At 37.6% G+C, this 288,358-nt stretch overlaps 8 protein-coding genes across 13 annotated transcripts; 6 read left to right on the forward strand and 2 right to left on the reverse strand.

Moving 5' to 3' along the window:
- Positions 1-7,665: 7,665 nt before the first annotated feature.
- Positions 7,666-8,674, forward strand: LOC128855145 (uncharacterized). The gene has a single exon (XM_054089831.1). The coding sequence runs from the start codon at positions 7,733-7,735 to the stop codon at positions 8,543-8,545; it is 813 nt and encodes a 270-aa protein (XP_053945806.1). The 5' UTR covers positions 7,666-7,732; the 3' UTR covers positions 8,546-8,674.
- Positions 8,675-12,057: 3,383 nt separating this feature from the next.
- Positions 12,058-63,053, forward strand: LOC128855146 (dynein beta chain, ciliary). The gene is made up of 25 exons (XM_054089832.1): positions 12,058-12,402; positions 13,776-13,949; positions 14,012-14,271; positions 17,664-18,003; positions 18,077-18,339; positions 18,419-18,989; positions 20,054-20,166; positions 20,228-20,519; positions 24,112-24,265; positions 24,344-24,774; positions 26,356-26,728; positions 30,519-30,793; positions 31,112-31,288; positions 31,352-31,561; positions 32,269-32,433; positions 32,502-34,601; positions 34,673-35,005; positions 39,240-40,912; positions 40,980-41,199; positions 41,265-43,303; positions 43,366-43,504; positions 43,561-43,727; positions 45,346-48,108; positions 48,169-48,363; positions 62,652-63,053. The coding sequence occupies exons 1-25, from the start codon at positions 12,268-12,270 to the stop codon at positions 62,749-62,751; spliced, it is 13,662 nt and encodes a 4,553-aa protein (XP_053945807.1). The 5' UTR covers positions 12,058-12,267; the 3' UTR covers positions 62,752-63,053.
- A 4,538-nt stretch (positions 63,054-67,591) lies between these two features.
- Positions 67,592-209,475, forward strand: LOC128871924 (dynein beta chain, ciliary). The gene is made up of 35 exons (XM_054114105.1): positions 67,592-67,789; positions 82,832-83,003; positions 83,142-83,491; positions 85,126-85,214; positions 102,566-103,207; positions 103,272-103,575; positions 105,890-106,105; positions 106,204-106,484; positions 108,366-109,393; positions 109,935-110,251; positions 110,319-110,422; positions 117,824-118,797; positions 121,448-121,668; positions 142,154-142,330; positions 142,410-142,784; positions 146,080-146,253; positions 149,657-149,929; positions 167,022-168,470; positions 172,066-172,332; positions 172,403-172,765; positions 172,827-173,509; positions 173,586-173,873; positions 175,087-175,378; positions 175,461-175,921; positions 175,986-176,753; positions 176,838-177,429; positions 177,541-177,789; positions 181,505-181,981; positions 182,041-182,405; positions 189,353-189,491; positions 189,611-189,777; positions 196,057-197,247; positions 202,825-204,414; positions 205,751-205,945; positions 209,241-209,475. The coding sequence occupies exons 1-35, from the start codon at positions 67,619-67,621 to the stop codon at positions 209,338-209,340; spliced, it is 15,504 nt and encodes a 5,167-aa protein (XP_053970080.1). The 5' UTR covers positions 67,592-67,618; the 3' UTR covers positions 209,341-209,475.
- Positions 209,476-218,688: 9,213 nt separating this feature from the next.
- On the forward strand, positions 218,689-221,352 carry LOC128855148 (uncharacterized). The gene is made up of 2 exons (XM_054089834.1): positions 218,689-219,275; positions 220,485-221,352. The coding sequence occupies exon 2, from the start codon at positions 220,628-220,630 to the stop codon at positions 220,904-220,906; it is 279 nt and encodes a 92-aa protein (XP_053945809.1). The 5' UTR covers positions 218,689-219,275; positions 220,485-220,627; the 3' UTR covers positions 220,907-221,352.
- Positions 221,230-226,232, reverse strand: LOC128855147 (adipocyte plasma membrane-associated protein Hemomucin). Its single transcript, XM_054089833.1, has 4 exons — positions 225,961-226,232; positions 225,696-225,901; positions 225,332-225,632; positions 221,230-223,320 (listed from the first exon to the last, which is right to left on the reverse strand). Exons 1-4 carry the CDS (start codon positions 226,074-226,076, stop codon positions 222,189-222,191), a joined length of 1,755 nt encoding a protein of 584 aa, XP_053945808.1. The 5' UTR covers positions 226,077-226,232; the 3' UTR covers positions 221,230-222,188.
- A 2,725-nt stretch (positions 226,233-228,957) lies between these two features.
- On the forward strand, positions 228,958-234,737 carry LOC128855150 (max-like protein X). Of its 2 annotated transcripts, none has more exons than XM_054089836.1 (4): positions 228,958-229,116; positions 229,168-229,287; positions 230,787-231,193; positions 233,589-234,737. In XM_054089836.1, the coding sequence occupies exons 1-4, from the start codon at positions 229,080-229,082 to the stop codon at positions 233,799-233,801; spliced, it is 777 nt and encodes a 258-aa protein (XP_053945811.1). In that variant the 5' UTR covers positions 228,958-229,079; the 3' UTR covers positions 233,802-234,737. The 2 variants fall into 2 exon arrangements, with proteins under 2 accessions (XP_053945811.1, XP_053945812.1); XM_054089837.1 differs by having other exon boundaries at positions 228,959-229,111.
- On the reverse strand, positions 234,183-239,492 carry LOC128855149 (uncharacterized). Its single transcript, XM_054089835.1, has 4 exons — positions 239,261-239,492; positions 237,094-239,190; positions 236,855-237,017; positions 234,183-236,797 (listed from the first exon to the last, which is right to left on the reverse strand). Exons 1-4 carry the CDS (start codon positions 239,345-239,347, stop codon positions 235,656-235,658), a joined length of 3,489 nt encoding a protein of 1,162 aa, XP_053945810.1. The 5' UTR covers positions 239,348-239,492; the 3' UTR covers positions 234,183-235,655.
- Positions 239,493-240,952: 1,460 nt separating this feature from the next.
- On the forward strand, positions 240,953-246,866 carry LOC128855151 (RING finger protein unkempt). 5 transcript variants are annotated; one of them, XM_054089838.1, is made up of 9 exons: positions 240,953-241,057; positions 241,165-241,374; positions 242,288-242,707; positions 242,788-242,990; positions 244,187-244,315; positions 244,387-244,624; positions 244,682-244,898; positions 245,166-245,306; positions 245,374-246,866. In XM_054089838.1, exons 1-9 carry the CDS (start codon positions 240,996-240,998, stop codon positions 245,569-245,571), a joined length of 1,818 nt encoding a protein of 605 aa, XP_053945813.1. In that variant the 5' UTR covers positions 240,953-240,995; the 3' UTR covers positions 245,572-246,866. The 5 variants fall into 5 exon arrangements, with proteins under 5 accessions (XP_053945813.1, XP_053945814.1, XP_053945815.1 ...); XM_054089839.1 differs by having other exon boundaries at positions 244,187-244,309; XM_054089840.1 differs by lacking the exon at positions 241,165-241,374 and having other exon boundaries at positions 240,979-241,057.
- The last annotated feature ends 41,492 nt before the right edge of the window (positions 246,867-288,358 follow it).

Genomic DNA, 288,358 nt, shown 5'->3' on the forward strand with positions numbered 1-288,358 from the left:
TACTTATACTCAGTTTTTGGTAGAACAAGAAAAGTTACTCCACCGTAAATTTCGTACACAGATCGTATGGATAACACTAATTTTTTTCTTTTCGAAACTCATTTAGATGTAACCAAAATTATTTATTTAACTACTAACTTCTGAAACTCAGAAGAGCATTTATTAGTAATTTATATCTGCTACGAGACACGGTTGAAGGAGTCTCCGTTGATTGTCACATTTGAAAGTCCCATTAACGCCTCTTCATTGCTCAATTATAAATAATTCACCAATGACTTTTATTTACAGGCGTGAATAAACAAGTAAAAGTAATAACTAGATTATGACATATGTGCTTATGTATAGGTAAACATGCATACATGCAATTTAGTATATGGATGTGTACTCACTAATTCCACCGATACGGACTAAGCCCATAAAGAAACAGTGCCACTGAGTCATATTTGTATGAGCGTAAAATACTCATGGGGCATTTTTATTACTTAAAAAGCACTTACGCCTTATTTCTTTATTTATTTTTTCAATATTTAAAATCATGCAATATTGTCACGCTACCGAAGGCGCGTCAAGTGCATACATGCGTATACATATGTATATATGTATATGTGTGTGCACATCTGTGAACCTATACCTCCACTTTTAGATGTACATATATATATATATGAACTTGAACTTGAACTTTGATGCCGAAAAATGGGGCGAAGAATAATTTATTTGCGAAATAAAAAATTGTATTGTAATTCAAACATTGATATGAAATTAAAAAATAAAAATTGTTTTTAACCAAAAATAAATTTTTAATTAAGGGAGGGGTCTAGGGTTTGACTTTCAAAAAATCGATTTTTTGGAAATAGCTTTTTCTTATAGTAAATCATCTCAAAAATATTGTCCAAAAATTTCAGCTCAATCGGAGCAAAACTTTTGGAGTTATAGACGTTTTTGTCCCCACTCCTCTGCGACAGCTGCTAGCGTTTGGAGCGGAGCGTTACAAAAATGCCTTTTTTTCAAACGCGTTTTTCTCGAAACCACTTTTTCAAAGTCCGTGACTATTAGAACTTCAACAATATTTAACCGATCCTTTTCAAATTTGGTATACAACTTCTATATATAAAATAGCTCCCCCCCCACTGAGAGATGTTTCACTTTTTTGTTTTACATTAAGGGCGGTTTCCACTTATACAGCGAAAAAATCAGTGAAAATCGCACTTTTTGCTTCAAAAACGCGCTGGCAACGTAAAAATGAAGAAAAAAAAATCGGAGCCAGTGGGGGGGAGGTTTTGGTGATAATTTAACTAAATAATTCTGTTTTTTTATTTCAGGTGATTCTACAACTAGATACGATAGTCACCGCAAATCACCTTTTGGAAAAGGCGTTTTCGGAAAAGTTACCTCACCGGCTTATTTCCCGATATTTTCTTACAAAAATTTAGTACAATATTGTTGAAATGATGCTTTATAATGTACAAAAAGTTTAAATACATTTTCACTATTCATATCTCTAAAGCAAAGTCTCAAAAATTCATTAAAAAAATGCTCAAACCCTAGACCCCTCCCTTAAGAAAAACTGAAACATGATTTATAAAAGTAGTATACTGTGATGATTTACTCGTATTTTCAGGATTATAAATACCTTTTTAATTTGATATGAAATTCTAACATAGTATTGATCCATCCTTTTGTGTGGTCTTTCTCTTCATATACACGCATTCATAGATATTTTATGAGCTTTTTTCACAGGTACAAAAAAGTCTGTGTTGACTAGTATAGTTTAAAGAAAAGAAGGTGAATTTTTTAAAAACGGATGTGACATTTCTCTCCTAAGTTAATCAATAAGTAAGTTTAGTTCATATTATAGAAATACTTTTTTTGTTGACTAGTGTAATTTACCGAAAAAAGGTGAATTTTTTTCAAACTGGTTTGATATTTTCATCCTAAATTAATTCATAAGTAGGCTAAGTTCATTTGTAAAAAAAAAAAATTGTTAACTAGTGTAATTTACCAAAAAAAATTTAATTTTTTAAAACGATGAGATATCTCTCTCCTATTTCACTTCATAGGTAGCTTAATTTATTTTATGAAAAAAAAAATATTTGTTGACTAGTTTAATTTATCAAAAACAATGTGCATATTTATGTACAAACCAAAACTTTCTCCATATGCACATTCATAGACATTTTTCTATCTTATTTCATAAATATAAAAAACTTGGTAGACTTATGTAAAGGGTTTTCCAATAACAGGTGTTATGACTGAATGGATTGCCGTCGAGAGATGATAAACGATTTTTTATGGCCGGAATTGGATGGTATTGATCTAGACAACGTTTATTTTCAACAAGACGCCGCTACGTGCCACACAAGCAAAGAAACCTTTGATCGTTTACGGGAAATGTTTCCGGACTGTGTTATCTCTCGAAGAGATGATCGCAATTGGCCATCTAGATCTTGTGATTTAACACCTTGTGACTTTTTTCTTTGGGGCCACGTGAAAGAGAAGGTCTATGCCAACAGCCCAGGGTCGATTCAAGACTCCAAAGGTGGAATTCGTGAGGCTATCGAGGACATAGGGCAGCCATGGAAAAATTCATGAAAAGAATATTGTCCTGGAAGTGTGGTCATGGTGGTCAATTGCCTGATGTTATTTTCCACTATTAATGGCATACCTTCCTCTTTATAATGAAATAAACATCCGATCATGTATATTAAAAAATAGCATTTTCCTTTGAATATCAAAATAACACCTCTTTTTGGAAAACCCTTTATTTTGCTAAATATAAACAATAAATTTTTAAAACGAAAGTGAGCTTTCTCTTCGTACACCTTCATGCATTTTTTCTAAGCTTCGCAAAAAATTTATTTGCTTTTTAATTATATATATATATATATATACTTGACGCGTACACCCTTTTTGGGTATTTGGCCGAGCTCCTCCCCCTATTTGTGGTGTGCGTCTTGATGTTGTTCCACAAATGGAGCGACCTACAGTTTCACGCCGACTCCGAACGGCAGATATTTTTATGAAGAGCTTTTTCATGGCAGAAATACTTTCGGAGATTTGCCATTGCTTGACGAGGAGCGACCGCTATTAGAAAAATATTTTCCTTAATTTTGGTGTTTCACCGAGATTCGAACCAACGTTCTCTCTGTGAATTCCGAATGGTAGTCACGCACGAACCCATTCGGATACGGCGGCCTTGTAGTTTAACAAGTGGAAGACGGATTTTTTAACGTATTTGATATTTCTCCCCTAACTTAGCTTAGCGCATTTTACAAAAAATATTTTTATGTTATCTACGTACAATTCACGAAAAAACAGTAGATTTTTTTAAAGATATTTTTTTAGATATTTTTTCTTTTTATCATATATGGTAGGTAGAAAAAAATGTTTATTGATTAGTGTAATTTATCAAAAGGGAAGATAATTTTTTTAAAAAGCATGTCATACCGCCCTTCTACATTTGTTTAAATCATTTCACAATGAAAAATACAGTTTACAGACTTCGCTGCGGCATCGAGTTATGTGGTATCCTCAGGCTGACTGCCTCAGGAATGCTATAAATGATGAAAATTTAAGCCCTAAAATGTAAATTGATTTTATTTTACTTTCAAAGTGATTTCAAGACATAAAAATTAAATAGGTAGGTACGAGAATGTATACATACATATACAAATATGTTGGTTATGGCACCAATCGAGCGAATTCCTGAATAATTTGTATATGAAACCTTTTTTTCTCTTTGTACGACAAAGTTTGCCTCACATTTGATTTAGTTGCTCATGACTTTATTTTGCATATACGAATAATCAGTTCCAAACATTGACCTAAATTATTATCCAGTAAAGGTCAACCACGGCTAAAACTCTCATTTCTCGTCGAGTATACGATGAAAGAATAAAGGGGAATATTTAAATATACAAGTCTGCATTAATAAATACTTAATCACTTACGGCCGAACAAACTAATTGCGAGAATTAAGTTGCCGCGAAGGTAATCACTGCCTAATCGGTAATAAATATTACGAAATAAATGAGGTCAGCGTTTTTCTGACGCATAGTGGAATACATTTTCATAGCAATTCAATCGTTTTTGTGAGGGTTAGTTGGTAAATTTCCTTAAGGGGGGAAGCTGGTCTAGAGCGCAAAAAATGGGCATATTTTATGAATTTATTTTGACTCAACAAAGGAATCAATCGAAAATCTGTGAAATAGGTTTAATAATATAGCTTTCATGGTACAAATACAAAATTTTTCGTCTGAATTAATTTCATAATGGCCGCTGTCCAGCAGTTCTCCTAAGGCGCCTTTTTTTCTAGTGGGTCCATTGCCGAAGACGTAAACTCCTTAATTTTTGTCCTGGATCAAAAAATAAAATTTTTTTAGTTTCTATATAACAACAGAAAGAGACGTACGTAGGATTTTTTCGATATTTTGTTTTTTCGCGAAATGGTGCACGTTTGAACAAAAAGTTACAATTTTCACTATAAAGAACGACATAAAATTGTTGATTAAAAAAAAAACTATGTAATATAAATAAAAAATCCTACGTACGTCTCCGGAGAAAGGTATTTCGAATGTATTGTCAAAGTTTCGTAGGAATCGGTAAAGATTTGTTCGAGTTATGTCTTCGGCCAGTTTAAAAAAAGTGATTTCGAGAAAAACGCGTTTAAAGTTGTAAGTAGCGTTCGGGGCATACCTGCGAGGCAATGCCGTCGAATGAAAAATTTGGGCATTTAGACATTTTTGCTGGCATCCCTCATTTGGTATATTATTTCTAAGACCCTAAAGCACCTTTTAAGACAAAAAAAAATTTTTCGATTTTTTCAAAATTCTAGACCAGCTTCCCCCCTTAAGGTATGTACCTGTATGTATGTACAGTATATTTATATGTGGACTTTTATGTACTTTTTCTAAATAATACTTTTTTCTTGTAATTATTTAACTCTATTTGTAATAATAAAGATACAGTGGCTTTGTTGGCTGGGTCATGTCGTTCTAATGGATCAAACGCTCCGGCTCTGAAAGTATTCGATGCGGTACCAGATGGTGCAGAGGGAGAGGAAGGAAACAAATTGTTGTATTTACTTCTATAAACAACATTAATTCAACCCTTGCTTGGATTTCTCTCATCCATTTAAATAACTGAATGATTCGCCCATTTGGTTAATATATTTCGGCAGTCAACTAAATGTAACTATACTTATATACAGGTACATTTTTTTAAGAATATCTGACCACATTTTTTCAGGCGCATTGCTTTTAAAGTAGTTCATAAGTATATATTCCAATTATGAACAAAATCGGATCATAAATACATTATTTGCAATATATCTACCCCAGTGCCATCTAGCGGATCCAAACTGATTGCTGAACTTTTCCAGTTGTGCTCACAAGATCTTACTAATTGGATGGGCGGCAACGAGTGTTAAAATTACAAACAAATTTTCACATTTATACATATTTATGTTAAGATACATAAGCCAGATTATTAACGCCTTAAAAAAGATTCAGTGTGCATCGCTCTCAGGTAATCGACTTTCACTTAATCTTAATTTTTGAACCACTTTGAAGGGGCTTTGAGTTTTATATTGTTTTTGGAAAGTCATTTTAAGATGCCTTTCATGAAGGTGGGGTTCCTATCTTTTGGGACATTTATTTATTGCTCAAATAGGAATACATTTTTAGTCGCAGACGGTATAGGCTATCTGGGTACCACATACCATCCCTTTACCATGTTAAATCTTATTTTTATTAAGTCTGAACAGATTAAATGGGTGTCCTTACAATAAATTTACTCTCTGGCACGATACATTTTTTGTATTTCCACAGCTCCTATTGGAATTGTTACGTGAGCATCCAATAAGTTCAAAGGAGCTAAATGGCTTAGGGCTGATTTACCAATTCCTGCCTCATATCCTTTAATTTCCCCTTTCCTTGTTTCCCAGCACACCACTTGGTCTGGGATTTAGTATGGATTAGCGCTGTAAGACTGTAAGTGTCTTCGATATACTTAGACACACTTCGAGTTAGCCTTTACCGACCTGTTGAAATTTACATTCAACAAAAGAAGTCAATTGTGAAAACTCAACGTGCGTATAAAAAATTAAATAATGTGAAAAGTGCGCCTTCTAAGAACACCATTGAACGTTTGTATGAAAGGTTTTTGACTGGTGATGCTCTTTCTAATCCAAAGAGGCCAAATCAAAATCGACCAAGGCGTCGCCAAGGACATCCCAAAATCGCCGTTCTCAGCAGTTGGGCATTGCTCGGACCACTTTACAACGAATTATCCGCATTGATTTGCATTTATTCCCGTATAAGATTCAATTGACGCAAAGATGGTTGCCTGTTGAATATGGGCAACCTTGTACAACGGAGGCTAATTTCGAAGAAGCGAGATATATTTAACACGTTTACCATCTTTACCGTCATGTCAATTGATTGCAATAGTACGAATTTTTGTAAAATCTTAATAAAAACGAGAATTCTTGACAAAAAATGACAGATCCTACTCTAACAAGCATTTTGTAATAGTGTGTAGACACTAATCCCGTTGCTTAGAATTATATTCGATTCTCAGTCACTTCTGCCCGGCAAGTTGTAGGCAAAGTCAATTTCCTTAATCCTTAATAGTCAGGGTGTTTATGTTCACCGCGGTTTAGACCGCGACATGACGGACAAATCGTTTGCAACTTATTAGTTTCCCTACGATACAGGGAACTATTGACAGCAAAAGATTGTTGGTAATTCCGACAATTTTAGTTATGTATGATGATTCGGATACTGCCGGCCGCCGAGCCGAATGGGTTGGTTCGGGACTACCATTTGGTAGTACTCGGGCTTGACACTTTCAATAATGAAATTGTTTTCTCCAAAGCTGTCGCCTCTCGGAGAGCAATGGGTATTTCTGCCATGAAAAAACTCCTCATAACAAACCACCTGCCGTTCGGTGGTGGCATAAAGCTGCAGGTCCCTCTGTTTGTGGAAAACAGTAAGACGCACACCCAATAAAAGAAGGAGCTCGGACAAGTGACCCAACAAAGGATGTAGGTGCCAATTATTGTATGTATTATTTTTTTTCCGATACTGTCAAATAAATATCATCAACATAATAAACGTAATAAATTTTATCCGGTTCACTTCTCTGTTCGGTTTCATTAACCCCCGTTGTCTCTTGTTCACTAAATTAGGTCCCTAAGTGCAGATTGCAGTATCTCACTTACTGTCAAGATGAATTTTCTATGAAAAGAATGCGTTTCAAGGTAGTTTTAAGCAAAAATCGTTTAGTCCGTGGTTCTGTAACACTTCCGACCCTTAAGATTGTCTCGGGCGATCATTTTCTATACCTCAGTAAATTATTATAGAAGCGCTGCAGTGGTAAACTATCAACATCCTGATGCAACTCTATATTTGATAATTTCCTTCAAAGCTCTTTTTACATCGAAACGATTAGAAGACCAAAACACTGCTTAAGTTGAGTAAGCTGAGAAACTCATGAAACTAAGTCAATCATGGACTTATGGGCTTATGTGACTCTGACTGAGGGGCGTGAGTTTAATTTAAATAACTTTCAGCTAGCATGTAATATCCTTTTTGTAACTACTTCATTTAAACGAATATATTTTAAAAGAATACCTCCAGCAAAATCGAATACGCTTCAGCTTTAAAACTCAAAATTGTCAATAAACAATTAAAATTTTCATAAAATTTTCAAATTTTCATAATTGACATTTAAAATGATTGAAAAAAATGCAAAAATTTCAGTACTACGAACTATGATCGGCTTAGGCGAAGAAATCGAGCCACATTTCATCGTACCGCAGAACTCCGTCTCAAATATACGCAAAAAAATGGGCCTCAGCGAGCAACAAAGTAGTAAACAAATGCCAGCACTTATACCGCTAGAAAACTCATTGCGAAGCACGCAACCAGCTACCGTAAAGTGTCCACATTGCGAAAATATGGCCAAGAATTTCCTCTACCTCGAAAGCCTCATACGCAACAACTACAATTCGAAGTCGAAGTGTGGCCTCTGCTACTCATCGCTCAAGTACCTGCAATATGTGAACAAGAGTATTATGCAAGTCTTTGGCAATTTTGAAACCATCGTTCAAGCCGGAAGGGCTTTCAACAGCGGCAAAGCGCGCTTATCCACATTTAATACTACTAATACACGCGCGCTTCTTGCCAAGTCACCAAACAAATCTAACAGCAAGAAAAACGTAGCAAGGAAGCGATTGAAAGGTGGCAAAGTCACGCGTCCGGTGATGCAAAAAACCGGAAAGAGTGTAAGTAATGTTCGCTTGGTCGGCGGTGGAAAATTAATCAAATCACGCAGCCGCCATGAGAAGATCAAGAACAAGAATAAAAAAACACCCATTGTACGCTTGACAGCCGGACTCGCGGGCAAGCGAAAGAAACCGGTGAATATAAAGCTAAATGATGTCAAGCAAAAGAATGTGAAACCGAAACGTAAGAGGATGAGCGCAGTTCGGACTATCCATTATTGCGGAATCAGGCATGGAGAGGACAATGAAGGGAAGGACTAGAATATGAAACGGTTATGATTACTTAAGTTGGGACTAGATAGATGAGCAAAATTTTTTGTGATTTACGAATTTAAGTATATTTGGAGATCAAAACAAAATATGAAGTATAATAAAGGAATTTTATGAAATTTAAAATGATGCTAGTTTTTTACATACCTCATACCAAGGCAAATCTATTAAAAGTGGTATCGGTGGCCCAGCTGATTTGTGTTTTCTTGCCCCGCGTGCGTCCGGATGCCACAATGAAATGAAGCCTTGTCATTCGCGCTATTGGCGAATGCTTCTACTTCATGACGGTTGCGCAACATAGCTCCTCTTTTCATTTTTTTCTATTGACGTGATAACGTCTTATAATTCGATTTAACAGGCTGCACGCACGAAAAAATGTGTCGTTACCTTGCTCATTAGTGTTACCTTGCTCATTTGTCGTTACCTATTTTCTATTGTCGTTACATTTTTATGTAAGAAACATTGTTGTTGGTCTAGTGTCACCATCTTTAATGAATGTTCCTTGCCTCATGCATTATATTTCAGACGGGTCTCAGGGTCAGACGGGTGACCTTTTATCTATATTTTTCTTTCATTTATGACACCTGCTTTGCTTCTATGAAAAGAAAAATTGGACTTATTCAAATCGACTCTTCAAATCGAGCTTTCAGCAAAATCGGTCTTACTACATCATAGTCGAACCATGCCGAGAAAAATCAAAAGCAACAGGATTATGGATAATAAAACTTTTTTGGCTTAGTTCATAGAAAACTCATTGTACCAAAATTTAACATGATTGGAAGACAAACCAAAGGAAGCAGTGAAATTTTTAGCTTATTCGCAGTACCTTTAAGAGCTCATTCAAGAAGCGCCAAAACTTATTCGAAAAGTTGTTGATATGTACAAAGCCAGAAAAAAAGTAAATAATATTATAGCAAGTTAGAAATTTTGTAAAGATAGAAAAAAAATTATCTCAAACAACTTCAAACGGACAATTTACAGTGAAGGTAAAAAAAAAATTTAAGGGGGGAATAAAATATTTATTCTAGGGCGCACAATAAATATTTTATTCACCACTTTTATTGTTTTGATATCTTTTTTTTAACTATTTTATATTTTATTGCATTGTTTTAATAAATTACAATCGAAGGAAAACGTACAAGTCACTGTAACATAAATCTTTGAACTGGGAAAATGTCACACCAGGCATACTAATATCATAAAAAATTTAGTAAAGTATCAACAGCTGAAGGCTAGCTTTGACAATTTCAGCGGATTCATCCAAGCCGACAAACATCTACAAAAATAGTTGGTTGTGATGGGTGTAAAGCGTCGATATCACATTACCTAAAATGAGAGCACTCATCGAGTTTCGAGTAAAGAAGGAACCTCTCAAAAGGCAGAGGCCTCCTCTGAGAGTTCCAAGGAGTTTCAGAGTCAACCGCGTAAAAAGCTAAGTTTACAGAGATAGTGAAGAGCGTATAAGTATATCGCGGTACCAATAATTCTTGCAAGTCTGGTATTAGAAGTAATGAAGGAGAATCCCGGTATACCTTCTTTCTCTTTTGATGTAGAATAACAACAGGGCAACATCAACTCACTACACGTCGTAAGAGGATTGGTGAAGGCACAAAACTAGAGGTATATGAAGCTCGTGAACTCATTTCGCTACCTCGCGCCTGGCTACCTCCCGAGTTTTGCACTTATCTTATGATCTTATGTGACTCCAACTAATGTTTGAACTGAAAATATACAAACGTTGTAGCAATTTCCATAATAGGTTGTTTTTTGGTATTTCAATATGTTTGCAAAACAAAGTAGTTGCGAAAAAAATTTTTATTGATTTTTTTTATTTCGCACTGCACTTTTGAAGCAGCTAATTCCGAAAAATTAATAATATGTTTTGGAGCCGAAGGACCCCCAAACTTACAGTTATATCATTGCGTCCATCTGACGCCGAGCCTAAGCGAAGAAAGCGCACGATTTAGTTGAATTGTATCTAAGGTTGTTCTGGCGCTTAAAGCAATGAATATCGTAAGCAAAACTGCAATCGCAAGAGCCGCAGTCAGACTGAGAGGACCTACAAGCTTGACTTCTGTATTCTTGGAAACGTTGAGTTCATCCCCCTGGTTGTTGATCATTTGCAGGCAAGGCTTGGCAAAAAACAGACGGTTCGAAGTCGGACAGAAGGCTTAGTGGAGGTGTATTCTGCGAGGAGTTCATATCAAGCTCATATTCAGCCCACCGGGCCACCATAGTACCAGTTGCGTACCTTTGCAATTATTGTACTATAAGGGAAGTAAATATCTACTCCACGCTCATTTGGGTTCCCGGTCACAGTGGCATAGCGGCCCAGTGGCTGATGAGCTGGCCAGACAGGAGACCCTCGAGGCACCGCTAAATGAGAGGATTGGGGTCCCCTTGCGAATCTGTGGTTTCTACCTGGAAAGATGGGCCTCGGGTAAACTCAGTAAGCTCTGGGTTAGGGGGCAGACGTGCAAAATTGCGATATCGTTCTGAGCGCGGATGGATCGCAGGCGCCCCAGGGAACTTCTAAAGTTAAAAAAGCCTAAGTTCTTAAATTTAGTGGGTATCCTTGCCGGGCATTGTCCATTACGTACCCCTGCGATAAGACTTGGGATTGATTCAGAAGCTGTCTGAATGATGAGCCGGAATCATCTCAACAATTTCTCCTCAGCTTCCTTGCTCTCATCGCGCTAAGATTTAGATATCTGGGCTCTGATATCTGGGCACCTGCGGATATAGCAGGTTTAACATTACACACCTGGTGAATTTCATCAGCAACTTGAGGCGGTTAGCGCAATGTAATAAGTCGTTTAGTCGTAAACCTTCAATCCAAAGCTTCCTCTTCCCCCCTGTTCGGTTTTTATTTTGTGTTCCCCCTTTTTTCCTCTGTATGCCATCACAATGGACAATTTTGACTTTTTGTCCAAATGGGCCCCCGCTTAGGCAGCCATTTATCCTAACCATAGAGCCTCAACTCTCACTCTTTTCCTACTATTTCAGATATAGATTAGATATTACTCGGCTGATGATTTCTATCATTGGTTACTAACACACCCGTAAGAAGTCATTTGGTTTGGTCTTTGGCTTGGACAATATGTTTTCAGCCTAGAGCTTATAGCTTTCGAAAAAGTGAAGACTTAATATTTCTAACGCTTACAAAGTAAAGTTTCTTTCATATATGTAAGACTCTCATTGTTATAATAAAATTTCCTTCGAATTTTGTTTTTACCTGATTCATTTTTTTCATAATCTGTGTAAAAATAAATAATCTTATTTGACTCATCATGACGAAAAACTTACTTAAACCGAATATTATTTCCTTCCACACAATGCACCGTTTACAATAGAGCCGAATTTGACAAAACTTGAACAAACGTCAAAAAAAATCTGAACGAAAATTTTCAAACTGAAAAATTATTTCAAAAAGAACGGACGCAGATTTTCTCTATAAAAAAATATTTAAAAAATATTAAGACAATACGCAAATAAGAAGAAAACACAAATACCACACAAAAGGTGGTAAATAACTTAACATTACCCGATAATCGTCCAGCGAGAAGAGGAAAATCAAAAGAGAGAATAAAGGCAACGTTTATCGCAATTCCGCGGGCCCAAAAGAAAAAAGAGCAGAGCCAGCAAACTCTCATTTAAGAGATCCCCAAAGCAACTGGTTCAAGGGGTGGTAAGCAGTTGAACAGCGAAGCAGCATGGCGGGGCCAGAAGAAAAAGAGAAAAAGGAGAAAATCGATGAGCGCTTCGAATATTTTAATAATTACGTAATGAAAACTTTACGACTAAAAAATGAAAAATGGGCCAAGCTAATGGGTATACCTGAATCGAAGGTAAATGACAGAAATACATAAGGGATTGATTACAAAAAGTATGACAATATTTTAGGACTTGCCAAAATATTATTATTTTTTAAATATGGACTCATGACAGGGTTGGGGAAAATTTTTGTATGGCTTACTTTTGTATGCGATTTGTGGTCTTTCGAAGCTGAATAATCTGTGCTTCAAAAGCATTGGACGACTACGATATTAACTCAAGACTCAATTAGCAACTAAGATAAATTTTACATATATTACCCTAGCTGGTTAGGTAGTGCGCCTCATCACTTCAGGGTAAAACTTTCCCTACATGTAGGCAAACTGTTTTCGTCATATTACTAACTGTTATCAACAATCCTTCCTTGGCTCTCGTTTTTAATGAATTTGAGTTGCAGGCGCTGTTAAATGTCAAGGATGTGAATTCAGGAATATCAGGCCACGAGGTCGGTTTTGTCTATAGAATCCAAGATCTAGCAAGTGATTGGAAAGACACCACTCTTGTATTGAGTTTAGTAAAGAAGTTGGGTTTCGCTTGAAATGAATCGAACTGGCTTACAGACGCGAGTGAAGGCTTGTTCAAAAAAATTTCCGACATAGCCATTCCTCCACGAGTATTACTCTGTTGACTCGCACTATTTCAGCAGCTTCGAGGAAATCTGATCTGTTTTTTTAGTTTCTTCGCCCTAGAAACACAAATTTCGGCCGTTATGATACTATTGAGAGAATAAAAGGGAAAAGATAGAAAAGAAAGGATAGGGGAGAGTGGCTTATGTTTGAGGGTTGTAGATAAGACTGAAAGATGTCCATTAATGATTTCATTAACCGCTTCAAACTACTGAAATTTATCCAGTGTGTCATATCTGAGCCTGTTACTTCAGCAGGTGTAGCAAAAAAGTGAGAAACAAGGTGTTAGAGTCTCAGCTTGGCGAGTGAGCTACCAAAATGATTCCCATCTCACCCAGGAGGCAGCTGCTTCCGAAAGAACACGGAGCAATACCAAGGTCACACTGCATGAATATCTAACGCGCAATGCTCGGAAAGGGCACCTAAAAAATTCGTAAGCCCAGGTTTTGTTAACCTCAGAAGTTCTCTAGAGTGCCTTCGCTCTACCCGAGGCCGAAGGGATCTCGCGACTTTGCATGCTTGTCTAACTCTCACTTGATTGCTATCTTTAGTTCAATAAGAATGGGGCTGACGTAGTTTTTTATGGAAAAATTACCACTTTATGAAATCTCCATTCGGCATTAATGAACCCTTATTTATAGCCGAGCTATAGAATTTACTTCACAACTTATTCACCGTTTCTCCGCTATTTGCTAGAAAGATTTTAATTTTATATCTCACTCGAATCCCTTTCTGTTTTTCTTTTCTTGTATTTTAACTAGGAAATTATCCAAACTTTTCTAAACAATCCCAGTCAGCCGCGTTTGATTTTCTACCTGAATGTTGCCTCGTTGTTAACGCCCTCCTTTGACTTTCCCGCTAAGGCACGCAGTAAAATGGTTTACTTCATGCGCAACGAAATGCCAACCGACCTTACGTTGGAGGATATGGATAGTGTAAGTAGAACCCATAGCCTATTGCCTAACATTTCAATAAATACTGGTCAATAAACAAACAGAAACTAATGGTCGGTGACGTACTGCCAAATGCTTTGGAAAATCTATCTGTGCTCTGTGATGATGTCATTTTCCCCATGGTCACCAATCCAGCCAATCAAGATGGATGGACAGCAGTTATAGTTAATGATATAAAAACGGAATCTCAGGACTTGCGCACTGGCATAGCACTAATGAAAGGAAAAGTTATTAATCGCACAATTCTACCCTTGCCCATATGTATTGATGAAGTGATGGAAATCGCGCCACAAATTGCAGTCGGGTAAGAATTTATTTAACCCAAATATGAGTTCGAAATTCGCAATATAAGAAATATGGAGTTTTATTGGAGTAATTATGATCATGTGGTGTATGTAGTTGAGGTGAAGAATGTGATATGTCAAAAGAGCACCGTAGCCAAACTTGATTCTAGAAATTTAGTTATGATATTTATACCGAACTATATAACACTTTTCGAACCTATTAAACAGTGACAGCTGCGCATGTCACCGAGAATGTGAAGATCGCGATACCCCAATCGTTGACGGCGGAATTGTCGTTCCGCTACCCGATCATGACGAGGTGAGAATAGCGATAACGCGGCTAAAGAACAACAAAGCCGCGGGCGCTGACGGACTGCCGTCCTATGCAAAATATGGTCGAATGAAAGCATGCCTACCGATTTTAATTTAAGTGTACTCTGCCCAATCCATAAGAAGGGCGATCCTGCAATTTGTGCCAATTACCGCGGGATTAGTCTTCTAAATATCGCCTATAAGGTTCTAGCGAGCGTATTGTGTGAAAGGATGAAGCCCACCGTCAACCAACTGATTGGACCTTATCAGTGTGGCGTCAGACCTGGAAAGTCTACCATCGACCAAATATTTCCAATACGCCAAATCTTGGAAAAGACCCATGAAAGGAGAATCGACACACACCATCTTTTCGTCGACTTCAAAGCTGCATTCGACAGTACGGAAAGGAGTTACCTGTATGCCGCGATGTCTGAATTTGGTATCCCCGCAAAACTAATACGGCTATGTAAGATGACGTTGCTCAACACCAGCTGCGCCGTTAGAATTGGGAAGGACCTCTCCGAGCCGTTTGATACCAAACGAGGTTTCAGACAGGGTGAATCGCTGTCGTGTGACTTCTTTAACCTAATGTTCGAGAGCATCGTAGGAGCCGCAGAACTTAATCGCTCAGGCACAATTTTTTATAAGAGCGTACAATTGCTGGCGTATGCCGATGATATTGACATCATCGGCCTTAACAACCGCGCTGTTAGTTCTGCCTTCTCCAAACTGGATAAAGAGGCAAAGCGAATGGGTCTGGTGGTGAACGAGGACAAAACGAAGTACCTCCTGTCTTCAAACAAACAGTCGGTGCACTCGCGTATCGGCACCCTGTCGACAATTATAATTTCGAGGTTGTAAAAGACTTCGTTTATTTAGGAACCAGTATTAACACCGATAACAATGTCAACCTTGAAATCCAACGTAGGATCTCTCTTGCCAACAAGTGCTACTTTGGACTAAGTAGGCAACTGAGCAGTAAAGTCCTCTCTCACGAACGAAACTAACACTCTACAAGGCTCTTATCATGCCCGTCCTAACGTATGGGGCAGAAGCGTGGACGATGACAACATCCGATGAAGCGTCCCTTGGAGTGTTCGAGAGAAAGATTCTGTGTAAGATTTTTGGCCCTTGCACGTTGGCAATGGCGAATATCGCTGTATGAACTTTACGACGACATAGACATAGCTCAGTGAATAAAGATCCAGCGGCTTCGTTGGCTAGGTCATGTCGTCCGAATGGATACAAACGCTCCGGCTCTGAAAGTATTCGATGCGGTACCAGCTGGTCGTAGCAGAGGAAGAGGAAGGCCTCCTCTGCGTTGGAAAGGTCAGGTGGAGAAGGACTTGGATTCACTTGGTGTGTCCAACTGGCGCCGGTTAGCACGAGAAAGAAACAACTGGCGCGCTTCGTTAAACTCGGCCAAAATCGCGTAAGCGGCTATAGCGCCAATTAAGAAGAAGAAGATATATCAGAGAATGTTAGAAGAGCAGCTTATTTGCATACCGTTATTCCAAACATTTTCAGTAAAAGCTTTTAGATGGGCATTTCTTCCTCGTAACTGCAGGCAGAATAAAGTACAATTGGTAAAAGATAGCTTGCAAAGCAATTCTATGGCAAGAAAGATAGATTACAAGGTTTGACCAACGGAAGTAAAATTGTGAGTACCTTCGGCCGTCACAACATCGGGGACTCGGCAGTCAAATTCAGCCAGCTCATTTCACACATATTCACACACTCGTCCCATCAGTCATTGTTCAGACGGCAACGAAGCAACTTGACCAGAGACTGCATTGATTTTTTCGTATATCACGAACATAATCTCAATTTTTTCGTAAACAAACCGCCGTCATGACTCATGAGATGTCAGCCAATCAGCTAATTATTTATTTCAAATTCGCTAAGAGCCTTTTAACGGACTGATATTGGTCACACCTCTGTAATCTTTTCACCTTGCATATTTGGCATATGAAAAAATACACACGCCCAGTAATATGAATAATTCTTTAACAAGTCTGCACTGTAGTTAATACCATCCTCTGTGTAATGAATGGCTTCAATTTTCACGGCTTCGAAATATTTTCGGGTCAAGAAGAAACTAATTAGCGCGAACACTTTTTCCATCTTGGTGTACTTCACAGTCCATATATACTTGTATATAAGTATATATTTTTTCGGAACTAAAAGGTAGCCCACAAATACCTATTTTGAGACCGAAGCGGAGTGCTAAGAATCTTCACATTTAAAAGTAAAGAAAAAGTACTGTGCAACGAAATTTTCTAAAGGTGTTGAAGAAAAATCAGAAACGACACTTCATCTATACCGATATTTGTTGCTGTTATAGGAACAAGAACATTCCGCATCAATTTGTGGAAAATCCTGTTGCAGTGGCAATCCTTGGCCGTATTTAAGTCTGGGTCATTCCAATAATGTAGAACCGACTACCGTGGAAGCATTGATATCGATGTAGAAATGTCTTGACAAATTTCGCACATAAAAACATCTGGATGGCATGCTTTTGTAGGAGCCAACTTCAATTTTATTCCAAGAGCACCATTCATGGCAGTCATAACTGCCTTTGGGTCTGTCGGAAAACAAGTAGCCAAAGTGGGCATCCCTCACAACACACACTGTCACAGTTTTAAACAACCAGAGTAAAAAACAAGATTTTTCTTTTCTTCTGTGAATGTCCAGCCTTATGGAAAGAGAGCATGTCAACCCTTGGCAAACCACTCTGCAAGATCATAGAATAACTTTCTAGCTTAGACGTCAACAACCTAATAAGATTCTTAAACCGCGCAGACGGGATATAGTCATGCAGTAAATACCCGTTAATCAAATTGGTAGCGAGGATGTGACAGCAAAATGATACGGAAGCGTTATTTGGATTCTGGCTGAATCATCACTTCAACCAATTAATCACTCCTCACTCTACCTTCAATTGTTCTCATTTCAGTTGGCCCTCTATCCAACCAACTCATGTATGTCTGCTAGAGAGCTTCTTATTCGTTTATTTCTCTGGAATTCGTCTAGTACCCTTACACTTTTTGTCGAGCATTCAGCAGTTCTTTTTCCTTTTCACTCCTTCTTTCTTACCCAGAGACCTCAGTAAATTCAACCACCTTCACAAGCCGGCCCTAGAAAATATGGTGGTAAAATGGCTCGACGCGATAGATGAAATAATTAAGAGGAAACCTCGTGAACACGTATATGAAAAAGAGACACATCCGAAACCCGATTTGCTCTTCAGCTTCTGGGAAACCCGCTTGGAGAACCTAGAAAATGTAGCCGATCAATTAGGTGATAAACGTAACAAAACCATCGTTTTTGTTCTCGAAAAAATAGACTCCCAATTCGTCGCCACTTTTCGAAAGGTCATGAGATTGCTGCTGCTGTCATTGGCAGAAACGCGTGATATTACGAAATTTTTGTCACCATTGGTAAGGAATTGAGAAAATAATAATTTCGAATACAATACGTTTTCAATTATTTATTCATTACTAAATTATTTAGCGCAAAATGGTCGACCAATTCGAAGCCAATCGAATGGATGAAAATCGGGCCCAACTGCGTCCGCTGCTCTTAACCGTGGGTCTAGTTTGGGGGCATTCAAAATATTTCCATACTTTGGACAACATGGTGCTACTCTTCGAACTGTTGCACAATTCAATTATTGAGAGTGTCATCCTAACTATCGAACCAGAGAGCTGCTTTGGTGATGTTGACGAGGCCTACAAACGAGTTGTAATGAATATCGATCACTTAGAGTACTATAAGTGAGTGGGATTCAGGGGGCGGGGATGCCCAGAAGCGCTTAGTCTGGCACACTTTAATTACGTTAACTTTTTATTGCAGGAAAGCTTATGAAAATTGTCGTGCCAGCCTAAAGAAATTCAAAATTGGCACAGAATTTAACTCACAAGACTGGACATGGCAGCCGAAGACAATCTTCGATCGTTTGGATCGTTTTATGGAACGGCTGCATGTGATGAAAATCATCTTCGATACGGGACGCGATTTTCTTAAACTCGAAAAAGTTGTCGTTGGTGGTTTGAAGGGACGTCAAATATCAGCTGCACTTAACAAAATTCTAGAGGAATTCAACAATAAATATCGCGACTGGATAGCCGGCATCGCATACAATGTGCTCGATCCTGACGAATCGGTTGAACAATTTAAAAGCGACGTTGCAAAATTTCATGATTTCGCCGAGCAACTAGAGCGACGTATGGCATTTCAATTCGAATTAGCGCTGCTGGACTCGCATGATTTGATGCTCTGCGGCAGTCTGTTGCTGCGGCCGATCGTTCAGAAACAGCTTGATCCGCATATGCACATACTCGTGGACGATTTAGTCGATGAAATACATGCAGTCAAGAGAGATTTCAATGATTTCGAAGCTATTTATAAGGAAAAGGGCGTGCAGGTGAGAATACTTTTATAGGGTAGGTCATCAGTTGGTTTCTTTTTCAAAATGCTATACGAAAACATCGCTCAACATTTTTAAAAGATTTTGGAAAGAGTAAAATTAGGGACTAATTATGAAAGATAGCCTCATTGTTGACCCATTCTTTCTACCGTCTTTCTACCTAATCACGCTAGAAGAACATCTAAGTGTATCCAAGCAAGCTTACTTCACTAGCGCGATGACTTGAATGGCACACATGGCTATTCTACATACAACCAGAGCTTGCCAAAGTCAAATTTTTCAATGTGTAGCCAAAAAACAATGGTTGGCATGCTTCCGTAATGCTCTCCGTTGATCGTTACATTGTTGTACTTTTAACTTTCATAGAAAAAATACTGATAATGCCACAACTACAAAAAGCAGACCAGGCAAGCACGAGCCCACGACTATGTGTGGGTTAATTGAGCCTAAAATACGTCAAACTTACTTTTTGACGTAGCCACCGAGATGAAAATGAGCCCAATTTGAAAATATTTCTTGAGTAGAATCAGTTTCTTGCAGTTTCCTACTGCATCAAAATCTATGCAGGGAAGCGACTTCGGAGCGGATGATTTATTATCTTCAGTTTTTTAACAAACCAAGGTTTTTAACCGGAATTATCTTAAAGCTAACATTGAATAACTCAGAGTGGAGGCAATTTCTCCAACATAGCCACATTACAGGTACATACCGTCTGGATAGTAGCTCTCTCTAGGAAATTTTTATTAGCAGTGCCAATTATCTACAAAAAATTTTAATATTACAGAAGATAAGGAATAAAATGCAGTGACAGAGTTACATAGTTGAAAACCATTAAATATTGCTAATCTCTCATAGAGCCCGGCCGGTAGGAAAGCGTTAACCGTCAGGTAATGCGTTTCGTACTGCGGAGGTATTATACTAAATTTTTAGAACCTTTTTGGCGCAAAAAGCTCTGTATACCAAAAACGCATGTATGATAATTTAAAAAGAAGCCAGCCAATGTCGCATCCTTTATTATTTTATTAACAAAAGTAATACACTACTTGCTCTTGACAATGCAGGCTCTGCCGACCGATGAGTGTTTCCCAAAAGTTTCCGGCGCTATTTCTTGGCTACTCAAATTACGGCATCGTATCACTTGGATCAAGTCGGATTATGAGCTCTACGAATACCCGTAACAAATTACGAATTATATAGTAGATTGAGAATAGCAATTTGAATTTTCACTTTCATAGTCTCTTCGATAATGAAATTGGCGAGCATACGCTGAGTATCTATCATCAAATGCTGGAACAGATTGACGCATTGAAGCAGGCTATACTGGAGGAGTGGTATATCACTGTACGCGAACACATCAATAATGGCATGGCGCAAATGCTATTGAAAAAGGATGAAAATGGAGTACTCTCGGTGAATTTTACGCAAGAACTGGTGGATGCTTTGAAGGATATCAAAGTTTTGCGCATTATGGAATGCGAAGTGCCTGAGCAGCTTATAGAGTTATACCAGCGTGATGAGGCATTATGGGTATTTATTAACAAAATCAGCAATTTTTTTTAAATCCAACGCATAAATGCAAACCGCGAAATATTTTAGTTGGAAGTAAATCTGGTTGGTCTTGCAAAAGATGAAGCTCTTATATATACATATATAATTGGCGCGTACACCCTTTTTGGGTGTTTGGCCGAGCTCCTCCTCGTATTTGTGGTGTGCGCCTTTATGTTGCTTCACAAATGGAGGGACCTACAGTTTCAAGCCGACTCCAAACGGCAGATATTTTTATGAGGAGCTTTTTCATGGCAGAAATACACTCGGAGGTTTGCCATTGTCTGCCGAGGGGCGACCGCTATTAGAAAAATGTTTTTCTTAATTTTGGTGTTTCACCGAGATTCGAACCGACGTTCTCTCTGCGAATTCCGAATGGTAGTCGCGCACCAACCCATTCGGCTACGGCGGCCGCCAAGAAGCTCTTATATCCATATTAAATTGACGCCGAAGCAAGCAGCCTCCATCTGGGCTACTCCAAATGCCATTATTGTGGCGGAACTATTAGACAAATCGCATTCTTCGATTCGAAGCTATATACATTGTGTAAAATAATTACCCGGAATTTAAAAAAAAAACACATTTTTTCATATTATTCATCATTATTTGTTGGATCGCCTTCAAAATAGGCTCCTTTTGAGCCGATACAAATATTCCAACGAACAACCCAGTCATCCATGGCCCGCTGGTAGGCCGGCGCCGGGATGGCCTTCAGCACCTTTGGCGAATTTTTTTTAATGTCTTCAATCGACTCAAAACGCCTTCCCCGAAGTGGCAATTTTAGTTTTTTGCATATCGTACTCGTAGACCCATGTCTCATCACCAGTTATTATGCGTTTCATGAACGTAGGGTCCGTATTAGCTCGGGAAACCATGTCTTCAGAGACCTCCTTCCGATGCTCTTTTTGCAAAAAATTGAGCTCTTTCGGAACAAGCCGAGCGGCGACGCGGCGCATGCCCAACACACCAGTCAAAATGTTCTGAGCGGTCATGTGAGAGATGTTAAGCTCACGACCGATCTCTCTGGTACTCAAACGACGATTTTCAAATATAATTTTCTTAATTTCTTCGACGTTTTCGTCGGTCGTAACGATCGATGGTCGTCCGGAGCGAGGCAAATCTTCTACCACTTCACGGCCCTCTTTGAACGTCTTGTACCACTCGTAGGTTTGTGTTTTGGATAAACACGAGTCACCATAGGCTTCCCGTAACATATTTAATGTATTGGCACACGTAATTTTGTTCGCAACGCAAAATTTAATGCAAACCCTCTGCTCCACAAGTTTATCCATAGTAAAATTCGCCAAGTAAACAAAAGATCAACTCACTTTGACTGCAGAATAAAACACACTAAGTAATAGATCCCGTTCTAATAAGGCTTGTGCATTCAAGGACATGTGTACCAACATGAAAAAACCAAATTTGAAGTGTCAGGTATTCCAGGGAGAGTTTAAATTATAAATTCCGGGTACTTATTTTGCACAATGTACATTTATTAGTGGATGCCATATATGGAAGCTCAGTAGTTCATCACAAGCTCTAGTTTGGTGAAAAATTTAAGAGACTTTCTTATGATCATAGCCTTCCCAGCCGAACCAAATACAATAAGAGTGTAATGCATGCCAACTTGATAGGTATTTAGGGTATCCCAAAAAATGCTTTTTGTCATCATGTTTTTTTGAACTTGTTTCGAGTCTTTTTCGACGCACTCTAATGCTCATACATCATCATGTCGATCTCAGTATAATTCCAGTTCGTCTATATTTGAAGAAGCTGAAATTCTTGGTTTAAAAGACACAGGCTAGCGATGTGTAGATTTTTTTTCGCCCCAAACTATCTGTTTGATACTGCTGAACTCAATGAAGGGTGGCTAAAGTTATGACTTATGCCGGAGTTAAGGTAATCACGGTAATCGGAATATTACCAACCGCGATTGCTTTAAACTAGTTAGAGGTAATAGAAAAAAGGAATTTTTCAAGATTGCAGCCCATACTACTGGACAAGACCTTAAATGTAAGGACCTAGAGGGATCCATAAATCCTCCGCAGAATCTCTCTCGTGAACACTCCAAAGTCTGTAGCATCAGATGTTGTCACCATTCAAGCATCTGCGCTATATAGATAAAAGGACGGGCGGGGACGAGGGACTTATGTATAAAGTGTGATTTTTGTTCAACGAAGAAGGACTTTACTACTCAATTGTCTACTTAATCCAAAGTAATACTACTTGACAAGAGATATTGTCCATTGGATTCGCAGGCCGACAGTATTATCGATGTAAATACAGGTTCCCAAATAGACGAAGTCCTTTCCAAATTTATAACTACCAACAGTAACGGGCTTGCTAAAGCGCGAATGTGTTGGCTTTTTGTGTGATAATAGGAGGTGCTTCGTTTTACCTTCGCTCACTTCCAGACCCACGGATCTGGTTATGCCAGCTCAGTTTAGTTCTGCAGCTCGCTATATCTTCTCTAGCATTAGATTAAAGAAATCGTGCTACAGAGAATCGTCCTGCCTAAAAACTAGCTCGAAGAGGTACTTCCCAATTCTGTTGGAGCTGCTGGTATTGCTCAACTTCATTTTGAATAGGCGTATTAATTTAGCACCAAATCCGTTCATCGCAGCCTGTAGGCAGCTCCTTTTCATGTTAACGAAGGCAGCTTTGAAATCGACAAAGAAATGGTTTATGTCGAGTCTCCTCTCACGAGTATTATCCAAGATTTGGAGTACTGTGAATATTTGGTCATTGGTTGATTTACCAGGTCTGAAACACACTGATGAGCTACAATAATTTCGTTGACGGTGAGCTTTACTATTTCACGCAATACGCTCGATAGAACCCTACATGCAATATTAAATTGTCGCATAATACAGAATCACCCTTTTCGTTAACTTAAATGAGTAAAGGCGTTCATCCATATGACTAAATACTGCAAATCAGCAGGTGCATTCACTTTATCAAGTCTACGCCGCCTGAATAGCTCAGCTGGTAGCCATCGTAATATCGCTACTTGCACTTCGGTAAGGTCCACGATTATGGATACGGGTTTCTCATTTTCTCCGCAGTTGTTTCCGCGGTTACTATTCAGTAGTGCGTAGAAGTTGTCCCTCCATATCCTAAGAGTATTCGGGATATCGGTTATCCGTTCGTCGTCTTCGTTCTGACAGGAATTCGCCCCGGTCTTGAAACCTGTACACAAATCCGTAATTTATTTTATTGAAAATACGTTCAATAAACTCTTTTGCTTGTCCCTATTTTTGTTATATAAAAATAGTCGATAACACAGAGTTGCACAGCAGAAGTTACATAATTTAGGGTTTATTAATCCCGGATTATCGAGGTTGAACATTGTTTTTTTGGTTTTGACTAATCCTCTTTTTTAATTACGAATTAGAGATAATGAAATGAAAATGGAGATAATCTCTAGTATGCGAACATTTACTTCTCTTTACATGCTCAAGTGGCTCTTTCTAGAATTGCCCCTATTACCTAACCTATGCGTGGGGTTTAAAAAGTTCTATTGCAGCCGAACGGAATTTGCTCGAACATACCATATAATCGCATATTATCACAGCAAGCGCGCCTCAAACTGCGGCGCATAGCTGACTGGTACAATGACGTGATCGCGCGGTCGCAGCCGAGTGAACTGAAGCTAATACGAGCAGAGTTGAGTGGAATTGAGCTTTTTATGGAGCCATTAATTAATGATATAGCCTGGATGTCGATTGGTGAGTACGGCGTATTTCCATTGTTAAAACGTCACATATACAAATGTGCTCCACTCATTTCCCTCCATTCACTTTCAGACCAAAAATTCATCACCAAAGTATTTTCAAAAATAAGTCATTTGCAAAAGCGTATTGAGAAATGTCAAGCAAATTTGGAAGCCATTAAAAAGAGCATAAACGAATGGGGAAAGGTACCGCTGTTCCAACGTAAAGATCTCAATCCGAAAGCGTTCCTGGAGGTCGAACCACGTGCGGTCATTATTGAAAAACGGTTTAGACAGGCATCGGCCACTAAAGAACTCATTGACAAATTAATGTTCGAAAATGCTAAGCTATTTTTTGACATACCACATCGCTATGAAATTGATGAGGAGAGTGTCGAAGCTGTTGAAGAGGAGGAGGAGAATATGGCGACTAATAGGCGGGGTACAGCAACGACTACCCATACATCTATAATTCCGCAGAACATAAATGAGATTGCAGAAGAATCATCATCATTGGAGGAAGAGGTACACACCCACACTTACATACCTAGAATACACTTTGTATAGATGCTTTCCATTTCAATTCAACCGGGCTATTCGGGTCATGTTCTTCGATTTCGATGTAACTTAAATATGTTGCTCTCTGGTCAAAATAATGAGACACGTATTTTTCTGTTCGCCCGAAAAAATTTTTTTTCAAGAGTTATCGGCAATTTTGTTTTTCGCCTCAAACTCGATTTTTTTTAATTATATAAGAAAAACTTTTTTTTTAAATGCCCATAACTTAGTCAAATATGAACCGATTTTAATAATTCTGGGTTCAAAATTATTGTAATTACTTACACAAGCGACTGCATGTAGAAACAATTGCAGAAAAGTAGTTGAAAATTTTTTATTTAGCAAAAAAGAAAAAAATTGAAATTTTTTCAAAATTCAATATTTCGAAAAGTGTATTTTTTTTTTATAACTTTTTCCAAATCAAAAAAACATCACAAACTTTAATTGAGCTGCATGCCTAGTAGCTAAAATGAGTTGTTTTTGAGTAATGAATTTTTGAGTAAACACCCTGTTTCGCACTTTTTGTTTTTTGCAAAATAACAAATTTTCAACTACTTTTTTGTAACTATTTCTACATGAAATTACAATCATTTTGAACCCAGAATTATTAAAATCGGTTCATATTTGACTAAGTTATGGGCATTTAAAAAAAAAAGTTTTTCTTTTATAATTAAAAAAAATCGAGTTTGAGGCGAAAAACAAAATTGCCGATAACTCTTGAAAAAAATTTTTTTCGGGCGAACAAAAAAATACGTGTCTCATTATTTTGACCAGAGAGTAACATATTTGAGTTACATTGAAAGCGAAGAACGTGACCCGAATAGTCCTTTTGAATTGAAATGGAAGGAATCTATATAAGACAATTTTTTTTAATTGCTCATAACTTAGTCAAAAATAAGCCGATTTAAATGATTCTGGGTTCAAAATAATCGTAATTACTTACACGAGCGACTTCATTTAGAAATAGTTGCAAAAAAGTAGTAGAAAATTTGTTATTTTGCCAAAAACAAAAAGTGCGAAACAGGGTGTTTACTTAAAAATTCATTACTCAAAAACAACTCATTTTAGCTACTAGGCATGCAGCTCAATTAAAGTTTGAGATGTTTTTTTGATTTGGAAAAAGTTATAAAAAAAAAAAAAATACACTTTTTGAAATATTGAATTTTGAAAAAATTTCAATTTTTTTTCTTTTTTGCTAAATAAAAAATTGTCTACTACTTTTCTGCAATTGTTTCTACATGCAGTCGCTTGTGTAAGTAATTACAATCATTTTGAACCCAGAATTATTAAAATCGGTTCATATTTGACTAAGTTATGGGCATTTAAAAAAAAATTTTTCTTATATAATTAAAAAAAAATCGAGTTTGAGGCGAAAAACAAAATTGCCGGTAACTCTTGAAAAAAATTTTTTTCGAGAGCAACATATTTAAGTTACATCGAAATCGAAGAACATGACCCGAATAGCTCGGTTGAATTGAAATGGAAAGCATCTATAACATTTTTGTGAGTGATTTGTATTTAAATCTAATATTTCACGTAATTTTCCAGTTGATAACGCCTCAGCATCGTTACGACTTGCTGCAGACACTCAGTGAGGAAGAGCGTGAACAATTTCGTGAGTATGAAAAGTATGTTGATGAACAAATAGCTTTGCAGCTATTGGACGCTGTCATTACAAGCGTTACATATCTACGCATGGAAATTGAAAATCGTTATGAAAATGATGCGCCAATTTTTGAAATACTAATGGAACTGCAAGAGCCGCTTGTCGTGTACTTCCGAAATTTGGATCACAATTCAAAGAACGGCTTCACAATGCATATTGAATCTTTGATGGATGATATGTACGATATGATGAGGATGTTGCCGCGTGTGGCACAGGATCCCGTACCGCCAGATGTGGAACCTGCTAATTTCATAGGTAGGTATTATAGATTAATTCGGAGTTAAATTTGATTAAATGAAAAATGTCTTTATTGTTATTCACGATTTCACACTTTCCCATTGCTTGCCTATAATTCTCAGCGTGCCTATAATTTGTTTGATATATTATAAAAAAAAGTTGTTATAAATCTTCAAGACATTCCATGGTTATAGAAAAAACTAAATATTGCTGCGTATTGATAAGCAGCTCGAATGACCATTTCACCTCTCCCTTTGCACTTGCAAAGAACGCACTGAAGAAAGTCGCACTCAAACTGATATACCCTATGATTAAAAAGTACCGGAAATGTTTAATTTAAACGAACCGCGCACGTGGGAACCGGTCCATATTTTTTTCTTATATTAGTAGGACTGTAAGACACACATTTTCCCCTTTTTAGGGTCATCGGATCATTAATGTCTGCCTGGCCGACCGGAAATGTGGGCAAACAATTCTTGGATTTTGCATGATAATAACGCGCCATCGCACCGAGCCCAAATTATGCTGAATTATTTGACCAAACACGGAGTAAATACTATCGTGCAAGCACCGTATTTACCTGATATGGCCCCGTGCGACTTCTTTGTGTTTCCCAAGTTGAAGTTACTACTTCGTGGAAGAAGATTTCAGTCGATAGAGGAGATCAAAGAGAATGGGACGAAGGAGCTGAAGGTCATCCCTTCGTCGGCCTACCAGGGGTGCATGGAGGACTGGGTTAAACGTTGGTACATGTGTGTTGCTTCAGACGGGTCAAATTTTGAAGGAGATAAAATAAATTGGCCTGAAATTTAACTCTGTTTTCTTTTATTTAAACACTCCCGGTCATAGGGTACCTAGCAAAGTAAGTCCAGCGGTGTCGACTAATTGATGCGTTAAGTGCGAGTGATAATATGAAGACTAAATGTTCTTGATTGTGAAATATACCCATAAACACCAATGGCTAAGACGAAATTAGTTAGGACTTCCAGTAGAAATCTAATATTACTAAGATGAACTGTTCCAAATTTTGTAAGCTAATATTCAGCTATTCATAGTCAGAAGAGGACAGAGAGTACTCCCTTAAGTTTCGGCCTTATAAGTGACAGTACTCTAAGTCTTAAATAGCTTTACATTCACTTCAAAAGTCCTTATAAATGTAGCAATGCACTCAACAAACTAGCGACTCTCAGGTTTCCCTGATTTGGGTTCCAGGACATGAGGGACACGAAGGAATTGTATGCCAAAAAAGGGGCGGAAAGGCCATTTATTAGGCCAACACCATTTTTCGGCTTTAACAAAACCCAGAGGATACTTGGGCTAATCCTGGAAGTTGTTAACTGCTTAAGATATATGTAGAAGAATCGTCCTGGCCACTCTGAAGTGAATGACGATCAGTAACTTTCCCCACTTGCGTGGACTTCTACATATGGAACCATCCTCCACAGAAGAGTCTATGTAACACTTAATCACCAACTATCAGGCATTAAGCCACAGGAGACACATAATGCTGGGTTCGTATCTACTAGAGGACGAAGACCTACAATTGCTCCCTCCTAAGGGGCTGGTTCGACTTCTCGGTAAACCAAATAATTATAATTAAGTACTTAGGGGCGCACAATAGATCAATCAGGTCGCAGTGGATAAAAGCCTTAGCCTAACCAAATACCAATAAGTGGCCACCCCATAAGACATACAACTTTTGTAAGAACACTTCAAATGTTATAACCGGCTTATCCTCAATTAAGTCTTATGTAGAATGAGTTTGGCTGCTGTTAAGCAGTTGTTTCGTTGTTCAAGGAACTTCTCCAAAAATTAAACTTTGGAATATGTCTTTTTTTATCATGAAGACAAATAGTTAAAGGTGTTGTAAAATGTCTCATTTTCACCCTGTGTCAGCCATCTTGAGCTACTTAATAAATCCGTGATGTCCTCTTGGAAAAACTACTTTTTATTTTAGAACAAATTCCAATGAAAAAGACTTAAAAGCATAAGAATGAAAACTTTTGCTAAAAAAGTTAGCAGACTATACTCTTTTTATTGTGCCACGAAATGTGGGCAAAAGATAGTGATAAGTTTGTCCATGTCTCAAAAAACAAAATGAAAAGAGAAGATGGGATAAGAACGAGCGGCACTTCTTGGAAACCAGGCGAAAAAGAATGCGTGCATCACTTTTCGGCACAGATTTCAAGATCGGACCAGATCGGACGAAGGCGAAGTGGTCTAGTGATGCTCTTCAAATGCCTACCCCAATTTTGCATTGCTGGAATGAGCGCGAGATGGAACATCCTGCGGAATGACGTTTCTACGTTTTTTATTTAAGAAGTTTAGTTTTATTTAAACGTATTTGGATTTAGATTATATATAATATTTACCTGGAAAAAGAATTAGGCCCATCTTAAGGAACGAGACTCGTGAAACTGGATTAATTCAGATCCAACGTCAGTGAAATACTTTCTGAGGGCAGATCAAAAAGTTGGGAGACCCAACCAAAACAATTCATTGGGCTTGGGACGGTGTGCCACAGGCAATATCCAAAATTCATACATGGATTGACATACATTGGTCTTCAGAGAATGAAAAAAATATCTTTTTTGTGGGAAACTTATAGTTTGTGAGTATAGGTTGTCATAGCTTTTGTGAAACGTACCGAACGTTGCAGAAATTGTTAAAATAGGTGCTAACCACAAATCCACGAGAATGTTTAAGTTAAAAATATAAATAATAATACTATTCATAAAATAGATGGCATAAAATTATTGCTTTATTATGATTTACATCAACCTTCTTCCCTTTTCAGAAAGGGAATAAACTTATGCCACCAAATCACATCAAAGGATTAAGTAGCAGCCAAAGTCAGTTGTTAACCTTTATATATATGTATATAATTGGCGCGTACACTCTTTTTGGTTGTTTGGCCGAACTCCTCCTCCTATTTTTGATGTGCGTTTTGATGTTGTTCCACAAATGGAGGGACCTACAGTTTTAAGCCGACTTCGAACGGCAGATATTTTTTTTATGAGGAGCTTTTTCATGGCAGAGGTTTGCCATTGCCTACCAAGGGGCGACCGCTATTAGAAAAAAACGTTTTCTTTATTTTAGTCTTTCACGGAGATACGAACCTATCTTCTCTCTCTGAATTCCGAATGGTAGTCACGCACCAACGCATTCGGCTACGGCGGCCCTTTTTAGGGTTAGTACTAACTGAAAGAGAGGTGAATGCAATAAAACAGGTATCGCGACTTTTCAGCCCATGCGTATCTAGTCGATATTTCTGGTGTGAACTCAAATTCTCCAAGCCTGGGATGTGCCCAGTTTGGAATCTTCCTTGTAAAGAGTACTAAGTCTGAGCTATACTTTTATAAACAATTATGACATTCAAAATAAAACATTAAAATACTCAAAATTGGTCGAAATGTTGATGTGCTATCATTTTGTCGCGGACAGATGACAGTATGCGGTTCTGTTACACAACCTTGGCATGTAAAATAAAATATCGACTATAATTTGTTTAACACATCCTCATTATTACAAAAACTGGCCGTCAGTTTCCGACTAACTCATGACACCGCCTCTCTTATGGCTCGTTTAAACCATTGACCGATATTGCTCTACTCGCTCCTCCTTCTCCTGGCCGATTCCGGTGATTTGCTTATTTGATACTTTTCTTTAATAACTGGAATTTTCTTAAAAAGCAGGAACTTTCATGCAGAGTAAGAATAACTACAGCTTCTAGGGGTACAGATTCCATTAAAATATATCAAGCCCCGCAAACATCTCAGTAAACACTTTTTTCCATATTAACCCTTAGACGAATTAACTGATAAACCCGACCTTCAAAAGCAACGCCATGATATATCGGTTAAGGTAATATTCGCACTACAACAGATAAAATCCTACTCAAAGGCTTTTATGGACTACTCACATTTGTGGCTCTCTAACAAACAACAATATCTTGCCGATGTTAAGAAATATGGAAGACCGTTGACGGTCGCCGAGCGCGATGCCGAACTTGAGGGTGAAGGCGAATCAGGCATAAAGCCATTGAAGGAAGACTATCCACCTTTAAGTGTCTACAAAGAACAGGTATGATTAATCAAATTTATCCAAAAAGAATGATTACTATATTTCAATTCCTACACTATCCGACTTTTTGACTAGAAAATTCAGAATCATTTAATTCAACTGCACTTGAAAAAGCGTAAGTTTTATGCTCAGCTCGAGCATAAATTCGTTTTCAAATAAGCATTACTTTTTACTTGCGAATTTTATTTATAATATGATGCCGCTTTAGGTCGTGAGCTAATTGGAAAGAAATAAACAAGCGAGGGCAAACAACTTATTCACCGCTTTTCAGCTCCTGAGCTAATTTTTTCATATAACTTGCAATATTTTATATTTCAGTTGGACAAATTTATTGCAATGCAAGATGTAATCTCACAATGGGAAACCTACCATGACATTCATATCTGGTTGCGCCTAAATATGAAAGGTTTTAAAAACGCTGTGCTCAATCTAGTAGGCAAGTGGATAAGTCTCTTTAAGCAGGATCTCATCGATAGAGTAAAGAACTCATTACAGGTGATGTGGATTAAAATAAATGCAATAGTATTTTTTTAATATATTTCTCTTCATAACAAACAGGAACTGGAGGATTTCGTTGCAGAAGCAAATGAGGCACTTAAAATCGAACTCAACAAAGACGACTTTGAAGGTCTACTAAAAATTCTCTCTGTGCTCAGCACAATCAATGAGAAGCAATTCACCTACGATTACATGTTTGATCCACTGCGTGAGGTTGTGGATTTGCTGAAGCAGTACAATTACGACTTTAAGGATAGCGTATTGGCGCAGGTAAAATGTTCTGGGGAGAAGCCAAATCGTCGGATTTAACACCTAATTTTGGACTTCCAAACGCTTTGTTATACAGCGCTACTGGGTCTCTTTCTACTGCATGTTCTACAGGTTGTCGCCGCTCCTGGCTCATCGCCAGGATCGGTCAGGCCAGGGCTCGGTCTGAAATTATTATTATTTTTTAATAGTCTCACGTCACGGTCTACAATACGTGTTTTTGGTTGTTCCGCAAATTATTGCTACTTTCATGCACCCACAATATATCAAATGCCAGGCAGTTGCTTGTGTTAGATTACTCTCTCCGTGAACTAAACTACAATACATACTCAACTAGACCACGAAGGAAGTTATTCACCTTACAGCACAAAAACTCCGGATGAAGCTAATGCACAAAGCTTCACAAAAACTCCACCCCTTCAAAACTTCTACACTCAAAATCTTTTGCATAACCTTCAACCAGCTTACAAAATCTAACAATATGTAAAATGTCCAAAGTTCTTTAGGCAATCATAAACTTGAGTTCAAGCAGAAACAGTCAGCATCGTCCCCAACTTTCGGGCCCTAAATAGCACGCTGGATAACGGAGCAGCCCCTAATGCAAATGAAGATCTCTTGTCATCAGCTCCTTACACCCGACAGCAGTTTATAGACTAATCGATATACACGGGCACAATAAAAACTAATTTCCCCTTTCTAATATTTTTTAGTTAAACGAATTACCCGATAAATGGATGAAAGTGAAAAAGAATGCTGCCGTCGTTAAACAAACAATTGCGCCCATACAGTCCTACCAAGTGGATCTGATTGAAAAACGAATCATACTTTGTGACACTATGGCTAGTCAATACCGTAAACGCTTCCTGCGCAAAAGGGTACACACCAATTTCTCATTCTAACGGCATATAACTTATTGACATCACGTTTTTATTTTTCCCATCAGTTCTTTTACGTTCCTTGCGATAATCCGTATGAGTTGATCGACGAAGCTGATTTGGAGATTAGCGCTTTGGAGGAACGTCTGAAATCGCTCACGGAATCTGCTGTGCTTTTCGAACTGCAAGGTCCAGAACCAAGCAAAATTGAGCTCTGCCGACATGAACTACAGCTACAAAAGGTAATGTGGGACTTTGCAATAACGATTCAAACCACAATCGATGAATGGAAGAAGACTCCTTGGAAGAAAATCGACATTGAATCAATGGATCAAGAATGCAAGAAATTTGGCAAGGAGTTGGGTGGTTTGGGCAAAGATATGCGTTCATGGGAACCCTATATATATACTGAGAATCAAATAAAGAATTTAATGACTTCGCTACGTGCTGTAACTGAACTGCAAAACCCAGCGATTCGTGATCGTCACTGGGTTGAGTTGATGACAACGACAGGTGTCAAGTTCAGCATGGATGATTCAACTACGCTGAAAAACCTGATTGATTTGAACCTGCACGAATATGAGGAGGAAGTAAAAGGTATTGTGGACAAATCTGTCAAGGAACAGGCCATGGAAAAGATGCTGAAAGATCTTACTAACACGTGGGCTAGCATGGAGTTTCAGAATGAAGCACACGAACGCACTGGCCTCAAGCTACTCAAAGCTTCAGAAGAGATGATCGAAACTTTAGAGGACAACCAAGTACAATTGCAAAATATGGCTTCATCTAAATATGTTGGCTACTTTCAGCATGAAGTCACTGCTTGGCAACATAAATTATCCAATGCTGATCAAATAATCGGTTCATGGTTCGAGGTGCAACGCAAATGGCAATATCTCGAAAGTATTTTCATCGGTTCGGAAGATATTAGATCGCAACTGCCAGAAGACTCCAAACGGTTCGATTACATTGACCGTGAATTCAAGGCATTGTTAAATCAAATGAATCTCGATCGCAATGTGGTGCGCTCAACTAACAGACCTAACAGTAAACTCTACGAGACACTCGAATCACTGCTCAAACAACTCACGTTATGCGAAAAAGCGCTTAACGACTATCTGGAGACGAAGCGACTTGCATATCCACGCTTCTACTTTGTTTCGTCCGCCGACTTACTGGACATTCTATCCAACGGCAATAATCCCAAAATGGTTTGTCGCCATTTAACCAAACTCTACGACTCCATGGGTCTTTTAAATCTAATCGCAGGCACAAAGTTGGCCACTGGTATGATTGCTAAGGAACATGAAGAGCTTGTGCCTTTCTTAGAGAACTGCGACTGCAGCGGCAAAGTCGAAGGTTGGCTTAATCGTGTTACGGACAAAATGCGTGAAACACTGCGTGATCACTTTCGGCGCGCAGTTATCGCTTACGAAGACAAGCCGCGACATATATGGATTTTCGAATGGCCCGCTCAACCGGCTCTGGTGACCACACAAATCTGGTGGACAACCGAAACAAATGACGCCTTCACGAAAGTACAGCAGCGCTACGAGAACGCTATCAAGGACTACAATAAGAAGCAGGTGGCACAACTTAACAATTTAATTAATATTTTGTTGACCGATCTAACGCCATCTGATCGTCAAAAAATCATGACCGTCTGCACCATAGACGTTCACAGTCGTGATGTTGTGGCGAAAATTATTGCGGCTAAAGTCGAGTTGGCAACAGCCTTTCAATGGCAGAGCCAGCTACGTCATCGTTGGGACTTGAAGTACGACGACTGCTTTGCGAATATCTGCGATGCACAATTTAAATACGACTATGAATATCTGGGCAATACGCCACGCTTGGTGATCACGCCGTTGACCGATCGCTGCTACATAACTCTAACGCAGTCGCTGCATTTGGTGATGGGAGGCGCACCTGCGGGACCGGCTGGAACGGGCAAGACGGAAACCACCAAAGATCTTGGACGTGCGCTAGGCATGATGGTGTACGTATTCAATTGCTCCGAACAAATGGATTACAAATCTTGCGGCAATATACATAAGGGTTTGGCACAAACGGGCGCTTGGGGCTGTTTCGATGAATTCAATCGTATTTCTGTGGAAGTGCTCTCTGTGGTCGCTGTACAAGTGAAGTGCATACAGGACGCCATTAAGGTGAGTACCTAATAGGTGCAAACTCTGCGTGGCTGCGTAAGACTAACTCGTTTTTTCCTTTCCAATTCAAGGCTAAGAAGGTTGTGTTTAACTTTCTGGGCGAAATTATATCGCTACGTCCCACAGTCGGCATGTTTATCACTATGAATCCAGGTTATGCAGGGCGCGCCGAATTGCCCGAAAACTTGAAAGCGCTTTATCGTCCCTGCGCCATGGTGGTGCCGGACTTTGCGCTCATCAGCGAAATTATGATGGTGGCGGAAGGCTTCCAAGAAGCACGTCCGTTGGCGCAAAAATTCATTACACTCTATACACTATGCAAAGAACTGTTGTCAAAGCAGGATCACTACGACTGGGGTTTGCGTGCCATCAAGTCGGTGTTGGTTGTTGCCGGTTCACTGCGTGTAAGTGTGGATATTTCATTTTAATTACCACTAGCACACTAACAACTGCACAAATGACAGCGTATCCTTAGGGCCACAAATTTGTCAAACTTATCCAGAAGCTTAATCGCCTTTGGCACACAGCGCATGAAGCACGGGCATCCGTTGTACATTGCCTCGCAAAAGGATATTTAGGCTACTAAATTTTAGAACTTTCTGTCACATTTTGCAACACGCAGCACACATGCATTGCACCGAATTGTATTGCTTTCGTAGCACCAAAATTTTGAAACTGTCATTTGCCGCTCTGGTACATTTAAGACGATTTTCCGTTGTCATATCATGTTTTAGTTTATGGAGTTTGGAATTGTTATCTATAGTACACTTTCGTGTGTCCTTGATTGTTAGCGTCAGCACCTTTATGTCGGTTGCCACTTTATCGCCAAGTCCGCCAATTGAGTCCAACAATTCTCAGTGCCATCTAATGTTATTAACAGTTGCCAAAGTTTCAGATGCACGCTGCGCTGATGTTGCGTAGCGCAAATATCTGTATGTATGCATGTCGAAGTGCAGCATTTTAATTAAAAGTTTCGAGTGCACGGTAATGGGAAATTCACATGCGCTAAATTAGACCATCGCTGCACTGACGACATTCGACTCAGACTAAGTGTCATTAAGAGAGAGAGCGCTAATTTAGTTTCCCATAATATATGGGCGCTGAAGAAAATAAGGCAATGAATTTCTGGGGAGGTGCGAGTAATAGTAAGCAACTCTTGATTGTGGGAAACCAACACAAACACTAACTGGGCATGTTGGCAAATTTTACGGCACATTTTATGACTGAGCAATAGTTGGAGAAATAGTGTCCCTGCCTATGTAGTGAGAGGTGAATCAAAGAAAAAATCTTTTTCAATAGGAGTAAAAGTTCTTAATTGCGGAAAGAGGAACCACTTGCTTATTTGACTGTTTTTCTTATTTTTATTCATGTTTTTTTTAATTATTTTGTCAAGTGAACAACTAATACTTATTGCCTATTTTAGAAAGGTTTCTCTGAAACTTCTTCCTCTTCTTGATCGGCGCGATAACCGCTTACGCGAGTTTGGCCGAGTTTAACTAAGCGCGCCAGTCGTTTCTTTCTCGTCAGTTGGGCACACCGAGTGAAGCCAAGTCCTTCTCCACCTAATCTTTCGAACGCAGAGGAGGCCTTCCTCTTCCTCTGTTATCACCAGCTGGTACCCCATCAAATACCTTTTGATCGGTAGCGTTTGCATCCATTTGGAGCCAACAAAGCTGTTGCAATTTTTTGCAGATCGCGTTAGCGACTTTCCATGTCTCTGAGCCATACAGAAAAACTGATTTGATTCTTGCGTTGAATATCCTTAGTTACCTTTTTCGGAATATAAAATTGGAGTCACCGATTTTTTTGAGCTTGAAGAGGGCTGCGCGAGCTTTTTTAATGCGTGAGTCCACGTCCGTATCTGCTTCGTCATCCTGTGCTACCACACTTACAATAATATCGGCTCCATTACGTAATAGCCTTCCTAAACGAAATTGGCAGCGAATCTCGAGAGAAATCGAACTAAAGATCCTGTAACGATTCCATATTAAGTGATTTGGAAATGGAGATTATTGTGGAGATTGTCGTAAATTTTTCTCAAAATTTATTTGTTTGTAGGCCTGAGAATAATAAAAGCAATGTGAATGAAACAAGGTGTGTTAAGTACTGGATTTATTAAGGGGTTAGGGGTAGTCAGAGGCCCGAAAAAATGATGATTTTCACGAATTTTTTTTTGCTACTTAATTAATTTATTTAACAAAAATAAAAACATAGCATAAAAACATCATGTTTTAACTTGACTTCACCAAAATTTCAAAAAAAAAAATTAATAATTGCAAAAGTTATCGCTGTTTGTGTGAAGCCCGTTTCTCCAGAAGTCCCTTGCGGTGAACATCACAAGTCCTTGCAGATTCATCTAAAACCAATCGGATGAGAAAAATTATTTTTATTGATAGATAATCTCGAGCCGGATCGAAGCTTTTTTTTTTTTTCAAAATGAACAAAATGGCGGCCTCAGGAAATATTTTTCAGATTTTCGGGAAAAAACCAACAGTTAATTGTTAAAAAAAAATCGAAATTTTTGAAAAAAAAAATCCTTCGATCAGGCACAAGTTTTTTAAGTTTTTCAAAAGCTGTATAAATTTTATTGAAATCTACGTAGCGGTTTTTAAGTTACAGTGTTCACCAGTTTGAAAAACATAGTTTTGAGAAAAGCGCATTTAAAGTTTTGCTATCGGCTCCGGAGCGGCCGAGCGCCCTTTGTTAATTGTTGAATAACTTGAAAAGTATTTGTCGGATTCACTTCAAATTTTTACACAATATTTTTAAAACATTATACTTTAAGAAAATGCAAAAAAAAAAACTCGATTTTTTGAAAATTCTGACTACCCCTAACCCCTTAAGTCAGAGCGAATTTGTCGAAAGCTTGTAAACATTACCTCAACCGATAAGCGGTTCAATAAAAATCTACACAAGCTTTTAAGACATAATTTTCAATTTTTGTAGAGTGTCTGGCCGAGCTTCTCTTCCAATTTGTGCTCTACATCTTGTTGTTTTTCCCAGAAATGGAGAGACCTAGATTTTTATGCCGCCTCCGAAAAGCAGATTGAGCTTTTGCATGGCAGAAATACACTCGGAAGTTTGCCGTTGTCTGCCTTGGGCCGACCGTTATTAGAAGAAACTTTCCCTATAAATTGATTTTTCTTACCCGAGTTCTCCGATCTGGGCACTTTCGTATAGTACTCAGACACCAGCCCATTCGGCTTCAATGACCTACAAGCAAATTAACCATCAAAGAAACCAAAGAAAAGATTTCGTAATGATAAGGAACAAGAAAACAACCAGACTTAGTTACGTACTTAGGTAACAACTATATCCGATGGCCGTTCTTGGCCGCTACCAAACTGTTGTGCCAAGCGCCTCTACACTGCACGCATTGACGCGAGTGAGAAACATTAGAAACACTATCAATTCGTCGTCGTAGATAAGGACGTCCGTTTTTGCGAGTTCCACCAGTATAATTCGAAAAGAGCTCCTTTGGTAGAGCGTTGTTGTCTACTCGCTCAACGTGACCTAACCTATTGGATATCGGCGTATAGCGCGTAGTTTCACCTTATTCGGTATGCACCATTCACGCAAATTAGACCATTGATCCGGTGTAGAATTTTTCTTTCGAATGCTCCTAGTAACCGTCCATCGGTGTTCGTCAATGTCCAGAACTCGGCGCCATTCAGTAAGACAAGAGAGGGATTTGCTTTTCCATTGCTTACCGAGCCCAAAGTAGCATCGTTTGGCAAAATTTATTCTTCGCCGGATCTCTCGAATGACGTTTTTGTTGGTGTTAATGCTGGATCCTGGATAGACAAACTCCTTATCTACAACCTGCTATCTATAACAAGACTAGACTCCTGAGCGACTCCAACTGGAACATACAACAATCACCTACCTCCACATCCTCCAAACCTTTCGAAAATACTCCTTCCGGAAAAACCAAACCTTTCTAAATCTCGCTCCACATCCTCCAAACCATTTGAATATACTCCTTCCGTAGAAAGAAAAACCTTTGGTAATCTAAACCTAGCGAGGTTTTATCAAATCCCTCCGCAAACTTTATTCCCCTAAAGCCAAATTTCTAAAACGCACCAACTTATAGCACCAGATATAGTCCAAAAAATTATTTTGTGCCAAAGCCTTAAGTACCTAATAGTCTCTAGTAAATTTATTATTTTATAAGAAACCCAGCAAAGAAGATAAATACCCAAATATGCTCAAATAGCCCTAATGATTTATCTATGGTACCTAACGTCTTTCGTGATAAATTCCCTAACCGCCCTGCGACCACTGATGAAAGTGAAATATGGTTTTTTTATGTAATATTCTACTTGATTTCAATGTAGGTCATGTTATCCGATCTTCTTATTATTACAAGGGATTTAGTAAATAAATATAAGATCCCTAAAAAGCGAATAGTTCAAAACAAAAATAATAATTTGTATGAGTATTCATTTCATTTCGTGCATCGGGAGAGCAACAAACACGGCGCGTTTTATGTATGTCCTTACTTAGTACTATAAAACACTTAAAAGCCACCAGCACAAACAGCGATACTAGTGTAAACACGGTGATATGGAGTGAAGAGAACAGTAGTTCTGCCTGAAATCCTCACCCTACTAATTATTTATCGCGTTTCACTTTCAGCGTGATGACCGCTATCGTCCCGAAGATCAAGTACTCATGCGTGCCTTACGTGATTTCAATATACCAAAAATCGTCACCGACGATGTGGCTGTTTTCATGGGCCTCATTGGCGACTTGTTCCCCAATCTGGACGTACCACGAAAGCGATCATTGGACTTTGAAGCTATCATTAAGAAATCAGCAGTTGACCTTAAGCTGCAGCCCGAAGACGGTTTCATTTTGAAAGTAGTACAACTCGAGGAGCTATTTGCTGTCAGACACTCGGTATTCATAATTGGCTTTGCTGGCACTGGCAAATCTGAAGTTTGGAAAACATTGAACAAAACATATCAAAATCAGAAACGCAAACCACACTACAATGATCTCAATCCCAAGGCCGTTACCAACGATGAGCTTTTCGGCATTGTCAATCCGGCTACGCGTGAATGGAAAGATGGCCTATTCTCTATTATTATGCGCGATCAGGCAAATTTGGGTGGTACCGGTCCAAAATGGATAGTATTGGATGGCGATATTGATCCGATGTGGATTGAAAGTCTGAATACTGTCATGGATGATAATAAAGTATTGACATTGGCCAGCAACGAACGCATTGCGTTGACCAAAGAGATGCGACTGCTTTTCGAAATCGCCAATCTAAAAACTGCAACACCAGCCACCGTATCGCGCGCCGGTATACTTTATATTAATCCGCAAGATTTGGGCTGGAGTCCATTCATACAGTCGTGGCTTAGTTCACGCCCCAACCAAACTGAGGTGGCCACACTCAATGTACTTTTCGACAAATATGTACCACCCATGTTGGATGTTTTCCACAAGCGTTTAAAGCGCATTACTCCCATCTCGGACATTGCCATGCTACAAATGACCTGCTTCCTGTTGAATTGCATGTTAACGCAGCAAAATGTGCCCAACGACTGTCCGAAAGACTGGTATGAGATATACTTTGTCTTCTGCATAATTTGGGGTTTCGGCTCCACGCTCTTTCAAGATCAAATCATTGACTGGCGTAACGAATTTCATAAGTGGTTCATTAATGAGTTCAAGGCGGTTAAATTTCCACCAGGCAATAATGTATTTGCCTATTATGTGGACCACGAAACCAAGAATTTCTTGCCTTGGACTAAACTGGTGCCCTCATTTGAGCTTGATCCGGATGTACCGCTGCAAGCCAATTTGGTGCACACCTCCGAGACGACACGTTTGCGTTATTTCATGGACGTGCTGGTGGCCGATAATCATCCTGTAATGCTTATCGGCGCAGCTGGCTCTGGAAAAACGATAATAATGGGTTCAAAACTGAATTCGCTCCCCACCGAAAAGTATGCCGTGCAAAATGTGCCATTCAACTTTTATACCACATCGGAGATGTTGCAGCGTGTGCTGGAGAAACCTTTGGAGAAGAAAGCTGGACGTAATTATGGCCCGCAGGGAAACAAGAACATGCTTTACTTTGTGGATGATATGAACATGCCGGAAGTGGACAATTATGGCACCGTGCAGCCACACACACTCATACGTCAATTTATGGACTATCGCCATTGGTATGATCGTATCAAGATGACACTACGCGATATACACAATTGCCAGTTTGTGTCCTGTATGAATCCATCGGCCGGCTCGTTCACTATAAATCCACGCTTACAACGACACTTCTGTTCATTTGCCGTCAAGTAGGTGCCATTTTGTAATGTTATTCAATCAACGGTGTACATTTTATTAAGGTTTCTTTCATTGCAGTGCACCAGCGGCCGATGCGCTCTTCCACATCCTACACTCGATTCTCTCACAACATTTGGCCACACCACATCTAAAGTTCGATAAAGCCGTAATAAATTTGGGTGAACCTTTAGTGCAAACAGCCATTTCATTACACCAAAAGGTCGCCTCAACATTCTTGCCTACCGCCATCAAGTTCCATTATAATTTTAACCTGCGTGACATAGCTAACATTTTTACGGTAAGTTTGGCAAAATGTCTCAACTGATTCTACTTAACCTAACCCCACCTGCCTCGCTCGATCAGGGTGTGCTATATTCGAATTTCGAAACATGTCCCAATCCAAACCAGCTGCTGCGGCTCTGGGTACACGAATGTAATCGAGTCTATGGTGACAAGCTAGTCGATCAAATAGACATAGTCAACTTTCAAAAATTAATGGGCGAAATGGTGCGGAAGGGCATTGAGACCTTCACGGAGGATATCGTCTTTGCGAAGCCACACATTTACTGTCACTTTGCCAAGGGACTTTCCGATATTAAGTATATGCCTATACCCGACTGGGAACGTCTCAATCGGCTATTAACGGAGGCACAAGAGCGTTACAATGACTTTGTCGGCGCGCTAAATTTAGTGCTTTTCGAAGACGCCATGGCGCACGTTTGCCGCATCAGTCGTATACTGGAATCTTCGCGTGGCTACGCGCTCCTCATTGGTGTTGGCGGCTCTGGCAAACAATCGTTGACACGCCTGGCTTGTTTCATCTCCTCGTTGGACGTATTCCAAATACAACTAACTAAAGACTACAGCAACAATGACTTAAAGGCAAACTTGTCTACGCTATACATGAAAGCGGGCGTAAAGTCGACACCCTGTTGTTTTCTCATGACCGACTCGGAAGTTGCTAGGGAACAATTTTTGGTGCTGGTCAATGATTTGCTCGCTTCGGGTGACATACATGAACTGTTCCCAGATGATGAGGTTGAAAATATTATCGGTGTCATGCGCAACGAAGTGAAGCAACTGGGAATTATGGATACACGCGAAAACTGCTGGAAATATTTCATTGACAAGGTGCGTAGCTTGCTTAAGGTGGTGCTCTGCTTTTCGCCAGTCGGCGCTACGCTACGTGTACGTGCTCGCAAGTTTCCGGCACTTGTTAGTTGCACAACCATCGATTGGTTCCACGAATGGCCGCAAGAGGCACTCGAATCGGTATCGGCACGTTTTCTAAACGAAATCGACGTGTTACCGAAAAGTTTGGCCGATCCGGTATCAAAATTTATGGCTTATGTGCACAAAACCGTCAACGACATATCCGCAGTTTATTTGGCCAACGATAAACGTTACAACTATACCACACCCAAATCTTTCCTGGAACTAATTAATCTGTATGCCAAATTACTGCAGGAGAAGGTGAAAGCCAACCAAGATCGACGTGTGCGCTTGGAGAATGGTCTAATCAAGCTGGCCAGTTGCACGAAAGAAGTCGATGCCCTACAGGACGTACTTAAAGTACAAGAGGTCGAACTGAAAGCGAAGAACGAAGAAGCCGATCATCTGATCAAAGTTGTAGGCGCCGAAAACGAAAAAGTATCAAAAGAACGAGCTTTTGCTACCAAAGAGGAGAAAAATGTGCGCCAAATAGAGGAAGATGTAACGGCGAAGGCTAAGTTGTGCGAAGAGGACTTCCGTAAGGCACAGCCAGCGCTTATAGCCGCCCAAGAGGCACTTAATACACTAAACAAAAATAATCTCACCGAATTGAAATCTTTTGGTTCGCCGCCGGAAGCTGTGGTCAGCGTCTGTGCCGCTGTATTGGTATTATTCGCTTCCAAAGGTAAAATACCAAAGGATCGCAGCTGGAAGGCTTGCCGTCAGCTCATGGGCAACGTCGATAAATTTCTTGGTGATCTGGTAAACTACGATAAGAAGCATATACATCCAGATATTATCAAGGCACTGCAGCCATATATTAATGATCCCGAATTTAATCCAGAAAAAATTCTATCAAAATCAGCAGCTGCTGCTGGACTTTGTTCATGGGTCATAAATATAAACCGTTTCTACGATGTCTACCTGATAGTAGAACCAAAAGAGCGCGCACTCAGCGAAGCTGAGCAAGAGCTAAAAGATGCACGAGACAAGCTACAAGCGCTGAACGATCGTCTTAATGAACTGGAGCAACAATTGAACGCCTTGCAGATGGAATATGATGAAGCGTTGGCTAAGAAGCAAAAGTGTCAGGATGAGGCCGACAAGACCGCCTTTACCATCGATTTGGCTAATCGTTTGATTGGTGGTTTAGCCTCAGAAAAAATACGTTGGTCGGAGTCAGTAATGAGGTAGATGTGATTTTTTTCTTATTTGTATAGCAAAATATTAAAAGCTATTAATATCTTTATAGCCTCAAAGAAGGGCAAATTACATTGCCGGGTGATATGCTGCTCATTTCATGCTTCATTTCGTATGTGGGCTGTTTCACACGTCCCTATCGTAATGAACTGCAGCAAAAAATGTGGCTGCCAACTTTTAAAGCTAGTAATGTAAGCATTTGGAACCCTGAATATACTGAAAAAAACTTATGTTAACTTAATTTTAGCCAAAAATACCCGCCACTGAAGACAGCGATCCCTTCGAAATGATTTGCGACGATGCACAAATAGCTGAGTGGAACAACCAAGGATTGCCAAGTGATCGAATGTCTTCGGAGAATGCTGCCATTTTAGTGCACTCCGATCGCTATCCACTAATGATCGATCCACAATTGTAAGTTGGATAATTTGGTCAAACAGTTTGAGCCTTAGTACACAATATCAGCCGACCGTCCCTGAAACCTACTACTGGTAATGCGTTTAGAGACACAGAGGAGACAAATTTGCATTATTTGAACCTAAGCCTATGAGCACTCATGAATTATATAATTTTTCGAGCTAAATTGTTGGCATTCAGAGGGAGCATGCGCTCTTACCCGCGGGAATTTCTTTTCAATTTTTGAATCTAATTTTGTATTTTTTATCTACTCAGTGCACCAGGAATACCATATCGAAATTTCAAGTGAAATATTGAATTGTTGCCACGATATAGAGGCTTACAATTTTGAGTATTTTTCTTTTTCTTATCTTTTTCTTATTTTCCCTTTTCTCAGGTATTTTTTCTTTGAATTATGGGCCAATTTATAGATACATAAAGGTGCAGAACTGCAAAGTGTTTTGTGACAAGCCCAAACAGAAAACTGTCGTACTTTCTTCTAAAACTTGGAGGAAAGCACGTTCGGTTGATGGTCGGTATTATTACAGGACATAACCCATGGCGTCAGCGTATAACTACCATTGGAATTTTTAAAGTTCCGATTTGCCTGTCTTGCTTAGAGAAAGTGGATAGCACAAAGCATTTTCTCTGTGAGTGTTTTGCTTTTGCTAGAGCAAGGCTGCGAATTTTGGGCTTTGTCGTGAGTTGAGTAATACTCGTTCTCTCCAACAGGAGGAAATTTTCCAAAGAATCTGGAAAATTCCCATAAGACTAACTATCTCTGTCTCTGTCTCTATTCTATGCTATCTCTTTTCCTCTGTTACTTCTCTCCTTTCTTCCTTGACTATCTGTCTGCCCCTTTCATTTCCCGAGCTTTAAATACAATGGACTTTTAGCCTTAGTGGTTTAGGAGTTACCAATCTCTCGGTGCTTCTTGGCTGGCATGAAGTTTTTACTCAGTTTCACTTGACGAAATTTACCCCATATAGGCTTGCTTGAGCACCTGGGCGGATTTGGTAGTCAATAAAAGAATATCAAAGTTAGTTCATGTCTTTCACGGCCTTTACATTCAACTATTTTGGTAACTGCTTCATGACTTAGAAACGCTCATTTGGTAACCATAAGGCTCACGGTCGAAAAATACTTCAATTGAATTTATGGAATGCCACAACGATTTCCGGTTTCACGTAATAAAATGGCTTTTCAGTTGATCTCGATCTAAACCGATTGAGTTTGCTAGAAAAACGTTCTGCCAAACTCAGATTCAATAATTGTAAACATTTTTATCGCATAAATCTTGTTTAAGACCTGATTCGGCTCTAAAATCCCAAACCAATAATGATCGCTTTGATTCTGAGAAAGGCATAATTGAAATACGACATTTAGACAACATTCCTAATCCAAGAATTTCTATATCAGGTGGTATTAAGATCTCAGAGTGATGAAATTAGAAAAAGGCTCCTGTTGATGTGTCAAAATAAGTTATATAAACGTATCTTTCCATGTTTCTGCTCCAAATCTGCAACAGTTACACTATTGATTACCATATTCTTTTTGGACCTGTTTCGGAAATTTTGATAATAAAATTATATAATATTTTCAAGCTAACATTCATGCACGTTTTGTATCCTTACAGACAAGGCATCAAGTGGGTAAAACAAAAATATCAGAACAATTTAATGGTTGTCCGTTTGACAATGAAAGGCTATCTGGACATGGTGGAAAAAGCTGTCAGCAACGGCAATGTTTTACTGCTCGAGAATATTAGCGAGAATGTGGATGCCGTACTTAATCCGCTACTCGGCCGTATGTTAATTAAGAAGGGCACCTGCCTCAAAATGGGTGATCGAGAAATCGACTTTAATCCTAAATTCCGTCTAATCTTACATACAAAATTGGCCAATCCACATTACAAGCCCGAAATGCAAGCACAAACTACACTAATTAATTTTACTGTAACACGTGATGGCCTCGAGGATCAGCTACTGGCAGAAGTTGTGAAAGTCGAGCGCCCGGATCTAGAGGTTATGCGCACACGCTTGACGCAGCAACAGAACCATTTCAAAATTACGCTGAAATTCCTAGAAGACGATTTATTGCAACGCTTATCTTCGGCTGGCGAAAATGTACTAGAGGATGTAACGCTCGTTATGAATTTGGAAAAAACTAAAAAGACCGCAGACGAAATTGAAATTAAAGTGGCCGAGGCGAAAATTACTGCCGTGCAAATAGATACAGCACGTGAAGCTTATCGTCCCGCCTCGGAACGTGCGTCGATCATTTACTTTATACTGAACGATCTTTTCAAAATCAATCCGATCTATCAATTTTCGTTGAAAGCATTTACAGTTGTCTTCTCGAATGCTATGCAACGAGCCGTCGAGGCAGAGAAGCTAAAAGACCGCGTGGAGAATCTTATCGATTCCATTACGTATTGTAGCTTCCTGTACACGTCGCGCGGTCTTTTCGAAGCCGATAAACTGATTTTTCTTACGCAAATGTGTTTGCAGATACTTATCAGTGCTGGCGAGGTTGAGCATTCTGAATTAGACTTTTTGTTACGCTTCCCCTATATGCCGAATCAGACCTCGCAGTTGTCCTTCCTCACCAATGTTGGTTGGGGTGGTATACGTGCACTTAGCAATTTGCCAGCGTTCAGAAATCTTGACAAAGATATTGAAGGTTCCCACAAGCGCTGGAAGAAGTTCGTTGACTCAGAATGTCCGGAGCGTGAGAAGTTTCCTGGTGAATGGAAGACGAAGTCCGCAATCCAACGCTTGTGCATCATGCGTTGCATTCGACCAGATCGCATGTCGTACGCCATGCAAGTATTCATTGAAGAGAAGCTTGGCTCCAAGTACACAGATGCAAGGTCAATGGAATTTTCCAAAACTTTCGAAGAGGCCAGCCCCGAGACCCATGTTTTCTTTGTGCTCTCGCCAGGCGTTGATCCGCTTAAGGATGTCGAGAAGTTAGGAAAAGTTATGGGCTACCACGGCGATAATGAGAACTTCCACAGTGTTTCGCTGGGTCAAGGACAAGAAATAGTGGCCGAAAATGCTATAGATACAGCATCACGGGAGGGTCACTGGGTTATACTGCAGAACATACATTTGGTAGCACGTTGGCTGCCGACGTTGGAAAAGAAAATGGAAGCATCTCTTATCGACGTGAACGCGAATTATCGTTTATTTTTGAGTGCTGAACCAGCAGGAGATCCCGCTTACCACATACTACCGCAAGGTATTCTCGAATCGGCTATTAAAATAACAAACGAACCACCAACCGGTATGCAAGCCAACATACACAAGGCGCTGGATAACTTCAATGAGGAAACACTTGAAATGTGCTCAAAAGAGACCGAGTTCAAGGGAGTGCTATTCGCTCTCTGCTATTTCCATGCGGTGGTAGCTGAAAGGCGAAAGTTCGGCCCACAAGGCTGGAATCGTGTATATCCTTTCAATGTGGGCGACTTAACTATATCGGTATATGTGCTTTACAACTACCTTGAAGCCAACACACGTGTACCCTGGGAGGATCTGCGCTATCTGTTTGGCGAAATCATGTATGGCGGACATATAACTGACGATTGGGATCGTCGCCTGTGTCGTACCTACTTGCAAGAGTTCATGGAGCCTGAGCTGATCGACGGCGATCTTGAGTTCTGTCCTGGCTTTCCAGCGCCAGGTATACTTAAATACCAGGGCTATCATGACTACATTGATGAAAATTTGCCAACAGAGAGTCCAACGCTCTATGGGCTGCATCTAAATTCGGAAATTGGTTTCCTTACAACAGTTTCAGAGCGGCTATTTCGCATTGTTTTCGAGCTGCAACCGCGCGTTGCTGGTGCTGATTCTGGTGCTGGCGAGGGTCAATCCCAGGAAGATGTGGTCAAAAGCATGATTGAGGACTTGCTCGATAAAATACCTTCTCCTTTTAATATTCCCGAATTGATGGCGCGTGTCGAAGACCGCAATCCCTACATCATAGTCGCCTTCCAAGAATGTGAGCGCATGAACATACTAATGAATGAATTGAAACGCTCACTACATGAACTGGAGCTGGGTTTGAAGGGTGAGCTAACTATTTCCTCAATAATGGAAGCGCTCATGCAATCATTATTTATGGACCAAGTGCCCGAGTCGTGGACAAAGCTTGCATATCCCAGCTTGCTGGGTTTGCAATCGTGGTTTGCCGATTTACAGTTGCGTTTGCATGAGCTGGAAGGCTGGGTTGCTGACTTCCGAATGCCATCGTCTATTTGGCTCGGTGGTTTCTTCAATCCACAAAGCTTGCTTACCGCCATTATGCAGCAGACAGCACGCAAAAACTCCTGGGCATTGGATCGTATGTGTCTCAATTGCGATGTGACAAAAAAAACCAAAGAGGAAGTCAAGTAAGATATAAATTGTGATACATTCTGGTGCTATTGAAATATTTCTTTATTTGTATTCAGCGCCCCTCCCAAGGAAGGCGCCTATGTGAACGGCTTGTTTATGGAGGGTGCACGCTGGGACATGAAATTGGGTACCATTGCTGATGCTTTCCTGAAAGAGCTTTTCCCAGCCATGCCAGTAATTTTCATCAAGGCAGTATTGCTGGACAAGCAAGATACGAAAAATGTTTATGAATGTCCTGTCTACAAAATACGGCAAGTACCAAATAGTTCTTCATTTTAAATCAGAATGTGGCGTAAGCTGTCTAGGTGTGTGGAAAGTTTTCGAAACAAGATAGATAGATAGATACCCTCGTACTTAGTGTGCACTACTCTGTCGTATTGGATTGATTTTGGGCCATTGTCTCGGGGGCACTAAGGGAATACCTTTACCTCCTTTTTTTCATGGCAGAAATACGGAAGTTTACCATTGTCTGTCGAGGAGCGACCACGATTAGAAAAAAGTGTTCCTATCATGGCCGAGGTTTCAAACTTGTGCGCTTCCGAATGGTAGTCACGCACCAACCCATTCGGCCCTGCGGCCGCGCTTTACCCATATAGCATCTCAATTATCATCCGCAATAATGGATTTGGCATTTCGAATTTTGCGAATCTAATCTCAAAGTTAAACTGGTCTTACTACTAAGCTCTAAAAAACTCTATTTTGCAGAAAATTCCTATAAAACTTTTTTAAAAGTAATTCAAATTGTTTTGCTCAAGAGATGGACCATCCAAATTCCTAGAAAAAATTGGTTGCTGAGTCCGAAAATCTACATAACAGAAAAAATAGTATGTGAATTTTCGAGACCAACGACCGAATTCACATAGTCTAGACCAGCTGGTTTCCAGGTTGTTTTTTTGGCTGTGAACTAATGTAATAACTGTTCAACTCCCACTAAAAGCACGTCAACCTCTAATATGACGCGAGAGAGAATAATACACCATATCGTATGATAAAATTTCATCAATACTGAAAGTTCGTCATCTGCAGAGCACTTTTGTGGAAAGTTCGGAAAGTTACAGACCAGGACGTCTCAGTGTTTTTTTTTACAGTGAATCAAAACTCACAAAGTTTGGTCATAGAAACAATTATACAGGTGTACAGTGGCAAAATTAGGCTTTAAATTCAAAGTTTCGTATATGCCAGGAGGGACTTCGTTAGCTGCGTTACTCCTGCGGGTTATTTAGACACGATGTCAGAGTGCAACATCGATGTTCGGGCAACAAGTTAGGTGGCAAGTAGCTCACAGCCGGGGAGCAGCCGGGCATACATCGAGAACAAATAAAAATATTGAACTCGTTGCAACGTTCACAGAACGAGAACAGTTGCCTTGGGGCTTTGGAAAATTATTGTGCACGAAATATTGAGGAACGATCTTAGACTTCACCGCGTTCGTTAGGGTAAACATTATCTTTTGGAGTGATGAAGCCCATTTTCATTTAAAATCAAAATTACCATTATTGGTCAACTAAAGGAGAGAACCCACTATTAAAACATCCACAGCCAATTTACAAAACCAAAGTGACGGATTGGAATTGGATACTGACAAGTAGTGGAATACCCATTTCTTTTTCAGTAAAGAGGTCAGAAATACAAAAAGTCACGGACTTATTGACCCGCCCTCGTAAAAGGACCATATTTTTTTGAAAAATGTCTGCGCACGTTGTCTGTTATCGGCGCTTGCTGCACGATTTGGTTCTGCCAATAATGAGAGAACATCCTTCCTTCAGCAAGATGACGCTACGCCGCACACGGCCAGAGACAACATGGCGATACTGCGTGATTTCTTCCCTAACAAACTGATAAGCCGATTCGGTGACATATCCTGGCCACCCAGGTCGCACGATCTTACGCTTAGGAACTCTTCTGCGGAGATATCTTAGAAGAAGAGTCTATGAAACAACCCCAGAAATCATCTCAGCTGAAGGAAACTATGGTTCACGAAGCTAATGCCATCCCGACATCGCTTCTCCAGTAAGTGGCACGAAGTACGGCGGCAGATTCCAGGAGGATATTCGACAGGAAACATTTAGAAGAAATAATTTCAAAAAAATAAAATTCGATCTTGTATTTTTTGTAATAGTTATTGAAATAAACTTTTATCAATAGTATATTCTTTTTTTAATTTAATTGCTAGTTCTGGCACCGGAAACCCTGTATTACGCGTAAAAAGGTTTGAAATCAATATCTGTTAGAAATATCATTGTCAACATTGTTTAGCCGAATTTCGAGAGCATCACTTTTGGCGGACATTTTAGCCTTTTAGTTTCCGTTTTTCCATTTCACTTTTCTGCTCTAGAAATGCCCCAAATAATTAATTAAAATTTCTAAAATACCTATAATAATTAAATCAACGATGGTCAAATTTTTGTATATCTCTTGCAGCAAATCAAAACTTCGATTGGTGGTTTATTTTTACTATGAATCTTTGAAAAGTTTATTTTCATTCTGCATTAATAAAATTTTTAATTGTTTCTTTACTACTCAAATTGTGAAAACAAAAAAAGAAGCATTTTATTGGAAAACTGCTGTTTGTGTGTGTGTTTGCTGTATGCCAACTTCCACTAAGCGGGAATAAGCAGGCAATGCAAAGGTGAAAAATATCTGCTCTCTGATTTCAAATCTGCGCATTTATTATTATGTTGCTCACTACTCTTTCCGGTATACATAAATACAGTGAAACCTTCCTTGGGCGGACATTCACCGTCAGTCAACTTTTGTCCGGCCAAGATAGGTGTCCGCTCAAGGGAAGGGTGGCTTATTTTAGAACTTTTTAATTTTTCAAATCATTGAATACGATTTCATTTTTGAATAGAAGATATTAATATCAAATTATTCAAAGTGAAATGTGTATTTATGTTTTCAAAAGCGCATATTTCATTTATGTGCATAAGTGGATAGAAAGTAATAACGAAAATAAAAATAACTTTTACATTTCAGTCAATAAACTGCATAAAATAGATTGGTTCTGGTTTTCCATTTTTTTAAGAATTAAAGGCAGTAAAATCTTCGCTGCAAATCGCTTTATGTTTGAGACTGCATTCAAAGTAATTTCGTTGAGAAAAATTCTTTGGTTTCTTCGGCAATATTGGCAGTGTCAGTAGTATTAACGCCAGTAGTTTTCATATATTCCTCAGTAACAAAATTCGCATTCAGTTGACACATTTCTAGTTTTGTCAAAATCTGTGTTTTGTAAACAGTCTTTTATGGTTTCTGTTTGAACCTTTGTCCAGGCTTCTTTTACGAAATGTATTGTCTCTAAGGGATTTACATATATATTTTTTTAGTCGAGCCAGTGTCTAAACTTACCAGGATATTCTTAAATTCAAATTCAAATTTCGAAGCACGCCTTGATCTAAAAGCAGGCTGGCAAACTGAAGTCATATTACTTTAAGTAGATATATTTAATTATATTGCTATCACAAGAGGGTGAGATGCTGTGTTGTCCAGAAATAATAGTATTTTTTTTAAATTTAGTCAAATTCCATTTTTCGGGCGAATTCCAAATAACAAGTATTTTTTCTTTTTTTCCAGCCATATTCGCACAAAATCGGGCAGTAAGCTTTTCCTTTGATAATTTACGTGCCTCATTATACATGTATATATATATACAACATCATAAATATATATGCAATATATATATTAGGGCGAGTCGATCTAAAAATCGCTCATTGCTCTGTGAAAATCGTATTCTAGGGATCAAAATAAGAAACTTTGCCGAAGGAACCATACCTCTAAAACGAATTCTGATGTCCCCCAATTTGGGTCAAACGAAAAATCCCACTTTGACCCATTTAACTAACTTTGGACGGCCGATCCACCTATGCCAGTGGCACACTCCCTGGAACTCCCCTGGGGGGTTCCCATACATTCATTTCAAAATATCACCATTTTTGGCCTTTACATGAGAAATGAAACTAAAAAGTTCGACCCAAATTGGGGGACATCAGAATTCGTTTTAGAGGTATGGTTCCTTCGGCAAAGTTTCTTGTTTTGATCCTTAGAATATGATTTTCACAGAGCAATGGGCGAGTTTTTTGCCTCCCCACAAATCAACCCGGCCTAATATATATATATATATATAATTGGCGCGTAAACCCTTTTTGGGTGTTTGGCCGAGATCCTCCTCCCATTTGAGGTGTGCGTCTTGATGTTATTCCACTAATGGAGGGACCTACAGTTTCAAGCCGACTCCGAACGGCAGATATTTTTTATGAGGAGCTTTTTCATGGCTGAAATATACTCGGAGGTTTGCCATTGACTGCCGAGGGGCGACCGCTATTAGAAAATTTTTTTTTAATTTTGGTGTTTCGCCTCATTTTTTAAAGCTAAAGTTTTTTTTAGTAATGCTTTGAAAAAAAGGCTGCCTAATTCGTGAACAGACAAATTGTTCTCCTGCACACTAAGGTTTGATCGTATTACCTATATCCGCTATAACTGAACACAAATCAATACGCAAACCCATCTAAATGTGTGCGTGAAATATTATAACATCACACTTTATCCCAGAAGCCTTCGCATTTCCATTTTTTGTATATTTAGTCCGGCTGTGAGGAGTCCACGTCCACTCAACAGAGACTTTTGTTTGATTTCTTATGAAAATAAATCTTAATGTCTTTTGATAAGAGGTTCGCATCCGCTCAATAGAGGTGTTTCTGTCAATTTTAAAATAGAGTAATTTTGTCCGAAATTTATACTTTAAACTTGGTATAGGAAAAAATTGTCCGCCCACGGGAGATGTTCGTCTAATAGATGTGTCCGTTAGAAGAGGTTTCACTGTACATTCTTCACCTAACCGCCAGAACAGCGCATAACGGCTCTTTACTCGTGTATATGTATGCAAATAAATACGTAGTTTCTAAATATGAATTCTCTTCAAATGGGGTATTAGTTAACTGCATAACTGTACTCCGGTTAATAGAAATGATTGCCTGCATGCCGCTGTTAATTAGTTGAGCGTAAATACACACCTATTTAAGCACACACAGATATGCGCGATGCCAATTGTTATTTTAGCAGAGATGCTCAAAAATTTGTAGGTTACCCGAATGAATGAGTTCTCTAATTGTTTGTAACATATGCGGTTTGTGGTTCCCTATGATTTACACACACAGACAAATGCAAAAATAAATTCTAATGCAGCTGCCGCACAGTGAAGCAGTATCAGTGAATATTTCATCATGCATAAGTTCATATCAATTGTTTTAAAAAGTGAAGTAATGGTCGTTTATTAATAAATTAGCACAAATTAACGGAGTTAGTGAGAAAAATATTAATATTTAGTAGGTCCAGCCTTTGCTTTGGTAATGCGACTGCGCTTATACTGCTCCACTCGTGAATTAAAGCACTTTTTGGGACTGTTTGCGGTGTTATGCTGTGTCCCTTATCTTACATTTTAAAATAGCCCACATGCGCTCTTTGGGGTTTAGATCTGGAGCTCTTCCCATAAGAGCCCCAGAGCCGCAATAATGAATTCTAAATAAAATAAACAAATGAGCTCAGACCGAAAAGCAAACGTGGGGAAGATTTATAATAGATGTAGATGGCAGAGACGGTTTGTAAAACTCGAACATTTTTCGGTCATCGTGAAGCACCTTGTGGGACCGCAATACAGAAATTGGTGAAAAAATTCGAGCTGTTGGGAGAAGTTAGTGATGTGAAGAATAAAATCCGTGCGCATTGCCCAATAACAGCCGAAAATATTGCTGTTGTAGCCGAAAGTGTTGAAGAAAACCCAGGTGTGTCCATTTCTAGTCGTTCTTTGGAATTAGTCATCCCACAAACGTCATTACACCGTATTTTGCATAAAGATTTGGGTCTTAAGGCTTATAAAGTCCAGTTAACACAAGAACTTTAGCCAGCCGATTATCAACAACGTCGTGTGCATGAAAATGATCCGGAATTCCATCGAAAAATCATCTTGCGTGATGAGGCCCATTTCCACCTCGGTGACTTCGTCAACATGCAAAATTGTCAGATCTGGGGCTCAAAAAATTCAAGAGTTATTGTTGAAAAGCCTCTATATCCTCAACGTATGACTGTTTGGTGCGATTTATGGTCCGGCAGAGTCATTGGACCTTACTTTTTCGAAAATGAAGCTGGCGCCACAGTTACGGTGAATGAATTACGCTATCGAGAGATGATTAACAATTTTTTATGGCCAGAATTGGATGGTATTGATCTGGACAACGTTCATTTTCAACAAAACGGCACTACGTGCCACACAAGCAACGAAACCATTGATCCTTTACGGGAATAATACCTCTTATTGGAAAACGCGTTATTAACTCATATATATGAGAGTTGCCTTTTATACAATATGTTGCACCCAATAGCAAAAACACAATATACTTTTTGGAAATCGAAACACTTCTAGATTCGTTTGAACCAATTTTCAAAGCTCTTTTGCCACTCAGAAGCGAATACCTCCAAAACGGGCTGCTTAAAAGCTTCAACAGCATCTTCAAACGTTGACCTCGAATTTTATTTTTGATGTTCGGGAACGAAAATAAATCATTAGGGGCCCAATCAGGGCTGTAAGGCGGTTGACCCAAAAACTCTTTTGTGTGAACCAAAACGGGTGGGAGCTCGCATTGTCTTGGTGAAGGATGATTCGTCTTCGGCGGTTGGTTTTCCTAAATTCCCCGAAAACTTTTGGCGAAAAAATGGTTGTGTACCACTCAGAATTATCTTACTTAAGTTTTTCTAATGGTACAGTTGCAACATGAACAGATTTTCCGAAAAAACAGCCGACCATTTGAATTGAGGTGCTTCTTCCGCAAACAACTTTTGTTCGATTAAGCTCGACTTGGAACATCCATACTGTTGATTACTGACTGTGTTCTTTCCGGCTCATATGTACAGATCCTAGATTTGACACCTGTTAATCGTACGATGTCATCGCTGCTGAATTTCTTCAGCATTTTTTTACAACAATCGACACGAGTATATTAGGGACAAGACCAGAGGTCTCTAAACATAACAATTTGTATTTGTACAAGTTGATCAACATTATTTGAAAATGTTCGTATAAAATTACTTTTACCATACCAATAACATTATTTTTCAGATTTTAAAATAAAATTGAATAGCGCATATTTTTGTCGAATATTTTAACCCAATATTTCTTACCGTGGGACTAGTTTTGACCTTTATTTTTAAAATATTAAGTTTGTAGGATCGACGGTGGGTAAAAATATTTCGCAAAAGTATTGTCCGAAAAATTTCAGTAGCGGTCTTTGAAAACAGATGGTACACTGACAAAAATGTTTCGTAAAAGTAGTTTTCTAAAATGTTTTTTTTTTAAATTATTTAAATCAACTTTAGGCCAAACTAATTAGAAAAATGTAAGTACTCTTAAAAAATTATTGGGTTAAGGGATAAAGCGGCATGTGATCCAATATTATACAAAGTTTTCTTTTTTTCCCTTTTGGTTGCTGCACAGTGTATCAATTACCTTTAGTTATGGTTGAGTTTTTCGCATCAAGTGAAATGATTGTATGTCAAAGCTACCGACAATTGTTAATGGATTGAACCTTGCTTTGCCTCTCAAATGGCCATAATGGCAAAATAGGCGGCATAAAGCGATTTTTCTTGATTGCAATGAATTGCATCGCAGGAGCTTTGCTGTGCCACGTAATGATAGAAACCATCACTCTTAGCTGCATCTGATTACATACGAACATAACTGCATACATGCACATTTCCATCGACAGGGCATGCATTGGCAGTAAAATATTTGCCTTCATAAGCGAATGTCAAAAAAGAGATTCAATAACTGGTTTGAGTCACAAGACGACCAAAACAAGTCTCTAAAATGGAGTATTTTTTATTGTAATAAAAATGTTTCTTTAAATAAATACACCTACCCAGGGCGCATTGAATAGGTTGTAGCAGTAGAACAGATGATTTGATTTTGCTTCTATTTATTTTGTCTCTAAACATCTTACGGAAGTCAAAAATCTTGGTGCAATACTTGACTTGCACATCGAAAATCGAGTTAAGAAGGCCCGTATAGCTTTCACTCCTATAAATCTATGTTCGGCAAAAAATGTGGTCTCAAGCCACGTGTTATACTCTGGATGAACAACGTAGTGGTTCAGCCATTTTCACCACTAATTAAAAGAGAGTACAGGGGGCTGCATGTATTGGCATCACTGGGGCGTGTAGAACATACTCCACTGCTGCTCTTAACGTCATTCTGCACTAACTTCCCTCTGATATTCAACTTTAATCCATTGCCACTCAGAGCGCTATTAGGTTGAAGAAGGTTGGCCTATGGAGGCAATCTCCTGTAGGACATGGTAGCATTTTGAGGCAGATTTCTTCTTCCTTCTCGGTACTTCGTACAGATCTCCCGATGCGCAAACTGGGTTTCGAGGGTTATCCTAGGGCTATCTTTCCAAACAAGCCGAATTAAGAGCAAGGAAGACCGTGCTTTGGTATAGGTACCTCTGTTTTCACCAACTTGGGCCTAATGGAATCTGGAGTTGGAGCGGGGGTTTTCTCTAGATCAATATTTCAGTTTCCCTTAAACTGCCGAAAGCGAGTAGTGCGTTTCAAACAGAGGTCTTCGCGATTCTGCAGGCATGCAAGATGCTTAGGGATCGCTGTTGGAAGAGATCAAGGCCCTGTCATCGCCATATTGCAGCTCTTTTCAGGTCAACCCCTGCATGGATAAGATCAAACGTCTCGAATGTGCAGGAAATATTTATCTTATCTGGGTCCCAGGGCATGGGAACATAGAGTTCTCTTCTTAAAAAAGCGCAAGGAAGATTAAATTCTATCGTATTGTGTGCTATTTTAAAAACATTTTGGCGTCAGTACGACAGAAGTATGGATTCCCCGGCATTCAATTTCCAAACTCATAGCGATGGTCTCCGATCACTGGGTGATCGAAACTCATGCGGAGAACATTAGACTTCCGTACAACCCCAATCCATAAGTTGTGGAAATCCGCCTGTTTAACACTTTCTTTGCAATTGTCCGGGTTTGGCGCTTAAGTTGTGCCTTAGTGTGCCTTTCCGGGATAGCCTGAGACAACTTTCCAGCCTAGATCCCGTTTCTCTGCTTCAGTACATCAACAGCACTAGATGGTTTATCTTCCTTTAAGTTGTGAAATTTTTGCGGGTAGTGGTTAATATCTTGGTATCAAAACGGCACTCTAGTGCTACGTGGTGTACCCGTGGTACTCTTGTCATCTACTTGTAACCTACCTTCCTACCTTCCTACCTTGTCTCGAAATTGCCAATTTTTTTCAATTACTCTAATCTTTCAATCTTTGTTTTAAAATTTAGACATTCTCGGAACCACAAGCAAAGGACGAAAATAGTTGTTCTTGAAGTCTTATGCGAGAACCACTGTGCGCTGCTTTGGCTTAGAACCATAAAGCAAGCCCTAATAGTTATACAAATCTGCAAATGCCTCAGCCACAAACTTCTTTCCACACATAAGTATGTATGTATGCATATGTATCTAACATGTGATATCTGCTTTTTTTTTGCTTTTTTGTAAGTGTACTAAATGCCCAATTCATGTCCATTGCAATTCCCCCCTTTGCCACTAATTTTTTGTGACTTTTCATTACCTCCACTCATTGCTTTGGCACGTTTTTACATTTCAATTTAGCAAAGTGCCAACAGGCTTTACACTTCTGTCGATCCCTTATCGTTCACCTACTTCTTATCTAACTAGCGTTGATGCCCTGCATGAAATGGATACCGTTGACCGCCTGAAAACACGTTACAGCCTATGATAGGGGGGACAGTCCAGTACAGCCCTGGCTTAAAATTTCTCGCGGAGCTTCACACTTCGTACAAAAACAAAACTTCCAAGAAAGAATCGTCATTTAGACACACAAACACACATACGTCATTTAGATGTGTATATACACACATACATATTCAAGTTTGAAGTAACATAACGCATTAGTTAGACGCTGGCTTGCCACATATTTTATGGTAGCACGTCGAGAAGAAAAAAATTCAGTATGTCAATGAGCTGGAGCTCTGATGCTCCATTTGAGAGTAATTTAAGGTTTAAATAGCCAAGAAAAATAGCCACAACTAAATGTACAGACACGCAGACATTTCAGTAGCTTCACAATGGCCGCCATGCAGAGAACGCCGGTAGTGTCGAACTGGTTCGCTTCTAATGAATTTACCGCTATGACTAGTTGACGTTACTTATCTTTTTCTTTTTAGCAGTGTTAATTATTTCCCACTGCATAATTTTTCGATTCCAGATTCCAGAAGTAGTGCTAAATTTTGCAGTTGAGACCTGTTACGCTCTGCGGCCATTTTTCGATAGTTCCGACCCAATTTTAAACTCAGCGAATTATATCTATGAGAAACCTCCCTCAACCCAAGGTGGGTTTTGCAGCCGAGGCATAAAATTAAGTTGTCTTCTAACGGAGCCCTTTTGATATCAGGCCGCCTCAGGTTGCAACGATGGTATGGGGCGCTGCCATCGCGGACCGGTTTTTTCCCCGATATCCTCCTTGACCACCACACAGGGTGATATATGCAGGCTCCTGGAGGAGCTGGTGACCGAAAAAACCACATAAAATGAACAATCAAAAGATCGGATAGCGCTAACACAGGGACAGCCAGGCAGACGAACAAACGGACTCACATAAAGATAAAACGTAAAGACAGCCGGACGGACAAACGGACGAACCTAATAGCATAACGGACGAACAAATGGACCAAACGGAAATACGCTAACGAACAGAAGTTGGGAACTCTCTCAGAGTATGAGCTCTTGGATTCTAAATATGGAACAGTTGGTAGCGTACTGTGGCCTATAGCTTTGCCAAAAAGTTGGTAGCGAGGATGTGGCAAAAAAAATAGTGCGGAAGCGCTAGTAGGATTTCGCATGAATCACCACTTCAACCAACCAACCCTTCAGAGAATTTATAATTTATATTCGCATAATGCGAATATTCTGGCCACGAACTATATCTAACACCGAGGCTTCCTCAATCAATCTGTTCAACGAAGGCTGAATTGAGGTATTTTAATAAGACTTGGAATGAACTTAAAGCCCTTGCACAAAGCCGTGTTCGATGGCGAAATGGAGTTGTCGGCGCCCTATGCTCCAGCTAGGAATTAGAGAATCTTATATATAATTTTTATTGAAGTATTTGTGAATCAAATTAAATCAAGTAAAATCAACTAAAATCAAATAAAATCAAGTAGAATTAACTAAAATCAAATAAAATCAGATAAAATCAAGTAAAATCAAATAAAATTAACTAAAATCAAGAAAAATCAAACAAAATCAAACAAAATCAAATAAAATCAAACAAAATCAAATAAATGTAAATAAAATCAAATAAAATCAAGTAAAATCAAATAAAATCAAATAAAATCAAATAAAATCAAGTAAAATCAAATAAAATCAAATAAAATCAAGTAAAATCAAATAAAATTAACTAAAATCAAGAAAAATCAAACAAAATCAAACAAAATCAAATAAAATCAAACAAAATCAAATAAATGTAAATAAAATCAAATAAAATCAAGTAAAATCAAATAAAATCAAATAAAATCAAACAAAATCAAATAAAATCAAATAAAATCAAATAAAATCAAGTAAAATCAAATAAAATTAACTAAAATCAAGAAAAATCAAACAAAATCAAACAAAATCAAATAAAATCAAACAAAATCAAATAAATGTAAATAAAATCAAATAAAATCAAATAAAAGCAACTAAAATCAAGTAAAATCAACTAAAAAATAATAATAATAATAATTGGCGCGTACACTCCTGTTAGGTGTTTGGCCGAGCTCCTCCTCTTATTTGTGGTGTGCGTCTTGATGTTGTTCCACAAATAGAGGGGCCTACAGTTTCAAGCCGACTCCGAACGGCAGATATTTTTATGAGGAGCTTTTTCATGGCAGAAATACACTTGGAGGTTTGCCATTGCCTGCCGAGGGGCGACCGCTATTAGAAAAATGTTTTTATTAATTTTGCTTTCACCGAGATTCGAACCAACGACCTCTCTGTGAATTCCGAAATCAATCAAAAAATCAACTAGGATCAAATAAAATCGAGTAGAACTAACTAAAATCAAATAAAATCAACTAGGATCAAATGAAATCAAATAAAATCAAGTAAAATCAAATAAAATCAACTAAAATCAAGAAAAATCAAACAAAATCAAACAAAATCAAATAAAATCAATCAAAATTAAATAAATGTAAATAAAATCACGTAAAATAAAATAAAAGCAAGTAAATCAAATAAAATCAACTAAAATCAAGTAAAATCAAATAAGATCAAATAAAATGAAATAAAATGAAGTAAAATCAAATACGCTCTTTGTATTTGAAAACATCACATTGTACACCAGCTCGCCATGCAGCAAGAACTTAATGCGTTAGAAGTCATAGTCAATGCACGATGCCTAGACTCTGAGGACAGATTTCGCTACTCACAACTTCAGTTACGAAATGGTTCAAAATTGGTGTGGAATCGTCACTAGTACTAAGCCAGAAATTTGTTTCACTAGTTCAAGTTTTCGCTGTAGGATCTTGCTCTACCATTACATACCAAAGTACATGCACATACATATGTATATGATAAATATGTATGCATGTACGGGTGTGTTCCAGGCACCAAAAAGTCTGCAGCTCTATTTACTTTTTGCCCTCTTCTCACAACTGACTTTTTCGCTCAGATTGAATTTTTTTCCCTACCATACTTTTTGTTGGTAGCACTTTTTGATTATTTTGCTTTTGCTGTCGCCGACATTTGACGTTGATGATTTGTGCGGCAGCTCATAATGAAATTCATCATCGGCCATCACCAGCACTAACGACAGTTATAGTCCCAGCAGCAGCAGTAGCAGCGCATCAGCAGCTAAGGCACCAATAAGAGCAATCACGCAAAGTGTGTCCAGTGAATGGGGAAAAATCACAACGAAAATTCCACTTTCCTGCTGAAGCATATATAATTGCAGGTCCCTCTGCGACAGCAGCACGGCCAAAGCCATCACTTTGCTCAACAGCAGGAAATGGATTGCCAAATTTCGTATACCAAATATATTCTAAAATCGATTTGACAGCATTTTTAACCACTTACTTATTTAGGTTTTAATATGATTTCATATTTTATATTTCCTTTATTCGCAAGTTCGCTCAAATATACCCACACAAGCACGCACGTGCATGGCAGTATTTTGCTGTGTCCTTGCGTGTATTAACTTACTATTGTTAGAAAACGCAGAGTGCTCTTGTTGAAAAGTAGATGGAAGTGGTAGTCTCAGGCTTCAGTAAGAAAACAGAAAGATTTTAGTATTGTAAAAATCACGGATCGAAAATAAACATTATTTTCAGATTTTCAACGAAAATTTTATAAAGCTTTCAAAAATCGTAGAATAATTTCTAATATATAAGTGTGTACATATATACAGGGCGGCGCAAAATTAATCCTCCAATTTATCCAATTTGTTATTATTATATTTTTCATCTAAAATAAGACTCATTTTTCGAGTGTTATTTCTTAGCTCTAAAATAATGATTCTTTTGTGAGCTTTGTTTTGTATCATAAATATTTTTTGTGAGTTAAAAAAAAATGATTTTTTTGCGAACTTTATTTTTTTTTATAAAAAATATTTTTTTCTTTTTTTTAGAGTTATATATTGTATAAGAGAGCTGCAATTATTTTTTTGGTCAGAACTAATCTTTTTTCATACATCTTCTTTTTTTAGTTTTATAATTTTTATAAAAAATTATGATTATTTTGAGTTTTATTGTTTTTGATTTAAAATAAAACACATTTTTCGGGCTTTATTCTTTCGCCCGATATGTATGTATATCATAAATAGTTTTATATATTTCATTAGAAATACTGATTTTGTGAGCTTTATTTTATTATTATTTTTTTTTTTGATAATAAATAATTTTTTTCTTGTTTTTGGGTTTAGCTTTATTTGCTTGGTCAGAAATAATATTTTTTAATATATTGTTTTTTATTAAGTTTTATATTTTTTATAAAAAATAATACGTTTTTTTAGTTTTACTTTATTTATTTTTTTTTTATTTTTTTCTTGGTTTTGAGCTTTATATTTCTTCACAGGTTTATTTTTTGGTCAGAAATATAATTTTTTCATATCATGTCCTTTCTTTTTTTTGAGTTTTATATCTTTTATAAAAATAGAGAATTTTATATTCTTTATAAAAAATTATGATTTTTTTTTTGAGCTTTATATTTTTGATCGAAAATAAATCTAATTTTTCGAGCGTTATTTTTCCGCTATGAAATTATAATTATTTTTGTAACTTTATTTTTATTTTATTTTTTTGTGTTTGTGTTCGTTTTGGTCAGATATTCAATTCTTTTTCACAAATCTTATTTTATCGAAAATAAAACTTACTTTATAAGCGTTATTTTTTTTATAGAAATTGAAATTGCAGTCCTCAAACAAACCTCTTTTGATTCCATTCAATTATAAGATATAAATGTACGTACTTATGTATATTGTCTATGCTTTCAGCATGCGCGGTCCAACCTTCGTGTGGACTTTCAATTTGAAGACCAAAGAAAAGGCTGCCAAATGGACGTTGGCCGGTGTTTGCTTGCTACTGCAAATCTAAAATGTATTTACACAGAAGAACAGAAGAAGGACAATGGGATAACAACTTTAATGGCATTGGAAGCGCGTGCGTTTGGTTGGATCAACTAGAGTGCCCCATCTAACGACGTCCTCATGACTAAACGAAAACATTTATTTGTATTTTATTTATTTTACATTATTGTGCAAATATTAGGAAGACATGCTAGAAAATACGATTTCAATTCGTTCAATACACGCACATACACTCTTCTTATATTTCGCAAATATATTACAATATATGATATAATTTTTTGTTTTACAAGTCCGTATGTTGGATGAAAATCAGTCATTATGAGCAGAAATTTTTGTTTTATTATTTAGGCACGTTAGTTGTAGATGAACTCCAAGACAGGTTTAATGGGTTTATTGCTTGTGGCTATAAAGATAGCCTGGTCATCTATATTGTCGGCTGGCAGGATGACACCATTTGCGTAAGACTGCAATCGGCACAAAACCTCACTGAACTTTTATTAACTGAAATAGGATTTTTGATAAACTCATATAAGTCTATCGACTCCCCGCTCCTCCTTCACCAAAGTAATGCAGGCCTATCTGACCAAATCTGCCTTAGGAGAGATGAATGTTGAGCGTTCAAATGAGGTTAAATATCTAGGCGTGACTCTTTACGGAATGTTCAGAGACAGAATTCCTAACTCTGTTATCATCAATGCCATTAACATGCTTTATATTTGTCAAAGGCTTCTTGTGAAAACTTGAAAAATAGCACTCAAACTGATATATCGGCCATTTAACACGATGACAAGCTAAATAAGTAGGCTACTCACAGGAGGTAAGTTTATCACGGCTGGATCAATGCGCACCTGTCTAGTTGATGCTCTTGACGTCATTACGTGCATTCTACTGCTTGAGAGCTTTGCGCTTAAATACTTATTAAACGTGGCATAAATAGTGGTGACTTTTGGAACTATATGGAATCCCCAAACACTTTCTCAATTATCTCGTTATTAAATGCTACGATATCAGACTAAAAAAGTTATTTTTCGACCAACTCTACAAAGTTCTTGGACGAAAGTCCAAATTATTTATCGAAAATGTAATGAACAAAACTACTTCAAACAACATTTCTGTCCTCAAACTTCTGCAGTAGACTTTAACGGAATTTTTTTCTTGTAGTATATTTTAACCCTCTAACTTCTACTCCATTGGGCGTTTTCGACCCGTTCTTAGTACAGCTATAATGAAAGTCCTTAAAAAAGAAATTAGAGGGTTAAAATGTTTCACGAAATTTTTAAGCAACCAATTTTACGGGGGTTCGTCGAAGATGAAAATCTCGTACGGATTAAAATAAGTGCGTAAGAAAGCTTAGTTCAACTTAATGATTACACATTTCGCGTAAACACGTTGCGAACAACTTCACTTATGAGTACTAGGGCGGATGGATTTGTATGGAACGCAATTTCTAGACACATATACCTATATACCTATCACCCTTTGATCAAGTTGAGTTGAAATAAAACAATGAAAATTCAAATTGAATGGGTAATTTTTTGGCCATCCCTAAATACCAATTTTGAATGACTCGCTGCAGGACTTCTGTCGGTATCGCGTGAATAACTTTAGTAATGCAGGCTTGCAATACCTCAATAGAAGCTGGTTTATGCACAAAGCGGTTTGACACGGCGAGATTGGTTAGGATCCTGAAAAGGGAACCAACTGCAAAGCTGGAGTCACTTAGGAAATCTAATGGCTCCTTCACGGAGCGGCAAAGCGAGACACTCAGCTTGCTGATAGAATCTCACTTTCCTGGTAATCAGATAACCGTCAGCCGGCAACAGCCCTTATTGATAGAGGTGGTTGTCAGAGCTGCTACACCTTCTCGGCATGACTGGTTCGTTGCCAGATCTGTGGTGAATGAGGCCGCCATTCGATTTGCCATCAAATCTTTTGGCGGCTACAAGTCGCCCGGACCAGATGGCATATATCCTGCCATGCTGAAGGAAGGCGCAGAGTCCGTAACAGAAGCCCTGAAGAAAATATTCTCTGCATGCCTCGCACTGACCTGAACGCAAAACGTGGGGTCTTTCTCCTAGCAAGGTCCTATGGATCTACACGGCTATGATAAGACCTATTATCACCTATGCATCAGTGGTCTGGATGAGCAGACTCTCTCTCGTGGGAGTCAGGACGACCTTATCGAAACTACAACGCACTGTGGCCATCTGTTGCACCGGAGCTTTTCCGACTACTTCAGGTCCGGCATTAGATGCTCCGATTGCTTTGCCACCACTTGAAGCTTTCATCCAAGGAGAGGCAGTGACAGATTGTGACTCCTTTAAGCTTAGGCAGAACGAGTCCATCAAGCTTCCTTCTTCTCGTGAAGAGTCTAGTGCTGCCAGAGGCTCAGTTGTGGTCAAACTCAGAAAATGAGCCCGGCAAATACTGTTTTCGCATTTTTACGGATGGCTCTAGGACCGAGCATGGCTCCGGCTCTGGGGTCTACGTGGAATCGAGCGGGACAAAACTGCACTTTGCTCTTGGAATGCATGCATCTGTGTTTCAAGCGGAGGTGAATGCGGTTCAAGAAGCGATGAACTTTGTTGTGGAAAACCGATGGAGAGGCAGATCTATATGTGTCTGCAGCGACAGCCAAGCTGCGCTTATGGCCTTAGACAGCCCCCCAACCACATCAGGGGCAGTCGAGTCCTGTAAATCCAGGCTCAACTAAGTCGGTAAAAACATAAAAACATAATAGCCTGATGCTAACATGGGACCCGGGACACGTGGGTATCGCGGGTAACAGGTCCCAATTGGCCACCCAGATCGCACGATATAACGCCTTTAGATTATTTTTTGTGCAGCTATGTTAAAGCTCATGTCTATACAGACAAGCCTGCTTCAATTAACGCATTGGAAGACAATCTTTTTGTCGATAAAGTGGCGCCGAGCACTTGCATATCTACTTCAAATGGGACACGTCTGTTGGTTAGAAGGATTAGCTCTGTTTTCAATTTTCAATTTTTACTCCGTGCTCTTCTAGCCAATTCTCTGCTCGGATTATCACCTGGTTAAACTACCTTTTGGCTTCTTTTCGAGCGATACGAAAATATACTACTTATTGATAATTTGCGTGTGCTTGATAAAAAACGAAGGAAACATCGGTCCGTCTTTTCTTCCTATTCAACTTTTAATTGCCAAGGAAAATGTACGGAGCCTGATAATTACTGTACTTTTTACTCAAAACTTATTTTACGACATTAAAAATTTCAAATTTTCTGGCGCACCGGCATTTAAATTCATTTCGATTTTATTTTCACACTTATTGATTTAAAAAACCCACCGCACGTTCCTCGCGCTCGAATAACTGAAACTATCTGGCAGTTGTCCGCCATTGCCGGGCAGATTGTTTGATCAAGTGTTGCCAACATATCACATGGATTTGATAAGCGCTCCATCGCCTAGGCGTCACATGCAACTGACAACTGACAGGGAGCTTCTGATGTACTCAGCGGTCGGCTGACATAGTTGTAGTGAGACCAGTTAACATTGCCAACTCGTAACACATTGTCAACCACAAATTAAAGCATTTGTGGCTGAACTCAGCAGTGACCCGCGGCATGCACGGCATACCAGTTAATAATAAAGCCAAAAAAATGAGAATAAATAAATGAAAAAGGAGTCTTATAGCCCATATCTCAGCAAATGGGAAACTGCGCTTACATCATCATACTGCTGCGGCTGCTCCATTTGAGGGTTTGGATGCTACACCACCATTCCACTCCCAGGCATTCGACACCAACAAACAATCTCCACGCTGCCATCACTGCTGGCGGCGTCTACTCAAGTGAATAATTTATATGCATACAACACATTTATAGCCGACGCGGTATTGCATTTGTGGCGCGGAGTTCATTTGTGTGAGCGCGCACAAAACTGTCGGTGGCATTTATTGTTGATGTTTGCCGCTGAAGTTTATGAGGCTGTTGTGGGTAGGATCCAGCGCAGCTAGGTTGCCTTTTTGCGCGCTTTGAATTTAACTTTAATTTGCGACCATTTCTCATCATACGCGATTTAAGAGCCGCTCACTTGTGGCACGTAAAAAGGAGTGAAGTAATGCGCTTTGAAGCCGCACGCAGTTACTCATTCAACAGAAAAACACAAATACTTTTCTCTTCTTTTTTGGCGTTTTCTAAGCCAACAACCTAACTCCCGTCACTTCCGACTTCCGTTGAGTGACGGGGGTTAGCCGGAAATTGCTTCAAACTCTACGCGCGAGCACACATGCATACATTCACATGTACATATACCTACAAGTATATGCATATGTTAGGGAGAGAGAATAGCGCACATATTTGCTCCAATTACCTTGGAGGCCTCATTTCGTAAGTGCGGCATTAAAATTCTAAAATTCTAGTTCATGCTTTAACTCGAACGCTCGCATCTGATTAGCTATTGTCCGCTGCTCCCCACTTCATCACAACGCTTCATGTGCGAGTGCATTCTGCACAGTTGAATTTTCAAATTAAAATTTGAAGTTTGATCGATACTATTGAGCAGCGCTAATAGACGCGCCACTACCACTACCAACATCACAGTCGCCAATTGTAGCGGTTACGTCCATCAACCAACTCCAACCAATCCCTTTTGCACGCCCTTGGTCATGTGGCCTAGCGTTTGGTCTGTCTACGCTTACACCTCAGGTGTACCTGCAACTCGAAAGCGCATTTACGAGTCGTTGACGCTACCACAATTGGCATTAACGGTCACTTTGCAGTTTACAGCTCACAAGGCAAGTGCAGCACTCGAGGTGCGGATAGTGTTGCATTGTGGAAAAAAAATATATCCATATTAAGCTTGTGTGTGTGTGTGAGTGTGTGTAAATAACCTCAATGTCCACCACCAATGAATTAGAGTCGGGGACGGTGGAGTGCTCAGCGAGAGCGATGTTGTCTTTGCCGGCTAACGAACTGCGCCTGGACTTTATCAGCTCGTTCACATTGAGTTCGCTGCGACTGAAGCAGGACAAATGGCATCGAATGATGGCCACCGAGTCTTTTCGCGTAAGTATTTCAACATAAAATGCAAGAACTTTGAAACTTCTTTAATTTACGTTGCTTTTGGAGAACAATCCAATGAAATTAAAAAAATGTTTGCAGAAATATGTTTTTTGTGAAAATTTTCCGGATTTTTAGTGAAAGGTATAAAGAAAGTTCAGTTTTTAATATTTCAAATACAAATGTTTTTAATTTGTATAGCTCACAACAACAAGCTTACATTTTTTTTAGTTAGAACAGTTAGCTACATGGCCCAAAAGAACTGTTTTATTCTTCATGCTTCCTCCTAAGTTTTTTCTGTGACCAAAAAAATTGGACCTCTAATTTTTTATCTTTAATAATAATGCCAACGCTTTGAAAATTGTCATTCAGTGTGTATTAAAAAAATGTCCTTTTTTCTCGTCATAGCAGAGGGTATCACATTTGGAAATTTGGAATTAAAAGAGGAGAATAAATAATATCGATCGGTAAGATCTTTATATCAAATTTACGGAAAAGTATATTTTTACCAAAAGAATTTAAGTGTAATTTTCAAAGCTTTGGCGGCACGGGTAAATATTAAATAAAAAGCACACGAAAAAAACCAAAAATAGGTGTCTAATTTTTTTTACCATAAAAACACATTTAGAGAGTACCAGCAATAAAAAAATTAATATTTCTAAAAATATATCATCTTACTCTATTACAAATGGCGGCGTGCATACTACTGTAGGCAAAAAGTAAGGTGAATTTGGTTGTAAAATGAAAAATCTTTATTTATTCTTGTAAATCAATTTCGTCCCCTTCAAAATAATCCCCTCTCGATGAAATACACTTATGCCAACGATTTTTCCAATCCCCCGAAACATGCCAAATAGTCCATTTCCGGTATAGCCATCAGCACCTTCTTCCATTCAGCTTTTATCTCCTCAATCGACTCGAAACGACCCGGAGTGGTCTCTTGAGTTTTGGGAATAGCCAGAAGTCACACGGAGCCAAATCAGGCGAATACGGTGGTTGGGGAACGATATGCGTGGAATTCTTGGCGAAATGGTCACGAAGAACGAGTGCAGTGTGAGATGGTGCATTATCGTGATGCAAAAACCAAGAGTTGTTGGCCCATATTTCTGGTCTTTTTAGACGAATTGCTTCACGTAAACGACGCATAACAAATAATATTCCTTATTAACAGTTTGGCCAGGTGGAATGAATTCATAGCTCACCACACCACGAAAATCGAAAAAAACTGTCATCATGACCCTTATTTTTGAACGACTTTGACGTGCTCTTTTCGGTCTGGCCTCGCCTTTAGCACGATATTCGCTTGATTGGTCGGTTGTTTCCGGGCCGCAAGCATAAATCCAAGTCTCATCTCGCATATTGATGCATTTGAGCTTGTCCTGATAGTCTGAAAGCATTGTTTCACACACATCAACGCGACGACATTTTTCCAAGAAATTGAGAGTTTTCGGTACCAAACGAGATTTGACTCTTCGTAGGCCCTAATGGTCTTTCAAAATGGTTTTCTTCACAGATCCTTCTGATGTTCCGATCATATCAGTAAGGTCTTTAACAGTCAACCGACGATTTTTGAGCACTTAATCCTTCACTTTATTGACGTGTTGGTCATCTGTTGACGTCGATGGTCTTCCGGAGCGCTCCAAGTCATCAACACGTTCTCGACCCTCTTTGAAGTCTTTGTACCACTTATAAACATTTTTCTGCCTTCTGCAACATGCCAAACGTTTCCGCAGCCGAAATTTCATTCAAACAAAACTTGATGGCACTTCTCTGCTCAATCAAATCAGACATTGTAAAAATCGAAAAATGCACTCTTGGTCGTTTGGTAAACACAAGCGTAAATATATTACTGATAATGACATTCACATGAAAGTTGGGCCAGATGTTATTAACAGTGCTGCCAACTCATGAAAAAAATAACTAGAGCGAAATTTTAATCCCGCGAAGTTTGACAAATAAATTCACCTTACTTTTTGCCCACAGTAGTATATCATTTGACACTTGTAAACTAGACAGCTGCAGGATACAAGCGAACAAACAATGGAGCGGGTAAAGGTCAAAATAAAAATTTCCATCACTCAAAATTATCATTATTTTTTATTTCTTAAAAAAGTAAGTTAAAAAACTAAATTGGAATATTTATTTTGTGCTACCTTGCATATACATTTGTATTTAGTAGAATATTTCTAACATTTACAAGCAAACGCTTATATTAAGGCTTTGGGACCTTCGGTAACCCACTCTGCCATTTTCCGGCCTATTCTGTTTTCATAGAACATTTCAGTGTTGAAATTTCCTGCCTAAAAAAATTGTATAGGCTTTCTTAACGAAACTAGTAAAAATGACACCTAAAATTATGCTTGGGAAGTTCCACTAAGAAAGATTGAATATCGGATATAACACTTTTTACACGTAATACAAAGATTTCTATGACCAAAATTTGGAAGTCGTGATTTACTGTTCAAAAAAGCTGAGGGTGTATGGACCAATACTTACTACTCTTGGAGTACTTTTAGGATTATATCGTTCTAAAAATGCTCTCCACGTTGTTTTTAAATATTCATTATCCATCCTGTCATAAGCCCAGTCCATATAATATAAAATTTTAAATTATTTTTTGTACAAACACAATAATAGGCGCTTAAACCCTTTTTGGGTGTTTGACCGAAAAAAGGTCACTCTGAGAAGATTTTAGTGCTAATAAAAATTGGTTGATTCTTATAAATTTTAGTGATTTGAAAGTGAATGTTTAATTTTTTTTCCTTTTGAGGTTATGTCAGAATATTAAATCTTCTTCTCCTAACTCTTCTTAACCTTGAAAACCTTTTAAAAGCGTTTGAATTTACTGAATGCGAATTAAAACCACAGACATGTAATCGTTTCGTCCGGTCCTCATTCCTTAGTGGGACATAGGGCATCAAGAGGTGTATTCACAGTAAAAATAAGCAACAAAATACCAGAAAATACTGAAAAAACCATAACGACATTTTTACAAAAAGAGAAAGAAATACCGCAAATAAGTAATTCCCTTAAGGGGTTACATGGGTTTCGTCGGGTAAAAAAAGGGCTACTTTTAATATTTTTTTTTTCTATATAAGAAATTATTTATTTAATTCAAACTTTTTTCTGTTTTATAGATACATATTTAAAGATTAATTTCTGAAATTTTCAAAAAAAAAAACAATTATAACTTCTCCGTTGTGACGTCATTTCCGGTGACCCCTCGAAAAAAAGGTGCGGCCGCGTTGTCAGCATAACTCCTGACAGGCTCATCAAAAATGAAAAAACAAAAATAAGTGTTTTAGTTAAGGCCATAAACTCGTGCTTAAACGAAGGAAAGAAAAAAAAGTAAAAATTGGAATTTTGGCAGTCATTTTTGCAAAAAAATGAAAATTTCTGTCAAATTTGCTTGACATTTTTTTTTTTTTTTTTAATAGTTGTAATTGAAAAAAAAAAACAAAATCCTTCGTTCAAGCACGAGTAAATTGTATTTCGAACACTTGTGTAAAATTTCATCAAGATCGGTTGAGTAGTTTTCGAGAAAATTTGACAACCGACTTTAACAACAATAAAAGTGGCTTGGAGCACACACATTCCGAAGGCTGTATCTCCGAAACTATTATTCGGGCCGACTTGAAAATTTAGGATAATATTCTTGAGATGTTGTAGAAATTAATAAGCCAAAAAAAAATTCGATTTTTTGAAGCCACAAAACCCATGTAACCCTTTAACAAAAGAGTTTATTTTACCAAAAAAACTCATAAATTAAATTGTACATTTCGATAACACATTTATTTAAAGCAAAACGGACATTTTAAAGACAATTTGTCACGCATACAAAGTTTTTCAAGTAATTCAATAAAAATTTGGTATTTTATTTTCTTTAAATGCGTTTTTATATCCAAAGCTAGGCAACACTGCAATAGCGGGACATAGATTTGACTGCTGAAAGAAGAAGAAAAAGTTGGAAATTAAAAATGTAAATAAAGCGGGAAATGTCTAATTGGCTGTTAAGAAATATAAAAAAGCTTATATCACACGCTTTATTGAGGTTCTTACTATCACAATTTTTCACTGCACATTTCATTTTTCCTTATTTTTCACTTATACACTTTCACGAATTTTCTTATTTTTGCGTAAATATTCACTAAAACGTTTGGTTAATTAACGCACATTTCAAAAACGAAACGAATATTCATAAACATCAACAATAACCGCAATCATGGGCAATGTGACCAAATCTTAAAAAAAAGTAAAGTTAAATAAATAAAACTAAGTGAATTATTGAACTAATTTTAAAAAAATGTATATTTTACAAAATTATAAACATTACATTTTAATTAGAACATATTACAAAAATTTCTTGAAGAAATATCTAAAACTCGGAGACTAAATAACAAAAAAATTCTAAATCAAGTTACGAAAATATTAATCTGGCCATATTGGTGCTAAAGCACGTCACTCATTGTCAAATTCGCTGAGAGCAAAGTAACGGAACCACGATAGGCGCCATCTCATTATTTTCTCCATCGGGACAATGAAGTACAAATTTGAAGTTGTGAAAAAATCCAGTTGATTTGATACAATTTTTCTCCTGAACAATGCTGAGCATTTTTTCACGATCATGAGAAAAAGAGCGACGTCAAATTTACACTTTACAGTAATAATTTTTTTTAGAAATTTTGAATAAGAAGTTTGAGACTTTGACTACTTTTATGTTATGAAGTAATCGTTATACTTATACCGAGGATCCCTCAATGTCGATGAAGGCGCCTACTTTGAACTCTCTCTGAGAAAGAGACAAGTCAATAATTAGACGTACGATAAGCGCCCCGGAGGAACTTTGTACAGATCAGATGGCCTCTCAAGAGCCTTCGGCAAGGACGATGAGAGACTCACTGGCCTAGGATGCTTGGAGGATACATGTTAGCTCTTATCTGCCTTGGGTATGAAAGCAAGTTTCACAACCCTCAAAGGTTTGGGTAGGTAACCTCTATCTATGCAGCTCGAGCGACAAGATACCTCCGCAGATTTCTGCAATTGAGTAGGCATAGTGCAAACGGGACCAGGAGTATTTAAGGATTTGAAAGAATCAATCAGATATGGCAGGTGGGGCTTATCCAGCAAATAGCTATGGGTGCGGGAAAAGTTTATCACGCTACCTCATCTGGTATTCTTCGAGGTCGGAATTGCCGGAAAATAGTTGTCTAGAAGCAAATTGTGTAATTTCTCGCTGCTCAACGTTCAACATCCGAACGTCTCTGAACCTCGCTTACGCATGACAGCCTACCACGCTTTCTCGATTTCGGGCTCGTTGATTCCTACTTTTTCTTGCGGTGCTTCCGGAAAAATGTTCTGCAAATTTCTGCAGTATAAACCCCTGTCTGTACTCCTTATGTTCCTGCAGGGGGATCTATTCGGTCTGGTTTCATTTAGAGAGGACTGAATATACCTGTGATCTGAAAAGGAATCAGCGCTAAACACCCGCCAATCAGAGATTTGGCACATCAGCGAGGTAGAGGCATCAGCTCCCTGACTGTAGTAATGAAAGTGGGCTCCTTATCCCTATTATAAATAATCAAATCTTCACTTAGAATAAAATCAAAAAGTGACTCATCTCTTTTATAAATGTCCATACTCCCCCAACAAGTGTGGTGGGAAATCGGTGTCTGTATCACGGATGATGTCGGTTTTCCTTCGTACCACCTCAGCTAGGGCCTCCTTTAGCAACATGTGAGATTGCTCCACCTCGTCATCGTGCGGCATATAGGCTGAGATTAGCCAAAGTTTTACTGTAGTGCTCCCCAAACTTCTGGGAGCAATGTCTTCATTGCTGAAATTATGAAAAATAAATGGTCTTAGTTCTTTTCTGAAGAGTATACAGGACCTAGGCTGACTTGCACCGCTATGCACCATCGAGAATACCGCCACTGCTCATAAAATTAGTGAAATTAAAAATAATTTGCATGATATTAGTCCATAAAATGTAAAAGAGAAAAACATTTAGCTTGTTTGAACAGCACGTTCAAATGATAAAACTTTATTATCAAAATGAGTATTCATTAACGCAAACGTTGCGCGCATTGCGCCCATTTTTTGGTAGACGTGGTGGCCCTTCCGTCTTCTAGACGGCATGTGGTTCCAGCAGGACGGCGCTACGTGCCACACAGCAAACGCCATTTTATTCCATTTCAACATCTACCCGCCCTTATTGAAAAACCTTATATTTTTGAATCTTTTAAAATTGATATTCGGTATTTTCGTTATCACTTTCATTGTCACTGCTTTCGTCGTCCTTAGAAGTTTTAAATTTTTTGGATGGTTGAACAAACTCAGGTGTCAGATATGTAGATTTAGATTTTTCAATGTCAATGTATTTCAGCAGAACATTGCCTAAGAATCAAAAGATACAATAAATTCGAAGAAATGCCATTTTTTTGTTATTTTGAAGCCAGTAAAATGTACAACTCTCAACGCGTGAACGTACTCGTAAGATGGTTGTGGAAGTTTTTTTTTCCTTACTTTCAGTAGTTAAATTTTTGTATTCTATTGCCTACGAAATCCGCTTTATCAATAACAAGACCCGGATAATTTTTTTCACATCTGCCAAAAAATCATTTAAAATATCAAAATCAAAAATTTCACTTTATGTTTTATTACGTATTTGTTATTATTATTAACTGCATTGGATTATCCATCTTCACTTTCCGAAGAACTGTCAACAGCTTTTTCAAAACCATCTCTGTGTGTCTCTCTCAGCCATTACCACCCGGGAACTATCGTATTTTCTTAGTCTTTACAAATGGCAACCTTAGCGATATTAAATATTCCGCGATAGGATCGAGAACTGGCAAATGGCTCGGTTCTTCGTGATATATATAAAACCGCAGTGAGCACTTTCGTTTTCTTGCCATTGGAAAAACAATGTTTCCATTCATTATAAGAATCTGATTTTATTTGCATTAAACTGTCCAAAAAATCCATAATGTATAATGTATCCAATGCTCAGAAGCATCGCATTGCAGTGATTGCATTACAAAAGTATGGTAAAAGTGCAGATGAAATATACGAATTGCTAAATAAACTTAATATTTCGAGAATATTTGTTTTCCGCACGATCAATCATTCTTCCCAAACGTCTGAAGTGGTAGACAGAACAGGAAGTGGTCGTCCTTGCGTGGTTCGAACCAGTGCAGCCGTAAAATCCGTTCGAGAAAGAATTCGTAGAAATCGCCTTAGAAAGCAGAAAATCATGTCCAAGAAAATGAATATGTCGAACAGATCCATGTCAAGACTAATTAGAGATGATTTCCACATGAAAGCCTTCCGTCGCTTAACTGCTCATCTCTTGACAACACGATTGAAGAAAATTAGACTCGACAGATACAAGCAGCTTCTTCGGTGGCTCGCGATCAATGACCATGAAAATATTATTTTCACAGATGAGAAAAATTGTATAGGCTTTCTTAACGAAACTAGTAAAAATGACACCTAAAATTATGCTTGGGAAGTTCCACTAAGAAAGATTGAATATCGGATATAACACTTTTTACACGTAATACAAAGATTTCTATGACCAAAATTTGGAAGTCGTGATTTACTGTTCAAAAAAGCTGAGGGTGTATGGACCAATACTTACTACTCTTGGAGTACTTTTAGGATTATATCGTTCTAAAAATGCTCTCCACGTTGTTTTTAAATATTCATTATCCATCCTGTCATAAGCCCAGTCCATATAATATAAAATTTTAAATTATTTTTTGTACAAACACAATAATAGGCGCTTAAACCCTTTTTGGGTGTTTGACCGAAAAAAGGTCACTCTGAGAAGATTTTAGTGCTAATAAAAATTGGTTGATTCTTATAAATTTTAGTGATTTGAAAGTGAATGTTTAATTTTTTTTCCTTTTGAGGTTATGTCAGAATATTAAATCTTCTTCTCCTAACTCTTCTTAACCTTGAAAACCTTTTAAAAGCGTTTGAATTTACTGAATGCGAATTAAAACCACAGACATGTAATCGTTTCGTCCGGTCCTCATTCCTTAGTGGGACATAGGGCATCAAGAGGTGTATTCACAGTAAAAATAAGCAACAAAATACCAGAAAATACTGAAAAAACCATAACGACATTTTTACAAAAAGAGAAAGAAATACCGCAAATAAGTAATTCCCTTAAGGGGTTACATGGGTTTCGTCGGGTAAAAAAAGGGCTACTTTTAATATTTTTTTTTTTCTATATAAGAAATTATTTATTTAATTCAAACTTTTTTCTGTTTTATAGATACATATTTAAAGATTAATTTCTGAAATTTTCAAAAAAAAAACAATTATAACTTCTCCGTTGTGACGTCATTTCCGGTGACCCCTCGAAAAAAAGGTGCGGCCGCGTTGTCAGCATAACTCCTGACAGGCTCATCAAAAATGAAAAAACAAAAATAAGTGTTTTAGTTAAGGCCATAAACTCGTGCTTAAACGAAGGAAAGAAAAAAAAGTAAAAATTGGAATTTTGGCAGTCATTTTTGCAAAAAAATGAAAATTTCTGTCAAATTTGCTTGACATTTTTTTTTTTTTTTTTAATAGTTGTAATTGAAAAAAAAAAACAAAATCCTTCGTTCAAGCACGAGTAAATTGTATTTCGAACACTTGTGTAAAATTTCATCAAGATCGGTTGAGTAGTTTTCGAGAAAATTTGACAACCGACTTTAACAACAATAAAAGTGGCTTGGAGCACACACATTCCGAAGGCTGTATCTCCGAAACTATTATTCGGGCCGACTTGAAAATTTAGGATAATATTCTTGAGATGTTGTAGAAATTAATAAGCCAAAAAAAAATTCGATTTTTTGAAGCCACAAAACCCATGTAACCCTTTAACAAAAGAGTTTATTTTACCAAAAAAACTCATAAATTAAATTGTACATTTCGATAACACATTTATTTAAAGCAAAACGGACATTTTAAAGACAATTTGTCACGCATACAAAGTTTTTCAAGTAATTCAATAAAAATTTGGTATTTTATTTTCTTTAAATGCGTTTTTATATCCAAAGCTAGGCAACACTGCAATAGCGGGACATAGATTTGACTGCTGAAAGAAGAAGAAAAAGTTGGAAATTAAAAATGTAAATAAAGCGGGAAATGTCTAATTGGCTGTTAAGAAATATAAAAAAGCTTATATCACACGCTTTATTGAGGTTCTTACTATCACAATTTTTCACTGCACATTTCATTTTTCCTTATTTTTCACTTATACACTTTCACGAATTTTCTTATTTTTGCGTAAATATTCACTAAAACGTTTGGTTAATTAACGCACATTTCAAAAACGAAACGAATATTCATAAACATCAACAATAACCGCAATCATGGGCAATGTGACCAAATCTTAAAAAAAAGTAAAGTTAAATAAATAAAACTAAGTGAATTATTGAACTAATTTTAAAAAAATGTATATTTTACAAAATTAATAGGTCTATGAATAAGTTCGTTACGGTTTTACAACAAATGGCGTAACTTGATTATTATTCCATCGATCCACATTTCCAAACATTCATTGGAGAGCTACTGTCGTAAGGCACAAACGTCAGTATAAGTTTTTTATTTGAAGCGTAAACAACAATATTTTTACCACACTTGAAAATGTCGAATTTCGTGCCAAATAATGTGTTTTTGCGGGGAATTCTTCTTCATTATTTTAATATGAAGAAAAAAGCAGCCGAAAGTCATCGTATCTTGGTGGAAGTTTATGGTGAGCATGCTCTATCTGAGCGAACGTGCCAGAAGTGGTTTGCACGCTTTAAAAGTGGTGATTTTGGCTTGGAAGACGAAGAACGCGAGGGTGCGCCGCCAAAGTTCATGGATACCGAATTGGAGGAATTGCTCGATCAAGATCCGGCTCAAACGCAAGAAGAGGTTGCAAAAACTTTGGGAGTTGATCAATCAACCATTTCCAAACGTTTAAAAGCCATGGGAATGATCCGAAAGGTAGGCCATTGGGTGCCGTATGAATTGAAGCCAAGAGACGTTGAACGCCGTTTTATGGCATGCGAACAACTGCTTCAACGGCACAAAAGAAAGGGTTTTTTGCATCGAATTGTGACTGGCGATGAAAAGTGGGTCCATTACGACAATCCAAAACGTCGGGCAACGTATGGATACCCTGGCCATGCTTCAACATCGACGTCGGCGCAGAATATTCATGGCCTGAAGGTTATGCTGTGTATCTGGTGGGACCAGCTGGGTGTTGTGTATTATGAGCTACTGAAACCGAATGAAACGATTACGGGGGATGTCTACCGACGACAATTGATGCGTTTGAGCCGAGCACTGCGAGAAAAACGGCCGCAATACGCCGATAGACACGACAAAGTTATTTTGCAACATGACAATGCTCGGCCACATGTTGCACAAGTGGTCAAAACATACTTAGAAACGCTCAAATGGGATGTCCTACCCCACCCGCCGTATAGTCCAGACCTTGCGCCATCCGATTACTATCTCTTCCGATCGATGCAACATGGCCTGGCTGACCAGCACTTCCGTAATTACGATGAAGTCAAAAAATGGATCGATTCGTGGATTGCGGCAAAACCGACCGAATTTTTCACAAAGGGAATCCGTGAATTGCCAGAAAGATGGGAAAAAGTAGTAGTAAGCGATGGACAATATTTTGAATATTAAATTTGTAACCATTTTACGTCAATAAAGTTTCAAATTTCGAAAAAAACCGCACGAACTTATTCATAGTCCTAACTCGGAGACTAAATAACAAAAAAATTCTAAATCAAGTTACGAAAATATTAATCTGGCCATATTGGTGCTAAAGCACGTCACTCATTGTCAAATTCGCTGAGAGCAAAGTAACGGAACCACGATAGGCGCCATCTCATTATTTTCTCCATCGGGACAATGAAGTACAAATTTGAAGTTGTGAAAAAATCCAGTTGATTTGATACAATTTTTCTCCTGAACAATGCTGAGCATTTTTTCACGATCATGAGAAAAAGAGCGACGTCAAATTTACACTTTACAGTAATAATTTTTTTTAGAAATTTTGAATAAGAAGTTTGAGACTTTGACTACTTTTATGTTATGAAGTAATCGTTATACTTATACCGAGGATCCCTCAATGTCGATGAAGGCGCCTACTTTGAACTCTCTCTGAGAAAGAGACAAGTCAATAATTAGACGTACGATAAGCGCCCCGGAGGAACTTTGTACAGATCAGATGGCCTCTCAAGAGCCTTCGGCAAGGACGATGAGAGACTCACTGGCCTAGGATGCTTGGAGGATACATGTTAGCTCTTATCTGCCTTGGGTATGAAAGCAAGTTTCACAACCCTCAAAGGTTTGGGTAGGTAACCTCTATCTATGCAGCTCGAGCGACAAGATACCTCCGCAGATTTCTGCAATTGAGTAGGCATAGTGCAAACGGGACCAGGAGTATTTAAGGATTTGAAAGAATCAATCAGATATGGCAGGTGGGGCTTATCCAGCAAATAGCTATGGGTGCGGGAAAAGTTTATCACGCTACCTCATCTGGTATTCTTCGAGGTCGGAATTGCCGGAAAATAGTTGTCTAGAAGCAAATTGTGTAATTTCTCGCTGCTCAACGTTCAACATCCGAACGTCTCTGAACCTCGCTTACGCATGACAGCCTACCACGCTTTCTCGATTTCGGGCTCGTTGATTCCTACTTTTTCTTGCGGTGCTTCCGGAAAAATGTTCTGCAAATTTCTGCAGTATAAACCCCTGTCTGTACTCCTTATGTTCCTGCAGGGGGATCTATTCGGTCTGGTTTCATTTAGAGAGGACTGAATATACCTGTGATCTGAAAAGGAATCAGCGCTAAACACCCGCCAATCAGAGATTTGGCACATCAGCGAGGTAGAGGCATCAGCTCCCTGACTGTAGTAATGAAAGTGGGCTCCTTATCCCTATTATAAATAATCAAATCTTCACTTAGAATAAAATCAAAAAGTGACTCATCTCTTTTATAAATGTCCATACTCCCCCAACAAGTGTGGTGGGAAATCGGTGTCTGTATCACGGATGATGTCGGTTTTCCTTCGTACCACCTCAGCTAGGGCCTCCTTTAGCAACATGTGAGATTGCTCCACCTCGTCATCGTGCGGCATATAGGCTGAGATTAGCCAAAGTTTTACTGTAGTGCTCCCCAAACTTCTGGGAGCAATGTCTTCATTGCTGAAATTATGAAAAATAAATGGTCTTAGTTCTTTTCTGAAGAGTATACAGGACCTAGGCTGACTTGCACCGCTATGCACCATCGAGAATACCGCCACTGCTCATAAAATTAGTGAAATTAAAAATAATTTGCATGATATTAGTCCATAAAATGTAAAAGAGAAAAACATTTAGCTTGTTTGAACAGCACGTTCAAATGATAAAACTTTATTATCAAAATGAGTATTCATTAACGCAAACGTTGCGCGCATTGCGCCCATTTTTTGGTAGACGTGGTGGCCCTTCCGTCTTCTAGACGGCATGTGGTTCCAGCAGGACGGCGCTACGTGCCACACAGCAAACGCCATTTTATTCCATTTCAACATCTACCCGCCCTTATTGAAAAACCTTATATTTTTGAATCTTTTAAAATTGATATTCGGTATTTTCGTTATCACTTTCATTGTCACTGCTTTCGTCGTCCTTAGAAGTTTTAAATTTTTTGGATGGTTGAACAAACTCAGGTGTCAGATATGTAGATTTAGATTTTTCAATGTCAATGTATTTCAGCAGAACATTGCCTAAGAATCAAAAGATACAATAAATTCGAAGAAATGCCATTTTTTTGTTATTTTGAAGCCAGTAAAATGTACAACTCTCAACGCGTGAACGTACTCGTAAGATGGTTGTGGAAGTTTTTTTTTCCTTACTTTCAGTAGTTAAATTTTTGTATTCTATTGCCTACGAAATCCGCTTTATCAATAACAAGACCCGGATAATTTTTTTCACATCTGCCAAAAAATCATTTAAAATATCAAAATCAAAAATTTCACTTTATGTTTTATTACGTATTTGTTATTATTATTAACTGCATTGGATTATCCATCTTCACTTTCCGAAGAACTGTCAACAGCTTTTTCAAAACCATCTCTGTGTGTCTCTCTCAGCCATTACCACCCGGGAACTATCGTATTTTCTTAGTCTTTACAAATGGCAACCTTAGCGATATTAAATATTCCGCGATAGGATCGAGAACTGGCAAATGGCTCGGTTCTTCGTGATATATATAAAACCGCAGTGAGCACTTTCGTTTTCTTGCCATTGGAAAAACAATGTTTCCATTCATTATAAGAATCTGATTTTATTTGCATTAAACTGTCCAAAAAATCCATAATGTATAATGTATCCAATGCTCAGAAGCATCGCATTGCAGTGATTGCATTACAAAAGTATGGTAAAAGTGCAGATGAAATATACGAATTGCTAAATAAACTTAATATTTCGAGAATATTTGTTTTCCGCACGATCAATCATTCTTCCCAAACGTCTGAAGTGGTAGACAGAACAGGAAGTGGTCGTCCTTGCGTGGTTCGAACCAGTGCAGCCGTAAAATCCGTTCGAGAAAGAATTCGTAGAAATCGCCTTAGAAAGCAGAAAATCATGTCCAAGAAAATGAATATGTCGAACAGATCCATGTCAAGACTAATTAGAGATGATTTCCACATGAAAGCCTTCCGTCGCTTAACTGCTCATCTCTTGACAACACGATTGAAGAAAATTAGACTCGACAGATACAAGCAGCTTCTTCGGTGGCTCGCGATCAATGACCATGAAAATATTATTTTCACAGATGAGACAATTTTCATTCTTGAAGAAGTCTTTAATAAGCAAAATGTCAAAATCTATGCTAAAACTTCTAAAGACGCAAAAAATATTGTTCCAATGGTTCAGCGAGGCCACCACTCGGCCCCCGTAATGGTTTGGTAGGGGGTGTCTTGTAAAGGCGTTACATCGCTTCATTTCTGGGAAAAAGGGATTAAGACTGGGGCAAAAGTGTACCAGGAGGATGTCTTAGAATGCGTGGTGAAGTAGTTGAGTTGTACTCTCGTCAATGGAGAGCGTTGGATCTTCCAGCAAAATTCCGCTCCCGTCCATAGGGCAAAAACCACCCAGCAGTGGCTAATAAACAATATTCTTGAACCAGATCCGAATCCATTGGACTACAGTTTGTGGCCAGAATCGGAGAAGTTGGCCTGTTGAAGACCTTACAGGCATTTGACAAGTGTGAAACAATCTTTGGTTCGAGCAGCGATGTCAATATCCATGGAATCCGTGCGAGCTGCAATAACTAAATGGCCTAGTCGTTTGAAGGCTTGTGTAAGAGCAAATGGTGACCTTTTAAAATGAAAATTAATTTTTTTTTTTTTAATATTTACATGATTAAATAAAGCTAAGTTGATTAAAAAGGTATTATAATTTCATATTTATAACAGACTTAATTTATGGCAGGACTAAGTATATTTAACGATATACCCAAACAAAAATATATAATATATTCATTGTGCTTCACATTTCCCAAATTGTACTATGGTAAAGTTGACAAAACGGTTACGGCTTATGGTCAGGGGTTTCGGTTTAATTTCAAGATTTACTATATTGCTTGGCTATATTTCCCTCCGTTGCATTTATTTTCTTAATCTTTCAACTACTTTTACATAGTCCAATATAATAGGCGCCCTGCACCATCTACTTCCACGCCAATAGCATTTGAGCTAACACCCATTACTGAACTATAGCCTTACAAAATGGCTGTAACTGTATTAAGTTTCTCAGCACCTACAACTCTTCTCTCATAACAAAAAAAGAAGAAAAAAACACAGAAACAATTTAATTAGAAAATCATCACATGCGGAAGATGATGTCTATTTTCCAAGCAGTAGATATAAATTACATTTACTAAAGTTATTCACACGCTCATGCACACAAGACGGGTCATTTATCATGAGCATTCTCAACTTATAAAACTCAATTTACCAAAATTTTCTCATCTAACGCCTCTAAGCCGGTGCCGTCACAATTTTCCAGGTCATTATGTTTGATTGGCTGCATGGCGCGCAGCAGCGCATCCTGGTTATGACGCTCAATCATAGCGGATATTTGGTACCGAAAATTGGGCTCACTGAGTTGCACCACAATTATGCACTGCAGTCATCCCTAAGCTCAACAACAACAGCATCAGCAGCTATCACTGATCCATGCGTAGCGATAGTCAGCAACCCACATCAAGCGAGGTCGAACGTAATGAACAACGCTACAACAGCAACAGCAACAGCAGTACCAGTAGCAAATTCTAATGATGTGAGGCAGATAACAACTACCACGACTAACACGACAGGTTCAACTGCCGTTGTGGCATCTGCAGCTGCAGTTGCAGCAGCTGCAGTGTTGATGCTGCCAATGCCACCACCTTCCAGCAGCTTCTCGACGCTCGATGGTGTGCCGCGTGGCAAATGCGTTTACTTTGTGCGTCGAAGCGCGGACATACCGCTGACCGCGGCTAATTTCCGTACGCAAATACTTTGCGGCGATTTGCCAGTGCACAGCAAAATAGAGACCCTATCGCTGCTTTTCGATGAAATATTTCAGCCGCTGCTCGAATGTCCACTCAATCGGAAATCATGGCCGAAGCCGGTGCAGAAGGATTTGCAAATACGCACCAAGGAAGTGCGCAACACGCTAGTTGAGGTAAGTTCAAATTGGAAGGGAGATGCATCCCCATTACAAACGCACACAGGCAATAAGGTGAACCCAGAGGTTTGATGAGTACGCGCTGATGCAGTAGGGTATTATAACTTTGTCACGAAAAAGTGGTACGTAACAGCATAACGGAAACGAGATAGACACAGGTGGGAATATTTGCATACTGTATTTTTTTTTTGTTTTAAAAATATGTTGGTTTTCCTTTTGTTAGTGATGAAAAATTTTTGAATTTGGATAAGAGTTTATTAAAAGTTGAACTGAATAATAAAAATTAAACAAGCTTTCTTATTGCCTGCCAAGGGGTAGCCGCTATTAGAAAAATCACTCTTCTATTACTTAATGTTTGGTTTCTACAATGGAACCGTGGCCAAACGAATTGCAGTCACACACAAATCTTTCTGCTTTCTGGCGAATTTTTTTTAGTTTAACTTTAACTGCATGCCTAGCCCTGCAACGCCACGTCGGATATAAATTCGTATAGAATTTCAAGCGCACACGTCAGTTAAATAGATATCCTCTCTTGGATGACAGAATCAATCCCATTCCCCGAAATACACATACAGATACATAAGAATTTGACTTAACGACAAATAGTATCAAGTATACACACTTCTCAACCAGATGGATAGATATGCCGAAAATCCAGGTAAACGTAGCAACTATGGAAACTAAATTTCTATGAATACAAAATTGTTTGAGCCATTAGACAACTCAATAACTTCCACAAACCTAAAATTACTTACAGTGCATACTTGCACACTTAATGCGGCCGGTGTAGATGAATAAGCTTATGTTTGACTACCACCCTGTAGGGCCCAGATTCGAGACTCAAATGATAGTATAAAACCTTTTTTAAACTTTATTCAATAGCGGCCACTCCTTGGCAGGCAATGCCAAATCTCCGACTGTATTTCTGCAATGAAAAAGCTTTTCATCAAAAGCCATTTTCGTATTGTTGAATTTATTTAATTAAAAATTGGATTAAACTATGTACATACATATGTATGCCTAGTCCTACGAATTAGTTACACACAGCCACATATTCACCCAGACACACACTTTTGACATTAGAGTCATGCACGCATAGAACCTTCCCAATCACAAGGACCATTTGCCAAAGGGGCGAATAGCAGGTAAAAATAACCATTCACCTTATTATGTAAGTTTGTTTACAGACACAGATATATGTATATATTTGTATGTATGTATATATAATAACATTTACGTTAATCTAATTGAGAATATTACAAATGATAATGCAGAGTAAGAGCAGTGAGAAATCAGGCGGACGTGTGCGTGCTCATTTTTGCTAATTGGCAAAAGTTTTCATGTCTGACTTTTATTCATGGAATTGTCGTTTTTTTTATGTTTTTGTTGCTGTTGGCTGTAAGCAGTTATCTATGCGGATGTAAAACAATTGCGCCAACATATGGGTCGGTGGACGCCAACCGTTACTAATACAGCTCTCTCTTATTTTATATTTACGGCCCCAATACTGCTGCTGAAACGAATGAAGTTGGCCTTCACGCACACGTGCCAACATATGATATGACGTGAAGGGGCATACTAATATAGCTTGTATTAATAATTATATTTCTTTTTTTTCGGTATCTCCACAGATCAAGGGGAAAACTAACAATCGCACAATTTTATCATTGCTAGTTGGACCAACCACCATCGAAGAAGTAGCAACAGATGTTGATCAGGGGTAAGTGAAACTTTCAAGCGCACACGTACGTACATGTACGCAATGTTCTACAGAGTGTTCAGCTACTTTAATAAACTTTAAATAATTTTCATATTATAAATATTTTTATATAATAAAATATAAAAAAAATTAATGGATTATGAACTGAAATAAAAAATAAGGAAGCTGGAAATATATTTGCGAGGTGTTCCATAGACTTTTTTGTTCAGAACTGCCAGTTAAACACTTCTCAAATTACACTTTCAACAAAGAAAATGATCAAAAATCAATGCAAATTTTGGGCCTCTATAAACTTTCTCATTATTATATGAAAACAGTAAGGGCTATAAAACTGCATACCTACAATTTTTGTTTCACTTTTTTTAAATTGTAATTGGAATTTATTGAATTGTTTTAATATAATTTTGTAAACTTTTTTTTAATATTGTTTTAATTAATATTATTAGAAAATTGTAAAAAATCAATGCAAATTTTGATCCACTCTAAACTTTTTCGATATTATTTGAACACTTAATGAGGTATAAAACTGCATACCCACAATTTTTTTTTTTTTTTAATTTTTTAAAATTGTAATTAGAACTTATTGAATTGTTTTTAATATAATTTAAAAAAAATTTTTTTAAATATTATTTTAATTAACATTATTAGAAAATTGTAAAAATCAATAAGAATTTTGAGACCCTATAAACTTTCTCATTATTACAGGAAAATACGAGTATGTCTGGTCTATTATGGTATCTCGTTACATTCGTTAAAAAAGTTAAGTCGTAATACAGGAAGAAGTTGTTCTCTTTTTACACAGATTGTGGGATATATCTGAAATATAATATTTTGCTCTGGTTAAAGTTACAAATTTTTGCTAATTTCTGATGAATTGTTTGCGCAATGTCGTTGTGGCGCTTCGGGTACACTAAGTTAGTCAGCATCTTTCATATTGTTGGGGTAGTGGGGCATATTTTCATGTTGATATGGTATTGCTGATTTCATAGGGTTAACAGCCCTAGACAGCTCTGACGTTTAAGATTAGTTTATCATAGAGGGATTCATCATCAATCTCTCCGCTAGCCTTCACTTTCCTAGGTGGCATCATTCCATCATTGTTCCAGCTCATGAGTTTGATTTTCGTGAGAAACACTGCACAATTGAACAAGTTAGTCGCATCAGCTCCGAAATAAGGAATGCTTTTGAACGCCGGGAATAGTGCTCAGCCATATTTCTTGATGTAGCTCAAACCTTCGACAAGGTATGATACTAGGAACTTGTCTACAAAATCCAACGCACACTGCCATATAGCTCACAAAAAATTAGAATATTATCTTGCAAATCGGGTGTTTATGGTAAAATATAAAAACTACCTAACTGATGAAGTCGATATTAAAGCTGGCGCACCACAAGGCAGTGCACTGGGCCCGCTTTTATATATATTATACACGGCTGACCTTCCAACAAACCCGCAAATATTTACATTCACGTTTGCTGACGACACTGCAATCCTTTGTCGATCCGAGTGTCCAATAAGAGCGTCGGGTGAACTCAACAGTCATCTGAAACACATAGGAAAGTGGTTGGCATACTGGCGCATCAAAGTTAATTAGCAAAAGTGTAATCATGTAACTCTCACGCTAAATAGAAGCGACAGCTCGAGTGTATACCTAAACTCCACACTTATACCTTATTCTAAAGAAGTTACATACCTTGGTGTTCGTATGGAGAGGCGTCCGACATGGAGAAAGGCACAATGAGGTCAAAAGTGGACAGTGAAGCTAAAAATAAGATATCTTCATGGCTAATCAATTCCCGTTCCAGGCCTAGCCTTGATCACAGAGTCCTCTACAATACAATCATGGACGTATGCGTCACAACTGTGGGGTAATGCAAGTGCCAGCAAAATTGCAATTATACAACGAAGGCAATCTAAAACATTAAGAATGATTACTGGAGCGCCGTGGTACATAGGCAATGAAAATATCCATCGAGACCTAAATGTTCCATTAGTGGCAGCAGAAATAGCAGTAATCCAGCAAAACTACTATCAAACGCTGAGACACCACCCAAATCCATTGGCTTAGTCGCTGTTGTATACTGTAAATTCGTCACGTCTCAGAAGAATTAGCCTTCCCTCCCTGTGACGCATATTTGAGACCCCCATAGCAACCTTGACCTTCTTCAAGAAGCTGTAGGTACTCTAATATAGGTTAAGAGCGAAACCTTATTGGTAGTATTATGATTAATTAATATAATTTGGAATCTTTTCCAATTCCCCTCACATCAATCTATCATTTAGATTACCCGACTACTGTAGTGTATTCCAAGCGGAAGTATACGCTATCTGGTATGCTGCGAAAACTATCTTATCTTAGAAAGGAGAATATCACTTGAGGATATCCGCTTTTTCACTGACAGTCAAGCGGCCGTTCGAGCACTCAGCTCTTCTTATACCCACTCAGATGTGGTTCGATCCTGTCTCTTATCTCTTAACGAGATAAGTGTTCAGAATTCTGTCCAAGTTATCTGGATACCGGGCCACAGTGGATTCGAAGGTAACTGGAAAGCTGATGAGCTCGCAAGAGCTGGAGCTGCGCAATTAAATGTTAGTAACTTACCCACAATCCACATTCCGCTCGCAACATGTAAATTGCTCATTGATCGATAATTTCACAGCATTGCTGATCGGAGGTGGCGAGTGGAAACTACTTGCGTTACGACTAGACAAATCTGGCCATCCTACAATCTGAAACAGACAAAAACCCTTATAAGTCTATTGAAACACGAACTAAGGCATATAATATCTCTTGTCACCGGCCACTCCCTTTTGGGTACTCACGCACGTCGGCTCGGGGTTCCTCAAAACGACCTGTGCAGATACTGCGAGGACGAAGATGAGGAAGTATCGAGCAGGCATTTGCTGTGCAGTTGTCCCGGCCTAGCCAGAAATCGACTCGCTCTTCTAGACTCTCCAACAATTGACAATCTTTCAGTACTCTCGGACCTGAAAATCGAATCTATCATTAAATTCTCGAAACGAATCAATATTTTGGAAAAAAAATCTGTAATAAAAATCTCGGTTAGGTGGGGAAATCATATAATATAATGAGCTCTAGGGCAACACAACGGACCCAACTTGCGGTCTATGGGGGCACCCTAAACCAACCAACCAACCAATATATTATAATTAATAAATAATAATAAAATTAAAAAAAAAAATTAGTTTATCATAGAGGGATCCAACATCAATCTCTCCTCTACCCTTCACTTTCCTAGGTAGCACTATTCGAATCATTCGAATGTCGGGCATTGTGTTTAATCCTAATTATATTTTTAATTCGCTGCAGATTTTCTATTAAAGTAGATGGCGATTTTACAATTCCGAAGCTATACGATACGACGGGAATGACAAATTAATTTACAATGTGTATTTGGTTTTTGCCATTTAGTTGGGTTTTATGAAGTTTATATATGAAGGCCTCTTCTCTGTTAAATTCTACTAACAGGTTTTTCCTCACTTGCATTATATCAATGCTGCTGCCTTGCATAACTCCAAGATACTTGCATACCTCTGCCGGTTCCATTTCTGTTATGTTCAGACCGCCAATTTTCCCAAGGACATGTCGAGGAACCCTTTTTCCTTTTAGTATTGAGAACTTTCGGCACTTGTCAAGTCCAATGGGCATTTTAATATCTTTGGAGAAGATTGCGACACATTTCAAAAGGTTTTCTAGATGGTTGGGTTTGCTGGCATAAAGCTTCAAATCGTCTACGTAGAAAAGGCAGCTCAGCCGGTATCTTCCAGAGCGTCCATAAAATAAAAGAAAAATAATAATTGGCGCGTACACTTCTGTTAGGTGCTTGGCCGAGCTCCTCCTCCTATTTGTGGTGTGCGTGTTGATGTTGTTCCGCAATGGTGTCCATGCTTTAACACAAATCCATATCCCGTCTCATTCAACATACAAACCAGAGTGGATAAAGTATTACATATTAAAAATAATTCAACAAACTCCAATTGGAAGATGCCATTTCGAATACTGATTTCGCTTGTATATTCAAAACTTTCAGAGACATGCATTTTTATTCTTGTCCTCCAATTTATGATATTGGGGTTGAAGTTCTAAAGATGAAGTACTTCTATAATCAGGAATGTGGAACTGAATCAAATCTTTTCATCCAGTCAATATAAGCCGCATAGACGTATCTGTGTTAAATTGGCCAGGGACTACTTGATCTATGATCAATTGCTCTTTACATCTTTGTAATGCACGTATGCATCCTTTCTGCTCTTCTGCAATAAGACTGTGTGTTTCGATATGCTCATAAAAGATGTTAGATATGCACGAAGTGGGTATTTTATAAATAACAGGCAGACGGGTTATTGGTTTGAATACATGTGTAAACTTTTTAGCCCAGTATGCATGTAAGTTGTCACATCCCGAAGTCTAATACTGAAGCCTTCGAGCAACCTTCGCTACCTCTTCAGTGGTGTCTTAGTCTCAAGACCAATTAAAGGCATGCTTGCCACTTTTTAGCTAAATGATCAGCCATTTCATTTCTTCATATCCAGGAACCCAACCTAATAATACCCATGATGGAGGGAATAATTAGATGGCGCCTATCGAGGTACCGTTACTTTGCTCTCAGCAAATTTGACAATGAGTAACGTCGTATTAGCACCAGATTACCATTTTCGTAACTTGTTTTAGCATTTTCTTTTGTTATTTAGTCTCGAAGTTTTAGTTCTTTTTTCATGACATTTTTCTAGCCTGTTCTAATTAAAATCTTATGTTTATAATTTTGTAAAATATACATTTTTTTAAATTAGTTCAATAATCCATCAGTTTTATTTAGCTTTACTTTTTTTAACATCTGGACGCATTGCCCGCGATTGCTGTTATTGTTGGTGTTCTTCTCCTTTCAGCAGTCAATTCTCTCTCCCGCTACAACAGTGTTGCCTAGCTTTGGATATAAAAACGCACTAAAATGCCCATTTAAAGAAAATAAAATCGAAATTTTTATTGAATTACTTAAAGAACTTTGAATACGTGACAAATCTTCTTCAAAATATGCATTTTGTTTAATAAATATGTTATGGTGATATAAATATGTTATAATTTATGAGTTTTTTGCTAAGAGAAACTCTTTTGTTAAGAGAACTGCTATATTTCGGGTTATGTAACAAGATAAGGTACTCTTTTCGTAAAAATGTCGTTATGGTTTCTTCAGTATTTTCTGGTATTTTAATGCTTATTTTTACTATGAATACACTTCTTGATGCCCTATGTCCCACTAAGGATTGAGGACCGGAAGAAAATGAGTAAAAAGGTTTTCAATGTGAAGAACAGTTAAGAGAACAAGATTTAATATTCTAACATAACCTTAAAAGGAACAAAAAATTAAATTTTCACTTTCAAAATATCAAATTTTATAAGAACCAAGAAATTTTCATTAACACTAAAATCTTCTCAGAGTGAACTTTTTTAACATTATCTTGTTTAATAATACAGTTTTTTTAATTACTGTTTCAGTAGCTTTAAATAAAAAAAGAAACAAACACCAAACTTAAAAATGTTCGCATTTTGGTTTTAAAAACACTAAATTTATTACGAAGAGCAAATGGTTTGCAACACTGCACAACTCAGCTAAGCGACGTCACGCACTCTCTGATGGACGCAATCTTGCTTCTATCATTCTTGAATAATAACGTGTTGAAGTTCCTTAACCAGAAGGTTCAGGCACTCATTTACCATTTTGGAGGTGATTACAGTTGGTAGAGGGGCTTTCAAAACTGTCTGAATATCTGAAAGTATGTAAATGTGGACTCCTCTCATCTTCCTATGGAGAATTGTCTCTCAAATTTCGATGGCATGTATTTCTGCCTGGAAGATTGTTAGGTAAAAACCAATTGGAATCGATTTTTTTAATTTAGGCCCCTTGATTTCCACCCTCTTCTAATCCATCTTCTAGTTTCGACAGATCAGTAGACCATATCTGGGAGCCAGGTTTGAAAACGATATTCTCCAGGCTGTACATTCATTAATAAAAATTTAAAAGTTCCTGAAGGGAAAAGGATTGATTGATCATGTAGGTATCAACCCTACAAAGAATAGGAGTATTGTGAAAAAGTCTTATAAGATCTCAAAATGCGCTTTCTTATACCTGATTTTTAGATCAGAGATCCTTTCAATCTTCATGCGCTCAAACGAGCTTCTTTTTCAATTAAAATCGGAAGCGGTGGTATGCATAAGAGCACACCTACTATAATTCGTCAGTTGGGCATATTTTCATTGCTCCCGTTGTACTGACACTGACGAGACGCTTTTCGTTGTTTAACTTTAGGCCACCATGCAAAAGAAGCATAACTAACAAAAGTTTAACTACCGTAGTAAATGTCCATGTTTTTCCAAAAGGCCTTGTACAGGCAAAGAATACGTTTAGGGCTTTTACAATAACTTTATTATGATGGCAGTTCCAAAAGAGCGTCTTATCAAGATCTTTTTTATTTAGTGAAAAGGTTATTTACAAAAAAAACTCGTCCGCTTTAAACTGGGAAATGTAAAATGTAATATGAGTTTTGTGAAGAAACTGCTTTATAGGTGAAAAATTGTTTATATTTTATGGCTTACATCCACCAAGCGCTTAACTGCAGTAAAGAGCTTTGCTGAATTTTAATGTTGAATTGACTCAAACGGCCGATTTTAGTTTTCATTTCAGATTTAGGCAAAACTCCATACCTAGCGTTCTAAGACGTTTTGGCTTTCAGCGCTGAAAAATCATAGCTGAACAAAGCGCTGAATATCACATCGCGTGGAACGCTAGGTGTGGAGTTCTAATATAATTGGCAATGAATGTGGGCCAGCGCTGTCTATGTTTATATGTAAATAGCGCACTTCACCAGTTTTATATTTTTGATTTACTTCTTAGTATTAGTTATTTCCAAATAATGGGAGTATTTATTCGCTTATTACAGAAAATACGTATTTATGCCCACAATAAGGCGAAATGTAATTTTATGTAACCTAACTAATCTTTACCTACCTGTAAATCCTATTTCTTTTCCTTAAGTGTAATGAGCAATATTGCCTGAGTACTTGGAAAACATTTTTCCACCCATCCACAATTCCATTCCATTCATTTCCAACTTTCTGCGTAAAAATTCTGCCACGCAAAATTTAATCAACGCTTCCTTTTTTTTTGTATAATAACAGCTTAAGCGGCGTCTACATTTTTATACGGCTAGCATTGGTAGCTTAGCATTTTTTGAAAGGCAGTAAAGTTGAGTTAACTTTGTACTGGAATAGAGCTTTGTTACAACAACAATTTCTTAGGAATTACGGTTTTAAATGAGATGTCTAACTGTATTTAAACGATAACTGAAGTTAAGCCTCGGTGAAAATAAGCTCTTACACTTTGGTTTCACAATAAAATTTTGGATTAATAAAAGTTAAATAAATTAATTACAATTACGCAGTCACTGTGGGTCATTCATTTATTTATTTTAATAATCTACAGTACAAATTACTTTACAGACTAGACAAAAATGTAGCAAAAAACAAGCTAACAAGCAACTAAACTATTAGCAATCAATATAAATATCATACAATAGTAAGCAACTAATTGAAAATTTTTACAAAATTACATCTAGATAAAACAAAGTCAAGCAGGCTGGAAATGGATAATGAATTAAGTATAGTCTCGAAGTGCGCGAGCAACGGGTGCATTACTCCCAAATTTAGTCATTAAGTATCACCTTTATCCATGAATTTTTAACCAAGAACGAAACGAATACCATCGAATTCATTTAATATGGCTTCCTGCGACTTTTTTCTCTTTTATCGAGTCAACAGCCGCGTTTTAACAGCCGAAAGAAAGGAATACCAAATCGAAGACGGCTCGGATGGCTAAACCGAAAATAGAGTACTACAAAAACCTTCGAGAGCTAAAGCAACCGCTGGAATAAGTGCATAACGCTGAAATAATATCACTTTGAGGAATAAATTTGTATATAAAATTTTCTGTATAGAGTATATTCCGGGAAGTTTTTGATCAAGATGGTATACTGAGTACAAATTGAGTACGCTGTTTTATATCCCATTAAATTTTAATACAAGAAAGTGCAAATTTAAAGTGGCTCAATATTCTTATTGAATTTTAACAAGTTGTTCTCCTGATGGCTTTGCCAATTTTCTACATACACAAAAAAAGTCGGAATGAAAATTCTGGAACTTTCATGAAAATTTGTGCAATTTTTGTAGGATAAATGGCTGCCCATGCGAGCCTATTTTTGTAGATTTTGTACTAATTTTGATTAGTATGGCCTTTGTTATACAATGATTTATACCATATTTTTATAAAAAATAATTGAAATTAAAAAATGAGCTTACTAATTTTTTTCCAAATTCAAAACATAGGATAAGGTAATAAAATCAAGTCCAACGTTCATTTTACTATAACTTTAAAGGCGAAAGTCGCTCTTGTTTCAAGCTGCTGGCCATCTGAAAGTTAATCGCATTCAGGATTCCTAAAATATATTTATTTATTTATTTATTTATTCCGAATGCCTCTCGGGTTCAGAGTTTACTTAGAATTGCAAAAGACGCAGACGTAGAACAAGATGTCTGGTACAAAGAAACGTAAAGGTCTAGCTCCATCTGGTAACACTAAGGACCAATAGGTCTATGTGATGGCTTTCAACCAGCCAGATCAACCTAACTTAACCTATTTATTCCGAAATCAATAATTACTGACTATTTTAGTAGATATGTGCGGTTTTGTATTCTACCAGAAGCAAACATAGTCCTAGGAAGTACTCTGAATTGCATATCACTGGATTTCACTGCCTTTAAAAGCGCCGTTTTCTAAGCACCAGCTTATTTTCACATACAAAGATTTTAAATTCTCTGCAAGGTTAGCTGTTTTTAGCTGTACAAATTAATCAAAGTTTATCTTAATACTTAGAATAGCGTAATAATTATGCCATAATCATTTTACTATATTCACAAGAACTTTAATTATAACCCAGCATTAATTATTTTCATCATAAAGCTCCGTTTTAAATGTAAACAAAATTATAAATTATATTTCGATTTATTTTTCTTTGCTACTCACAATATTTACTCGGTTATGTTAGTGCAGTGCCTGACCTGAAGTGATTTCCTTCAGGATAAAAGCAAGAAGATACTTATATAATTTCACTGCTTAAGCCAGACTAAATTTGGTAGCCAGAAATGTACATACATAAATTAATTGTAAATGGATTATTTGAGCAGGCCAACGAAGAGAAATTCAAAGTTAAAAGAACAACAAACTTTGAAGCTGAATTTAAATATGTACATTGCAGAAATGCACAGTGTGGCATTTTGATGCGATGAAAAAAGAAAAAATCCGTCCGTTAACTGACTTAAAAAAAGATATTATATATATACATACTTATATTATATACATACATACCTTATTAGCGCATATCTCACATACACTCCAGACTGAAAAATGTCGAGCAAATTTTTTTTTTTATTATTAAGTCCCCGTGTGTTGACTCTTTTCCATAATCGAACAAGTGAACAGATGAGCCCCAAAGTATTTGATTACTTGGATGCTAAATAAAATATTGTGAATCTGAGGTGATTTATTTAAAAATCGCTCCATCCAAGTATAAATTTTGATTAATAATAAAATTTGCATATAATCAGCCACTTTCACAAGACTTTAAAACGCTGAATTTGATGTCTTAGTACCTACATACTTGAACATCTATGATCCATAGCACCCAAGAATCCCCCCCGATATATGTCTGTGAACAAATACTGTGAAAATTTTCAAAATGACTGATTTGAAATTGGTCGATTTTTGTAGATGTAGTTACAATATTTCAAAAATAACAAAACCGCTCACAAAAAAATTTAGTTTAAATACCTTGATTTTATATTACGATTTATGGTTTTCAAGAAATCTACAAAATTAAAAAAAAAATTGTTTTTGTCAATTCAAAACAAGCGTACTCACGCTGTTTAAATCCCATTAAATTTCAATATACGAAATGCAAATTTAAAGTGATTCTAAATTCCTATTGATTTTTAACAATTTTTTTTTGTTGACGGCTTCGCGAATTTTCTCCGTACTCAAAAAACTCGGATTAAAAATTTTGAAACTTTGATGAAATTTGTGGAACTTTTATAGGATAAATGGCTGTCAATCTAAGCTAAATAATAAAAACTTCTATATATGTTTTTTTCCTTTTTCCCTCCTCTCGGGAGCATAGGGCCTCGACAATACTCTTCCAGCGTACACAATTATGTGCTGTTGTTTTTGCACCGTCCACCGGGCATCCGTCAACCAATATCTGCCTTGCGTTATTGTGGTTAACTCTCATGGCCTTGGTCTTGGCGATATTGACCTCCAGTGCGACAATGCGTGCGTAGTGCATAGATCGCTGATATCGCCTTTGTGAAGCACTGCCAGTTCGGAGTTCTCGTAGAGGGCTTTGATGAGGCAGATTGTCTTGCAGGGAACTGCCTTTCTACTCAGTGCCAGCCATAATGCATATAGAGCGGGGAGCGCCACTCAACCGATTGTTCTACTATAATCCGAAGTGTGTTAGCTTGGTCAACTCAGATTCGGTGTGGGCGAAAACCAGCTTGCTCGTCTCTTAAGGAGCATTCGATATCTTTGAGCCTGCTTTGTATGATTACGGCTACAATTTTGTAGATGGTGTTAAGTAGGGTTATTCCTCGCCAGTTGCCGCAGTCACGCAGGTCGCCTTTCTTGAGCAGCTTCAGTATGATGCCTTTTGTCCAGGACGGAGGCAGCTTTTCATTGCTCCAGACGGCGGTGATGTGGGGATGAAGCATTTCCGCTGATCGTTCTATAATTTCACCACTGTTTTGATAATGGAGGGTTCACTTTAAGGCTATTTACGAATTTAAAAAATAAGTTTACTAAATTTTTTTCAAATTCGAAACAGTTCTGTTAATGGAGAGTTCACTCCAAGGCCCCTCTCCTACTTTTACCTTAACTTATCACCGTTTTACCTAAACTTTATAAAAACAAAAAAAATTTATTTTTTTCTCATTAGGTTGAGAAATGTTAAATAGTTCTCAAACTATGCCATTAGCCTATTATTATGTATTATTGGCGCAAATTGTGTTTGCCAAAACAGAAATTAGAAATTCGATATATCTTCCAAATTTTTGGATGTCGAATAGACCTTATATGTTGCTCGAATGAGGACTCTTCATGAGAAATATATAAGTAGATATTTTAACTATGTTTTAACTTACTTAGATAAATACTGATTGTGAAGAATTCCGTTTTTTATTTTTTCTGAAATAAGATTGAATCGTTTTCTTGACCCAAGTTTTTTTGCTTATACATATAAGTAGTATATGCGGATATGCTACAGAGGGGCAGATGCAAAGCCAAATTTGAAATAATGACTTTTCTGGGCTTCGCACCTTTCATGCGCTACGCCACTTCCCGTAAACCTACCGTGAATCTTAGTATGAGTGACAACGTAAATCTTACCGCTATTTACAGAACTTTTGTTCTGTTCTCATTTTCTTATCTACAGATATATGAAATAGATGCTTTTCCGTTTCCTACTTAAAATTATTTCGATTACTCCAAATTTCACCTTCATATCAACACTGTACGGAATGTAAACTTTGCCATTCACAACTATGGTGCTGCCACTTCACTGCAGCACAGAGCAACAGCAGCAATCAGTTTCGCCTCTGATCAACTTTTAACAATAACACAAAAGCACTCAGCTTCAGGTTTCCTCTCCATGCTAATCCCTGTCCAAATATTTCTTTTTTACTTTATTGATTCGCTTCAAATTTAAATTTTAGTTGCTGCCGGGACAACAAAGGCCGAGGCAGTACAGCTTGATGACAGTCGTCTAACCATTTAGGCGATTAGTCAAATTCTCGATTGACGACTACCGGATTCACGGCGACGAAGCATAGCAGCATAGCCAAACGTGCCAGAGTGTGTTGTTCAAAATACAAATCAATCAAATGAAATAGCAACAGCTTAGATACCAAATTCCCACCCATTCAGAGTATTCCACCCCTTGCTTACACTCAGTGTCCACAGGCGGCGGTAATGCTCCTGGTCAATGTGAACGAATAATAAACAACTTAAATAGGTCAGTGAACACTTTGACTGTGGGTAACGAGACGCGGATTGACAAGCAGTTATACGAGTAAGCAAAGGGAATAAGAGCAAGGGGTACCTTGCACTCCTACTGTAGTATAAACAAAACGGAGAAATCAAAGCATTTTGGAAGTATCTGAGTCATCGCTAAAGTCACTGAACAAAGCCGAAAAATCGAAACACAACATTTTGTCGATTAACTCCCCACAAAAATGAAGCAGAATTTGTTATAGTTTGGTCAGACAAAAAGCAATCAATGCAAATTTATAGAAAATGGCTGACAGTAATGTAACAGAGATGCTTGAAGGGTTTAGTTCCGGTGAAAGTTCAACGCCGTAATAGCTGAGATAAAATGTCAAAGAAAGATTGAATGGAGTTCCAAACTTTGAATATTTTAAGTAGCATCAAAATTGAAAAATATTTGTTGTTCTATAGAAATATATGTATACACTTTTGAAAGCATACATCCAGTGGGTTTCACAAAGCAGATACGCCTGTAAGGTTAAAATGAAAAATGTGCAAAAGTTTTACTACTTGCTTTTTGTTACATATGCGGGCACCAAATATTGATAAGTTTTGATTTTTTACATATTTATTTTCTAGTTTCAATAATTTTTTTACATATAAAGGTACAGTTCATTCTATAGTAAATATCACAATAATCCAAATTTCAAACTTTATACGAGATTTATGAAAGTTTTACAAATTTTTATCAAAATTTTGAGCCGAAATTAAAAAAAAAATTTGTATACGCAGTTCTATGGAGCATTAAATTTTGATACAGCAAAATGCAAGTCGGAAATCGCTCAAAATGTTCATTGATTTTTAATAATTTTTTCCTCCTGAAGATGTTGGCATTTGCTCCACATTGGCGGTTGTCGTAACTGAATGGGTTGATGCGTCACTGCCATTAGGAAGTACACCGGTTCGAAACTCCGGGCACAAAACACCAATTGATAGAGGAAATTTTTTTTATAAGAAGTTGCTCCGCAGCAGGTAATGGCAAAGCTCCGAGTGTATTGCTGCCATGAAAAAGATCCTCGTAAAAAACCCTCAAAGGTCCCTCCATTTGTGGGAAATTTGAAGACGCACACCATAAATAGAAGGAGGAGCTTGGCCAAATACCCAAAACAAGGGGTATGAGGGTCAATTTTATATTATATACAATATATATAACTGATGCAAAACTTTTTTTTTAAGAATGCAACCATTTGTATTCGGCCATACAAAATCGACCGCCGACTTTAACAAGCATTTTTATTAAATTTTGGTCATAAACCTTATGTCGAGTTTTCGCGTTTTCGTTTGAAAAGTCCGTGTGAAGTCAATAAGATGGAACTGCTGGCGCATATCGAGGTTATGTTTAATTAGCAGCATCCTTCGGAGTAACACACCCCAAATTTCAGTCTGATCGGTCTATTTCTTTGTGTTTAGCATTCGTTTGAATCGAAGAAGTCGAATGACTCGGATTACTATTTGTTCCCCAATTTGAAGAGATGTCTAGCGAAAAAAATATTTTATTCCAACGGTGAGGTGATTGCAAAAACGAAGTGTTATTTTTGTAAATAGGACAGCCCTAATATCCGGCAGGGATGAACAAACTAGAACAGCGTTGGACGTAGTGTATAAGCCCAAAAGGAGACTGTGTCGCTTGTTTAACAGGCCACTAAATAAATTGTGTGCCATTACCAACCCAAGGAAACCCGATTCTTTTTCAACTACTGCTTTATTCCGATCGCCGTACACATTTTCCTCATACTCATACTCATACTCTAGTTTTTGAAGTGTGCTTCGATTTTTGATGTTAGATTTTTCAATCTCTATCTGCTTGGCGTCCGCTGTAGCCGAAAGGGTTGGTGCATGAGCATCATTCGGAATCAAGGGAGAACGTAGGTTAGAATGTCGGTGACAACCGAAAGTGAAGAAACAGGTTTTTCTAATAGCGGTCGCCCCTCGGCACGCAATGGCAAACCTCCGAGTGTATTTCTGCCATGAAAAAGCTCCTCTTAAAAAATATCTGGCGTTCGGAGTCGGCTTCAAACTGTAGATCCCTCCATTTTGTGGAATAACCTCAAGACACACGCTATAAATAGGAAGAAGAGCTCAGCCAAACACCCAAAAAGGGTACACGCGCGAATTATATATATATGTATATATCTGCTTGAACAAATAAAAACAACTTTCTTGGACTAAAAATAGATTTTCTTTGTTTACAACTGAATTTGACATTTAGGCTCCGAATTCCTCAAGAAAAGTGTTTCTAAAGAAAAATATGTTAGTGTAAGCCATGGTAATAGTTTGTAGTGAGCCGTCTCGTTATCTGGCAAGAAAACACATTACGTCGGCATGCCAAGAAGAGTCCACCAATAACGTTTGCCCGTCACCAACATAACTGCGTGGGTGTCAAGAAATATTTTAGACTATCGGCAAGTGTTAAGATTTGATTTTAGTAATAGCGTTTCTGTAACAAAAATTGGCCAGTTGCAACCTTGTGCTTTACTGACCTTTATCTCAGAGCAAGTTGCAGGTCTTTGAATTTGTTCACTGAATCAGCTCCTGCTAATGCATCTGGTATTATTGTTACCTTAGCATTTATATCATATATTAGTGTGACGGTTTTGTACCAGCCACACTTGTCGTTGTTGTGGCAGTAACTTTGCCCTGTCAGTGTAGTGTAATCACCGACCTGTTTCGACAGGTAGGGTCTAGAAGGAGAGGTGGCTTATATGAGTGGGTACCGGTCATTGCCATGGCAGCCGGTTCTACGTTATCGGAATGACTCGAGTTTTTGCCGACCAAGGGCTGCCGCCCCAGTAAACTAGCCCTGTCTAGTGTACCGTGCCAGCCACGCTCACTCTGTCTGCTTTGTCTCTACGACCGAGCAGGCATCAATAGCAGCCTGGCTTATCTTTCGTTGTAGCGGCTTAGGAAAGAAAGTAGTGTTACTCGAAGGAGAAACAAGTTTGGACGTTACGCCTCGAATAAGATTCCAGAACCAGAGCTGAATCCCATTGAAAACGCTAATGTATACCGAATGAAAACACTCCGCAAGTGTCAGAGTGTCACTCTATCTGGTGAGGTCATGAGCAACTTCTTCTGTTTCTGGTGGTAGGCTGCTAATATCCTTCCACTATTCCCACTCGTGCCAGTCCCTAGTGCTAGGTGCCTCGTGAGCAACGCATCAAATTAGTATGTTGAGTACTGAAAAAACGAGCCTACAAAATTGTGAACATCCACTTTTAGTCGGTTATTGGCATTTTCAGTATTCAGAACGATCGAATTGAAGGACGAATTTGGTGAAAAAATTTCATCTCGTCTTACGAAATACATTTTGATCCCAAACGTTATTTTAAGCGAATCAAGAATGAGATCTAGAAATAAAGGGCTGCCATCTTCTTTCAGACTGGAATTAAAGCCATACAATTAGGCAATCTTTGGTTTGAGCGTTCCAAGTTGCAAAAAAGCTCAACATTCACTTTAACACTAGGCACGATAAAAGCGATTGGAGAGCGTCCATCAGCGGTCACAGCGGCCAAACCATTACTTGCGATGGGAAATTGCTTCGAGTGGCCATACGTAGGCTCAAATTCTCGTATGAACGTTCGGTCAAGTAAACACGATCGTTTTGAGAGTTTATGAACTGCTCAATTGGAACATTTTTTTCATCAGAAAACACAATGTTAGGAAATTCGCCACGTTCGTGCAAGCGCAACAACTCCTTTGCTCTTTCGCACCGAACTGTTTTTTGCTGGGGTGAAAGATCGTGTGCTTTTTGGAACTTGTAAGCCTTGACCTTGAGCTCATTTTTCAATATGCGTCGAATGCTGTCTTGCGATATTTTCAGTTCTTTGGCCATTTTTCTTCCACTTCGACGTGGATTTCGTTCAAGTCGAGCCTTCACTTTCCGAACCATTTTTGGCGTTGTTGCGGTTTTTGTTTTTTTGGTCCACCTCCATAGCGTTTTGCAAGGCTACCAGTATCATTGTAACGTTTTATAGTGCGATACACAAACATTTTATTCACTTTGAGGTGACTGAGCTCACGAACAATGGCTGGTTGTGATTTTCCAGCCAAATACATATAACGCAATCACACTATTACGTTTGAATTCCACCACAGAAAAAAAGTACAACAAAACTGAGACGCAAATGCTTTTGATGGCTTATAAACAATATATTGAACTGTCATTAGAACAATTTTGATGTTGATGTCATGAGCTGTTTTACAGATACAAGCAGTGTGAAGTAACACTTCATATCGTTCACCCTGTATATTCGGCTTTCGATTATTCTTATTGTTTTATGTTGGTGCACTCGTCTCTGCTGTACAGCCTCGGCACTACCGTCTTCCATTTTGGACCCATCAGTAAACCACACCTGTGAGCCCTGTTTTAAGAATATTTCATTGTTTCCCACGCAGAGCGGTCACTAATGACCACTTTGAATTTCTTGGGGAATTCTAGTTTCCTTTCCATCTTGTCGTGAACTGTCAAGTATGGAGAGTTCAGGATTGAACCCAGAATCCTTATATGTCCTGTAAGATTGCCTTCTTTGAGATGGAATAGATTAGGAAGCTGTAGAACTGCACTGATTGCCATCTCTTCGGCTACAAGATATAGTGATATGAGTCCAGTGGCCATTCCTAAAGCCGCTGTGGGGCATGTTCGCATTGCTGCCGTAACGCTCAGACAGGCTATTCTGTATACCTTGTTAGGTGTTATCTGAGTCTTAGTTTGGTCTACTTTTGGCCACCATACCATAGGGCATCGTTGGCACTATTATTGTGTTATGACTCCATGTTTTACCGTAAAGCCTTTCACATACGTATATTGCTCTCAAAGCTTTGTTTGTGATGTACGATAAGTGATTTTTCCAGGTCAAGGTTTTATCAAGGATTACTCCCAAATATTTCATGTCCCCAGATAGAGTTAAGTCGGTGTCCCCTAGTTTAAGGATGCCCAGACTTAATTTTCGTATTCGGGTGAAGGGGGCCACAAAGTTTTGTTCGGATTTAACGAAAGTCCTTTCTCCCGACACCAGTTTTGCGTTATGTCGTATGTATAATCAGGTATAAATGAGTGTATTACTTACTTTTAAAAAGATATTTGCATTTAGAACGCACTTTACTCGGTCTTAGTTCACATATCCAATAAATAAACACTCATTCATGTTCCACCACATTTATCTTTGAACTTATTTTACTTATTACAGTAATTTAGCATCGGCTATCGAACCAAAGTTCCGTGCAGCGCTCGAGGAGATGTACATTAACTGGACAACACAGATACACGAAATACTTATCGAGCGTTCGAAATGCACCGCCAGCATGCAAACAAGGTGTACCCTCGAACAAAATAAAAGTGTAGTGCCTGTAGCACTACCTGCACACGAAATCACCTACTGGACTAACCGCAAGCAAAATTTGCAAAATATTTACGAGCAATTGCGCACACCAACGCACAAAACACTTACACACATTCTCAAAAGCATCGATTCAGCGTACTATGAACCGTTTGTACAGGTATTCAAACGTTTGGTATGCGCCTGGCATGAAGCCGAAGACAACACGCTATGGCTGACGCCGCTACTGCGGCAAACAGCTGCATTCAACGCTGTCAATTTTCATGCAGCCACCGAGCTGGTGAATCCTTTAGTGCATGTATTACACCTCATTTGGACACATGCACGTTACTATCGCAGCACACAACGCATGACGGTGCTACTGCGGTGCATTTGTCAGCTGTTGGTGCGACGTGCCAGCGAGGATCTGGAATTTCCATTACTGTTTCAGGGCGACGCCGATGAGGGCTTGACCAAAATAACTAAGTCAATTGAAGTTATGGAGCAATTTAAGTAAGTAAATTTTGGTGAACACAAATTATGTTAGTGGTGGAACTATTTTGTTTCCCAATTTCAGATGCAAATTGTTGGAGTATAAAGAAAAGTATTCTAGCAATCAGCCACTGCTGCCAGCTCTGCCAAGCACATCACGAGCGGCGGCAGTGGCGATAGCATCTACAGAATCGAACGCTAACAATAGCACAGCGCATGAGCTCTGGCGTTTTTCACCCGCAGACGTATTTGGTTATACACTTAATGGTTTTTTGGCGCAACTAAACGATATGCGAAAACTATTTGAGGCAGCAGTATCGTTTCAGAATCTTGAGAAAATAGAATTTGGCGGCATGCGCGGCAAGCAGCTGAACGAGCGCGTTCGGCAGGTAAATTCTTATCATTCAATTGTGGATGTGCACATTTTTAATAATTCTTTTAATTCTGCGTATTTGATATTAAAAATTTAGTTGATCAACTGTTTGCGCGTTTTAGGCGCTTTGTTTTGTTTTACTTTTTCTCATTATCAGACCCAACAAGACAAATATTACGAAAAAAATTCAGGATACGTTACACTGCCTGTCTTCAAATAGCGCCTCATTTACGGCATCACTCATTTACTCAAATTTAAATTATAGAGCCGCGACGTATTTGAAGCAATCCTTGAACTCACTGGCGCTCGTGAGACTGCATTTGTCTCCAATAACAATAGCGGCACTCTTAGACCCAAAATCGAAAGCCTCTCGAAGTTATTAGTTAAATAATCAGTCTTCTTGGCCTCTCTAGTGTCTGAGCTCCTCTTCTTATTTGTGGCGTTCGTTGTGATTTTGGTTCACAAATGAAGAGACCTACAATTCTAAGCCGACTCCGAATGGCAAATGGTTTTTTACAATATGAAGAGCTTTTTCATGGCAGAAATACACTCGGAGGTTTGCCATTACCTGCCGAGGGGAGACCGTTATTAGAAAATGTACTCTAAAGAAAATAAAACAATCTACCTGGAAGAAATTCAGTAATGGGATAATAGTCGAAACCGTCAAGTTCGCATTTATTCATTCAGAGTTTTTTATTGCCCCGATGCTTCAAAGGTATTTTTTCGAGCAATCCCAAAAGGAATGAAAGAGCGATAGAGGTAGCTTGAAATGCAGTGCCAAACAAGTAATACAAGAAAGAGTCTAGCTGAGCAATTAGTTTAGCTGTTAACTCTATAAATACGCCAGACCTGATGACCTCTTGTTTTCCGACCTCTCTCTTCCATCCTACCCCGATAGATTACCGAGGTTGAATGAAGTCTCTCAAAACAGACTAAGGTAGGTGGAAAGAATTGTGAGGCATTTTCGACGCATGAAATTGAAATAAAAGAAAATGAAAAAGCAATTCTTTCATTCCGTAGTTTCACCATATTATTAAAGGAAAATAAATTGGACGACCACCATGACACGCCTGGAGTACATGTTCTTGACGCACCCGTGTTAGACTACCTTCCCTAGTTTTTGGTTTCCAAACTTCAAAATAACCCTATAAAAATAGTTTCGAGGCATTAAAAGGCTGATCTTGATGGCTGGTGAACAGTCCGATACTGGAACTTATAATTGAACACATCGAAAGTTTCGAGGGCGGTCTTGCATGCTGTGTGGAACTGCCGAAGTTCAAGATATTCTAAACCTTGTTCTCGCACTTTTAGGAACAAACTTTCATTGAGCTCTCTACGGTCGTCAATAGCAATTGTACTTTCATTTTGTTTTTCGAAGCAGTATAAAACAGTTACGAGACTTATTACCAAAAGGAAGACACAAGAGGCCGAAATACGTGAGTGCGAAGAGCTTGAGTTGCTGGCCAATAGGAAAAACATCCGAAAATTCTACTCAAAAGTTCGTTGGCTTACAGAAGGTTTCAAGACCGGGGCGTTTTTCTATAAGAACAAAGACGGCGATCTGGTGACTGACATCCAGATCTGCTTAAATTATGGAGGGAGTACCTCCTGTCATCAAACAAACACACTCGCGTATCGGCACCCACGAGGTTGTAAGAGACTTCGTTTATATGGCAACCAACATTAATACCGATTACAATGTCAGCCTTGAAATCCAACGGAGAATCTCTTTTGTCAACAAGTGCTACTTTGGACTATGTAGGCAATTGAGCAGTAAAGTACTCTCTTGACGAACAAAACTAACATTCTACAAGGCTCTCATCATGCCCGCCCTATTGTATGGCGCAAAAGTTTGGACGATGACAACATCCGACGAGGCGTCCCTTGGACTGTTTAAGAGAAATATTCTGCACAAGGTTTTTGAACCTTTACACGTTGGTGACGGCGAGTATCGTAGGTGTTGGAACAATGAACTGTGTGAACTTTCCGGGCTAGAAAAATATCCTGCAAAACATTGCAATTCGAAAAATCAATTCCATAGTTTGTGGGCTCACGCCTGGTAATCGAAGTTGTTCTTCTACTAGATATTCTTGTTAGCAGCTCGTAATGTTTAATGAAGAAACCTTAACTTTTTCTATAATTTCCGCACAAGGCATTAACCTTCTCGGCACATGAAATTTATGCAAAAATAACTCGACTTTACTTTGCTCAAATAGAAGCCGTTCCCTGCAGGCTTTACAGCATCGCATCGCTACCATAACTGCAAATTAAAGTTGATTCGGTTTTCTCATTCACTCATTTAAGAATTAAATGCTTTACATTTTCCACAGGTGCACACACAATTCAAGGAGCTCTTTGAGCAATGGACTTTAACAGAATTTGTTGCACCACAGCTGGATACCCAACAGCCAAACAACAACAAATGGGCGCATTTCAAACGACAATTACGCAACTTTTTCGAGCAAATACACGCGCTGGAGCAGAAACTAGCTACGATATTCGTGCAGGCCTACAAGGACTGCCAAAACTGGGAGCAATTAACTAAGGTGCGTCTGACTTTAATATCCACTTTCTTCCTATCATATCTATGCGCTACTATATTTTTATATGTGTATGTATGTATGTATATATACCTATAATACAGCTGACGATAATGCTTGGCAGTGGCATTCTACAACGCCGCACTATTCTGCCGGAACTGTGTGTCATTGATTCCCATCTCCTTCATATCTACGGCGAAGAGCTACAGCAGCTGGAAGGTTCGGTGCATGAAGTGCTGTTGGAATTCGAATTTCGTGGTGTGTCTGCCGTACCCATTCAACGGGGATTCCCACCCACCGCCGGTGCTCTAATGTGGCTGGAACAGCATATGCAACGCACAGACGCTCTGGCATGTCGTGAATTGCATAAATTTTTGATAAAAATGTAAGTACCTAACGGAGATTTTGTGGACGGTCACGTATAGTGAGTGCACCTTCCTCAATGAGTAGTCATGAAACTGAGGAAATCGATTCGAATTTGCACTCATTCACACCCACTGAATTCGCAGGGCACAATAGGGCAGCATTGGTTTCATTTTACAGCAGTGCGTATAAATGGAACTTACAATTTGCACTGGAAAGGTTATAATTGTAAATGGCAAAAGTTCATATCAATTAGTGATTTAAACATAAACAGAAAGTGTGGTTATTAGAAAAAATAATGGCCTTGTCATACGCCAAACACCAGCTGCTAGCAGAAAGCCTTCCCGCTCCAAGGCGGCGACTCTTGTTTTTGCAAACAAATAGTGTTTGTTAACATTAAAACTGTTTTTTTGCTTTCTTTCTTAAGATAAGAGCAATGAGTTGTTTTGAATGGAGACACAATTTTTGAACGAGATATGAGACTTGGAAAAACCATTACTGATGCTTAATGCTTACACTCTTTTTGGGTATTTGGCCGAAATCCTCCTCGTATATATGCTGTGCTTCTAGATGTTGTTCCACAGATGGTTTTTTATAAGGAACATTTTCATGGAAGATGCACTCCGAGGTTTGGCATTGTCTGCCGAGAAACGACGGTTAGGTTAGATTTTTGTCGCAATCGATTTAGAGTAGCCAACTCACTTCGGCCATGAACTCACCTCATTTCTATCCTGACCACTGTGTAACACGGGAATCTCAGTGTATACTCATCGTGGCACCATTTAGCTGCTCATGTGAAGTGTAGGATTGGTTTTATTCCAACACAGGATAGTTCCGTAAGAGAGTCAAAAGAGTGTTTTTCTAACAACCGTACTCTACTCCTTCCTAGCTAAGGCTGGACAATTTCAGAGGAAGTGTTCTACTATTTCCTCCTTTTCAGTGCAAGATTAGAACCCTTTCTGGCTAGCTCATCGGCCTTGCAATTTTTTTCAATATCTCTATGTCTCGGAACCCATATAAGACTGGCCTTAAAGGCGGTGCTAATATCATTTAGAGCTGCCAGGCATTCTTGGATAACCTTTGATCTTAGTATAACTGTCTCCATTTATTTTATGGTCACCTGGCTATTCGAGAAGATATTATCGTAGTTACACAGTTACCTCCTTTAGGGCTAAGACTTCTGCCTCGTAGACGCTACAGTAGTCGGCATGTCGGACTTATTCTAATTCTTTTGAAAAAACTCCATAGTCAACTTTACGCTTTAGCTTGGATCCACCGGTGTACAAACTTATTTCCCCTGTTCTCTATGGTTTGAGCTTACCACTCTCTTCTTGGCGGGATGTTAGTCTTGAAGAGCCTGTCGAAGGTGGGTTTAGGCAAAGAGTAGTCCATTTCTTGATTATGACTACTCATAGTATGTAATATAAAATCGTGGCCGAACCACCGGGTATTCCATAGCACCATACTATTAAGTCTCAGCGCTGAAGCGGCGGCCACGTAATTTCCTACCAGATTTAGAGCAAGCAAGTGGACTAGCTCCCCGAGCGTTTTATTTGGGGTAGTCCTCCATTAACACAGAGCTTCTTCCTTGTTTCCATACTCCAATTGCGATGGGATCATTTCAACGCACCAGCCAATCTAACCCTCCGCACTTATCGCTTAACAAAATTTCCGGCCCTGTTTTAAGAAAGTGCCTACATAGTTAACATAATAGGAAAAGACAGATTCTAAAATGAATTGATAGGAGGAACACTGCCATGTTTTTTTTATATGTAGCCTTTCAACGCATACTTGGCGGTATTCCATAGAAAATCGAAAACCATTTCAAACTTCTGTACGAATTGCGCCACAATTCCGCTTTTAATGTTAATGCGCAATGAATTTAAATTGAAATCTTTCTTAGGCTCCATAGCGCTGACAGCGATAGCGTGAGGAGCGAAGCAATTAGTAATGCTGCTAGCGGCAATAACATCGCCGCCAACACAGAATACTTCAATGAGTTTTGGAATCGAGGTGTGGCCACAGAGGAGACCGCCAACACAGCAGACGCCTATAAACGACTAAATACACGACGCGATATTTTGACAACAAAGCTTACCAATTTGCAGTTGAAAATCTGGCACAATTGGCAGCAAACAATAGACAAAAGGATTACCAAAGGACTTGACGCACGTGTGATGTCCCTGGGCGGCAATACCAGCAGCATGAGTGGCAACAACAGCAACAAAGAACATTCAACCGGCACAAGAGCAAATTACACCTTTGGCGTGAATTTCCGAAGCGCAATCACCGCAGCGCTGGCGGAATCGCGCAAAGCCAATAGCAATGAAAGCAACAGCGATTGCCAACAAAGCCACACCAACAATATCAAAGACGAACTAATGTCGTCATCAAAAGCAAAATCATTGCAAATGAATTTCTCGCCAGATTTATTTGGACTTTTGCAAGAAGCTAAGTATTTGCTGGCAATGCAGCAGACAAACAGCGTGCGGCGGGGTAGCAACAGCAGTAGCAACGACATTAGCATCAACAATATATCACTGAACGAGGCTGCCGGCGCCATGGAAACCACACAAGCTCAACATGAATTAGAAAACCAATCGTCAGTTGAAGCAGCAGAAGTAGGAGCAACGGTATACCCGTCGGCGTGTACAAATGTGTCGATGGCACAGCAGCAACAACAAAAACTATACGCATTGGAGAGCATTTTACTGAATTTGTACGTTGGAAGAGACGAGTTTTGGCAACGCAAAGTGAAACTCATCAAAATTCGTGAATTTTACAATGGCATTCGTGGACTTGCTGCTGATGATGGTTGCGATGGCGGCATCATTGGCAGCGCTGCAGAGTTGCAATTGATTCGCCACGAAGTGGACACAATTGACAAGCGCGTGAGGGAGGCCTGTGCCAAACTCACATGGCGCGCGTATGGTAAGTGAGGGTCGAAGTAAAAGGTTATCTACATAATTAGACAACATAGCATAAAGTCATTTCTATTACCATTTGTTTGATGATCTGTATACTTGTGTCGGGCAAACGAGTACAACGCTAATCCTCTAATGCGTCTACATATGTAGTTTGGGACCTAACTCTTTTTTGATAGTTTTGCCCCTACCACAAAATCAGATAATATAATTTTAATGGAAATCGTTCTCATAACGAAAAACGTGCATGAAAGTTTGCTGTTGTCTACTGCGGACGATCTCTAATGCCGTCAGGCACGAATTCGTAAGAACGTTCTAGGAAGGGACATAATTCAACGGTCCGGCGTTTAAAACAATTCGAGTATGGCTGCATGGCATACCTGCGAGCCTATTTTCACTGAACCGCCTTAGTTTTACGTTTAAGTACAATAAAATTTGAATTTAAATGTGTAGCAAAGAAACTATTTTAAAATATTACTCCTATTCTTTTATTTTGCCCTACACTGTATGTTAAAATGTCACACCCGTCCAATTTGTGCCTTACACAGATATCGCTTTGATGAATGAAATCTATGAATGTTCAGAACAACTCTACAATCGCTTAAAGCAAACACAACGCAACCTATTGTCCATTGTTCAAAGCATACGGCGCTGGAGTCGTGAGCCCCTCTACCAACGCAATGCCTATGGGCGAAATCTATTGGACGTACAACAACAACAAGAACGTTTGCGTCAACGACGCATGCAATGTGACGAAACACGGCGGCTATTGAATCGGCTGTTGATTGCCAATTTTTGTTTATTTTTCGATTATGATCAGCAACGTTGTGAAATTGAAGGACATGACGACCAATGCATTCAAGAAGTGAGTAACAATGGTATTCATGTGATGGTATATAGATTTGTATGTATGTGAGTTGTTGTTTTTGCAGTTTTTACGCAAATTTCCTACTATCCAAAGACGCAGCTACAACAAATACTTGGCCGAAGTTGAAGCATTAATCAATCGAGAAGTGCGAGTGGCTATAAAAGTCAGGTGATCAATTTCACTCGTCTCACATCACCACTTTGCATATATATTAAATTGCATGTCATCATATCTCCGCATAACCAAATATTATCTCATCATCATCATCATCTCAAGATAATATTAATACAAAAATAAAAACACATGATAATTTTACTACATAGCATATCAACATCAAATCACATGACATCATATCTTCTCATGAGCTACCCATATCACATCATCACCATTTCAAGTTGGTTTAATATAAAAATAGAATCAAAGGGTAATTTTACCACCACCACATCATCTCATATCAAATCATATTAATATTAATACGGAAGTATATCCATATGATAATTGTATCATCAAATCGCATGACATCATATTTCTTCCTTGACTACTCACATCACATCCTCATCATCTCAAGTTGATTTAATGCAAAAATATGATCAGATGATATTTTTCCAGTATTACCTGATCTCATATCAACATATGTAAAATCGCTTGACATCATCCATGATCATCTCAAGTTAATTTAATACAAATATATACATGATCGCATGATAATTTTACTAGCATCACGTCATCTCCTACCAAATCATACCACATCATATCGCTTGAAAGCATACATATGTCTTCCTAAGCTACTGACATCACATCATCATGATTTCAAATTTATTTAATACAAAAATATTGCTATTAGACAAGTAATAAAGCATAGCATCACTTCTCCTCACATCAACATCAGATCGCATGACATCATGTCTCTTCCTAAGCTACTCATATCACATCATCATTATCTCAAGTTGATTTAAAAAAAACTATATATCAGATAATAATTTTAACAACACCAATTCATCTCATATCAACATCAAATCATATGGCGTCATATCTTTGCATAAGCAAATCATATGAACTAATTTTATTGGCACCACTTCAACTCATATCAAATTATATCAGCATCAAATCGCATGATATCATATCTATGTCTAAGCTACTCACATCACATCGTCATCATCTCAAATTAATTTAATACAAAAATGTGATCAGAGGATAATTTTCCCAGCATCACTTCTCCACCAACTCATAACACATCATTATTTTTTGAAGTTAATATATCAGATAATAATTTGGCATCATATCTCTGCATAAGCAAACCATATGAACTAATTTAATCTCATGTGAAATCACATCAACTTCAAATCATATGTTATCATATCTCTTTCTAAGCTACTCATATTATCTGAAATTGATTTAATACAAAAATATGTCAGAGGATAATTTTACCACCACTTCATCTCAAGCCAAATCATGCCAACATCAAATCGCATGACATCATATCTCTGCATAAGCAAATCTTATTTCACCATAATCATCTCAAGATGATATTAATGCGAAAATATGGGCACATGATAGTTTTTCCAGCATCATAGTCCAGTCAATTTTATTATAATAAAGCGTAAGTTTCAAGTTGATCAACAATCGTATTGATTGTTTTTTTTTTTTTTGTAATAGGATGTTGAGAATTTTTCCATATAAAGCATATATATAATACTAGCAACCCGCCCAGCTTCGCACGGGTATAAAATATATACCCTATGTCACTCACTGAAAAAATGATTAAAATCGATCCAGTAATTTTGGCTTATTCATTATTGCCCGTTGCCCGCACGCGTTAAATTTGGAGTAAAACAATTATCCTTTCTTTATAGCATGAAGATTTCCTGCTATCTTTGGGATATCTAAATTCATACCCTACATTTTTGCATATTAACTTTTTGCATTTTTACATATGTATTTATTTTATTTTTACAACAATTACTATATTACAGAATGTCTTTATATACAACGTTCATAGCCTTCTTGTCATTAGACAATACAAACATGTTTTCTCTAGAGGTTACTCTTGAAAGAGCGACATACAGTTGGCCATGTGAAAAACAGTCAACACTCAAACTAAGCCTGCAACGTTGAAGGTTTGACCCTGAGATTTATTAATGGTCATTGCAAAAGATGTCTTTACCGGAAATTGTAAGCGTTTAAATTGGAATGGTAGATCCGATGGTATCAGAGGGATTCGGGGAATCAATACATCTTCTCCGGTACCACATCCTGTGAGTATTGTGCACTCTATTATGAAAGTTTTCAGTGATTTTACCATCAAACGCGTGCCATTGCAAAGTTTAGGTGGACTTAGGTTTCTTAATAAAATAACAGGACAACCTATTTTCAGCTCCATTTTGTGAGGAGGGAGTCCAGACGGTTTCAAAGAATTTAGAAATTCTGTAGGAAATTGAACAGCTTCTTCCAAATCGAGAACAGTATCGACCGAGTAGTATATTTTCGTCGGCGCATCAATCTTTGAAATAATCAAGTTATTTACTTTATCTACTTGTTCGTTAGTTGGTGACAGAATAGCTCTTTCTTTAAACCAAGATATTGTCTTATAACTTATGTTATCAATGTCTGGATAGACATTGTTGACTAACTCTTGGATGTTGTCTATCAAAACACAAAGGTTTTCTAGGTTAATCCTTCCCTCACTTTGTGTTAATTCTCCATTGCCAACTTTTAGCAGCATCTCTGGAAATAGCCTGTTCTCACGTGAAGATGACGAAATCCTCATATTAGTTTTAAGCTCTAATTTATTGAAATACGACTAAAGGTGGGATCTTTTTAGCGAAGCATTTATTTCGTCAGCACGTGTTCCTCGAGTCACAACTGGTAGGATTTGACGGAAATCTCCTGAGAACAGAATTGTACATCCACCCATAGGTGCATTTTTGTTGCGCAAATCGCGCATTGTCCTATCCAGTGCTTCCACAGACGTCTTGTTTGACATGGTAGCTTCGTCCCAGACTATTAATGAGCAGTCACGCATCAATTTTCCTGTATTGCTCTGTCTAGAAACACTACAGACGCTGTTATCATCATCGGTGGCGATTTTCAGCGGGTGCTTCATTGTAGAGTGTGTGGTTCGGCCTCTTTCCAAAAGACTCTTTCCAAAAGAGTAGCGGCAATGCCGGATGACGCAACAGCTAACGCAATTTTTCCGGTAGATCTCAATTACTAATTACTGTTGTAATATCTTGAAAAATATTGTTTTTAATTATATGCTGTAAAGAGCCATATACATATGTAGATCTATATGAAAACAACAATGTATTTAAGGTATTTAATTGGATAGGGATTAATGTTGTACCCATTTGTTGAAATCGCTTCGAAAATAAGCTATTAGTTGTCGTAAAAAGTAAATGACAAAAAATGTTATTGTATGGAATTGATAGCAAACTAAACGCGCTCCGAATCAATAAAAACTATTCAAAAACTGTATTTTAATTATGTGCGATTTACTAATATAGAACCTGAAAATAGCGTTTTATTTCGCTGTAAAATTGTATGTATGTACATATAATTACATGGAATTCAGTGCATACATAGATACATATGTACATATGTCCGAAATGAAATAATGCGAGCTATTCGTAAATACATACATACATACGTCACCATACGATGTAATTCAACATTAATGAGGTGTGGTGAGATTATCGCTTAACGCCTGTTGCTTCATTCGGTTGACAGCGAACACACACACAAACAGCTTTTTTGGAAAAAGAGCTGCTTTTGTTTAAACAATTTTGGTTAAATAACAAATAAATCAATTTTTTTTTTGATGCAGAACGAAAGTAAATATTTCAAAGTTAAACTTCAAGAAAGTTTCATTTTAATTGGTTCATTCGTTTATGATTTATGGCCGTGAAAACAAAAAAAATTATGTTTTTTTGCCACATTTTGACCGATTGCCACGCCCCCTTTATATATTTCTTCACATTATATAGATATAAACCTTCCTCTTCAATCAATCTATCTTTAAAAAAAAACCACATCAAAATCCGTTGCGTAGTTTTAAAGATTTAAGCGTATAAGGGGACATAGGGACAGAAAAAGCGACTTTGTTTTATAATATGTAGTGATGTTCGCAGGTGTTTATATGGAAGAAAATGCTCAAAACATCAGCACAGAAAATTGTTAAAAATCAACGCGTGTTTCGAGTAACTTGAAACTTTCACGCATACCTTGAAGATTTCTGAATATTCTGAAGAGTTTTGATGATTTCTTTTTTTTTTTTTTGTATTTTTGATTATATGGCTTTTGATGTATGCACTATACTTCAATAAAAACATAAACAAATTTTAATACAAAAAAAAAGTAAAAACTTGGTCATTCGTTGCGCTGCTATTATTTTGAAGGTAGGGAGGATTGGTAGACTGGAAGCATACACAAGAAAGTTGGAGAACCGGAGCTAGGAACTGTCTTGTAGAGGACCAGAAAAAAGCAAAAAAAAAATTCCAGGATATATAATGGACTCTCATTTGACTTGCAAAATGCACTTCCATATGTTAACATTTCCTCTTAGTTATCCTAATATATGTAAGCGAAATATGTGTTTATACAACTTGGGTTTCCATAATTTCTATGATGGTAAAGTCAAGATGCATGTATTGGATGAAACGACAGCTTCAAGAGGTGCATGGGAAGTAGTATCATACGTACATTTTGGTAAAGTAGCACTGACATGGCTAAAAATTGGTCAGTCATCAAATAATAATATTGAAATAATAGACCACAAATGTTTGGTATCTGGTCGTTACTTTGTACCGATTGATCGCGAATTTGGGTTGATAGAAATGAAAATAAAAAACACAAATCATCAGGTCAGTCCATAAGTTCGTGCGTATTTTACCCATACTTTCACTTTTGTACGATTTTTGCATACAAAAAATTATTCGCGGAACATAACGGAACTATTTATATTTTTTTTGATATATTGTGCATTCAACAAGTGATTTTAATCGCGGATAGAAGCATGCAACAACTGCTGCTGCAGAAATAAACACTGTTCACGGAGAGGATACCGTGAGTGTAAGGACTGTGCAAAATTCCGAAGTGGTAACTGCGACGTGGAGGATGCCCTGCGCGCTGGTCGTTCTTAAGTCTTTAACTCCGACGCCTTGCTTGAACTCAGAGGTTAAATTTATCGCATGGAATAGTTCACATGCACCTGGTTCAGTTGGGAAAAGTTTCAAAGCTGGGAAAATAAGTCCCGCATAGACTCTCCGTCGCCAACCTTCAGCAGAGAGTGAATGTGTGATCTCAGCTGCTGCAACGGCTTGAAAATGAGAGTTTTTTGAGCCGTATCGATACTGGTAATGAAAAATGGGTGCTTTACAATAATCTTGTTCGCAAACGTCAATGGTTAGATAAAGATGAAACACAAGAACGGACCCGTAGAGATGGCCTTCACCCCAAGAATATTATCCTTTCTATTTGGTGGCATATGGCCGGTATTGTTTATTATGAACTTCTGGAACCAAACCAGACGATAACTACTGACTATTATTCCCATCAGCTATCTAACCTGAATGAGGTACTTAACAAAAATCGACCGTCTTTAGGGAATAGACGCAAAGTTTTGTTTCACCACTACAACGCAAGACCCCATACCGCAAGGCAAACATTAGGCAAGCTGGAGGAGCTCGGATGGGAGCTAATGCCGCATCCACCATACTCTCCTGGTATTGCACCTTGTGATTATCACCTTTTCCGTGGACTTCAATCCCATATGAATAACAAGAACTACTTCTCAAAAGTAGCTATAAAAGGGATATCGAAGCGTATTTTGGCTAAAAGGACAAACAATGTTTTGAGCAGGGAATTAAAAATTTGCCTAAACGTTGGGAAGACATTGTAAATAATGAAGGAAAATATATTATTAATTAATAAATACTTTAAACATCATTTTTATTAATTTTAAAACCACCTTTAAAAACGCACGAACTTATGGACTGACCTGTTGCTTTAAGGTGCTCGATCTCACGAACAATTGCTGGTTGTGATTTTCCAGCCAAATATAATACAATCACTGACATGATACTTATACTCGTACAACAACTGAGCATTATTATGAATTGATAGAAGAGTGTAGAAGAGAAAATACATTTTCGATAAAACGAATGTCGCAGTCGGATTTTATTTCAACGAAATCACTAGAAGAGTCAAAGGCGAGAAAATTAAAAAATAACGCAGACGAAAATGTCTCTTGGCTGCAAGTAAAATGGATGAGATTCTTTGGATGGTTCAAAATTTCATGTTTTTGATCTTTCAGCTAAAAGAGGAAGACCAAAAATATATGGAAATATTAAGCTACTTCGATTTTCCACCACCACTAGACCAGTAACGGAAGAAAAACATAAAGATATTTTGTGTTTACTACCATACCCTCCAGTTTTTCACGAGTATTTTAAGAATCTTAAAAACTCGAAGTGGTAAAAATGGATTACTTTTTTAATAATTAAAAAATGTTCATTAATTATTTCATTAAAGTTATTATTTCAAATATACTCATAGTTCGTTATTGCTCAAAGTCATTCACAGAATATTCAGTTAATTTTGAAAAAGGTCTAATAAATGAAAATGACTATATTTCATAATTAAGGCAACTAACAGCGGAGGTTATCAATCTTTTGAGGTTCTTATACCCAGAATATAAAAACAGTAAAATAATGTCAAAATCATTCACCCAGCAGAAGAACATTAATCAAAGTTTCATTAAACCAGTCCGAAATATAGGTATATCACCATGAATAACGAATAACTTTGCCGATTTTTGCTGAAGCGTTTATACATACACAGAAATCGCAAAAAATTTTTTTAGAACCTCCCTAACCAGAAAAATATGGTAAAAAAACGTTTAAATCTCCTTTATTTGGAATTTTTCCACTAAGGAAGCACTGAATGCCGCTTCTAATGACAGATATTTTTATGAGAAGATTTTTCATTTCAAAAATTCGTTCGTAACCTTGCCATTGCAGTCCTTACTAAAAGAACTTTTTCTATTATTTGAAATTTTAATATGTACATAGCCCGGACGATAGTCATGCACAAACTCTCTAGGCAACCACAACGGAGGCAGTGAAAAATCCCTTCAATTACCATTTACATTATTGTAGTTCTTTATGGCGTTACAGTTTTTCATAGTTTCAAATTTAACACTTTCAACAAAAACTTGCAAATATCCCTGCATAAAGACCGGCATACAAATTCGTTAACCGCGAAAACCAAATGTGTGGCTGTCAGACGAGCGCTACAACATTCAAGTATGCTTATATGTATGTACATCCACCCCGCTGCTGTTCTGGCAGGCATTCATACTCCTTACTTTATTTTATCTTGGCACACTTTAATGTTTTCACATTTCTCGCCGCAAGTTTTTTGAAAACATGCCACACACCGCTACACACTACTACATTCGCTATTTACTTGCAACGACGCTTGCGTGTAACTCACTCAACATGCACTCAATTTAATTTGCACATCACTCATACGCTCCGTCGCACACGGCGGTCGCCTTTTCCTCCCACACAGTTTAGCGTATTTTCACAACCAAATGGCAAGCGCAAACGAAACTCAAGCAACGCTGTTGACAACGACAACAACAAAAACAACACCAAACACTGTAGCGAATACGTGGACCAGCACACCTACGAATGATGATGACACAGTCACGGGGGTGCATACAATCAATTCACCTCATAATCAAGCAGAGGCGACAGCAGGTAGCGCACAACAGTTGTTGTTACCACGCCCACAAACACCAACAAACACGGCGATGAAACTGGCACCACGTACAACAACAACAACTAATAGAGTAGGTTCTGCAATCAGCAGCAGTGCCATTAAAACGGCCCACCATCACCACCAACTAAACAGACAAACTGTAATGTCTGCGGCAACCGCAATGCCTCTTTTTGAGGTGAAATTAGAGTTGCTGCCAGCCGAAACGTTGGCAGACGCGATGACTGGAACGGATGCGCTATATACAAATACGGAAATACGTTTCGTGCCATCATTCAAAGTGAGTGTAGAAAATAATTTTCAACAAATTGTCGAGCAGCTGCTGGAGGACATACAACAGACTAGCCACGACTGCATGCCACGACGGATTGTTGACGACAAGGCGTTGTCTGATGAAAACGAAGACAACGACGAAGATGAAAGTAGTGGCAACAAAAGCAAAAGCACCCACGATAATAGTGACGGTGATGGTGATGGTGACGACAATGCCGACGATGACGGTGGGGTAGACGCAGCTAAATGTAATAATAATGAATACGTTGCGCAAGGTAAAAACCTTGAAAGGTATGCGCGGTTGCAGCACAAACGGGGCAAAGTAGAAAGACAGCGGCAACTACCCACGGCTATGACGTCGTTGTATGAGGTGGCAGCGGCAAAGCGTCAGCAGCTGCATCAACTAGCGTACAGACTGGGTAGATGTCGCGTCTCACAGAGGGGCAGCGAAGGCGCATCGACGGAGGGCGCAACATCGGCAACTGACACAGGTAAAAAAGCCAACATTTTTACACCTTTGACTAAAATGAAATGATGTACCTATCACCTCGTAGTGAATCACTGAGCATACCAAAATGTGTCTGTCGGTCGGATTAAATGCAAATCAAACTCTTAACTTTATTGTTATCGGATGGAAATATTGACCTTTATGAAAATTATGGTTTCTTCATTTCCACCTTAATGTGTTTTTTCAAAGTAAATGTGAGATTTTCTTTGTTTTCGATGTTAATTTTAACTCACTGGCACTTCCGAGATAATAGTTCAGCTTCAATTGGTCTAAATTTCATGGTAATGTTTGAATGGAGAATCTATCAATCCGAGGGATGTACATAGTTGCTAGAAGACCTCACAAAAAAACTTTTGTCTACTTTAGAAAGCAGAAAAGTGCACTGGGGTTCATACTAACCTCTCGCACATAAAACGCTGCGACAAAATCTGCAAAACACTAAGCTCATAAATATTGAGCTTTTCGAAGATGACTATAATAAATAATTTCATATATTTAATACATATGTAAGTATGTACTAATTGACTAAAATTACTATTTTTCTCCAATAAAATAAACTGACGTCTTCTCCCATTGCAGAGCCGTTTTATTTTATACTATTTGAAAAGCAAAAACACAAAAGGTAAAATGCAAACCACAAGCAGCGGTTCAATCGCATGAATCGTATTGTACGATGGACAGAATAACAAGGCGGCGCCTATCGTGGTATCGCTACTTTACTCTGTCTCTTTTGACAATAGCAGCTAAATTTCATGACATCACCCTGGTACAATTGGTGATCAGTGTGACCAGATTACCATTTTCGTAACTTAATTTGGCTTTTTTTTTTTTGGCTTTTTAGTAAAGTTGAGGATGTCCCTATGCTGCGATTGGAATTTATTTCGCTTCAAAATTTTTTTCCAGTCGCCTTACTGGATTGGCAGTCCCACAGCAAAAACTTATATAATATATATTGTACATTAGGGCGGGTCGATTTAAAAATCGCTCATTGCTCTGTGAAAATCGTATTCTAGGGATCCTAATAAGAAACTTTGCCGAAGGAACCATACCTCTAAAACGAATTCTGATGTCCCCCAAATTGGGTCGAACTTTTAGGAGGAGCAAATTTTGAAAAATCCCACTTTGACCCATTTAGAGTGCTCCAATCGAGAAATGTATGACCGACCCCCACTAACTTTGGACAGCCAATCCACCCATGCCAGCGGCACACCCCCTGGAACTCCTCTGGGGGGTTCCCCATACAATAATTTCAAAATATCACCATTTTTCGTTATAGAAAAGAAACTAAAAAATTCAACCCAAATTGGGGGACATGAGACGATTTTCACAGAGCAATGGGCGATTTTTTTGCCTCCCCACAAATCGACCCGGCCTAATATACATATATATATAATATACATGTTTTTGGGTGTTTAGCCGAGCTCCTCCTCCTATTTGGGGTATGCGTCTCGGTGTTGTCCACAAATGGAGGGACCTACAATTTCAAGCCGACTCCGAACGGCAGATATTTTTTAAGAGGAGCTTTTACATGGCAGAAATACACTCGGAGGTTTGCCATTGCCTGCCGATGGTCGACCGCTATTAGAAAAATGTTCTTCTTAATTTTGGTGTTTCACCGAGATTCGAACCCACGTTCTCTCTGTGAATTCCGAATGGTATTCACGCACCAAACCATTTGGCTACAGCGGCCGCTTGGAAAATATTGCTGTGGTCTGGCAGAATGGATATAGTCTTGCTGTCTAACTGTTAAACAATTTGGTAACGAGTTTGTGGCAACAAAATGGTGCGGAAGCGCTAGTTGCATTCTGGATGAATCACCACTCTAACCAACCAACCAACCTGGCAGCTTGAAAGGCTGGCTAATCCCTAGTTTTTGAACAATAACTCTCCACTCTCACTCCATTCAATGTTTTAGAGCCGTCTATGTAGATGTGAAAAGTCCTACGGCCAGGCTTCATGCCTTTGTGCCATCCCTCCTCTTCAATTGTAGTAGGACGAAAGCTTCTCTCCCAATTAAAGTACGGAGTAATGTAGGCTGTGCAACATGAACTTCTCATACCTATTGAGCTAAGTCCGAAGGTTCTACATGTGGACATTTCAGCAGCCACTAACCTCTCCGCGGATTTCGCTGCCAGATTTTCCGCCATAAGGTTAATAAGTAATATGCTGAGTATCATTTCCAGCGCCGCTTTGGAATGGTTTTCATTGCTCCTGTTATGCACAAAACATTATTCGCGCTCTAAGAGAATTCAATGAGACCTCAAGTTCTACTCCGCTTTCTAAATCCTAATTTTAAATTTATTTATTTAACTTTAAGCTCATATTAGCTCTAAATAGTCTGTAGAAACTATAATTATGTTTTGGACTTGGAATAAACGAGAACAAAAACGAAAACCTTCGGTACAGCCGAATGCAGTGATGGGCTTAACTATTTTTTTTCACTTGTTTTGAATTTTGTTATGCATTACTTTGCAAGTTTTGCACTTGGCTGGCATATGTAGGGACGTAAAAGGATACACATAAATATATTATATATGTGTAAGCGCTATGCATTCGAGCATGTTTAAATTACTCTCCCCAACCCATCCAGACATACCTTTAAGCCTCTATAGTTTCTTTTTCCGCTTCTGTAGACATCTCCTCCGATGAACTACGCCAGCTAAATGCCGACATACGAACGGCACTTGCAACAACTATTCACGACGCGGAACGTTTTGCCGCGCAATTCAATTCGTACACTTTTCTATGGGAGCAACAGCGTGAACAGATGTTACAGACTACTTTGCAAGTCGCGCGCGAAAACGAAGCTGTCACTGGGAAGGGATATGCCATCATGGAAGCATTCAAAATGCAGGTGAGTCACCAAGTGCATAAGTAAGAGAGCATACATATACCATAAGTACATAGACAAATATATACAAACGAGTGATAAGAAAAATAAGAAGGGTTGTCTACGCGAAGATTGGCATACAAATAATATTCTCTCTGCTTCATCGGCGGTGTAATGCACACAAATGTTCGGAAGTAAGTTTGTACTTTCCACAATGGCCTGTCAACAATGTAAATTAACTTTTTCTATTCAAAACTTACACTATTTAAAGCAAGTAACAAGTAAACATACATGGTTTGAGTGTGACTTACATTCGGTAGTTTTCGAGTCGAAACAGCGGTCGCCTATCGGCAGGCATTATCAAATCTCCGCATTTCTCGCAAATCTCGCGCATTTCTGCCTTCTGCTGTTCTGAGGCGACATAAAATATATATTAAAACTGTAGGTCTCGCCATCTCGAGGCTCGTACGAATATGTGCAGCATTAAGAATTTTGGTAATTTTTAATAGCAGGAGTTACGTCACTCAACCATTCTACTCCAAAAGAAAATACAATTGAAGTGGACTGGTCATCGTAACTCGATACCCAACCAAATAAGTGCCATTGCACTAACGCATTTCGCAAGCGACACAATTAGCTTGTAAAGAAATGAGTGCAACGACACTTATGCAAATAATTTAGGAAACTTAGAATAAGCAATATTCGTATTTCGTTGATTCACCAAATATTGTATTGTAAGTGAATCAACTATTAGCAATAGGAAATATTATAAATACTAGCTGTAAGCATATCAAAATTGTAATTGAAATTTACCATTTAATCAATAAAGACGCGTTTCGACGCCAGTTGATTTTTTTTAAGCCACGACTTTCGCATTGGCTTATTTGGCGCAGTCACCGGAAATCAATTCTGAAGAATTGATTAAAAGAACCATCGGCATCCTTAAGGACCGAAAAATAAAATTCCTGACTAAAGTCAAGAATTAGTGATTAAAAGAACGTCGGTATCCCGAAGGACCAAAAAGTAAAATTCCTGACTAATATCAAGAATTAGTGATTACAAGAACGTCGGTATCCCGAAGGACCGAAAAATAAAATTCCTGACTAAAGTCAAGAATTAGTGATTAAAAGAACGTCGGTATCCCGAAGGACCGAAAAACAAAAATTTCTGACTAAAGTCAAGAAATAGTGATAAAAGGCTACTTGAACACTGGCAGATCGGTAAACCGAAAAATAATAGTGAACAGTGATCAAAAGACACTAAAGACGTTTGTATACTCGTACAAGTGATTTAAATTGCTCCTACATATTTAAACAAAAGCAAAAGTTTACAAAATGAACGACCAACCACAACCAGCAATAGCGGTAACCGAACTCATCAAGGAGGCGTCCCGCATTAAAGAGTTCAGAGGCGACAGATCTTATGACTTATCGGCGTTTATACGGGAAGTTGAAATCATCCTTCCGCTATTTAATCAAAATCTACCGCTGCAAGAATTCATATTCCAGCGTCACATCAGGACGAAGATCCAGGGACAGGCATTAAATACAATCAGAACACTGGGACAATCACCTACTTGGGACGATATAAAAAAAGAGCTGATCAGGAATTTCGGCGTGAAAGAAACATACCACAGTCTCTACCACCTGGCGATCACAACGAAAAATTATAATGTAAGTGATTATTTTTCTAATTTAAGAAACATTTTAGACAAACTTAACACAAAATATGAACAGGACGAAAGCAAGCCAGTAGAGTTTGCACCTGAGGTTAACGAATCAATAATTTTAAAGACATTTCTTAACGGGATAGACCCAAATTTAGCTAGTATAGTTTATAGTAGGAATAAAAAGACACTTAGGGAATCTTACTATACACTCGAAGAAGCTGGCATGCTTAAGAAATATGACTATAGGAACAATAGGTCAAATAGATCGACACAAAACTATCCTCGACAAGGATCCGGACAAAACACAACGAGTTACGGACCAACTACTAGTTCCGACACGTCAGGACAGTTTAAGCAGAATAAACCTGCTTCTGGACAATTTCATAGAAATTCGCAACAAAGTAGGCGATTTCCAAATAACACAACAAGTAGGGGTTCAGGACAGTACAAGTCGAATAAGACCGAACCCATGGAAGTGGATAACATAGAAACCACTAACGAAGAGAGTGAAAATTTTCGGTTTCCAGCCCATACTACAACCTACCGGTAGTTAAATTGACAATAGGAAAAGACGAAATGACGTGCCTTATTGATACAGGCTCTAACACTTCTCTTCTCGGAGAAGACAAACTCCAAAACTATAAACGACAAAGACTCACGAAGCCTCTCAATTTTAAGACATTGGACGGAAATGTAAGAGTGGATACAGAGATTATCACACCACTCCCAACTGAATTCAACGAAAAAAATTTAATGAGTTGGAAGTTGACAAACTTGAAGAACAAAAAATTCGACGGAATACTTGGACAAAACATTCTAAAGCCAATGGAGGCAATAATTAACCTAAAAGATGGATACATGGAAATCCATAATACAAGGACGAAGTTCATCGATACATGCCCACACAGTTACGAGGACATACACACACTGGAAACTACACAAATAGACAGTACAATTTTACAAAAGCTTTCACGTGAAGATATGAACGAAGAAGTAAAAAGTCTATTACAAACAATAGTAGACGAAAATGGCGACCTATTTTTTCAGGAAGGACAAAAACTATCTCACACACATGAAATAAGACACGAAATCATCACAACTATTGACAGACCAGTATATTCTAAAATATATCGATACCCTCAAATTCAGGAAGAGGAAATAAATAAGCAAATGAAGGAAATGCTAGAGCACGGCATCATTAAAGAAAGCTGTTCTCCTTATAACTCACCATTGTGGATCGTCCCCAAAAAAGTGGACAAATCAGGTAAAAAGAAATGGCGCATCGTTATAGACTATAGAGCCCTTAACGAGATCACTGTAAGCGATAAATTTCCTATACCCAACATAGAAAACATATTAGAAAAATTGGGAAGAGCCCAATATTTCACAACTTTAGATCTGGCCAAAGGTTTCCACCAGATCCTTATAAAAGAGGAAGAGAGGGCGAAAACCGCATTCTCTACTCCACTAGGACACTACGAATTTGTTCGTATGCCCTTTGGACTAAAAAATGCTCCTGCCACCTTCCAAAGACTTATGAATTCAGTCTTGAGAGACTATATCAATAAAATTTGCGTTGTTTACTTAGACGACATTCTTATATTTGGCACTACAGCCCAAGAACACATGGACAGTATCAAGAAAATTTTCGATAGACTACGAAAACATAACCTACGAGTTCAAATTGATAAGAGTAATTTTTTCGCTACAACCACAGAATATTTAGGGCACATCCTGACTACAGAAGGTGCAAAACCAAACCCCACCAAAGTGGAGGCAATCCAAAAGCTCAAGCTGCCGCAAACAGCAAAACAGATTAAATCATTTCTGGGAGCAACTGGATACTATCGCAAATTCATAAAGAATTACGCTAAAATAGCTCAAGCTATGACTAAATACCTAAAAAAGGATACAAAAGTCAACGTCCACGATACACAGTACATGGACGCCTTTTATAAATTAAAGAGATTACTCATATCCCCACCGATACTTAAGTACCCGGATTTCGGAAAAAAATTTGAAATTGCTACAGACGCAAGCGATTACGCTATAGGTGCCGCATTAACGCAAGCAGGTCATCCCATATGCTACGCAAGTAGAACTTTGAATGAGCACGAAAAAAAATACTCAACCACAGAAAAGGAACTTCTCGCCATAGTATGGGCAGTCAATTATTTTAGGCCCTATGTTTACGGCAGGAAATTTGACTTACTAACAGACCATCAACCACTAAAGTGGCTACAAACAAAATACAGAGGAAAGGACATAAATCCAAGACTACAAAGATGGATACTGAAATTAGGTGAATATGACATCAACATCGGTTACATTAAAGGTAAAGAAAATACCCTAGCCGATTTCCTAAGTAGAATTAATAGCGAAACAGGTGACATCTACCTAACGAATGAGGACACACAAATCGAGGATAACTTAGACAATATGAGTACCTCTGCAACCATACACTCTCAAGAAGAGGACCTTAATGATCATTTCCCAATTCTAGATACAGTAGTCAATCGTTTCCACACACAAATAATATTAGTTGAGCACAAATATAGAGAGATTGAAATTATTGGAAATAAAAGAAAGATATATATTTGCCTAGACGATATAAATAGCGGTTTTATTTCAGATATATTCAGACGATTTCTCAAATCAGGAAAAGTTGGAATTTTCTCTGAGCTTTCTGACAGTGATTACAATACTGTACAGCAAAAACTAATAGAATTATTTAATGGAAACATAAAATTTTTCAAATGCTCTTACCATGCTAAAGACATGCAGAACGAAGACGAGACATTTAGGTATATAAAAAATTATCACTTCACCGAAAGTGGCCATTCAGGCATAAAAGAAAATTACGAAGGACTGAAAAAACTCATATATCACAAAAATTTAAAACAATTAATTCAAAAATGTATAAATAACTGTGATATATGTTGTCAAACAAAATATGATAGAAAACCTATCAAACCGAAATTTCATCTGACCGAAACACCAAAGGATACTAACGAAATAGTACACCTTGATACGTACACAATTAAGAAGCATAACTTTATGACTTTTATCGACAAATTTTCTAAATTCGCAGTAGCTATCCTCTTAGAAGACAGAAATAGCATTACACTTGTTGAAAACCTACGGATGTATTTTGCAATGAGAGGAAAACCTAAACTCTTTATAACTGATAATGAATTCAATTGCGTGAATGTAAAAGACTTTTTAAGAGAAGAAGGGGTTGAAGTCCATTTTACTAAACCGAATAGTCATACAGGGAACTCAGATATTGAACGACTTCATAACACGATAGGAGAAAAATTTAGAATTATGGAACTCCAATCACCAACTCTATCAACAAGAGAGAAAATGTACAAATGTATTCAAACCTACAACAATAATATCAATTCCACACTGAAAGAAAGACCTTCAGATATAGCATCTGGTAAAATTGACAAAGGGATAATCCATGACCGAATAAAAGAAGCTAAAGAAAGAGTTATTAACAAGATTAATAACAAAAGAGAGGTTTTTAACGACGAAAGAAGTACAGGACACGTAAAAAATTATAGAGCACTTAGACATAAACACGAACCTAGATATCGAAAGCTACCACTTCAAAACACTCATGCAAGTAACATTAAAAGACCAGGAAAATTTGCAGGTACTCTTGACATCAATGATGTTAATAACACTGATAATAGGATCGACCGCAACGATAATAACTGAAGACATCAAAAGTGAAGACGGGTTTGCTGAAATAAAACTCGACAACATACAGGTGATCACAGATTTTGACATCATCCTCCACATAATCAAACCAAAGGAAATAGAAAGTATTATTGACGCACTTGAGAATTTAGCAAAAGACTCGAAACTGACCGAAAAGGGGCAAATTCTAACACAGGAATTTGCAATACTACGAAGCAAACTTTATACATTACTACCTCACAGACAGAAAAGAGGACTAATGAACATATTAGGTACAACAATGAAATGGCTATATGGAAGTATGGACGACGACGATAGACAAAATATAGAAGAACATTTTAAAGTTATTGACACGAATAACCATATTGCCATAGACACCTTAAATAAGAATATAAAGATAAATGATAACTTTAACAAAACATTCCAAAATATTCAGAAAGCTATAGAATCAGATAGAAGACAAGTCTCTTTAAAATTAAATTCAGTACAACATCAAAATCAAGACATACATAAAGAACTTCTACATCTTGACATTCTTTTGAGAATTAGATCGCTTAGCAATAGTATAGAGCACATCCAAAATAACTTAGCATCAGCTAGACTAAACTTAATGTCCAGCAACATTCTTACCCCTGAGGAAATAAATACATACAATATAGATATATTTAAACTAGAAAACATAGAATTAGGAGCAGCAACCGCCGCAGATAATATTATATTTTCATTAAAAATCCCAACAAATACAACTATAGCAAAACATATATTCATAACTCCATGTGCAAACAAGAACTCGGAAGAATTACAATTCAAAAGCGAACATCTTTTGGAAATAAATAAAACAAGATTCACTTTTTCAAGAAATTTATATCAAAAAAGCCTAAAAGCCTCAAAATCATGTGTAATAAAGAAAAATTGTAAGAAAATCAAAAATTATAAAGAAGAAATTATGGAAATCGAAAAAGGCTTAATAATTGTAAAAAATTCAAAACTAATTGAAATAAAAAGTACATGTAACGGAAGAACTTTAAATTCCATAGGAACTCAACTTATTTTATTCAATGATTGTGAACTTTATGTAAAAAACGAAACTTATAAAAATACAAATAAATCATTTACACAAAAATATGTAATACGTCACCTTGAATCAAATATAAATAACACACAACTCGAACCTACATTTGACGAATTAATTATCAACCAAATTGAAAACGCTCAAAAAATCAAAGAACTAACCTTCCACAAAAAATCATATCAAATTAATATTTGGCTAACAATTTCATTCATCGCAGTAAGCACATTAGCCTTATCTGTAATTTTTATTTATTTCACAAACAAGCACAAAGCCATTGAACTTAACGTAAATGCAAAAACCCAGGAGTGTTTTCAATCAAAGGAAAGGGGAGTTACGTCACTCAACCATTCTACTCCAAAAGAAAATACAATTGAAGTGGACTGGTCATCGTAACTCGATACCCAACCAAATAAGTGCCATTGCACTAACGCATTTCGCAAGCGACACAATTAGCTTGTAAAGAAATGAGTGCAACGACACTTATGCAAATAATTTAGGAAACTTAGAATAAGCAATATTCGTATTTCGTTGATTCACCAAATATTGTATTGTAAGTGAATCAACTATTAGCAATAGGAAATATTATAAATACTAGCTGTAAGCATATCAAAATTGTAATTGAAATTTACCATTTAATCAATAAAGACGCGTTTCGACGCCAGTTGATTTTTTTTAAGCCACGACTTTCGCATTGGCTTATTTCAGGCGTGAACCGGTGCATGATGAGATGGGAAATGTCATTGGTAACTTTGACAGCTGCTGAAATATAGCAATTAGAAAAACTAACCTTTCCATTAGGTGTGTTATATATATACAGAGTAGTACACTTTTCCATGACCATCAAACCCCAGCGGAAAAAAGAAAAATATCTTCTGATTTGATAAAATTAAACTACTAATTTTTTATAAATTACTAAATTATTTTCACTATATTCAAAAATTAAATAATTACCCTAAAATTGTTCCTGAGCGATTAAGTTCTGCGGCTCGCACGATATTTCCCAACATCAGGTTAAAGAAGACACACGTCAAAGAGTCAGCCTGTATGAAACCTCGTTTGGTATCAAACGGCTCGGAGAGGTGCCTTCCTTCGTCTGACTATTCTTCGTTATTGCAATAATTTTTGCGTATCTTCTGCCGTCAAGTACTCCGACAATATTGCATACTGCACATTACACTTAAGGTCAAGAGAGAGGATTGAATGGATAGGTAGAGACATTATTCCTCTACAAATTTCCCAGATTGTTTTATGAATCTCAGCAGTTCGTTCAGGGAAAGAGAATGTAGCTCGTCCATTCTCAGAACAACCGAACCGAGAATGTACCATCAAGGTCTGGCAAAAGCTGGACAACGGCAAAGAAAAATCCCTGTGAAATTTCACGCATATTTCACGGCAGTACAATTTGTATGGATTTTGAAAAACGCGCGCTTATTACTCTACCTTAGGGTTGGCCACCATTTATGGTAATTTGAGAGCCATTTCCCGGTCTCGCACTGAAATGTCTATTGTGCCCCCTTCATCGAATCCTAGTATTTCTGAACACAACTTCGTCAATAAATTGTTGTATTTGGCATATTTTTATGAGTTTTATTTCCTTCTATGGTAGAATATGTTGAGGCAACAGTACTGGGCATGATGGCAGCGCATATATTGGCGTTCTCATCTTCCTCTCTATAGAACCTGCAAATTCCATTAGAGTATAGTCCCATGTTAGTATTCTGATAGTATTCAATCTGCAATGCCCTGCTGGATTTTCTGTGATAATTCTCAAACTATTCTTATTTACTTTTATACAATCGTTAAATCAGTTTTGGTTATGGCTACCTATCGTTGATTTTTATTGCATCTGTATGTTCTCTCTTGAGGCGAGCGCTTGAAGTATTTACAGACGTGCTTATTATCTGAAAATCTTAAGTAGCTCTCCACTGTACAACCGGACTGGAGAGAGAGAGAAAGAGCATATCAAACATAGAATTGCCAATCGAGTGGTATAAGCAAGTAAAAACACTCAAAATTATTCTCCCAAATTCTACTAAACTAGCAAACCCGGCCCCCTTCGCTGGGCACACTAAAATAGAATAGATATGGTTTAGAACAAAAAATATATGGTTTTCATATTATTTATTTCTTTATTCTTTTTTTTTGTTTTTCTATTTGTTTTTGAAAATTGAAAATCAGGAAAAAAAAGATTGTTTTTAAATTTGAAATCATCGCAAATGAATAACTAAGAAACAATCGTCTTTTTTCCTGATCATCCATGAATTTTTCGTTTCAATTTATGTTTTATTAAGCATTGGAGCTTTTATAACCATTATCCATTTATATTTAAAAAAAACAACACATAATTTCATTTGAACATTCGGATTTCATATTAAATTCTCAAATTTCGTAAGAAATTATTCACTGTTCCAAAATCCACTCCAAAAAAATCCACAAAAAATGTTTACACTTTGCGCTTACGTCTTCTCCTTATGGCGTCCAAATCAGAAAGAAATATTGACACATTGTAACTCACACGGTCAATTTGACAGTTCAGTTCCGCCTCAAGCGTTAAAAAAGTAAACGGCATTATGGCTGGTTCAAAAGAACGCTGTACGCGTTGCCGGAGTTCCGAATTACAACCAAACTTTACGAAACCCATTTTCAATACTTACTTAACAATGTGCGTAAGTTTGGTTTAATTCGGTGCAAAGACACGGCGGGTCCACGTTTTGGCATATATTTCGAGACCCTAGACATCAATTGGTATGAAAATTACCCCGTATTAAAGCACTTATCAACAGCTTTCATTTGATACCCATATTGTACATACACAACCAAAGGTTACCCGGGTCCACGTTTTGACCTATATCTCGAGACCCCAGTCACGAACCGGCATGAAAAATACTCTGTACTAAAGCATTCACCAACAGCTTCAATTTGATATCCATATTGTACAAACACATTCTAGGGTCCACGTTTTGGTCTCTATCCCGAGACCCTAGTCACGGAGCGGCATGAAAAATACTCTGAACTAAAGCATTCACCAACAGCTTCCATTTGATACCCATATTGTACATACACGTCCGAAGGTTACCCGGGACCACGTTTTGACCTATATCTGGAGACCCTATCTACCAATAGGTATTCAAACTATACGGAAACCATCTTCAATACCTACTTAACAATGTGTGTAAGTTTGGTTTAATTCGATTCAAAGACACGGCGGGTCCACGTTTTGGCATATATTTCGAGACCCTAGTCATCAATAGGTATGAAAATTACCCCGTATTAAAGCACTTATCAACAGCTTCAATTTGATATCCATATTGTAGATACACAACCAAAGGTTACCCGGGTCCACGTTTTGACCTATATCTCGAGACCCCAAAAACGGAGCGGCATGAAAAATACTCTGTACTAAAGCATTCACCAACAGCTTTCATTTGATACCCATATTGTACATACACGTCCGAAGGTTACCCGGGTCCACGTTTTGACCTATATCTCGAGACCCTATCTACCAATAGGTATTCAAACTATACGGAAATCATCTTCAATACCTACTTAACAATGTGTGTAAGTTTGGTTTAATTCGGTTCAAAGACACGGCGGGTCCACGTTTTGGCATATATTTCGAGTCCCTAGTCATCAATAGGTATGAAAATTACCCCGTATTAAAGCACTTATCAACAGCTTTCATTTGATACCCATATTGTACATACACAACCAAAGGTTACCCGGGTCCACGTTTTGACCTATATCTCGAGACCCCAGTCACGGAGCGGCATGAAAAATATTCTGTACTAAAGCATTCACCAACAGCTTCAATTTGATATCCATATTGTATAAACACATTCTAGGGTCCACGTTTTGGTCTCTATCCCGAGACCCTAGTCACGGAGCGGCATGAAAAATGCTCTGAACTAAAGCATTCACCAACAGCTTCCATTTGATACCCATATTGTACATACACGTCCGAAGGTTATCTGGGTCCACGTTTTGACCTATATCTCGAGACCCTATCTACCAATAGGTATTCAAACTATACGGAAATCATCTTCAAAACCTACTTAACAACGTGTGTAAGTTTGGTTTAATTCGGTTCAAAGACACGGCGGGTCCACGTTTTGGCATATATTTCGAGTCCCTAGTCATCAATAGGTATGAAAATTACCCCGTATTAAAGCACTTATCAACAGCTTTCATTTGATATCCATATTGTACAAACACATTCTAGGGTCCACGTTTTGGTCTCTATCTCGAGACCCTAGTCACGGAGCGGCATAAAAAATACTCTGAACTAAAGCATTCACCAACAGCTTCCATTTGATACCCATATTGTACATACACATCCGAAGGTTACCCGGGTCCATGTTTTGACCTATATCTCGAGACCCTATCTACCAATAGGTATTCAAACTATACGGAAATCATCTTCAATACCTACTTAACAATGTGTGTAAGTTTGGTTTAATTCGGTGCAAAGACACGGCGGGTCCACGTTTTGGCATATATTTCGAGTCCCTAGTCATCAATAGGTATGAAAATTACCCCGTATTAAAGCACTTATCAACAGGTTTCATTTGATATCCATATTGTACAAACACATTCTAGGGTCCACGTTTTGGTCTCTATCTCGAGACCCTAGTCACGGAGCGGATGGAAATACTCTGAACTAAAGCATTCACCAACAGCTTCCATTTGATACCCATATTGTACATACATATCCGAAGGTTACCCGGGTCCACGTTTTGACCTATATCTCGAGACCCTATCTACCAATAGGTATCCAAACTATACCGAAACCATCTTCAATACCTCCTTAACAATGTGTGTAAGTTTGGTTTAATTCGGTGCAAAGACACGGCGGGTCCACGTTTTGGCATATATTTCCAGACCCTAGTCATCAATAGGTATGAAAATTACCCCGTGTTAAAGCACTTATCAACAGCTTTCATTTGATACCCATATTGTACATACACATCCGAAGGTTACCCGGGTCCACGTTTTGACCTATATCTCGAACCCTATTTCCAAAATAAAATATAATCCATGTTACTCGTGGATGATGTAGCTTTCGAATGGTGAAAGAATTTTTAAAATCGGTCCAATAGTTTTTGAGCCTATTCATTACAAACAAACAAAGTTTTCCTCTTTATAATATTAGTATAGATAAATGGAAGAGTGAATGTTGATTTGAGATTAAAGTAATTTTTTTTGTAATATTCATAGTTTCCATATTGAGTCAAATTGATTATTAGAATTCGTCAAGTCAAACTGTGATGACACATTACATTTGATAAATGCTGGGCAATTGTTAATAATTGGCCAATAGACTGCTAGTGATTGAGATGGTCAAATCCCATTTCGTATATGTGTATTGTATATAAGTAGTAGTACAGGGTGGGCCATATAGCGTTTGCTTTTTGAACCATCTATTTTTTTGAGAATGGTAACACAAATGACATGTCGAATGTGTTCATAATTTACTTAAAGGTTTGACATTTACGAAATGGGACGCTATACGCTTGAACAAAATTGGGAAATATTGAAAACCTATTTCCAAAGTGGTGAGTGTTCTTCTTCTTCCGCGGTTACAGTAAATGGCGAGCGTTACCGTGACATGCTGAACAAGTTTCTGTTTCCAAAAATTGAAGAGGATGACATGGACGACATTTGGTTTCAACAGGACGCACAGTGCGGCCGATTCCCAAAAAGCTGGCCAAAAGTCGAAAAAAAAGTATAGTAATACAACGCCGTCATATGCTGCTTTGAAACCTATTAAAGGTTACTCAAAAAAGTAATGGTTACTGAATAAAACAAGTATCAGCTGCTACCACTTGCTACCTTGCGACCCCGAAAACATATAAATTTACATGCATCTTGATTATGGTATGTTCTTGAATATACGCTATTTCACGTGAGGGGGTGGCCAATAGGGGTGGAAGGGGGTGGATTTTCAAAATTTTAAGATCAAATTCGTAATCAGCGACCCCGACAACCCCCGAGTAAGAAATTTTGAATTAATTACTTAATTTTTTGAGTTTTGGCCAGCTTTTCGGGAATCGGCCGCACTGTGGGACGGTGTAACTTGTCACACTGCCTAAGTTACACTCGAACTTTTGGCTACCGTTTTTGAATTCCGATATCAATTGGCCGGCTCGGAGGTGTGATTTAAGCCCGTTGGACTATTTTTTGTAGGGAGCCGTTAAGGATAAATGCTATGCGAACCATCCAGAGACGATTGATGCTTTAAAACACGAAATCGAAATTGCCATTCATGAAATTGGAGCCCAAACAATCGAAAATGTGCTTAAAAATTGGGTTGATCGAATGGCCTACTGTAAAGCCAGTCGTGGCAGTCATTTGAACGATATTATTTTTCATTCATAAATGACAATGTTCAATCTTCAAAATAAAAAAAAAAATTTGAAAAAATATTGATTAGTTTTTTTTATAGCCGATTCAAAAAGCAAATTTTACATGGCCCACCCTATATATGTATAATACGAGTATAAAGGATGTAAGCAGAAAACGAAACTAAGGAATGCCATAAGCAGAGTATGAATGATGTGTTGCGGTTATGAAAGTTTATTGATGCTTTCTTGGCAAAAACCCTTATTCCTAAGCAACACGTTATGTGTGTAGATAAATAAATTTTAAAAATAATTGGAAAATTGACCAACATCACTCTTGGTTGATTATGCTGATGTGTTGAACATAATCGCTTCAGTTGTTTTAGGCATGAAATGTGGGCGGCTGAAATGAATACTTCTCTAGAAAATGTGTTAAGATTTACATGTGTGTAGATGATATGAATATCTGGGTATTTTGCAAAGTTAAATATTTGATTTGACTATCTTAGTGTTTGCTAAATTGAATATGAATCTTTAAGAATTAAGATATATTCAAGCATTGAAGAAAATGTTACATTTCGATTTTAGCCTTGTCATGTACGGTTTAAGATGTATGTTTTCATGAATAATTCATGAAATGCAGTTACCGTCAAACAACGACAAACAATTTTTATAGACTGCTTGCTCTATATGGCCCCAGGTTAAACGAAAGAGGTGATTACATAATACGAACCAACGAAGAGTTACTCCAATTTATGCAGGGCGAGGACATTGTCAAATTCATCAAAGGTTAAGGTGAATTGGGCAAGTTCTAAGAATGGAAGACACGCGTGCTCAGAAACTAATAATGCAGCACAAACTTATGATAACGAGAAGTCAGTGTAAGCGACTAATGGACTGCATAGCAGAAGACCAACGAACGCTCGAAGTAACCAACTGGAGATATCTGGCAAGAAACAGAGAAGCCTGGAGGAATATCGTAGAGAAGGTTAAAACCCAACCCGCGTTGTAAAGCTAAATAACGATGATGATTACTTGCTCTTGTACGTGGCAACGCTTGCGTGTAAAATGAAATAGTATTTTTGTAGTAGTAGATTTTTCAAAGGGACAGACAAACTATTTCTGTTTCTTTTTTTTATTTATTGGGCACAATATTTCTAGTTTTATTCTCTGTAGCGTAAATATATAAATTGTTTGGACAGCTTACTCGGGTTGAGAAGGAGTCACCAAGCAGTCGCTCTATCTTTTACCTGATTAGTTTTCAGCCATTACACAATTACATTTCTGCCATTAAAAAGCTCCTTCTAAAAACCTCCATATAACTTTTCCTTACAGTTGCAGTATGTTTTCCTTTACCGACTTCTAAAAGAAAATCTGCAAATTGTGCCGAATAGAGCCTTCCCTTGGTCGAGTCCCCATATGTTTTAATTCATTTGTACCGTTATTTAAAATGTTTGCCTTTAATGTTAGGTGGCAACGCCATACACAAATAATTTTAATAAAAGCTTTGCCCATTTTTTTAACACATTTTGTTAATACAATTTGTTAATTTAAACTAGTTAGTAATTAATTGTTTTCAATAAGGTGGCAACGCTATTTTAAATATCAGTAAACAAAAAATCAGATGCAAAAAACTTGTGAAAACTACAGATTTTTCTGAAAAATGAAATGCTGTATTATCATATTATTATTACTATTATTGGCCCATAATGCACTGCGACTTCAAATGAGTACGTGATTGTGACCAAGTTGAAGGCGTCTTCTTCTTGCAAGAGACGCACATTCGCAGAGGAAGTGCTATGGTGTTTCGTTACCACCTCACAAAAACGGCAAACGCTTGTTGCTACTGGTCCTAGTTCTCGGAAACTCTAACGTTGGACTACAATGCGTCATACAATATCCAGTGAGAGTTCGTAATTCCTTTTTATGCCGGTTTAGGAGACCACTTAACGCTATTTTAGAAGAAGGAATACATTGTTTTACCTGCCTCTGTTCTGCATTTTCCACCCGGAGTCGTATAAGTTCTTTGTCTTTCCAGTCCTGATAACTTCCTTTAAGTAGATTTTTGGTAAACTCACAAACGGTTTCTGGTTCATGGAATTCCGTAGTATCATCTAATTTGGATAAGCAGTCTGCCTGTTCCATGCTGGCATTGCCATCATTTTCTGAGCCATTACCCAGCCTAGCAAAACGGTGTTTCTTATCCTTAGGATATTGAAGAGAGTGAAGCATTCCTCAACGAGTTTAAATGTTTGTGTGTGAGCCTGCAGATCACAAAAAGCTGAAAGTTTTTCTGAAAAAACGCTGTTGCGTTTACAGGTGGTACTTATTCGAAGGCATTCTCTGCCATAAACTTCTATGACATAGATCTCTGCTCGGCTGTTATTTCAAAGATCGGACCAAAGATACTCATACCAGTCCTACCATCCGCAAGCTTCGACCCATCTGTGTACCAGAGTTGAATGCATAAATTAACCTTCTCCTAAAACCCGCGATCTGAAGTAGATATCTTGAAGCTTCAAGAGATATTTAACGCAAGAATTATTACAACAGCCAAACTCCAAATTTGTTTACAAGCATTTTAACCACAAAGTAAAAAAAATCACAATTCTTAAATATTTTTTTACCATAAAAAAAAAAATAATAATTGGCGCGTACACTTCTGTTAGGTGCTTGGCCAAGCTCCTCCTCCTATTTGTGGTGTGCGTGTTGATGTTGTTCCACAAAGGGAGGGGCTTACAGTTTCAAGCCGATTCCGAACGGCAGATATTTTTATGAGGAGCTTTTTCATGGCAGAAATACACTCGGAGGTTTGCCATTGCCTGCCGAGGGCGACCGCTAATAGAAAAATGTTTTTTTTTTTATTAATTTTGCTTTCACCGAGATTCGAACTAACAATCTCTCTGTGAATTCCGAATGATAATCACGCACCAACCCATTCGGCTACGGCGGCCATACAAAAGTTAAAATGATGCCTTACTACAAATTCCAGCACTCGAAGTGTAACCAATTAAAAATGCCATAAATTTAGTTTGGAAAATTACTTTTTTCAATTCAAAGTAAAAAATGTGTGAAAATTACAATATACAAAACTAAGAATCAATACTTTTGCTCGATTTGACCACCTTTGGCTTTGACTATGGCCTTGAGACTGTCCAGAAACGAATCGCAAGCTGCCCGAATGCGACTTACAGGTACAATGGCTTTTTTCAGCCCCTTTAAACTGGTGAATCTTTTGACGCCAGGCTCAATGAAAACGATTAGAGAGCGCCCATCTGCGGTTGCAGCCTAAACTATTAGCTAATGGTGCGATAAACAAAAACTTTATTTATCGGTCAGTCCATAAGTTCGTGCGTATTTTACGCATAATTTCACTTTCGTACGATTTTTGCATACAAAAAATTATTCGCGGAATAAAACGAAACTATTTATATTTTCTTTGATATATTGTGCATTCAACAAGTGATTTTAATCGCGGATAGAAGCATGCAACAACTGCTGCTGCAGAAATAAACACTGTTCACGGAGAGGATACCGTGAGTGTAAGGACTGTGCAAAATTCCGAAGTGGTAACTGCGACGTGGAGGATGCCCTGCGCGCTGGTCGTTCTTAAGTCTTTAACTCCGACGCCTTGCTCAAACTCGTGGAAGCTGCGCCAAATTTGACAGTCAATATGATAGTTTCATCGCATGGAATAGTTCACAGGCACCTGGTTCAGTTCGGAAAAGTTTCAACAGAGAGTGAATGTATGTTTTCAGCTGCTGCAACGGCTTGAAAATTAAAGTTTTTTGAACCGTATCGATACTGGTAATGAAAAATGGGTGCTTTACAATAATCTTTTTCGCAAACGCCAATGGTTAGATAAAGATGAAACACAAGAAACGACCCCTAGAGATGGCATATGGCCGGTATTGTTTATTATGAACTTCTGGAACCAAACCAGACGATAACTGCTGATTATTATTCTCATCAGGTATCAAGCCTGAATGAGGCACTTAACACAAATCGACCGTCTTTAGTGAATAGACGCAAAGTTTTGTTTCTCCACGACAACGCAAGACCTCATACCGCAAGGCAAACATGAGGCAAGCTGAACGAGCTCGGATGGGAGCTAATGCCGCATCCACCATACTCTCCGGATGTTACACCTTGTGATTATCACCTTTTCCGTGGACTTCAATCCCATATGAGTAACAAGAACTACTCCTCAAAAGAAACTATGAAAAGGGATATCGAAGCGTATTTTGGCTCTAAGGACAAACAATTTTTTGAGCAGGGAATTAAAAATTTGCCTAAACGTTAGAAAGACATTGTAAATAATGAAGGAAAATATATTATTGATTAATAAATACTTTAAACATGTTTTTTAATAATTTCAAAACCATCTTTATTTATATTATATTGCATTTGAAATCCATTACTGATTTTCTTTTTTTGTCGTTTACTCTCGTCGTTTACAACTAACAGACAGCTTATGCCCGTGCACCAGCTGCGCGAGTGGTCTGAAGTTAGTTACACTTCGAGTGAAACTCAACAGCTCAGGTGGCTTTGTCGTTCGTGCAGTTACAGTACTTCGCCATAATCAGTCCGTAAGACGTTAATTCCCTCATTTAGATTTGGGATTGCGGATTCCTAAAAACCTCTATTATTTACCCTATTTTCATTTTCAACTTAGTAAGTAAGCCTTCCGAAATTCTCTAACTCTCGATCAGTAGGTCGCTGTTCTTATGATTTAGATATTATGTAAGAAAATTTCGAAGCGATTAATGAAACTCGAATAGCAATCGGCCAATAAGTGCATGCCGTTTGTTGCCTCAAAAACCGCAATATGCATAAATCTTCCTGTTTGTACAAAAAATATATGTACCTATGATTGTGTGTTATAATTTGCAATGCAAAACAAAAAGCCTCTGGTGCCATCGCCGGTTTGATGGGCACCACAACAGGCTATCACAATGACCATGCGCTACAATGCCAACTGCTAACTCTTTTATTTATGAGTGGCAATTGGTATTGCCTCAGCTGTTCATAATGCATGGAATTTTAGTTGGCTAATTTCTCAAGAAGTGATGAGTTGGCCAATTTCCAGCTTCTTCTCAAGCCTGCTGCTTTCCCAACAGCAGCTAAGCCAAAACAACATTAATATTCCCCCCAAAAATTGGCCAACGATTACCAGAAGCCATTTCGATTTGCGAAAAACACATACACAGGCGAACAAATAAACAAGCAGGCATACTTTCCACGCCCGGAACTAACTTTACTAATTTATTTGCTAGGCTTAGTTATTGCGCTCATATGTACATATCTAAAGGGTGGTCTAAAAACAAGTTTCATTTTAAAATTAAAATTAAATAAAATGCGTTATTAGAACCACGAAATAATCGGCACATTGTTTTCTTTACATCCCTTTAATGGCTAAATTATATTTCTAATCATATACCTTCTGCTCAAATATGAACGAGACGTTATCAATAAAACGGTCCGCGGATGACATATGGTAAAAATAAATTGTTTGTGTTTTGGTAGGACTATTATAAGCTTACATGGCAAATTTCAGCGTGATATGTCACATAGTTTGTTTTCTGTGCTACTGTAAACAAGTCAAGCTCGAGTGTGTTCTTCGAATTTAACGATGGAAATTCAAGTTGAACAAAGAATTTGTTTGAAATTTTGTTATTCCAACAAAATTTCGGCTTCAGACGCCTTAAAAATGTTGCAGACAACCTATGGGGATTCTGCTCTATCGCGTGCACGTGTTTTCCAGTGGTACAAATCGTTCAAAGAGGGCCGTACATCGGTTGAAAACTTGCCTCATGAACGTCGACCAGCACCAAAAATAAACGACGAAAACATCGGAAAAGTAAAGGAAATTGTGCTTGAAAACCGCACAAATCGCAAAATCGGTTAACGCTGAATATTATTTAGACGTTTTAAAGCGTTTGCGCGAGAACATTCGTCTTAAAAGGAAGGAATTGTGGGACAAGTCATGGTTCTTGCATCACGATAATGCACCAGCTCACACATCACGTCTTGTTCGCGATTATTTGAACTAAAATAATGTTAATATCGTTCCGCAAGCACCGTATTCGCCTGATATGGCTCCATGTGACTTTTTCCTGTTTCCCAAGCTCAAGTTGCTGCTCCGTGGAAAACATTTTGAGACAATTGAAGTCATAAAAGAGAATTCGAAGAACACACTCGAGCTTGACTTGTTTACAGTAGCACAGAAAACAAACTATGTGACATATCACGCTGAAATTTGCCATGTAAGCTTATAACAGTCCTACCAAAAAACAAAAAAAAATATTTTTGCTATATGTCATCCGCGGACCGTTTTATTGACAACGTCTCGTTCATATTTGAGCAGAAGGTATATATAATTAGCCCTTACACTCTTCGTTGGGTGTTTGATGAGCGTCTTGATATTTTTCCACAAATGGAGGGACCTACAGGCTTACGACGCCACCGAACGGCAGATGGATTTTTATGAGAAGTTTGTTTTTTTGTGGCAGTAATACACTCGAAGCCGCCGTAGCCGAATGGGTTGGTGCGCGACTACCATTCGGAATTCACAGAGAGAACGTCGCTTCGAATTTCGGTGAAAACACCAAAATTAAGAAAAACATTTTTCTAATAGCGGTCGCCCCTCGGCAGACAATGGCAAACCTCCGAGTGTATTTCTGCCATGAAAAAGCTCCCCATAAAAATATCTGCCGTTCGGAGTCGGCTTGAAACTGTAAGCCCCTCCCTTTGTGGAACAACATCAAGACGCATGCCACAAACAGGAGGAGGAGCTCGGCCAAACACCCAAAAAGTGTGTACGCGCCAATTATATATATATATATATAATACACTCGAAGGTTTATCATTGCCTTCCGAGGGGCGACTACTATTAGAAAAAACTTTAAATCATTTTGGTGTTTCATGCCGCATTCAATATCCCGCACTATTTGGACAACTGGGCAAAAGAACACAGATTTTGAAAATAAGTTAGCGTTTTTCAATTGTCTCGACTCATTTCATTCTGCCGCTGACGTGTAATATTTCCGGCAATAAAGAGTTGTCGGTGTTAAAACCATTTACCTATAATAAAAAAAGAAGCCTGTATTTATACCACCCTTTTGCGTCTCATTTACAATCAATGCCCACTGCCGTCATTGTAGATGAGTGTGTGATTTGCAAAATGTATTGGCTGCGTGTGCGCATTAAATTAAAATACCCAAATTAAGCGTCCATCTCTCATACACACAGCCGTGCACATGTATGTGTGTATGTTTAATACTTATGTATCGGCACAATATGTGGCTATGTGCAAAGTCCATTCGAACTAGTAAAGCATGCATTTTATTGCTTCACTGAATTGGTCAGCACCAAAGCACCTGCGTCACTCTATACAAATGTGCGAGTGTGAGTTGCATGCGGGCTAAGGATTGACCAACAATTCACAGATTTACAATTTCATATTGTTATATGAATATTTTTGTAGCTTTTTACTTGGCTAAATTGTGGTTAACGCGTTCGCAGCTGTGCCGAGTTGGCCCTGGGTAAAGCAGCAATAACTTCCAATTTCTTTATGGTGTATATTACTTACTTTTGCCCCAGTGTATCTTTTGTCGAACAAAAATACATACATACCTACATACATATGCACACATTTATGTGAGGTCGTTTTTTTCTTGATTTTGAATTTTTGTTTCGTTTCTATTTTAATCCGTTTAACAGATTGATCGCTACAATGAACACCATGAATCCATCGAGCAACTGGCCGGCCAACAACGCATAAATGGCTGGTTGAGTATTGACTTGAATCCGCTGAAGTATGCGTTACTTAACCATGTCTGCAAATGGGCGCACCTACACAAACGCTGGCTGCTACACTATGTAGAGCGTACTCTAAATGTAAGTTATCATGTTGCAACAACTGAATGCCTGTATAAGAAAATTTTTATGCGCTCTTTGTTTTTATTTCTTTTTCAAGGAGCTCACCAATTTCATTAGCCATGGCCTGGCAATTCTTCAATTGCCCGTAGGCACGAAGAACTTCCAACGCCTCCTTCGCGTGCTGGCCGTTATGGCACAAATTCGTAAGCACGCCTTCTATGCAGATAATATGTTCAAGCCTCTAAGGGATATTATTGCCTTGTTGAAAACATATAACGTTGAATTTGATCAGCAACTTTTGCGTGACATCGATCATTTACCACTACAGTGGAAGCATCTGAAGGATGTTGCTGCCGCACGTTCGGAGGCGCTGGAGAGTGCGCAGTGCTACCAGAAAGAGCGGGTTAATGCCATGGTCGTCATATATATGTGTCGCCTACAGAATTACGCTAAGCAGTTTCCACGTTTGCCAGTGAGTATGAGGTGGGGAAAAAATAATTTGGGGTGTTTCAAATTCATTGCAATTCCAATTAGGCTGCTTGCGAGGTGTGACAATCAAATTCTGCAAAATTAGTTACGACTGAAAAGAGATGTGAAGTCGATAACGCGGCTTGTTTGTCTTGTTTGGTACATGACTACCATTCGGATGTGCGCAGGTTGAAGTCACCAGGCACAAAAACTCAAATGATAGAAAAAGTTTTTTTAATGGGTGTCGGCCCTCGCCAGGCAATGGCAATTGTAGGTTCCATCATTTGTAGAAAAATATCAAGATGCACACCACAAATTGAAGGAGGAGTTGTAAGTGGGAATTATATATTATACAGGGTGGGCCATATAGCGTTTGCTTTTTGAACCACCTATTTTTTTGAGAATGCTAACACAAATGACATGTCGAATGTGTTCATAATTTACTAAAGGTTTGACATTTACGAAATGGGACGCTATACGCTTGAACAAAATTGGGAAATATTGAAAACCTATTTCCAAAGTGATGAGTCTTCTTCATCTTCCACGGTTACAGTAAATGGCGAGCGTTACCGTGACATGCTGAACGAGTTTTTGTTTCCAAAAATTGAAGAGGATGACATGGACGACATTTGGTTTCAACAGGACGGTGCAACTTGCCACACTGCCAAAGTTACACTCGAACTTTTGGCTACCGTTTTTGAAAACCGAATAATCAGCCTAAATTCCGATATCAATTGGCCGCCTCGGAGCTGTGATTTAAGCCCGTTGGACTATTTTTTGTGGGGAGCCGTTAAGGACAAATGCTATGCAGTCATTTGAACGATATTATTTTTCATTCATAAATGACAATGTTCAATCTTCAAAATAAAAAAAAATGTTTGACAAAATATTGATTAGTTTTTTTTTTTATAGCCGATTCAAAAAGCAAATTTTATTTGCAATATATATATATGTTTGTATATATAATTGGCGCTTACACCCTTATCTTGGTGTTAGGCCGAGCTCCTCCTTCTATTTGTGGCATGCGTGTTGATGTTGCTCCACAATTGGAGGGACCTGCAGTTTTCTGCCGACTCCGAACGGTTGATGGTCCTTTTTATGAAGATCTTTACCATTGCCTGCCATGGGCTAACCGCTATTAGAAAAAATGGTTTCTATCATTTGGTGTTTCGACACGGGGGGGTTTCAAGCCCGAGAATTTTCGAATAGTAGTCTCGCACAAACCCATTCGACTACGGCGGCCGCCAAATTTAACAGTTTTGTTTTTCAAGATAAATCTTCTCCGCCAGGCTCATTTTAGTCTTCTTCGGCTTCAATTAACTAAGAGGGTTCAACTACGACGACTGTCCATTGACCTCTAGTATATTGTCCTGGATTCACGCTTTGCTTACGGTTACGAAGCAGCGCGAAAACTCGAAAAACGATTGCGTCGAAGACACTGTCGATTTTCTTGGCCATTTCGGTTAGTCTTATGGTAAACCAACAGCCAAAATACTTAATCATCTTAGATTCCAAACTCAGCTGGAGGTCCAACGTAGAGTACAGGGGAATATAAAACTTTACACGTGTAAGAGAATGTTGGGTCTCCAACCAAAACTATCCAATTGGTTCTACACAGCCATTGTAAGGCCAATACTAACATATCCGGCACTAGTCTGGTGGCCCACAATAGAAAAGAAATACAACCAAATCAAGCTGAACAACGTGTGTCTTAACCACAGGAGCACTTAGCACCAGTCCTACTGAAGCGCTTAATGTACTAATACTACTATATATTACCATTAGACCGTTTTCCACCGAGAGCCGAATGGAGGAAAGGCAAAGTGATTGCTACATTCGACATTGAAATCTACACTGATGGTACTAATATGAACTGTTGGTGTTGGCCTCTGTTCGGAGCCGCTCAACATATCCAAATCAATCCGACTTCCTGAATATGCCAGTGTATTCCAGACAGAACTACTAGCAATCAGAGAAGGATGCAAATCACTAAAATACTACAAAGAAATTGGTGCAAGAGTAGCTATCTTTTCAGACAGTCAAGCAGCTATTAAGGCCTTAGATTCCAATTCCATTTCATCCAAGTTAGTTTTGCAGTGCAGAAAGGAACTAGAGCTACTTAGTCATTGGCTTCAAATTACTCTGATATGGGTTCCCGGTCATAGTAACATAGAGGATAATGAGATGGCGCATGAGCTAGCAAGAAAAGGTTCTGCACTAGACATAACAGAAGCAGTGGCGGTTGCTACCACTTTTAACACAATAAAAACATCCATTGCTTCGCACTACTATGCTTTAGCCGAAAGAAGGTGGAAGCAAATAAATACGTGTAGTGCTAGAAAGAAAACATGGCCGTCGTACAACCTGTTCAGATGCTCTCGGCCAAACATTTCACGTATAACTGTAACCCTTACAGTTTACTGAAAAGTAGGGGATCACTCAGCAAGACTTAACCTCCCTTTCAATCCCATCTGCAGAAGCTGTGAAGCGGAAGGGGTGAAAGAAAGTCTCTTCCACTATCTATGCGAAAGTCCAGGTCTAGCTAGAGCAAGACTTCGCTATTTTGGCAAGCCCTTCTTACAGCAAATCAAGGAAATCTCAGACATAGAGATAAAAAGTTTGCTGTTATACCTAGATCTAATGAAATGGATCTGACTTCAAAAGAAAAAACGAAAAAGCAAAACAAGACATCATCACACGAGAACAGTGGCGCTAGTCGCTAATTATGAATATTTTAGCAGCAATACTCAACCACTACAACAACAAGCACCTACAATTCTCTTTTTTATTTCATTTTTACGGAATTGTTTTGTTTGAAATAAAATATCACCGCAAAACATTTTCCGGGTTCATATAGCAAATTATGCTGAGTCAAGGCACATTGAACAGGTAGTAGCAGTAGAGCGTCTGATTTGATTTATTCCATTTATCTGGTCTAAATAGTCAAATTTTCTTTAAATTACTCTAAAGTGTCAATTTTTGCTTTTAGACTATGACATTGTAGGTAACAAAAGCAAGAATAAAATCATTTGCCCTTGTTTTTTGGTTCGGTTTTTGTTTTGTTAGCTCTAGCAGTAGACCTTAAGCTAATTTAAATTGACCAACGTTCAAATTTTCAGCGAATTATGGATTCCCCCTCTTAAGTTCCACTTTGAAAAGAATTATGTATAAAAATTATGTTGAAAAAAATTGGTGGACAACTAATTTATTTAAATTTCTAAATCGCAGTTTTCAAACTTTTTTCTTTACAAATACACAGCTAAACATTTACATTCACTTCACTCGTCTTCTTTTTCCAGTTCTTCTCTGTCCCTTGCCCCAATGTGTATGACCACTGTGATAAAGTTTGTGCGCGCTTGGATTACTTTGCTTCCCTTCATCGCCGCTACCTTCGCTATGCTACGCTGCTAGGCATTGATGCAGCGGATTCAACAATATTGCAGTTATGTGCTGCCGAAGTGAAACGCATTAAGGTGAGTGCGTGAGTTACCAACCTAACACTCTTGCCACTAGTTCTCTGGAACGGGACTCAACAACACACAAACGCATATATGTACATACATTGATTCTTTGTAAAAACACACAAACACATATAAATGTAAGAAACTGAAAACACTGAAATAAAAAATCTCTTCTGTTTTTGCATTCGATTTGAGCAGACGTTTTATGTACAGTGGCAAAATCCACACACACACACACATCATCCAGCTCCCGATGGTAACTCGTGCGAATAGGCATACATATTTACAAGCAGTCACACCCAGGAGGAAATTTGTTTACATAGCCGAAGTACTGAATTGTAACTAGCGTCAAACGCGTATTGTTGTTTATATTTTATAAGTTATTTACTTAGCTTTACTAAAGTTGGAAAATACTATAGTGTACTTAAAAAATTATATGCAAGGGAATATTTTACTTGGGAATCAGTAAAAATATTAGCCACAACAGACCATATAAGCCTTGAGATTAAGCGCAGACTAAGTATTGTTAACTGATATTTAGTGGCCGCTGTATCCGAATGGACAGCCAACAAGATTCCTGTCTATAGGATCAACTGTTAACCTCAGCACCAGAATCAAATGCGGTAGGCTAATCACCTATCCATATTGACAGCGCAATGATTTTCGTGACCCTATGTTGTAGTTGATACGGGTTCGAAGCCCACATGAAACATTCAGTTATAAGAAGACTCCAAAAACACTCCGTGGTTTGGCACATGTGGACTAAGTCTTTCCAGTTCGAGTTTATTTTTTAAACGCAAATTAATTAAATGAAATCCTCCAAAAACTTTCAAATATCAAATTAAGGAGTCGCACGAAGAGAGTCGCCTTGACTAAAATCTCAATTGCTTTCAAAAGGTTCCTCCAATCCTTGCTAATTAGGACGGGGTAAAAGTCACCGCGGCCGCCGCAGCCAAATGGGTTGGTGCGTGACTACCATTCGGAATTCGGAGAGATCGCAGCTTCAAATCTCAGTAAAACACCAAAATAAAAAAACAGTTTTTTTTTCTAATAGCGGACGCCGCTCGGTAGGCAATGGCAAACCTCCGAGTGTATTTCTGCCATGAAAAAGCTTCTCATAAAACTATCTGCCGTTCGGAGTCGGCTTGAAACTGCAGGTTCCTCTATTTGTGAACACCATCAAGAAGCACGCCACAAATAGGAGGTGTGGCTCGGTCAAACACCCACAAAGGGTGAATGTGCCATTTGTATACAGGGTGAACGATATGAAGTGTTACCTATTCAAAACACCATAACTTTTTTGTGTGAAATTAGTTTTTATACATTTCAAAGACAAAATTGTTCAAAAATGATCACAATTTTAGCAAATATTCACTTTAGCTCGATATGACCACCTTTTGCCTCAACTATAGCCGGTCAAAAAATTAGTTGCATGCTGCACGAATGTGATCTTGAGGTATTTTGGCCCATTCTCGTAGAATTGCTTTTTTCAGCGCATCCATACTGGTATATTTTTTAGTCCTCACCTTACTCTCCAAAATGGACCAGATGGAATAGTCCATCGGATTTGCGTCTGGCGAATTCGAAAGCCATTGTGTGGACGAAATGAAGTGTGGAACATGATTTTTTAACCATTCTTGGTTCACATAAGCTTTATGAGACGGTGCCGAGTCCTGTTGGAACGGCCATGGTCTACGATCGAAATGTTTGCGTGCCCACGGCTCTAAAGCAGCTTCAGAAAAGTTTCCCGATAATAAGTCGCATTCACTTTGACACCAGGCTCGATAAAAACGATTGGAGGGCGTCCATCAGCGGTCATTGCGGCCCAAACCATTACTTGCGATGGGAAATTGATTCGAGTGGCCATACGTAGGCTCAAATTCTCGTATGAGCGTTCGGTCAAGTAAACACAATCGTTTTGAGTGTTCATGAACTGCTCAATTGGGAAATTTTTTTCATCAGAAAACACTATGTTAGGAAATTCGCCACGTTCGTGCAAGCGCAACAACTCCTTTGCTCTTTCGCACCGAACTTTTTTTTTGCTGGGGTGAAAGATCGTGTGCTTTTTGGAACTTGTAAGCCTTGACCTTGAGCTCATTTTTCAATATGCGTCGAATGCTGTCTTGCGATATTTTCAGTTCGTTGTCCATTTTTCTTCCACTTCGACGTGGATTTCGTTCAAGTCGAGCCTTCACTTTCCGAACCATTTCTGGCGTTGTTGCGGTTTTTTTGGTCCACCTCCATAGCGTTTTGCAATGCTACCAGTATCATTGTAACGTTTTATAGTGCGATACACAAACATATTATTCACTTTGAGGTGACTGAGCTCACGAACAATGGCTGATTGTGATTTTTCAGCCAAATATAACGCAATCAAACTATTACGTTTGAATTCCATCACAGAAAAAAAATGCAACACAATTGAGACGCAAATGCTTTTGGTGGCTTATAAACAATATATTGAACTGTCATTTGAACAATTTTGACGTTGATGTCATGAGCTGTTTTACAGATACAAGCAGTGTGAAATTGGTAACTCTTCATATCGTTCACCCGTAAATATATAATGGTCACATTCTTCTTCTTCTTCAACCATTTACGCTGGAAGAGATCGCACGAGCCGCAGAATTTAATCGCTCAGGCACAATTTTTTATCCGAGCGTACAATTTCTAGCGTACGCCGATGATATTGACAAACTGTAAGAAACTTTCTTTTATTTAGGAACCAGCATTAACACCGATAACAAAGTCAGTCTTGAAATCCAACGGAGAATCTCTCTTGCTAACAAGTTCTGCTTTGGGCTAAGTAGGCAATTGAGTAGTAAAGTCCTCTCTCGACGAACAAAACTAGCACTTTGTAAGGCTCTTATCATACCCATCCTATCGTATGGCGAAGAAGCTTGGACGATGACAACAAACGATGACCCGTCTCTGGGAGTATTTGAAAGAGAGATTCTGCGATGAATTTTTGGACAATGGCGATTATTGAGGCGATGAAATAATGAGCTGTATGAGTTTTACGACGACATAGACAAAGCGCAGCGGCTACGTTGGATGGGTCATGTCGTCCTGAAAGTATTCGATGCGGTACCAGCTGGTGGTAGTAGAGGAAGAAGAAAACCTCCTCTAAGTTAGATAGATCAGGTGGAGAATGACTTGGCTTCACCAACTGGCGCGCTTTGTTAAACTCGTCCAAAATCGCTTAAGCGGTTATCGCGCCAATCAAGAAGAAGAGAAATGGTCACATTGAAAATTACTATATTAATTTTGCAACGATATCAAATATTTTACTCCCACGATTGTACGTTCATGTGGCCTTACACATAACTACCATTATATCATACATACATACCTATGTGCCACACTTGCCTTCGTACCCATGCATACATATACGCAATTGTGCCTTTCTTTGCAGCAACTGTGGGACTATGTCTACGTCATTGAATCGTGTATAGTGGAGTGGCATGCCACACCGTGGTATAGCATCGACACGGACGAGTTGGAAACTGAATGCAAAAAGTTTACACGCGATCTACGCACTCTCGACAAATGCATTCGCGATTGGGCGCCCTATGCTTACATTGTAGATATCCTGAAGGAGTTGATGGCATCATTGCGCGCCATTACAGAGTTACAAAATCCAGCTATCAGCGAACGGCATTGGCTTGAGTTAATGCAAGCAACCAAGGTAATTTGGATGTACGAGTATGGCGACACTACGGTGCACTTTTCATACATACACACAAAAACATGCCTGTATTCCATCACTTACCTAAAACACAGCACATTTGAGGTAGGGACTGTTTTTGAACGAAATTAGCTTCGATGAGGGGGAGGGGGATGCGAGCCATGACCTTGAAAGTAATATTTCAAGTCATGAAGGTGGTCGGAAGCAATCAACTGATGAATGCTCGAAATGTACTCTTGCGCTTACATAACTTACATACTTTATTACGTTATAATATTTGCAATATTGTTTAGGCTAAATTTTGTTTGTAGACTTTTTATAAAAATATGATTCATTATAAAACTGAAAACTATCAAAGCTTTTGCACGAAATTCACAAATATTTATTAAATTTCAACAAACTTGTATCAGGGTTTGCAACTGTTTAATCAGTATATTTAAAAAACTGGCGGCCACCCTAGTCGAAAGGATTGGTGAGTGACTACCAGTCGGATGTGCGAAGGTTGGAATCTTCGTGCATGAAGCAATAAACTGAGAGAAAAAGTTGTCTCTAATACCGGTTGCCCCGCAGCAGGCAATGGCAAACCACCAATTGAATATTTCCCATGAAAAAGCTCCTCATAAAAAAATCATTTTCCGAACGGTTTAAAATTGAAGGACCCTGTAATTGTGGAATAACATTAACAACATAAATAGAAGGAGGATCTCGGCCAACACTCAAAAAGCGTATAAACGCCAACTATTATATATATATAAATATTTAAAAAAAACTTCTGAGTATGCAGTTTTCCAGCCCATTCAATTTCAGTATAATGAAGTAAATTTTAATCCACTCAAATATAGCGTTAATTTTTAACAATTTTTAATTTTTTGGGGTTACAATGTTTAAAATTTTCTCCATATAAAGCATAGTTCAGAAGTCTTTTGATGAACTATATGAACTATTATATATTTTTATGAAAAATTTACAAAAAAATCAGGCATGTAATATAGGTATTACAAATATTGTAAAAAGATGTACGAGTATTAACTTCAATATGTAAGCTCAAATGTATATTCTCAAGTTGCTTCAAATTTCTTCCGTTCACATTAGGCGTTGTGAAGCTCGTTAGGTTAAACGACTGCCTTTGCGAGGAGGCCACTTAGACAAAAATTTAAAATTTGTTCGTTGTGATACCATACAGGGGGGAACGGAGTAGAAAAGGAGAGGAGGAGGATCCAGACAGGTGGAAAAAATGAAGAAGGGACTTGGATTAGAGGATGATGACCAACAGTGGCAATTTACGTTTTTATTAACCATTTTAAGCTACTGATGAAATTCACCAGGTGTGTGATATTGAAACCCACCATATCCGCAGGTGTACCAAAAAACTGAGAGCCAAGATGTCTGAATCTTAGCCCGACGAGAGCGCGGGTGGCTGAGAAGAAGGTGCTCAGATAATTTCACCTCATCCTCTAGACAGCTTTTTGCAGAAAGGACTTGCAGGAATCCCAAGCCTCACTGCATGGACACCTAACGGACAGTGTTAGGTGAGAAAACCTACCAAATTCCATAGTTGTGGCTTTCTTAGCCTAAGAAGTTCTCTCGCGCGCCCCTGATGTACTCGTGGTCAGAAGGGCCTCGCGACTTTGCACGTTTGCGCTCCAACCCAATGCTCGCTGAACTGACGCGAGGCCTATCTTTCAAGTTCTCAAGGGAGCTTCAATTCCCTCATATAGCGATGAAGCCGTCACCAAGGTACGCAGTCTAGCCAGCTCAGCGGCCCAGCAGTTTCCTGTTATACCACTGTGATCGGGAACCCAAATGAGCCTAAGATCGCGTGTGAAGAGTGTACCATACTGTACTCAAAAATTCGTGGTGTACCGTACAGTCGTAAATAATCCATAAAAACCGTAGACATTTTTTTTAACTGAAAAGGACGTGGTGTTCTTGGTATTGGTTCATTCGGAACTTTTCATTTACTCGCTCTATGTCAGGATTGCGTGTCGTCGTCTCCAGCAATGTATACAGCCTTGAAAATCATGTATTTGGCAATATCTCTTTTTTGCATAAAATTCAGGTCCCTTCAGACTAACTTTGGAGCAACACGGTGCAAAGACAAATCTTTAACTATAATGTCCTGAACGATATCTCTTTTTTGCATAAAATTCAGGTCCCTTGAGACTAACTTTGGAGCAACACGGTGCAAAGACAAATCTTTAACTATAATGTCCTGAACGATATCTCTTTTTTGCATAAAATTCAGGTCCCTTGCGACTAACTTAGGAGCAACACGGTGCAAAGACAAATCTTTATCTACATATAATGTCCTGAACGGATCCATAAGCAATGTTCAAGTCTTTTGCCCGTCTCGATGGTTAATTTGCGGTTATTGATCAATTTTTCTTTTACTTTATTAATGCTTTCATTAGTTTTCGATGTCGTCGGCCTGCCACTACGTTCGTCATCCTCGATGGACTCTGTGTTCTTTAGAATGTCACTACCGAAACAATTTCTCAACATTTCTAAGGTTTTCGCACTATTGAACCGTTTTTAACGATTAATTTAATACAAACTCGTTGTTGCAAATTCAAATCCATTTTTAAAACTGTAAAAAGTCGAAAACACGTGCAAAGATAGATTTACGCAAGACTGCGTAACTTTTACAAATGTCAAGCAATGGCGATAACATGTTTTTAGTAATGTTAGTCACAGATATGGCAGCCCAACAAAAAAAAACACACAACTCAAATCAATTGGCTTAGAGCGTCACCTGGCGATTGTTCTGAGAACTTTTTGATCAAGGTGGTATAAAAAATACAACACTTTTAATAATAAAATCAAATTTCTTACTACTAAGCAGGCTCTTTACACTTTATATTAGTATAATTTATGTAACTTTTTTCTTCCACCTGCATCGTGGGCGTCTGCTTAAAACAGTTAAGCCAACATCACTCCGTTGAGTATTTGGTGAGTTTTTATAATGAAAATTATTTTCTAACTTAACTTTTCGTTATATTGAACTTTATTGATACTATTATGTATTATATAATACTATTATTAAGCATATAAAGAATCACTTACTCATTATATATAAAATTAGAGTGATGTTCTGTGAATCTTCTTCGGCCAATATTTTTGATTCTCCCGTTTTAAACCACATGAGACATTCTGTATATAGTTCCGTTTCTGTTACTTCGAGCATCGACAACTGCTATTTTTCTTTTAATTCTTCTTTACCTGCAATACAGTAAACACATAAACGCATTAACTTTAAATTTTAATGGCGGCCCACAGTGCGGCCGATTCCCAAAAAGCTGGCCAAAAGTCGAAAAAAAAAGATTTTCAAAATTTTAAGATCAAATTCGTAATCAGCGACCCTGAAAACATAAATTAACATGCATCTTGATTATGTTCTAGAATATACGCTATTTCACGTGAGGGGGTGGCCAATAGGGGTGGAACGGGGTGGATTTTCAAAATTTTAAGATCAAATTCGTAATCAGCGACCCCGACAACCCCCGAGTAAGAAATTTTGAATCAATTACTTAATTTTTTGAGTTTTGGCCAGCTTTTCGGGAATCGGCCGCACTGTGCGGCCGCCGTAGGCGAATGGGTTGATGCGAGACTACCATTCGGAATTCGGAGAACGTGGGTTCGAATCTGCGTGAAACACCAAAATGAAAAAAAAAGTTTTTTCAGAAGAATTGTGCCCGATCAGTTCACACTTATTCTTACACTCATCCGATCAGTTGTTGCTCAGAAAGCAACGTAGCAACATAAGCAATAGTTGGGCTAATTTTTTATTTTACAACCAACACAATTTTGTCGGCAACAAACCACCGTCACATCTCCTGTTACGTCAGCAAGTTGGCCGATTCGTTCAAATTCACTGAGAACCAGTTGAGGGTTTGATGTTGGCCATAGCTTTTGAATTGTTTTCACCATGGTTGCTGCGCAGTTACTTCATTTTCTGTGAAGTTATTTTGTTTTTCTTCGCCTTCCATTCGTCTCCTGTCTTTCCTACGAAAAGAAACTAAATGTGACTGTCCCAGGACAGACGAAATGTAATGCAGGGAGGGCATTGGACTCCTGGCATGTAGTTTGCTACCTACAATGTAATGATGAGCTTTTTCACTGGATTGCGTATGGGATGGCAATTGACTGCAGTGCGTGCGAAATTCAATTTACGGAGAGCTAATCGCTACCCGCCAACTGAAGGAAAGCCACCTAGACATCGCCGCGGGCACCAGCTACTTCATTTCTAAAATGTCTCATTTACATAAATTAACCTTTTTTTAAGCATCATAAATGTAAATTAGCTTCCGGAAATACCCATATTCTTAAAACTGAAGATTTGAAACTCTCTGCTCTCTTTACCTACATAAATATATGTGCAAGTAACAACGACTCATTGAAGGATATACAATTAATTTCACCAAAAATGCTACAAATTCTACACACACACACATTCGCATGGTTATATGTGATCATATGCGTGTTTATTTCTAGATTAGAGTGAGTAACAAGTTTACATGTATATGTGTGTGTATGCGTTATCACTCATCCGCCGGTACAAGCATTTAAAATGTAATATAATGAATGTAAATAGTTTGCAAATCTCTCTATGTGGCATCCAGCTGAGGAAGAGCTCCGACATTAGCAAATAATACACAAGTTAGAATTACGTTTTCAATTAAAGACAAATTCTCAAACCAAAATCACGTAAGCAGAGCCTCATACTACACGTTCACATTGCAGTAAATTGTAGATAGATTGCCTCCTTGTTGATAATTCAGCAGCTGCCCAAAATTATTCAGACGATTTATCTACATGTCAAATTAACCAACCGTATCATTTACTTGATTGCAACTGTTCTGCTCACAAATGCATAAACTGCCTCATAAGGCAGAGAGAAACTACGCATGTGCATGTATGTATGTATTTACATATGTATGTGTAGTTAGTGCACACTAATTAATTTAGAACTTTTTGGCTATGTATATGTACATACATTTTGTATTTGCAATTGATTGTAGGAGCAGAAAATGGGAGAAAAGCAGAGGATTGCCCATATTTTTATCGGAACTATAATAAAAACGTCCTCTAATCTAAAGTTAGTCAAAAAAGAAAATAAAAAAGAGTTAAGTGTTCAAAAACTCTTGCAATGTTGACAGTGGTATACGGTGAGAGTACACTAAGTCAGAAAACTGTTTACAAGTCGTACAAACTTTTCACAGAGCTAGGAGCACGTGGCAGCGAAGTTCGTTCCATAATTGCTGAACTTTGACCAAAAACAATGTCGCATGAGCATCGCTCTGAAATTGTTGAATGACCTCAACAATGATCCAGATTTGCTTAAAAGGCTCATTACTAGTGACGAATTATGTGTATATGGTTATGACATCGAAACCAGAGCGCAATCGTTCCAATGGAAGAGTCCATGAGAGCCCAGAGTTGATAGCAGAAAATCGCCGAACACTTGCTTTATGTACGTATGCCACTCACAAACAAACTTCGGGACGGAATTTTACTCGAAAGTCGAATGTACGTAGCACGCGAAATTTGAAACCTTCACCTTATTTTTTAATACACCTCGTATGCCAATAGCCGTGATTAAATACAAATTATTCAAAGTATATATTTTCCGCTAACGCCTTCAAAACTATTTAATTAATTTTCTTAACCGTAATTTTGAAGGTCTTGATCACAATGAAGAGAATAAGACGATGGTGTTAGTTTTCTCTCAGAAAATTTTACAATATCAGTTGATTTTCGTGTCATCACACTGGTGCAATTGCTGATCAGTGTGACCAGATTACCATTTTCATAACTTGATTTAGTATTTTTTTTTGTTCTATAGCCTACGAGTTCGGTTCATTCTTCCTGACATTTTTCTAGCCTCTTTTAATTAAACTGTGATATTTATAATGATATAAAATATCCATTTACCTTTCTTTCCCTGGCAGGCAATGGCGAACTTCTGAGTGTATTTCTGCCATGAAAAAGTTCCTCATAAAAATATCTGCCGTTCGGATTCGATTTAAAACTGTAGGGCCCTTCATTTATGCAACAACATCAAGACGCACGCCATAAATACAAGGAGGAACGCGGCCAAACACCTACCAGAAATGAACGCGTCAATTATTTATTTTTTTCTAGTTACTTTTACTGGTCACATTGACGGCGATGTGTTGTTAATTATTCGTATGTTATATGCGTGTGGCATTTCTTCGCTTTACTTACATTTTTTCCAAATTTGTTCTTCTTCATCTCCTTCGAGCAGTCAAATATCTTTTTCGCAACTGCCTTTCGCCTAGTTTTGGATATATCATAAAAAAAGCGTTAAAATGCCCACTGAAAGAAAAAAAAATATCAAATTTTTATTAAATTACTTAAAGAACCTTGTAGGCGTGACAAATCTCGTTTACTGTGTGCGTGTTTTATAATAAATGTGTTATAGTTACTTAGAATTGTCCGTATTGAAAAAACAGAGTTTTAAAAATCCATGCATTTATTTATGTTAAGAGAATTTCCTTAAAAAACTTATCGAAAAACACTTTTTTGCTATATTTGAGGTCCTTTTTTCATTAAGGTCGTTATGGGTTCTTGACTATTCTCTGGTATTTTTTTTCGGATATTTTTGCATAACCTCGAAATTTCGACTTTCAAAACATCAAATTTAATAAGAATCAACCAATTTTCAATAGCAGTAAAATCTTCTCAGCATAGTTTTTAAGAGTGGCTTCTTATAGTCTTTTTTGATTATGCAAATTATTTTTTAACATACAGTTTTAACTTAGTAAAAAAGAAACAAACATCAAACTCAAAAATTTTCGATGTCAAATAAATTTACTTTGAAGCCTGAGCACTAAATACAAATAAACCAATCAACACAAAGGCGTATACATACAACACATAAATTCATTTGACGTTCCTCGCAATCCTTGTAACAGTCGGTTCTCTACTTAAATGAAATAAACCAAATTTTAATAAAAACATTACTTTTTAATATAACTTTGGTAATATTTGTGAAATCACAAAATACATAAATGCAAATACACCTTAATTCATGGCTTATGGCTACTGTATGAACATCAATGTATGTGGATGTATATGTAGGTCGTTAGCTGAATGTCAGTGCGTATGAGTGATATTAATAAAAGCTTCTAATGATGAATTTGAGTTAATGCATCAAATAAGCCTCTCAGCAAGCTTACCTGTATACCTGTGTGTTGTATATAACTGTACTCGACATTTCTCATTAAGTAAAAATTAATTTCCCAAATTATGCTGCAAATGTTCGCTCATTACCAAAGGATATTTGCATTTACGCTCAGTTTTGCGAATGTATTTTATTATTGCAATAAGAGCTCTTATATGTAGCTATAAAATTCGTACAAGTATTAGTTGCTGCAAGTATTTTCAAGACATATTACGAATAATTTGTGGCAAATAGAATATTTAGCTAGAAGCAGTGAGGAAGTTAAGGACCCCTTAAGAAAGATACTTACATATGCGCAGGCGCGCAACCAGAATTTTTATTCGAGGGGAGTGTGTTGGCCTTTGTATAAAATCCTCTCATAAATTTTAATATATTTAAAATAAATAAATATTTATAGGTTTTCTAGGTAGGTAGGATAAAGTACCAGACTGGCACTCCTGAAGTTAGCACTAAATCGCCGTTTTGAGACCATTTTGAGACCTGCAACGGGGAGATATCTACAGTCAACGAGAGCTACTAATGTAACGGACACGGTTGATGGGATTTAAATTGGAGCACTGCCCCAGGCTGTCCAAGAAAGGAGCACGCAGTGATCTTAAGGGTATAGCCGCCAATCTCGGACATTTACAGCCCGGATTGAACAGTTCTCCCCCTCAGCTTCTGCAATAGGAATAAAATGGTAAACTTAGCTTTTCTGCGGGTGTGCCGATCGTCCAATGAACGGCAAACACAGCCACGGGTTTGGAAACTGAATGGCGTGGAGTGCCCAGGACTTTCTGCGTTTATTACACTATGGCCAAAGAGTTTTCGGAATAGCACTCGAGAAATAAAGCTCCATCTGATCTGAGAAATAATTTGCGCAATTCTTCTTTAATAACAGTCAGGTATGCCAATGAGCGGGTGGCTGGCCTCTGAGAAGTTTTCTTACAATACTTTATTTCTAAAAAGTGAGAAAAACTTGGAAAAAGTAATACATATTCAGGTATATAACCTCATATGTGCACTAGACCATAACGAAAAATAAATTTGCCGTATACCCGTGAGTTTAAAGTACTTTTGCAAGCTAGGTTAGGTTAGGTTAAATGGCTGCCCTAGCTTAGGGCACACTTGGACAAATATTGGAAATCCGACCGTTGTGATGCCATGCATGGGAGAGGAGAAAGGAGGAGGGAAGAAAGAAGGAGGCTTGGGATTAAAGACAATGATGACGATGCATTTTATGACGGCGCCGACGGTGGCTGATTTGCATTCGTAGTTAGCCGCAACAAGCTACTGATGAACTTCACGAAATTTATGATATTTAGACCCGCTATATCTGATGTCACCCCGCAGATGTCTAAGTCTTTGCCAGACGAGAGCAGGGCAGCTGAGAAGAAGATGTTGAAATGATTCCACCTCGTCCTCAAGACAACTTATGAAGAACAGCTTACGCGGTCTTGAGGCAATCCCAAGTCTCACCGCTCGAAAACCTATCGGAGAATGTCCGGTAAGGATACCCACCAAATTCGAGAGCTGGGGATTTGTTAGCCTTAGGAGTTCCTTCGAGCGTCCCCAATCTACTCGTGGCCAGAAGGATCACGCGACCTTGCACATTTGCGCTCTAGCCCAGCGCTCGCTGAGTTGACTCGAGGCCCATCTTTCCAGGAGCAGACCACAGGTTCTTAAGGGAACCCCAATTCTCTCATTTCGCGTCGAAACCGTCGCCAAAGTACCCTGTCTAGCCAACTCATCAGCCCAGCAGTTTCCCTCTATGCCGCTGTGACCGAGCAAGCTAACTTTGGAAAAAAAATTTTCGTCAAATGCAGGCAGATCTTAAAGTGTAATATGTCTATGTTTTTGTCGCAAGGAGCCATTTTTTTTTTGTTTCAAAGCTCAAGTTATTTGAGGTCTGAAACTTGCTCCCAGATCTCAGTTCCTAACATTCTAACGTACAACCATAACGTAAGCAAATTAAAGCTCACTAAAAACCATTAAACTTTTGCTAAGGAAGTATTTTGATTATTCCAGTAAAACTATTTTGAGCAAATTTTTTACTGTCGAAAGTAGGGATGCACTTTATACATTTTTCTTTATATTATTTAAGAACAGAGTTGGTTGGTTGGTTAGTTAAAGTGGTGATGCATCCGGAATCCAACTAGCGCGAGATGTTGCTACATCCTTGCTACCAACTTGTTTATATCCAGTCTGTGCGATTTATAAACCTTATTCGGTTGTTCACGTCAAAGCCAGACAGTTGTTCAAGACTCTCGAACAGTGGTTTGCCAAGGATTGACATTCTCTCATTCCATAGGGCAGGAAATGGAAAATCGTTTCCTTTTTCTCCAGTTTTTTACAAGTGTGACAGTATGTCCTGTGAGGGATGCCCATTTTGACTGCTTGTTCCCCGAGAGACCCAAAGCCGTGAGTCTCTGGAGTCGTCTGGAGACTTAAGACTACCGTGAGTCTCCAGACAGCCCGTCGCTTCATGTATATCAATGACGATGATTGTTTGAGGTTGTAGGTGGGTCATAACATTCTGCTAATTTTGCATTTCGTCTGGCCTCTCCATCTACAATCCGCTATTCGGAGGTATTTTAGGGAAATTATATTCTTGACTGCACCTAATGGTGTGAATATCGATTCTGCAAGAGCGTTATTCGTGGCAGATCCCCTTCTTGCCAGTTCATCTGCTTTTTCGTTTTCTTAAATGTTCCGATGTATCGGAACCCAGATTGAGGTAACTTTATGGTTTTCACTCAAGGTGGTCAGGCTATACTTTCCACAAAGATTAAATTAAAAAAGGTTTTTTTTTTTTAATGAAAACATATTAAATCCAAATCACAATGGAACAAAAAATATATATCTTTATGAAAAAAATTGTAATTTCATTTTTGCCCGTCGCCTGTTTCTGTAAATTTTTCTAAAGTTGAATCGGCAAAGTAATGAAAATTATCTTTAATTCTCACAAAATATTATGTAAAGAACTGATGGAATAATTGGTTTGCATCCCAAAAACCCCTCTTGGTTGTGCGTATGCGTATGTTAGTGAACTCTGCAGCAGAACTAAATAAATTTTAACTAAGTGGGGCAGTGCAAACAACAAAGAAAATCAAAGATATTAAATTATTTTCACAACATTGCTAGATTTTATTGTTCATTTGATTAGTTACCTATTAAATCTTTTTTCTACTCATATTAAACCTATTAGTTGAACTTATTAGTAACCTATTAGTTACTCATATTAAATTCTTTCCAAATTGTTTATTAAGGGCAAAAGGACACTTATGAATAGTAAATAATGGTGGGTTTTTTAAAGCACGCAGAAACAATTCAATTCCTCTAATATACTGCAAATTTTTTAATATTTAGTATTTATAATTAATTTTGAGTCTACACGTTGTCGTTGTCCCAAGAGCGTTGATGCAATTATGTACTACGTCTTCCAGTATACTACTGTGCAAAAACTAAGATGAATTTATTTGTTAAACTTCGCGGGATTAAAATTTCACTCTAGTTATTTTTTTCATGAGTTGGCAGCACTGTTAATAACACCTGGCCCAACTTTCATGTGAATGTCATTATCAGTAATATATTTACGCTTGTGTTTACCAAACGACCAAGAGTGCATTTTTCGATTTTCACAATATCTGATTTGATTGAGCAGAGAAGTGCCATCAAATTTTGTTTGCGGAATGAAATTTCGGCTGCGGAAACGTTTAGCATGTTGCAGAAGGCATTTGGTGATTCGACCATGTCGCAGAAAAATGTTTATAAGTGGTACAAAGACTTCAAAAAGGGTCGAGAACGTGTTGATGACTTGGAGCGCTCCGGACGACCATCGACGTCAACAGATGACCAACACGTCAATAAAGTGAAGGAGTTAGTGCTCAAAAATCGTCGGTTGACTGTTAAAGACCTTACTGATATGATCGGAATATCAGAAGGATCCGTGAAAACCATTTTGAAAGACCATTTGGGCCTACGAAAAGTCAAATCTCGTTTGGTACCGAAAACTCTCAATTTCCTGGAAAAAAGTCGTCGCGTTGATGTGTGTGAAACAATGCTTTCAGACTATCAGGACAAGCGCAAATGCATCATTACGGGAGATAAGACTTGGATTTACGCTTACGACCCTGAAACAACCGACCAATCAAGCGAATATCGTGCTAAAGGCGAGGCCAGACCGAAAAAAGCACGTCAAAGTCGTTCAAAAATAAAGGTCATGATGACAGTTTTTTTCGATTTTCGTGGTGTGGTGCGCTATGAATTCATTCCACCTGGCCAAACTGTTAATAAGGAATATTATTTGAGCGTTATGCGTCGTTTACGTGAAGCAATTCCTCTAAAAAGAACAGAATTATGGGCCAACAACTCTTGGTTTTTACATCACGATAATGCACCGTCTCACACTATATTCGTTCTTCGTGACCATTTCGCCAAAAATTCCACGCATATCGTTCCGCAACCACCGTATTCGCCTGGTTTGGCTCCGTGTAACTTCTGGCTATTCCCAAAACTCAAGAGACCACTCCGGGGAACGCGTTTCGAGTCGATTGAGGAGATAAAAGCTGAATCGAAGATGGCTATACCGGAAATGGACTATTTGGCATGTTTCGGGGATTGGAAAAATCGTTGGCATAAGTGTATTTCATCGAGAGGGGATTATTTTGAAGGCGATGAAATTGATTTACAAGAATAAATAAAGATTTTTCATTTTACAACCAAATTCCCCTTACTTTTTGCCCACAGAGTAAAAATATTCAGCACCGATCTGACTTCAATCGCAAAAACTCGTATATATTGAGAGTATCATTATTGTAATTGTTTAATTATTGGAAAAATGTGGCCGAGTGATGTCTCCGACATGCAAGCCATATAAAGCAGAAACTTTTGAAGGGTTCAGCTGCTTATAAGCTTTCACCCGGCACGTCGTTGCCGGAAAAAAAAACTTATTTTATTGAAAGAGTTATTTATTTTGTTCAGCTATAACATAAATATTGCTGGCTTATATTCTTTCAGTACTTCAGTAATAAAAAATCGTCTTATATAGGGAATGACACCCACTTTTCTGAATTGTTAAAGTACTAATTTTGTATGTCTTTGTACCAAATTTCAATATTCAGGCACGAATAGTTCCGAAAAAATGTAATATAAAAAACTTGGTTTATATTTTCAATTAATTTTACTATGCCTATATGCTTCCAGAAATTGCAAGCAATAAGTTGACGAAGTTTCATTGCAAACCGATGCTTGGTTTAGCAGCTTTTAAAATACGTACAGGCAAACAATTATTCATTTTTATAAGGGTGGTTAAATTTTAAGGGCCGATGTTGAATGTGAACCACACCTAAAAGTCATTTGATATTTTTCAATTTCAGACTAACTCAATTTGAACCATCGAAAGATACACAATCGAGCAACGCGTTAAAGTTATTTAGACTTATTATGAAAACGGGCGTTCAAATCAAAATGCGTATCGCGCACTTCGAGATTTGTTCGGTCGATTTAATCGTCCAAATGTGCGTACTATCAGAAAAATTGTGCAAAAGTTTGAGCGGAGATGTGAAAACACCAGTCCATGCTCGTATAGCTCGTACTGCAGAAAATATTGCTGCTGCTCGCGATAGTGTGATTGAAGAGCCGTCCACCTCAACTCGTCGTCGGACGGATGACGGTGCCACTTGTCACACAGCTAACGAAACAATGGCTCTTTTGCGCGAAAAATTTGATGGCCGAATAATCTCACGTCGCGGCGATGTCAATCCATGTTCCATTGAGCCATACCAATATTATCATAATAAAGAGAAATGACAATAATTTCTTAAAAAAATTGTATTTTATTCAAAAGCAACACCGGCCCTTGAAACTTAACCAACCTTTATAAGAAGACTAGCAAACCCGGCCCGTTTCGCTGGGCACACTAAAATAGAATAGATATGGTTTAGAACAGAAAAGATATGGTTTTCATATTATTTATTTCTTTACTCTTTATTCAAGCGCTTTGGCATAAACAATATTTTTTGTTTTTCTATTTGTTTTTGAGTAAATATATAATGTTTTTGGCTTCCCAACACGTGAACGGCGGACCAACGTATAGTTGACCATGGGTGAATACTGGTTCTTCTAAATTCATCCCGCATATTTCTAAAGTTTGCCCTTGTGATTTATTGATAGTTATTGCAAATGCTAAACGAATGGGCAGTTGCAAACGGTTGAATTCAAATGGCAATTCAGGTGGAATCATTGGAATTCTTGGTATTAGAACGTCTTCATTCTTGAATTTGCCAATTAAAATAGTTGCTTGGATAGCATTATTCATCAATCCTTTGACTACTTCATTTTGTTCTTGACGTTCTTCTGATGTCGCGTTATTTCGTTTAAAAGCCCAAGACCACATGGTCAGGATTATTTTATTTTGTTGTGATTTCCTTAAATCATCTCTTTTCTTCTTAAAATTGTTGGCAATTTGCATGATAAGACTATTAATTTTTTCATCAAAGTTACGCATTTTTCGTGCTCTTCTTTTGCATCCTTTAACAATTTCTTTTGTTTTTTCATTTTTTTTTTTTTACCATTTTTTTCACTCATGGTGTATCGTAGCTTATCGCATATGAACCGAAAAAATAAATCCACAAAACATAATTTCACTTGAACATTCGGTTTTCACATTAGATTCTCAAATTTCGTAAGAAATTATTCACTGTTCCAAAATCCACTCCAAAAAAATTCACTTACGTCTTCTCCTTATGGCGTCCAAATCAGAAAGAAATATTGACACATTGTAACTCACACTGTCAATTTGACAGTTCAGTTCCGACCCAAGCGTTAAAAAAGTAAACGACATTATGGCTGGTTCAAAAGAACGCTGTACGCGTTGCCGGTGTTCCGAATTGCAACCAAACTTTACGAAACCCATTTTCAATACTTACTTAACAATGAGTGTAAGTTTGGTTTAATTCGGTGCAAAGACACGGCGGGTCCACGTTTTGGCATATATTTCGAGACCCTAGTCATCAATAGGTATGAAAATTACCCCGTATTAAAGCACTTATCAACAGCTTCCATTTGCTACCCATATTGTACAAACACATCCTAGGGTTACCCGGGTCCACGTTTTGGCCTATTTCTCGAGACCCTGGTATCCGATTCTTAAAATTTCAAAACACAAACCTTCTCCACATGTGTCTCTTCAATGTGGAAAAGTTTGGTTAAAATCGGTTGAGCCATTCTCCGTAAAGCTCATCACAACGCGAAAAACGGCTGAATTTTTATATAGATTATTAGACATTAGATTAGATTAGAAGACATTTGTAATGCAATTTTTACAATTCAACCCTCTGGATGTAGATGGATTTCCCGCAACTCTACTCTAAAATTCATCAGCTTTAGTCGAGCCTTGAAGGTAATTTTTAATAAATTGTTATATTCTCGGACTTTTTTTGGTGTTTGCACCTTGCAACAATAACACCTATCTTTGAAAGTGGCAATAAAACTGTTTATTTCCAATATTTCCAAAAATTTTGAATACGCATTTTTCTATTATTAAAACGTATCAGCTTAGTTTTGTTGTTGGGAGATCTACATTTTCAAACTCGCTATAAAGTAATTAGTGAATTTTACCATTCGGAAATGCGCAGGTTCGAATCTCCGTGCATGAAACACCAAGCGATGAAAAAAGTTTTTGTAACAGGGGGCATCCCTCGGTAGGCAATGGCAAACCTCCGAGTGTATTTCTGCCATGAAAAAACTTCTCATGAAAAATATCTGCCGTTCGGAGTCGGCTTAAAACTGTAGGTCCCTACATTTGTGCAAAAACATCGAGACGCACACCACAAATAGGAGGAGGAGCTCGGCCAAACACCTGATAGAAGTGTAGGTGCCTATTATTTATTTATTTTAAGTGTAGATGAATAAACAAATAAATATTTTTAATACTATTTCAGTCTACAGAAAATGTTCTTAAAGACTAATTTACTTAATTAAATATGGTAAGCAGATCATCAAGATCATGTTTATCAAGCTTACATTTAACAACATTTTCATTGAAGTTAATGACGTTATAATAATTGTTATACAATCGTGATGATCGCACAAGAGGTTCATTAAATGCATAATTAGTCATATTATTATATATAATATATATATACAATATAATTAGCGCGTACACCCTTTTTGGGTGTTTGGACGAGCTCCTCCTCCTATTTGTGGTGTGCGTCTTGATGTTGTTCCATAAATGGAGGGACCTACAGTTTCAAACCGACTCCGAACAGCAGATATTTTTAAGAGGATCTTTTTCATGGCAGAAATACACTCAGAGGTTTGCCATTGCCTGCCGAGGGGCGACCGCTATTAGAAAAATGTTTTTCTTAATTTTGGTGTTTCACCGAGATTCGAACCTACGTTCTCTCTGTGAATTCTGTCACGCACGAACTCATTCGGCTACGGCGGCCGCCATATTATTAGAAAGGTTAAATAAACGATAAATCCTTAGACTATAAAAAGTATGGCTTTGAAAGTGGCTTAATAACTCCTTGTAATCGATAACACCTACATCAAAAGTGCTATACGAGCTGTTGTAATATTTTATCTTTTACGAATTATTAATAATAATATGTTTCGATTGAGGTCTACTAGATCTCCATATGTATGAATATGTCAACAAAAATCCTTATATGAATGGAGATATGCTATTCTACGTGCGACTTGAGGGGAGTTACTAAAGCAACCGCCTCATAGCCCAGACGATTATCATTTTCTTAAGCATTTTCAAAACTTTCTTCAATGTACAGTTTTAGATGAAAGTGATTTAGTCAAGTTTTTAGCAAAAAGGCGAAGGACTTCTTCAATCGTGAAATTATGTGATTTGCTTTCAAAATGAACAAAAGTTACCGAACAAAACGGCGTTTATCGTAAAAATAAAACGAAAAAAAATTTAGAAATTTTTACTTCGAAGGTTTTATGGAAAAGCGAACTGTATTTATGCAAGAAATGTATGCCAGTTATGAAGAGCGTCTTTGCAATAAGAAGACAATGAAGTATGGGAGCCTATTTTTGCTAAGTATGCTGCAACATGATTGTAAAAATGATAAAGCTAAATTCCTTGTTCTCAGTTGGTGGCATAAAAATCAAGAGAAACCCGCTTACACTCTTTTTGGGTATTTGACCTCCCATTTGTGGTATTTCTTTTGCTGTTTTCCACAGTTTTACACAGCCTCCAAACGGCTGTTAGGTTTTTTATGAGGAGGTTTTTCATGCCGAAAATACACTCGAAGACTTACCATTGCTTAGCTCAGCTAGCTGTTTGGTCAGCTAGACAAACAATCTCATAGAAATAAAATGTTTATCTAACGATATTATCGGTTCTTTTGCTATGGTGAGTAATGAAAAGTGTCATTTACCCTTTCCTAACACTAAACCTACCATGGACGGGTCAAATGACCCATTTTAAACTTTTTGTCAGAAGTTCTTAGAAATAACATTATTAAATCGTCATTTACCTTCACGGCTTTTATTAAAAAATACATCGAATGTATTTTTCAAGATTTACTCTTCTCTTGCTAATTGTTTTACCGAGAAATATATGTGATCTTAATAATATATATAATACTTTAAAGACGGGTCATTTGACCCACATTGGTATGAATAGGAATACATAAAATACCGGTAGGTTTAGTGCTAAGGCCCACGAGGAAAAGGTAAAAAAAATTATTCAAATAATTCCTTTTGAACAAGTAAATTGTTTTCAAGTAGTTTGAAGAATAAGCAATTAAATTTTGAAAAATACAAATTTTATATGCCAAACTAAAAGTTTAAGTGTTTAAACTTAAAATTGTTTGAAATCCAAAAATGTTTCTTTGATTCACTTCACTTTGGTCCATAAAAAAACTTTAATTTCTTTTTTACACTTAGCTGTCTTTTAAATGTAATAACAACACCTCCCTGGAGCAACTACTTCAACTGAAACTTCATTTGCATGAGGAGGAAATAAAAAACACCGTCGATCGCGCAGTCAAAGAAATGACAGTCACCAAAGTGCTAGATGAAATCAAGATCACCTGGACGCGCATGCGCTTCGAAACAGAAAGACACCAGCGGCGTACGGAAGTGCATTTACTTAAAGTATCTGAAGATCTAATGGAAACGCTAGATGATAACCAAATGCAATTGCAAAATATCGCCACATCGAAGAATATTGAATATCTACTCGATAAGCTTATCTACTGGCAACGTATTCTAACTGACATCGATACACTGATCGGCAGCTGGTTTGATGTGCAACGTAAATGGGTTTACTTGGAGGCGATTTTCATCGGCACTGCCGATATACGCGCTCAATTGCCGTCAGACGCTGCACGCTTCGAGATAATCGACAGCGAGTTCACACAGCTGCTTGCCGAAGTGATACATATTGGAATCGCTATGAAAATCGTGTTGCAGTGTGATCAAATTTTCAAAACGTTAACTATGCTGCAGCAACGCTTGGCTGTATGCGAGAAGGCTCTAAACGATTATCTGGAAACAAAACGTATGGTTTTCCCACGCTTCTACTTCATATCCGCAGTCGATCTGCTCGATATACTCTCAAATGGCAACTCACCACGCATAATTGATCGCCATTTGATCAAGCTTTTCGATTCTATACTACGACTTCAGTACGTTTCGTGCACTGAAAGCGGTCCCTACAGGGCGATCGGTATGTATTCGAAAGAGAATGACGAGTATGTCCGTTTTGCAGCAGCTCACATGGTCGAACCTTATGTGGAGTGTGCAGAGCGTGTAGAGGTGTGGTTAAATGGTGTAATATTGCAGATGCGTAATACGTTGCATGAACTCTTTCGGCGCGCACTGCATGCACACGTGAATAAACCGCGCGAATTATGGCTGCACGAGTGGCCTGCACAGGTCGCGTTATGTTGCAGTCAAATCGCTTGGGCAGCAGATGTGAATCGTGCATTTGCATGGATGGATGAGGGTTATGAGGCGGCTATGAAGGACCTCCACAAGCGACAGATGACGCAACTGAATTCACTCATCAACTTGCTGTTGGGCGAACTCACACCCGGCGATCGTCAAAAGGTAATGACTGTTTGCACGATCGATGTGCATTCGCGCGATGTGGTCGGCAAGATTATACAAGCTAAAGTCGATAGTGCGCTAGCATTTCAGTGGCAAAGTCAGTTACGACATCGCTGGGATGATGCTATGCTCGAAGCAGAGCGCCGACCAGCAGCAGCTGACGAGGACTGTTTTGCGAACATCTGCGATGCGGAATTCCGCTATGCCTACGAATATCTTGGTAATACTTCGCGCCTGGTTATTACACCCCTGACGGATCGATGCTACATTACACTGACGCAGGTAAGTAAAGATAATAATAATGATTTACAATGAAGAATAACTAAGAATTGACTATAACTAAGTTAGAGAGGGTCCACTTGGACGAGAAATCAAATCGGTTTCATCTCCAACCATTGCAATCGAAAAAGGGGAGTGAGAACAAATAAGAGAAGACATCCCCCTGAATTAAAAAAAAAATAGAGTTACGAAAAACAAGCAAAGAAACCCGAACGATGACTAATCGCAGCTATCTTAACCGCATCATGCTACTCATGAAACTCATCAGATGGTTAATATCTAGGCCTGCCACCATCAAGGTGGTGCACCGGTTTTTGCATAGTGCAGGACATTTACATGGCATGTGCCAGAGAGACCAATTTTGTTTAAGTGATATCTAAGGTTACAGTGGCCTGTAAAGTAACCAAGTCTGAAGTATACTCTGCTGAGCGAAAGTGGGTTATCACAAATTCCTCTGCCCGGCATTCAGAATTGTTTCGCTTGTCACTGACCGATGAAACTTCGCCAGTGTTCAACGAATTTCTTCTCCTTCCATTTCCTAAGAAATGCATTAATGTGGCCTTTTTTAAGTCCACAAAAAAGCTTAGGGCCAATAAAAGGCATGTTTCCCCCTTTTTTTAGCTAGGTCCGCCATTTCATTTCCTGCATATTCTGCATGTCCAGGAACCCAGCCGAATAATACTATGTTGAAGTTCCCTAACGGGCTAAGATGATTCAGATAGTCATTTACTCTTTTTGAGGAAATTGGAGTTGGTAGAGGGGCTTTCAAAATTGCCTGAGTATCTAAAAGTTTGTAAATATGGGCTCCTCTCATCTACGGAGAGATTCCCTCGCACATACATATAGGAGCACACGTAATGCGGCAGTTGAGCATGTTTTCATTGTTCCTATGTTCAGTGTGTCATTCTGGAGCTCGGCGCCCATGTTTTTCCAAAAAGCCTTGTGCAGTCCAAGAGAGTTCTTGTGGCTTTTGCAGTAACTTTCTCATGATGAGAGTTCCAAAAAGTGTTTTATCAAGATTGATGCCAAGATCGTTGAAGTTTCTTTTCCTAGTGAACAACACTAGCGCAGCTTTCGTTGGGTTAATATAGCAGATATCCCTTTGTCGGTGAACCATTTGCTTATTATACTACGGTTAGAAATAGTTTCCTCATGCCAGAATTGTACGTACATTATCGCTCATCAGCATAACATTGAATGTGGAAACCTTAATTGTTCAATTTTTGGAGAAGTTCATCTATTACTGGTGTCCATAGATAAGAAGAGAGCACTCACCCTTGCGGACAACCTCTGGTGGCCGTGATAGACTTTATTGTTCCTCCTAATACTGCAATGATTGTTTTAGATTCCAATATCGAAACAATCAATTTTATGGTGGGTTTAGGTACGACCTTTTGAAATACTGCTGATATGTATCGAAAGCTCCTGATATATCAATAAAACATGTCAATTTCGGACATAAATATAAAGCGAGTAAGTATAAGAGTATAAGTCAGCGAATACCTAACTTCCCTTTTGGTCGCATTGGCGTACTTCGCTATCAAACCAAGTATCCAGAGGTTATAGAGACTTTGCAGAAAACGACATGACTGGGAAATTGGCTAATCAGAAAACATGTGAGGCGGCTCCTGCATACCAAGTTCTCTTTGCTACTCGACGTCTGCTCTTGTAAAGGGGGGCCTCGGGTCAATTCACCGAGCGCTAGGTGAGAGCACTAATACACGCAAGGTCTTTCTAGACCTGTGTAGTCCGTAAACGCTCCATAACACTTTTGAGGTTAAAAACTTCAAAACTTTTGATAGTGGCAGATGCCTCAACCCGACATCTTCCGAAAGGTGTATGGATATGCCGTGAGACTCAAAATAACTTCAAGACCAGTTTGCACTAGCTATCTGGGAGATGAAAATGTGGGATCAGCTCAGCATCTACTCTTCAGATGTTCGTGTTTTTTGGTGAAAACATGTCCTTATACTTTCAAATTGATATATTCAAAATATTTTTGGGTGGAAAATGTTTAAGGTTGTTCAATAAGTTTTGCAGTTCGATAAGAAAAGCACAATTTTATAGTTATTCAGTATAGTCTCCCTGAACATCAATACACTTGTTCCAACGAGATTCCAATTTATGAATTCCATCCCTGAATTGAGAACTGGAAAGGCTGTTATGATCTCATCGTTTGATGAAAAACGCTTTCCACGCATGCATTTATTAGGTCTGGAAACAGATGGAAGTCGCTAGGCACCAAACCTGGTGAATACGTTGGATGCTCCGATAACTCGATCGTTAATTCATGGATTTTAGCCATTATCAAAATGTTCTTGAAAGATTTTTTCTATTTTTTTACGAATTTTTTCCTTCCAGTTTGCAAGTAATCGGCAAACCAAATTCCTTTCGCATCCCAAAAAACTTATGCCAACACCTTCTTGGCCGATTTCTGGACACGAACTCGATTCGGAGCCGAAGAACCTGGCTCGCCGGACTCGTTAACCTATTGTTTTGATTTAGGATCATCCATATCAAAGAGTCCACGCACAAAATTTACTTTACGGTTTTGAAAACGCTTTAAATGTTGCTGAGAAAATCGCATACGAATATGTTTTCGTTCCATTGTTAATGAATGCGGCACCCATTGTGCACACAGCCTTCTGAAACCCCATACTTCAGTCAAAATATTGCCCAAAATACGCCCCAATATTTTTCCTAAGATTTCTGTTGTTGTTGCTATTTTGGAAGCCCCTGACATGGATCGCCTTCAAGATTTGGTTGACCAAGTTTAAATTCAGCAACCCATTTTTCTACTGTACTAATTGATGGCAAAAAGTCCTTATACACTTTCAACATTCGATCAAAAATTTCCTTTGATTTTAAATTTTCCAAAAATAAAAATGGATTTTTTCCAATCGAAGAATAAGTTGACAGATTGAAATAAGACTTCACGTACGCTAATACGAAAGTGTACCAGCATAACAAAAAAGTTTAGGCTGGTTACAATGCCCTCTCTTATCGAACCGCAAAACCTTTTGCACAACCTGGTATTTCTATGACGCAGTCAGCATATTAATATTATATTTAAAATAAAATGGATGTCTGTTTGTAGGTTGAGGGTTGAGGGTGGAGGTCTGAAACAATCGATCCTCGCCGATAGATTTTGGTATACCACCGATAAGCTGTGTATAGAGGACAAAAGTGGATACAATTGAAACGAAAAATAAATCTCATGCAAATATTATATTTATATACATGTTTCCTTAATCAGGGGAAAAAATGCTTCATAGACATCCTAAATGTTCGAAACAATCTTCTAAAAATTGATTTGCATTCAAAAGTTTAGAGGATCATTATGGTTATTGATCGTGCCGAGGTAAAGCTTCGATGTTTAAATGAAAGTTGTTTCTTATAAAGTGGTAAACACTTCGGACGTGCATTCGCTCGTATCCCATAGTCGGTATGCAAACAACGAAACTGCTCTAGACCTCTCATTCCAACAAGAAAGTTAGAACATGCCTGTCTTGACAAGTTAGTTGGGCAAGGCAGCATACTTCTCATCGATTTTTACCTACTCTTCATTCCTAAAAAATGTTTCATGTTTCAATTGCAGTCGTTGCATCTTGTAATGGGCGGTGCACCTGCTGGACCAGCTGGTACTGGCAAAACTGAAACCACAAAAGACTTGGGACGAGCACTCGGCATGATGGTCTATGTTTTTAATTGCTCTGAGCAAATGGACTATAAATCTTGTGGTAACATTTATAAGGGACTAGCACAAACCGGTGCCTGGGGTTGTTTCGATGAATTCAATCGTATTGCAGTGGAGGTACTCTCGGTTGTAGCCGTGCAGGTGAAGACAATACAAGACGCCATTAAGGTATATCTATTTTCACAATAATTTCTACAATTTGGGTACTCTTTTTGATTTCTAAACTCACTTGACTTAGATGCATCGAAATCGCTTCACATTCATGGGCGAGTCTATCGCTCTGGTGCCATCTGTGGGCATATTCATTACGCTTAATCCCGGTTATGCTGGACGTACTGAATTGCCCGAAAATTTAAAGACACTCTTTCGCCCTTGCGCAATGGTTGTACCGGACTTTGCGCTAATCTGCGAAATCATGCTTATGGCTGAAGGCTTCCAAGATGCCCGTATGCTCGCACGCAAGTTTATAACACTTTACACACTGTGCAGAGAATTGTTGTCCAAACAAGATCACTACGATTGGGGTTTGCGTGCAATCAAGTCCGTGCTGGTGGTGGCGGGCACACTGAAGCGTGATGACCATAGTCGCCCGGAGGATCAGGTGGGTAACGGTAAGATAATTTTGCTATGAGTGCTTGTTAAGTGGCGTCTTCCTTCTCAAGGTACTCATGCGTGCTCTGCGCGACTTTAATATTCCGAAAATTGTTACCGAAGACGTTGCTATATTCATGGGTCTCATCGGCGATCTTTTCCCCACGTTGGATGTACCACGCAAGCGCATCTTTGACTTTGAGAAGACTATACGACGTGCAGTTAACGAGAATAAATTACAACCTGAAGAAGGTTTTCTGATGAAAGTGGTGCAGCTGCAAGATCTTCTGGATGTGCGGCATTCGGTGTTTATTGTTGGCAATACTGGTACGGGTAAAACGAAGATTTGGCAAACACTACTTGAAACCTATCGCATACAGAAATTGAAACCTGTATGCAGCGTACTCAACCCAAAAGCGCTATCCAATGATGAACTTTTTGGTGTCGTTAATCCAACAACACGCGAATGGAAAGATGGACTTTTCTCGTCGATAATGCGCGAGCAAACGAATATGCCAGCAGGTAATCCCAAGTGGATGGTGCTTGACGGCGACATCGACCCCATGTGGATAGAGAGTTTGAATACCCTAATGGATGACAACAAAATATTAACACTCGCAAGCAACGAAAGGATCACCTTGAAGCGTGAAATGCGGTTACTTTTCGAGGTGGGACACCTCAAGGCGGCCACACCAGCAACAGTTTCCAGAGCCGGTATTTTATACATTAATCCTCAAGATATGGGCTGGGCTCCGTAAGTTGTGAGATAGATACGTTTTAATTAATTTGTATTAAACTCTTATAAGTCGGAAATCGGATCTTTGTTCTAGATATGTGCTGTCATGGATAGAAACGCGTAGTGACCCCATTGAAAGAGGAACACTCACTACCCTTTTTGAGAAGTACTTCCCCAGCCTTATGACACGACAACGTACATTCCGGCGTACGACACCGATTAGCGAAATGGCCATGATACAAATGACTTGTCATTTACTCGAGAGCCTACTGCACAACCTGAAGCAGGTAATTGAAAGTGTAAAAGTAAATGCAAGAGAAAAATTATTAATCACTGAAAATAGAAATCGCTGCATGGCGATGAGATTGGTTGAGTTTACACAGCCTTCATTATTTTGCATAAGGGATCAGTTTCAGCGGAACTTCAGTGGCGACTAAAAAGCCTATATCCTCGTTCCTTACTTAGAAGCTATAGCATTAAAACTATTTAGGTAATACCCGCACCGCAACCCACGGGAATAACACCTGAACGAAGTGTGCTAACCATCCGTGAGTGGGCCTTTGGGACACGATTAAAAAATAAGTATTTTAGAGAGGTCTGCAGCACCTATTTGGCCTGAAGTGCGACAACGGAAGTGAGCCACTCGCATCAGACAACAAGAGCTCTATAATAAAAGTGTGTGCCCGATTTTATTCTCCGCACCTCGACCTTTGGGCGGTACAAAACTTAATAGTAAAAGCTGGTATGAAGAAGAATTTCCAGAACAAGATCAATTTAAAACTGAGTGAATAAAAATCGTTGTAACAATACAACCATCATAGAAGGCAAAAAATCGAGTTTTTAGATGGGAGTTTTATATTCTTTATTCTACAGTTGCAAATTGTACGAAGATTGTAGGAAAAGAGCTGCCGTTTCGGGGCTGCCGTTCTAGATACTTGAGAATGTTACAATATAATTTCGAACTTTGCTGATTAATTTGATTAAACAAGATGATGTCCAAAATGCAACTGTTTTCAAGATATTTCATTTTAAAGATCATTTAAAAAAATTTTGTTTTTTGCTTTTTTTAAATATTAGTTCAAGAACCCGATGATTTTCTGTTGTTAGTTAAAGAGTATTTCAGTTAATTTAAATCCTTCATAAAAGCCAGACAGTTAAAAATGGCTGCTTGATACAGTTTTCAACTTACGATTTTTCCCTAAGCTTTTCCTACTTCACATCAGTAAAAACAAAACACTTTTGTATGGAAACTATTTTGAAAACTAATGTGCTTTTTTATAAACAGTAATGTCCTTAAGTATTTAGGACGACTTTCCTGGTAACTCTGTATATGTACACAAATTATGTACTTCGATACACGTAAGAGATCCAGTTTCTGCACGAACCACGTAAATTTCATTTCAGAGATAGTTTTTTTCTTATGATCGCTTACGATCCAAAATGAAGTTCAGTTTCCTATTGAATGAATATCCTTCTCTACAACGGAGAGTATTCGGCAGAATATTTTTGTCGGTAATTCTTTTAAAATGCAACACTTTCCCATTTCCTCTTTAGGTAAATCAGCTCGTGGAGATAACCGTTGACACGCATCATAGCCTTATGAATCATAGTGAAGCTGCAGCCAGTTCCTTGGATCTATCCATCGAATTAGTATTTATCTACGCAACAATGTGGGGATTCGGATCGGCTTTGCACCAGGACCACATTATTGACTCGCGCCGTGAATTTCATAAATGGTGGACAAGTGAATTCAAAGATGTCAAGTTGCCTGCCCAAGATTCAATTTTCGATTACCAACTGGATCTGCGGACAAATAAATTTCGACGCTGGTCAGAGTTGGCGTTGGAGCGAAAAATCGAGCCAATAGATACTGAAATGCCAATACAAGTAGGTCCTTACTAGTTGCGTACACTTGCAAAAAAAATGTTTTATCTCACATCTGAATACTCTTCCTCTACGCGCACCACAGGCTTTGCTCGTACCCACAGCGGAAACAGTGCGACTCACATACTTCTTGAAATTGCTTATTGAACGTAGGCACGCTTGTATGCTGGTTGGCACTTCCGGCTGTGGGAAAAGCGCAATTTTTCGTGAACTTTTCACTGCTTACGAGAGCGAACAAGGTGTATGCGAAGCCGGTAGCGTAATACAAAGGCAGCCGCTGGACTTAAAACACAGTAAACTTATATCGACTAGGCCACGCAGCATTACCGTGCAGACAACACATTTCAACTACTATACCACATCCGAGATGTTCCAGAAGATTCTCGAGCGGCCGCTAGAGAAGAAATCGGGCCGCTGTTATGCGCCAAGTGGCGCCAATCGCCATCTAATTTATTTCGTTAATGATCTAAATATGCCGGAAGTCGATGTGTATGGAACCGTACAGCCGCACACCATTATGCGACAATTCATGGACTACAGGCAATGGTGAGGTGGTGGAAATTTAATTTGAGTCTTTTGCTTCAAAAATTATCGTTTTATTACGTAACAGGTACGATCGTCAGCGTTTACAGTTAAAGGATATACGTCATTGCCAATTTGTGGCTTGCATGAATCCCACCGCTGGCTCTTTCACCATCGATCCCCGACTACAGCGACATTTTTGTGTATTTTCCGTATCAACACCCACTGAGGATACGCTGCAATTCATCTTCGGCACAATTTTACGCAGCCACTTGGAAAATCCATATAACTCTTTCAGCAAAGAAATTAAAAACATGGGTGAGCTGCTAGTGCAGGTCGGCATCGCTTTGCATCGTCGTGTGGAATACGCTTTCCTACCGACTGCGGTTAAATTTCATTACGCATTCAATCTTCGTGATCTGACCAACATATATCAAGGGCTAATGTTTAGCTGTGGCACGCCGGCTGGTCAAGCAGACAACACTGTCAGTAGTGCGATTTTGGCTAACAATGGCACGATCTGTACCAAGCCCGCCGACTTGATACGGTTATACGTGCACGAGGCATATCGTGTCTATCACGATCGCTTAGTGGATCAATATGATATCAAATCCTTCAAGGCGACAATACGCGATATTTTCAAGAAGGATTTTGAAGACTTCGATGAGGATTTCGTGTTCGCTGAGCCACTTATATACAGCCACTTTGCGCAGTCGCTTGTGGATCAGAAATACATGCCACTGCGCAGTTGGGACAAGCTTCATCAATTGCTAATGGAAGCTCAAGCCAACTATAATGAGGTCGTAGGGTACATGAATTTGGTGATGTTCGAGGATGCAATGATTCATGTTTGTCGGTATGTTTTGAAGCTAGAAATATTATTCCGGGCAGCACTTTATTTCATTTTTTATTCATTTTATTTTGAATATTTTCTTTACAGCATTAATCGCATACTGGAGAGTCCACGTGGCAATGCACTACTGATTGGTGTCGGCGGTTCGGGTAAACAGACACTCGCGCGTCTAGCCTCGTATATTTCATCATTAAGTGTATTCCAAATTCAATTAAAACGCGGTTTTGGCCTACAAAATCTAAAGGAGGAATTCGCCGCTTTGTACATGAAAGTAGGCCTGAAGAATGTGGCGTCGGTTTTTCTTATGTCCGATGCACAAATACCCGAAGAATCTTTGCTAATGCTTATCAATGATCTCCTGGCTTCAGGCGAGATACCGGAACTCTTTAACGAAGACCAACTGGAGACAATTGTCAATGGTATACGCAACGAAGTGAAGCAGAATGGCACCCTCGACACTAAAGAAAACTGCTGGCGCTTTTTCATAGAGAAAATAAGGCGTCTTTTGAAAATCGTTCTTTGTTTTTCACCGGTGGGGCAGACTTTGCGTGTGCGTGCACGCAAGTTCCCTGCAATACTTAGCCGCACCAGTATCGATTGGTTCCATGAATGGCCCAAAATCGCGCTTAAGTCTGTATCGCAGAAATTTCTCAGTGAAATTGATATGCAAATTTTGCCTGTAAGTACAGCATAAAGCTTCGATTTTTCATTCCTTCTCATTTTCTTTTTTCCTGTTAACTGTTATTGATTTTCCTTTACGCTTGTGCCATGTATGTACGTCGCAATGCAGCGTGACATGGTCACACCTATCGGTTGCTTTATGGCCTACGTTCACCACACAGTCAATCAGATTTCGAAAATTTATTTGCAAAACGAAAAACGCTACAACTACACGACACCGAAAACGTTTCTCGAATATATTTTCCTCTATCGTAAATTGCTGGTGGAGAAGAACGATGAACATGCAGGGCGAATTCAACGTTTGCAGAGCGGTATGGCTAAATTGGCCGAGTGCGCTTGTCAAGTGGACGCGCTGAAGGTATGAAATGCAAATTCACAATTTACACGCACACATACTCGTACACAGACACCCACGCCCAAGTCAATGCATACGCATACAGAAATTACAAAAACAGAAGCAAAGCGTGTGAAGCTGTGCGCTTTGGACAGCCAGTTGAGTGGACAATCGACAGTCAGCTTTTCAATTAGTACTCGTAATTGAGTTGTCTACGCGGCTAAGTGCGCCGTGCAACGTTATTTTCAAATATTTTCCTATACATATGTGAAAATCGATGCAAAGGAGAGATAAGCGAGTGTGTCAGGCGAAATTGAATGGTACTTTTTTTCAATACTATTTTGGGTTCAGTACGGAGTTGAAAGTAAGTAGTCACAAGCCAAATAACCTTTTCGACACTTTTTCGATTCTTCTGCGGCATTGAAAACGATTGATTCACTTATCACCTGATTTTTTGGTAACCTAAAAATGTCCAATATTTTCGTTTGTATTATAACACTAGAACCGAATTTAAGTAAAAGAGCTATTGTGCCGAGTTACATACCACCTTGATCAACAAGTTCCTGGAAAATATTCACAAAATTCAAATAGGAAGTTTATTCTCGAAAAACGATATCATCGCCTTTACTTCCCATCAATTGCAACGTAGTTATGCCAGCGTTTGATCCAAGCCTTTTTGGAATTCTATTTTTAGTGTAGCCATCAGAGCCGACATTGGATTTTCCATTACTTCTTTCGTCTGTTGAAACGAGTTTCCCATAGAGGTTTTTTTAACTCGATCAAGCAGAAAAAGATCGCAGTAAACCACACCAGGTGAATTCGATGGATTTTGGATGCTATTCGTTTCTGTCTTCACGGATAATTATGGCACTGTGCAACGGTGCGTTATCATAATAGCCCTTATTAACTAACTAACCTTCTGGCAATAATTCGGGCCTAACAGTACCGTTGTAATCCATACAACCCGTGAGCATCGCTTTCTGTTTGACGGAGCTCTCCACTCACTCGCCTGATGTCTGATTGCGTGTCGTACCCAGCAATGATGAATGTTGGGTCGGCCACTACGCTCATCACCCTCGATGGAGTCACGATCTCTTCTGAAGCATTCATGCCACTCGTAAACGGCTGTTTTCCTTAGAGTATGATTACCGAAACAGTTTCCTAACATGTTTAAGGTTTTCGAACCATTGAATAAAATTTTCAATAAAATTGATAAAATTTTGGTACGAATGTACCTCACAACCTAACAAAAAACCATAACGCAAATAAGTTGATTTAGAATGACACCTCGCGGTTGTTACACCGACTTAGTCGAACTATTTTTCATCATTCCCACGACAGTCATTTCTACGTTACCGAAACTACTCGAATTTATACATGGCCAAGGACTGTCACTTCAGCAGCATTCCCCAGACATGTATGGGGAATTTTTATGCTGATACAACAAGAGCAACAACTACTACTACTACTTTCATTACATTTAGCGACGGTATAGATAAATACGTTTTAAAATTAAGGTAATACAATTGAGTCCGTGAGCTCAGCTGGTAACTCGGAGCGTACTATTTATGCCCAAAGCAGAACAACGGTTCATCTTCTTTGTGAAACGCACTGTAACTCACCCAATATAGTACCATAAACACTCAAATTTCGATAAAATTATGCAATTCCTGGAACATACGTAAGATTACAGTGACAACAATAGAGATGAATAATATATGTATGAATGAGAAACGAACATCTAGAATGTCAGTTTCTCAATTTTATAACAGCATTTACCAAGCAGTAAGGCCTGGCAGATTTGGCTCAATATAGCGGCTGGGATAGAATGTTTCATAGATGACGGTCTTTGCTGACGACCACGGAAGAGCATCTGTTATATCACAAGACGAAAGCGCTTATATTCGTTAATGTTACGTCAATCCCCTTCCTTGCTATGGGACAACATGCCATCAAGGAGAAGCTTAGAAATGAAGAGCTAAGACTAACGGAGGTTAGCTGGCACAAAATTATGTGGCTACGACACGGGAAATTCTTACTGGAGGGATACAATCAAAAGAAGTTTAAGAAACTCATAGCCCTTCCTATGGATAAACTGAGAATGCTCATGGGCATTGTCACAGATAAGTGTAAATTACGCAGTCATCTACACAGGCTTGGGATATGGTAACTTGACTCTTGTCGGTTTGGCGACCAATCCTCGCAGATTTCATTACACTTTCTCTTTGAATGCGGTGCTATAGTGCGGAGACATGTCGGTCAATTGCAAACTGAAGAAAAGCATATACGCTCAGCCCAACCCAGCTCTATCTTATGTTTAATAAGGGAACTGGGTTTGGATGATGTACCATACTGCGATGAGTTGAGAGCATATAAAAGGTTGAATTGCGAAACTCAAATCATGTTTATCTGATCTATATATCTAACGTCAACGCAAAGAAGGGACAAGGCTTAATCTTTTTTGGATCTTGCAATATGTAAGTACCTACTTTCGAAAGAGGGAGAGTATGGTGTTAGTTTTAGTATCTTGGCTTATTTGTTAAATTTTCGCGCGCACACAGCGCAAGAGTCAGCTGTGAGTTTTCATATGGCGCCTAAAATAAAGTGTATATTCGCAAACGCGACCGAGAAATTATTCAACAGTCGGGATTGCTATTTTTCACGATCATCGGTCTACCTGTTTATCCACCTATCGCACGCCTCGGATGAGAGGTGAGACGTACTTTGGGTTTCAAAAATTGTAATTGTTATATTATATATCTATTTCCATGATTGCAGTCCAACTGTACCACCCTACAGAAGTAGTACCTATAAGTTTCCGATCAGAGACATCGCTCACATGTTCTGCGGATAGTTTCTTGGTAATTTCTGTCCGAAATAAGAATATCAGAAATATGATGAATTAGAGTAAGCAAATTTGCAATTGGCCAATATTTTATTTTTTATCTGATCAAAGGTCGATGAAATGAGCCCTTACAATGGGTTGAATAGTCGGTATAGTAGAGCTCTATCTACTGGGTTCACGTAGTAAAATAATGAGCTTTCTTTTCAACGACTTTTGCCGCAGTTACCGAAGAGTCAAACTAACGTCAATGAGCGTCAGCTCGGTATTCAAAGATTCAAAGTTAAAAATTCCAGCTTATCGTTTCAGACTTATCGACTTCATATGGAAGCGAATCATAATAGCTTAGTACAAATTTCAGTAACTGGGATACTGGCAACCATCTCACCTAAATTGTGGAGAATATTCTGGGAGGCTTAAATCTTTTGGGCTTTAATCTTCGTAAAGAAATCAGTACAGATATATGTAGCCTTCATTTGCATTAGAGTTATTTTTGTTTCGTCTGAAAAAATACCAATAGAGTGAGACAATGTACCGACTTGTATTGTCTTCAAAGAGTTTTCTAGCCCAACACAGCATACCAGTTTCTAACTTAATCTGCATTAAAAATAATAAAATTTGAGTTCGTTGAAAGCAGCAAAAGACCTCCAGCGCACTGTTTAAAGCAATCGGAGACGGAGGTGAAGATTAAGTAGAGTGGAGACAGACGTATTGGGCGACGACAGAATGAGACCATAAAAATTTGGGTGTACTATACACAGAAACTATTACACATTGACACATTAAAGATACTACGATTCACATAATGTTGACCAAATTACTGTTTTGATTCTTTATTACGAATATTATTTGACTGCATTCATTAATTGATTTTCTTGTCCTCCGCTTTATGAACAGAACCAATTAGCCATCCAAGAAGTTCAACTAGCTGTAAAAAATGCTGCTGCAGACAAGCTGATCGTCATCGTCAGTGCTGAGAGTGAGAAGGTAAAGCGCGAAAAATCAACTGCCTCTGAGGAGGAGAAGCGTGTACGTATCATTGAAGAGGATGTTTGCATGAAAACGAAGTTGTGTGAGGAAGATTTGCGCAAAGCTGAGCCAGCACTTGTCGCCGCCCAGGCCGCTCTGAATACGTTGAACAAAAATAATCTCACCGAACTAAAGTCGTTCGGTTCCCCACCCAAAGCTGTGGTAAATGTGTGTGCAGCAGTTATGGTTTTGTTTGCAAAGAATGGCAAAATACCACGTGATCGCAGTTGGAAGTCAGCCAAACTGATGATGGTGCGCGTTGATCAATTCCTCTTTGACTTAGTCAATTACAACAAAGACAATATACATCCAAATATTATTGAAGTGTTGCAGGAATATTTGAAGGTTAGTGAGTTTGAGTAAAAAAAAAATCTCTCTCGAATAATTCAATTTGTATTACTCAGGATCCTGAGTTCAGTCCTGAGAAGGTTGTACAAAAGTCTGTAGCTGCGGCTGGTCTTTGCGCTTGGGTTATCAACTTGCACCGTTATCATCAAGTGTTTCTCATTGTCGGTCCCAAGCAACAAGCGTTGCAGGATTCGCAAAAAGAATTGCAAGAAGCACGCGAACGTTTACAATATCTGAAAGTAAAAATTAATGAATTCGAAAGGAAGCTGGCAGAAATTCAAGCGGAATTTGAGGAGGCTGTAGCTGCAAAACAAATGTGTCAACGTGAGGCGGACAAAACGGCATTCACAATAGACTTGGCACATCGCCTAATTAATGGACTGGCCAATGAGAATGTACGCTGGAGGGAATCAGTTCAGAGGTATGGCACGAACAATTTACTTAAAATTTATAATTTTTTACGGCATATCCATATAAACCAAGCTCCACATAAATTACTACCGCATAAAGCTCTACTTCCATCAGAACTCAGAAACTGTAGTCTGTATCATATGCGACATCTTGTCACAAAAAAGCAAGTATTTCAGAATATCAGTCGTGCCGTAAACAAGAAAGCGAGTTTCACCTCCAACGTAGTTGGGTATTATCAAATCGTCATTGAATGTACGTGGCAGCGGGTGCAAAAGTTTAAACAAACGAATGACATCCCGGCAAGTTCTGAAACGTTGCATACGCCGAGCTGATTTCTGGAAAATTATACATTTATTCTGCTGCTTAATCAAGAATACATCTATAGCAGTGCCATGGGAGTCTCTAAATACAGCCCGAGCTCTTCGTCTGCTGTGACAGATTCGAAAAATTTCCAAGAGTTGTTTCACGTATTTGTTAACCTTGTTAATAAGCACCACATCACGCAGCCAAAATAGGATTAGTCCAGAGCGATGCGTGTAAAACATTCAACGAAGCGAATGCTAGGGGTGCTTTGGAACACCTACTTTGCCAATGCCCTGCTCTTTGTAGGACTCGACAAATGTGCCTAGGATCAATATATTTTTCAACTTTGAAAGAAATTCCTGACAAAAGACTGAACGACTTGTTAAAACTTGTAAAGACGGGCATTAAGAATTCTTCTTCTTAATTGGTGCGATAACCGCTTACGCGATTTTGGCCGAGCTTAACAAAGCGCGCCAGTCGTTTCTCTCTCGTGCTAACCCGCGCCAATTGGACACACCAAGTGAAGCCAAGTCCTTCTCCACCTGATCTTTCCAACGCAGAGGAGGCCTTCCTCTTCCTCTGCTACCACCAGCTGGTACCGCATCGAATACTTTCAAAGCCGGAGCGTTTGAATCCATTCGGACGACATGACCCAGCCAACGAAGCCGCTGGATCTTTATTCGCTGCGCTATGTCTATGTCGTCGTAAAGCTCATACAGCTCATCGTTCCATCGCCTGCGATATTCGCCGTTGCCAACGTGCAAAGGTCCAAAAACCTTACGCAGAATCTTTCTCTCGAACACTCCAAGCGTCGCTTCATCGGATGTTGTCATCGTCCACGCTTCTGCGCCATAAGTTAGGACGGGCATGATGAGAGTCTTGTAGAGTGTTAGTTTTGTTCGTCGAGAGAGGACTTTACTGCTCAGTTGCCTACTTAGTCCAAAGTAGCACTTGTTGGCAAGAGAGATTCTACGTTGGATTTCAAGGCTGACATTGTTATCGGTGTTAATGCTGGTTCCTAAATAAACGAAGTCTTTTACAACCTCGAAATTATAACAGTCTACAGTGACGTGGGTGCCGATACGCGAGTGCGCCGACTGTTTGTTTGAAGACAGGAGGTACTTCGTTTTGTCCTCGTTCACCACCAAACCCATTCGCTTTGCCTCTTTATCCAGTTTGGAGAAGGCAGAACTAACAGCGCGGTTGTTAAGGCCGATGATATCAATATCATCGGCATACGCCAACAATTGTACGCTCTTATAAAATATTGTGCCTGAGCGATTAAGTTCTGCGGCTCGTACGATGCTCTCCAACATCAGGTTAAAGAAGTCACACGACAGCGAGTCACCCTGTCTGAAACCTCGTTTGGTATCAAACGGCTCGGAGAGGTCCTTCCCAATTCTGACAGCGCTGCTGGTGTTGAGCAACGTCATCTTACATAGCCGTATTAGTTTTGCGGGGATACCAAATTCAGACATCACGGCATACAGGTAACTCCTTTCCATACTGTCGAATGCAGCTTTGAAGTCGACGAAAAGATGGTGTGTGTCGATTCTCCTTTCATGGGTCTTTTCCAAGATTTGGCGTATTGTGAATATTTGGTCGATGGTAGACTTTCCAGGTCTGAAGCCACACTGATAAGGTCCAATCAGTTGGTTGACGGTGGGCTTCAGCCTTTCACACAATACGCTCGCTAGAACCTTATAGGCGATATTTAGAAGACTAATCCCGCGGTAATTTTCACAAATTGCAGGATCGCCCTTCTTATGGATTGGGCAGAGCATACTTAAATTCCAATCGGCAGGCATGCTTTCATCCGACCATATTTTGCATAGGAGCTGATGCATGCACCTTACCAGCTCCTCGCCGCCATGTTTGAATAGCTCAGCCGGCAGTCCGTCGGCGCCCGCGGCTTTGTTGTTCTTTAGCCGCGTTATCGCTATTCTCACCTCGTCATGGTCGGGTAACGGAACGACAATTCCGTCGTCAACGATTGGGGTATGGGGATCTTCACATTCTCTATGATATGTGCAGCTGTCACCGTTTAACAGGTTCGAGAAGTGTTCCCTCCATAATTTAAGATTGCTCTGTACGTCAGTCACCAGATCGCCGTCTTTGTTCTTACAGGACAACGCCCCGGTCTTAAAACCTTCTGTAAGCCGCCGAACTTTCTGGTAGAATTTTCGGGCGTTGTTCCTATTGGCCAGCATCTCAAGCTTCTCGCACTCACGTATTTCGGCCTCTCGTTTCTTCTGTCGGATAATACGTCTCTCTTCCTTTTTCAGCTCTCTGTAGCGATCCCACATGGCTCGCGTTGCGCCCGATCGCAGCGTGGCTCTATAGGCGGCATCTTTTCTTTCGGCGGCAGCATGACATTCCTCGTCGTACCAATTGTTTTTTCGGGCTCGCCGGAATCCGATTTCTTCTTCGGCGGCGGTACGTAGGGAACGAGAAATGTTGCTCCATTGCTCGCGCATGCCGGTGTGTTGGGCAGTGCTCTCCGAGAGCAGGAGTGAGAATCGAGTGGCGAATCTTCTGGCTGTCTGTTGTGATTGCAGCTTTTCGATGTCGAACATTCTTTGCGTAGGTAGATGTACGTTTTTTGCTGCACAGAGGCGTGTGCGCAGTTTGGCTGCAACAAGGTAATGATCCGAGTCGATGTTGGCTCCTCGGATCGTACGTACATCTAATACACTAGAAGCGTGTCTTCCATCTATCACAACATGATCGATCTGGTTTCGCGTTTTTCGATCAGGAGACAGCCAGGTAGCTTGGTGTATCTTTTTATGCTGGAATCTGGTGCTGCAGACTACCATGTTTCGGGCCTCGGCGAAGTCGATCAGCCTCTGTCCGTTACCGGATGTTTCGTTGTGCAGGCTGAATTTTCCGACTGTGGGACCAAAAATTCCCTCCTTGCCCACCCTGGCGTTGAAGTCGCCAAGCACGATTTTAATGTCGTGGCGGGGGCAGCGCTCATAGGAACGTTCCAAGCGCTCATAGAAAGAATCCTTGGTCGCATCGTCCTTCTCTTCCGTCGATGCGTGGGCGCAAATTAGCGAGATGTTAAAAAATCGCGCTTTGATGCGGATTATTGCGAGACGCTCGTCCACCGGAGTGAACGACAGTACTTGGCGACGAAGTCTCTCTCCCACAACAAATCCGACACCGAATTTGCGCTCCTTTACATGGCAGCTGTAGTAGACGTCGCAAGGTCCTATGTTTTTCTTACCTTGCCCCGTCCATCGCATCTCTTGGATGGCAGTGATGTCAGCCTTTACTCTCACGAGGACATCAACCAGCCGGGCAGAGGCACCTTCCCCATTAAGGGGCCGGACATTCCAGGTGCATGCCCTCAAATCGTATTCCTTATTTCGTTTGCAGGGGTCGTCATCAGTGTTGGAAGTTCTCATCCGAGGCTTTGTTGCTGTTTTCATTGGGGGGGCTTTTTAAGTGGCGGGTCCCAAACCCAGCGCACAACCAGCTATGCTGGGATGCTTCGCCTTCTCACTTTAGCTCACTCCCGGACGGGTGTTCGGAAGCTAACCAGAGGATACGTGGGCTAATCCCGGACGTTGTGAGCTGCTTGGACCATATGTAGAAGAATCGTCCTGGCCACTCCCAAGTGAATGGCGATCAGTAACTTTCCCCACTTGCGTGGACTTCTACACATGGAACCATCCTCCGGCATTAAGAATTACTTAAAATAATAATTGGACCCCAAATATATAGCACTGGTAACAGGTAACACTGGACCCTAGAGCACAACTGACCCGCAGCTGAAATACCCAAAGAGATTTAAAAAAGCTACTCTTGAAAGCTAACAAACGAGAACAACAAGGTAAAAACGGGAGCATTACTGGCAGATTTAGGTTTAAAGTTCTCCCCAGAAAAAGGGCAGAGGTTCCCAAGAGATCGCTGTGGAACATTAAATCGAATCCCTTCCAACAAGTAGAGACAATCAATGACTACAGTAAAAACATTATGAGTAAAATACAGACACAGTATAGACCTATGAATTTCTAAGGACTTGAGATGGCGTGAGATCAGTAAAATTCATAGACTGAAGGGCATGTTTAAGAAATATTTTTTGCACACGCTCTATTCTATTGATAGCTTGCTGACTACATGGTCTTCAAATAAAAGCAGCGTATTCTAAATGAGACCTAACAAATGATGCATAGAGTAACTTAATGGTATTGGGATCAAAGAACTTCGTGGCGTTACGTCTGGCGAAGCCCAACATCGAAAAAGATTTTGAAGTAAATCCTTGCGGCAGGGCAAAGGGAGTAGATGAAATACCATCAATTGTTACAACACAAGGTCTATTGCTCAAATAAGAGTTTATCCATTACAGAAATGCAGAACGAAAGCCAAAACAAGCTAATTTTTTAATTAAGATTCTATTATATGAGAAACTTTGTTGAAGGCTTTCGAAAAGTCAGTGTAAATGTAGTCGACCTGCAAACCAGCACAGAAATAATCAATACAGTCTTCACTAAAAACAGCCAGATTAGATACTATTGATCTGGTAGCAAGAAACCCATGTTGATTTGAGCAAATTAAAGATTTAACCGCAAATCTCAATCTTGCATTGAACGCGGGCTCAAAATTTTGGAAACAGACGGTAGCTTTGAAATAGGCCTATAATTTCTAAAGTCATTTTGATTGCCACTCTTAAAGAAGGACATAATGGAAGGGAGATTCAGGGGATAGACCAAGACCGGAAATTTTTTTCAAGTAAAATCATGTCTTTCTCTCATTCTCTGCCACCACCAGCTGGTACCGCATCGAATACTTTCAGAGCCGAAGCGTTTGTATCCATTCGGACGACATGACCCAGCCTAAGAAGGCGCTGGATCGTTATTCGCTGCGCCAAGTTTATGCCATCGTAAACCTCATACTGCTCATTGTTCCATCGCCTGCGGTACTCGCCGTCGACAACACGCAAAGGTGCAAAAATCTGCTGCAGAATCCTTAATTCTAACACTCCAAGGTGCGCCTCATCGGATGATGTCATCGTCCAAACTTCTGCGCCATTCGTTAGGTCGGGCATGATGAGCGACATATAAAGTGTTAGTTTTGTTCGTCGAGAGAGGAACTGCATATTGCCTACTTAGAGATTCTACGTTGGATTTCAAGGCATCGTGTTAATGCTGGTTCCTAGATAAAAAACTTTATCAACTGAAAAAATCAATTCCAACGTTGCTTACTCATCCTTGTTAATCCTCCGAAGTGAATCTCTTCAGTTCCGAAATTGATCTGTACGTCGCCATGACGAGTTTCTTTGAGATGCGACCTCATCTTGAGAAAAAAAGGAAGAACAGAGACCGATATAGAAATATTAGAAATCCTTTTTTCGCAAAAAACTTTACCACAAATACCATAACGGGGAAGGAGCTAGGGCATTGTTGTGGTGCAAGGTCCTGCCATGTTCGACGAATTCGCGCCAAACACGCGAAGAGTAATAACCGCAGTCACTTCAGGATGCCATCATAGAACTGTACAGTCACGATCTGAGCGACATGAACTTATTGGCGATGAATGCTGCGGCTGATATCGAAACAAAAAATAAACATTGCCGTCAATTGTGACTTGGACATACACGCTTTCCTTCTCCATTCACTGCTAACTTTGTTTACAGGGCTCGGAATCATACACAAATCTCCAGGTTTCATCTCTAGTGACTAATCAACTGAAGGGAGTCACTAATTTTCATGACGTCACTAAAGAAGTTACTTGCGAAAAGCACGCATAAAACACAAACGAAATAAAGTCAATAGCACGATTTCAAATTTCGACTAGAACTAATGGAAGTATTTTGAATTTCATAAGCATTGGAAAAAACCTTAAAACATAAACTTTCATTTGATTTTTGTTTCTTTAATGAATGTGCAATAATCTCAACTCATTACTGATGCCCGGGCTGTGTTCATTGAATTGCAGATGCAAAGTTTTATATTAAAATTAAGCGCACGTCATAGGAATATTATAATATTAGTAAAGTCTTTAATTAAAATTGAGTTTTACCATTTGCTTTGCTCATTCAAGTGCTAAAATTGCCCCTCTGCCAACGTATCCAGACAAACTCAACAGAAATTTAACGTTAAATTAGAGAAGCATGATTTCTTTGTGCATGTATATTTGTGCATGTGTGTGTACGTGCTAATATAAATATGCAGATTATTATAATTTAATATTAAGTTCACATTTGTGGAAAATTTTGATCAAAAGTTATTGAGCTCTAAGCAAAGCTTTTATAATATTTGTTCTAATCGAAAATTCATTAACATGCAACAAATTAGTGATAGTCTTAAATAAATGCATATAAGGGCTTACATATACATACATACATACATGCACCATCATACGAAATATTAAAATGCAGCCGTGCATCCTTGCATCCTGGCATCCTTAAAGCGCTGTCCGCCATCGCACATCATCCACTGCCCGTCGTTTGAGGTTGAGGTCATTATTTTTTCAATTTCCCCTTGCTTAAGAGCATTAACTTCGACTTCCGTCTCTACGAAGACTGCCTGCCCTTGGCTTTTACCCATACATATTTATTAAGGTTTCATCTTTTATTTTTTCTCTTTTCAACTGCTGCTCCCGCTGCGGATGCTACTGATTTTGCTTGCTGTTGCCGCCAATAAGCAGCTTACAAGAAAAAATTGGTACACTACCTGGCGATATCTTGCTAATTTCCTCCTTCTTGTCATATGTTGGCTGCTTTACAAGACGCTACCGGGAAGAGTTGCAGCAGAAGATGTGGATGACGAGCTTCGCTAAAATTGAGGTAAAAACGTGAATGCTTGAAACACTTTGTATGTGTGAGTATAGTGGACAAATTGTGTTGTAGAAAATTATCTATGACTTTTTTTAATTTGTTTATTTTTATATATTGTGCATGAATAGCCTCTTGTGCCGCACACAATGGGTGTTGATCCTCTGACACTTCTGACCGACGATGCACAAGTTGCGACATGGAATAATGAAGGATTACCCGTGGATCGCATGTCAACAGAAAATGCAACCATTTTAACCCACTCCACCCGCTGGCCACTGATGATTGACCCTCAGCTGTAAGATTTATTCATATTTAAAATTAATCATCCTATTTTGTTTTTTACTTTTTTTATTTTTTTTATTTTGAGTCTTTATTTGGACCTTTATGCGCTCCATTGCTTGTCTGTTTGTGTAATTGCCGTACGACGCCATTTGCAAAAATTACAAATCTTCCGACAGGGTGATTAATTGTGTGTCACCTTGCATTATGTGTAGGTGCATATATGTATAATATTTTAGCAATTTCTTTATTGCATTGGTATTTATTCTCACCATATTTGAAAGCCACAGAGAAAAATAAGATACAGTATGTCACAAAAGCGTGAGCGACGAAATTCAAACTTAGAGCTCAGTTATAAAAACAATTTAAATGCCTCAAAATAGGTGCATCCTTTTCACAATACGAGTTCTGCAATTTATTACTTGTATGAGAAATTTGGAAAGCGTACGTTGTTTTTAGAAGATGAGTTCCGCGTATGAAAAACGATATAAAGTAGTGTTCCTATGTACACACCCTGTTTATTGCTCGTTTATTTGTGTTTACCGCCAATTTGAAGGCAGGTAATGAGTCAAATTTACCAAAAAGCATCATTACCACCTCTCTTCTTCGTAATTGGCGCGATAACCGCTTACGCGATTTTGGCCGAGCTTAACAAATCGCTTCTTTTTCGTGCTAATCGGCGCCAGTTGGACACACCAAGTGAAGTCAAGTCCTTCTCCACCTGATCTTTGCAACGCAAAGGAGGTCTCTTCCTCTGCTACCACCAGCTGGTACCGCATCAAATATCATACTTTCAGAGACAAAGGGTTTGTATTCATTCGGACGACATGACCCAGCCAGCGCAGCCGCTGGATCTTTATTCGCTACGCTATGTCTATGTCGTCGTAAAGCTCATACAGCTCATCGTTCCATCGTCGGCGATATTCACCGTTGCCAACGTGTAAAGGTCCAAAAATCTTGCGCAAAATTTTTCTCTCATACGCTTCATCGGATGTTGTCATCGCCCACGCTTCTGCGCCATACGTTAGGACGGGCATGATGTAAGCGTTGAAGAGTGTTAGTTTTGTTCGTCGAGAGGACTTTACTACTCATTTGCTTACTTAGTCCAAAGTAGCACTTGTTTGGCAAGAGAGGTTCTACGTTAGATTTCAGGCTGACATTATGAAAGGTGTTAATGCTGGTTCCTAAATATACGAAATATTTTACAACCGCGAAATTATAACTGTCAACAATGAAGTGGGTGCCGATACGCAAGTGCGCCGACTGTTTCCAAGTTATGGCGGTCGCGCTTCTGTTAAGGGGGGAAGCTGGTCTAGAGCGCAAAAAATGGGCATATTTTATGAATTTATTTTGACTCAACAAAGGAATCAATCGAAAATCTGTGAAATAGGTTTAATAATATAGCTTTCATGGTACAAATACAAAATTTTTCGTCTGAATTAATTTCAAAATGGCCGCTGTCCAGCAGTTCTCCTAAGGCGCCTTTTTTCTAGTGGGTCCATTGCCGAAGACGTAAACTCCTTAATTTTTGTCCTGGATCAAAAAATAAAATTTTTTTAGTTTCTATATAACAACAGAAAGAGACGTACGTAGGATTTTTTCGATATTTTGTTTTTTCGCGAAATGGTGCACGTTTGAACAAAAAGTTACAATTTTCACTATAAAGAGCGACATAAAATTGTTGATTAAAAAAAAAATCTATGTAATATAAATAAAAAATCCTACGTACGTCTCCGGAGAAAGGTATTTCGAATGTATTGTCAAAATTTCGTAAGAATCGGTAAAGATTTGTTCGAGTTATGTCTTCGGCCAGTTTAAAAAAAGTGATTTCGAGAAAAACGCGTTTAAAGTTGTAAGTAGCGTTCGGGGCATACCTGCGAGGCACTGCCGTCGAATGAAAAATTTGGGCATTTAGACATTTTTGCTGGCATCCCTCATTTGGTATATTATTTCTAAGACCCTAAAGCACCTTTTAAGACAAAAAAAAATTTTTCGATTTTTTCAAAATTCTAGACCAGCTTCCCCCCTTAAACAGACTGTATAAATAAATAAGATGACGTATGAATTTTTAGAACGTATTTTTTTATTATTATTTTTGAAAGTTTTTTTCTTTTGTTGACGGTATGAGGTGTTTTCTTCCATATAAAAAAATGTTGAACATTCGTGATATAGAGAAACTACAAAAGACCGCTAAAAAAAAAATTGTCAAAAATAAACGCAATTTTTGAGTCACTTAAAACCTACACTTTCCATACCAAAATTGAGTTAACTATATTAAAAACCCGAATACCTGAAATTTTTCTAAAAATTGTGATTAAAAAGCTTGAAATTTTGAAGAAAATTTGTGATTTTTTTTTTGTTCTGCGCAAAGTTTGAAACTTGGATTTGTATGGTTTTTTGTGGGAAAATGAATTAAATTTTCGTATAAAATTTATTCAAATTAAACAAGAAGCAAGGATATCGTGAATAAGCCCCAGTGCTATAGCTTTTTAATGCAATAGAGCGAAAATAGTTATGTAGAGCCAAATTAGTTAGGTATGTGAGTTTGTCCCCTATTGGTCGTTGTGATATATATTTTTCCTCATGCCAATTCGAAAAGCCAAGTGGAGTCAAATCCTTCTACATTTTGATTTTCAAACGCAGCGAAGAGTCAGAATTTCCCTCCCACCACTAAGTGAGTATATAGTATATAGCATGTAATGCCTTCAAAGCTGAAATGCTGATGAGACTTGGAGAATGCGCTCTTCATGCAGCGCGAAAGCGGATTGTGCAGCATTTATAAGTAGAGTGGTTCTCTGTTGAAATTCTTAAGTAATTCTTATGGGTTCTAGAAAGCACTAACTGTTTTCTTGATGGCTAGAGTTGCTTCAAGTTGTCCTCGTTCGAATTCACTCATTCGCCTATGTATCCAACATCGTTCGATAAAACAAATAAATGATCTATCTAGAGACCAATAAACGATCTGTCTTCAGGTCTATGTGCTCAAATCAGCGTTCGCTGATCGTTTGGCATAGTCTTCATAAAAGTTGGTGATCTAGTCTGAAAAGCTGTCGAATGATCCCTGCTTCTAATAAGAACTGATCTGTTAATTTTGCCTCATATAATGGAAAGAATTAAGGACGCATTAGTTACCTTGTTTTGTTACAGGGGACCCTAGGTAAGAGATGGCGCCAATCACCTTTTATTGCACCAGAATAAAGCCAATGCTCTTGTATAAAACTCTCTGGAGAATAAATAGTTACCGTAAACAGCTCCGGCAAGTGCAAATAATTGCATTTTCGAGCCACCCTTGCTCTAGAGCTTATCATTGGGTCCCATAGACATTAGAGGGAGAAGTAACAGAGGTGTAGCATGTGGAATCGAAATCTAGTGAACTTGTTTGCGAACGAGTCGAAGTTGGACGGAGGAATTGATAGCCATCTGTTCTGTAGCGTAGGAGTACTTAGTGTCTTCGTTTAAGTACCATCCAGATCCGCTACCATCGCTGGTTTTGGATCCGTCGGTGTAGAAAGTGTACTGAAATCCCCTGAGCCTATTAATCTGGACTTAACCATTAATCTCTATCTGGAATCAAAACGCCATACTTCCCCGAAGCTAATGTAAGGCACCCGATTGTCCGCTGGCATCGAGAACAGTGTGCACCGCTCCGACAACTTGTGGCAAATCTGACAGAGGCCAGTGTTTTCTTCATTTCCCCAGACTCCGTGAGTTGAGTTTGTACGCCGCCTTCATTGCTTTCTTCTGTATTTGAAGATCTAGAGGTTGCAAGTTCAGGATGGCATTAAGGGCATCGCCAGATGTCGTACTCATAGCACGGGTGATACCCAAGCGCACACTTCTCTGTAGCCTGTTTAGGGGTTTTAGTCTGGAATTAATCATAGTAGCCTTCCACCAGACTACAGAGGCTTATTTAATAATGGGTATAATCAGGGTGATGTACAACCAGTGTACTATCCCCGGTGTTACACCCCATTTCTTGCCAACGGCTCTCTTACACTGTCAGAAGACTTTTAGTGTTCGAGCGACCTTCTGCTCGACGTGCGTCTTCCAGGTCAACTTACAATCTACAATACGTATTACCCCTAAGTATTTGACCTCAGAAGACAGTTGCAGTGTTACTCCTTTTAAGGCGGGTAGTAACAGGCCTTCCATATTGCGTTTCTTAGTAAAAAGTAGCAAGGCACTTTTTATGGGGTTCACCGATAGACTATGCAAATTCGCATCAATGATCAATTTTGTTTAGGGCTACCTGCATTTTGTTGCATATAGGTACTAGGGACGGCCCTGAGATTAGTACGCATACATCATCCGCATAAGCTTGAAAGTGTCCAATTTCCTGCAGATTGTTAAGAGTTCAGAACGAAGCACCAAAGTAGGGGAGAGAATGCACCGCCCTGTGGGCAGCCCTTCTTAACCTCCACCTTGACTCCTTTATCGCTTCATCCATCTGTGATAAGCATAGAGTGAATCCATCTGACAATGATTTCTTATACTCCATGCCTTCTGATATATATATACGCATGCATATCACCGTGACATATATATATATATAAAGGGTTTTCCAATAAGAGGCGTTAATCCCGTAAAATATCAATGGTTTCGTTGCTTGTGTGGCACGTAGCGCCGACTTGTTGAAAATAAACATTGTCCAGATTAATCCCATCCACTTCCGGCTATAAAAAATTGTTAATCATCTCTCGATAGCGCAATCCATTCAACGTAACTGTTGCTTCAGCATCATTTTCGAAAAAGTAAGGTCCCATAACTCCGTTGGACCATAAGCCGCACCAAACAGTCACACGTTAAGGAGAGATGTGCTTTTCAACAGGGATTTCTGGATTTTCTGAGCCCCAGATCCGACAATTTTGCTTGTTGACGAAGCCACCGAGGTGGGAATGGCCCTCATCACTCAAGATGATTTTTCGATGGAATTCCGGATTATTTTCATGCATGTCAACGACCCAATCAGCAAAGATACGACGTTGTTGATGATCGGCCGGCTTGAGTTCGTGTGCTAACTGGACTTTATAAGCCTTAATACCCAAATCTTTAAGCAAAATACGGTGTAATGACGTTTGTGGAATGCCTAATTCCAACGAACGACGAGGAATGGACAAAAATGGGGTTTCTTCAACACTTTCCGTCACAGGAGCAATATTTTCGGCTGTTCTTGAGCGACGTGCACGGGTTTTATTCTTCACATCACTAACTTGCCCCAACAGCTCGAATTTTTCACCAATTTCTGTATTGCGGTCCGACAAGGTGCTTCACGATGACCCAAAAATGTTCGAGTTTTACGAACCATCTCTGCCAAATTTTTATCATTTTTTATAGTGAATTTTAATGGCGTAGTTTATATTTGTCAAATATCAAAAAATGACAGCTTCAAAAGTGACATCTACCGAAATAGCGGGCTATTCAAAATAACACCCGCTATTGGAAAACCCTTTATATATGCGTGGATATACTGATATGCTAAGTATAAAACGAACAACAACCCTGAGGGTCTATCTGGGATGTATTTCAAGAAATTATCTCATCAGCACGCAGACTCTTTTGCACAATTCTATATTATAAAATTGTTCAAATTAACACTCTATAAGGCTCTCATCATGCCCGTCCTAACGTATGACGCAGAACCTTAGTTGTGGCAATATTCGATGAGGCGTCCCTTGGAGTATTTGAGAGAAAGATTCTGCGGAAGATTTTTGGACCTTTGCATGTTGGTGACAGCGAGTATCGTAGGCGATAGAACAATAAGCTGTGTAAGCTTTATGGCGACATAGACATAGCATAGTGAATAAAGATCCAGCGGGTTTGTTGGCTGGGTCATGTCGTCCGAATGGATGCAAACGCTTCGGCTCTGGAAGTATTCGATGCGGTACCAGCTGGTGGGTCCAGAGGGAGTTGAAGGTCTTCTCAACGTTAGAAAGGTGGTGAAAAACTTAGCTTCACATGACGTGTCCAACTGGCGCCGGTTAGCACGAGGAAGAAACGGCGCGCCTTGATAAAGTCGGTCGGAATCGCGTAAGCGGTTATCGCGCCAGTCAACAAGAAGAATAATATTGTTCAAAGTTTCACTATCTCTTTCTTTTTGACTGTTTTTTTCCTAGTTCTCTTCTAGTAATACCGTATTGTCAATTATACGTTGCTATTCAAAGCTTCATTTAAGCGTTCTATGAGGCGTGTCCCTGTGCTCTACAGGGACGTATACATTACTAAATTTGCCTATAATATATGTAGTCTCTAGTGTTTCTTTATCAATAATGTATATTTTTAATGTTCTCCTTTACAGTCAAGGCATAAAATGGATCAAAAATCGATACGGAGATGAGCTCGTTATTATACGTCTTAATCAAAAGGGTTTCTTAGATGTGTTAGAAAAATCAATGGCTAATGGCAATCCTGTGCTGATTGAGCAAATTGGTGAATCGATAGACACTGTATTGGAACCACTACTCAGTCGAGCTTTAATAAAAAAGGGGCGTTATATACGCATCGGTGGCAAGGAAATGGACTTTAATAGCAATTTTCGACTGCTGTTGCATACCAAACTACCGAATCCACATTACAAGCCTGAAATTCAGGCACAAACTACACTAATCAACTTTACAGTCACTCCGGATGGGCTGGAAGAGCAGTTACTCGCTGAAGTTGTGAAAATCGAGCGGCCTGATTTAGAGCAAATGAAGATTGACGTAACTGTACAACAGAATAAATTCAAGATTTCACTGAAAGCCTTGGAGGATGAGCTACTTGTGCGTTTAGCATCAGCCAGTACGAATGTGTTGGACGATCATGCGCTTGTCATAAATCTAGAGGCGACCAAGCACACAGTAGATGAGATTGAGCTGAAGGTGAGAGAAGCGCTCATAACGAGCGCACAAATTGACGAAGCACGAAATATGTATCGTGCGGCAGCAAAGCGCGCAGCCATACTTTACTTTGTATTAACCGATCTCAGTCGTATAAATCCGATCTACAAATTCTCACTCAAGTCCTTTATGAATGTTTTCAAGAATGCAATTGCCAATGCACCAAAGAGCAAAAATCACGAGCGTCGCGTAAATCATCTGGTGGCCTCCATCACGCTGCAAACATTTATCTATACAATGCGTGGACTCTTCGAAGCCGATAAATTGACGTTCACATCACATATGATCCTGCGTATTCAAAACGCAGCTGGACAGATTTCCAAAGATGAATTTGATTTCTTGCTGCGCTTTCCACATGACCCAAATTCACTGTCTCCTCTGGAATTTGTTAGTCGTAAGGCTTGGGGAGGCATAAAGTCACTGGGCGCTATCGAACATTTTTATGGCATTGACAAGGACTTGGAAAACTATCCAAAAAGATGGAATAAATTCCTTGCCAGTGCAGCACCAGAACGAGAGCAATTTCCGGGCGAGTGGAAGTATCGTACGCCCCTACAGAAACTGTGTATTATACGGGCCTTACGTCCGGACAGAATGTTGTATGCCATGAGGTGAGTGAATGATACAGACCAGTCTCATTGAAGAACAATCATTTAGGAATGAGTAACTTTTAAAATTACACGATTTATTATATGCTGACATACCCCCCTCCTTCGCCCCAGCTCCTTCTCTCTCTTCTTTCGTCCTATCGGTTTCCTTCACCTTATTTACCCTGCAATGGTATCCCAAAGGATGAATTTTATTTCCTCGTCTAAGTGTGCCCATCCTATGGGCAACCACTCTAACCTAATCTAACCTAACCTAACTGCGAAAACTTTCAGAAGTTACTAATCTCAAAGCGGAGAATGCAATAAATAAGCGCCCCTTAGTCATTCCGAGAGGAATATCAAACGAAATTCCAGTAAGTGATCTGATTAACATCATAGTAAATCAGTTCGGAAATTAAACACGATGACGATATCATATATCACTTTGGCCGCAGGAACCGCCGAAATCCGGAGACACTTTATAATGCAGTATTAGAGGTATCAGGGAATTTTCGAAATGCAACGAGTAAATGTATCTGACTTCAGTGCCTTCATACAATGCTTTAAATGTTTGCAATTTGGCCATACCAAAACTAAATGTACTGATACAATAACTCCTTGTTCCCACTGTGCAAGCAAAAATCACCAGCATGCTGATTGCCCAGATAAAAATGATGCATCTAAGCTCAAATGCTTCAAATATGCTTCGGGAAACGAAAAAACCAGCGTCAAAGTAGATGAAAAGCATTCTGCGGTTAGCACTAAACATTGCCCGCAAATCAAATTTATGCAGCAGCGAATCAACTCACGTATTGAGTATGGTTGTTAAGCCAGGAAGCACACAATAAGCTAATACAATATATTGCTTCACATGATGTAGACATTGCACTCTTATCTGAACCATACACCGGTACTAGAACTGTTAGCACAAGTGGATTCGCAACGTTCCAATTCCCGATGGTGAATCGAACAATTAAAGCGTGTATTTTAATAAAAAATACTATTGGTGCTGCACCCGGTATTTTTCAATACTCAACTCCAAATCTCAGCGTCATTAAGTTGCCCCTAGCACAACGATCGTTATAACGGGTGATTTTTTAGCTATTATCTTTTTAAACAGTTGGTTTAAACAGCTGACGTACGTTTCGTGTTTTGTTTCACAGTCAAACATCTTCAGTTTGGTCTATAATTTAATCATGAATCGTCTTACAAACGAACAGCGCTTGCGTGTTCTGTTAAGAAAGTTTATCGCGCGCTTCTTCCATTTTATGGTCAGTTTAATCGACCCACTGAAGCGGCTATTCGAGCTATTGTGACTAAATTTAGAACCAAATTTACATTATTGCATATCAAACCACCAACACGCTTACGTAGAGTGCGAACTGAAGAAAATATCGCAGCTGTATCGGCCAGTGTTAATAATGACCATCAATTATCGATTCGTCGCCGTTCGCAGCAATTGGGCCTCTGTTACTCAACAACGTGGAACATTTTGCAAAAGGATTTAGGTGTAAAGCCTTTCAAAATACAGCTGGTGCAAGAATTGAAGCCGAACGACCTACCGCAACGCAGAATTTTTGATAAATGGGCTCTTGGAAAGTTGGCCGAAGATCCACTTTTTTATCGAAAAATTGTGTTCAGTGACGAAGCTCATTGTTGGATCAATGGGTAAGTAAATAAACAGAATTGTCGATTTTGGAGTGAAGATCAGCCAGAAGAATTGCAAGAGCTACCAATGTATCCAGAAAAGGTTATAGTTTGGTGCGGTTTATGGGCTGGAGGTATCATTGGACCGTACTTCTTCAAAGATGCTGCGAATCGTAACGTAACTGTGAATGGTGAGCGCTACCGTGAAATGATATTTATCCAACTTTTTTTTGCCCAAAATGCAAGAGCTTGACTTGCATGACATGTGGATTCAACAAGAGGGTGCCACATGCCACACAGCACCCGAAACAATGGACTTGTTGAGAGGCGAGTTCGGTGAACATTTTATTTCACGTTCGGGACCTGTCAATTGGCCACCCAGATCGTGCGATATAACGCCTTTAGATTATTTTTTGTGGGGATATGTTAAAGCTCATGTCTATTCAGACAAGCCTGCTTCAATTAACGCATTGGAAGGCTTTCACACAGTTCCGGCCAATTCGTCTCTGGCGCTTGCAGGGTTCACACCGCTGCATCTGAAGATAAATGAAACTATGCAAACCGAAAGTGTCAAATTATCTGGAGTATATGATGAAACATTAAACGTTATGCATGAACAACGTACTGCACCAAAAAATCAACTACATCCTTCCGAGCGTCAGTCTATACGTTTGGAAAGTATAGCATCACAACAGGCAGCTGACAATATTATCGACGCAAATGCGACCCACATCTATACCGATGGTAGCAAGTTTGAAACAGGCGCTTGTGGATCAGCTTTTGTCGTTCATAAACAAGGTGACGATTGGACGTCACGTAAATTTAAATTACCTGACATATGCACTGTCTTCCAGACTGAAGCTCTAGCAATTGACGCTGCACTGAAGTAGGCTCAGAAAGAATTGAAAACAGAAAAACTAGTCATATATAGCGACAGTCGCTCTTGTTTGGAAGCTATCCAAAATCGGAGCAATCCTAATCCCTTAATTGCATCAATTCATCAGCACATGCGCCTTCTTCGCCTAGGAGACAGAATTGACTTTTACTGAGTCAAATCACACATCGGTATTGAAGGAAACGAGCGCGCAGATGAACAGGCAAAAGAATCTGCAAATCAAGGAGTTGATCGAGTATACACTGCAAATCCTTTAAGCTACGCTATACGGCAAATTCGTCTTAAAATATTCGAGTCATGGCAGCAGGAGTAAGCCGACGATACCACTGGCTCCATTACAAAGACTTTCTGCCCAATTCTTGAAGATACGCAACTATACCGATAACTCTTTGAGATATCATTCGAATTGACCCAGCTCTTTACTGGCTTCAATGAGGCATACTTAAAGCGATTCAAAATCATTGACGAAGACTGGTGCCCGTGTGACCAACTCACTGTGCAGAGTATGCATCATCTTTTTCACGACTACCCACGCTTTCACAGTGCAAGACAGAGACTCGCAACATTCTGTGCACAGTATGATATTCCAGCATTTTATACATATTAAACAAAGTGGAAAGTGTGCTAGTTTGATAACATCATTCAAAGATTTTGTCAAAAAAATTATCGATAACTTAAAAAATTTCAATACTTCAAACATTCCTACCTCATGACTTAATCATAATAGTATGTAATATAGTAGAATAACTAATAAACTGCTTGTATCTAATCGCAGGCATGTTATTTCAGTTGGCTTTGTTAAACTATAAAATATGTTATCGAAAATATTTGTAATGTATCTGAATGTCATACTGCACATATCTATGAAAATATTTGCACTAAAGACCAAGGAAAAAACAAACCTAACATGCTTATTACAAGGGCAGATCGGTGGAATCTGCCCTGCACACAATTGTGAAAGAGATTGAGGAGTCTCTTTCTCAGAAGGAGATTGTGGTGGGGGCCTTCCTCGATATCGAGGGGGCTTTTAACAACGTCCTCCCGGAGGCAATCACCAGGTCTCTGGGTAAACTGGGGGTCGAAACAGACCTGATCAGATTTATCTATAAAATGCTTAGCGACAGAACTGTCGCGGCGGAATGGGGCGACATCTCCATTCACCGGCAGGTGAGTAGGGGCACTCCGCAAGGTGGTATTCTCTCGCCTTTCCTGTGGGTCGTTGTCGTAAATGACTTGCTGGAGGAGCTGGTGAAAGGGGGCTGCAGAGTGGTTGCCTACGCGGATGACGTCGCATTAATCGTCAGAGGAAAATTTGTCGATACTCTGTACAACCTGATGCAGGGATATCTTAACGTAGTTGTTAGATGGGCAACGGATTGCGGCCTGTCGGTGAATTCTCTTAAGACGGAGCTCGTCTTATTTACGAGGAAGCATAAAATACCCAGAGCTCAACTTCCCTCACTAGGTGGTGCTCCTCTGATGCTTTCTGACAAGGTAAAGTACCTAGGTATTATCCTTGACAGCAAGCTTACATGGAAGCCCAATATTGAGGAAAGAGTGAGGAAGGCAACAATCGCCTTGTATGGATGCAAGGGCACAATTGGTAAAAGATGGGGCCTCTCGTCTAGAGTTGTTTTCTGGCTATATAATACTATTGTAAAGCCTATCTTGTTATATGGAGTCATAATCTGGTGGAACTCAATAGAGAAGACGACATTGGTGAAGAAGCTGGAGAGAGTTCAGAGGTCGGCACTAATTGGAATCAGTGGGGCGCTTCGAACGACTCCTACTCTGGCGCTCAACGCAATGTTAAATGTGGTACCCGTAGACATCGCAGGCAGAATTGCCGCTTCGCGTACCGCAATCAGACTGTGGGGCTGGAGCTATAAGCTTAATCTCACTTATGGGCACTCAAGCATCCTCAGAAACTTGAGTTCATCCCTCTGTCAACGGATCAGTGTATACCCTCGTTTAGTCCAACCGGAACCTTCTCTACTTATATTCCGTCACGGGAGGAGTGGACGGAGGGCTACTCCCCATCAGACTCAAATTCAGGCTACCGGACCACTGCAGTGTGTTCCAGGCAGAGGTAGCCGCAATCAAGGAGGCAGCCGATTGGCTGCTCAAATGCGTATTAACGGTCAAGAAAGTAAATATTTACTCCGACAGCCAAGCGCCAATAAGGGCCCTCGAGTCTATGACGGTGCATTCGGAATTGGTCAAGGAATGCTTGACCTCACTTTCGACTGCGTCCGAATTCTTTAACATCAGCCTCATCTGGGTTTCTGGTCACAGCGACATTGCTGGAAACTGTGAGGCAGATGAGCTGGCCAGACAAGGGACATGCGAGGTGATTTCCCCGCGAAGGGAGAGAATCGGAATCCCCTGACTACCTGCGATCTGCTTCTCGAAAGATGGGCATCGCACCAACTCAGCGAGCGCAGGGCAAGTACACAAAAGTGTAAGGTCGCGAAATCCTTCTGGCCACGTGTGGACCGGAGGCGCTCGGGCGAGCTTCTGAGGCTGACAAAATATCAGCTCTCTAATCTCGTGGGCTCTCTCACAGGACACAATGCGCGAGGAATGCATGCTGTGAGACTTGGAATCGCCTCGAGTCCTTTCTGCGCCGGATGTATGGAGGGTGAGGTGGAATCATCTCAGCACCTTCTCCTTAGCTGCCCTGCTCTGGCGGGGCTAAGATCTAGGCATCTTGGCTCCTACTTTTTTGCCACGCCTGCTGATATAGCTGGTGCTGACATTAAAAATCTGATGAATTTCATCAGCAGCATTAAGCGGTCGACGCAAGCATAGTCATCGTTCGTAATCCGCACGCTCCTAACCATCCCAGCACCATCTCTCCCCGCCCTCTCCCTGTAACCCATCGGTCTTTCTCTCCCGCCTCACCCCTCCATAATGGCATCACAAAGGACGAATCCTTCTTCGTCCAAGTGTGCCCATTCCTTGGGCAACCATATCAACCTAACCTAACCTAACCCTCAAACATAATGAGATGAGATTTTATGTGTCAATCGTAAATACTCGTATATGTACCTTTTCAGACAATTTGTGGAACTTACGATGGGCAAGGAATACACAAAAACGCAGATACCAAATTTTGCAGAAATATTCAAAGAAATTAACGCCAATACGCCGGTTTTGTTTATTCTCTCACCCGGCGTCAATCCCATAGGCGATGTGGAGCAACTTGGCCAGCAGTTGGGTTTTCGCGCGGACTGCGACTCGCTTATTAATATATCGTTGGGACAAGGCCAAGAGCAGCTAGCTGAAGAGGCAATTATAAATGCTTTGGTCAATAAGAAGCAATGGATCGTACTGCAGAATATTCATTTAGTTGTTAACTGGCTTCCTTCTCTAGAGAAATTAATCGAACGCATTGCCGCCGAATATGAGGTCAATGATGGCAAGACCAATTCTAATTTTCGCTTGTTTATCAGTGCTGAGCCCGCACCAGATCCAGAATATCACGTCATACCGCAAGGCATACTTGAGTCGTCACTAAAAATTGTCAATGAACCACCGTCGGGAATGGCTGCCAATTTACACAAGGCTTGGGACAACTTTTCACAAGAATCTTTGGAAACTTGCACACAAGAGGCCGAGTTCAAAGCCATACTCTTTGCGCTTTGCTATTTTCATGCTGTGTCGGGTGAGCGCTGTAAATTCGGCCCACAAGGCTGGAATAAGGCATATCCCTTCAACGTTAGCGATCTCATCATTTCGGCCAATGTGTTGCATAATTATTTGGAAGGCAGCAGTCGCATACCGTGGGAGGATCTCCGGTACCTTTTCGGTGAAATCATGTATGGTGGCCATATTACGGACGACTGGGATCGTCGTCTCTGTCGCACATATCTCGAAGAGTTATTGCAACAAGAGCTAATTGACGGCGATTTGGAATTGTGTCCGGGTTTTGTCGCACCTCCTAATCTTGACTATCAAGGTTATCATAACTACATTGACGAAATGTTACCGGCCGAATCACCTGTGCTCTATGGACTGCATGCAAATGCAGAAATAGGTTTCCTTACCAGTGCTTCCGAACAACTACTTAAAACCATATTCGAACTACAGCCACGCGAATCTGAACTTTGCACAAATTGTAGTGCTCCTAGAGAGGAGCTTGTGAAAATCATGAGCGAAGACTTTCTCGATAAAATGCAGGATGAGTTCAATTTACAGGCCTTGCTGAATCGCGTGGAGCGTAAAACGCCATTCGTTGTGGTGGCGCTGCAGGAGTGTGAACGCATGAATGCGCTGATACGTGAAATAAAGCGATCGTTGCGCGAGTTACTGTTAGGCTTAAAGGGTGAACTCACCATAACTCCCGATATGGAACGTCTGGATCATGCTATTTTCTATGATAGCGTGCCGATAACTTGGTCTCAGTTGGCTTATCCCAGCACGCTGGGATTACAAAGTTGGTATGGAGATTTGTTGCATCGTATAAAAGAATTATCGAGTTGGCTTAATGATTTTAAGCTACCCTGTACCATTTGGCTCGGGGGATTGTTCAATCCTCAAAGTTTCCTCACGGCCATTATGCAAGAGAGTGCACGAAAGCATGATTTGCCTTTAGACCGAATGTGTCTTAGTTGCGAGGTCACGAAAAAGGAGAAAGACGATATTACGTAAGTATAAACCATTTTTTAATGTAGAAATATTGGTTTAGTGATTCCTACTGCATGCTCTCTTCGACACATAAGATACAGACACCATACTTCTTCTTCTTAATTGGCGCGATAACCGCTTATGCGATTCTGGCCGATTTTGACCAATTGAACACACCAAGTGAAGCCAAGTCCTTCTCCACCTGATCTTTCCAACGCAGAGGAGGCCTTCCTCTTCCTCTACTACCACCAGCTGGTACCGCATCAAATACTTTCAAAGCCGGTGCGTTTGTATCCATTCGGACCACATGACCCAGCCAACGTAGCCGCTGGATCTTTATTCGCTGCGCTATGTCTATGTCGTCCTCCTCTGCGTTGGAAAGATCAGGTGGCGAAGGACTTGGCTTCACTTGGTGTGTCCAACTGGCGCCGATTAGCACAAGAAAGAAACGTCTGCCGCGCTTTGTTAAAGCCGGCAAAAATCACAGAAGCAGTTTCCGCACCAATCAAAAAGAAGAACAATTTTCTAGAGACAATTTAAGAATTCAAATATGAAAGCGAAATTGGGATAAATACCGAAACTCACGAAAATATATAGAAAATTTCGGGGGACAGAATGGGTCACTATAAAGACAGCCGTGGAAGTATTTAAATAAACCAGTTTTTCAACTTTTCTTATTTTTTTTTATTAATAAAAGTGATGGAAAAATATTCATGTCTCATCCTATAATGTAAAGTATTCCGAAGATCAAATTGTGACTTTGCCAAGCTCGGTCTGAGAACGTCTATTATATGTAGTCATTAGGTATCTACTAATCGCCAAGCGTTAGCAAGTGGCATATGTTGGTAGCATTGGAAAAGCACTGCCAAATTTTCATTTAGGAGCATCTCTCTTGAAAAATTTGAATTTTGATATGCCAACATCATTCGGAAAATTATAGCAAGAAAAGTCCCCTGCATGAACTTTTTCGTCCAGTTTGCAGAGCCCAAGTATAGCGAGTAGAGAAGTGGCCCATTATATATTTATGAAAATGGAGCGATTTCACGATTCGTGGTTCAATTCCATGATGCTTAACAATTTACTACGGGGGTGTTCAAGCTGAGTTCGGTAGGAATAAAATTCTGTATCGAATAAATTTTCTAAGTTTGAAAGCACTAAGTTTGTCTCTTTCTCGGTTACGTGACAAGTTGCTTTTATTTTTTCATGCCAGAATAAACAGTTTCAAGGAACAAATAACTTTACCAGACTAGTCACCACAGTATTTCTTGAAATTTTAGCTCTGGTTACTGCATACTGTACTCGAGGACTCTACTTTTTATATCAGTTTGTATGCGCATTTTTTATTCTCCCACACAGATTGCCACCCGCTGAAGGCGCACTCGTGCATGCTCTCTACTTGGATGGAGCCAGTTGGAATTGTCAGCTTAATTCCATTGTACCATTGCCACCCAAGGAACTGTTTTGCGCCATGCCGGTGATTTATATAAAATCTATTGTGCAGGACAAACAGGAGTCGCAACGTAGCTATGAGTGTCCTCTATACAAGACAAGGTAAGACTCAATTTATGTCCATATACATAAGTATACGTGCACAGTGGCACACACATACAAATACGTGCAATTTTTTTTGGAAAGAAGACTTACATTTAAAATATACTAGTATATCGTCAGCATCAATATAATAATATTGCGAGTATTATTATTAGTTTTTAAATTGTGAGTTGTTGAAAAATACCGCCAAATTGGCAAGAATATAAATTTCTCCATAAGGAAGTAATTTGTGGTAAACTTTCCAGGAAAACTAGTTGGAGAGTGAGTTGATCTAACCATTCTAACCATAAAATTAAACAAGCTACGATTAGAATTGCGATTTGTTATATCTTCTATTACACTACCCAACAAATTTCCAACTTTATCCGAGGCTGCACTATTTAATTATTATTTCTTGGTATTGATGACGTAAATAAAAGTTTAATATCCCATCTTCTTACAAACTAAAATACTCAGGTCTACCTAGACTTCAATTGACGTCTTTATTGAGACGGCAATGTTCTCTTAGAGCAGCTGGCTTACGTTTCCGTCTAATGGAACTCACACTCACCAACGTAAACGTACGTTTCGTGTCAGCTGACACGAATAAAATAATGAGAGCTCCATGTCAATGAAAAATCACCACCGTTCCGTTAAGTAGTATTGTAAATCGTGTTCGTGAGTAAATGAAAAAAAACAGTGTTGCCAAACTTTGAAAAATTAATGTTGAATAAGGTTAATTATAGATAAATGAACAATAAAAAATTGTAACTGATAACGCGGATGTGTTTAAAGTATGCAAAAATATCAATGGCAACATTGTGTCGATACAACCAAACACTAACCCACACAAACCGATATATTGAGTACATACTACATAGTCCAATAAGTTCATAAGGTGAGAGGGTAAAAACCATTTTTTCAACCAAAATTCATTTTATTCTTCAACATAGGTCCCTTCTAGAGCGATACACTTTTCCCAACGGTCTTCTCACATTTTGATGCCTTTCGAAAAATGATCGATAGAAAGTCTTTCAAAATACGCGTCTGTTTCCCATTCAATTTCTTCATTTGATCGAAATCTCTTTCCCTGAAGTCATCTCTTCATGTTTGGAAACAGCCAATAGTCGCTGGGGGCCAAATCTGGAGAATACGGTGGATGGGGAAGCAATTCGTAGTGCAATTCGTGCAATTTTGCCATGACAATCGCTGATTTGTGAGCCGGTGCATTGTCTTGGTGGAACAAAACTTTTTTTTACTAAATGGTTTCGTCGTTCAAACGGTCCAACAAGCTGGCATAATACTCGCCGGTGACCGTTTTACCCTTTTCAAGATAGTCGATGAAGATTACACCGCAAGCATCCCAAAAAATGCTGGCCAAGACCTTTCCAGCCGATTGTTGCGTCTTTGGACGTTTTGGTCGGCTTTGTCCGGCTTCCAACCACTCTGCCGACTGTTTATTCGACTGTGGCGTGTAGTGGTGGATCCATGTTTCGTCCATTGTTATGAATCGACGCAAAAACTCGCTTGGATTGCGGCGAAACAGCTCCAAACAATGCTCAGAATCCATTATTCGTTGTTGTTTTTGGTTGATTGTGAGAAAACGCGGCACCCATCTTCCGACTAGTTTTTTCACACCCAAATGTTCATGCAAAACCGTTCCTACTGACCCTTTCGATATGCTTACAGCCTCTGCTAACTCGCGCACTTTCACTTAACGATCATTCAGAATGATACGATAGATATTTTTGATGTTTTCTGGAACAACTGCTTCATTTGGACGTCCTAAGCGCGCTGCGTCCTCAGTGCCCGTACGACCGCATCTAAATTCACGAAACCATCGTTCAACGGTTCCGATCGACGGAGCGGAGTCCGAATAATACTTCCTTAGCCATTGGTGTGTTTCTACAGTGTTTTTTTTTTAATTAAAAACAGTGTTTTATCAATACACGAAATTCTTTTGAATTCACAAAACCAAAAGTAGCTTTACTTAAACGACTGTAACTCACAAACTAATCGGCAAAATGTCATGAAAATTTGACAAGTAGCTCCTAAAGGGCGGTTCTCGCTAAATACCATATGCTTTTGATATTGACGCCGCCATCTATGCCTCACCTCATGAACTTATTGGACCATGTAGTATGTAACCAAAGCAGTTGTTTTCTACGGGCTCAAGTTTTGTTGAATTTTGTCTATCTCACAAGCAACAAACAGGTACTATGATAACATCGGTGTCTGTATGCGCCATAAATTTTATCATACTCAAAGGTATGTTTTTTAAGCCACAAGTCTTCGGAGATTCGTTTAAAAGCAATCGGACAAGAGAAATTAATTTTATTAATAGATAATCTTGTACCTGATCGAAACTTTTTTTTCAAAATTAACAATATGGCGTCCTCAGGAAATATTTTTCAGATTTTCGAGAAAAAAGACCGCCAATTAATTTAAAAAAAAAAAAAAAAAAAAAAAAAAAAAATATCATTCCATCAGGCACGCGTTTTTTATGTTTCTGAAAAGCAGTATACATTTATTGAGATCTACCGAGCGGTTTTTAAGTTACTGCGATCCCCAGTTCAAAAAACATAGTTTTGAGAAAAACGCAATGGAAGTTTTGCTATCGAACCGAAGCGCCCGGGTGCCCTTTGTTGATTGTTGAATAACTCGAAAAGTATTTGTCGGATTCACTTCTAATTTTCACACAGTATTTTTAAGATATTATACTTTAAAAAAATCAAATTTTTTGAAAAACCTGACTACTCCTTAACACGATGTCCTCCTCATTTTCATCGTCACCATTGAATGAGAACCATTATTAACTATGTTCAGTATGAAAACAATACTTACTTGAATCCTTCGTTAATAAATCGAGTGCATTTTCGAAGCACCGTCAATTTTACAGCTTTCCTTGTTCACTTGTAATCGGCATATTACTCGTATCATCGGAATGACAAAGAATTAATATCTGGCAACACCAGTAAAGTCAAGCGACGACTGCTAGAAAAGAGTGCGCATTGCTTGATGCTAAATTAATGTACATAGACGTCTTCATTTCCAGACACAATTCGAAACGAACTTTGAACACCCCAAATATCTTAATCGTAGAGTTGTACAATAATTTTCCTATTGTCCTCACGCATTCATGTTTGACGGCACAAAAGAAAATTAACTTTTATTTTGAAATGAACTTAAGTTACTTAAACCTAAAAGGGATTCCATGACAAAATCTGAAGACGAGTATACAGTATACTCGACTTGCTCTTGTTTCATGCTACACACAAAAAAAAAATACATAAAAAAACTACTTTTTTCATTACAGATTGCGCGGCAGTACCTACGTCTGGACCTTCAATTTGAGAACTCGTGAACGGCCAGCTAAATGGATTCTTGGCGGAGTGGCTTTATTGCTACAGTCATAAGTTTTTACAATAGAAAATTATTGCTGAAAGTATTATACAGTATGCATACCAACACACAAGTACGACTATGGAGCAATTACGGAGCAGTTTTATGATTTGCTAAGATTTCTCTTTGAAAATGCTTATAAGCCTTTGTACCCCTAATAACATTTACGAGGTGTGGTCAAAAAAGTATAGCGAATTTTGAATTTTCGCAGGTTACGTATATTCGAATTTCGATTTTTTTGCTGCGATATGTTGGTATTCTTGTCTCTCACCCATGCCGACGAGTTCGGCCATTTTGAATGTTCAGTTAATTGTTGACAGCTACTTTGTTTGCACGTGTTTCGGCTCGTCTTCGATTTTTACCTATTCAAAAAAATGGATCAAAGAACCTGCATCAAATTTTGTGTGAAAAACGAAATTAAGTGCGCGGATGCATTCCGAAAGTTGACTGTGTCATACGGAGAAGCTACTTTACACCAAAGCACCGTTTATCGGTGATACAAAATGTTCTCAGAAGGCCGAGAAGATGTGAACGACGAAAAGCGTGCCGGATGCCCGAGCACTTCAACAACAGATGAAAAAATTGATGAAGTGAAGAAAATGGTATTAGCCAATCATCGACCGTCACCGTTAGAGAAGTTGCTGAGGACCTAGACATATCGATTGGCTCAAGCCATTCGATTTTTTCAATGATTTGGGCATGGGACGGGTCGCCGCAAAATTCGTACCAAAACTGCTCAATTTCGACCAAAAGCAGCATCGCATGAACATTGCTAATGAGATGTTGGACTCTGTCCGCGAAGACCCAAATTTGCTAGAGAGGGTCATAACTGGTGACGAATCGTGGTTTTATGGTTATGACGTGGAAACCCAAGTTCAATCATCTCAATGGAAGCTGCCGCACGAACCAAGACCGAAAAAAGCGCGCATCATGAGTTCTTGCCACAGGGTAAAACGGCCAATAAGGAATATTACCAGCAAATTATGCGTAATTTGCGCGAAGCAATCCGCCAAAAACGTTCGGATTTGTGGAAGCACAAAAATTGGCTCTTGCATCACGATAACGCCCATGCTCACACATCGTTGCTTGTGCGCGACTTTTTGGCCAAAAGCAACACACTAATGATGCCACAGCCACCGTATTCCCCAGATCTGGCCGCCTGTGACTTTTTCTTGTTCGCGAAACTGAAGAGGCCAATGATCGGATGACGCTACGCTACGATTGAGGAGTTAAAGACGGCATCGAAGGAGGAGCTGAACAAGATAAAAAAATGATTTTTTGAAGTGCTTCGAAGATGGGAAAAAACGTTGGCACAAGTGCATAATATCTCATGGGTATTACTTTGAAGGGGACAAAATAGATATTAATGAATAAATAAATAATTTTTGAAAAAACACAAAATTCGCGATACTTTTTGAACACACCTCGTACACAATAAGTACACAGGTATATGTATATGTATGAAAACACCTGCATGCATACACACACCTGGCACAAGCTACTACACACACATTCATATATGTCTATAAAAAATGTTAATTAATTAGTTGAAGAGTTAGAGAACATATTAAAATAAACATATCAAATGATATTTAAAAATGTTGCCACCTATTTTTTAATACGAAAATGTTAATTAATATACGAGCAAAACACCTTTTTGCATGGCTATGCCTGATCTAAACCACTGTTAATTCGTAATCCTACGATTTTTTCGCAACGGGGAGTTGCAAAATTATAAGCACACCTCTATTTTTTATGAAAATGTAATTTATACTACAACAAGACCCATACACCGTAAAGCTTCAACTTTGTTTAAAAGTTTTTAATATTTTTTAAAATTTCATCAACACTTTCAACTTTTTAATCAGAATTTTTAAAATTTTTCTGGGTACCCAATTTTATAACCCATTAAATTTTATTGCAAAGCACAAAGCGCTAATTTCGAGTAAACTCCAACTACCGTTGATTGTTGGCAATTTTTTTCATTGGCGTTGCTTTTTCTTCCATAAAAAAAATTCGTGCATTCACTTTGTATGAAAGACAAGGCGTGAAGCGGGACGTATATGCGCAAAAATCATGAGGGTGCGAATTAATAGTGATTAGCGCAAGTAGTAGAAGGAAAAGAAGCTTTATACTTATTGATATTTTAGTCCGATATTCGATATAATAAAATGACGGCATAGACATAGTGCAGCAAATAAAGATCCAGCGGCTTCTCTGGCTGACTCACGTCGTCGAAATGGATACAAATGCTCCGGCTCTGAAAGTATTAAATGCGGTACCGGTGGTAACAGAGGAAGAGGAAGACCTTCTCTGCGTTGGAAAGTTCAGGTGGAGTAGGACTTGACTTCACTTCGTCTGTCCAACTGGCGCCGGTTGACACGAGAAAAAAACGACGCTTTGTTAAACTCGGGCAAAATCGCTTAAGCGACTATCGCGCCAATTATGAAGAGGAAGAAGAATAAAATGGTGAAATAAAGAGCACCATAGTGATTAATTCCACTTTAAACAAGTTTTCCGAATTTTGAGAATTAATCGCATTTGACCTAAATTTTTCAACCAAATTTATTGATCATCATTTGAACTTATAGAATAATACTTTTTGCACCTTGAAGTACGCTTGGACATTTATTACTTATTATTTATTCTTAGTAAATCTAAAAATGCAAATACTACAATATTAGGTGCGCGACTAATATCGCGCTGTTTTTTGATGAAATACAACTTTATTCTGAAAAAATGGTTACAAGTGAATCATTGATGGTAGATCGCGTATACCGTCGCGGTAAAACTGTACTTCTTTTGAGGCTATCCACGGATCAAGCCATTTTTTGGTGTCTTCATATGAATGGAACTGCTGGTCAGCTAGACCATACGCCATCGATCGAAACAGGTGATAATTGGACGGCGCAATATCTGGAGAATATGGCGGGTGGGGTAGGATTTCCCATTTCTGTGTCTCCAGGTAGGTTTTAACGGGCTTGGCCGAGCGTTGTCATGCTGTAGAATCACTTTTCATGCCTCTCCGCGAATTGCGGCCGCTTCTAGCGCAGTGATCGGCCCAACCGCATCAATTGAAGTTGATACCGTTCCCCAGTGATGGTTTCGCTTGGTTTTAACAGTTCATAATAAATAACACCAACTTGGTCCCTCCAAATATATATCATAACCTTCACAGCGTGAATATTCGGCCGAGGCGGCGACGTAGAAGCATAACCGGGCAGTCCCCATGACTTTCTTTTCTTTGGATTGCTGTAATGCATCCATTTTTCATCACCCGTCACGATGCGATGAAGAAAACCTTCCTTTTTTGCCACTGCAGCAGTTGTTCACACGCGAAAAAACGACATTCAACATCCCTTGGTTTTAACTCATAAGGAGCCTAAGTCCCCTGTTTCTGAATCATTCCCAAAGCATGCAATCGCTTGGAAATGGATTGGCGGGTAACTCCTAATACCAAAGCAGGCTCTTCTTGCGTTTGACACGGAACCTCTTTGAGCAATCCATCCAAGTCAGCGTCTTGGAAGGTTTTTGGCCTTCCTTCACGCGGACGGTCGTCAACATTAAAATCACCGTCTTTGAAGCGACGGAACCAATCTTGGCATTTTGTTTCTCTTAAAGCAGCATCTCCAAACTTTTTGTAGCTCTCGATGCGCTTCAGCCGCCGTTTTTTTCGAATGAAAGAGGAAAAGCAACACTTCCCGCAAATAACGATTATTCGGCATGAAATCGAGACATTTCCACAAAGCCAAAAGTATATAATACCAAAACAAACTCACTAATTTGTCAAAGCAGTTTGTTTACCATATGTCTAAGCTTGGTTTATGACGTTTAGGTTATGTTAGAATCGACTAGCACACACTGTTGACGGCATCTATTGACAAACAGCGGGAACTTAGTTTCGCACCCAATATTATTTCTTACAGACTACAACAAAAATACTTATCTATATAATTCATTGAGTGACAATTAAAAAATTTACTTTGAGGAGGAAATATCAAAAGCCAGAAATTATGAAGCTTTATTAAATTCTTCCAATGTCTATGCATCGGAGTGTAAGAGGCATAAACCGTCATACGAAAGAAACGAGTAAACAAAATTAAGCGATCTGAGAGCGAAACGACGAAAATTCTTTTGAATTCGTTGAAGTGTATTAATATGACAAAGGTGATGCGACCTCCATATAAAGACAGCATATTCCAACTTAGACAAGTGACAAGTGATTATATGGATCAGTAAAGTATGAACCAAGGCAAAGAAGAAGACACGTGTGGAATATGACTTACAAATTATATAATTTAAAAGACTCAGGATTACGTATTTTTGATCAAAAACTAAACCCAGATCCGAAGCTTCAGTCATAATACTTACGTACTGCTATCCTTTCCTCTCAGTGGAACATTGGGCCTCTCATAATGGGGAGTCTTTAATTAAATATGAAGTATCAAATAGCTGCCTAGACCTAGAAAACGATATCTGAAAACAGTTCCTAAATCATTCTTGTTACCAGTTAGAGGTTATAAAAAACAATATGTGAAAAAAGACAAATACACGTCACTTCCTTAGATACGAGGGTGTGTCAATAGCCCTTGCAAAATTAAGTAAGGAAAACTCTAAGGAAATCCCCCAAATATGCGTTCGTCTTCAACCTCTACATTTCTTTACTAATTTCTCCATTACTTCGAGCTGCACCGGAGCAGTGCAGTACCGGGAACAAAGCTGCGAACCTGACAAAACATCCCATTTAGGATAGCCATAGGATCTTCTGAAATCGCCCGAGCACAACCCACAGAACGAGGCCATTCTGCTACCTGTTAAGAGAATAATATGTGTAATACCCAGTATCAGTTTTTGTTGGGTTGTTATCGTAAGCACCATCCCAACAAACTCCAGCTGGGGGCTAGACACAACAAACGCGAGCTACATAAGTTAAATTAGGAGTTAGGAAACTACTGCACCCACTGAACTATCGACCGACAAATAATGAAATTCATCGACTCTCGCCCTATGAAAGACGCAAGTTGATGAGCTCGAGCTGCTTCGTGAAAACCGCGTAGCGATGGTACAATTTCCATGCGCATAGTTTTGCAGAATAAATCTATGACCATCCTCAATGTACGACGCCACCCTCCTCTTCAAATGTCCACTCAAATCAACTTATCTGATTTCACCAACCGTTGAAACGGATAAGGGTACTACAACAAGAACAGCCTACACAAATTGCGCTAAGTATAAATTTGCTAGTCTTAATGTGACACCCATCTCATCTACCCATGTATTCAAATTGATATGAAGAAGATACTTTTTTGATTCTTCTAAATTTCACGCAAATATTTCCATATGACCCCAATTTGTACATAATATTTGGCATTTGTATGTATGTATGTTTGGATGTGTACAACAACATCGACAATACATATTTTCCTGTCTCATCTTTAGACGAAAAATATGTAAATTCAAGAGCACTAAGTGAGCGCACCTCTCTGGCCATCTGCCAATCATTTTTTTATGAATTCACACTTGTTAGAAAAAATAGCAAGATCATGAAGAAATTGTTGCGCGAATGATCACTGCATACATATACATACATACATACATACATATGTACATATGAAATGTATTATATCATAAAATAACGTGACTCATGCAAACTTGAGGGGCTTAGGCTGAACTTCCTCACGAAATTTGGGATAATGCAATATAATGGGGGACCACTACAGTTCCATGCCGGCCCCGAATGGCTGATATGTATGTATATGGACACAAAAAAATTTCAACATTTATCACTGATTATCGATAGGTGACCGATAGCGAAATATTCATATCCGGCCTTCGCACTTTCAGTCAATATGATACGCACAATCGGCTAAAGAGCCACTTGCTGCACAGTGTGTTGAAAAATTATTCGTACACCTAACTGCTGTTTTGGGATGGGAAGTGACGATCAGATCATAACTTCATGCCTTTAACGATATGCTTCTTGTAGCTTCAAGTTTGATTAGGTAAAAAGTAGAGCGCACGAGCTTATAAGTAGAAGAAGGTAGTTATGAGACCACTAATTCAGATATACCTTCTGCTCAAATATGAACGAGACTGATTTAATAAAACACAAACGGTTAATTATTGTTCAATTTTTGTTTTATCTCCTTCAAAGTAATCACCATTGGAGGCGATACACATATGCCAACGTTTTTTCCAATCATCATAGCATTTCTGGAAGGCCGATTTTGGTATGGATTTCAGTTCCTTCTTCGAATTCTCTTTTATGACTTCAATTGTCTCAAAATGTTTTCCACGGAGCGGCAACTTGAGCTTGGAAAACAGGAAAAAGTCACATGGAGCCATATCAGGCGAATACGGTGCTTGCGGAACGATATTAACATTATTTTTGTTCAAATAATCGCGAACAAGACGTGATGTGTGAGCTGGTGCATTATCGTGATGCAAGAACCATGACTTGTTGTCCCACAATTCCTTCCTTTTAATAGACTAATATATAATTTGTAAAGTTGTAAGAGACTTCGTTTATCTAAGAACCAGCATTCACACCGATAACAATGTCAGGCCTAAAATCCAACGGAGAATCTCTGTTGTCAATAACTGCTGCTTTAGACTAAGTAGGCGATTGAGTAGTAGACTCCTTTCCCAACGCACAAAAAACTAACACTTTTATAATGCTCACATCTTATCTGTCCTATCGTATGGCGCAGACGATGGCAACATCCGATGAGACGTCCCTTTGAGTATTTGAGAGAAAGATTCGGCAAAAGATTTTGAACCTTTGCACGTTGGCAACGGCGAGTAGGCGATGGAATAATGAGCTTTATTATTATTAGCTTTACGACGACATAGACGTAATGCAGCGAATAAAGGTCCAGCGCCTTCGTTGACTGGATCATGTCGTCCGAATGAACACAAACGCTCCAGTACGCTACGGTACTAGCTGGTGGTAACAGAGGAAGAGAAAGGCCTTCACTGCGTTAGAAAGATCAAGTGGAGAACAAATCGGCTTCACTTGGAGTGTCCAACTAACGCGGGTTAACACGAAAAAGAAACGACTGGCGCGCTTTGTTACACTCGACCAAAATCACGCCAGCGGATATTGCACCAAACAAGAAGACGTATATAGTTTTTGGAAAATTGATTAGGCCTAGCTTAATCTTCAATTTCTAATCCGCAACTTAAAATTGGCCCGTTCTAAGCCACCTCCAAACGGTAGATGATTTGTGATGCACACAAAGGTTTTTCTTTTCCAGGTGACAAGAAAAAACCAGTCATCCGACTTCGATTTACCACGAGAAGTCCACTGCTTCATAGTCTCTGGTGATGTGTGACGAATCCATATTTTGTACACCTACACGAAACAGTGAAACAACTCGATCGGATTGCGATTGAACATCGCTCAAAACTCAAAACCCGTTGTTGTTGCAGAATAGCAGAATAAACATTTCCATCAAGCCGACTCGAACGGCAGATATTTTTATGAGGAGCTTTTTCATGGCAGAAATGCACTCGGAGGTTTGCCATTGCCTGCCGAGGAGCGACCGCTATTAGAAAAATGTTTTTATTAATTTTGGTTTCACCGAGATTCGAACCAACGTTCTAGCTGTGAATTCCGAATAACAATCACGTACCAACCCATTCGGCAACGGCGGCTGCAAAACTGCATTCATCTCTTTAAATTAGCGCCCTTTCATATCCCGATCTGCCGATATGATTCCATGTGCAGCGGAACGATTGGGAAGCGGAGCATTTGACGCAGTACACCAAAGATGGATGGTCCCAATCGATAATAAACTGCCTCCAGAATACTTTTCAAGCTTTTGTTTAATTTGGGTGAAAACGTCCTCGGACATAAATTGTGTTTGTGGTATTCTTGCTGAATTTGAGTTATCAACGCCAGCTGTTCTAACTCTTACAAACATATTGTTCCACCCTAGTAAGCTGAATACAATTTCAAATCAGTAGAGTTTAAAAAATAATAATAAAGAAGTTGCCTCTATACACAAGTGCGTATATATATTACCCGAGAGCATGCGCCGTCGCGCACATTTTTCAAGATTTTAAAACAAATCTGGAAATGTTGCTGTTACATTAATAATTTCTGAAATGTCGTTTTTACAGTGTAGAAAATTGCCGTTGTATCGGAAGTGCCCGAAGTGGTTGAGATATCTACATTTTTTCGCGAGTTGTATAGATAAGAAATTTTTTACTAAATGTTTGTAATTGAAGGCTCGCACGCTCGACGCACTCTTGCAGCGTGAGAAACAATGAGCAAAATATGTAATAGAAATTTTTTTTAACATGGTGTACTGCATATTAGTGTACTGCTTCGCTGTTGCCTGTGACGACATCAGACGGCAGTAAAATTTAAGTGTCAGAGTCTCACTCACTAACCAGACGTACATATGTATGTATGTATGCTTATGAGTATATGTATGAAAAAAATGTTTGAATATTTTTTCATTATCAAGGTGTACGAAATGTTCTTGGACGCACGCATTGTTTGCGTGTACCTTCTAACCCCAAGAGAAATTAAGTAACTGGGTAATACGTTATCATATTTATGTACATACATATGTAAATACATATCTGTATGTACATATATAAAAGGTAACATATCTGATAAGCTATGAATGTGATATATTTATATAGATTGGGTTGGGGGAAAAAGAAATCCATTATTTTCTCGGTAGATGCCTGTAGTGATCGATATATCGTAAAGTATCGATCAAACAATTTTAAGTCTACGCTCGGTGTCAAGGTGACATTTCACACTAATCAAAAAAAGCGTATCCTTTTTTGTGTGCTTTATTCAGTTGTGAGTTACAGGGTGTTAACAAAGGAAGTCAACAAAGAGAAAATTCGGTGCATTTTAAAGTTTTTCTCTGATAAAGACGAAAATGCCTACCAGACCGCTGAAATGGTGAATCGTCGATTCCGGCACCATTCAGACATTTTCGATGTTAAAAAAATGTCGAAAATGCCGATAAAATCGCAGAAATAATCGAAGTTGTCCGAAGTTGAAGATTAGTTGTCGTAGCATCGCTCAGGAGCTAAAGATCGACCATAAAACAATTTTAAGCCATTTGCGCAAAAATTTTACGCAAAAATAATAGATTTGTATTTCCCCCAAACTACTATTTATAGCGATTATCTACGTACGTATGTATGTCGTGCATATTCACATGTATTCTATTATCTGCTAAGAGACATAAAAAAATTTCCTACAGGCACACTCACTATGACTAGGTATGACTATTAAAAAAATTTCCATAACCACGCTGCAGCTGATACTCGCACCAACACTCACGTGCACGTGTATTGAGATTTCTCTCCAGTAAAATATGAGATATTTTGGAATTCAACTCACAACCCACTTCTTCATGTCATTTCTTGTGAACAAATTTCAATTTTGAAATAATAATTTTTCTTTTTTTTTATGTTTTCGAAGATTAGTCAATCACAGAGAAATAAAGGAAATACAACCACAATAAAGAAAAGAACTTGGTAACATGCTCAGGGTTAAATATAAAGGCAACGAGACAGTAGCTCACACAACAGCGCAACCACCTTCAGCGTTGTGAGCACTCAGTGCACTCGGTCGCACATTTTTCGAATATACAAAAATTTAGTATAATATAAAATTAATTAATATACAGTTAGAAAGTGGTGCATGTGTTGTAACAATAAAATTACTATATATATATATGACAAAAAAAAATTGCACTTTCTTTGTGACAAGCAGTAAATATACTCGTATTAAAAGAGGCGAAATTATATAATATAAAGAAAGAAAGAAAATTGCAAGCGCAAAAATATTTTCGAATTGTCAGCGCCAGCAATAGCTAAAATTTGAGCGGTACATTTTAGTAGCGAACGAAATTTCAAGAAATCTTTTTGTGTCCCGCAGCAACAAATCAACAAAAATTAGCAACAACGTCGCAAGGTAAGAATTATGGCCAATAATGTGCCAAAGAACTGTAAAGAAACAAAGAAATCGTAATTAAATTATAGAATTTGGAATTTTTAATAAAAAGTAGACATTCGTTATATGAAAATTAAAGCGCATGGAGTGAAGACCCAAAAGAATTAAATTAAAAAAGGAAAATAAAATGTATTTCATGAAATGAATTAAAAAGTAAAATTTAATGAAAAAATTGTACATATTATGCACGACAAAATGGACCAAAACTAAAATGAAATAAATAAATTTCAATAAAACATAGAGAAAAAATTAATTAAAATAAAAGTAAAAAATCAAATGAACTACAATAAAACTAATGAAGTTCAGGATAATTTTGTTTATTTTAAGATAGGAAATTTTAAATTGCCTTTGTTATACATTTTTTTATTATAATAATTTTTCTCAACTATTTAAACACTATTTGTATTGAGCACAAGAACAGCAATAACAACAACAGTACTTTAAAAGCAATGTGTTTGAATTCAGAACACGTTTTTTAAATTTTAACCCTTAACGGTCGAGAGCTTTTTTTTTTGTAATACTCGCCCATAAGACGACGGGAAATTAGGTGAAATTCTAGAACGTTTATAAGGATGAAAACTCAAACTAAATATTTAAAACTACAGCGATGATAAATAAATGAAATGAAAACTGAATTCTTTTCATGCCCTCGAATTGGGGCGTTTTGCGTTTTCTATCGCATAAATACTATTTCCCCGTAGGGCGGTCCTTTCGGCCGTTAAGGGTTAAAGAAAAATTTGAAATTGTCTTTATTATAATTTTTTTATTATACTAATTTTTGCCGCAATTTGTATTGAGCACTTTAAAACCATTGTGGTTGAATTCAGAAGATTTTTTTTTTCATTTTCAAATAAAAAATGTAAATTGTGTTTATTATATTATTATATTTTTACATCTATTTACATACTACTATTTGTATTGTGAAATATGCCAAACCAGACATTGAACATTTGTTTGTTTGCACAGCAGCGTCTTTTATTACTTCACTTTACATCTCTTACACATGCGGCGCCGCAACCTTCTCACTGTAGTAGCGCACAATTCATTGTCTTTATTTATATATAATTAAAAACCAAATTAACAAGAACAATATTCGCAATATATTTAAATTACGATGAATCACTTTATTGGATGGAAACTATTTAAACAGCAGTAACATTTCCATTTCAGCACATTACAGCAGCAGTGCAACAATAAGCCTCTAAAACTTGGCACTAGAAAACAAACAAACGGTTGCAAGAATTAATTGCAATTATTAAAAATTGATTAGCATAAATACGTACTCTGTGTACCATATACCGTCCGTCCATCCAATGGCATCGACAAAGCGATCAACACATGAACACGCTGGCGATTACGACGGCGAACCCGGCTGCCATACACTGCACGAGGTTAACGCCATGTTCCGGCACTACTGGGACCCTACAAAATATTGGACATGTGAGGCACAAGGACGTCCGGCGAAATTGAAACGTTGTCCACAATCTCATCTCTACATGGATTCGCAAAGCCAATGTGTTATGTATACCGAATGGCAATGGACGGATCCAGCCGATCCACCAAGCCGTCCGCAAAGCGCAAAAAGCACGTGAAGTTGAATGATATGAAGGTGGTTTCAAAGCAAAAACAACAAACTAATTAAATAAACGTGATTAGAGCAAGCACATGAATGCAGCCCAAATTCGTGTACATATATACATTCATATACATACATACATCTTTTTAGATAAGTATGCCACAAAGTTTGTCGATGTGATTTAACAGTTTAGCGGCAACTGAATATGTATTCGTAAGGAAGATAATTTTAATATCAGTTACAAACATACATACGTATTTACTTTTAGACGATGACTGAAAATTTTGTTTAAGTAATACAACTGTGGCTATTATTAATTAAAAAATAAAAACTTCCAAGTACTTAGGTAGTTTATCGAAAAATGCTTTATGCTTTATGCTTTATTTAACTTTAAAGAAATATACAATATTATAATTGTAAAAAATGAAAAGAAAAAGTTTAAGACAAACACTTACTAAATAAATGATCAATTTCAAAATCAGTACAAGAAGTTTATTTCATTAGATCGCCCGTCAGCTAAAGTGCGTAAACTTACTAGACAGTTTAGATAGAATATTTACCGTGACCATAATGGAGCAAAGGACTTCGTAATCCATTTTATAAAAATCACTTTTATAATTTTGTGCAAATAAGCATACTCAATATACTTAATCAGTGCGAAGAAGTACTAAGCAAACATAGTACTAGCGAAACGCGTTCATTTTTGCAATCAATTACAGATTTTTGTTCGAGCAATAATTCAGAAATTACATTTTTTTTACAGAGATCCGACTTGGTTTTGATCTTATAACTACTTCTTTAGCCAAGGAAGTTGACTGAATAATTATACATTTTTGATTTGATAGCGCTTTGTCTACTCTATTTACGCGGAATAAATAAATAAAGGTAAAATATCAGCTGCGTATTTGCAGTTACATATTTCAGTTGGAATGTTAATTGGAATGTATTCGTTTACATGCTACTTATGTTTGTTGTTATAACAGCCTAAAACAATTAAACAATTTTTTGAAATTTTTTCGTAGTAACAATCCTTGGCCGCATATAAAACCGGTACGTTCCGGTAGCATAGAACCGACTAACGTAGCTGGGCGCTTGCTTTTGAGTTCGCTGAATCGTTAGATATAACCTATTTACTAGATTTTTGCTACGTCCCTTTCTCACATTAAATGCAAATCCCTGTAAGCGCTAATGTTTTATGCCTGCGAATGTGGGTGTTGTTATTGTATTATGCTTGATCGACACCTTTGGTGCCAGGGGAAGGTAATGATGCTATGTTAAGTGAATGATTGTTAGTCGATTTAAAGTTCGATGTGTTCGCCAGTTTTGGTGATCACTTTAAGTTTGTCGAATTTGGGCGGTTTGGTGTCATTCGGTATTTCTTCCTTAATCGGTGCGGGTTGCTTGGGTGGCACCCGTTTTGGTGCAGAAGTAGTGGTGGGAGGTCGGGGAGTTGTGGTTGTTGGATTCACTTTTGGTGCAGCAGTTGTAGTTTTAGGTGCCGCTGTAGCTGGTTTTGGTGTTGTAGTAGTTTTTGGTTTAGGTGTCGTAGTTGTTGGTGTCGTAGTCGTTGCAGGTTTCCTTGTTGTTGTTGTGGTTGTCGTTGTTGTCGGTTTAGGTGTAGTCGTAGTTGGTCGTGACGTTGTCGTAGTCGGTCGCGGTGTAGTTGTGGTCGTTGTTGTTGTCGTTGGTAGCGAAGTCGTAGTTATTGGTTTAGTAGCGGCAGGCTTTGGCTTACTAGTAGTAGTTTGTGGCTTAACAGAAGCTTCCATTCCAACGCCCTCATACCTCACATTTTTTACTTTAACCTCGGGCTGCTTGCCGGCTCTCGGTGACTTTACACGCGCCAGAAACCGATTGAACGGTGAACCAAGATAGAGATGATCATTGAATTCCAAGACATGCGAAACAGCACCGACAGACTTATCGAATCCATGTAACGAACCAATAATATTACCATTCCAATCTACCCTCACGATAGTCGCACGTTTGGCTGCCAAGAAGGTTATACTCTCACCATGTCCAATGAAATGGATAAACTTTTGAGCCAACTTGTTGGGAAATGCGTTGTTAATTAAACGGAACGGTAGCTCGAAGAGGTTAAGCAGACGTGAAAAGAATAATCGTATACTAGGAAATTTCGAGAACATATTGATGGCGGTGGGATGTTCACTATCGGCAGCCATTATGAGTGGCACCCAAATACCCTCGGCATCAGGAGTCAAATTATCGGGCAGACCAGGCAAACCTTCCACGAAAACTTCACTCTGGCCAGCTTTAGCGCCTTTCAAATAGTACTTCATCAAACGCATCGCTCCAGTTTCGGCGACAACAATGAAATCTTCATCCGGACTTAGAGCCAAACCGTTAGCAAAGAATAACTCATCCAGTAGTACAGTACTCACGTTGTTGGCACGATCGTATTTAAAGAGACTAGAGTATAAAAATATGTGGTTGTTTAATAGTTGTAAAATTAATGTAACTTGTTTAATAATTATTTGTATTTCTTAATTTGAAATCTGAGCATCTTTAGTAAGCAATGGCATCAAATTATAAAACTTGTGAAATAACGGTGTTAGTTATACAGTAGATTCTGTTTTTATGCGGTTTTGAAGTAGTGGGGTTTTTAAAAAAATTGAAAAATGCTTGTCGACCTATCGGGAATTGTACATATAAACAAGATTCTAAACCAGCTAAGCAAAAACTCATCACAGATTACATCAAAAATGCTAACCCTACAAGTATGGAACCGCCTGCATCACCATCCAGATCAGACGTGTACATTTCCTCGGGTGACGGAAGTGATTTTACGCCAAATCCTAAACGAATGCGCAAAATGCGGGTATTGACCGATTCTATTTCTGACGATGTAAATTTATTTTTCGATTCTGACGTTTCTTAAATAAATATATAATTTTCATAAAACCATTTTTTGTTTATGCGATTTTATTTAATTATTTCAGATTCATGCGGTCTATGGAACGTATCTATAGTTATAATATGGGACTAGTACCCTTTTTTATGCGATTTTATTACATTATTTCAGATTTATGCGGTTCTTAGGACTTTCGAAACGCATCTGTAGTTTTACTATAGAACTGGTAGCTTTTTTTATGCTGTTTCTTGTGGAACGTATATACCGCATAAAAACAGAATCTACTGTATACTATATATATAATTGACGCGTACACCCTTTTTGGGTGTTTGGCCGAGCTCCTCCTCCTATTTGTGGCGTGCGTCTTGATGTTATTCCACAAATGGAGGGACCTACAGTTTCAAGCCGACTCCGAACGGCAGATATTTTTATAAGGAGCTTTATCATGGCAGAAATACACTCAGAGGTTTGCCATTGCCTGCCGCGGGACGACTAGCGGTAGATAGATAATGCTTTTCTTAATTTTGGTGTTTCACCGAGATTCGAACCTACGTTCTCTCTGTGAATTCCGAATGGTAGTCATGCACCAACCCATTCGGCTACGGCGGCCGCGGTGTTAGTTAATTACATTAAAAATAAGAAACCTAATTTCGATAATTTGATGGCCTGATTAGTGTTCTCCGTATCACCATTTAAATTTATTGCAGAGCGATGGTCTCTGCAGCCTAAAACTAGAACAAAATAATATTTATTCTTCGTGTTGTTGTTGTAATTGAACAATATAAAATATTTTGCTTAAATTTTTTGGAAGTACTCCTCAAGTTGTAGCCGTTGGTTGAATATATACCGGGGTCGTTACAATAGCATAACCCGACTATCTCAAGGTATCTTAACTATATCTCAATTAAAGTTTCCGAAACTCTCAATCACGGCAAAATACTCTTTCAATGGAATACTGTATTTCTTCTTCTTTCATTAGTTTCGAACTATACAGAATTTTTTTAATGGAGGAAAGTTGAGCACATATGTATTTGATATAACGAAATTCAAAATGTTTTTAAAGAAAAAACCTAACAGTATATTTTTTTAGTACCACTTGTTTCAATAACATTCATGCCTCGTGTTTGATCGTAATGTGCACACTTATTTTAACATTGAAGCCCTCAACCAAATATTTTTAAAACAGACCAAATTAAAAAATATTTTGTCTTCGCCATAGCTTAAAATATTAAGATTTATAGGCCGTTATGATTCACAGGTGAGGAATACTCAAATCTATACAGTGAGTTCATATGCAAAACTAAAGGAAGGTCTTCCAAAAATTAAATATTTCAGTGTGAAAATGACGTCGTCAGCAAGCTTGACGTGATGATTATTTAAGGAACAGTTTGTGCATACGCACTTGCTGGCATTAATCCAAAATAAAATAAAAAATAACAAAACACTACTACACGCAAACAAAAAACCAGTTTTGCTTATCGCATGTACTATTTCTTCTCAATTTATGCATAGATTATAATAGAAACTTTCTTTTGGCATTAGGTCATATAAAGTTCAAAATCGACTTACCGGCCAGAGGGGTTTGCAAGCGAGCTGAATACTAAATCGAGCAGTAAAAAATCTGAAGTTGAATCTGTCCAATATATATCACCCTTCTGATCCACAGCAACAGTGTTGAAAATTTTAGCTTTACGATTAATGTCTTTTCCGGGTAACTCTTGCTGAGGCGACACCAGCAATTTCTTTTGGTTGGTATTAAGATTCACCTCCCATATACCATAGTATGCGTCTGACACAATCAAATTATTACCTTTTGTATCAAAGGCAAGTCCCAAAGGTCGACCACAACGTGATTCTTCAAATATTTCTTCTAGCAATGGAAAAATACATATACATTTTTATAGTTTCATGAATTTCTCGAGAAAAAACATACCGCATGGTTGCCCAATTTTTACAACGTGTGTTACATGGTCTGCCGTCAATTTGATCACCTCACCACCATGGATGCCAGTATAAATTTCGTTTTTACGTGCTATAAGACACTCCGGTCCATAGACACGCCCTTCTAAAAGCCGTTCACCACCATCTAAGAGCAGATTAGGCTCCAAAGCGCCTTTTAAATCTTTAGCAGGTGCAACACTGTAAGTAAATTTTTATAATTTTTCTCTAACGGAAGAAAGGTGAACCTTTAGACCTACTGAAATTCTTTGTAAGGGAAAGTGGTTCGCGGTGGCAGACCCGGAAGCAAAATGACGATCAGGAAAAATACCATAAAATTCATTATCCTAACACCAATGCCATATAACAGACCCATTTTGCTTTTTTTTGTTACACAATGGCAATTGTTGAAAAATTTTCAAAAATCTGACTAATTTGTACCAAGAGTTGTACAATAGCTAGCAACTAAATTAATATAACACTCATTCACTTTAATATAACCTACTATGCAAAATTAATCGGCCAGCGACACGAAGGCAATTTCACGAACAATGTTACCTTATCGCTTTAAACGGTAATAAACTTTTGACTTAATTAACACTGTGTATCATATAAATTATTCGGGGTACACTATCGTACTTAATGTTTATCTTTTCAATTCATATGAATCAATAAATAAACCATTAATTTTAATCTTCAAATCTCCCAGGTAGCCGCATTATTTATTATGTTCGTATTACGAAAGAATTCGGGAAACATACCATTAGTAGGCCCGAAGTTTTCATAGTTAGTGCTGTAAGCCATTACAACTAACAAATTAAATTAAGATGTTGTTAAAATCTTTGATAATTAATCGCACAGAAAGAATTATTTTAAAATGATAACTAAATAAAAAACATTATTTAAAATTAAAATGAATTCCAAAACTGCAGCAGTTTTATTGGTAGAAGAGGAAGGTAGACCAAAACAGCTTTTACTAGTAGAGCGCAAAGAGATGCTTGTGGATATATATTTGGACGACCAAACATTTTGCAATTTGGAACATTGCTTTTTTGAAATTTGTTCATGGAGTCGTATTTATTAAATGTACTTTTGTTCATAACTGTAATTGTAAGTTTGTTCTTATTGGATAATGTTATAATTGTATTGTGTTATTCAATGCATACTATCAGTCGAGAAGCTGTGGAAAGTAATGAAATTCCATACATAACATTTTGGACGATATAAGGTAAAAAGCAAGACGTTTGTATTTTATATGGATTTTTTAAATCAGTGTGAAATGGGTCAGATACAGTTTATTGCATTTACGGCAAAGTTGTATAAAGTTAAATAGTTTTATATTTTAATTTTAATTGAAAAAATAAATTTCTCGATTTACAAAATTAATAAAAATTCGTTCAAAATTTTTGGAAACTGCGGACTGTTACAAAACCGCTAAAAATGTTGTTCAAATGAATCAGTTTTTTGAATATTACACAATTGCTTTCAGCATTTAGATTCTTAATACAAATCATATTTAGCTGTTAGTTGCATTTAGATAGAGAGTTTTACATAGAAAAATGTACATTTAAAGTTTCATTATATATACACATTTAGCGTTCAATATGAACAGTTTAAAAGTGGTTATAAAAAAATAACAATATCGAATTCAGATTTTTTTTTTTTGTTAAATTTTTATTAAGAACTTCCAATGGAACAAATTTGCGTTTAAATGCATACTTAATATGGTGGCGGAAGCACTTGATGAGTACTCTGCAATTTCTAGCTGAGGTGACTTTGAATCTTATCATTTCTTTTTTAAAAGAATATACATATATGTAAATAAACTCATTTTAAAGGTTAGTTTAATTGCTGTGTTGGCGTCACTTTTTCTGTCAAATTTACCAGGAATAAATAAGCGGTTTGCGAATGGCGCCACGTTTATATTCCAAAATTATCTAATAAGCATGCCTAAAAGAGCAAAACTACAACAAATACCTCTTAATTTAAGAATTATATTTTTTATATACTCTACTACCATTACTAACTAGTATCAAAAAAAGTAGTAGAATTACGTAAAGGGTTTTCACAGCGGTAAGATGGTATTCGTTATACAGTAGTTCTGTAAACTCTTCTAAGTGTGAACGTCACTTTGTTATTCTCTCTCGTTTAAATGAAAATTAATCTTCTTAAATCAACTTTTATATTTACAGAAGCAATAGTTGTGTCTAGTTAGTGTTTTGCTTAATGCTGGAGATAAAGTAGTATGTCACAAAAAAGTAAACAGTCTAAAATCTTTGAATATTTGATAACCAATGCAGCTGAGAAAATATAGTATAATATTAGCATTCTTGAGCAGATAACAACTTACTATGCTTGGCAACAACTTACTATGCTCCTACTTTGATAATATTTTCAATACCTTTCATCAGAACATTCACTAAAATTGTAATATTTTAAAATAAATTCACATACAATTTACTTAATCCAATATTTCTACGTTTAAATGCGATTAAGCACTTTATTTGTATGGCATTACAAATAAGCTGGTGCATTAATAATTTCTTTGAGATATTTTCTACAACATTATAAGACCGAAACTACCAAATCGCAAGAAAACTCATTATTTCATCTTGATCTAGATGTGAAATCTGCCCAAAAACCAAATTTATACAAGGTGGTGGCACTGGGGCAATAACAACCTTTAGATGTGTCTCGTGTTTGCAAGGTGGTATGTGGAATATCAAGTTTTCAATAAGAATTTAAACAAAGCAACAATATAGAAGTAGGTCATTTGACATTCAAGATAGCAAATCGTAAGAAAACAAAACACAAAGCAGTTACTTTAGTGATGTTGTATAGATACGCCTTACCCCTATAGAAGGTGAATTTATAGAAGATTGCATCGGTAGCGCAACAATATTTATATGTATTTGTTTTTGTAAATTGGTGGGTTGAATGCCAAAATTTCTATTAGAATGTGAGCAAACAAACAACACATCAGCAAAGCAACATAGCAGTTTGACATTCAAACCCACAAATCTCAAAAAAAAAAAATCAGCTGCTGCTATCGAGTCACCTGGGGTGGATGGATGAATTGTGCTCCATAGATGTCTCGAGACAAGGAACTGAGAGAATTTATATATTATTTTACATAATCGATATTACAAGCATTAGTAAAAAGTGTAAAAATGAGTGCTCATCGTCCAATTCTTGTAGGGATGCTTTATTGCTGCATTATTTATATTGATAAAATTCTTAGACAGTGGCAACATTAACACACAAAAAATTCATTCCTGCTCACTTGTTTTTGTGTATTTTCGCTTACGTGAATTCTAATTTTCGATTGTTGGTGATTATGCTTGCATTGCAAAGTAAAATTTGAGTGTGTTTAACAAAAATGACGGAAAATCTTAGCTCCGCACAAAGCGAGTTTGGTAAATTTTTGTAGCTTGTAAATCTTACTCTTATACAAGAAATACCAACAGGTAATAATACGCGCCCACAAGAGGACTACTCTATGACAATGGACCACGATGCGGATCCAAATACGCAAGAGAGTCGAGAAGACAGCACACACACACCAAATTCGTCAGCTCATAACACAGGTTGGTCCAAACAAATTAAAATATTGGGCAAAACTTTCCTTTACTACCACGATATATTTGAATGGGGGGGCGGAGGGGGAGGAGGCGTGGTACCACCCTACCCGCCCATTAGAAAGAGTAAGGTCACACCATTATAAATGTGAAAGTCCCAACCTCCTAGTGTCCCTATAGAACCCCCAGGAGAAGTTTAAAAATTAGGTTTTTTCCGACCGCATTTGCAGTTTGTACTGAAATACAGTTGAAGAGAAGAGTATACAGCAGTCGTCAACCCAACAAGCATTTAACTTAGGTTTTATATTTCATAGCACTTATGAAAACGTTGTTTTATCGTAAAAGTTATGATTGCCGATGGCGAAAATTTAGGTCAAAAACTGTCCGATTTTGCATTATTTCACTATTTATAAATTTTTTTTTTTGTAAAAATATTTGTTTTTGTTATATACATGTATATTTGAAATCAAAAAAGCGCCGCAGGCGAAAATTTGGACTAAAAATCGCGCGATTTTTATTCCAAATTTTCAGTATTTGTAAAAATATTTGTTTTTGTAATATATATGTATATTTGAAATCAAAAAAGCGCCGCAGGCGAAAATTTGGAATAAAAATCGCGGGATTTGTATTTGTAAAAATTTTTGTTTTTGTAATATATATGTATATTTGAAATCAAAAAAGCGCCGCAGGCGAAAATTTGTACTAAAAATCGCGCGATTTTTATTCCAAATTTTCAGTATTTGTAAAAATTTTTGTTTTTGTAATATATATGTATATTTGAAATCAAAAAAGCGCCGCAGGCGAAAATTTGGAATAAAAATCGCGGGATTTGTATTTGTAAAAATTTTTGTTTTTGTAATATATATGTATATTTGAAATCAAAAATCGCGCGATTTTTATTCCAAATTTTCAGTATTTGTAAAAATATTTGTTTTTGTCATATTATGTATATATGAAACTAAAAAAGCGCCCCTATAAATAATAAAAGAATTGTTCGCTTTTGGTTGACTGGGTTTTTCTTATTTCGCTTTGTTCTTCTCTCTCTCATCGTCCGTTTGACAGTTCGCTCCTCAAATTTATTCTGCACGGTATTACAAACGGTTAGAAGAACATTTGTAATAATAGAGTTTTAATAGAATTTGGACTATCATTTAGTAAAAATAGCTTTAAATCGAATCTTAATGTAATAAAGAATATTTATAAGTGATTTTGTTACTTTTCTGTGTTTGTATTTATGTGAAATAAGCGTCTGTAATAGGGCATTTTTTTAAGCTTATGCAAAAAAGCTGCATTTTTAACGTTAAATATTGCTTTTAATTCTTAATTTCAATTTATCAAAAGTAATATAAATCAAAAGGCTGATATAGTGACTACATTTGCGTGTAATAATTTTTAAATTCGGTCCACGCACTTAGACATTATAAGCAAATATATCGTGGTAGAAAAGGAAAGCTCAGCCAAATATTGTATAGGTAAATTTAAAATGTTGCACGTTACATCTCCTCCAGATGAAGATGATGACAGCGGTGATGGCCGTAGTAGTTCGGCACACGCTTCTTCAACTTTAAGCTACAAAGAGAGACGTCGAGAAGCGCACACTCAAGCAGAGCAAAAAAGGCGTGATGCCATTAAGAAGGGATATGATAGCCTTCAGGAGTTAGTGCCCACATGTCAACAAAATGACTCAGCGTCTGGATACAAATTAAGCAAAGCGCTTATATTGCAAAAGTCCATCGATTACATTGGTTATCTCAATTTGCAAAAGAAAAAGCAAGAGGAAGAAAGTGGTGCACTGCAAAAGGAAGTGGCCGCTCTGCGTATAATACAACAAAGTTATGAGCATATGTTGCAGCATCAGCAAGCTAATCCTGGGCCTGAGGAAGCACGTCTAACTGATGAAGCGAAATTTCAAGTGGTACGTTTGAATAGGGAAAGTGATTTCTGCAAAGAAAAACGGGATTAGTGTAATTTGTTAGATAAACTTGGGTGTATACTAACGCAGTATCCCTAGGACTTATACCCAAGTACAGGTGTGGCCAGTAGCTACTTTGGAGTGATGTAGCTCCTAAATCGCTAAAGATATTGACTTGATCTAGGAAAACGAAGTAAATATACGTCGATTGGTGTCTTATTTGTCATGCTAGGTCCATGCATTGAGGAGATATAAGCTTTCAAAGTTGACACCTACGACTTCTTATACCCCGGTACAGGTGTGGCCAGTAGCTTTTTTTTCTCGTTTTTTCTCATTTTTTGAAGGAAAAACATATTTATTTATTATTTTCTTGTTGGTGCAGCGTACTATAATATCCACCATTTCCGGAGTCATAAAACATTTATATGTATTGACTATTGACATCATAGTAGTTGATCTTGCGGGCCCACTTCGCTGTCGCAAAATATTTTGTTGTCTAGTTTGGCGTGCAAGTCGTGGCTGTGAGCTCCATATGGTACCATCACGTGCTATGAATTCAGCTGCACGCAAATTAATCTCCTCAGAATCATCTGCAGCATCGGATTCATTGTCAGATTCTTCGTAATCAGCCTCATCTACCTGGGCATTGTCAATTGTGTAAACAAGGTCTTCTACATCCCCTTCAGGGTCGGAAAATTCAAATAATTCATCATCTGAATTTTCGTCAAACAGGTTTTGTATGTACTGCTCTTTTTCAGCGTCAGATAATCTATATAAAAATAATTAATTTTTATTCCATTTATGAAATTATATTTGAGTTATTTGTATTTACCTCATATATTGATTCGAAGACAAATATTCCATGTTTCTTCTGCTATCCATGTTGTAATATTTTGAATTTTTTCTGACTTGTTATTTTCACAAATATAAATCAACTTCACACTTCAAAAGAACGCTTTACAATGAATATAAACTCGCAAAACTGCCGTTTATATAGCTGCAACCCTTAAGTTTCTGGAAGCATTTCTTACCTGCCAGGATTATATCAAATGTTGTTTGTCAGCAAATTCTAGCAAGGGTACAATATAATGTCTTCTTCTAAATAATTAAGAGTGCGCGAAAAAGGTTGTATTCTAAAAATTCTAACAATAGAAATGATTGACTTTTTAGAAATAACTTAGAATGCGCGCAATTCTTAGAAGCAGGCTACAAATATATGTTTATAACTACTTAAAATGTTCGTAAGACAGTCAGCTTTGCATTAAAAAAAATAACTTGTTTCTCAGAAAAAATGAGAAAAAACGGGTAAAACAGGCTACTGGCCACACCTGTACCCGGGTATAAGAAGTCGTAGTAAAAGTTGGGTATAAGTCCTAGGGGTATTCATAACATTATTATGCAGCATTACGCGGTTGATACGGAGGCGAATCGCTGTTTTCGCTTGAGATTTTTTATGGTTGTTGGTAAATTAGTTTTCAAGAGTTGTTGTTGTAACAGCAAAAACATTCCCCATACATGTACAGGGAGTGGTGCTGGAGTGACAGTCCTTGGCCTGATATATAGAAAGTCCAGATCGTTCCAGTAACTTAGAACCGACTGTCGGGAGAACGTGCGGAGGCCAACCGTTTTTTTTTTTTCACTTGGAAATTTTTATGTTTGTTGGTAAATTAAGTTTTTTAAAGGTTGTTGTTGTAGCAGCAGCATACACATTCCCTATACATGTTACGTAGATTCGACTGTCGTGGGAACGACTGAAAATGATTTTTTCCGAATGTGGGTTTATTTAAAGAAGCCAACCGAAAAAACTACACACATGGTTCATGTAACTATGATGAAATTTTTATGTTTGTTGGTAAATTAAGTTTTTTAAAGGTTGTTGTTGTAGCAGCAGCATACACATTCCCTATACATGTTACGTAGATTCGACTGTCGTGGGAACGACTGAAAATGATTTTTTCCGAATGTGGGTTTATTTAAAGAAGCCAACCGAAAAAACTACACACATGGTTCATGTAACTATGATGAAATTTTTATGTTTGTTGGTAAATTAAGTTTTTTAAAGGTTGTTGTTGTAGCAGCAGCATACACATTCCCTATACATGTTACGTAGATTCGACTGTCGTGGGAACGACTGAAAATGATTTTTTCCGAATGTGGGTTTATTTAAAGAAGCCAACCGAAAAAACTACACACATGGTTCATGTAACTATGATTTTAAAGTGATACGTTGAAACAAAATAATTTCGCAAATACAAGGTTTTTACAGAGGACCAAATTAATAAATACTAAAACCTATACTGGGCTGAATTTGTTATTGTTTATTTATTAAATCAATACCAATTATAATTTGATAATTGAAGAAATCCCCAATATTTAAAAAAGTACGTATTTTTTTTAGTTTCAGGCAATTATGGACGAAATGTTCGATACATTCCAGCATATACCTATGGATAACTTTAAGCAGCTGACAACAGGTGTCATACCGTGGTTAGAGGAATACTGCAAGCCACATATTTTGCGCAGCATACTGAGCCACACCTTGCAACAAATGTCACAGTCGCAAGTACATGAGAAGCAGAAGCAACAGCAAGACAGTGAAGGATTCAGTTGATTTAGTAGCAGATGCCGCCAGAAGAGCAATAAATAGCAAAACTTAATGCGGCAAATAATTATCCTCACTTAATTTGTTTAAATTAGTGATATTTTACTCCGGGAATCATGTTAATAATTGTTTTATTTTAAAGAGCATTTGCCAGTCTTTAAGCCAAATAGTAAAATTTCCTCTTAATTAGTTTAGTAAAATTTTACGTTATACAAACTCGGTCTATCACCCTGTATAATGAAAACGCAAGATCCATATATTTATGTGTATCTCTTTTTAAATACCTTACATATCGGTTGCAAAATTATAGCACTACCACATATTCGGGCAGGCTCTGTAATTCACTTTCGAATGAGTTTCATTAAAATTATAAAACCAACCCATTGATAAGTTTTAACTGTTATTTGTTTATCTATTAATTTTTCGTGAAAATAAAGTTCATTTTATAACAAAGGCCATATTAAGCACAGGATTTTGAAAATTCGTCAATTTGTCATCAAACTTTCAATATTTTCAACCATACTAAAAGAAAATGTCGCCAGTCAATTTTAGTGAAATAAATTATCCAAAATGCTCATTGATTTTTTTTTACATATGATGTTGCACATTTTCTCCATAAAACGAATACAGAACATTTTCTCATACGGAGAAAATGCGTAAGACCGCATTTATTAAAAAATAAATATTAAAAATTTGTCAATATGTGTTAGTGCTTTAATTGTACAACGGAGTATATATGTAACACACAATATTTCTATACATGTACGTTTGTTTACATCGGTATTTATTCAATACTTTGTCTTACAGCTTCTAGGCAAATCTGACATTTTTGACTTAACATATTCTGCTCAAATGATGCCTTAAACTGAAATTTTGTCTGATCCATTATTTTTCAACTTAGTCTTAATTACAGTCGAATTTTTATAATAAATATGTAAAACTAAAGCCTCTAAACTATTTAATTTTTAGTCTTAAATGCATAGATAGTATAATTATTTGGCCTTATTGTGGATTCCCTTGTGAGCAAACATTCCACAAATTTCAGTACATTAGAGTAGACAAGAATATAGAATAAATCGTTGACACGTATATAAAGGGTTGTTCAATAGGTGCGCTTCAACTTTTTTCCGATAGGGAGGGCGAACGACGCAATATTTTTTATTTTTCGCTTGTCATTTGTAAACTTCATTAGTATACATTTCATCATGGAACGCTCCACACTTGAGCAACGATTGCAAATCGTGCAAATTTTTTATGAAAATAATCGTTCTGTTGCTGCTACTTTAAGAGCATTACGGCCATTTTACGCTCTTACTGAAAACCCCTTCATATAGTAATTGGTGCGTACATCCTTTTGAGGTGTTTGGCCGAGCTCCTCCTCCTCCTATTTGTGGTGTGCGTCTAGATGTTGTTGCACAAATGGAGGGACCTACAGTTTCAAGCCGACTCCGAATAGTAGATATTTTTTAAGAGTAACTTTTTCATGGCAGAAATACACTCGGAGGTTTGCCATTGCCTGCCGAGGGGCGACAGTTATTAGAAAAATGTTTTTCTTAATTTTAGTGTTTCACCGAGATTCGAATCTACGTTCTCTCTGTGAATTCCGAATGGTAGTCACGCACCAACACATTCGGCAACGGCTACGGTGGCCGCATCGTTGACACGTGCAGACATCTATTTGCTGCTACTTTGCTACTGACATCATTCAATTGCCAAATTCGCCAAAAAATAAAGTTTTCGATAAGAGCCACCTTTATTCTACGTGCACAATAGCAAAGTGGTCAAATTTATTATTGTACTGTATTGAAATTTATGGGAATATTTTGAAAAAATGAAAAATCACGACAAGCTCCATTTTTTTATTTACGCTTCGCATACAAACTTTGCTATTCGTTCCTGATACACTTCATAGCCGATGGCATCTTTTTCGACAGATATTTCCAATAATTTTTGGACAACCATCATCTGACTGTCAAGGCCTACCATTAAGAATACGTCTAGCAGTTTACATAACGAGTAAGGTTTATATTGATGCGTCAGTTTCAAGTTGGCCAATGACATGCGTAGCTGCTGCATGAATATTTTCTGTGCCCTATCGTTGGTGTGCAGACTTTCATGTTTAATGCGCAATATGCCTTCAGCAAGCGTAAAAACTAGACCCAAAAAAAAATTCTCGTCGGCTATGTTATCAAGTATATTTGAAACACTTAGTAGCGCATGCGGCAATTCGTGGCTAAAATCGTGAGCACGAGCAAAGCACAACGCTGCCAATTTGCGCACGCTTTCACAACGATGAGCCAATAAACGCCACATTAACTCGCGGATATTTTGCAAAAATGAGAGTTGAATTGGCTCAGGTTGCTTAGGTAAGTGTTTTACTTTGGAAAGAAAGCCCAGAAACAGTACCATGGTGCGGGTGGTTATATCGCTATTGACTGTAAAGTAATTTAAAATGTAATCACAAGCTGTTGGCAGTTTTCGTATTATTTCATCGTATGTAACGTCATTGTTTTCATTTCCAGCTGCGTTGTCAAAGTCTTTTGCTGGGGTTTGACCAACAATTTTTGGTATTAGCGCACCAAAAAGCTGCAGCGCTGCATTGAATTCAGTCCATTCAGTGTGTTCAATGCGTTTCAAAGTAACCCATAGGATTTCATTATAGTAATGAGAAGTGGCATCGCGCAGCTCCGTATCTCGCACTAATACGCCGAGGTAGTGCAGTAGTAATGCCTCAAATCGATCGAAATTATCTGCATGTGATGCGTCGTTTACTCGACATTTATTAAGTAATCCAATACATTTTTCCACTACACGCTTTAACAAGGGTCTAGAGCGCTGCTGTTCACTTTTAACGATATGTAACATCATAAGAGAGTATCCAGCACCACGCCGTGTTACGCTCACCTGCTTGGTATTATCGAATAAAAGCTGCAAGCAGTTATCTAACAAAAGGTAAACTGCTGAAGTGGGCAATGAATTAGATGTTATACTTTTAGTAAGCTTGCCTAGTTAAAGAAAGAAAATTGTAATATGCTCCTAATTAGAAGTAGGCATGTACCAACCAATGCTTACGCCAGCTGCTTCAATGGCGCCTTTGTGCCTGCAACGAGTCAGCACAGCTACATTTATATCTAAGCACCGCCCCAGAATCTTGAAATCTGTTTTATCGCACCCACCGTTTGTTACATACCGGACGCCGATTTCTGTTGCCAAGTCACACGCAGCCTACAAAACGGAGAGTACGAATATTTCAAATTACGTAAATAAATATGTATGTACATAATTAAGTGATGATACCCACCTTTAATGTCAGCCAAAATGACATTAATAGAAATTTTCGAAATTCTCCGTCGTCTGTCATTTTATATGCACTTTTTCGCACCAATATTTCTAGGCTCTCGTCCATATCTTGGAAGCTCGCTGCATTAAGGGCCGCTTGCATTGGATCAGCTTTGCACACATTCAAAAAATCTAAAACTAAATTCAGTACTCTTTCCAACAGGTCAAGTATTTCACTTTGCTTCTCCATTGACAAACAAATATTGCCTTGCACCACCTCTCCTACGATGTTGATGTAGCTAAATAAATGATTGCGTGTCTTGCAAACAAGCAGTGGATCTTCTTGAAATTCTGCGATTTCTTTTTTCAAGTGCCCTACTGCAAATTCAAGCAATTCCAAAAGCGGTTCGTCTTTGCCTGTGCTTTTACTGCAATGCAACACCACTCGTGCATAGAGTGTGGTTAGCACACACTCATCTACAGCACAACGTCGGCTAAATTCCTTGCACAAACGCACACTTTCCGCAGCATCGTTGAAATTTATTTGCTGCAAGAGCACCAAAATCAATTCTAAAGCATCGTCGTAACCCAGTGGATCGTCAAGTAGTTTGAAGACCGCCGCAGTTACCTTAGCAGCTTCAAATACTTGTTGCTCGACCAAAAAGTAACCAAGTTTTTTATTTTGTGCTAAGCAACAATTTTTGGCATTCTTTTCCAAGTGCTCTGCATACAATGACTTTAGTACAATGTCTAATAGGCGTAATGAAAATATTTTCGATTGGTACATTGTGCTTCCAATGTCCGCTTCAATTAGGTGATGTACTTGTTTGAAAAACGTCTGAATGCTAGTCTCAAGCGTAGTGGTACCCTCAACATCATGCAATTTGCTAAAAGCTTTGGCGACATAATTAATTATAGCTGGTATTTTGCCTAAAATTTCATTTCGATACTGTGCGTTTTCTACACCCTTGTGCTTCTTTATAAATGCCAACGTAAATTCCAGACAATCTTCAATGGCAAAGCTGGCCAGGTTGTCCACAATGAATTTAAAAACCAACATTTGTGTTTCCATTTCAAATTGAAAGCAGTTCGTTATAAGTTCAGTACTGATTTTAAAAAAGTGCAGCTTAGATACTTGAAATATTTGTCGTGAAAACATACTAAATATTAGTGTTGAGCGAAAATAATTTTGTTCGACAGAGCCATCGATTGTCTGTTCAAGGAAATTGGTTATTTCAGGCTGCTTTTGTAGAAATTCAAATAATCTATCCCGTTGTTCTATGCGTCCGAACCAATGAGCATTGAAATTCTTGATTTCTTTTAATGAACCACGTGTTAGTATCTTCGCAGACATATGCAGCAGTTCATCAGAGTTTTGGGAGCTAAGCGCTTTTACTAAATGTTGACTAGCAGCTAGAACACTTTTATGACTCAAACTTATGCGTACACCCGCATAAAACTCATCCGTACAGCGTTGTGCGCTATTCAGGAAATCCTTGAGGTTATGCATTTTCAATATACAGCTAAGTAAGTAAAATTTATAACGGTTTGACCATGGCCAAAACTCTAAAATTGTTTGAAAATTTTCAAATGCGAACGTTGTTGACCGGCAACAATTCGTAAAAAGATTCATCGACTCCTCACGCATGCCGAATTGATTACTTTGCAAGCAATGATAGATTTGCTGCAATGGAATGTTTGCCTGCAGAGAAGGAAATTTCGCCAACAATAAATTTAACACTCTGAGAATGTGTAAAAGGCTCCCGCAGTCTTCGTTAACTGCACCACCTAGTGCTTTGCTGGATTCAACCATTAGTTTCTCTGGATCAATTGTCTTGGCTTTCTGATCAGTCAATAACATGGCGTATAGCAGCTGAAAACCACATTCTTCGGAATACAATAAATTTGGCTTAGGCAAAGTATTCAATTGTGCATCTGTTAGTGCGTGTTGCTGGAAAAGCTGGTAGTATGCGCGATATGCCGTGTTTAAGACGACCTGATTGGCTGCACCCGTTTCGCCAGTTCTTGATTTTGCAGAACATTCGTATTCTATTACAGCCACAATGTGTTGCAGCACAGAGTCTACTTCTTCCTTAGTTTTCGCTTTTGTGGCAATTGACTGTCAATACAAAGATTGTATTTAAAATTAAACTTGCATAGTTTGCATACATATTAAACTTGCTACTCACAGCCAAATATTTTATGTATCCTCCAGAATTAGAAATGTCTTTTACACATTTCGGTAACTGTCCGATTTCAGGGAATTCACTGGCCATGACGTCAAAATTCTCTCGCCATTAAGGTATATTTATTACTATACAACCGGGTTTATTCAATAATTAAATACTAACACATATCCTTAAAATTACAAGAAAAATTTCACGACCTGTTTCCGGTCATCGTATTTCAACAGCTGTTTTCATCACCCACCCGAAACAGTATTAATCGAATATATGAACCAATCTTTTGTATACCTACCAAATAATTCGAAATACTTTACATGCAAATATAAAATTTATATTGCGAGACAATGAGTTTGAAAAACTTTATGCACTATACTATATACAGTATTATTATTTTTACTAACATAACATTAAATTTTTGGTTGGTGGTGGGCAGGATTGCAAGAGTCAAAGGACGTGTTCTCTCAATTGTGCATTTAACAACTTATATATATATTATACAACTTATTGTGCAATCAAAAAATTTCGTCTTGAATACAAAGAAAAAATATTTAATGAGGTAAAAGTACATATAAGGTTTTTTACGTCCCCCACATATCAATAGGCTATTAATATACGTTCAAAATAGCGAAATTTTATATTCATGTCTGACTGTTTGTTCATAGGTCTGAATGTTGAATTAGTGAAATCCCGGAAATTTCCGTTTTCTTGTTTTTTAAGAAAAAAAAAATGATTAAAAAAAAGTTTCAGATCATGTTCATATCTCGCCTACTTTCCCGTTTGGTTAAAACCATTTGCAAAAACGCTGTGCAGTGTAGTACACGTACTCGCTATGCTCAATTTTTGAAAATGAAATAATAGTATTTTCTTTTCTTCATAAAAATGCCCCCTCATTACATCCCGTCCTTGTGAAAACAGAACGAGAAAGTAGAACACTTCCCCAAATCGAATCTTTAATTTATTTAATTTATATACATACATTGCATATAATGAAATAGAACGTTTTAGTTGAATTTTGATATGAATTAAAGTTTTCGTAAACTAAACTCAGCTGAATAACGCTTTTTCTCGCTTTATTTAAGGGTAGAAAATGCTACAGTTTAAGTAAAGACAACTTTACTCTATGAATATGCTGAGAAAAGATAACGAACATTTAAGACAAGGCGGAATGAATTGCGAGAAAAGAAAACACATAACGCATACCACCTCATAAGGCAACAATTTCGTTTTCAGTTCATCCAAAGCGCACCTACTGCTAATCGTACGTTACGTATTTTGCGAACATTGAATTTTCCACCTTTGATAGCGATTTGAAAGCGTCATAGTGAAAGTGTCAAAGTATGAAAACTTTACATTAAAAAAAAAAAACAAATATTTAATGTCGAAAAGCTAATAGAAAATAGTTGTCACAGTCCCATTTTATAAGAGATAATAGTAAAACACAAATACCAAATATAAAAAGTGTTAATTGTAATTGCGAATTCATCGCAGGAAAATTGCGAACAGGCACCAACACTGCGAATTCGCGACGTCAGAATAGCACCGATTATTTGCTTTATTTATTTTATTATGTACCCCAAACATAAATCTCCTTTACGTCTCTACGTTATTTCATAAAATTTTCGAAAGAGTACAAATGTTCGAAAACTGTGGCAACATTAATCGAATTGCCATATTTATGGCGATTTTTGCTCCGCTTCAATTTTGTCTTCTACGCTTTGCGCATTTTAAAAGTGACAAAATGGCGAATGAAGCAGGCAAATTGCAGCTTTCTACACAACAAGAAAAACCAAATCATTACACGTAAATAAAACATAATTAGAAAAATTGTGATTTTTAGTGAACAGTAATATAGGGAGATGTTTTATTAAATGTTTACTTAATGGTTGGTGTGTTGTGGTGTTTTCTAGGTACTTAAAGGAATTTCGTGTCGAACAGTGTCAGTCTTTTCTTCAGCACAAATGTAACCAACATAGGCCATTCGTATGTTTTAATTGGCATTTTCAAAATCAACGCCGTCGTCGTCCTGTCCGCAAACGTGACGGTACTTTTAATTATAGTGCAGACAATTATTGCACTAAATATGATGAAACTACAGGGATATGTCCTGATGGTGACGAGTGAGTATTTTTTTTTCTTTTACTTTGGTGTATTGCGAATGCAAACGAGGGTCTGCAACCAGTGACAAACAACAGGAATAACATACGTTGTTATCCTTCTCCTCCACCTCTTCATTGAAAAAGAAATTGCGTTTCCATTATATCCCAACACCTTAGTAGATATCCCTAACATTTGCTTTGCTTTCGTCATTATCGGCAATTGCTTATATGTTTGTTTTTCTTTGTTTTATTTTTGTTGTGTTTTACCTCAATTTTGTGTTTTCAATGCAAATTTGTTTATGTTTTCTTCTATTTCATTGGTTCTGTATCACTCATACACTCTTTTTGTCTTTGTCTCACTTATTCTCACTTATGTTTATTACGGGAATTTCGGTGTTTTCCACCCCGTTGCGGCTACCGGAGAAGCGAACCCGATACAGTTTTCAAATGTAAATAAATATAGGCATAGGCGTGTGCGTGGGAGGGATGTAATAGTAGGATGTCAATAAACAATGAAATTCGAAATATACATATGAACTTGCAATGAATATAAAATAATATTTGTATTGCGTTTGAAGTGGTGTACAAAAATTATAAAATCCACGCTTTAAAATGCATTTTGAGGTCTCACTCAAAGTTAAAATTTTTTTAAGTCACTTAAAAATTAAGTTATTTTGTTTATATATATAGAGATAATTAAAAGCAACAAACAATTTATGTACCACGTTTTATGCCGGCTCCGAACGGCAAATTTTTAATGTTTATGAGGAGCTTTTTCATGGCAGAAAAACACTCGGAGGTTTGTCACTGCCTGACGAGGGGCGACCGCTCCTAGAAAGTAGGCTAAAATATATAGTTTTACAAATATAACGCGTTCTTAATTAACCTGTCTATATTAGCATCTTTAATGCAATATTTAATTTTCTTTACATAGTTGCCCATTTCTTCATCGCACCGCTGGTGATACTGAGCGTCGTTACCATTTACGTTACTATAAAACATGTATGTGTGTACACGACACGGATAGTCGTGGATATTGTGTTAAAAATGGGCATCATTGTGCTTTTGCACATGGCATTCAGGATCAACGTCCGCCAGTCTATGATATTAAAGAATTGGAATCATTGCAAAATGCAGAGCTTGCGCTCGACGGTACGAATGTACAAAATGCTTTGGATAAGGAACGCAATCTAATGAATGAAGATCCAAAGTGGCAGGATACTAATTATGTTTTGACAAATTACAAAACTGAGCCATGTAAACGTCCACCTCGTCTTTGCCGACAAGGTTACGCATGCCCACAATATCACAATAGCAAGGATAAACGACGAAGTCCACGCAAATTTAAATATAGGTAAGACCTGTTGAAGGAATAGTGAGTAGATTAATATGTGTGTATAGCAATTAGCTATTAATAATTAATTTTATATGCAGATCCACTCCGTGCCCAAATGTCAAGCACGGCGAAGAATGGGGTGAGCCTGGTAACTGTGAGGCTGGAGACAATTGTCAATATTGTCACACACGTACCGAGCAACAATTTCATCCGGAAATCTACAAGTCAACTAAATGTAATGACGTACAACAAGCTGGTTACTGTCCACGCAGCGTTTTTTGCGCTTTCGCACATGTGGAGCGTAAGTTCATTGATTGCAATTTTACTTTGCTGTGAATTATTTACGACGAGTTGTGCCGTTGCATACTTAGTATTTTGCAATTTATGAATGATAATTTCATGCCATGTTGTTGTAGCAGTTCACTTGGCCCTGCCATGGCGGCGTAGTCACCGATCGTCATCGTCTAACTCATCTAACGGTAGGCCCAGGAAATGTGCTGTTTCGACAGGTTAGGTTCACAGGGAGAGGGGTGTTAGGTGAGTGGGTTTGAGAGGACATGTGAAAAGGTGGTTAGTATTGTGCGGTGTACCTTCACATGCCGGATAAATATTGAACATGTCGGGGTCGATTCTGGATAAGAAGGAGCCAAAGTTACGAGGGTCTCATGATGCAACTGACGCTCTTCGCTGGTTGGCCTCCGATAACGATGGAACAGTGAGCTGTATGAGCTTTTCGATGACATAGACATAGTGCAGCGAATAAAGATCCAGCGGCTTCGTTGGCGGGTCATGCAGTTCGAATGAATGCAAACGCTCTGGCTCCGATGAAGTACCAGCTATCACTGGTGCCAGATGACCAGACGAGCTAAATTCAGTACCGGCCGGCCAATTGCTTTAAATGGCGTTAGCAACCATTTTCTTGTCTTTTCCAAGTGCAAGGATCTTGCTGCTGCTTTGGACTTTAGTGCCAATTGCGATTGTTTGCGCTGAAAAGGTGAACAAACTGTCAAAGCTGACCCCCAAAATGTTGAGCTTGTTAACAGCCAGTCATCGACTTTCAACTTTAGCTGTATTTTGACATTCGTCCATTCTAAAAAAATCGCTCATTCTTAAAAGTCTAAGTTCTAAACTTTGTACTAAATTCAGAAAGATCCTTTAACATTTCCTTTTTAAAGGGTTTTTTTTTAGAAAACTTTTGTGTATGCAGTTTTATAGCTAATTAGCTATTTAGTATTATGAAGTGAAAGTTTGAAATGTTTCAAAAATAGGTAAATTTTTTTTGCTTATGGTGTTGAACTTTTTCTTCATATAAAACATATGTTTTATATATACAAAATGCACGATATCATCCACAAAAATGTGTATAAATACATAAATGTACTTCAATAATTTAAATATATAAATAAATACTTCCGTATATAATTAATAGCTAATTTTGTTTTCGATTCTATGTTCTACTCACAATTCACAACGTTTCTTTGTTTTTTTTTGGTGCAGCTTGTCCTATTGATGAACTGCGCGAAAACGCGCTCTCAGCTAGTTTGGCCAACACAAGTTTATTATCACGTTCCTCGGCGCCAATTAACATTCCTAATTCCACATTGAATAACTCAATGAACGGTGAGTGTAAGTTTTTCGCAAATTAATGTTTTTGATGTGATGCAAAACTTAAATAAATTTTTTTATGTATTTTACAGATTTTAATTCTGCCGGCTTTTCCGTCAACATTCCAAGCAACTCGCTCACGTACAGCCCAACCAGTCACAGTAATTTATTCAGCGTGTCCGATGCATTTAACTATAGCGGTTCCAATACAAATAAATTAAGTAATTCTCTCTCAGCGGCCACTCAAAATGATAGTAGCAGCTTGTTCTTTCCATCACGAATCATATCTCCAGGTTTTGCCGATGGTTTATCAATAAGCCCCTCCGTTAGGTAAGCTAACAATTCTACTAAATTGAAGTTAACTTAAATTTTCACTTTATGTTATAGAATATCTGAATTAAACTCAATACGTGATGACATCAACAGCAGTTCTGTTGGAAATATTTTATTTGACAACACTTTGACTACCACTAAAAATGCATTTTCATTGCAATCATTACAAAATCAAAACAATTCGGATGTTAATCGTTTATCGACCGAATTAATGACAAAAAATTCACAAATCCTAAAGCTGACAAATCGAATTGATGAGACCGCTAGAAAGGTACGGTTGTTAATGTATACAAGTAGTGGGATTCTTAAAATTATTCTTGCTAATATTTTTGGGAAAATTAGTTAAAGAAGCGACACTGAATGCAAAGAGACACTGAATGTGCGAATAACATTCATTTGGCCCTTTTTTGGGTTAACAACATTAAGAGACATTGCATATCAGGCTAAGCATTCTTGTCATTTCACTACGAAATTTACACTAATTTATCCACTGGAATTACATGTATATATTGATTATCACTTACGTATATGCTTTTAGTTAAACTTAACCGAGTTACAACGTGACAAAGCTAAACAAGAGGCATTGGAATGGAAAGAGCGTTACGATTTGGCACAAACACAGCTTCATTTGTCCACCGAACTACGCAATTTATCAATTCAAAAGCTAAAGCAACTGCAGGTAATATCTTATTGCAACCATAAGCGTCCTATTTTTCGTTTTAAATAATTTATTATTTCATTTTCAGTCTAAATTGCGTACAGATTTAGAAGATGTAGAAAAAGTATTATATTTGGAAAATGCAAAAAAATGCATGAAATGTGAAGAGAACAATCGTACGGTCACCTTAGAGCCATGCAATCATTTTATACTTTGCGACTCATGCGCCTGCTCGGTGACAGAATGCCCATATTGTCAAGTGTCGGTAGTTACAACACACACTTAAATGAGATTATTTGATACAAAAGCAAAACAAAAAACCATACGGATTCAGTATAAAAAAACTTAGTTATATTTGCTTCAATCAAATTATTTATTAAAAGTGTATAAATAGGTTCTCAAATAACCAAGTATTGGACGGATGAGAAATATGAAGGAAGGCGAAAAACAACCTTATTAAACAATCGAATTGAAATGAACTTATAAGTAACAAATACCATATAAAAAATGTGTTGTTCGTACAACTAGCGAATAAGTTTAGGTGACAAAAATCAGTGAAATTAGATCTAGTTAATTTCAGTAAAATTTAAAAATAGTGCAACACTTCCAAAAGCAAACAAAACAAAGCAATTCATCAAGAAGCAATAAGAATACGTTTTCTTTCCATTATTTTGCACTTAATATAAAAAACAAATTTCATATATATTCATATCTATCACACCGTTTTTTTAGCATTTTTTAAAGATCCTTTTTCAGCGCACTATATTTTTTTGCATTAACTGTAAGTTAAAATATGTTCGTAAACTAATGAAGTAATATAATTTAATATTTACACCATTCAGTTTTAATATCTTTTCTATACAATTAATATTTGTCATTTTTAGTTATGGACAATTTCAGTAACTTTTCAGAGAATAATTGTACAGTTAGCACATACACTTGTGTTCACACAATTAAGCCTCCGTATCTTTTTACAATATGCGCAATATTTTCTAGGCTAAGGTTTCTTCGTTAGTTTATAAATCAAAGTTTCAAGTGTTGTACAAAATTAAAAAAAAAAGAACAAATTTCAAAAAACTTAATGGGTTCATAAAACTGCTGATAAAAAATTTGAGAAGTCCTTTAAAATATTTTTGGAATTAGTTCAATTTTTATAAATTTTGTGAAAAATTTGGAATTTTCATTTGTAAACCTTACAAATTTTGTATGAAAAATCAACCTAAAAATTTGAGTATAAAAAATATTGTAAAAAAATAAAGTGACTTAATTATGTGAGCACAAATGCATGCACATATATCATCGAAGTTATAAAATTTTATTATTTATAATTAATTTACATCAGCTTTTACCTAGAACAAACCAATAACATTAGTATTCTTTTTATGCTGGCAAAGTATTAAATTTAGACTTGGCGTTATCAGTGCATCCTTTAAACTAATTACATTTATTGTCCTATAGGTTATGAATATACGAAATTTTTTCTAACTTAGAACTGCAGTTTTAACTGTTCTAATGTAGTGATTTTTCATAATCATGAAACTAATATAATATTTCGAATTATTAAAAAAAATTATAAATGTGTATGAGTATTTTAGTAAGATATAACGAAAGTATGGAAAACTGTGTTGGGAAGTGTTGATTTCTCGAAAGTCGTTCGGTTGTAACCAAAAAAAGTTGTAACAATTAGTGAGTGAGTTCCAGAGTTTGTAGCTAGCGATCTAATTTGGGGTTTTTATCGCTAATCTGTACTTCACTTGCAACTTGCAGTTAGTGTCTGCTTTTCATAAGAAATTTAACCTTACAGGATATTACAGTTAGTTTATTCAACTTTCCTTCAAATCTTGCTTTTAATGATTTCGAAATGCTATTAATTTTAACCGAAGATTTGGTGAAGTTTTTATAACAAATTACATCTAAGTGATCCGGTTGCACACTTTTAGGTATTTCATGCAGTTAAAGTTTATTATGCAAAGTAAAAAATGCGACCAAAAGTCTGTACATATGAGAGGTGTTGCCTATTGTTAGGCTCATTTAATCGTTTAGAGACTTAAGATTAAATTAGGGGGGCCATAGCCATGACCACATAAATCTGCTGATCGTCATAGTCATAATCGTAACTGTACAGACCAGTTGAATTTTGGTTTTTCGCCGTAACCATAAACAGCTGATTGTTGATTTCCTCGTCACTGCTCATCTTTCCTTTAATTTCTGCATTTTCGAAATGAACAAATAAATGAAAATTTATGTAAACATCAGCTGTTTTTGGCTATGGCACCAATAATAAATGACAGTAAAAATCGTTATGATTATGACTACGGTTAAAATTATGGCATTATGCTATGGCACCTCTAATTTAACATTTAGCAATTAGCGACATAGTGGCTGGAACACAGTTTTCTTAATTGTTTTTTAATAATTATTTTTTCAAATTTTTATTTTTTTATTTTTGTTGTAAGTTTTTTTTATTACTTAAAAATTTGTTTTTAATTCTTTTTTTTATTCAATTTTAGGGTTTTGTAATTGTTTGTTTAATTTTAATGGGTTTTTTTTGTGTAATTTTGTATGCTTTTTTTTAATTTTTGTTAAATTTTTAGTGATTTTGTTATTTATTTTATTTTTGTAATTTTTGGAATGTAATGTTTTTTATAATTTGTGGAATGTATTTTTTTTTTGTAATTTGGCTGTTTTTTATAAATGCATGCGTAGTTTTCAGAGAACTATTTTTCTATAATACAGCAGAGAATTTTTAAAATTCTTTGTAATTGTTTTTTTTTGTATTTTTTTAATTTTTATCATTGTTTTAAGTTTTGGAATTTGTTTTTTTTTTATTTTAATAATTTATTTTTATTATTGTAATTTTTTTATTACAATTTTTTTTCCTTCTTGTTTTAATTATTGTATTGTAAAAAAAAAATTTTCTTCATTGTATTTTTTGACTGGCGGTTCTTGTGTTTCTATAAATGTATACGCAGTTTGCGGTGAACTATTTTTCCATAGTACAGCAGAGAAATTTTAAAACTCTTAGAATCAAACGCCAATAACCCACAATTTTTATATGTCACAAATTGTAATTAAATTTTTTTTTAACTTTTTAATATTGTTTGAATATTTTTTTATTTTTAATATTCCTTTTAAATGTGTGTTGTTTTTTATTTTTTGTTGTGTTTTTTAATTGTTTTTTTAACTTTTGTTAAGTAAAAATTTAATTAAGTTTTGTTTTTTTAATTTTTGTTGTTTTTTTTTTTGTGATTTTGTTTTTGCGGGTTTTGTGTTTCTTCTATTATTGTTAATCTATTATTTCTATAGTACAGCAGAGAAATTTTAAAATTCTTAGAATTAAACGTGAATATATGACAAATCGTAATGATTTATATATAATATAGTAAAAGTAAAATTTGATTCTACGCAGTTATTTAATGCAATATAAGAAATTTCCAATTGAAATAATATTAGAAAATTTTAAAATTAGCTACTTGCAGTTCAATTTTGAAATTTGCTTCTCCAATGTTATGCAATTTCAAAAAAGTTTGCGAGTAATAGAAACATTGCGTAATCAGCGATTTTTTTTATTTAACCCACTACTGCCTACTTATACGTGTACATCCCACCGCCCAATTTATTATCAATATTACAAGCAAATTTATACAGGATATTCAAAGTATATTTGGAAAAAAATTACTTCAGTAACACATAACTAATTCTAAAAAAAAAAAGAAAAAAAAATACACTACCTCATGATGGAATTGAAAAAAAAAAATCTTTTGAAATTACTTCTATGGAATTGAAAAAGTAATCAATTCTTCTATTGTGTCACCGTTTATTATCGATTATAATTATAATTTCATTATAATTTGTAATTGAGAGTAATTTCATTCCAAAAGGAATCATTACGGCCCAGCTCTGTTAGGTACTTTAACACTTAAAATCCTGAAACTACCCAAATTTAATACTCAAATTACTAATTTAAGTCTACATATTACTAAGTTGTAATGAATTTGTGTACAATTATTTCTTTTTGCACTTTGAAAATATCCCGCTTTTGGCTATGAGAACAACCAGTCGCGCTCGTTTTTTTTTTCATTATTAACTATCTGATTTTTCTAGCAATGTAGTAACTAAAAAGTTTCAATGAAATTTACTCTGCCCATTTACGTCGGTTAAGTATTTTACTAATTATGAGATATTACATTTATCGTAAACACTGTTCCATATGTACATTTAATACACAATAGGCAGTAATGGGTTAAGAAGAACAGGTTGATGGCGTGTTATTGATGTGTCACAATTGTAGACGTTTCAATTTTGAAATTGACGACCTAAAGAAACTTAATTGGTTCGAGTTGCGAAATTTCACTGCAGAAATAAAAAGTTAGAATAGCCATTCTATTTCTTCAAGCTACCTGAGTAGATGTACAAATTCTTATTACTCAAGGCGCATTCATTAAAGGTGGTGGCATTAGACCAACAACAATGTTCTGTACGTTTCTTTGTCAAAGCAAAGTATTGGCAAACTAAAATACAAATAATGAACTCGCCTTGTTTCATTCGCAGACATACAGCCACATGGACACGGCGAAAGAAAAAAAAATGAGCTGATTTACCAACACCACCTTTAATAGATTCGCCTTGCTTTATACTCATTTAGTATTTTAAATTACTTCATATTAAATTTTGGCGCAAACTAGCACTTGCGAAACGTAAAACAGTATTTCGAAATGATTTACTTGCATGCATAGATCCATATTAAGTTCATAGTGCCAAATAAAAATGATCGAAATAAAATTAAAAAAAAATATTACGTGTGTTTAAACAATATTTAAAATATGAAAGAGAAATGTTGACAAAATTTGTGTGATTAAACTAACAATAATTGACAACCCAAACATCGAAAAAGGTGTAACAATGGAAGAACGGTTGCGTCGCAGCTTAAATGTGAAACCTAAGAAGAAAACACAAAAGCAAAAAATTAATTATACATTGGCATGCGGAACAGGGGAATTCTGATTTTCTTTTGCCGCGGCAAATGTCGTCGAAGCATAAAGCTTACTATTTAAAAAATAACGGTATTTTATGTCCCAATACATATATGGTTAACTATTTAAATGTATCAAAGTCGATCCACGCTTATTTCCCTTAATTATCAATGAAAGTAAAATTCGGCACTGCTTCAACCATTTGAAATGAATTCTAGCTCATCTGTAGCGCATATGAAAAGATGCAAATGAAAATAATTGTGAAAAGCGAGAAATATAAATTAATAATGATGAAATAATAACTGAGTGATGGACAATGTGATTTGCTGTGTGAAAATTAAATAAAAAAATGATACTCATAATAAAAAAATGCAGAAGTGGTGCAGGCGATGAATACCAAAAAGATTTAAAAATATGAAAGAGATGGCATAGACGAATTTGATTTTTTGCAAAAAAAAAATCTCGAATGTAATGATTCGGCAAAGCTATTTTATGCATACCTGTAAAGATTAATACCTTCGACATTGCCATCATTTGAGACTGCTAAAGCATTCGCGAAGGCATTTATTTAAATAATATTTTTTTTTTGCAACAATTTTCAAAATTACTATTGTATCTACTATTAAAGCCATTTTGATTCGATATTAATTTATTTAAACGTATCTTTATGTAAGTTAAACATTTTTATATATTTTCGCGCCTAATTATACCTTAGCATTTCGCGAATCACTTCGGATTTTTCGCAGCTATTTGCCAGCTTTCGAGTTTCAAAAAGTACCAAAAGTGGAAAAAAAACGTTTTCCACTTCAATAGTACTAAGTTTTTAAAATCAGAAAATTATTTTTGTATAACAAGATGGTATTTCATAAAAGTAGAAAGTAAAGCAGTATCAAGGCGTGTCTATAGAAGTGTTGGGATGAGAGTAGTTGATTGCTTCTTCTTCATTTCGTTTTTAGTTTAGAAATGCTAGTAAAGCGGAATGACGGAAGTTTGTTGTTGACAAACTAATTTTATCTATTTGCCATTCATTCCATTCTTCTATTATCTTTCCCTTAACAACTGAAAACATTTTGTTGCTCGGATGCCACCACCTTGAATAGGACGTACGGTTATGAATTTTGGTTTAAAAGCATTGCACTGAAAAAGGCACTCAAAGTTCAGAAAAAAAACACTAAAAAGGCTCTGGCGCTAAACCATTTATTTTTGCGTTTTAAATTAAAAAATCAGTAAATCTAGTAACTATGATTTTAAAGCAGCTCTATTTTGATCATAAAAAAGCATCTAAGTACATATATATGAATTTGTACATAAAGTAGTTGTAAGTAAATCGGCAGTAAAGAATTCTTTGCTAATTAAGCTATAATAGTGGATTCCTAGAACTTAAATGTGTAGGTTTGATTCATCGAATGGAAAGTTCTAAATTTTGTAATAAATTTGTGTATTGACATCTTAAAATACACATATGAAACTATTTCAATACACTATGAGCTTGGAAAGGCCGGACCGATCATATTAGCATGCGAATTAGACCAAGTAGTGGCTTCTTGTCAGGAAAAATTCTAAACTGATTTTCCAAATAAACTTGAAATTGGCTGAATACAAATCCGGGTCGTTTCGGTAACGTATAACTGAATATCGGGCGAACGGTGTTGAATCGTGGTTCTTTGAGTGATTAAATTTGCCCCTCGAGAAAAATATGTACATCTTACAAGTATATAAAGGAGATTACCTAATTTTGGGGCGGGCATATTTAGTTAATGAAAAGGTCCCGAAAATGTAGTTTTCTGAAGACTTAGGGATAGAAATAAATAAACAAAATATTCTAAATTATTGCTAAGTGACTTTTTTTTAGCTTTTTTGTGTTCAAAAACAATTGCACTTTTATACGTGGATTTTTACATGAAGTTTTATTGTACTCGTATTTGCCTCGCTGATTTCAAATATGAAATAAATTTTGCAATAGCAGCTCAGTTGTAGTTATTGAATTTTGAAGGGAAGACATTTTTGAAGTTAAAGACTTTTAAGGCGTAAAGCTACTTTCAGACGCGCCTAGATGCTTTTTTTTTTTAATAAAATGTGTAAACATTCAGATTCATGTTTCACTATTTTTATTCAAAATACGGGTCTCAAACATTTTATATGTGAAAAATGACATCACTTAAATATCTGCCATGAAGTAAAATCGGCCAAACTGTCTATTCATGAATGCCTAATTATTGAGAACGTCGAGGCATTGATGTTAAAGGTTGTTCAGCAACACTTTGCGATACAGCAGCATTCTCAACATAACCTCCAGTTTTTGGTCTGCCAGTACTTTTTGTATCCTCGACAGAGGCAGTTTCTTGAAAATTTTTCACTAACATTTGAATGGTCGACTCATTCGGACGATCATTTCTAAAAAACAAAAAATGAATTTTGCGATATATCGTTCTTAAAGATCGACCATTTTCATAATAAGTTTCAATAATTTTAACGCGTTGTCCGATTGTTCTAAAACTGTACATCTGCTTACTTGACACATGCCAAAGGTGACATAAAAAAAGGTATCGAAATTATTCACTACTGACATTAGGCGTCACCCTTGAAAACCCCTTATTTGCACTCCTGATGTTGATTTTCTTGAATACGAAATGCATCAAGTTTTTATTCAACAATAAATGAGTTATTTATTAATTTTCTTAACCGAGGCTAGCAAAACTAACTCTTTCATTACTCAATTGCGGTATTAGACGGAGCGGTTTTAAATCATCTCCTCTCCGCGTAGCTATTTTGAGGCAGCTGGTTTATAGTGCCTACTGAGGGCCGATCGCGGTTTGAAAACAATTTTTCTATAAACTAATTTTCCATGCTCAACCAATGGAATGGAAGTTTCACCCAAACCTAAATACTCAGCTAGTGAAGCATTTATCACATTCAAAGGTCAATCTTTCTAAGTCTAATGCTCGGATTTAGCTTTGCTGCCCACAGAAAAATAAAAACAGGAATATTACTTATCTAGTTTATTTTGTCGAGAGTGCCACAAAGTCATTGTTCTTACCAGACACAACTGTTTTCCGACATTTATTTTATTATGTTGGACTGCACGTACCGACATTTTAATTCTAATAGCTTCCTGAGGTAAGCCATTCAGGCTTGTTCCACACACATCTGAGCGACATTTTTTAATCGTGCATTCACCAGGCATGATGAACTATTGTATGTTTTTAAGATTCTTCTTGACATCTCAATTGATGCTGGTTAAAAACTTTTTTGATCGTAGCAATTCGTCGACTAAGAAGTACAGTTCTTATGGTGTTGGTATCTCAAAAGCTCGAGCTGCTTGATAAAAAGTGAAGATAAATTTTAAATCAGTAACGTGAAATTGGTAAGACATGGTACGACATGTTCAAAAATTGCATGCAACAGCAAAAATTATTAATTGATTATTGTAATTAATCATAATTTCGATTGCTCAATGAATTAATTGGAAATTTTGATTAATCGCAAGGCAGTTTACTTGAATAATTAAATCTTAGGAAATAGAAATTTTTGATTAATTGACACTTAAATTCAAATAATGAATCATATCTAAAAGGGATTTTTTATACTTTTTTTACATCGTATTGAAGGATAATCTCCGGTCTACTTCGAACTTGAATGGCTTGACGGGGGAAAGCGTCGCATGTACAGCAAAGTTGGAGATGAACTTTCGCTTCTAAATTTCAATCCCTCTTTCCAATTTCAATAATAAAGTGCGCAGTTTTGGGGCACCGGGTAAGCCGTGTCTTAAATGTATATTTTGTACGTTGTGGCTTTAGGTTAAAATAAAAATTAGTTTTTTCTCTCATATTAGACTTTCTCTCATTTTAGACAACTTTTGGAAATATTATCTTAATATTGAGCGAAAATAGAATTAAAACCATCTGCAATATTTTTGTTTTTACCGAAGTATAAAATTTAGCGAATTTCTGTTTATGCATAATAAAAGCTCAACTCAATGCAATGAAAGCTGGCTATTCCGCATGAATGTTAGCAGAATAAAATCCAAACTTAAAGTTATGCCGATCAGCGAAATACTTACTCATAAAAAAACGATTGTCATTGTCCATAAACAAAGGAATTAGAATTTTCACATGCGCAAATTTCAATTAAAAAAAAATTTAAACCAAAAAAACTAAATTATTCTAAAGAGTTGCTATTAATATAGCTTTAAGTAGCCAATGAAAAAGCTCCTCATAAAAAGCCACCTGACGTTCGGAGGCGATGTTAAGCTGTAGGCCCCTCCATTGGTGGAACAAAAGCAGGATGCCGCAGAAGGAGCCAGGTCAAACATCGAACAGAGTTGGATATATATATATATATATATATATATAATATATAACGCTCCGTATAACTTCATATTCGGGTGCTCAGAGCTTTCACTGTTGATGCGCTTAGCCGCATTCAATATACTACGTATGTACACTTTTATCTACTTTTTGGCCATCATAGTCGACAGAAAATATGATTTTCAAATTTTTTTTTCTAATATAGTGGTTATTAAAATATTTTTAGTATAAAAAATTAATTTTTTCTTAATTTTTCGTAACTGTCTTATCTTATAAATCTTATCTCATATTTTGGAGTTTGTTCTTGAAAATATTTTCAATATTCAATTTTCAAAATATTGAAAACAAAAATAAAAAAATCTGTTTTCGTTTCCGTTTTACATGCTTTTAAAGAAACACCCAAAAAATACCATTTCAAATGAAGGGCTTAAAAAAATATATTCCATTAAAATATAAATATTTAATTTAAAATGATTTAAAATTTTATTTTAATTTAAATATTTTATTATATTATGTTATTTTATTTTTTTGAATTTTTTTAAATAAAATGTAAATTTAATTTTTTTAAGTAAATAGAAAATTTAATTTTTGTTTTAAAAAAATATTATTTTAAAACTCGAAAACTTCACTTCCACTAATATTGGCTTCGTTTTTAGAAAATTCAGCTACTTTAGTTGCTTACAAAAACGAACGCAATGCACTGATAAAAAAAAACAATTCCTTTACTAAAATAAGCTGTCGCTTATTCACGAAAATGAAGATGGTTAATAATAAAAAACGTTTTGGTTATATTGTTAAAAACAAGTTTTATCCGAATTTTCAAAATTGAACTCCAAATATTGTAATTTTAAAATAATTTTTGTTTAATATTGAAAGCTCTTCCAAATATTCACATAAAAACGTTTCTAACAATCAGATATGCACATATGTATGTAAATGTATGAATGTATGATGATTAAATATAGTAATATTTTAACTTTTTTAAATTTTTAAATTCCGTTTGGTTTAGTGGTTAGTGCCGTCTTTACCTTGCCGCGTCATTGCAAAAAAAAAACAACGTATCACTTTTTATCACATTTTGGAGTCGTTAGTATTGTAGGAAACAGTTTTTTTTGGTTTTAATTTAAATTTTTTTAACTTTTTGTTTTTATTTATTCATTGTTTTTTAATTTTTAATTTTTTTAAATTTTATTTTAGTTTTAATGTTTTTTAATTGTTTTTTTTATTTAATTTTTGTTTTTATTTTATTAACATATTTTTATATTTAGTTTATTTAAATTTAATTTTTATTTTAAATACTTGTTTGTTTTTAATTCTTTTTTTTTCTTAATTTTTTTATTTTATTTTAGTTTTAATTTTTTTTTAATTATTATTTTTTTTTTTTATTTAAATTTCTTATCTTTATATTATTGATGTTTTATCTTTATTTTATTTATTTAAATTTTTTTTATTATAATTTTTTTATTTTAATTTTTTTATTTTGATTTAATTTAAATTTTTTTTCTTAATTTTCCTTCTTACTACACACATTCACATCTGCGCAAATATTACTTCCCCGTTCTACAGTGACTCAAAAATACCCATTTACATGTGTAGGTAAATACTAGTTGTGTAAGCATATATGTATGTGTAGTATTTGTATTTGTAAAAGCGGTTATCAATTAAACATTCGGGGAAAACTCACCGAACTGCTGCTTTTTATAGAATTTTCCAATTTCAACATAAATAGAATTCAAATGCAAATTGAAAACAAACACAAAATATATATACATATATATATATATATAGTTAGTGATTTGATAGTTAACAATATTACAAAAACGACAAAAACAAAGAAATGAGAAGCACAATGGAAGAAGCCGTATAGAATGTATGGACATGTAACAATCTTAGAACAATAAAACAATCTCGCAGCAAAGCTATGCAAGTGTAAGGAAATGCAAAGATTTAGAATTTATATGATAACCATATGCATGAAATAAAATAAATAAATAAACAACAACAAAAAAAACAATGCAAAAAATTAGAAAATAAAAAATAAAATAGTTACTCGAAAAATAGTGCAAGAGTTTTGCAAAACTTCTTAGCCATATACATATGTGTATGCATGTACATATAATCTAAAACAAAAACAACACAAATATGGTTGAAATCAATCTTCGCAACAGAATGTTTCAGGTTACTATTAAAACTAACTGAGAACACCGAACAGGAATTTTTATATTGGTACAAGTGTATTTTTAAGAAGCGGTACGTATAAAACCAAAACTAAGAAATCTATTAAAAATAATAAAAAATAAAATTAAAAAAAAAAACAGAAAATATTAATTAACACAGCTTAGCGACCCATTGGCTAAGCAACAACTAACCGATACAAATCCACTGAGAGCATTTACCAAATTTTAGGTGAAACTAATTTCATTGCGAGGATAAAGAAAAAACAAAACACAACAAATTTAGGAGAGCGACGCAAAAAATTAACTACTACAATTGTAACAATAGCAAACAAACACAAAAACAAGCATAAAATAGAACAATTTACGGGAAAATTAAGAAACAAAAACAAAAATCCTGGCTGGCACTTTAGAGATGTAAAAATATTAGCAGCTACAAAAAATTTAGATGACTTACCTACCACTAACTAATTAACTAACTAACTAATTGAATAATACTATTTACGAGTATTTGCCTGGCCGCAGACACGGGAAGCATACAAATTTACACCTTTTTATACTAATTTTTGAGTCGTTTTCGTTTTTAATACAGTATACATATGTATATATTTTAATATGTATGTGTGTATGTATATATACGTATAGAATGCTAGAATTATGTTCTCGGTGAGTTGGGCAATTTCAAAGCAATTACAAAAGTGTTAGCTAAACTATAAAAATAAAAAAATTAAGAAAAAAATGATTAATTAAAAACAAATACAATGATAATGAAATAGGAATGGATTTTTAATTTATACAATTTTAGATACACTATAACATTATAATAATATAATACAAAATTTAAACAACAACTAATAAGTAGATATTTGTGAAAGTAACTAATAACTGATAATGAAAGGAAAGCGTTAAAGTTGACAAGTTGCAAAAAAATAAATAAACCAAATAAAAATAAATTCCCAAAAATAATGCATTTGTGGTAGTTATTAAATTTTTGTGTATGTATGTAGTTACGAATATTAGTAGATATGGTAAAAATTAAAACAAAAAAAAAATTAAATATTAGCATACATATACATACATGCATATGTATGTACATATATTGAGCGTGTATGTACATATATATGAATGTACGCGTATGTAACTTTTACAATCCAAATAAAATTCAAATATAAACAAAAAAAACAGCAATTATTAAAAAAGCAAGAACAACCACAAAAGTAAATTTAGCGAAACTTTCCTCTAAAATTAAGACCCTTTTGAGTAATTCGCGTTATGAAAACTGGTTTATTGATTAATAAATCCAAATAAAAATAACAAATCAAAATAACCGTAAAATGGAGACCAATACTAGGCAATAATAAAAAAATTGATAAAAATTTAAAAAATAATATTAAACAAATATTACCTATGTACAATAATAGCCAACATAGGAAAAAGTACGTTATTTCAATAAAATATGCAGAATGAAAGCGTGTTTTAAGAAAAGAGGCAACAAAAGTAAATGAATAAAACAACAAAATATACCATTATTAATCTTTAAACTAAAATAAAAAAATATATATATGTATATAAATATTATATATATATATATATATATATATATTAAATATTCTTTGCATTAACGAATTGGAGTATATAGGAAGAGTGAATTATTATATATATGTATATATGCATAGATATATGTATATATTAATACATATGAGTATAAATTTAAAAAATAAAATTATTTAAGAAATGTGTTAAATAATTTGTTTAATTATTAATGTTTGCAATTTTTTTGTTCATCATTTTACCCATTTTTTTTTTGCTATGTGTATAGGTTTGAAATACCGCGCACAAAATACCAATAGATAGAAATGGTAAATGGAAAAACTGAACTTCATCTTCGTCGTCGTCAGCGATTGGTGTATCTTCACATTCTCTGTGACATGCGCAGCAGTCACTGTTTAACAAGTTTGAGAAGTGTTCCCTCCATAATTTAAGCACGCTCTGGATGTCAGTCACCAGACTGCCGTCTGATAATACGTCTCTCGCCATTTTTCAGCTCCCAGTAGCGACCGTTGCGTGGCTCTATAGGCAGCATCCTTTCTTTTCGCGGCAGCATGACATTCCTCGTTGTACCAATTGTTTTTTCGGGTTCGCCGAAATCCGATTTCATCTTCGGCGGCGGTACGTAAAGAACGAGAAATGTTCCATTGCTAGTGCATTGCAGCTTTCCGATGTCGAACATTCTTTGTGTAGTTAGATATACGCTTTTTGGTGCACAGACGCGTGTGCGTATTTTGGCTGCAATAAGGTAATGATCCGAGTCGATGTTGAGTCCTTGGATTGTACGTATGCACATTTAAAACACTAGAAGCATGCCTTCCATCTATCGCAACATTTCGATTGGGAGACAGCCACGTAGTTTGGTGTAACTTTTGATTCTGGAATCTGATGCTGAAGACTACCATGTTCCCAGCTCAGGCGACTTCGATCGACCTCTGTCCGTTACCAGATTTTCGTTATGCAGGCTGAATTTTCCAATTGGACCAAAAATTTCCTCCCTTTTGATCTTTGCTCGCTTTTTTTATATCCAAAAAGTTCGCAACACCGTCAAGGGGAAAAAATTATAAAAAATCAATCTTGCACTTTATTACAATAAAATTTAATTAGCTATAAAACTGTATGCCAAAAAAATTTCAAGAAACTCTAATTAAAAAGATAAATTGGTGAGAATTAGTTAGAATTTTAAATGTCAAATGTTGAGTCAATGTTTTAAATTTATCGTGAATTTTTTTCCAGTGTATGTATGGATTTTTTTTAACGAAGCTGATTTCCATGGTACCTTTGGTATAAAGTAGGTTGGTCTAGACACAATTCAAGGATGCAGTATATTATTATTATATTATACAGGGTGGTTCATAAAGTGTTTTTGTGTACTAGATATTTCGACATTGACAGCTTTTTCTCCACTGGAAATCTTGACAGAAAGTCAGTACATGGCCTCAGTGGGCAATGGGCATTTATTACAATGAGTCAAAATCGTATTTTCTGATAAAGCGCGTTTTCGTGATCGTCGGATTTTGGAGCAGTGGCATCATTGATTTATTTTTCTTTGGCTTCAGCATGTTTCGGTAATCGTGTTAACAGCCGTCCCGGGATGTCAATTCGCCACCTCGGAACTGGGATTTGACTTTTTTTGCAACATAACATCGATGTTACGCGAACGATCCATTAACTTAAAGCCCTTAAGACAAGCATCGAGCAACTCCACACGGAGTTGTTGCCTGTCTCTTATCGGAAACGTCCCCAGGTGGCGGATCGGGAAAGGCTCAGCATTATTCAGGGTAAGTGAGAGTAAGGACTCGTGGACCAAAACACACAAAGACTTGCTCGGAGGAGCGGATAGTTTGTCTATCACCAAGCTGGGGTAGGAAGGCTAGCAACCTCCTTACCTAAAACTCAATATGCTAGGAAATCGTGAGACATCATCTGATCTGGAGTTAGAGGACCCTATCTATATATATATATATATATATATGTATGTATTCGTGAGATAGAGCCAGAAGTCATCACCAAGGTCTGTAAAATCTGTGAAATGAATGAAATCGTATTCCGTGAATAATGGAAATGTTTCTTTCTTTCGAATATACCAATAATATACCGAAAAAATTAAGTTTTGAATTTAAAAAAAACACTGGGCTAACCTGTAGAAAGTGGTTTTATGCTTAACGGTCAAGCTCTATAAACGTGACATACAGCGAGCTGTTTGTTCCAAAACCGATGCCCTCTTGCAGGCAATTCAATTTTAATGCATTCTTAACTCGAATCTGTCGAATGACTCAAATAAAGTCATGAGTCCTTAAGGCATGATCTTGAACTCTACGATGAATGCTTTCTCATTTCGTTAATAACAGCCTCTCGATGCCTAAGATGCATGGATGTGGAGTTCAGTGATACAATTACAACTAGTGAGCTTAAGAAAGCATCACCAGGCGTTCGAGTATGAAACACCAAATTTTGGGAAAAGTAAAGAAAAAAGCTGTTCATAAAAACCTTTTGCAGGTAGGAGGAAGCATACAACTATAGGTCGCTCTATTTGTGGAACAACATTAAGACGCACACCACAAAGTGGATGAGGAGCTCGGCCAAATACATTCGGTAAAGGGTGTAAGCGCCAATTACATGTTTCTAAGTAAATATTTAACATATTACATATTAGGAATGCAATTTGCCAATTAGTTTTTCTTTTTTTTTTAATAAATAATTAGTATTAATACAATTTGCTTCACAATGGGTTACGCGCGATTCCGTTGAATTAAGCGCCCTTCTGTACGTACGTACCTCTGCTGGATTGTGCATTAAAAGCGTTTGAAAATCCAGTGATCACCGATGGTTGAATTACATAAATACACATATACATTTATTTTCCCTATAAAGTATTCCAGAGCTGCAGAGAATGGCATCCACTTCATGTATAGAACTTAACCAAATGTGGCTAGTCAACATTTGTGCAGCTTCCTTCCGTGATTGTGGTAACGCATTAGCTACATAAATACATACATACGATTGATGCTTCGTTTTTGTTATTTCTTGACTCTCCTGGTCACTGACTATTTGCAATCAGTATACGTACATAATACGTACAACCTACCACAACCACAATCACTGTCGCATTTGCAGTCGTGTTCACAGCCATGGGAGCTTCCCATGACCGGTCTAACATTGAAAACCATTAAAATGAGCCAAACGATGTTTGGGAGCTGCCGCCGTTCGGGCAGAGGAGCACACTTTAAGTTGTGGTAATAAAAAATAAAAATTCAATAAAAACCGTGTTTAAATGTGGAGTCGAAGGGGCAGAAAAAAAATTAAGCGTAAACCACAACTAAAGCAAAGCGAAGCAACTCGGTACGGCACGGCACGTCAAGGCGTGCACAGTTAAGAAGTGCGTCACCCGGTTTTGTTTGAGTGGAGTCGGGTTAGCACGCGCAGACACATCACATAGTTTGGGAACGAGGTTTCTGCATTTGGGAGTAAAACAAAGACAAACAAAAAAAATAAGCATAGTCGTTCGCATTTCACCAAAATATTTCAAGGGGACTTAAGGACTCTGAGCCCCTCAGAATTTAATGCAATGTAGTTTGGAGTACATTCGAAACTACGTCGGTGGAGTAACATTTCAGTTGCTTCTAGTTAACTTCTAGTGACCAACTATTAGAAATATCAATGCGGACTTTACATGAACCAAGGTCAGGTATAGCATACCGTAAATAAAAAGAAACAGTGTGCAAGGTCCATGTCTATTTCTGCCATGAAAAAACTTCTCACAAAAACTATTTGCCATTCGGCGGCTGCATAAAATTGCAAATACAGTGAAATTCCTTATAACCGGACACTCACCGTCGCAGTGTTTTTGTCCGGCTATGGGAGATGTCCGCTTATAAGGGATGAAGTCACAAAATATATACCACACATATAAATTGTATTGTACATAGTTTATTTAAGAAATTTTTGGAAGTAAAGAATATTTGCATACTTTAGTATTACATGTAAATACATATATGTACATATAGCGATTAAGTACATTGTACAAGTCTTTACATTTCAATACTAGCTTGATTGAAAAAATTAGATAATGCTTGATTGCTTTAATTTAAAATGTTCATTTTCAAAGAGACTCTCGATATTATTAATGTGCTGAAAAGCTACATAGTCATTTTTTGCATATTGTTTCAAGCCCGTAACAAGTTTCAAAGCCTCATCATATGATGTTATAGGCTCACTTATTTCTTCTGAAAATCCATTTTCTGAATCACTTATGTCCATAGTATCATCTTGTTGGTCAAATTGAACTTCTATATTGTTGTCCTCAGTGAAAACATTTTGATCCATTTGGAGAAAATCTTTGAACGCAACCATTCGCATGCAACTGACTTAACAAACTGAATGGAAAACTACTCTTAATTTAAAACACAGGACTTGAATGAGTGCATACATGTTAAAAGGGGAATCACCTATTTCATTTTATAATGAACAACAAAGCTTGCTTGTGATATTTTTGAATTTTGTCCGTTTATGAGAAATTTTTTTATGAAAATGGTTTGAAATACTTTGTCCGCGTCCGGTTATTAGAGTGTCCGTTTATTAGGATGATATGTGTATGAAAAAATGAATGAAAAACCTGTGTGCCCAAAATTTGTCCGGTTATTGGAGCTGTCCGGTTATAAGGACTGCCCGTAATGGGGAATTTCACTGTATCTCAATTTCTGAAAAAACATCAAGAAGCACACCACAAATAGGAGGGGAAGCACGGCCTAACACCTGACAGAAGTGTACGAGCCAATTATTTATGTTTATTAACATACCACGCCATGTTTCCACTCTTAAAGGGCATTAAAAATATCTGTTTATTTTTTAAACGAAGTAAGCTTAGTTGTAGTCAAAATAGAGTCTAGGAGCTAAGAGATAAACTATTATATATATATATAAATAAACATACAAATTTGAAATTTAGTTCATATTGGCTATGCAAATAGGCGGCATATATACATATTCGATTGATATTATTGCTAAAAAATCGCTTGCTGTGTAGCACTAGCTGCTACTTGTTGCTCAGCAGATATTACCACTTGCAACGTGCTTCTGCTTTCCCTTCTCAAAGTGCTAACTACAACAACCGAAATGTGCTGCGGCCTTGTCATGAGCTACCGCTCCTACTATTCGTATTGTTCAAAATCAAAGCAACAGCCTCCTGTTTGTTCTTCAAACCAATGCTTCTGCTGGCGCTGTCGCTATTTTCTTTTCAAAGCTAAAGCAAAGGCAAAAGCATTGCTGTAAAAAATATTCAACCAATTTTAAACCCTGGAAAGTGAGATGCGAACAAATGAGTCGCATGCAATCCTTTCTGTGAGCCATATATAACTTCCTCTTACTCGCAATCGTTGAGAGAAATAAAAAAATGAAATAATGAATAGTGAATAAGCAAACTTGCTTCAATAACTGATTTTAGAAAGCGGGACATGCGGAACGTATTGAAAGTTTCAAGGGGCAGTAATAATAATAATTACAGTGCGGTATTAAACCAGCTATTGCGAGATCAATGGTTGCCTTATAATTCGGAGTATTTTTTAATCAGGCTGTTATGGTGTAACTTGTTACCAACCGGCGACATTGCAAAAGCGTTCAACTGCTGGCTAGGTAATTTTACGCGTGATCGCCGTAGCCGAATGGGTTGATGCGTGGCTTCCATTCACTAGTGCTCGAGTTCGAATGTATACATGTTGCTTGGGGAAAAATAAATCCATTATTCCCTCGGTAGATGGCTGTAGTGATCGATATCTCGGAAAGTATCGATCAAACAGTTTAAAGCTTACGCTGGATGTCAAGCTGACATTTCACATTAAAAAATCCTTTGCTGTTTTTTGTTTTTCCCATTCAGTTGTAAGTTATACGGCTGTTAACAATGGAAGTTAACGAAGAAGAAATTGGGTACATTTCAAAGTTTTTCTTTGATAAAGGCGAAAATACAAAAATTTTTCAAATTACGTGTACTTTTGGTTTCGTCGATTCCGTTCCGGCATTTTTGATGTTAAAGAAAATGTCAAAAATGCCAATAAAATCATAGAAATAATCCAAGTCGACCGGCATATTTTTAGTCGTGGCATCGTCCAGTAGCTAAAGATCGACCATAAAACTGTTTTAAACCGTTGCGGAAAAATTTTACGCAAAAATAATGGATTTAATTTTCACCCAACTAATAAATACGGCAAGTAGATATAAGTATAGTGTTGGAAATCCTTCATCAACATCCGACATCTCAATTCTCATTTATTAATGCTGCTAAGTATATACCAAATGTGGGTATACGCCGAAAGTGAAATTTTCTCATCAGACAGTGGCGATTCTCTTATAGACTTGAAATCATTTTCGTTTAAAAACTATTTGCTCTTTTCATACTTTCCTTTATTTATTCTCTCTTCTTCCTAAATCATTTCCAGTTGGATTATAGAAAGTGTCAATTTTATTTAGATTCGTCTACGAAATCACTCAGAGCACAGAGCCAGAGCCCGTTGCACATTAAGTAGATTTTCCTTGACATAAATACACTCCGACGTTTGCCATGCTATTGCCTGCAATGAGGTGACTACGCTTTGAGAAAACAAACAAGAAAACTATTGGTGTTTCAGGTACACAATTTGGTTTCGAATCTGTGACCAACCGACTGTTAACCATACAAGTACCCATTCGTTTAGATCGATATCTTTTGGGTTGTGAGTAAAAACTGTTCGAATAAAACGGATCGTTCCTCGCCAGGACCCTCACGCACACCATGCACTGCAGAAGAAGCTCAGCCTAAACTTGTCAAGATTGTCTTCACCACCTTGTTTGTATATTTGGGCCATGTTAATCAATTTCTTTTGAGTGATGACTTGCTAGAACCTATGCATGGAGCGTAATACGAAGACAAAAACTGATACTTATAGACCACAGATTATGTAGGAATGAAGAATGTATTGTAACGAATATCATGGAAAGGGCACTCTAACATCCTAGATAGGCCTCTAAGACTTCGTAAAAAATGAAATATGAAAAAAGGACAATTGTACAATCGTGCAATCGCGGCATTCGTGCACAGCGGAATTTGAGTTAAGGAGGAAGGAATTTAAGATAATTAATTTACGAAAGGCGGCACCTAGGCTCTGCGGCTTACAAAATAGTTCACATATTAGTAGCCTAATTTGTTAAATTGCCCATTGTAATTTTTAATTAGACGCCAATAATTACAATTACAATAATCACACAAACATTGTGGTAAACCCTCCACAAACCGGTGAACCTGCTCATTAGTGTTCGTCAAAGCATTAAAATGCGCTCAGATAAAAAGGAACAACGAAAGCAAGAGCTATAATGACAATAGCAATAACATGGACCTTAACAGCACCGTTCAGCCACTTCTGCTTCCATCGTTGGGAGTAGGCAAGTTGCATATCGACAAACATACACACACATACCTATGTACATAAATATGTAAGTCTGTATGTACGTATGTTTATAAGCATGAAGTGCTGCTGTTGTCGCGGCGCAAAATGAAAAGGGTGCACCGCACCGTCAACTTCAGGCCAAAGAAGGTCGGACTGACATGAAGGTTATAGTGTTGGACCGTAGCCGACCGAGCGAGCGAGCTCTTGCATTGATCGCTGGACCACACAAACACAGGCACGCGTTCGCTGACAGAATAAAAATTGTTTCTTTGGCATTTAACGCGTCCGCGTGTGCGCAACACGGCGGTGGCGGTGGCACCCGGCTTTACAAGCTGACGATATGAGGGCTACAGCACGACCAAAACGAACAGAAGGACAGGCCGGTGCACGGACGGACAGACGTACAGACATACAGAAAGACAGACAAACTGATGGACATATGAGCGAGCACAGGCAAGTCGTAACTCGAGTGTGATTGTGTCTGTGAATGTTGTGTTGTTGCTGATATGCACTCGTATGTGCGCATAAGTACTTGTAGCTGTGTGCCTGTGTCTGTTTCTGCGCCATGCTTCATATCTGGACTGCGGCTAAAATCGCTTGTGGTAGTGGCGTCGACCACTGTGCTATCACCGAATGATTATCATGCATTTTAAAATTCTTACGAGCTTTGTGCGCACACCTTGTCTTTGATCCCCGCCTTACCTCTTCCGTATTCATGTCCGTATTTTGTATTGCGTGGAAGCTGTGAATATCATAGGCAGTAAATGGGCGAAAAGCGGGGCAAGGCGGTGGCGAAGAAGTATACTGATCGAAATCATGCATGGGAACTCATTCGAACGGCTTCAAAGTGGCATTCATGTCAATTTTATTTTTTGTTTTTGTCTCCTTGTTATTCCGGCTTTTTTGAGTATGAATGCAAAGAAAAGAATTATAGCCGACACTGAACATGGATATGGATTTTTGCGAACAAATTTTAATTAAGCTTACTATGCGCTCATTATACACATACTTACATACATACTTATATGTATATGATTATTATTATCGGGGAATATAGAACCGTTTTCTAAAAACCCTAAATAATTAATTTAAAATGGAGAAATTTTGGCTTTAAACATACATATGCACCTAAATAAGTATCTGAGTAGTCTTCGATTAGTAATCGCTCAGAGAAATATTTCATATCATTTGGTCCCATACTTTAGTCTACAGCAAAACATCTCAGAAATCAGCTCGGAAACTATCGCGAAATGTGCACTAGCTGAAAATAGAGGGTATATTCAGAGGCTTTGAAGCCCTCACAAGGCGTTCTTTCATTGAGCATTGAGCGGAAAAACATAGTAGAAGAAAACAAATTGTGGCTCACCATCTAAAGCGGAGGACATTACAGCAAAAGGTTGGATAAGATTTCTCAGAGATACCGGATGGTTGAACGAAATTGTGATATCACTATTTTTCTCACAATCGTAACGCTTATTTACAGCAAAGCCTTATTGATAAGAACAAAACAAAATAGGTATCTCTTTCAATATATACTGCCTTAGTTGTAATCAACCGAAGAAAACGGAAACTATCCTCCACTTCCTCTGTGCATGTTCTGCCCTATGGAGGGCGAGGTTGGTAATAAGACGTAAACAACCGTATACGGTTTCTCAATCACACAGACTGGAATAGCCCGTGTAGGAATAACCAGGATAATTTGTTGGTATTGGGGATGTGGCAAGAAAATGGTGCGGTATCGCTAATTGCATTCTTGGAGAAGCATCACTTCAACCAACAAACATAACGAAGAAATGAAAATGAACCGGCTAGTGGTCTCAGAAAGACTGCCGTGTAAAACTCGAGAGGCACGGAGAGGGTTGGTCTGCCTAAGGGCAACTCTACTCGGTTTAAGCAATCGAAAGTAGAAATACATTTTCTAATATGCAAGTAAAGGCCAGGCTTTTTGTAAGTTTTAAGATTATACTAAATTGATAGCTCTAAAGCTCTATTACAAAGTGATAAAAAGTGTGAAGGCAGCAGAATAATTTTGCGTAAGCTCTTTATCCTGATGTCACCCTTAATACTAAAAAGCTTCGTGACTTATAAAGTTGAGCCCAAGTTGGTAAACAGACGCTGAAAGTGAACGTATGAGTAGCATCACCTTATACGAGTAGAATCGAAGGATGAATGCAATATCGAGACAGGATTCATTGTCTACTCAATGCAATCTCATTTCTCCTTTTTGATTTTTTTTAGATTTAAATAGTTAGTATATTCCTAAATGGACTGCAGTAAAAGTATTTCAATTTTCATAAAGATGCTCTCATGATGCGAATGAACTACAGGGTTTGATTGAAAAGTAATGAGCCTTATTTTTTTTAAGCAGTTTTATTAAAACTTTTGGCTTATATAACTAATATTCTTCAAAATAGGACCCTTAAGCGTCAATACACCGCTGCTAGCGGTCCTTCCACTGCAGGAAACATTTTTTAAACTTATCCGCCGGAATCGCGTTCAATTCGGCTGTCACAGTTTTTTGGATCGCCTCGATGGAGTCGCCTCCCCTTCAGCTTTCTTTTCAGTCTCGGGAACAAGAAGAAGTCCGGAGGGGACAGGTCTGGGCTGTAGGGAGGGTGGGGAAGCACCGGAACCCCCATCTTGGCCAATGCAGAGGTGCAGAGGAAGGCGGTGTGCGCCGGCGCATTGTCGTGATGCAGTGCCCAATTGTTGACGAGGTCGGCCCGAACCCGGGCGACGCGGTTTTTCAGCCGAAGGAGTACTTTTTTGTAAAATGCCGCGCTTACAGTGCTTCCTAGAGGTACAAGCTGTTTAGCTTTACGCAAAATTTGATCGCGTATCGTTGCTCCAACGATCGCTGCATTTGCGCCACTGCAAAATCCTAACACACTTTTAAAACAGCTTTCACGCGCGGAGCAATGTTGACTGCACCGCTGTTGCCAGCGAACTGGGACCGGTGGAAGGGGAAGGTCCAACGATCATTTTCCCCCACCAGCCGATTCGGTCGATCGCTTGGCAGACGCGCGGGAAGGCTCATTAGTTTTCAATCAAACCCTGTAAATACATATACTGATTAATACTTTGATTAAAATTAATAAATATGATCGAAATGCGAAAAATCAGGAAAGGACGGCGTGTAAAATAGATCAAGAATAAAAATCATATAAACAGTTGCCCCGATCACGGATACAGGTCATTTGAGGAGCTGCAATTTTGAAGGAAATAAAGAAGGGATGAAGGCGGAAAAACTCTTTCGAGATTTTTCTCGTTCAAAAGCGTTCTCGTTCTCAGCAAAACAAAAAAAAAAAAACCTTATAAAAGCCAATTGCTATTCGGAGGCGGTATAAAACTGTAGGTACCTTCATTTGTAGAACAACATCAAGACGCACCACCCAATAAAGCATTTAGGGTATATACAATTATGGTCATCCCCTACTAATTGTATGCACCCGAATCATTATACTTGTATAGCCAACTTTTGTTTAAAAATATACAGCATTTCTAGGTTGATGGCCATGATTGGAAGCACAGGTATCATCGCTGGATATTGTGCTATGAGTACTCCTTTGGGCTGGTGAGAAAGTGATGAAGAGATGGACTCGTCGTACGGACTAAACTGCTGTTCTTTCGCCTCTGCAATAGTGTGACAGACGGAAGCGATTTTATCATCGATTTCTCTAATTATGTCTGGGAGACAGTTGGGAAGAAACCAGATAATAGAGTGTACTACTATATTCACGTTCTAAACAGCGCTCTCGATACCAGTTCAGACAGGGAGTTCTCTGGAATTTTATCAGTATGGAGCATTTAGACGACCTTTAATACGCCGAAGACATCACACTCTTATCATTAATGAGCTAAGCTCCCAAGCCAAAAACGTTAGAATACGAATCAATGTCGGGAAAACTAAGTACATGGAAATCAACATCTTACTACAAAACAGGTTCACTATTTATGGGGAATCCATTGACAATGTAAACAGCTCCTCCTATTAAGGAAGCCAAATTACCCTGGACGGTGGAGCAAAAGACGATATCGATGTAAAAATCAGAAAAGCCAAAGCAGCATTTGCAAGCCTCAAAAAGATCTGGTTTTCCAAACAGCTGACAATGCGTACCAAACTACAAACTTTTAATTCGAATGTTAATTCTGTCCTGCAATTGGATTTCAAACGAACAACCCATCAATTGAAGCTGACAAAAACAAATTGGCATTGAAATACAAGAACGCAAATCGAATTGGATTAGCCATACGTTGCGCAAGCAAGCGATCGACATAAGGAGAATGGCACTGGACTTGGACCCACAAGGATCGCACCGCAAGGGACGCCCTAAAGGATCTTGGCGTACGGCATTAACGAAAAATTTTTAGAAATTGACGAATCTCTCTAAAGGACCTAAATTAAGACGAAAACGAGAAGTAGATAATATTGGAAAACATTTGTTTCGCCACTACGCGCTCAAAGACGGCGTGATGGCAACTAATTATAATAATAATTATTATTATAAAAAGGGGCGTAATCACTCTATCGGAAGATTATAATTTTTGCATATCAAAATAATTAAATTTAACTGCTACAATAACTGATAAAATAATGGAAGCATAATGTTCTATTTGATAGCTTGAAACGTATGTACTCAAGTAATGACAGACAGCCAATTAAACATTGAAGACTAAATGTTTCGTCTACTTGCAAGTGATTTTTGATGATGCTCGCTTTTGAGATGGATAGAATTCATCAAAATGAAGCGGTTGGAGGCAGAAACGAGCGAAACTACGTTGTACTTCGACAATTCTATCAGAGTGTCAGAAATAAAATGGATAGCAGATAATAGAAGCATATTTCAACTTGGAATGAGCAAGAGAATTAAACAATGAGTTTCTAGTATAAAGATCCTTAAAATCTTTCGCATGGCGTTTTAAAAAGGCTCGTTTGGAGAAGCCTTGGGAATAACTCAATTTATATGGTGAATGCTATCTTTATATTGCTATATTTTTAATACAAACTTATACTTGGGGATTTTTGGGACGAATAACTTATTTTTAATAACTTTTTATTTTTTTATTTACAGAAACAAAAGGTGGTGCTAAAAAGCAAATTATTGTAATTGTCTAATGTTTTAATAGGAAAGTGACCTTGTGTAATTTTTTTTATGTGTAAATCAAACTAAAACTTGTTAAAAGCCAAAAATATTTAAATTCAGGAAATAAAATAAAATAAAAATATAAAAATATTATATTAAAAAATGTTTGTCTCTAATCATTAATTTATTTTTTACAATTAACAAAGTTTTTTCAAATATTTTGATTTTAGTTAGTATTTACTTTTAACATGATGTGCCTTGTTTCTACTTTTTTCTTCATACTTATTTCTATGTATGTCATACTTTCTATTTTCTTACAGAGTAAAAATAGCTTCTTTCAAAATTTGGGAGACTCGAAATTGTTTTAGAGGTAGACTAGTAGACTGTTTCTTATAATTCTACGGAGAATCCGAACCTGTTAAAAATGATGTTGGAAAAAATCGTTCTATACAAAATGGTCTACCCCAATGCATATACAATGATCTACCTTCTTATCTCTATGCCTTTTATTTTATATATCCATATCCATCGCAACTAATTGTTGAAATAATATTGTAATCCAATAAATAAGTCTTCGCAATAGTTTCTATGTTTCATAGACAGATTATCATTACACAGTACTACATATATCAGAGCTTACTAAATGAATTACAGTTGTTCTCGAATCTACTCAAAATCCTTCGATGACTGCTACAACACTTCATACGCTAATGCGCGAAGTCACAACATTACAAACCTTTACTGCACTTTACGAATCTTTTATTGAAATTCTCACACTTTTTCATGTGTTGTATAGTCACTTGACGCTGCACTTCAATTGGCACATTTGGTATTTAAATGACTTTGATTTACAATCGTTCTTGCTTTAAAAAGTGCCATGCATACTCGTATATGTATGTATGTGAAAGTAATGCAGCTTGAATTTCTTCACTCTCATACTCGTATGAGTACGACTTTGATTCTTTAAGCGCCACTTACCTGTCAAATCCAAAATGCTAAGCAAACAAATATTAACCCTCTCTAAGTTGACGATGCAACCGGTTGTATTTGTTTGTTGCTATTGTTATCGCCATTGTTAACGCTGTTCATTGCGTGCGCTTGATGCGCATCTTGTTGATGCACAGTAGTGCGCGGCAATAAAATACGTGCAAAAAATTTAATTAAATAAAAGGAAATAAAATAAAATAATATAAAAAAACATAAAATGAAATCAAAGGAGGTAAATGAAATGAAATAATTAAAATAAAATAATATAAGGCCAAATAATATTAAACAAAAAAAAAAATAAAATAGAAGAAATTAAATTAAGTAAATGAAATAAAATAGCGTAAATAAGATAAAATTAATTAAATAAAACATATTTAACTCATATTAAATGAAATAAAATAAAATGGAGGAAAATGAAATAAATGAAAATAATAAAAAAAAAAATTAAAACTGACATCTTAAAATTAAAAAAAAAAAATAAACTAAAATAGAAAGAAACGTAAAACATAAAAAATTTAATTATTGTATATTATAGAAAAGAAAAATAAAACAAAATAATATAAAAAAAAATTATAAAAATTATATTAAATAAAAAAAATAAAATGAAGTAAAATAAAATAAATGAAAATAATATAAAAAAATTAAAACCAAACCTTAAAAAAATTATAATAAACTAAAATAGAAAAAAAAACGAAGAACAGAAAAAAAAATTCAATTATATTTCAGAAAAGGAAAATAAAACAAAGTAATATGAAAAAAGTTATAAAAATTATATGAAGTAAATAAAATAAAATGAAGTATAATAATATTACAATATAGAATTTAAAAATAAGAAAAAAATTTTAAACCAAATAAAATAGAAATATAATATACCTCGATCATCAAACCGATACTCTTCTACGGTGGGGTTGTATGGTGGACAGCACTCGAAAAACGGTGTAGAGTAGCCACAATTGATGGAGTCCAAAGAACAGCCTGCCTCCTGATAACAGGATGCTTAAGTACAACACCTACTAAGGCTCTAAATACGTTGCTTCACTTGTTCCCTATCGATCTGGCTGGCAAAGCGATAGCAGCGAAAGCAGCGACACGCATGAATGCTATATCCAAATGGAATAAGTATCTGAACAGGAACACTGTTATCTCTTTCGACAAAGACTATCATGTAAGTCTTCCATCACCACCTTTGCTACTCTCCTGTTCACTCCCAACTAGGGAAGAATGGAAGACAAATCTAACCGAAATCGATGGCCCTCTGATTATATACAGATGGTTCAAAACAAGACGGCAAAGTGGGATTTGGAATCTTTTCCAATTCCCCTCACATCAATCTATCATTTAGATTACCCGACTACTGTAGCGTATTCCAAGCGGAAGTATGCGCTATCTGGTATGCTGAGAAAACTCTCTTAGAAAATAGAATATCACTAGAGGATATCCGCTTTTTCACCGACAGTCAAGCGGCCGTTCGAGCACTCAGCTCCTCTTATACCCACTCAGAAGTGGTTCGATCCTGTCTCTTATCTCTTAACGAGATAAGTGTTCAGAATTCTGTCCAAGTTATCTGGATACCGGGTCACAGTGGATTCGAAGGTAACTGCAAAGCTGATGAGCTCGCAAGAGCTGGAGCTGCGCAATCAAATGCTAGTAACTTACCCACAATCCACATTCCGCTCTCAACATGTAAATTGCTCATTGATCGATAATTTCACAGCATTGCTGATCGGAGGTGGCGAGTGGAAACTACTTGCGTTACGACCAGACAAATCTGGCCATCCTACAATCTGAAACAGACAAAAACCCTTATAAGTCATTCGAAACACGAACTAAGGCATATAATATCTCTTATCACCGGCCACTGCCTTTTGGGCACTCACGCACGTCGACTCGGGGTTCCTCAAAACGACCTGTGCAGATACTGCGAGGACGAAGATGAGGAAGTATCGAGCAGACTTTTGCTGTGCAGTTGTCCCGGTCTAGCCAGAAGTCGACTCGCTCTTCTAGGCTCTTCTAGGCTCTCCAACAATTGACAATCTTTCAGTACTCTCGAACCTGAAAATCGAATCTCTCATCAAATTCTCGAAACGAATTAATATCTTTGACCAAAATCTACAATAAAAATCTCGGTTAGGTGGGGAAATCATATAACATAATGAGCTCTAGGGCAACACAACGGACCCAACTTGCAGTCTATGTGGCACTCCGATGCGGGGTCACCCTTAAACCAACCAACCAACCAAATAAAATAGGAAAACCGAAAAATAAAATGAACTAAAATAAAACGTTATTAAAATATAAAACAAAATACAATGAAATAAAATAAAATAAAGTAAAATAAAAAAATGAAAATAATATAAAAAATTAAAGCTAAAATCTTAAAATTAAAAACAAAAACAAATTAAAATAAAATAGAAAAAATCTTCAAATAAAATGAATTAAAATGAAACATAATTAAATTATATTAAATGAAGTAAAATACAATGAAATAAAGTAAAATGATTAAATGGTAAAATTTTCAAATCAAAAAAGAAAAACAAATTAAAATAAAATAATATAGAAAAACAGTAAAAGAAAAAAATTGATTACATTAAATGAAATAAAATAAAATGAAGTAAAATAAAATAAATTAAAAAAATAATAAAAAATTCTAATTAAAATAAAATAGATCAGAAAAAAACGTAAAACATAAAAAATTTGTTCAAAAAAAGGGAAATAAGGCAAAATAATATAAGAAAAAAATTATAGAAATTAAATTAAGTAAATAAAATAAAATGAAAAAAATTAGGTAAAGTAAAAAGAAAAACTTAAGTTTAAAAACGGAAAAAATTAAATAAAACTAAAGAAACAAAAAACATAAAATAAAATGAATTAAAATAAAACGTTATTAAACTATAAAATAATATATATATGCATAGGTATAATTGGCGTGTACACCCTTTTTGGGTGTTTGGCCGAGCTCCTCCTCCTATTTGTGGTGTGCGTCTTGACGTTGTTCCACAAATGGAGGGACCCACAGTTTCAAGCCGACTCCTAACGGCAGATATTTTTATGAGGAGATTTTTCATGGCAGAAATACACTCGGAGGTTTGTCATTACCTGCCGAGGGGAGACCGCTATTAGAAAAATGTTTTTCCTAATTTTGGTGCTTCACCGAGATTCGAACCTATGTTCTCTCTGTGAATTCCGAATGGTAGTCACGCACCGACCCATTCGGCTACGGCGGCCGTAAAATAAAATACAATGCATTAAAATAAAATGAACTGAAGTTACAACTTTACAATTAAAAACAATTAAAATAAAATAAAAAACAATAAAATAAAATAATACTATTACATCATATATCGATATAATTTAAAAAACGGAATAAAATAAGATAGAAAAAACTTAAATAACATTAAATGAATTAAAGTACATAATATAATGGCACAAAATAAAATAATGTGAAATAAAATATAATAAAGCAAAATACAATAAGAACTATTGTATAAAAACATATTAACCCGGCGTTCGTCGCTTTTGGGTAAAAATACCATAGAGGTAGTAAAACCACTTCTAACTTTTTTGCTACAAAATATCCTTACCTGCCGCTTCAAGGGCCTTTCTGCATAGAAAAAAAGACGCACCCTACGTTAAATAAATATTTAATGAATTAAACACCTGTGTGTGTATATATTATATGGTAATTTTTACCGGCCGCACAAACGGTCGCAGTGTTTGTATTTGCCTAGCGACAAACCCCAGGTTAAAATTAAAAACAAAAAAATAAAATACAGGGTCTGCCATATAACTTTACGGAATTAAAAATGCTATAAAAAAGAAACTACTCAATATTTTTCCAAACAGTTTTTTTATTTTGAAGTACAATCCTTCCGGTTAATGATGGAACAGAACTTCATTCATATGGCTGCCTCGGCTAGCCATGCACCATCCCATACGATCGGTCCAATTTTTCAACACATTTTCGATTGTATGCGGCTGTATTTCAGCTATGACATCGCCTATGTTGGTCTTCAGTGCATCAATTGTTGCTGGTTTGTTGGCATAACACTGGTCTTTGACGGCACCCCAAAGATAATAATCCAACGGCGTCAAATCGCAGCTCCGAGGCGGCCAAACGATATCAGAATTTCGGCTGATAATGCGATCTTCGAAGACAGTGCGCAAAAGATTGATCGTAGCATTCGCTGTGTGGCAAGTAGCGCCATCTTGTTGGAACCAAATGCCACCAATATCCTCCTCTTCAATTTCTCGGAACAAAAATTCGTTCAACATGGCCCGGTAACGCTCTCCATTGACGGTTACGGCCACTCCTTGCTCATTTTCGAAGAAAAATGGACCAATGATGCCTCTTGACCAAAATCCGCACCAAACAGTGACTCGTTGTGAATGCATCGGCTTTTCTTCGAGTGCGTGCGGGTTTTCTGAGCCCCAAATGCGGCAATTTTGCTTGTTAACATACCCGCCGAGATGGAAATGAGCTTCATCCGAAAAGATGATTTTTCGGTAAAAGTATTCATCTTCTTCAAGTCGATTTTCAAAGTAATGTCGCAATATTTCCCAGCGTTCTTTGAGAGTATACACAACCATTTTCGTTCAGCGGAAGAATAAAACTAATTTTCTGTCAAATCAGATGACAGCTAAGTGTTACCATTCTTCAAATAATACCTAGTTCAAATCCGTAACGATAGATGGCGGGCCCTGTATAATAAAATACAATAAAATTAAATAGAAAAAAACGTAAAGCAAATGAATTAAACAAAAAATTGTATTAAATGAAGCGAAATAAAATATAAAGACATAAAATAAAATGAAGTAAAATAAAATAAATAAAAAATTAGAATCAAAAATTAAAAAACAAAAAAATTCCATAAAATAAAATGGAAAAATGGAAAATAAAACGAATTAAAATAAAACAAAATTAATGAGTTAAAATTATCTGAAATAAATAGAAAAAATAAAAAAAAAATAAAGTTGTGCCAAAGGTTCCAATGTTTAACACAAAAAAGTTAATATAAGCAATCAACTAGGCTAAAAACGCTTAAGATGCAGATATGCCTATGAATATCTTGATATTATGCAAAAAGTATATATGATATCACCCATTCTTTTCTGCATAGAATCAGAGAACGTATAAAAACTTCAAATTTTAATCCCAGCCCCCATCCTTTAACGAAACTCTGGGAAATTTGAATACACACAGGAACTAATTGGCATTAAGTTGATTCCAATTGGTGCGAATAATATCTCGTCTATGCTATCGAGTGACGGTGCTAGAGGGGCTCAAATATGCACTGCTTTGTTGCCAACGGCATCCATTATTCGTTTATTTAAATCAGGAAATACTTTGTTTACATATAATATACATATTTGTATGAATATATGGGGAGTTTTTTAGGAGCTTGAGAAATAATTTTGGAATGATTTTTTTCCTATTATAATCTGGTAGCTAATTTCATGCCCTTTATTTTTTGAATAGGTATGATATCCGGCATATGCCCGCCGCGGCTCTGAGTTACACCTTCTATTCCATCAGTCCAATATTCGACTACTTTTTCATAAAAAATCCGCATAGCTTCAATGGTGACTTGAATATTGCAATAAATCGATTGTTAAGCGCGCTGTATGGTAAGTTGGAAAAATTTTGGAAACAAAAATTCAGTCAGCATGGCTCTATAGCATTCGCCATTCACCGCAACGCCAACTCCTTCCTCATTTTGAAAGAAATAAGGGCCGATTTATTTTTTTCAACGTAAGTTTCCTCAATTTGAAAGCGTTGTTCTGGCGTTAAGCGATGCATTCTCGTGCAAATAAAGAAACACCCGATATTATGTGCAAAGAATTGTGCTTCGAAATCGCAATCGAAACAATTGAAAAAGCGGTTTCTCTAATATTTATTTATTTTCTATCCCTCGGTAAATAGTGGCAAACCTCCAATGAAATAGTAACACTGAAAAGATCGACGCCAATTCGTTACCTGAAAGTAATATTATTATTTTTATTTTAAAAATTCAGAAATTAAAAATATATTATATATTCCTTGGAAATAATATGACATTCAATTATTGAAGTTGAATGAATTAAATTATATTTACTTTATTTTTTAATCCATCCCACTGTTTTGTTACTGCACCATGCCTCACAAGAACCTTATGCTAAGGTGGCGTAAACAAATGAGTGGTTGCGAGCGTAGACCGTAACCTGAACGGTAGTGAATGAAGTGACTACCTCGGTAACCGCAACTACTGAAGAGTGCGTGTGGTAATGTCCCTGTACCGAGGTTTTAATGACTTTTAATTTTTGCTCCCACTTGTACCTCTGCAATGATGAAATGTTCAAGCGTGATCGAGCATGCATTCACTTTGCATAAAACCTATTTGATCCACTTTTCCATATGCAATGCGTTAAAGAATCCACATATCATATACTCGTGCATATGAATGTACGTACTTAAGATGTTTATAAACTTTAAGGTGCGAGTACATTGTTTGATCTGTCTTTTACAAATAGATGTGCGTATGTGTGTATTTATAACATCCATGTGAAGCCTCTCGAGCCATATCGCAACAAGTGCGTTCAGACACATGCAGAGCTGGGTGACTGGTGCTGGAGGGGACAAGTCATTTCGACAGTCATACAGTGTAATGTTGATCTGCACTAAATCTTAAAGTCTGATACCTCAGGAAGACAAGGCATAATCCATATGAATTTTTAACGAATGTAACTACTTATGAATGGCAGACATTTGATTTTAATACATTTGCTGTAAAAAAATAGTAGCGACTATAATCTATAATCCATTGAACTCTATTGCAAGAAGTTATCGTCAAATAATATTTTCAATTGAAACTTTTAAAGGGTTGTGTAAAGAATTTTCTAAAATGGCGGCTTGATGTTGATGTGGAATACCATAAACTACAAATTTTTGTATTTTAATACTTGGAAGGTCCATGTATACCTTCACATATGACATCATTCAAATGTTTGCGGTTTCACACGGAACGGTTCTGAGAGATCCAATTTTCTAAGACACTCTTGCATAGTTCCCGTTGAATTTGAGCAATGCCCTGAGTTGTATAGACTTTGGGGGCAGCGATCGATTACGATTTATAGGCATAGACATGCGGTTTTAGAAAGCGCCAAGGCGGCCGCTGTAGCCGAATGGGTTGGTGCGTGACTACCATTCGGAATTCACAGAGAGAACGTAGGTTCGAAGTGTATTTCTGCCATGAAAAGGCTCCTCATAAAAAATATCTGCTGTTCGCAGTCGGCTTGAAACTGTAGGTTCCTCCATTTGTGGAATAACATCCAGACGCACGTCACAGCTCGGCCAAATACCCAAAAAGGGTGAACCCGCCATTATATATATATATATATATATATATACATAATTTGTTTGTCAATACATTACATATTAAATTAAACCCTTTTAATAAGTCGAGGAGTAAAAATAGAGTTTTGTGCATAGAAATTTTTTTCTGAATCGTGTTCAAGCAGATTATTTCCGCCTCCATAAAGTATTTCTCCACCTGATCTATAAGATCCTTGGCTAAGCATATCACATATTTTTATTAGATATTAAATTTACTTGCAACTATATATTAGAAGGGGGTCTAACCCTTGGAATTAAAAAAATCTTAAATTTTGTTTACTCAAAATATGGTCTTGGACATGATGTGTTCCAAGGATTAAGGTGAGAAAAATGTCTAAGTATAATTATGTTAAATTTTGGCACAGCCTTCCTCAATCCTATGCGTACTGCTCCGAAAAATTGAAACGTTTTTTATTCGGGACTACATTTTTCTAGACGGTCGGACTCATAACTCTTTCAAATATAAAGGGGTTTCCAATAGCAGGTGTTACAGGTGAATGGATTGTGCTATCGAGAGATGATTAACGATTTTTTATGGCCGGAAGTGGATGGTATTGATCTGAACAACGTTTATTTTCAACAAGATGGCGCTACGTGCCACATATTCAACGAAACCATTGATCTTTTACGGGAAAAGTTACCGGGCCGTGTTATCTCTCGAAGAGGTGATCTCAATTGGCCACCGAGATCTTGTGATTTAACACCTTGTGACTTTTTTCTTTGTGGCCACGTGCAGGAGAATGTCTACGCCAACAACCCAGGGCCGATTCAAGACCTCAAAGATGGAATTCGTGAGACCATTGAGTACATAGGGCAGCCACTTTGCAATTCGGTTATGGAAAATTTCATGAAAAGGATATTGTCCTGTAAGTGTGGTCGTGGTAGTCATTTGCCTGATGTTATTTTCCACTATTAACGGCATACCGTCCTCTTTATAATGAAATAAACATCCGATCATTTATATTAAAAAATAGCATTTTTCTTTGAATATCAAAATAACACCTCTTATTTAAAAAACCCTCTATTATATTCTTCATTTAATTACAACAGGATTTTTTTGCTATTTTGGCTCTGTTTTATAAATAAACTAGCTGACCCGGCGAACTTTGTTCCGCCCTAGAGGCAATAAAAAAACAGATTTTTAATTTTATTGAGTTAATTTTTTTATTAATCAAATATTTCAATGAAGCTGTAATAGATTACACTCTTCAGTTAAGCACCACGACATTTTTTGTTTTATTATCAGGTGCAAGAACAAACAACGCAGATGGTTTTCCGACCCATGAATATGCCACATATAATTGACCATGTGAGAAACATTGATTTTCTAGATTCAGACCACACACTTTCAAGGATTGGCCTTGTGATTTGTTAATGGTCATGACGAATGCAAGACGGATCGGAAATTGAAGTCTTCTAAACTCAAACGGAAGATGGGTTAGGATCATCGGGATTCTCGGAACGAGAACTTCTTCACCTTCGATTTTTCCTTTGGGTATCGTCGCGTAAATCACATTGTTCATCAATTTATTTACCACCAAACGCGTGCAAATTTTTGGTGGGCTTATGTTTCGAAGCATGATTACTACGGAGCGTAAATTGAGCGACGGTAAGCCAAGCACATCCAAGGAGTTTAAAAATTCAATTGGATAGTTGGTGGCTTTATCTTCATTTGTTACACAGTCAATGGATTTGAATGAATACATTGTTCCAATGATATCATTTTGAATTATATAGTTTAGGTCATCTACATCTTTATTCTAAGCCGCTAAAATTGCTCGCTCACTCAACCTTTCATTATTTTTGTAGTTATTAATGATGCTTGGGAATACTTTATTGATAAGCTCGTCGTTCGATGAGACAAAGTTACAGAAATTCTGAGGAAATGAAATCAATCCGCTCGATTTGTCGACAGGTACTCGACCATTACCGATAGTCAGTAATTGCTCAGAGAAATCTTCAATAGATGTATCATTAAGTAATGCAACTCTCATGTTTGTTGTCAGCTGAAGTTTCTTCACATAGCGCCATAGATTTGATGATTTGAGGTATGCGATTATTTCGTCAGCAGCCGTTGATCTTGGAATTATTGGCAGTGTTTGGCGGAATAATGGCAATCTCACTCTTCCACTAAGGCAGCACAATCCGGGTGTTTCTCCGGAAAACTTGAATGCGCCACAATACTCGCAAACAACGTTCATTGGCCCAATGCAAACGCTAGAATGCAAGCAGTAATCAGTGTTGCAATCATATTGAAACGCTGCTCGATTCAAATCAGCACTTGATAACTCTCTTCTTGTGCGTCGAAAATGATCTACTTGTTGATCTCTGTTATTCGCTCGACGACTTCGCATTGCCAACCGAGCCGTTTCGCGGGCTGCCTCGCTTTGCTCTTGTGATTGAGAAGCGCGAAGTCGAGCCATACTAACGCGGCGCTCTTCACGAGCAATTCCTTGTGCTTCTTCAGTCGTTTCATTCGCAATATTTCGTATCCTTCTTGCATTACAGCTTTGTCGGGAAAGATTCGATCGTCTTGGTCGCGGCATTGATAATGACGATTCAAAGAGAATACAAATTACTGTGATTATATATTTCTGAGAAAATTTGTAATATCAAATTTTCTACTTAACCATAGACAAAATTACGTGAAGCTGTCATTTGCGTTTTGTTATTCCATATCAGATGCGTTTTTGTTATACCACATTTTATAGTGATTTCACGGAAACGCGTTCGAATGGGATAAAAAGTGTCCTATGCCCGTCTCCTGGTTCTAAGCTACTTCTCCATCAATTTTCAGCCAAATCGGTTCAGCCGTTCACGAGTTATAAATAGTGTAACTAACATGACTTTCTTTTATATATATAGATTTTTAAAGATTTTTTTTTTTTGAAAATTGTGTGTTTTCTTTTAAGCAGCATGAAAACTGTCGATATCGATAACAGCTGAAAATGGCAAACTGTGTTGACATTTCTATTCAGTAAGGTTTGGTAAGTCATGATCAATCTTTTAGCGTCAGAACGCTTCCAAATTGTGGAAATTTACGTTGTAAAAGGTAATTCTGTTCGCAAAGTGCTTAGAGAACTGACGGTATCATCGGCCCTTATTTTTTTCGAAATGAGAAAGAAGTTGCTGTTACGGTGAATGGCGAATGCTATAGAGCCATGCTGACTGAATTTTTGTTTCCAAAATTTAATCAGCTGAACTTCGACGACATTTGGTACCAACAAGGCGGCCCAAGTTACTATACAGCGTACTTTTCAATCGATTTATTGCAATATTCAAGCCAGCATTGATGCTTTACAGCTAGATTCATTGGAAAAAGTAGTCAGAAATTGGACGCATCGGACATATGTGTGCCGGATATCTATTCAAAAAATTTATGTCATGAAGCTATTTATCAAATTATAATAAAAAATGGATTTCAACAATATTTCTGTTTTACGTTATCATTTTAAGTTCTCTAACTCTTAAAAAAAACCCGATACTACTATTAGCATGTAGGTAGGTGGGGAGGTTAGATGGCAAGAGTACCCCAGGTACACTACAATTAGCACTTACGTGCCGTTTTGATACCATAATGTGGGCCTGGGAAAAAAAATTTAGGGAAGATAAAACCGTCTATAGCCTTCCAGTGCCTTTGATGTAGTGGAGGAGAGAAGAGGGATCTAGGCTGAAGAATTTCTTCAAGTCATCCCCAAAGGTATGATAAGGAATCTCAAGCGCCTAGCCGCCAGAGCCGGACATTTGCAGAGAAATTGTTCAACAATCTCTTTCTCTGCAGTATTCTCACAGCTTTTGTGTAATTTATTCTTCTTGCATTATTGTTTTTCGCATTTTCACGTCTCTCTCATGAAAGTGCACATCAAGAGCTCACTGATGGGCGCAATCTTGTTTCTATCATTCTTGTATGCATTTAACTAACCTCAATTTATAGATTTGGTTTTGATTTAATTCGCCTCTTTCTCTGTCAAATCCCCTTTGATGTAACAGCCAAAGGTACTTTCACAATTTTGCTTCGGTAACCTATCAACTTTGTAACTACACTGGAGGCGTCATGGGACCACCCTTGCCGAATTAGTTTGTGGGACGTTCCTAGATAGGCGCAATAACAAGTCTGCATATGCACTTCGATTATGGTAAAGCTTCGCAAGAAATAAAAAAAAACAATTGTAGGTAATATTTCTGTAATACTGCCAAAACCAGCAACAACAACATTTTTAGATTGATAGTTAAAAATTTTTTTTTTCTCAGAAATTCATGTATTTTAAGTGAAAGACAAAACACTAAAAAGACTAAACATCTGCTGTGCTAACACTTAGCATACATCGGGCCTGCAGTGCTGCACATCAATTGCTGGTAATTTACTTTGATCTCTAACCTCAGTCCGTGCCATTCCTTTTTCCCTGTCCGTGACTTGTTCTCCTTAAGGAAATAACGTTTGGTCAATAAGAAAATGCATTGTCATCAAAGCGAGACGCGTTAACTATTTAAATACAATTGTTTGTCTGATCACACTTCCACAGGGACTCAGCGATTGCGACTGCTATTTCTGCTGCCATCCGCATTATTTCGACCTCATGTGGCGCATATTGGCAAACACTGCCACTAGTGATTCTTCCATTATTGCCCTTTTGATGTCCACCTTTGTACCAATTATCAATTTATGAATGTCTCGAATGTTTGCAGCGCAATGTGTCCCACTACCTTTTCATGAACTTTCTTCTGTTCATTATTTCGATATCCGCAGGCGCATTTGTTGTTTTTCACCTTTTGCAACTACCAGAAGCAAATATTGTATGGAAAATAAGTGAAATGATTTGCAATTCCGGCCCTTTATATTCGCTCAATGTGTCACGCCTTTCTAAGGATGTATTTTGGTTTACCGCAACGAGCCCGAGAGAGTTTAGTTTTTCATAAAATTGTAATTTACTACTCGTACATCTGTTTTCCATATCTATTTAAGTAAGAATGCACAAGGGACGCCTAAAGGGGATAAATAAATCAATGAATGACTGCAATGCCATTTAAATAAAAAAATTGAGGTGTTATATAAGAAATACCAGGGCTTATATGGCTACCGCACCACTGTAATGTTTTCCAAGCGGTGGTAACCGCAACCAAAGAACCTGTGAACTGGTGGTTACTTCTGTAACTACTGTAAGGGAGGTAAACATCAACAGCAATTAGCGCCCTGGGCTCGTTGCTGGTATGTTCAAAATTAGTGGGGAATGGCTAAATTCTGCAGAATACTCAATATTATTAGGCTCATTTGGCATAGCCGATCACAATGGCATAGTGGGAAACTGCTGGGCTGATGCGCTTGCTAGACAGAAGACCCTCGAGACGATTTCTCCGCGAAATGAATGGATTGGGATTCCTTTGAAAATCTGTAGTTTGCTCCTGGACAGATGGGCTTCGCATCAACTCAGCGAACGCTCTGTTATTGCGCAAATGTGCAAAGTCGTGATAACCGTCTCGCCACGGGTAGATCGAGGGAGCTCGACGGAGCTCGAGGGAACTTCTAAGACTACCAAGCCGCATGTGTGGGCATCCGTACGGGATTGCTGCAAGCCCTTTTCGCAGCAACTCTCTGGAGGATGAGGTGGAATCATCTCAGCACCTTCTCATCATACATCTTGGCGCTCAATATTTTGCTATACCTGCGAATATAGCAGCTTTGGATATCACATACGAGTATATGGCGAATTTCATAAGTAGCTTGAAATGGTTAAAACATTTGTAATTAGCCACGCCTTGGTCATCATCCTCCTCTACTCTAAAGCCCCTTTTCCTTTTCATCTCTTTTCTATTTTTCTCCATTTGATTTCCTCTCATTACAGCGGACAAATTTGATTCTTTGCCCAAGTGGCATCTTACATAAGCAGCCATTTACCCTAACCTAACCTAACTACTTTTTTTACTAATAACAGTTATTAAATAAATAAAGGTCCCATCTATACTCGGATATTATTTTTTAAATTGATGATTGTATGTAAGAATGTTGCGATACCAAAAAGTATCGATACCAGTGCCAAAGATATATAAGAAGATAAGTTAGGTTAGGTTGAATTGGTTGACTTGCAGTCACATATAGACCGGTACGGTCCATAGCGATACCAGATGGAGTTCATTAGATATGTGTTCTGAAACAGTCTACCTGCATGTTGCCTGATTCCATTGCGAATTTGAAGAGACATTTCGATCCTACTGCGGAGATATCTTCCGATCCTTCAAACTTTGGCACCCCCAAATATTTTAAGCGTGTTTTTGTGTAACGCAGGACATCCGAAAAGGAGATGCTCTACAGTTTCCCTCGACCCCTGCTCCCTACACATCCAGCTATTGGGCTATGTCCCGTCAGCACGCCTATCATAGTTCTACAATCTCTTCGTGTTGGTGATATTATAACCGAGTAATACTGTGCTCGTCAAATTTACACAAGACTTTAGCATTCCTGCATGTGTAAAAGTTCTCCTATGAATTTTCTGATCATGTTTTCGTCTAATTATTTATAAATTATTCGTATTGATTTTGGTATTTCATTGACAAAATCCGAGAAGTCAGAGACCTCATTTTAAGCTATATCGTCTCCTATCTCGTTATCTTCAATGCCCTTATGCCCTGCAACCCAATAGAAGTACCTACGTTTTTGGACGTTATAATAAACGATGTTATTGCATTAATGGCTGCCTGACTATCCATATAAAAGTTAACCTTGCAGTTGGTTCCAGTAGCTTCACAAGCTATCTCTGCTGCCTTTTCAGTTACAAAATCTCAGACTGGAATTCACTGCAGTGATCTGGAAGCTTATACGACTTCCTTAGGTCTAATTTTGGACAGTATATCCCAGCGTATACTTCAATAGTCATTGCACTAGTCAGGCGATAAGGATCGATAGTTGTATTGGTATTGAAGGTAAAGTATCCATATTTTAGAAAAATGTAAAGTTGCATGCAATTTAATATAAAATTATGAACGTAATAAATAAAGCACAGAAAAGCTGCCAAGAAAATTCCACATTATGATGACATATGTACTTCCGAAATTTCAGAAAATATGTTTATTATAATTAATAACAAGTATAATTAGAGATGCGATTTTTATTTTAAAATTCATTACTATAAACCCTTTTTTAGCTAAAATTATTTCTAGTGATAATAAATCTGAATTAATAAAATTAATAAATTGAAGCACCTATATACATATATAAATCTAGAATCACAGACATATTCAGAGTCCCTTAAGAAAAGAAGTTGTTCCACTCTGGGTCCTGAAGAATGTAAAAAACAAAATTACTAAACTTTATTACAAAAACGCATTTCAACTTCCAAGAAATTTGGCCTAATTTAATTATGGAAACTTCTATCTTAGAGCGATTCAAACGAGAAATTCCGGATACTTTTTGAACAGAAGTTATCGTGAGTGGATGGTATTGTTAGCAAATTAAAATATCGTCTTAACGGATAAAATAAATCACTTAGAAAAATTTACAAATACTTCTTAAAGTCAATAAATTTTTACGATTTTGATTGAGTTTTGTTTTCGGAGTAATAGAGTTTCCTCTTCTTGTGAATTTTTAAAAATTAATATTGATTTCTATATTTTTTCTTTTAATTTAAAGACTTTTCTTTTTTTACCAAAAATTTGGTACAACACTGCGGTTGCGAGCCATAAAAATGGATTGATGTAAAATCTGGTGCTTAGATTTAGTTATTCCAGAAAATAACTGCATTAAAGTTTTATTTTAAGGTTTTACGAGAATAATAAATTATATCGCGATTACGTGCGGATACATGACATATGGGCTCACTGCGAACATAACCAGGCAAACATTTTTTCTAACAACAATCATTTATCAGCAGACAAAGGGAAAATTCTAAACATATTTCGGCCACGAAAAAAAGCTTTTCATAAAAAAAACTATTCTGACACGGCATAACATTGTGAGGGGGAAAACAGCAAGACGCACACCACAAATTATTGCTTTCAAATAAATTGTTAAGTTTTTTCTAAAAATTTATTACTTATACGTTGAAGGGGGAATACGATTAGCTAATATCAAATATTGAGACGCAGCAAATTCACGTGAATTTGCGTCATTTTTCGAGGTTGTAGATGCAATAACGCTTCTTTTGAATAATCGTGCTCATACACATACAGACATATATGTATAGTTTTATTACATATACATACATAAAAACCTTCACATAAGAAAGAAGATGTACAAATTCGTGTGCCTTGCAGAAATTACATCAATACACACATGCATACGAGTACACTCACGTTTAGTCCCTGCCATCGCCATTTACTATGTCGTTTTGGTTATTTTCGATGTCCGATAGTTAAAAAAAAAGGCAGTTAGTATTTTTTTCCCAACGTTAATGGTCATTACAATTTTTCATTAACAATAATGATGCCAATCTACCTGCATCCATTTCTGTTGTTGTTTCGCTGTGCTGAATTGTTTAAAGCTGGAATATATGTATGTATATAAACTACCATTAGGCTTGTACTCACTAGTCGAGTTGCATGCTCTCACACAGAACAGAGAATATATATACATACATACACATATATATACTCATGCAGACGTGGTGCTCCTGCTGTGGACTGTATCATTGCTGATGCTATTGCTGTTGTTCGATTAGGTTTAACTGTTGATCGGTCGGTCTGTCGGCCGCTCTGTTGACCGATCTTCTGACCTCCCAATCGTTTGCCCGCCAGAATTTGGTAAGTTTGTGTCTTGTATTGCTTTGACTTTGCACTACGCCGATGCTCTCCCAAGTCCAATCTTGATGCTGCTGCCGCCGCTGCTATTGCTGTTGCTAGGCTATCATGCAGTTTTAAGCCAGCCTGCTTTGACTTTGACAGACATGAGAAAATATTTAGTATGAATTTGTGCCAAAAGGTGTAACTTTATAGTGTATTGACAAGATTGGTTGTAAGAAAAGTTATTGTCGCTGCCAAGGATGCACTCACTTTTTCCCAGCATGAGTGTTCTGGAGTTCCTTCGGCTTTCTATGGTTCCTTTTTTCACTATTTGTCGGCAGAACTAACAATTCATAAAAGTAGTAATGAGTTAACATATAAAATGTGAGTTAAAATTATTTCAATAGAAAAAGCCGCGACCGTTCGAAGGGCAGTCTGTAGCGCACAAAATGTCATACATACATAAAAGCATATATGCTTGGCAATATATACAAGGTGGCGCAAAGT

The sequence above is a fragment of the Anastrepha ludens genome, chromosome 2, assembly GCF_028408465.1.
Source record: "Anastrepha ludens isolate Willacy chromosome 2, idAnaLude1.1, whole genome shotgun sequence".
NCBI classification, from domain to species: domain Eukaryota; kingdom Metazoa; phylum Arthropoda; class Insecta; order Diptera; family Tephritidae; genus Anastrepha; species Anastrepha ludens.

What these genes read in the sequence shown, in the direction of transcription:
- LOC128855148 (XM_054089834.1), top strand. Translation starts at nt 220,628, where the DNA reads ATGGCATCGACAAAGCGATCAACACATGAACACGCTGGCGATTACGAC.
- LOC128855146 (XM_054089832.1), top strand. Translation starts at nt 12,268, where the DNA reads ATGGCGGGGCCAGAAGAAAAAGAGAAAAAGGAGAAAATCGATGAGCGC. An exon ending in TGGGTATACCTGAATCGAAG is followed by an intron (nt 12,403 to 13,775) that starts GTAAATGACAGA and finishes TATTTTAACTAG; the next exon opens with GAAATTATCCAAACTTTTCT. An exon ending in TGTCCTGTCTACAAAATACG is followed by an intron (nt 48,364 to 62,651) that starts GCAAGTACCAAA and finishes CTATGCTTTCAG; the next exon opens with CATGCGCGGTCCAACCTTCG.
- LOC128855147 (XM_054089833.1), bottom strand. Translation starts at nt 226,076, where the DNA reads ATGGGTCTGTTATATGGCATTGGTGTTAGGATAATGAATTTTATGGTA. An exon ending in TTCCCTTACAAAGAATTTCA is followed by an intron (nt 225,902 to 225,960) that starts GTAGGTCTAAAG and finishes ATTTACTTACAG; the next exon opens with TGTTGCACCTGCTAAAGATT. An exon ending in AAAAATTGGGCAACCATGCG is followed by an intron (nt 225,633 to 225,695) that starts GTATGTTTTTTC and finishes TTCCATTGCTAG; the next exon opens with AAGAAATATTTGAAGAATCA.
- LOC128855149 (XM_054089835.1), bottom strand. Translation starts at nt 239,347, where the DNA reads ATGGCCAGTGAATTCCCTGAAATCGGACAGTTACCGAAATGTGTAAAA. An exon ending in GATACATAAAATATTTGGCT is followed by an intron (nt 239,191 to 239,260) that starts GTGAGTAGCAAG and finishes TTGTATTGACAG; the next exon opens with TCAATTGCCACAAAAGCGAA. An exon ending in CATTTTGGCTGACATTAAAG is followed by an intron (nt 237,018 to 237,093) that starts GTGGGTATCATC and finishes TCCGTTTTGTAG; the next exon opens with GCTGCGTGTGACTTGGCAAC.
- LOC128855151 (XM_054089838.1), top strand. Translation starts at nt 240,996, where the DNA reads ATGGCGAATGAAGCAGGCAAATTGCAGCTTTCTACACAACAAGAAAAA. An exon ending in TAACTCAATGAACGGTGAGT is followed by an intron (nt 244,316 to 244,386) that starts GTAAGTTTTTCG and finishes TGTATTTTACAG; the next exon opens with ATTTTAATTCTGCCGGCTTT. An exon ending in TCAATAAGCCCCTCCGTTAG is followed by an intron (nt 244,625 to 244,681) that starts GTAAGCTAACAA and finishes TTTATGTTATAG; the next exon opens with AATATCTGAATTAAACTCAA.
- LOC128871924 (XM_054114105.1), top strand. Translation starts at nt 67,619, where the DNA reads ATGTCCACCACCAATGAATTAGAGTCGGGGACGGTGGAGTGCTCAGCG. An exon ending in GAAGTTATGGAGCAATTTAA is followed by an intron (nt 103,208 to 103,271) that starts GTAAGTAAATTT and finishes TCCCAATTTCAG; the next exon opens with ATGCAAATTGTTGGAGTATA. An exon ending in CTGATGATTGACCCTCAGCT is followed by an intron (nt 189,778 to 196,056) that starts GTAAGATTTATT and finishes TCTCCTTTACAG; the next exon opens with TCAAGGCATAAAATGGATCA.
- LOC128855145 (XM_054089831.1), top strand. Translation starts at nt 7,733, where the DNA reads ATGATTGAAAAAAATGCAAAAATTTCAGTACTACGAACTATGATCGGC.
- LOC128855150 (XM_054089836.1), top strand. Translation starts at nt 229,080, where the DNA reads ATGACGGAAAATCTTAGCTCCGCACAAAGCGAGTTTG. An exon ending in CTCCGCACAAAGCGAGTTTG is followed by an intron (nt 229,117 to 229,167) that starts GTAAATTTTTGT and finishes AAATACCAACAG; the next exon opens with GTAATAATACGCGCCCACAA. An exon ending in TTCGTCAGCTCATAACACAG is followed by an intron (nt 229,288 to 230,786) that starts GTTGGTCCAAAC and finishes CATCTCCTCCAG; the next exon opens with ATGAAGATGATGACAGCGGT.